Source organism: Thermobia domestica, chromosome 10 (assembly GCF_964235325.1).
Source record: "Thermobia domestica chromosome 10, izTheDome1.hap1.1, whole genome shotgun sequence".
NCBI classification, from domain to species: Eukaryota; Metazoa; Arthropoda; class Insecta; order Zygentoma; family Lepismatidae; genus Thermobia; species Thermobia domestica.
This window is the reverse complement of record NC_137463.1, coordinates 5,723,246-6,011,603: the sequence shown is the minus strand read 5'-3', so window position 1 is coordinate 6,011,603 and position 288,358 is coordinate 5,723,246. Positions and strand designations below refer to the sequence as shown.

General features: G+C 36.0%; 3 protein-coding genes across 3 annotated transcripts; 1 reads left to right on the top strand and 2 right to left on the bottom strand.

The window, feature by feature from the left end:
* The first annotated feature begins 13,536 nt into the window (after positions 1-13,536).
* LOC145662917 (uncharacterized) lies at positions 13,537-14,613 on the top strand. The gene has a single exon (XM_081728922.1). The coding sequence runs from the start codon at positions 13,537-13,539 to the stop codon at positions 14,611-14,613; it is 1,077 nt and encodes a 358-aa protein (XP_081585048.1).
* A 56,872-nt stretch (positions 14,614-71,485) lies between these two features.
* On the bottom strand, positions 71,486-263,014 carry LOC145662910 (transient-receptor-potential-like protein). Its single transcript, XM_081728915.1, has 17 exons — positions 262,952-263,014; positions 248,734-248,944; positions 227,106-227,324; positions 209,803-209,975; positions 199,281-199,406; positions 175,967-176,089; positions 160,901-161,112; positions 154,569-154,707; positions 140,148-140,308; positions 137,400-137,560; positions 132,365-132,521; positions 120,697-120,892; positions 112,084-112,311; positions 108,727-108,768; positions 88,632-88,798; positions 80,863-81,161; positions 71,486-77,133 (listed from the first exon to the last, which is right to left on the bottom strand). Exons 1-17 carry the CDS (start codon positions 263,012-263,014, stop codon positions 76,910-76,912), a joined length of 2,901 nt encoding a protein of 966 aa, XP_081585041.1. The 3' UTR covers positions 71,486-76,909.
* Positions 263,015-280,911: 17,897 nt separating this feature from the next.
* On the bottom strand, positions 280,912-285,999 carry LOC145662905 (uncharacterized). Its single transcript, XM_081728904.1, has one exon. The coding sequence runs from the start codon at positions 285,997-285,999 to the stop codon at positions 280,912-280,914; it is 5,088 nt and encodes a 1,695-aa protein (XP_081585030.1).
* Positions 286,000-288,358: the final 2,359 nt, after the last annotated feature.

The window sequence follows — 288,358 nt, the reverse complement described above, 5'->3', positions numbered from 1 at the left end:
TCTTTTATTAAAAAGAACAAGAAGAAACAGAACTATACATATACACACTAATCATAGTGTTCCAATAATAATGTTTTCTGAGCCTCTCTTGCAGAAGAGGGGAAAATGACTTTTTATTGTCTTAGAAAGATTATCAGTTTCCATTAACAGGAATAATCATTTGCAGTAATTAACTGCAAGAGAGAGAGGTGGTTATGGCGTGCAGGATAGTCTAATATTGTAACAAGAGTTGATTAGTGTATAAGAAAGAAAGAGTAATAATAAATACGAGTTCGTTCAATTATACAAAAATAACGAACGCTTTGGCTGAAAGAGATCAAAGGTTCATAGCAGCAGAAATAATTTTTTCCATTACACTTTATCCTGCGAAAAGTCAATGTACGATGTTTGTTATTAACCATCCTTCAAAGATCCTGCTTTATATTGTTCTGATGCCTTCCCTTTCGCCCACCTAGTAGTCTCTTTCTCCTTGGCTTTTTGAATAGGACTTTGTGACTTAGTGCGTATTTCCTATATCTACAAGCAACGTGTCATGCTTATTTGATACGTATTAACTTTACTATTTCTATAATACTCGGTGACCTGTAGTTGTTGTAAAATAAAAGCTTGTTTTAATTCACCTGAATGTTTGCCTCTTTCGCTCCAAATATATTTTCTTTTTATCAACATTTTATTTTCGAGACCCCACAGTTCCCGTTCTTGTATTCGTGTTAGGGATCAACTTCCACATTCATACAAAATTGGGGAGATTGAGCTCTTATTGATTTTAATGTTTTCGATATTTGTTAAAACAATAAAATGTTTTACAGTGAAAGTAAACATTAGTACATAAATAATATGCAATACTTTTCAACAGGACAAAAGTTAGACACAGTAATTGTTACTCGCGGTTGATAGCTAAATGGAACAGCAGTGCTTTCTCAACATCAGGTGCAAGCGAATTTAGAGTTTACACGATTCTGTTTATTAGAAAAGCTTCCCTCCCTGTGAAGGTCAACGCCTTGCTTTCCCCTTCTGCAGTGGTAAGTGGTGGGAGGTAGGGGAGTTTCCTATCCTTTTGTAGTTATTTTTATTCTTTCAATATTTACACCAGAAACATAAAGTTTTTACTTTGTCTATTTAATTGCTTCTTCTATATGTATTACGACAATAAGTGGGATTTTATTGAACTTATTATGTTCCTAAGGTTTCACAATTTCTCAAAGATTTCACAGCACGCAAATAAACACTTTAGAAAACCAGTAGAAGATTTGTTAGGTTTTATGGATAAGCTTCCAGTATCAGGAATGTAATTATCCCAAGAATGGAATTTTTGTTTGCTTGGATTATGAATATAATTCTGAAAGCCCTACTTGCTGTTATTTGAGTGATATTCAAGTTGACTTTGTCATTGACTTGTTTGCTATGCAATTATGTGTTTACCATCTTATTAAAACAACATTTGTTTGAACAAAACAACTTTTTCACTCTCTCTTGTAAACCTACGAAAATGGAGTTACGTTCCTCTGATTCTCATACGACGAATGCGTTTTGGTTATACGAGCATAAATTTATTATGAATTTTGAAAAAAACAATAGACACATTAGATATGACGCAAGTACCCACTTTCCGAGAAAATTGCGTCCCAAAGGACTGTCCTGTGAGTAATGACAAATCAGTGAAAAAAGAAAAATCATCGAGGAACGCTTCAGTATGTAAATAACAATAAAAACGAAGTTGCAGTAGTCAAATGGATGGACAGTTCTTCAGTATCGAATACATCAATTGTTAATGGGATATTCCACACGTTTGAAATCAACCGCTAATCCTGTTAACAACATAAGCAGGTCAAGATGAGACGGTATGAAATACAGTTCGAGAACAGAAGGAGAACGTAACAATTTTATGAGTTGAACGAACTCAAATATTGGCTGCTATATAATTGGTATCCCTTAAAAAAAAAGTGGTGATTGCTAATAGTTACATGATTTGTACCAATGTACTGTATACAATACTTTTACACTCATGAATTGTCAGGTGAAAACATTTCACAACTCCACCTTCAAGAAGATATTCTTCAAACGTACCTTCTAAAATATCTGAATTTACAGAAGGGCCTTGGTCGTTCGAAAAATGACGTATGAATATTGAGTAAAGTTAGATAGGAGAAGCGCCACTATTAGCGATCAGTTGGGAATACCAATCACCCCTTTTTCTATTCTTGTAGAAGTGATAGCAATGTGTGACTAGTACCTACTACAAGCTGTCACTCCTAAGGAAGGTTCTGCAGTTTTATTGGCAAAGTTGAGAAGTGCAAGCTAATTCAGCAGCAACGATTTTTTTCACTTCTTATACGAAACGGTTGATTTCAAAAGAAGGTATGTATATTTTGTGTATTACTGTCTTGTATGTATGGTAGGCCTACATAGTTACATACAAAGTGTGATTTATGTCATATATTAGCTATGATTGTATTTCAAAATTGCGTCTGAGAACCCAAACTGGAACCTGTTTTCAAAATGGCTTGTTGTTGGGAATGGCTATCAGCGTGATTGGTTTTTCCTCAGGTTGGTCGCCATTTCACACCATGTTTTGTAATGGGCACCCCCATTGACACCCCCGAGAGCGGGCCGCCAGTGGCCAAGAACGGCTAAACAGCGGTCCTCGGGTCAGTATCAACAGCGGCCCGCCAACGACTTTACACTTTTTCCGCCAGAGGCCAACTTAGCGGTAACGTATCTGCTGCCACCAAAATGTCGCACGCGGGTTGGTCAGCGATTTTTTTTACGACCACAATTCCGTACGCAGGCACCCGCATGAATAAATGCCTTGGTCTCAAGATCCAGGTTTCAGAAGAACCAAATTAAACTACCGCTAAATATTACCGTTTTTCTGTAATCAATGAGATAGTTACCACGAGTCGGCTAACTGCTTTCGTTAACACAAATTCCAGAAATGTCTGCTTAACAAAAGTAGTTAGCCGACTCTTGGTAACTGTATCTCATGCACACTACTGTTCCTAAGGTGTTTCCAGTCTTAGAACAAAGTAGACGTAAACAAAGCGAAATGTATTACTGCGCGGCTCACATGTGCTTCGGCAGAGAGAGACGTGAACAGCAAGATCTTCTGCTAGCTTACTGTCATCGCTTAATTTCTAAAGTGTAAGGCTACGCTTAGTTGATAAATAATTAACGCACTGACACTAACTACTGCTATGTTGGAAATATGTATTTTCTTAAATCGTTTATAAACATATTGCCTCTGTTCCTGTTGTCCTCTTTTGTGTTTTATAACACGAGACGAAGATGGATTATTGTCACTCATCGTCGCCATGAAACTCTGCATTCTAAAATTTCAAATAAGCCGGATCGGCGCACGAGCGTATACGCATGCGCAGTAACTACTATATGTTCAAGTACGGGTGAGGTTGAAATAAAGCTACATCTGTTCTTAAATATTACATATAATGTGTTTATTACCACAAAATGCAGGATAAATTCAGATATCTTTATTTGAAATTATTATTTTAGTAGGGATTATATTGCGGTAGGATACTACTGCAGTGAGACCAACAACGAATCACTGGTCATCGACCCACTGGTAGTCAGGCGGGTTTGATTACATCTACTTTTTTCTAAGGCTGAAAAGAGATTACAAAACAATTTTTCGATTATTTTTTTCAGTTTGATTACGGAAAAATGATAAAATTAGCGACATTTTAATTTGGTTTATGAGGCCCCTTAACAGCAGCAACAATGTGTTACGCTAATTATAGTCATTGGGAAGAAACCAGTGAAGGGATACAATATAAAATTTACTTTATTCGTCGTCTTCCCCACTAGGGGTCACTTACACATCATGTTCTTGTCATTTTCGCTTAACCAGCAATTTTGTCAGTTGCCAGACCATTGTTCACTTAGAAAAGCACTAAGGTATAATGTATGCACATTTTTATCACTTACAAAACGTCTTCTCTTCTCCCACTTGTACAGTAAGGGACACTTCTGGATAGTACACCCATATGGAAATTTACGGCAAAAGTGTATCAAAAGTGTACCATCCAGAAGTGTCCCTTACTGTACGTGTAAACCTCTTTGTAAACGTTTGAAGGAGTCCACCCACACTGTATCACGGGCACTTTAGCGGAACAACTGTTATCGTTGCTGGCCGAAATTTCTGCAAAACGGCATAAGCGGGCAACGCTCACATTCCGCCTTGACACCGCTTGTGTTGGCGGCCTAGCCGCTGAACTAGGAGGCGGTCCGCCATCGATGGCGGCAAATTGTCAATGGATGGATTTATTTATTTATTTACTGTGCTCATAATCAAACACAGCCTACATAATTATAAGAAGTATATAAAAAAGTTAGGCCTAATTACGGAAACAATTGAGATTTAAAATTATGAGAATCTATTATTGTAGGGATTTAGGGACTTATACAGAGTCGTTTTGACGTACGATTAGCGTCATACTAAAGGCCTGACTATTGCAGGAAACATATGTTATTCGAACTCTTTAGTATGGCACTAATCATGCGTCAGAACGACTTTACATAAGACCCTTAGTGTTTAATTTATATGATCCATGGAAAACAATTCTGGAGAAAGTGATAGTTCGAGGGGATTAAATGCGTATTGAGCATAGGCGTAACTCGTGGGTGGCCTGGCGGTACGCCCTCCAAAACACGGTTGGCCGCCTTCAGAATACCGTTGGAATACCATGTAGCTATTGGAAAATATTTCATCTCAGAGGACTAATGGAGCTTTGGCTCAAAATATATCTTCTTCTCACGTACAAGTCAAACTTACATAAAACCCTTAAATATATTTAGTGATTGTATTAAAAGTAAAAGTAAATTAAAAATATCAAAATGTTACGACAATATCAAAATGCCATGTGTTAATAAGCAAGTTTATCGTGATCCCCATTCCCAAGAGGAATTGGAAATCCCGATCAAAGCAGTGTTTCGTTTTGATATAATATCTAAAAGACTATATAGACTGTATCCTTGATGCGTTTTGTGTACTTAAAACAGATAAATCAGTGACTATGTTTAGTTCAATAAATTTTGCACATATTTTGAGAGACAATCATTTTTCCTTAGGTGATCAACATTGCCCGGGCTTCCCCTGTGACGGTATTACTCATTTTGTAGAGACTGTAAAAGATGGAAAAATAAGATGTGCGATCGAGAGTTGCATCAGTGTTGGCTGTACACAATACATAAAGTGTATTATTGGAGTGTATGTTCCGTCCGTTCTTCCTTATCACACTGTAAATCATCTTGAAGGTAAGAAATGTTACATATAATATAAATAATTAAAGATTTTTCTTAATAATTATTTGCACTTGAGAAAAGGTATCACTTAAAATATCTGTCTGAATTATGGACTTATATTTTACATTATAGAAATGAACACAGCAGGATTAAACACTTGTATTCATAAAGGACTAGATCAGGGTTTCTCAACCTGGGGGTCGCAAAAAAGCGGAAGATGAGTGAATTGACCCAATTTGATTTTCATCCATTCGCTTTTAGGAAAGTTACTGTATCCACTATATACAAGAAATGAATTCTACTATTGTAGAAATAGATGGATTTCATTAAATCTCCACAATAGGTGTATGAAAAATCCCGCACAAACTTATTACAAACCAGAAATTATGACGGGGCTGCTGGCAAGAGGATGTGATAAAATGGGAGTCGTGATAGGAATTAGATGAGAAACACTGGACTAGAGTAACCAAATGGTTACACCCTGTTACACCCATAATAAATTGTTCACGTCACAAATTTGAGTAGTTCTGTTTCTTTTATTTCCTATGTGTCCCAAAAATGAGAAAAAAAATTCTTGTCTGAAACAGAAAAAAGAATTCAGTCTGTGACTGTACGGGACTGAATGGGTGGGTGTTCACATTATAATTGTAAATAAGAGATTAAGTAATTTAATATCACCTACCACATTTTCTTTTCTGTATACACATTACTTTTGGTAGGGTAACTTTAATGAATACAGATAGCTGATGGCTTATATACAAATAGCAACAATTATATGCGATAACTTTGTTAAAGAAGTCTTGTACCTGATTTTCCTCTAGAGCCGCTCCTACTTGGTATTTAGCAAAAGAACAGCTTTATACATATATTGACTATGCTCTGGGGCACGGTACTATTTACACCCAGGGAAACTCTTCCTGTTGGTTTGAGCAATTAAGTCTAGTAAGGAGGGTGCTGGGATGAGTTTAAAATTATTTATCACCCCTCATTTTATAAAACAAAAATAAAATAAAATAAAATTGTACAATATATTTTGGGTGTTAATCTTTTTACTAGCCAACTGGAAGTACCATCAGGTTTTAATATTTTACTTCTTCTTGTCCCAAGTAGAAAAAGTGAGTCATTTTTCTTTGAAAATCATAGCATATTACTCGTTGCTTTTTATATATATATGGAAGAAACATGAATACAAAACACAAGACACTGCGTACAGGGGTAAAAATGCGGGGGAACGTGGGGGGACCTCGTCCTCCACTTCCAGAAAATATTTGTGGCGTCTCCCACTTTCTAAAAAATTAGAATGGGCAAATATAGGCACGGGGGACGGTGAGACGTCATGCGTCTCCCTACCTTTTCAGATCCACTTTTACCCCTGACTGGATAAGAAAATAAAAATTATTTATCACCCCTCATTTTATAAAACAAAAATAAAATAAAATAAAATTGTACAATATATTTTGGGTGTTAATCTTTTTACTAACCAACTAATCTTACTTACTTAATCTTTTTACTAATCTTTTTACTTACCATCATGATGAATTGGAAAGTAAATCCATTTATTCATAGAGGTTAAAGAAATATTTTTTTGAGATTACAAACTTACTTGAACACACACTATGCAACACTATAAGTATTTTACTGAATGTGGTGCACCACTATGATAAACTTATGACAGATTATAGATAACTTTCTTACGCTTTTTACTTATTTTTTATTGATATAGTAATTGTTAAATCTTTTCTAATCACACCATAACAACAACAATAAATAAATAAATAAATATAAATAAAATAAAACAAAAATAAAAATGTATAAATTAATAATTTGATTTTGAATTTTCACAGGTTATAAATCACTAGGGATGAGCACGAGACAAGATTTGAGGCTGTCTCGTCTCGAAAATGTGCTGTAAAAGTAGTGTCTCGACTCGAAAAAATTTATTCTTCTCTATTGGAAGAGCTGTGTCTCGACTCGAATTTTGTCAGGAAAATTCTGTCTCGACTCGTCTCGTGCGCATCCCTATAAATCACCGTTGTTGTAATTAGGTATGTAATGAAATGCATATATATGGCTAGTTTACTGCCATTGATTTGGTTTTAGCTTAATTTTAGTACTTTTGCCCAATAGTTTGTCTCTTAATAACCTTTTTAATATATAGATTTACCATTGACTAAGAGTATAAATACTTGTGACACGTTTTGTAAATGTGGTCCCCATTTGCTATACCGTGAGTATTGTCCACTGTTGTTTTGTACTAAAGTACTTCACTAAACTTCCTCCTAGATAATAAGAAGCATCAGTGTTAATAGCATAGTCCTGCTGCTGATGGTAGTAGATATTCCCTTTTTCTAGACTCTTAGTTTCATATGTTTAGTACTGCCTAATAAACTGGGACTTAACTGTCGAAGCCGAACCTAGCATTGTCCATTTGTCTTGTTGATACAAAGGAATCACAGCTTAAGAGGTAGCTTGTCTCAAGGTTCCGACATAACTCGACTCAAAAAGAGGTAAAGTGATAGGTTTTTGCAAAAATGAAGATATACCTAGGTATAATTTAAATATTTAAACAAGGCTTGTTGATACAATGCTCACTTTTGTTCCATACTAAGATCTTAATGTTTTAAAATGTTATTAATTTCTTCATGTAAACGTGATTGACGTGAATGTAATGATTTTGCACTAGATTGAATTTGATACAATATATTTTAAGGAACGAGCATCATTGTACGTAATTCGGACATATCTTTCTTTTAGCGTCCAAAAATACTACTTGCAAAAGGGGTGGTCCTAATATTAATGGTAGAAACGCACATTTTTTTTTTTGTAATAATATTCTCCTTTTCTTGTTAATTTCTGTACGTTGCACAGTGGACGAAATGCACGCTCTAGTTGTGCAAAAGTTCAAAATGAAGTTGCTTGAAATTGCGCCCATTGTACCTGTAAAGAGTCACAAAGAAACCACAGATAACAGAAACAACAGTAGAAAAAATATTACATTCTGCAGGGAAATCGGTTTTCACTATAAAAGTCGGGTTGTAATACAGCATCATTCATTACTAATAGTGGTCAGAGTTAGAGGGTCTAAATGAATCCATCGTGCTCAACATTTGCTCTACTGTTAGGAATCAAGAACTGCTGCATTTGCTTCTGCAGGGATATACTGTGATTAAAATACAAATTGATTGAAGAGTTAAATGAGTTTACCACAAATAGCACGCGTACACTATCGGAAGTTGATGTTCGTACAAAAAATTATGTGATATTGCATTATAAGGGAAAATAATAAAGATATACCCCTATATCCACCTCGAAATGAGTTTATGTGCAATACATGAATATTATTATATGGAATAATAGTGATATTAGCTGCAGCGAACTCCAATCTGACGATGTTCTTAATCATTTCAGATACGATGTGTATATCCCGGAGAGAGCTGTTTCAAATCTGGCGTGAAGAAAGAACCCTAACCACCAAAAATGCTGCAGTTGCAACATATATGTGGAGCAGGCTAAGACTGGAGAAGAAAAACACAGATGAAAACGATTACATTCAGCAGCAAATAAACAATTTTAATAGCAAATTGTATCAAAAATAACAGAAATTGAATCGTGTACTGAAGGCATTTTTATCACGAGAAGGTAAGTGGGTGGATAACAATTTCAGCTCTGTGCCATAACAGCAACAAAATGAGATCTATGAAACAACACCCCACAAGATTGCTGCATCTCTTCTCCCAGACAAACGTAAACTGCTTTGTGCGGCAAATGCTATTTCTTCTGTTGAATGTGTCTTCATTAACGAAGAAAATTTCTCTGCTTCGCTGATACAGACGGTTGTTCAAATTCCTTCGGTGGTCTTCTGAGTGTGCTGCAGGGTGATGACCCTGATTCTGGATCATTTTGTTGCTGTTGGGGCACCAAGCTGACATTGTTATCCAGCCAATTACCTTCTCGTGATAAAAATGCCTTCAGTACACGATTCAATTTCTGCCATTTTTGTCACAATTTGCTATTAAAATGGTTTATTTGCTGCGGAATATACTCGTTTTCATCTGTGTTTGTCTTCTCCAGTCCCAACTTGTTCCACATATATGTTGCAACTGCAGCATTTTTGGTAGTTAGGGTTCTTTCTTCACGCCAGATTTGAAAGAACTCTCTCCGGGATATAGACATCGTATCTGAAATGATTAAGAACATCATCAGATTGCAGTTTGCTGCAGCTAATATCACTATTATTGTATACAAGAGGATTTATGTATTGCACATAAACATATTTCGAGGTGAATATACGGGGATATTTTTTTTATTTTCCCTTATAATGCAATATCACATAATTTTTTGTACGAACATCAACTTCCGATATTGTATGTGTGCTATTTGTGGTAAACTCATTTAACTCTTCAATCAATTTGTATTTTAATCACAGTACATCCCTGCAGAAGCAAATGCAGCAGTTCTTGATTCCTAACAGTAGAGCAAATGTTGAGCACGATGCGTTCATTTAGACCCTCTAACTCTGACCACTATTAGTAATGAATGATGCTGTATTACAACCCGACTTTTATAGTGAAAACCGATTTCCCTGCAGAATGTAATATTTTTTCTACTGTTGTTTCTGTTATCTGTGGTTTCTTTGTGACTCATTACAGGTACAATGGGTGCAATTCCAAAAAAAAACTTTATTTCGAACTTTTTTGCACAAATACATCATGCATTTCGTCCAGTGTGCGTTATTGCGCAAGAACACACAAAACCATTTTATATCTACTTAAATGTTGTTTCTCACTTAGATTTAAAGGAATGTTTCCTTTTATGGTAGTTTCAGCAACTTGTGAAATTGTATGAATTAAATCACCGGAAGCATGTTTTAATATTTGTCTTCACTTTCCAGTCTTACACTTGCACAAAGCACGGAGAGTGCTGTAGTATTATTTAACTTTCCACATCTTGAACTTAGCTAAACGGAAATCATTGTATTCGTGTGTTTTACACTAGCATATTCGCAGTGTATATTTTTTTGTGGGTGTTAAATCAATAAGTAAGTGTGAAGATCATGCTTCACCTCTTCAAACACATTCACAACGTGTTTACTTTCACTTGGAAGAACATGTCTAGCTAAATATTGTACCACGTGACTTTTAAATACCACAGTATAATGCGCATTTAAACTAATATCTCGTGCATATTTTCGTTTAGGAAATAAATTTTGAATAATAAATACTACAATTAATTTTTTTTTATGATGAACATATTTTGTAAATAAATTAGGAACATCACCATTTATTTCACGTCAGACATTAAGTCATCCAATATTAATAATTTTCTTTAATATTAAAGTTTTCATATCTGAAATACCTTTATAAAACGTACGTGTTCACTTAAATGTAATTTTGGTATTATCGCACCATAGCACCATACAATTTCATTAAATTCTATATCAAACGAATTTTTACGTCAATTTAATAATCGATTTACAAAACAAGTTTTACCTGCTCTTGAAGGACCGTCGATTAAAATTGTAGATGGATGATTGAACTTTAACATCTTGTACTCAAATGATTTATGTAAGAGGAAGTTTCAATTTATATATGTTTTCAAATCACACACACATAGTCACACACTGACTAGAACATTAAAGTTCACTACAGCGTTGAAGCTTTGTTAATTTATAATTCACTAGAATGTTAAACTTGACTAGGATATTAAAGTTTTGGTAAATTATAACTGACTAGAAAATATGCATATAAGCATGAATATATCAATAAGCTCATAAAAATCAATATAAATAATAAAGCCTCATAAATAATTTTTATTAATACTCATTATTCAAACAAGATTCAGCCTCACTATGCAAACCTATAACCATGTGGTATACTACATATACTACATATAAGTTTTCGTATTAGTTTGTCATCAGTCATGTCATGATCGTCAATTCGTTTACGTTTTTTTATTTACTTGTTGGTGTCTTTGTCTCTTCAAGAAAATATACAAAAACCAGGTTTGCGTATGACTCTATTTGGATTTTCAATTATTACATTTTCAATTTCTTCGCTTATGAGTTTATAAAGACTGTCAAAATTATATTTTTGATGTCCTGCCATTGAATATTACACCCTTAATTTTGAATATGTGATTTACTTTACCATTATCATTTATTAATCTCATTGCGTAAACACAAACAAACTATTTGCTGAGCAAAACAATATATTCACATAATAAACTACATACGTGTTACAGTTTCACCAACTAACACTTTGGCTTCATCAGATACTATCTTCATCAGACATCAGATAGTGTCTGATGAAACCAAAGTGTTAGTTGGCGAAACTGTAACACGTATGTAGCTTATTATGTGAATATATTGTTTTGCTCAGCAAATAGTTTGTTTGTGTTTAAATATACAAAGCAAAGCTTCTACTTATGGAAAAATATCACTCATTGCGTAGTTTTTTCGAGAACAATCTATAAAAGTTTTAAATTCCCACCCCTCTGGAATTTTGTTTGTTATTTCCTCTACCTTCATTACATTTACATTTTTCACCTTTTCTCTGTATAAACATCACACGGTCAGTATCACAGTAAATAGTGTTTTCGGGTCCAACTGTCGTTAACAAGTCATATAGTCCTAGTCTGACCCACGAAGTGATAAATGCGGCTAATATAACATTAGAAGATATTACTCAACATATACTAAACAGATTTTCCGTTTATGGACATGGTACATTATTCACCACCCGTACATATCCGACATCCAGATGTTTTCTGGTAGCAAAATTATCTATTTGTTCAAAAAAAAGTAAAGAATTTGCTATCCAGATATTTTGGTCATTCTACGCTAGATACACAAGTATTTGAACATTTCTTTCACACTCTTAATGACAGTTCTTTTAATTAATTATACAATGATTATTGTAAACCATGATTAATTTTTAAAAATTTACGATGGGCGATTGTCCTGCATATATTTTTTCCCACTCGACCCTATCCAACTGTTTATAAATTGGTCACAAGGAAGCAGATGAGATTAGATTTACATCGAAGTTTCACCACCCGAGTGTGACGTAATGTTACGTAGTATTACTATGGAGTCAAGGTGGAACAAAACAATTCCTGCGGGGCTTCTAACCCCCTTCGCTCGCTCAGCTATGTTTGGTGGCGTAAGTAAATCACTTTTTATGCATTACATATTAAGTATAAGGGTAAATGAGTATTAGTTTTTATCTTATTTTAATGATACAAATGTTATGAAAATTAAAAAAATAAAACCTTTTCTTGGTCGCATTTGAACCTCCACGAGGACCGACAGCAGCTGAAGTTTGATTTGTGCTATATGTATGCTACGGGGCGAGAAACTGATAACTTCAACCAATCGGGACCATGTATTTAGCTCCTATGGCTAAGGTCGAGTGAGATTAAAATATGTGCATACTGAATTTGTATATATTAATAAATTTCTGTTTCTCATTCGTAGGATTTTAGCCTATCTACAAGAAATATTCAATGATGAAGAACTGTTCAATGGAGAAACTATTTCTTTCTGTTATATTAGCTTTGACTCAGGCACAGAATATTCCCCATCTAAATTTACTTGGTTCTAAGGATAATAAAGATATTATGGAGTCTTTATTACACATTTCAAATAAATATCTCAATGATGGAAAAACTCTTCTAAAATTCATGGCTCCTAGAGACTATATATATTCAGATCCTCTACCAACAGAATATTTCAACGGGGCTACGTTTTTTATAAGTAGCGAGAAGGACTCAATCTTTAATTTAGTGTATGATGAAGACTCTTCTGAATGGTGGCAATGGAAGTCTGAAAGAAACAATATAGACTATTTATTATTTCTGGATGAAATTTCATCATTCCAAAATGCAGTAGACGCAATGAAACAGCTTTTGTTTTGGAATCCTCAAAGAAAATTCGTCGTTGTTGTCCTACGAACACTAACAGAACAAGACATGATTACAATTTTCCAAATTTGTGTGAGCGAAAAAATAATTAATGTCATTCTACTGATTTCTTCAACAGTTGATGAGGTCTCGAATGGATATATTCCCTTTGTTAAATTATACACATACTTTCCTTTCAGTGAAAAACATTGTCGATCAGTAGGTGAAGTAAAATTGTTAGACACTTGGAAACAGGGGAAATTTGAAAGGAACACTAATATATTTCCCAACAAAGTTAAAAATATGTACAAATGCCCTTTATATATGTTTAGTATTTACCATAGAATATCGCTTGTATATAGATTTATAAGTGAAACTATGAATTGTCCTATTCATAGAAGGTTGATAAGTTATAATGAATTAGGTTATCAGCTTTCAAATGGATCTTACGTTGGATTGAATAAGGATCTCTTCAATGGGATATATGATATCCACGGTGATAAAGCATCTTTAGTCATTTCTGAATACTTTGACTTTGATCATGTTTTCACACATTCATTCGGACGTCTTGGATGGGCAGTGCCTGCTCCCCATTTTTATCCCTCCTGGATGTATTCTTACTTTCCTTTTGATTATATGGTTTGGATGTTAACGATAGGTTTCCTTACTACGGTGTCAGTTGTCAAAGTCTTACTGAGCAGGAAAATATTCTTTTTGAAGAAGGATATTGGTTCAAATTTCCTTGACAGTTGGGCTATTCTTCTGGGGGTTTCTGTGTCTCATCCTACAAGAAGAATTCTGCGAACAGTTTTTATTCTGTGGGTTTCTGGTTCATTGATACTGAGTTCCGGTTACCAAGGGAAGTTATTTGATTTTCTTACCAATCGCAAGGCAATACCTCCCATCGACAACCTACAAGACCTTGTGGACTCTGGGATTGAGTTTGGAGGACATGATAATACGAAATGGTTTTTTGAGGATTTTTCTAATCCCATTTTCAAAATAATCTATGAGCAATGGGTATCTATAAATTCTATAGATAAAGCGTATAAAAGAATTGCTGAAGCTCAGGATTATGCACTATTCTGGTCTATTGAGGAAGGTGAGTCGAAACTCCAATATGATTCTTCGTTTTGGGATTCTGATGGAAACCCTTTGTTTCATTTAATGAAGGAACAGTTTGGAACCTATGGTGCATTCTTTAAGATGGCTCCGGCTTCACCCTTTGCCCCTACAATACAACGTATAATCGACTTATGCGTAAATAACGGATTAATTGATCGAGATTTTTCAGTAACTCGAAATGAAGTTAAATGCACAAAACCTTTGAAAGTAAGGGATGTTATCACAGCTTTCGGCTTATTTGCTGTAGGATTAATTGTTAGCTTCGTTTCGTTTGTTATTGAGATTGTAATACAGAAGATTAAGAGTAGAAGGTACCCAATAAACTTATGATGGGAGATTATTCCACTCTCAAATCTCTAAAGATACAATCCTGTGAAAAGACAAATATACACTTTAGGGCCACGATTTATCAGTAGTACAGCGTTTACCTCTGGTGCATGTGGTCCTTGGTTCGATCTCAGCTCGCGCCAAGTGAACTTCGTGGTGGAAAAACACCGTGTGCTTGGGTTTTCTCATGGTTCTCCCGTTTCTTCCCACTTTCTTCATTCTACCATTCCCTTCATTTCTTATCATCACTGTCTTCTTTAGTCTAGCCGGCATAACGTGGGACCTAAAAGTTAAAAATTTCATTTCATTTCAATATACACTTTACTGTGATATTTGAAGCCAGGTGTTTGGGGTTTCTGTTTTATTATTTTATTCTTATGGTGCAGTATTTGAAGTAGTGTTTTAAGATAAGTGGTTCAAAACAGGAGCGGATCCAGGACGAACTTCTGTGGGAGGCGGTAGGTTGTAATACTGCTACTTACAAGGGAACCTTCCGAAAATGATAGTTGCAGTGAAAGATGTGACCTATGCCAATTGAAAGAGCTGTAACAGAGATGAGCATTCCCAAAAAATTAGCTGCCCATAGCAACAGGTTTGAGAAATATAAGGGGTGGAAGTTCGGGAAACAGCAAGGTTGGACAAGGGGGAAAAGTGCAAATTCCGCAAAAAAAGGGGGTCACGGCAAAATACAGTGCTGACAAGTGATGTATAGAAAGAGACTTGCCACAATAGGGAACAAATGAAGGCCACCAGTGGGGTTAACAGTGTTGCCAACTGCAATGAAAAGTACATGTTTTGCAAAGAGCACTATATGAAGTGAGTGCAATATTCAGTGTCAACCTGTCATGTAGAACATAAGATATTGCGTGTATAATCAGTGGTAGAATCTTAGAAAAGAGAAGAGAAAAAACAGAAGTACGAAAAATACGGAAAAGACGAAGTTGGCCATAATGCGCCACATTTGATCACGAGCTGTGCATATTAGAATGCACAAAACAAGAAATCACCAACTATGGAGGAAACCGGCGTATCTAGAGTCGAAAAGAAAAACGAGTTCCAAAGTTGGCAACACTGGCCATGAACATGCAGGCAAGTCTAATATAGTTAGGCCACTCGCTTCACAAAAAGAAAATTCCGGCAACAGGCATCACTCGGAATGCATCAATGCTAGAGTGACTGAGGCAATGTCAAGTCGGGGAACATGAAATGGTTGGGTTGAGCCAACAACCGGTAATAGAAGTAGTGAACATTATGTCATGGTTGGATCGTATGAGGGAATATACAGGGTGTCCCACCAAACTTTGTGACCTGAAAGATTTGCGTCCAGTTGACAAACATGTGACGGATCCAGTTGTGCAGGAATGTACCAATGTCAGGAGGTGATAAAAGTCTGTGAGAAGCAAGTGCCCCCAGGATCCCCATCATAGGGCCCCAGGAGCCAACTTCAAACTTTCAAATGGCAACAGGGACCGAGCGGTACCTCTCTCGATAGATCATGGAATGTGCAACAACACCTATAGGAAACATTTACTATATGAAGCATGTTTTTCAAAATGGCCGCCACAAATATATGTTGTGTCTTAACATGGCATCGAACATTGTGATCTCAAATTGTTGCGAAGCGAAAAGAGATGTTGCAAATCCAATTGCACAGGAATGTACTCATGTCGAGGGCCAAGAAAACTTTGTAAGGAGCAAGTCCCCCAAGGCCCCATCATAAGGCTCGAGGAGTCAACTGCAACATTTCAAATGGTAACAGGGGGCGGATGATATTTCTCTGGAAAGATACAACACCGCCTATAAGAAACATTTGCAATATGAAGCACGGGTTTCAAAATGGCCGCCAAAAATGCACGTTGTTCTTGTTACCAAGCAGATATTTTTGGCGCCCATTTTGAAATCCCATGACATAATGTTCACTACTTCTATCACCGGTTGTTGGCTCAACCTAACAATTTCATGTTCCCCGACTTGACATTGCCTCAATCACTCTAGCATTGACGCATTCCGAGTGATGCCTGTTGCCGGAATTTTCTTTTTGTGAAGCGAGTGGCCTATCTATATTAGACTTGCCTGCATGTTCATGGCCAGTGTTGCCAACTTTGGAACTCGTTTTTCTTTTCGACTCTAGATACGTCGGTTTTCTCCGTAGTTGGTGATTTCTTGTTTTGTGCATTCTAATATGCACAGCTCGTGATCAAATGTGGCGCATTATGGCCAACTTCGTCTTTTCCGTATTTTTCGTACTTCTGTTTTTTCTCTTCTCTTTCAATTGTACCACTGATTATACACGCAATATCTTACGTTCTACATGACAGGTTGACACTGAATATTGCACTCACTTCATATAGTGCTCTTTGCAAAACATGTACTTTTCATTGCAGTTGGCAACACTGTTAACCCCACTGGTGGCCTTCATTTGTTCCCTATTGTGGCAAGTCTCTTTCTATACATCACTTGTCAGCATTGTATTTTGCCATGACCCCCCTTTTTTTTTTTTGCGGAATTTGCACTTTTCCCCCTTGTCCAACCTTGCTGTTTCCCGAACTTCCACCCCTTAAATTTCTCGAACCTATTGCTATGGGCAGCTAATTTTTTGGGAATGCTCATCTCTGTTACAGCTCTTTCAATTGGCATAGGTCACATCTTTCACTGCAACTATCATTTTCGGAAGGTTCCCTTGTTAGAGCTACATTTAAGAGCTCTCGGATGGGTTTTATTTATATATAAAATAAGGAAGTTTCCCCTTTTGGGGGCGATCGCCCCCTGGATCCGCCCCTGGTCCAAAATGATATTTTAAAGAGAGAGATTTCTATATACACTAATAATATAAAAAAGAATAAAATATAAGATAGACTTGTATTTTTACTAATAACGAAAGATAAGTTTGTTAATAGAAATCTCTTAAGAAAACTTTCCACTCGATCGAATAATGTAAGAAAATGTTGCTAATATAGAAAAAAATATGTAGGAAGAGCATGCACATAAACACAGAGAATTTTTTCTATATTCACATATAGGGTAGAATAATTTCGCAAATGTAGGAAAAACAAACATTAATAATGCAAAAGCAGTTTATAAATATTGTACAATTTCTGCTAGGTAGAGCTAGGGAAATAAAATCAAGAGTCCGGAATCGACTCTTACTACCGCTTTATTTCTAAAAGTCCTCCAAATAACAACAGTATTTACAGGAATACTGTAGTACAATTTTCTCTATGTAAGGTAGAAGTTAGATAGCCCAAAACTGTACGATCGTGCACAAGATATTTACAGAGCCCCGAAGCAGGCTAGCAGAGTGGCGTAGGAATCCCCAATGCTCCGCAGCAATCTATGAGGGGGATGAAAGCTCCGAAGCAAGCTAAGCAACTTGTAATGGAACATTACAATTTAATGTAATGATATTTTTGATGAGAGGGTCCCAGAAATTTTTGCACCGACTGTACTTCCTATTTAGCAAAAATTTCTTTCGATCCATATAAATTATTTATTTGTTCGTTATTTTATTCCAAATTAACATGGAAGACGGTAAAAAATTGTTTAGGAATCGTATTTTGGGGATTCATATCTTTATTTATCTATTAATTAATTATAAATCTTATATATGCATATTTTAAATGGACGATTACAAATCTCACGGTGTCAGTACTATTCGGAAATATAGTCCCACCATTGGATGGAAGTTTAGAATAATCAACCAATCTAAATTTTGGCACAATATTTTGGACTCTCCTCACCCCTTTTTGGTACCAATGTTCATCTAAAGATCCGGTTCAATCCAGATTTTACCATTTTTTATTCGTTTTAAATACTCCACCGCCAAATAAGTTTTACTTTGATTGGTGCAGTTACCCACGCCACAGATTAAGGCGCGATCATCCTCACTTTACCTCGTCGACCGAAGAAAGATAGCTGTGCGTTCGATCGGAGAGCAGATATGAAAGGAATTTAACAGTAAAACCGTGTGAGTTTGGTAAATAGCCGTTAGGCTATGTGATCTGTGGTAAATAGTATATCCAGGTAAATAATTACACTACCAGGAAGCGCAGGAGCTCAAATTTAGAAAATCTTAACAGCTAAAACAGTCTAAAATCATAGTGAAATATAGCTAGAACCACAGGACGCCATGTCAGAAGTAAATATTTAGTGTGGACAGGTTCGACAGTTAAGTGCGGTTAATTTGGTGTGATAAAATCTTCATTTGCTTTGACTCAGTAAATTCAATTCAGTGATTATCCTTTTCACCCCTCCCAATATCATTTACAGTCAAGACCTGTCCGTGTACTAATTTATTAATATAGATAGTGATTTTTTTTTCTAACCTACATGGCGGTATTTTGAGTTTTGTAATCTTGGTAACATTAGAATGATGGCTTAAGTTAACTCTCAGGGCTCCTGTTTTCATCCCGAATTGGGATAGCTTCCAGCAGGGATGGGTTGAAAGCATAGTTATCATAAGGTTCTTTCCCTTCAGGAAAGGGGCCTATATATTTTCCAATAAATAGTTTGGGTATTAACTGAACAGTTTGCATTAAGAATGTGATTTAGGGAATACAAGGGCCAATTGGCCCTGTTCCTTTCTTTCCTTTCCTTTCGTGAATCGATAGAGCCGAATTAAAATGGTAAAATCTGAAGGTTGTTTGGGTATATTAGTTAGTATAACATGTATTAATGTAGTGTGTAGTATAGATGTGACATGTAGATATTCGTAATGTAGTAAACATTTTCTTGTAGTAGTAATTGTGGTAGTGAGTGATTGGGAGTGTGAGATAATTAAATATGGACAGTGTAGTATTTACCATGCGATTTTCATATTCCGTCATTAAATGAACTTATAAACAATATTTGCAAGTGAACGTAATATAGTACAATAATCCTGAGTACAAGGTCACATTTCGTAGTTTACAGTTCGAACAAATCGTTACTAGCGCCCTTGTGTCGAAATTCCGTACTATCAGTAGTGCATATTTTACCATCAAACCCAGTTAGTGATTTAGATTTCTCAAAATTGACCTTTATTTTCGAATTAAAACCGAGTAAACATAATTTCCGGCCCATATGAACAGATAGTTGGATAATGTGATTTGACACTTTAATATTCTGAAAACTACAACATTCTGTGTAATCCAGTAATGAAAATATTTAAGTAAATAAACTATGCATAGATTCTTAACCGAAGTCAGCCAATGTGATGCTATTTCCGTTCTGAAATTAAGATATTGAATTCCAATTCTTTTCTTGTAGTTGCAGAATAATTTTCATTGTTGCTGTCAGAATGCTATCACATTCAGCAATATTATCGTACATATTTTATTTTTTGTGAATATTTATATATAGAGAATTATTTTAAAACAGCTGCGAAGTAAGATATAGGATGGTTTGTGTGGCAAAGAAGTCTTGGGTTCGAGTAATGTTTCTTGCGTGTTGGTCGGGACGCGATTTATAGATTTTTTAAGTATTATGATGAAATGTGTATATAGGCTGGGCATAGATAGAAGAAACAGGGTGTCTAAAAAGAATACTGCGTCGGCCGAAATTAATAAATATATGAATAAAATGATAATATAAGTGAAATATAAATGTGGTGTAGTATAAGTGAATAGATGATAGGACACCCGTATAGTGTATACATGGGCCCAGTGTATTTTAGCCATATGATGATATATATATATGAAACGTAAATGTGTGGTGAGAATCGTTTCGAGTTCTGACCTCCACGCCGAGACATCACTCGACAAGGTAGGCGAGTTATATATCAGAATGTATTATTACTTCGCAGTTGAGCCATAACAGTAGTATTTATTTATAACAATCTCGTCTGACAGCAGGGTAGGGATAGCATCATGTAATGGCTAACTAAATGTAATTGTTCATCGATTACGATACCAAATAGTTGGCGTTTTGGGCTGTTGTAAATTATGTTTACAGTCGGTTATGAAAGAGAATATCCTATGACTCTGAGATTTTTTTTCCTTTTCCACGTTACCTACTCGGGCTAGTTTACAATATTCATGGAGGCGACAGCTCTGACAGGGTTACAGAATTAAAACAATTAGTTATTGGAATTTATTATACCGTACCCGGGAATCGTCCCCTTCCCCCTTGAATATTTTCGTTTTCTTTTCTTAGTTTTCAAACTAGATAGTGATGGAAATTAATCGATGCCTCAGAATTTAGCGCATTCTGCGAAGGGGAGCTATCGGTGATGTTTGGTCATTGAAATCACCGATCCAAAATTCAGTTTATTTATTTTTTTTATTTTTGGCAAATCCATAATTAGGGTCTCTCTTATTTCATTGCCTTCGGTCTAATTTTCGTACTTTCCTCTAGATCCTTTCTCAGTTTTCTGAGAGGTCGAATAATTTTTTTTATTGTTTTAGAAATTTCAAAATTTAGGGCAATGACATCTTGCCCTCCCCCTTTCTCTCTTTCGCCTGTTGGTTTGGGCCGGATACGGTTACTAGATAATAATTTTACAAGCAATAACTTGTGAAGTTATTATTTACAAGACACAGACTTGCTTCTTGGCACCAGGTGTTTCCCCTTGAGTCTACGTATTTGAGTAGACCACCCTTTTGGAATATGTGAATATTTTTGGCTAAGAGTTGTTATATATTTAAATTCGATCACTCTTCTGTGTAGTGAGTAGTACTTTAATCTTTCTTCTTTCGTTGGCGCCGCTTTCTCTCTCTTGTCTCTTCCTTCTTACTTCGAGATTTTTTTTAATTTTCAACCTTCCCCCCGATTTTGAAAGTATGATATATCAATGAATTAATGTATAATTTTTTTTAACCGAAATGACCAGCTGAGACATCTCAAGACACGATTCGTTTGATGAAATAGTTAGGGACTGGGTTTACATCATATTTGACCCATCGACGGGGTGAGTAACAATTCGGTACACCGTAATTTCTACTTTCATTCCTTCACCATTGTCCGTCTGGGATTCTTTTTGATCCAGTGGTCACTTTCCATTTAGTTTATTTCCGTGAATGTTGTTGTAATATTGGGCCCAAAGTTAAGATAAAAATTGTTTGGTTTATATATATATTCATGTATTTAAGAATGTTGTGTTACGTGCCTGCCTCACAAGTTTTTTTTCTTTCCTTGATCTACTCTCCAATTGGATATGTGAAAATTTAAAATTACTAGACGCGCGGTATAAATGAAAATAATATTTTATGATGTAATGTCGGAAGTCATTTGTTTTCTTGTACAATGCTTGCAACCTTTTCTAAAACTATTGTTGGGGTTATTACTTAAAATGTGTGCGCGTGTATTAAATATATATATATAGAGAGAGAGACGTCGAAATGTAAATATGTATGAAATATAGAATATTAAAGTGAAATGTAAAATGTTAAATTTATAATATAGATATATGTAAGAGCACCGCATCTGCCCCATACGTTTATTGGTTGCCATGGGTTTTAAGTAACGTTTTCCGACGAATGGAATGATGGAGTCTAATTTCTTTTTTTTAAGGAATACCGCCGCGAACTTAAATAATTTCTTTTTGTTCTGCATAAATGGAATTAGTAATCAATAATGTAAACAGGTTCAATGGCATGCATTTCGAAATAACGGCAGGTCTAAACATAATCCAATCCCTCGACAAATAGTATCCTTTAGTGATCAACCAGGAATTTTTCTTTTTTTGAAAGTGTACCTAGAATCCCCCCTGTTTTCCAGTGTGTATCCTATGACTTAACCAGTGTTTTACCACGATATAAATCACCACAATCCTCCCAACTAGTGAAGATCTCCTCAAATATAAATACTCTGAATAAAAGTTATAAGTATTTCACGAATAAAGTGTTATGATGTGTCCTAGTGACGAATGACTAACTAGTAACCTGGAATGGACTGAACCGAGAGGAGAATTCTCCTCTGACCAAATGTTGGTGAAATCCCTAGATGGGTATAAACGTTGTAGTATGCGAGTACTGTCACAAACTGAAAATAGTTGATGAATGGTTTTATAAACCAATAGTCATATATATATATATAGATATATACACAAACTAAGTTGAATGGAGCGAAATGTTTTGGACACTACGAGTAGTGCGTGATTTGTAATCTGAACGCTCAGAATTATTAATATTTTGTTTCTCAATGTGAGGTAGAGACTCAAAAGTTCTAATACATCTAAAAGGTTTTTTTTCCTTTCCTCTTTGTCCAATTTTTTTTAGTGAAATAAGTGTCTTTTTTTCGTATGTTGCAAATCATAATTTGCTTTAGCATGCCTAAGATTTAATATACGTAATTATTTTTTTGTTTGTCAATATGATTGAATATATAAAAATTTACTAAAATATAACTCTATGTATTCTATTAATATATAACCAAGAACTTGTGCTTTTAAGATTTTCTTTGTAATTATTTTTTCCTTTTCACTATGAATGTAATAAACTATTTGTACCCTTGTAGCTAGTTGGTTTTCCTTTAAACATATACACTGTCCTGAGTGAGTGAGCGAGTGAATGCATGATAGATTTAATTTAAGTAACTTTAGTAATATCATTTGTCATATTAATATCTATAATATATGTGTCATGTTTTAATATATGTGTGTTAAGGTGAATAACCTAGGTCATGAAAGACTGCCACTAACAAATTTAAAGTCGGCTCTAGGAGTGGGACAAAATAACGGGATGAGCCTAAATACGACATTTTTCTTCCAGGAAGTTGAAACTCTTGTTGAGACGATACATAAATTTTATATTGAGTTCATATTTAATTTTTTTTCTTTCTTAACTAATTCATATGTGTGGTCGATCTCAGATCATGGAGTTCAGATATTGAATATTTATCAATTATGGTTTGAGATTAAATTACAGAGAATTAAATTTCACTTTTCTCATTTCCAGGTCTAGGTCTGGGCAACCCCACGAACGTGGTGCCTGGAGCTAGGTCTGTCTGGTATGAGGGAACATGTGTCTATTCCACATCACTTCAAAATTGATTCTCCACTAATAGTATTTGTAACGATTTACCGGATGATAACCATTCGAATTCATTACTATATCTCCTAAATCATCCAGTAATCCATTCTCCTTTAAAATCCTCAATCTTTCCTTTTCCCTCTCCTTTTTCCTTTTCTTTTCTTATTTCTTTCTACTTCTCTCCCCTCCTTTCCCTTCTCACTCTTTCTTTTCTTATTTCTAACGAAACTGAAAAACTAATTAGGTCGTGACTGGGAGTAGTCGCTATCGGCACGGTCAATAAAATTCGATTCGATAAGTTTCTTCGGAAGTCCGATTTGGGATAATTACCTCTAAAATGAATATGTACAGAGACTAAGAATAATAATATAATTTATTCAAAATTTACCTTACTAGAAAATATTTACAGTTTCAATTAGTAGTAGATATTTCATTATCACTCTTTGCTAAGTTCAGGCGACTCCTCCTTCAACCACGAGGTTAGTTATCACGCCTAATGTATGCGTTTTTTCAGAATTGGCGACCGTGACAGGATCTTAGAAATGAAAAATAGTTTATTTTCGGTATTATAACACGACTGATGATTTAAGACAGTCACTATGGAGACAATTGTCTTTCCTTGGTAACAGATTTAAAATTATTTATTGAGTATTTATTGAGATCGAGCACATATGGAATTGGCCACAAGAATGCAATTAATAGAAAAGTCATTGTGAAGCTAGACAATGATAGTCGTTCGGCTTTTCCGTTATTTTTGTTTCTCTCTGTAGAAAGGGGAAGAAATGGAAGGAACTACAAAATTTTCTAAATTAAATAAAAAAATGCTGGAAGCTGGTTCAAGGAGGGAAAAAATGGGAGCCCTCTAATTGATGAATAGTATCTGTAGAACAAGTCTACTTTGTTAGTTTGTAAGTATCATATTGCATGTGTATTTGTATTGTATATGTTGCATGTAAAAAAAACTATGGCAACCAATAAGAAAGTAATCGTCACGCAAGACGAGGTTGAAGTTTCGTGTACACAATGTACACTAACTGATAAGGAGAAAAAGGCTCGCGTCCCTCGTAGATTAGTGAGGTGTCATGGGTGCGGGCTAAAATGGATTCATTTTACATGTATTAAGTTAGATGATTCAGTTGAGAATGAAGAAAAGATCCGTACTGGGGAGATAATCAAATATTGTGACGAATGTGAAGGGAAACTCTGCCAGTCTCGGGAAATCATGAATCCAACTCATTCTAAAGAAATTGAGCACCCAGACTCAGATGGAGAACGTGGGTATAGTACTCCGAAAGACCGAGGCCAAATATCTCCATTAGAGATATCTGACCTCGATGATGATGAAAAGAATAGGGATCACAATAGTGATTCTCAAACTAATCTGAATTGCGATCAGACAGCCAACCCAAAGGAAATTGCATCATCGGGCGGGTCTGATATGTTTATCTTATTTCAGCAGTTCGCTGAGCAAATAAATAAAAATATGACACAAATGAATCAGAATCTAATACGAGAAATGAATGAAAAATTAGATAAGAATAGCCGGGAAATGAGACGCGAAATAAATGAGAAATTTGACACCTCGAACCGAGAAACCGAATCTCGATTCGAGGTACTAACTCCGAAAATAGACAACATATGTTCGGACTTTGCTTCCTCAATAACAACATTGAGAGAGCAAATGTCTACTGAAATTGACCTGGTTAGATGCGAGGCTCAACAAACAGTAGAGCAACTCCAACAGGAAACTGAGGGTAGATTTAATAAAGTAGATTCAGAGTTAGAGAAGGTAAATACCAAATTTCAAGAAGTAGATCAAAAACTAGAATTACAGCAGGCTGAAATCAATGATTTGAAGTCTACTTTGTCTCACTTATCATTGGAAACTAAAATGGAAGTGACAAATCAAAAAATTATGGCAATTCAGGATGAAATAGATAATATGCAAGAGAAAATAGGGAGGCCGAGTCGGGAGAAGTTAGATGTATCCTACCCTTTCTCCGGTAACGATTCTCCGAATACATTACCCGGGAGAAAAATCACATTTAGTACTGAGAATGAAAATCAGGTGTCAGCTGATGCATGGGGTACTGCAATGCACTATCCTCCGCATCAGTCAAGGTTAAAACCTTGGTCAGAAAGCCATAACATGCCTGCTCAGACAAGTGTTGTGACAACTACTGTTACTAGTGTTAATGCGCCCTCTTTGCTGGGAGGTATACCGTCATATAGTGTGTTGCCGGGAAGAGGGGAAGGGTGCCGTGCTGAGTCGTTGCTCGCGAACGCGGTTGGTCCGAAGATGGAACCCCACATAGTCGACTCGACTAACAGAGTCCCCTTTAGTTACAGAGGTACATATAGCACTGCTACAACGTCGTCAGTGGCGAATCCGGTGACTACTCCGTTTAGCCAAGATAATGCTTTCATGCCATTAAATTATTCTTTTACCGATAGTAGTATGAGTTCCAAAGTTTCATTAAGGGATATCGAACGTTTCCCTACCTTTGACGGAAATATCACTAATGGATTACCTCGTGTCTTCCTACGAAGACTACAGCAGTGTCTGGAAATGTATCGGTTAACGGACAGAGAACGCTTACAGATAGTAGAGAAGCGTCTAGTTGCAGCTTCAGGCGCATGGTTTGCATCCGTCAAATATAGAATCCATACATACAGCGACTTTCTGATCCTTTTTAAAGAGGAATATTGTAATGAACATATCGAAAGGCTTCAGAAACGTACCCTCCAATCCTTAAGGTACGACCGAGCTAAGTATGGGTCCCTTCTGGACTATGCCTGGAAAATCATTGAATTATACTACCAAATTGCAGAAAATCCGTCACAAGCTGAACTCGTGGATATCATCATAAATGCTCTTCCACCGGATGAGTCACGGGCTATAGCTTCCCACTTATGCCAAACTGTGCGAGAAGTGACTTCACGTTTAGCTGCTCTGTGTGGGAAAGAAACTGGCGGCCCACCAAGGAGGTATTTCGCCCGGCAAGCTAAAATCTTAAAACCTACTAAGAATAAGGCAACGGCCAGCTGCCAAACAGATTTTCTGAGTTACACCCAGGCTGGATCTCGTTATCCAAGTGGGTGTGGCTTGGAAAACAACCAAAATTATGGTCGGCGTCCGTACCGTAACCGGCCTATGTTTAATAATCGCCGAGGTTATCGCCCCTATGACCGTACTGCTGGAGAATCGAACCCTAATAGGGACGATAACCGGAGGAGCTTTAACGGGGCGTATTTGAGAAGAGAAAGTGGTAACGGCCAAGGCGGTAACAATAATAATAATAACAATAGTGGAAATAGACCTCAGAATCCGGCCCCGTCGCAAATACAGAATAATGGCGGAAATAGAATTCTAACAAATGAAGGGAGTGATAGTCGAGAAACTAGATCCTAATGTCATCAGATACGCCAGTCGGCGAGTGAAACCCTACGAGTTGTCTCTTTCGATCTCTCAGCTGGAACTTCTGTCCGTTCTATTCCTATGCAAACACCACTGGCCCCTTTGTCGTGAAAAAAAAGCGCAGTATTACATAACTTAATAGGTGAAAGTATCGGAACTCATAATTTTCAAAATCTCAAACTCTTCAATTGCACTGATGATAAGAAAAAGGAACTTTTGTCACAGTACCCAAAGTAAATATTAACACTGTTCTTATTTAAGTGAATGCTTGAGTGTATGAATGAGTAGTTAGTTCATTATTATTAATACATGTTAATCCTCTCCCACCAAAATTTTGTTATCCTAACAAAATTTTTTTAATGACCGGAGAATTGTAATGGAACATTACAATTTAATGTAATGATATTTTTGATGAGAGGGTCCCAGAAATTTTTGCACCGACTGTACTTCCTATTTAGCAAAAATTTCTTTCGATCCATATAAATTATTTATTTGTTCGTTATTTTATTCCAAATTAACATGGAAGACGGTAAAAAATTGTTTAGGAATCGTATTTTGGGGATTCATATCTTTATTTATCTATTAATTAATTATAAATCTTATATATGCATATTTTAAATGGACGATTACAAATCTCACGGTGTCAGTACTATTCGGAAATATAGTCCCACCATTGGATGGAAGTTTAGAATAATCAACCAATCTAAATTTTGGCACAATATTTTGGACTCTCCTCACCCCTCTTTTGGTACCAATGTTCATCTAAAGATCCGGTTCAATCCAGATTTTACCATTTTTTATTCGTTTTAAATACTCCACCGCCAAAAAAGTTTTACTTTGATTGGTGCAGTTACCCACGCCACAGATTAAGGCGCGATCATCCTCACTTTACCTCGTCGACCGAAGAAAGATAGCTGTGCGTTCGATCGGAGAGCAGATATGAAAGGAATTTAACAGTAAAACCGTGTGAGTTTGGTAAATAGTATATCCAGGTAAATAATTACACTACCAGGAAGCGCAGGAGCTCAAATTTAGAAAATCTTAACAGCTAAAACAGTCTAAAATCATAGTGAAATATAGCCAGAACCACAGGACGCCATGTCAGAAGTAAATATTTAGTGTGGACAGGTTCGACAGTTAAGTGCGGTTAATTTGGTGTGATAAAATCTTCATTTGCTTTGACTCAGTAAATTCAATTCAGTGATTATCCTTTTCACCCCTCCCAATATCATTTACAGTCAAGACCTGTCCGTGTACTAATTTATTAATATAGATAGTGATTTTTTTTCTAACCTACATGGCGGTATTTTGAGTTTTGTAATCTTGGTAACATTAGAATGATGGCTTAAGTTAACTCTCAGGGCTCCTGTTTTCATCCCGAATTGGGATAGCTTCCAGCAGGGATGGGTTGAAAGCATAGTTATCATAAGGTTCTTTCCTTCAGGAAAGGGGCCTATATATTTTCCAATAAATAGTTTGGGTATTAACTGAACAGTTTGCATTAAGAATGTGATTTAGGGAATACAAGGGCCAATTGGCCCTGTTCCTTTCTTTCCTTTCCTTTCGTGAATCGATAGAGCCGAATTAAAATGGTAAAATCTGAAGGTTGTTTGGGTATATTAGTTAGTATAACATGTATTAATGTAGTGTGTAGTATAGATGTGACATGTAGATATTTGTAATGTAGTAAACATTTTCTTGTAGTAGTAATTGTGGTAGTGAGTGATTGGGAGTGTGAGATAATTAAATATGGACAGTGTAGTATTTACCATGCGATTTTCATATTCCGTCATTAAATGAACTTATAAACAATATTTGCAAGTGAACGTAATATAGTACAATAATCCTGAGTACAAGGTCACATTTCGTAGTTTACAGTTCGAACAAATCGTTACTAGCGCCCTTGTGTCGAAATTCCGTACTATCAGTAGTGCATATTTTACCATCAAACCCAGTTAGTGATTTAGATTTCTCAAAATTGACCTTTATTTTCGAATTAAAACCGAGTAAACATAATTTCCGGCCCATATGAACAGATAGTTGGATAATGTGATTTGACACTTTAATATTCTGAAAACTACAACATTCTGTGTAATCCAGTAATGAAAATATTTAAGTAAATAAACTATGCATAGATTCTTAACCGAAGTCAGCCAATGTGATGCTATTTCCGTTCTGAAATTAAGATATTGAATTCCAATTCTTTTCTTGTAGTTGCAGAATAATTTTCATTGTTGCTGTCAGAATGCTATCACATTCAGCAATATTATCGTACATATTTTATTTTTTGTGAATATTTATATATAGAGAATTATTTTAAAACAGCTGCGAAGTAAGATATAGGATGGTTTGTGTGGCAAAGAAGTCTTGGGTTCGAGTAATGTTTCTTGCGTGTTGGTCGGGACGCGATTTATAGATTTTTTAAGTATTATGATGAAATGTGTATATAGGCTGGGCATAGATAGAAGAAACAGGGTGTCTAAAAAGAATACTGCGTCGGCCGAAATTAATAAATATATGAATAAAATGATAATATAAGTGAAATATAAATGTGGTGTAGTATAAGTGAATAGATGATAGGACACCCGTATAGTGTATACATGGGCCCAGTGTATTTTAGCCATATGATGATATATATATATGAAACGTAAATGTGTGGTGAGAATCGTTTCGAGTTCTAACCTCCACGCCGAGACATCACTCGACAAGGTAGGCGAGTTATATATCAGAATGTATTATTACTTCGCAGTTGAGCCATAACAGTAGTATTTATTTATAACAATCTCGTCTGACAGCAGGGTAGGGATAGCATCATGTAATGGCTAACTAAATGTAATTGTTCATCGATTACGATACCAAATAGTTGGCGTTTTGGGCTGTTGTAAATTATGTTTACAGTCGGTTATGAAAGAGAATATCCTATGACTCTGAGATTTTTTTCCTTTTCCACGTTACCTACTCGGGCTAGTTTACAATATTCATGGAGGCGACAGCTCTGACAGGGTTACAGAATTAAAACAATTAGTTATTGGAATTTATTATACCGTACCCGGGAATCGTCCCCTTCCCCTTTGAATATTTTCGTTTTCTTTTCTTAGTTTTCAAACTAGATAGTGATGGAAATTAATCGATGCCTCAGAATTTAGCGCATTCTGCGAAGGGGAGCTATCGGTGATATTTGGTCATTGAAATCACCGATCCAAAATTCAGTTTATTTATTTTTTTTATTTTTGGCAAATCCATAATTAGGGTCTCTCTTATTTCATTGCCTTCGGTCTAATTTTCGTACTTTCTTCTAGATCCTTTCTCAGTTTTCTGAGAGGTCGAATAATTTTTTTTATTGTTTTAGAAATTTCAAAATTTAGGGCAATGGCATCTTGCCCTCCCCCTTTCTCTCTTTCGCCTGTTGGTTTGGGCCGGATACGGTTACTAGATAATAATTTTACAAGCAATAACTTGTGAAGTTATTATTTACAAGACACAGACTTGCTTCTTGGCACCAGGTGTTTCCCCTTGAGTCTACGTATTTGAGTAGACCACCCTTTTGGAATATGTGAATATTTTTGGCTATGAGTTGTTATATATTTAAATTCGATCACTCTTCTGTGTAGTGAGTAGTACTTTAATCTTTCTTCTTTCGTTGGCGCCGCTTTCTCTCTCTTGTCTCTTCCTTCTTACTTCGAGATTTTTTTTTAATTTTCAACCTTCCCCCGATTTTGAAAGTATGATATATCAATGAATTAATGTATAATTTTTTTTTAACCGAAATGACCAGCTGAGACATCTCAAGACACGATTCGTTTGATGAAATAGTTAGGGACTGGGTTTACATCATATTTGACCCATCGACGGGGTGAGTAACGATTCGGTACACCGTAATTTCTACTTTCATTCCTTCACCATTGTCCGTCTGGGATTCTTTTTGATCCAGTGGTCACTTTCCATTTAGTTTATTTCCGTGAATGTTGTTGTAATATTGGGCCCAAAGTTAAGATAAAAATTGTTTGGTTTATATATATATTCATGTATTTAAGAATGTTCTGTGTTACGTGCCTGCCTCACAAGTTTTTTTTCTTTCCTTGATCTACTCTCCAATTGGATATGTGAAAATTTAAAATTACTAGACGCGCGGTATAAATGAAAATAATATTTTATGATGTAATGTCGGAAGTCATTTGTTTTCTTGTACAATGCTTGCAACCTTTTCTAAAACTATTGTTGGGGTTATTACTTAAAATGTGTGCGCGTGAATTAAATATATATATATAGAGAGAGAGACGTCGAAATGTAAATATGTATGAAATATAGAATATTAAAGTGAAATGTAAAATGTTAAATTTATAATATAGATATATGTAAGAGCACCGCATCTTCCCCATACGTTTATTGGTTGCCATGGGTTTTAAGTAACTTTTTCCGACGAATGGAATGATGGAGTCTAATTTCTTTTTTTTAAGGAATACCGCCGCGAACTTAAATAATTTCTTTTTGTTCTGCATAAATGTAATAGTAATCAATAATGTAAACAGGTTCAATGGCATGCATTTCGAAATAACGGCAGGTCTAAACATAATCCAATCCCTCGACAAATAGTATCCTTTAGTGATCAACCAGGAATTTTTCTTTTTTTTTGAAAGTGTACCTAGAATCCCCCCTGTTTTCCAGTGTGTATCCTATGACTTAACCAGTGTTTTACCACGATATAAATCATCACAATCCTCCCAACTAGTGAAGATCTCCTCAAATATAAATACTCTGAATAAAAGTTATAAGTATTTCACGAATAAAGTGTTATGATGTGTCCTAGTGACGAATGACTAACTAGTAACCTGGAATGGACTGAACCGAGAGGAGAATTCTCCTCTGACCAAACGTTGTTGGTGAAATCCCTAGATGGGTATAAACGTTGTAGTTTGCGAGTACTGTCACAAACTGAAAATAGTTGATGAATGGTTTTATAAACCAATAGTCATATATATATATATAGATATATACACAAACTAAGTTGAATGGAGCGAAATGTTTTGGACACTACGAGTAGTGCGTGATTTGTAATCTGAACGCTCAGAATTATTAATATTTTGTTTCTCAATGTGAGGTAGAGACTCAAAAGTTCTAATACATCTAAAAGGTTTTTTTCCTTTCCTCTTTGTCCAATTTTTTTAGTGAAATAAGTGTCTTCTTTGCGTATGTTGCAAATCATAATTTACTTTAGCATGCCTAAGATTTAATATACGTAATTATTTTTTTTGTTTGTCAATATGATTGAATATATAAAAATTTACTAAAATATAACTCTATGTATTCTATTAATATATAACCAAGAACTTGTGCTTTTAAGATTTTCTTTGTAATTATTTTTTCCTTTTCACTATGAATGTAATAAACTATTTGTACCCTTGTAGCTAGTTGGTTTTCCTTTAAACATATATACACTGTCCTGAGTGAGTGAGCGAGTGAATGCATGATAGATTTAATTTAAGTAACTTTAGTAATATCATTTGTCATATTAATATCTATAATATATGTGTCATGTTTTAATATATGTGTGTTAAGGTGAATAACCTAGGTCATGAAGGACTGCCACTAACAAATTTAAAGTCGGCTCTAGGAGTGGGACAAAATAACGGGATGAGCCTAAATACGACATTTTTCTTCCAGGAAGTTGAAACTCTTGTTGAGACGATACATAAATTTTATATTGAGTTCATATTTAATTTTTTTTCTTTCTTAACTAATTCATATGTGTGGTCGATCTCAGATCATGGAGTTCAGATATTGAATATTTATCAATTATGGTTTGAGATTAAATTACAGAGAATTAAATTTCACTTTTCTCATTTCCAGGTCTAGGTCTGGGCAACCCCACGAACGTGGTGCCTGGAGCTAGGTCTGTCTGGTATGAGGGAACATGTGTCTATTCCACATCACTTCAAAATTGATTCTCCACTAATAGTATTTGTAACGATTTACCGGATGATAACCATTCGAATTCATTACTATATCTCCTAAATCATCCAGTAATCCATTCTCCTTTAAAATCCTCAATCTTTCCTTTTCCCTCTCCTTTTTCCTTTTCTTTTCTTATTTCTTTCTACTTCTCTCCCCTCCTTTCCCTTCTCACTCTTTCTTTTCTTATTTCTAACGAAACTGAAAAACTAATTAGGTCGTGACTGGGAGTAGTCGCTATCGGCACGGTCAATAAAATTCGATTCGATAAGTTTCTTCGGAAGTCCGATTTGGGATAATTACCTCTAAAATGAATATGTACAGAGACTAAGAATAATAATATAATTTATTCAAAATTTACCTTACTAGAAAATATTTACAGTTTCAATTAGTAGTAGATATTTCATTATCACTCTTTGCTAAGTTCAGGCGACTCCTCCTTCAACCACGAGGTTAGTTATCACGCCTAATGTATGCGTTTTTTCAGAATTGGCGACCGTGACAGGATCTTAGAAATGAAAAATAGTTTATTTTCGGTATTATAACACGACTGATGATTTAAGACAGTCACTATGGAGACAATTGTCTTTCCTTGGTAACAGATTTAAAATTATTTATTGAGTATTTATTGAGATCGAGCACATATGGAATTGGCCACAAGAATGCAATTAATAGAAAAGTCATTGTGAAGCTAGACAATGATAGTCGTTCGGCTTTTCCGTTATTTTTGTTTCTCTCTGTAGAAAGGGGAAGAAATGGAAGGAACTACAAAATTTTCTAAATTAAATAAAAAAATGCTGGAAGCTGGTTCAAGGAGGGAAAAAATGGGAGCCCTCTAATTGATGAATAGTATCTGTAGAACAAGTCTACTTTGTTAGTTTGTAAGTATCATATTGCATGTGTATTTGTATTGTATATGTTGCATGTAAAAAAAACTATGGCAACCAATAAGAAAGTAATCGTCACGCAAGACGAGGTTGAAGTTTCGTGTACACAATGTACACTAACTGATAAGGAGAAAAAGGCTCGCGTCCCTCGTAGATTAGTGAGGTGTCATGGGTGCGGGCTAAAATGGATTCATTTTACATGTATTAAGTTAGATGATTCATTTGAGAATGAAGAAAAGATCCGTACTGGGGAGATAATCAAATATTGTGACGAATGTGAAGGGAAACTCTGCCAGTCTCGGGAAATCATGAATCCAACTCATTCTAAAGAAATTGAGCACCCAGACTCAGATGGAGAACGTGGGTATAGTACTCCGAAAGACCGAGGCCAAATATCTCCATTAGAGATATCTGACCTCGATGATGATGAAAAGAATAGGGATCACAATAGTGATTCTCAAACTAATCTGAATTGCGATCAGACAGCCAACCCAAAGGAAATTGCATCATCGGGCGGGTCTGATATGTTTATCTTATTTCAGCAGTTCGCTGAGCAAATAAATAAAAATATGACACAAATGAATCAGAATCTAATACGAGAAATGAATGAAAAATTAGATAAGAATAGCCGGGAAATGAGACGCGAAATAAATGAGAAATTTGACACCTCGAACCGAGAAACCGAATCTCGATTCGAGGTACTAACTCCGAAAATAGACAACATATGTTCGGACTTTGCTTCCTCAATAACAACATTGAGAGAGCAAATGTCTACTGAAATTGACCTGGTTAGATGCGAGGCTCAACAAACAGTAGAGCAACTCCAACAGGAAACTGAGGGTAGATTTAATAAAGTAGATTCAGAGTTAGAGAAGGTAAATACCAAATTTCAAGAAGTAGATCAAAAACTAGAATTACAGCAGGCTGAAATCAATGATTTGAAGTCTACTTTGTCTCACTTATCATTGGAAACTAAAATGGAAGTGACAAATCAAAAAATTATGGCAATTCAGGATGAAATAGATAATATGCAAGAGAAAATAGGGAGGCCGAGTCGGGAGAAGTTAGATGTATCCTACCCTTTCTCCGGTAACGATTCTCCGAATACATTACCCGGGAGAAAAATCACATTTAGTACTGAGAATGAAAATCAGGTGTCAGCTGATGCATGGGGTACTGCAATGCACTATCCTCCGCATCAGTCAAGGTTAAAACCTTGGTCAGAAAGCCATAACATGCCTGCTCAGACAAGTGTTGTGACAACTACTGTTACTAGTGTTAATGCGCCCTCTTTGCTGGGAGGTATACCGTCATATAGTGTGTTGCCGGGAAGAGGGGAAGGGTGCCGTGCTGAGTCGTTGCTCGCGAACGCGGTTGGTCCGAAGATGGAACCCCACATAGTCGACTCGACTAACAGAGTCCCCTTTAGTTACAGAGGTACATATAGCACTGCTACAACGTCGTCAGTGGCGAATCCGGTGACTACTCCGTTTAGCCAAGATAATGCTTTCATGCCATTAAATTATTCTTTTACCGATAGTAGTATGAGTTCCAAAGTTTCATTAAGGGATATCGAACGTTTCCCTACCTTTGACGGAAATATCACTAATGGATTACCTCGTGTCTTCCTACGAAGACTACAGCAGTGTCTGGAAATGTATCGGTTAACGGACAGAGAACGCTTACAGATAGTAGAGAAGCGTCTAGTTGCAGCTTCAGGCGCATGGTTTGCATCCGTCAAATATAGAATCCATACATACAGCGACTTTCTGATCCTTTTTAAAGAGGAATATTGTAATGAACATATCGAAAGGCTTCAGAAACGTACCCTCCAATCCTTAAGGTACGACCGAGCTAAGTATGGGTCCCTTCTGGACTATGCCTGGAAAATCATTGAATTATACTACCAAATTGCAGAAAATCCGTCACAAGCTGAACTCGTGGATATCATCATAAATGCTCTTCCACCGGATGAGTCACGGGCTATAGCTTCCCACTTATGCCAAACTGTGCGAGAAGTGACTTCACGTTTAGCTGCTCTGTGTGGGAAAGAAACTGGCGGCCCACCAAGGAGGTATTTCGCCCGGCAAGCTAAAATCTTAAAACCTACTAAGAATAAGGCAACGGCCAGCTGCCAAACAGATTTTCTGAGTTACACCCAGGCTGGATCTCGTTATCCAAGTGGGTGTGGCTTGGAAAACAACCAAAATTATGGTCGGCGTCCGTACCGTAACCGGCCTATGTTTAATAATCGCCGAGGTTATCGCCCCTATGACCGTACTGCTGGAGAATCGAACCCTAATAGGGACGATAACCGGAGGAGCTTTAACGGGGCGTATTTGAGAAGAGAAAGTGGTAACGGCCAAGGCGGTAACAATAATAATAATAACAATAGTGGAAATAGACCTCAGAATCCGGCCCCGTCGCAAATACAGAATAATGGCGGAAATAGAATTCTAACAAATGAAGGGAGTGATAGTCGAGAAACTAGATCCTAATGTCATCAGATACGCCAGTCGGCGAGTGAAACCCTACGAGTTGTCTCTTTCGATCTCTCAGCTGGAACTTCTGTCCGTTCTATTCCTATGCAAACACCACTGGCCCCTTTGTCGTGAAAAAAAAGCGCAGTATTACATAACTTAATAGGTGAAAGTATCGGAACTCATAATTTTCAAAATCTCAAACTCTTCAATTGCACTGATGATAAGAAAAAGGAACTTTTGTCACAGTACCCAAAGTAAATATTAACACTGTTCTTATTTAAGTGAATGCTTGAGTGTATGAATGAGTAGTTAGTTCATTATTATTAATACATGTTAATCCTCTCCCACCAAAATTTTGTTATCCTAACAAAATTTTTTTAATGACCGGAGAATTGTAATGGAACATTACAATTTAATGTAATGATATTTTTGATGAGAGGGTCCCAGAAATTTTTGCACCGACTGTACTTCCTATTTAGCAAAAATTTCTTTCGATCCATATAAATTATTTATTTGTTCGTTATTTTATTCCAAATTAACATGGAAGACGGTAAAAAATTGTTTAGGAATCGTATTTTGGGGATTCATATCTTTATTTATCTATTAATTAATTATAAATCTTATATATGCATATTTTAAATGGACGATTACAAATCTCACGGTGTCAGTACTATTCGGAAATATAGTCCCACCATTGGATGGAAGTTTAGAATAATCAACCAATCTAAATTTTGGCACAATATTTTGGACTCTCCTCACCCCTCTTTTGGTACCAATGTTCATCTAAAGATCCGGTTCAATCCAGATTTTACCATTTTTTATTCGTTTTAAATACTCCACCGCCAAAAAAGTTTTACTTTGATTGGTGCAGTTACCCACGCCACAGATTAAGGCGCGATCATCCTCACTTTACCTCGTCGACCGAAGAAAGATAGCTGTGCGTTCGATCGGAGAGCAGATATGAAAGGAATTTAACAGTAAAACCGTGTGAGTTTGGTAAATAGTATATCCAGGTAAATAATTACACTACCAGGAAGCGCAGGAGCTCAAATTTAGAAAATCTTAACAGCTAAAACAGTCTAAAATCATAGTGAAATATAGCCAGAACCACAGGACGCCATGTCAGAAGTAAATATTTAGTGTGGACAGGTTCGACAGTTAAGTGCGGTTAATTTGGTGTGATAAAATCTTCATTTGCTTTGACTCAGTAAATTCAATTCAGTGATTATCCTTTTCACCCCTCCCAATATCATTTACAGTCAAGACCTGTCCGTGTACTAATTTATTAATATAGATAGTGATTTTTTTTCTAACCTACATGGCGGTATTTTGAGTTTTGTAATCTTGGTAACATTAGAATGATGGCTTAAGTTAACTCTCAGGGCTCCTGTTTTCATCCCGAATTGGGATAGCTTCCAGCAGGGATGGGTTGAAAGCATAGTTATCATAAGGTTCTTTCCCTTCAGGAAAGGGGCCTATATATTTTCCAATAAATAGTTTGGGTATTAACTGAACAGTTTGCATTAAGAATGTGATTTAGGGAATACAAGGGCCAATTGGCCCTGTTCCTTTCTTTCCTTTCCTTTCGTGAATCGATAGAGCCGAATTAAAATGGTAAAATCTGAAGGTTGTTTGGGTATATTAGTTAGTATAACATGTATTAATGTAGTGTGTAGTATAGATGTGACATGTAGATATTTGTAATGTAGTAAACATTTTCTTGTAGTAGTAATTGTGGTAGTGAGTGATTGGGAGTGTGAGATAATTAAATATGGACAGTGTAGTATTTACCATGCGATTTTCATATTCCGTCATTAAATGAACTTATAAACAATATTTGCAAGTGAACGTAATATAGTACAATAATCCTGAGTACAAGGTCACATTTCGTAGTTTACAGTTCGAACAAATCGTTACTAGCGCCCTTGTGTCGAAATTCCGTACTATCAGTAGTGCATATTTTACCATCAAACCCAGTTAGTGATTTAGATTTCTCAAAATTGACCTTTATTTTCGAATTAAAACCGAGTAAACATAATTTCCGGCCCATATGAACAGATAGTTGGATAATGTGATTTGACACTTTAATATTCTGAAAACTACAACATTCTGTGTAATCCAGTAATGAAAATATTTAAGTAAATAAACTATGCATAGATTCTTAACCGAAGTCAGCCAATGTGATGCTATTTCCGTTCTGAAATTAAGATATTGAATTCCAATTCTTTTCTTGTAGTTGCAGAATAATTTTCATTGTTGCTGTCAGAATGCTATCACATTCAGCAATATTATCGTACATATTTTATTTTTTGTGAATATTTATATATAGAGAATTATTTTAAAACAGCTGCGAAGTAAGATATAGGATGGTTTGTGTGGCAAAGAAGTCTTGGGTTCGAGTAATGTTTCTTGCGTGTTGGTCGGGACGCGATTTATAGATTTTTTAAGTATTATGATGAAATGTGTATATAGGCTGGGCATAGATAGAAGAAACAGGGTGTCTAAAAAGAATACTGCGTCGGCCGAAATTAATAAATATATGAATAAAATGATAATATAAGTGAAATATAAATGTGGTGTAGTATAAGTGAATAGATGATAGGACACCCGTATAGTGTATACATGGGCCCAGTGTATTTTAGCCATATGATGATATATATATATGAAACGTAAATGTGTGGTGAGAATCGTTTCGAGTTCTAACCTCCACGCCGAGACATCACTCGACAAGGTAGGCGAGTTATATATCAGAATGTATTATTACTTCGCAGTTGAGCCATAACAGTAGTATTTATTTATAACAATCTCGTCTGACAGCAGGGTAGGGATAGCATCATGTAATGGCTAACTAAATGTAATTGTTCATCGATTACGATACCAAATAGTTGGCGTTTTGGGCTGTTGTAAATTATGTTTACAGTCGGTTATGAAAGAGAATATCCTATGACTCTGAGATTTTTTTCCTTTTCCACGTTACCTACTCGGGCTAGTTTACAATATTCATGGAGGCGACAGCTCTGACAGGGTTACAGAATTAAAACAATTAGTTATTGGAATTTATTATACCGTACCCGGGAATCGTCCCCTTCCCCTTTGAATATTTTCGTTTTCTTTTCTTAGTTTTCAAACTAGATAGTGATGGAAATTAATCGATGCCTCAGAATTTAGCGCATTCTGCGAAGGGGAGCTATCGGTGATATTTGGTCATTGAAATCACCGATCCAAAATTCAGTTTATTTATTTTTTTTATTTTTGGCAAATCCATAATTAGGGTCTCTCTTATTTCATTGCCTTCGGTCTAATTTTCGTACTTTCTTCTAGATCCTTTCTCAGTTTTCTGAGAGGTCGAATAATTTTTTTTATTGTTTTAGAAATTTCAAAATTTAGGGCAATGGCATCTTGCCCTCCCCCTTTCTCTCTTTCGCCTGTTGGTTTGGGCCGGATACGGTTACTAGATAATAATTTTACAAGCAATAACTTGTGAAGTTATTATTTACAAGACACAGACTTGCTTCTTGGCACCAGGTGTTTCCCCTTGAGTCTACGTATTTGAGTAGACCACCCTTTTGGAATATGTGAATATTTTTGGCTATGAGTTGTTATATATTTAAATTCGATCACTCTTCTGTGTAGTGAGTAGTACTTTAATCTTTCTTCTTTCGTTGGCGCCGCTTTCTCTCTCTTGTCTCTTCCTTCTTACTTCGAGATTTTTTTTTAATTTTCAACCTTCCCCCGATTTTGAAAGTATGATATATCAATGAATTAATGTATAATTTTTTTTTAACCGAAATGACCAGCTGAGACATCTCAAGACACGATTCGTTTGATGAAATAGTTAGGGACTGGGTTTACATCATATTTGACCCATCGACGGGGTGAGTAACGATTCGGTACACCGTAATTTCTACTTTCATTCCTTCACCATTGTCCGTCTGGGATTCTTTTTGATCCAGTGGTCACTTTCCATTTAGTTTATTTCCGTGAATGTTGTTGTAATATTGGGCCCAAAGTTAAGATAAAAATTGTTTGGTTTATATATATATTCATGTATTTAAGAATGTTCTGTGTTACGTGCCTGCCTCACAAGTTTTTTTTCTTTCCTTGATCTACTCTCCAATTGGATATGTGAAAATTTAAAATTACTAGACGCGCGGTATAAATGAAAATAATATTTTATGATGTAATGTCGGAAGTCATTTGTTTTCTTGTACAATGCTTGCAACCTTTTCTAAAACTATTGTTGGGGTTATTACTTAAAATGTGTGCGCGTGAATTAAATATATATATATATATAGAGAGAGACGTCGAAATGTAAATATGTATGAAATATAGAATATTAAAGTGAAATGTAAAATGTTAAATTTATAATATAGATATATGTAAGAGCACCGCATCTTCCCCATACGTTTATTGGTTGCCATGGGTTTTAAGTAACTTTTTCCGACGAATGGAATGATGGAGTCTAATTTCTTTTTTTTAAGGAATACCGCCGCGAACTTAAATAATTTCTTTTTGTTCTGCATAAATGTAATAGTAATCAATAATGTAAACAGGTTCAATGGCATGCATTTCGAAATAACGGCAGGTCTAAACATAATCCAATCCCTCGACAAATAGTATCCTTTAGTGATCAACCAGGAATTTTTCTTTTTTTTTGAAAGTGTACCTAGAATCCCCCCTGTTTTCCAGTGTGTATCCTATGACTTAACCAGTGTTTTACCACGATATAAATCATCACAATCCTCCCAACTAGTGAAGATCTCCTCAAATATAAATACTCTGAATAAAAGTTATAAGTATTTCACGAATAAAGTGTTATGATGTGTCCTAGTGACGAATGACTAACTAGTAACCTGGAATGGACTGAACCGAGAGGAGAATTCTCCTCTGACCAAACGTTGTTGGTGAAATCCCTAGATGGGTATAAACGTTGTAGTTTGCGAGTACTGTCACAAACTGAAAATAGTTGATGAATGGTTTTATAAACCAATAGTCATATATATATATATAGATATATACACAAACTAAGTTGAATGGAGCGAAATGTTTTGGACACTACGAGTAGTGCGTGATTTGTAATCTGAACGCTCAGAATTATTAATATTTTGTTTCTCAATGTGAGGTAGAGACTCAAAAGTTCTAATACATCTAAAAGGTTTTTTTTCCTTTCCTCTTTGTCCAATTTTTTTTAGTGAAATAAGTGTCTTCTTTGCGTATGTTGCAAATCATAATTTACTTTAGCATGCCTAAGATTTAATATACGTAATTATTTTTTTTGTTTGTCAATATGATTGAATATATAAAAATTTACTAAAATATAACTCTATGTATTCTATTAATATATAACCAAGAACTTGTGCTTTTAAGATTTTCTTTGTAATTATTTTTTCCTTTTCACTATGAATGTAATAAACTATTTGTACCCTTGTAGCTAGTTGGTTTTCCTTTAAACATATATACACTGTCCTGAGTGAGTGAGCGAGTGAATGCATGATAGATTTAATTTAAGTAACTTTAGTAATATCATTTGTCATATTAATATCTATAATATATGTGTCATGTTTTAATATATGTGTGTTAAGGTAAATAACCTAGGTCATGAAAGACTGCCACTAACAAATTTAAAGTCGGCTCTAGGAGTGGGACAAAATAACGGGATGAGCCTAAATACGACATTTTTCTTCCAGGAAGTTGAAACTCTTGTTGAGACGATACATAAATTTTATATTGAGTTCATATTTAATTTTTTTTCTTTCTTAACTAATTCATATGTGTGGTCGATCTCAGATCATGGAGTTCAGATATTGGATATTTATCAATTATGGTTTGAGATTAAATTACAGAGAATTAAATTTCACTTTTCTCATTTCCAGGTCTAGGTCTGGGCAACCCCACGAACGTGGTGCCTGGAGCTAGGTCTGTCTGGTATGAGGGAACATGTGTCTATTCCACATCACTTCAAAATTGATTCTCCACTAATAGTATTTGTAACGATTTACCGGATGATAACCATTCGAATTCATTACTATATCTCCTAAATCATCCAGTAATCCATTCTCCTTTAAAATCCTCAATCTTTCCTTTTCCCTCTCCTTTTTCCTTTTCTTTTCTTATTTCTTTCTACTTCTCTCCCCTCCTTTCCCTTCTCACTCTTTCTTTTCTTATTTCTAACGAAACTGAAAAACTAATTAGGTCGTGACTGGGAGTAGTCGCTATCGGCACGGTCAATAAAATTCGATTCGATAAGTTTCTTCGGAAGTCCGATTTGGGATAATTACCTCTAAAATGAATATGTACAGAGACTAAGAATAATAATATAATTTATTCAAAATTTACCTTACTAGAAAATATTTACAGTTTCAATTAGTAGTAGATATTTCATTATCACTCTTTGCTAAGTTCAGGCGACTCCTCCTTCAACCACGAGGTTAGTTATCACGCCTAATTATGCGTTTTTCAAACTGAGGTTCAGATAAAACAGAGCCCCGAAGCAGGCTAAGCAGAGTGGCGTAGGAATCTCCAATGCTCCGCAGCAAGCAATGAGGGGGATAAAAGCCCTGAAGCAAGCTAAGCAACTGAGGTTCGGATAAGACAGAGCCCCGAAGCAGACTAAGCAGAGTGGCGTAGGAATCCCCAATGCTCCGCAGCAAGCAATGAGGGGGATAAAAGCTCGAAGCAAGCTAAGCAACTGAGGTTCAGATAAAACAGAGCCCCGAAGCAGGCTAAGCAGAGTGGCGTAGGAATCTCCAATGCTCCGCAGCAAGCAATGAGGGGGATAAAAGCCCTGAAGCAAGCTAAGCGACTGAGGTTCGGATAAGACAGAGCCCCGAAGCAGACTAAGCAGAGTGGCGTAGGAATCCCCAATGCTCCGCAGTAAGCAATGAGGGGGATAAAAGCCCCGAAGCAAGCTAAGCAACTGAGGTTCAGATAAAACAGAGCCCCGAAGCAGGCTAAGCAGAGTGGCGTAGGAATCTCCAATGCTCCGCAGCAAGCAATGAGGGGGATAGAAGCCCTGAAGCAAGCTAAGCAACTGAGGTTCAGATAAAACAGAGCCCCGAAGCAGGCTAAGCAGAGTGGCGTAGGAATCTCCAATGCTCCGCAGCAAGCAATGAGGGGGATAAAAGCCCTGAAGCAAGCTAAGCAACTGAGGTTCAGATAAAACAGAGCCCCGAAGCAGGCTAAGCAGAGTGGCGTAGGAGTGTCCAATGCTCCGCAGCAAGCAATGAGGGGGATAAAAGCCCTGAAGCAAGCTAAGCAACTGAGGTTCAGATAAAACAGAGCCTCGAAGCAGGCTAAGCAGAGTGGCGTAGGAATCTCCAATGCTCCGCAGCAAGCAATGAGGGGGATAAAAGCCCTGAAGCAACCTAAGCAACTGAGGTTCAGATAAAACAGAGCCCCGAAGCAGGCTAAGCAGAGTGGCGTAGGAATCTCCAATGCTCCGCAGCAAGCAATGAGGGGGATAGAAGCCCTGAAGCAAGCTAAGCAACTGAGGTTCAGATAAAACAGAGCCCAGAAGCAGGCTAAGCAGAGTGGCGTAGGAATCTCCAATGCTCCGCAGCAAGCAATGAGGGGGATAAAAGCCCTGAAGCAAGCTAAGCAACTGAGGTTCAGATAAAACAGAGCCCCGAAGCAGGCTAAGCAGAGTGGCGTAGGAGTGTCCAATGCTCCGCAGCAAGCAATGAGGGGGATAAAAGCCCTGAAGCAAGCTAAGCAACTGAGGTTCAGATAAGACAGAGCCCCGAAGCAGGCTAAGCAGAGTGGCGTAGGAATCTCCAATGCTCCGCAGCAAGCAATGAGGGGGATAGAAGCCCTGAAGCAAGCTAAGCAACTGAGGTTCAGATAAAACAGAGCCCCGAAGCAGGCTAAGCAGAGTGGCGTAGGAATCTCCAATGCTCCGCAGCAAGCAATGAGGGGGATAGAAGCCCTGAAGCAAGCTAAGCAACTGAAGTTCAGATAAAACAGAGCCCCGAAGCAGGCTAAGCAGAGTGGCGTAGGAATCTCCAATGCTCCGCAGCAAGCAATGAGGGGGATAGAAGCCCTGAAGCAAGCTAAGCAACTGAGGTTCAGATAAAACAGAGCCCCGATGCAGGCTAAGCAGAGTGGCGTAGGAATCTCCAATGCTCCGCAGCAAGCAATGAGGGGGATAAAAGCCCTGAAGCAAGCTAAGCAACTGAGGTTCAGATAAAACAGAGCCCCGAAGCAGGCTAAGCAGAGTGGCGTAGGAATCTCCAATGCTCCGCAGCAAGCAATGAGGGGGATAGAAGCCCTGAAGCAAGGTAAGCAACTGAGGTTCAGATAAAACAGAGCCCCGAAGCAGGCTAAGCAGAGTGGCGTAGGAATCTCCAATGCTCCGCAGCAAGCAATGAGGGGGATAAAAGCCCTGAAGCAAGCTAAGCAACTGAGGTTCAGATAAAACAGAGCCCCGAAGCAGGCTAAGCAGAGTGGCGTAGGAGTGTCCAATGCTCCGCAGCAAGCAATGAGGGGGATAAAAGCCCTGAAGCAAGCTAAGCAACTGAGGTTCAGATAAGACAGAGCCCCGAAGCAGGCTAAGCAGAGTGGCGTAGGAATCTCCAATGCTCCGCAGCAAGCAATGAGGGGGATAAAAGCCCTGAAGCAAGCTAAGCAACTGAGGTTCAGATAAAACAGAGCCCCGAAGCAGGCTAAGCAGAGTGGCGTAGGAGTGTCCAATGCTCCGCAGCAAGCAATGAGGGGGATAAAAGCCCTGAAGCAAGCTAAGCAACTGAGGTTCAGATAAAACAGAGCCCAGAAGCAGGCTAAGCAGAGTGGCGTAGGAATCTCCAATGCTCCGCAGCAAGCAATGAGGGGGATAAAAGCCCTGAAGCAAGCTAAGCAACTGAGGTTCAGATAAAACAGAGCCCCGAAGCAGGCTAAGCAGAGTGGCGTAGGAGTGTCCAATGCTCCGCAGCAAGCAATGAGGGGGATAAAAGCCCTGAAGCAAGCTAAGCAACTGAGGTTCAGATAAGACAGAGCCCCGAAGCAGGCTAAGCAGAGTGGCGTAGGAATCTCCAATGCTCCGCAGCAAGCAATGAGGGGGATAAAAGCCCTGAAGCAAGCTAAGCAACTGAGGTTCAGATAAAACAGAGCCCCGAAGTAGGCTAAGCAGAGTGGCGTAGGAGTGTCCAATGCTCCGCAGCAAGCAATGAGGGGGATAGAAGCCCTGAAGCAACCTAAGCAACTGAGGTTCGGATAAGACAGAGCCCCGAAGCAGGCTAAGCAGAGTGGCGTAGGAGTGTCCAATGCTCCGCAGCAAGCAATGAGGGGGATAGAAGCCCTGAAGCAACCTAAGCAACTGAGGTTCGGATAAGACAGAGCCCCGAAGCAGGCTAAGCAGAGTGGCGTAGGAGTGTCCAATGCTCCGCAGCAAGCAATGAGGGGGATGAAAGCCCCGAAGCAAGCTAAGCAACTGAGGTTCGGATAAGACAGAGCCCCGATGCAGACTAAGCAGAGTGGCGTAGGAGTGTCCAATGCTCCGCAGCAAGCAATGAGGGGGATAAAAGCCCCGAAGCAACCTAAGCAACTGAGGTTCAGATAAGACAGAGCCCCGAAGGAGACTAAGCAGAGTGGCGTAGGAATCTCCAATGCTCCGCAGCAAGCAATGAGGGGGATAAAAGCCCTGAAGCAAGCTAAGCAACTGAGGTTCAGATAAGACAGAGCCCCGAAGCAGACTAAGCAGAGTGGCGTAGGAATCTCCAATGCTCCGCAGTAAGCAATGAGGGGGATAAAAGCCCCGAAGCAACCTAAGCAACTGAGGTTCGGATAAGACAGAGCCCCTAAGCAGACTAAGCAGAGTGGCGTAGCAATCCCCAATGCTCCGCAGCAAGCAATGAGGGGGATAAAAGTCCTGAAGCAACCTAAGCAACTGAGGTTCGGATAAGACAGAGCCCCGAAGCAGACTAAGCAGAGTGGCGTAGGAATCTCCAATGCTCCGCAGCAAGCAATGAGGGGGATAAAAGCCCTGAAGCAAGCTAAGCAACTGAGGTTCAGATAAGACAGAGCCGCGAAGCAGGCTAAGGTAGGAGGAAAGGAATAGCCAAGAATCCCACAGCAGACTAGAAGCGTTGACGTAGGGTTCTCCTAGTGCTCCAGGCAAGCAAGAGGAGGAAAACCAGAAAACTGATACCTATCCGCTGAACTGATACGACCCGTTCGGGAGACCAATGTTCCAGGAAGTACGTTTTTTCGCGCTCTACGCTAGCCAGCTGTTCTACGCGCTATCCAAGCCAGCTGTTTTAAGTTTGCTCTCAAAATTCATAATCTGGGGGTCAAGGTGGAATAAAACGAACCCTGCGGGGCTTCTAACCTGTTTCTACTACTACTACTACTTATCTGCACAAAAGTAAATAAATCACTTTTTGAGTATTATTTTCATATTATTTTAATTAAAAAGTGTTATAAAAATGAAAAAATAAAAAAAAATTCCTTGGGCCGGGTTTGAACCGACGCCAAAAGCGAGATTCGTTACTAGCACATAGCTAGTCGAAACTGAGTGCAATTGTTTGCTTCCTACTTATGAGATAAATTGACAGCAACACCTTTTGGATGCAAACCAAATATTATATTTAACTATCCTATTCATTTAGTCAGCTCATGTTAGGGACCCTTGATTTCATTCATGATAAAGACCTATTAGGAAAATTACAAAGAATGTTAGTCTGACGAGAGATCAGGATAGTGTATTAGTGTTGTTAATAGTGATTGTTATTGGGAGTAGAAGGGCAATTTCTACATCGAAGATGAGGAAAATTACGGCGATTAGGAAGAATCGTAGAGAGAAGGGAATTCGGGCTGATGATTTAGGATCAAAACCACACTCAAAGGGGGAATTTTTTTCTCGATCATTAATAACTTTCTTGGAAAGAAGAGTTGAAATGGCTATAACAATTAAACAAATAATGATAGTTAATAGACCAATTGTTAAAACTGTATTAATTGCCTATTTCATTTAAGTGATCCTTTTGATTGGAAGTCAAATATACTGTATATATTAAATAGGCTATCCTCCTCATCAATAAATAGAAATATAAAGGAATAATCATACTACATCTACAAAATGTCAATATCAAGCAGCGGCTTCAAATCCAAAATGGTGGGTAGGAGAAAAATGTGACGTAATAAACAAGTGGCTAGGAATGTAGAACCAATAATAACGTGAAGACCATGGAATCCTGTCGCTATGAAGAATGTTGAGCCATAGACAGCATCTCCGATGGTGAATGGGGCTTCATAATATTCGTATGCTTGTAGGGCAGTAAAGTATAGGCCCAGGAGGATTGTGAGCAGTAGGCCCTGTGTGGCTTGAGTGTGGTTACCCTCTATTAGTCTGTGATGAGCTCATGTTACAGTAACTCATGAGGCCAGTAGAATGGCAGTATTGAGGAGGGGAATGTGTATTGGGTTGAATGGTACAATACCTGCTGGAGGTCACAAAGATCCTATTTCTACTGTTGGTGCTAGTCTACTATGGAAGAAGGCTCAGAAAAATGAAACAAAAAAGAATACTTCAGAAATAATAAATAAAATTATACCTAATCGAAGACCTAATGTAACTTGTATAGTGTGTAAGGCCGCGCCTCCATTGCATCCGAATGCGATTGCGAATGCGAATGCGAATTTCCCAGCACGTGTAAATGAATTGGAGTGCCTCGACTAGTTCCGACCTGCGAATTGCGAAAACCGACGAAAAGATGCGAATGCGAACGATCCCAACATGCTGGGATTGTTCGTCCGAATTGATGCGAATGGAGCGTCTTCTGCAGAGAAGTTGAGCTCTACGTGAGAGAAGAAAGTTCTTTTTGCGTGAAAGTAGTCGACGGTGCGAGGTGCGGAGATAAAAATGAAAATAATAATGGAAATAGATATTGATGTTTTAATAAATTGTGTTTTTTATAAAGTTCCATTGTGGATCCAAGGTTATCCAGATTACCACAAACGACACGTCGTGAACAAATTATGGGCAGATGTAAGTAAAGAACTTGGAGTGGAAGATATTTATAATTTTATTTGTTTTCTCTTTAAAATATGAAGCTCTAATTAATACACGAACCGCAACTTTTTATTCAATTTATATTTCCTCTTTGTTCCTCAAATAATGATTTTACGAATTCATATAATTATTGACTAATATGTTTGAAATAGCAAAAACGGGTTTTTTACTCATGGAGAAAATTTTCTTAGAAAGTTGGTTGATTTTGCAATCTCTAATTTTATTTAGTTTATTTATTTTAAAGTGAACATAGCGGTTACCACAGAAGCATAATAATAACAGGAGCGACATTTGCGACATTCACTCTGTTTTGCACACAAAGGAAATTAATACAGTATTATTATTATTATTATTATTATTATTTATTATTATTATTATTATTATTATTATTATTATTATTATTATTATTATTATTATTATTATTATTATTGCTATGAAAACTTTAAGATATGAATTTTCAAGCAAAAATATTTCACATTGAAGGTTTGAAAGAGATATTACAACTTGATTCGCATTCACAAAACTTCGGATGTAGTAGAGGCACATGAATTCGCAGTTCGCATTCGCATTCGCGTTCGCAGTCGCATTCGGATGCAATAGAGGCGCGGCCTAATCCTTGATATGTTCCTTCTCGAGTTACATCTCGTCATAACATGGTGCTAGCACGCCCGGCCAAGAGGGCCAACAGCAGCAAGCGTTTGATTTCTGCTATTTGAATGCAACATGGCAAGAAATGGACGACCCGCTCGGGAGAGTAATACTCCCGGAAGTACGTTTTTTCGCGCGCTACCCTAGCCAGCTGTTTTACGCGCTATCCTAGTCAGTTGTTTTAAGTTGGGCACAAAATCTATATCATTTAGTACAAGGGGAACAAAACGAGCCTTATATCATGAAGTACAAGGGCAACAAAACGAGCCCTGCGGGGCTTCTAACCCGTTCCTACTACTACTACTACTTATATGCACAAAAGTACGTAAATCACATTTTTGAGTATTACGTTATTTTCGTATTATTTTAATTTAAAAAGTGTTATAAAAATGTAAAAAAAATGTTTAAAAAAACTTTCCTCGGGCCGGGTTTGAACTCACGCCAAAAGAGATTTTCGTTACTAGCATATAGCGCTAGCCCACTCGGCCACGAGGTCCGACAACAACAATCGTCTGAATTATAGTATTTGGATGCAACGTGGCAAGACATAGATAACGCCAACCAATCAGAACTGTGTTTTTCGTTCCTACTTCCGGGAGCATTACTCTCCCGAGGTAGCCCTATCCGCTATTCGCTGTCCAATATATAGGCGTCCCGGCGGCGGTGGCGCTGCTGCTGTCCTGTTGTCATGTAACTTGTAGGAGGTGCAGGTGGTCCGTCGTCTTATTGTAAACCCACGTGGTGTCTAGTACTCCGACGTAAATACATGTGGTGATGTTTACAAACAGGAGCGTATGACATTGTTTGAAATACATGGAAGAACGTGGTACATTACAAGGTAGAAGCAATGAAGAAATACTTTCTACATACACTAGTAACACAAGGATACTTTAAAACGTTACCTTTTTACATACAGAAAATCGGTTCACATTTACTGAAACAGAATTCTGAACTTTATATTATTGCGTGAAAGTGTATTTTTTCTATGATTATATTCCATATGATGGCCCTGAAAGAGTATTATTACAATCCTTCAAAGTACTCTCTGTCATACTACACATATCTTTGGAGACATTGAAACCTCTTATTAAAGTCACTATGGTACAGTCCGCAGCAAAAAACCTGCAACATGAGCATGTGAGTTTATTGTGAAACTATGCCTAACAGCGCAGGGAATCAACATAACTTCTAAGTGGCACGAATCACACCAGAAGAAACCTCAGCGCCCGCCCCTGCACACTTATTTTGGAACAAAAGACTTCGTTGTTTCACAATAAACTTAAATGCTCATGTCGCAGGTTTTTTTAATGCGGACTGTACATTGACTTAGGGAGTGTCAACTGAGCTATTTATAATGGCTAGGCACTAGACGTCACATAGTGTACCATCGGGGCCGCAGAGCAAATGCTCAAGAGCCTGAATATTCATATTTTTTTCACATCTTTTAGTATAATCGTCAATTTCAATAAACAGTTCTCGTCTTCTTGGAGTCAGGTTGTGAAATAATGCTGGAATTGCAAACGATAACAGGGTTGGGAATTGAATCGATACTTACTGTATTTATACAATGCAATCTAAGAGTAAATACAATCTGATTGGTAAAAATGTCAGAGTCTAACATGATAACAGCGGAACTTGAAATAAGAAAAACAACACGTGTCTCATCCATCCCTCTTATAAATTGGTGTTCTTATATTAAAATAAAATAAAAAAATAAGCTTGGAACTTCAACAGGATTTTTTGACTCCCGATCTCTTCTGACTCTTAAATGAAAGAATCATGGAAATTAACTTTATCACAAAATGAGTTCTGATCTCCAGAACTTCAATTTTAAAAAAACACCAATGAAGTTAAATCTTTAGTACATAAATAATTAATACATCTTTTGTGGACAAAAATTAAAAATAGGATTGTTTGTAGTTGGGTTTGAGTGAAGGGAACAGCAATAACTTTTGAACATCAAGTGCAAAGCGAATTCCAATATAAATTTAGATTTTACATAATACTGTATCTAAGTTATAATAATTTTGATAAGTTTTCCTCTCTGTCAATATTAGCGGCTTGTTTTTCCTTTTGTAATGACAAAGAGGTAGGGAGAAAGGGAGTTAGTTTTGACTTAAGGGATGGAGTATCAGAAAACATTGTAATCAATAATCAAATGCGGAAAATTCCAATTTATGTTTCCAAGTGATTCTCATCTGATATTCTCGAATACGTTATCAGAGAAACATGTGGAATTGGAATCGGATCCTAGAGGAATTGGATCCACAACTCAAACTTTATAAGGCTATCAAATTCAGGTAGAATTAGGAGTAATAGGTGAATTTGTCAGCACCAATATTGACAGGCTAAGTCAATATCCAATCAGAGTAAAAATCAGTCTTAGAGATATCCTGCATTTTGCTATCCAAGAATATAAAATCTAAGGATACGTCAAGCAATTTAATGTTGTTCATCTTTTTTTTTATTCTTTTATTCATCCATGTCGTACATTATTGGTCAGAGACCAGTACATAGGACTTGTCAAATAATATGAAGACATTTTAATATAATTGATATTACATTAATTTACAAACTATCACCCAAGTATTCATTAATATTATAATACATTTTGTTACACAAAAAATTGAATAGTTCATTTTTTAATTTCATTATGCTTTTGATATCCTTCAAGTAAGTCGGGAGCTTATTAAACAACTTAGCGGGCATAGGAAGGAGACTCCTTTTGGTGCACGCATAGTTTTGGTATGATGTGAATATGTTATTCTTTTGTTGTGTGTTGTATGAATATACATCTTCAACATGAAGAAAACTACTTTCATTTCTCTTTACAGATATGGTACTTTTTATATGTACAGACAAGGCACAGTTAAAATTTTATTTGACTGAAAGATCCTTTTGCATGAGACCCTTGGTGATAGATTAAAAATAGATCTTATTGCCTTTTTCTGTAGACGAAAAGTAGTAACACTGAAATAGGAAGCTCTCCAGAAAATTATTCCATAATTTAACAAGGATTGAAACTTATCATAGTACAATAACAGCAAAGTTTCTTTTGACGCTGAACCACGTAGTCTATAAATGACAAAACAGATACGGCTTAAATTGCTATTTAGCTCAGCAATATGTGCATCCTATGTAAGCCTGTTGCTTATTGTTACACCTAAAAATTTAGTGAATTTTGATTAGCCTACAACAGTTGAATTTATCACAATGGAAGGTACTGTTCGAGGTGTAGATGAGTAATGAAAATTTAGTGCTTTTGTTTTCTTTGCATTTATCAGCAGTTGATTTTGAGATGTCCATTTTATCAAACGTTCCACAGTTTGTTTTAATTTACTTTTTAGTTGAATTGTATTATCCGCTGTTACAAAGACATTTACATCATCAGCATATAGTACAATATGTTGGGGATACATATATTCAACAAGATCATTTATGTAGAATAAAAAAAGAATTTGCTCAAGAATTGAGCCTTGAGGAACACCAGCAGAGATAGTAGCAGTTTTGGGAGAAAATGTGACTTGCTTATTGTTAATTATTTTTTGTATTTTTTTTACTTGTTTTCTGTTTGTCAGGTACGAGCGAAACCATTCATGTACTACACCCCTAATACCATATTTCTGGAGTTTTGCCAGTAGAAGAGAATGTTGAACATTGTCGAATGCCTTGGAGAAATCAACAAATAAACCTACTGCATATTTTTCCTTATCAAGTACTGTAGAAACCTCTTTAATAAAGTTAAACAACACTGTATCAATTGATTTGTTTTTTTTTTTTTGATTCCATGGTGAGAAGACGAAATTAGGTTATGGCAGGATATAAAATTTCTCAAGCGCGATAACATTAGGGATTCAAAAATCTTCAAAAAACACACAAAATAGAAACAGGCCTAAAGTTTTGAACATCATAAGTATTTTCTTTTTTGTGCAAAGGTATAACTTTTGCAGTCTTCAATCTGTTATAAATGCTATCATCTAGAACACGTAGTTCGTACCTATTTTACTAATTTTCAACTTTCAGTAATGTTGAAATAAGACGAATTAAATTTAACGAAACTGATAGATTTTCATAACTTTGTTCTCGGTTTCCAAAATTGAAATTTATACCGAATGGCTTAGGTGGTACAGTCAAGGTTTTAAAATGTAAGGTTATAGAATAGAACTAGTATTTAACTTTCTACATTTCTGCTCAGGTTAAGTTAGACCAGGGTGCAAAATTTCCGGTCGTCAGGTCGCCATTTACGACTAGAAATTTAAAGATGGTGACTAATGTTCATTAGGAATGGTTTCTGCCTAAACTCACAGGGCTGCGAAGGCCCTGTTTTGCACGAAAATAATTGTCACTGAGTGAGAGAAAACACGGAATTTGAAGTCTTCATAACGAACATGGGAAGTGAATTCTTCACAACGTTGTAATTTGCCAATCCTTTCCCACCCTCAATCGAAATGGTTTGCCTCATAATTTGTAGGTGAAAGGTGCTGGCGACCATCATTTTTGGATTGGTGAATGCGTCTGACTTTGAAATTTTGCGCCCTGAGTTAGACAGTCTATTATAAATATAGTGTGACGGCATCCCTCTAAAGGAAACCTGGAGTAACTATATGGTGACTGAGTATGGTTATAGGCCCGGAAGGAACATAAATTGCTTAGAAATTCATGGTCAAGAACATGTTTACGACACCACTGAATTATATTTAAAACATTCAAACAAAATGATAAATGGTATTATCTACAACTGATTGAAATACTAACATACTTTTTCACAAAACCTCTACACAAAATCACTGACCTATATTCTACAGGAAAATATTTACTTGAATTATTGAAGTCCAATTTCGCAACAAGCAACATTCATAACAGCCACCTAGTCCAATATGTGAAGCGCCCAACTTCCGTTAGAGACCATGGACGGTTTAGATAGCAAAAGTTGTTACAGTTATACATTTAGACTTCATTTGCACTTTGTATTCTTTCTGAAAGACGGTAGGAAGTTAATGTGTTCACTGTAGTAGATATATCCACAAAATTCAAACTTTTCTTGACATCGGATATTAATTCCTCCACAATTTCCTAATCATCCAATCTATAGGTCAATAGAATACAGACTTAAAGTATGTGACGACATTCAGCATTCCGTGAGAATTTTATATGTACCAAATGTCAGCAACTGGCAAACAGTCTCGAAATAATGCAACTCAATTTCAACTTTCTTTTTTTGGACTTGCAACTTCGTAATTTTGGTAGTCCGTACAAGAAACGTTCCTCTTAGTATCAGAGTAGAAGCATTTTCACATAATGTCACATAATGTCCAAAGGACATGAATCCTATAACCAGCCAAAAGAAGTGAACTTGGGATTGGATAATCGAGGTCGAAACTGTTGGATAACTGACGGCAAATTGTTGGTTGGCCAACTTATACTGTAAAGTACTTTGGGCCAAAGTACTTTTCAATTTTATTTTCACAATTACCAATTCCCGACCTGAGAAACATTAACCTACGTAAGACCGGCCAAACAGGTTACGACGCGAAGAGTGTTATTGAAATTTTAGAGGGGCAAAAAATGATTAAATGAAACCATCAGTAACTAAATATTTGTATTAAAATTTTACACTTTTTACCTTACAATAATATTTTTAATAAAGTCGTACTGCGAATTGGGATATTCAAGAAAACTTTAAAAGTGTATATTGTTCTTCTAGGCATAATTTAAGAGATTAGGTCATAGAACTTGGAGAGAATTGTCATTCCTGGCCAAAAGATTATCTATGGTGGTACCTTTGAGTAGAACACTTAGACAACATTAAATACATACACAGTGAGACAATTAGGAATTAGGATATGAGAGTGAGCCTGTAAAAAATAAATGAACAAGTGGAATAACTTCACCTGGTTTATTCACAATAGGAACTTCTTTTGTCCACACACACACAACTTTCAATGATCCAGTAAGTCATGGAATTACTTCTGAAAGTCCTGAACTGTAAAGATATTCAAGGTCCTCGTTACTGCCTTCTGGATGGTGAAAACATCGTCGAAAAAGAAATCTATTAGGCTAGTTTTAGACGGAAGCATTTCTCGTAGCAGATGTGCTGTCAAACATCTCGTATAATACGCTATGGCATCGAAAGTATATGGTGCTTTTACACGGTAGCATTTTGATAAGCATCTTGTCGTGACGTAGGAAACAAATCACTGGAGAATGGCGTAATAGTGGCTCCGAAACTAAAGTGTGAGGTAGCTATAGCTATAGTGGTTGTAATAACAGCTCTCACCGGTTATATTAAAAAACGAAAACCACAAAGAAGTATGTGGGCAAAGAATTGGTTGTTGCGGAGAAATGATAATATTTCAGTTCTTTCTATGGTAGAGAGAGAACTGAAGCCTGAGGATGCTATTGCATTCAAGAACTTCCTTCGTATGGATAATGAAGTCTTCGAAAAGTTCTTTGTAGAAACAAGGATGCTCCTCATATTTTTCAGTCAGCAAAATAATAATAGCATCCCTACTCCAACTCATTTTTCTTTAATACAATTCAATTTTCCACACAAAACAAGAGTATGGATATTTGGCAGAAAATCTTTTGCTTCCTTTCAGCACCCAACGACGCTGCAATTGGACCAGAAATGCTGGGGAAAATGCTACGAAATAGAGCAGGTTCTATCGACAAGAAATGCCATAGGATATGCCATGGCATGTGAAATGCTCTAGCATTTGCTACTTTACACGGTAGGATATCGATGATACGATTTTTGCTACGAGAAATGCTACGATTAATGCTTCAATCTAAAACTAGCCTTACTGATGCTTTTAATTTGGGGAAAAGAGTAACAAGTGGAATCAGCTTATCTTAATTGATTCAAAGTACGAGCCTCCTCTGTTCACACACACAGCTTTGTACGATTAGTAAGTCATGAAATGACTTCTGGAAGTCTTTGATTGTAATGATGTTCAAGGTTCTTATCATTGCTTTCTGGATCCTATCAACAACGTTGAAAAACACCTTTCAGTGGTGCTTTTAATTTAGGAAACATGGTAATCATAGGGGAAATTGGTCTGACGAGTATGTGGTAACACACAAACACTTTTTGGGGGAAAAACGCACAAACAATCATTGTGTTTGTGTTGAGGTAATGATGCACTTCTTCCAGTATCACTCCTCCGTTAAGGAATTGGGCACGAAACGTGCACATAGCTTGTTTCTTTAAATCTTCCGTTATTATGTGATGAAAAATCTTATTCATGTGCAAGAGGTTTCATTTTAGAAAATCCTGTATTTCGCACATTCAAACTTATATTCAAAATCGAACTTTGTCAAGTATTTCAGTTGTTTCAGAGACATGGTTGAACCTGGGCATTCATCTTCGACAGATTCCCTGGTAGTATTGAACTTCTCGTACTATTCAAAAAATATGACAACAAGAAATATAGGATTGTTAGCATAAACCTGTCCCAACATCTCAATTTTGTTTGTAGTTTTCTGTAAGCGCGCACAGAACTATATATACCCTTCGTTTCAGTGTTGAAACAATGACGATATATCACACCAACAGTCTATACGTAGCCACATCACGCACTACACTGACGATCTGCCAAGTTAGAAATTTCTGTACGTGTACCAATGATTACAGCAAGATTTGCAACTATGAGAAACTTCCGTGCTAAAAAAAAGAATATCAGCAATAAATAGTCTAAATAAATTAATAAATAAAGAAAATGAAAATCAGTGTTATTTCCTGGTTGCCGCACCGTGCATATAAGTACCAAACAGAATGAGGGAATAAAGAATAATACAAGATACATTGTTTTACTTCTTCAAATCTTTATTTCTTCACATAATTGACAAGATAGCTCAAATAGGGATAGATGTCCTCTAAAAGAACTTCAACTGGAGTACAGGAAGCAATACAGATACACACAAGCGTTTACAGAGCTTATTATTTTTTTAAAAATTCTATTTTAGCAGTAACGTTTAAAGATATGATAGTTTGTGGTACTTTACATTAGAACGTATATTTGAGCATGGGCGTCGCTAGAAATTCTGTTAAAGAAGAAGAGTCCCTGTTGCTTTGTATAACAAGCATTGGAAGTATTTGCAAATGCAAAGTAGTGAGTTTTGTAAATTAAAATGTTGCTTGAGTATTGTAGGCAGAAAAATATGTCTATGGTAACTAAATAAGTTAATCGATTTCCTTGTCGAGTTTCAGATTGTTAACATAATACAGTGCCGTGTCGTGGAAAATCAGCGCCCGGGGCGAGAGTATACGATGGCACCCCCATACATATGAGTGAGATCAACAGACCAGCCGCGAGCGCTACCATGGTTGGCGCGAATCGTAAGAAAATTTTCAAAAATAAACCCTGCTTTTCCTTAATTTTTGGAGCTCTTTTATTACATTTTCCTTCTATTTTGGATATGTGCACATCTATTTTCCTAACATGAGTAACATTATAGGACCACTTCCTAAAGCAGGAAGAGGATTTAAGTACATAATAGTAATATTCTAAGTAATTTTCCTCTTTTCTTTTTCTCGCAAATTTTGCACCTCTTACTTCGGCGCCCGGGGCAGTTGCCCCGCTCGCCCCCAGGGCACGGCATTGCATAATACATTAGAACTTTAATATACCCACAAAGCTCCCGTTAGTACAGCTATATTAGCATATCTGTCATTTACATTCAACTATTGTGCTATTCCCCCAAGAATAAATCTTTATAAATCCGATATATACAATGAAAAGTGTTTGTGGCCCAAGTTAAATTGAATCTCTTAATAAATACAAGCTGAATCCCATCACAGCCCCTTTTAACTGAATATTTTTCGGAAGGAATCATATTCCCACCACACCCTCTTTTAACTGAATATTTTTCGGAAGGAGTCATATTCACATCACACCTACTTTTAACTGAATATTTTTGGGAAGGAATCATATTCCCACCACACCTCTTTTTAACTGAATATTTTCCGGAAGGAAACATATTCCAACCACACACCCCTTTTAACTGAATATATTCCGAAAGGAAACATAGTCCCACAACACCCCCTTTTAACTTAATATTTTCCGGAAGGAAACATATTCCAACCACACACCCCTTTTAACTGAATATATTCCGAAAGGAAACATAGTCCCACAACACCCCCTTTTAACTTAATATTTTCCGGAAGGAAACATATTCCAACCACACACCCCTTTTAACTGAATATATTCCGAAAGGAAACATAGTCCCACAACACCCCCTTTTAACTTAATATTTTCCGGAAGGAAACATATTCCAACCACACACCCCTTTTAACTGAATATATTCCGAAAGGAAACATAGTCCCACAACACCCCCTTTTAACTTAATATTTTCCGGAAGGAAACATATTCCAACCACACACCCCTTTTAACTGAATATATTCCGAAAGGAAACATAGTCCCACAACACCCCCTTTTAACTTAATATTTTCCGGAAGGAAACATATTCCAACCACACACCTCTTTTAACTGAATATATTCCGAAAGGAAACATAGTCCCACAACACCCCCTTTTAACTTAATATTTTCCGGAAGGAAACATATTCCAACCACACACCCCTTTTAACTGAATATATTCCGAAAGGAAACATAGTCCCACAACACCCCCTTTTAACTTAATATTTTCCGGAAGGAAACATATTCCAACCACACACCCCTTTTAACTGAATATTTTCCGGAAGGAAACATATTCCAACCACACACCCCTTTTAACTGAATATATTCCGAAAGGAAACATAGTCCCACAACACCCCCTTTTAACTTAATATTTTCCGGAAGGAAACATATTCCAACTACACACCCCTTTTAATATCAAACTGTAGCCAGATATAATCCATATCATCAAGGTCGTTTGTTTCTTATGATTGAAATTACATGTATTAGGAACTCAATTCTTTTCGAGGGAAAGTTAATGACAATGGCTAGAAGGGATAAAAAAAATCTCCCACCGAAGATACTGTAATAGATCTGTTACAGTTCATCTCAAGGTTAACAAACATCTCATCCTAATCTTACTATCAGGAAATGTGTTTAATAATCAAATAATTATCTTCTTTGTACTTAACTAGACGTATTTATTTATTTATTTTTTGCTGAGACTAAAGTTAATGTCTGATATTACCTTATTGAAGTGACTCTGTCCCCTCTTGATTTCTTTACTTTTTCCCCCTAGTTTTCTTTTAGAGCGAAGTAGAAAATGTTTTAACGTTGTGAGTGTGCTTCACTGTAATTGTTATTATATGAACATTTTATTTATTTATTTATTCCTTATGACTTAGTAAGCATTCTTTTAGACGATGTTTGTATTATTCCTATCTTGTTTATTTTATAATAATTTGTTACAATTTTAAATAATTGCGTTTTATGTGGCAAGTATATAACAAATATTGTACAAACTTTGTTGTAGAAGTAAATTCTACATTTTCATTAAAGATTCAACGTATAATTCGAAAAGTTTGCATCTAAAGATAATAAGATTTATTGTAATTATTTTTTCTCTTCAGCATTAAGTTGAAGAGCCTTCGTTTTTTTTTTTACATAATTTTCCGGTGTTTTTTCTGTATGTACTCCAGACCCGTATCCAGGGGGTCTACGGGGTCCTCCCCCTAAATTTTTACTAGCCCCCTTAAAATTTTCACGGTAGACTTGCAAATGAACTATAATATGGTGATGAATTATAATATGGTTAGATCGCCCCCCTAACTTCGGCCGGGCCCACCCTACATTTTTGGGCTGGCTACCGGCCTGATGTACTTTAAGTTGGGTTCTTATTGTTATAGCTTGTCGATCCCAATTTTTGGTTTACTTCTATAAGTTTCTATCAATGCTTCCTGTGTTTTGCCTGATTTTCCAACATTGATATCCTAGTCACATGCTAAAATCTTTTATTATTTGAGTGTATTATACTTCTTCTAAGCTTGGTGACAGAAGGGGCAACTTTCGTAAATTAATTTATTTGGTAAGGGTTCGGCTCTTGGGTCTAGCCTAGAAGGCGTTTAGTGATTGGAACGAAACTTGCAGAATTCATAGCTCTTCAGTGTACAATAAAAATGGGAAAATAAAATTTTCCATTTGCACATACAAAGGGGGACGGGGACGTGGGCCTTAAAAATTGTCCAAATGAGACAAAAACAAATTTTAATCCGAGTAACGGCCTGAGAACAGAAATAATTTTTATTTTTTCTATTTCTATTTGGAGGGAGGATAGGGGCATATTCCTCCATAAAATCTAATGGTTCAGCTCTTGAGTTTAGCCTAGAAGGAGTTGAGCGATTGGAACGAAACTTGCAGAATTCATAGCTTTTTAGCCTGCAATAAAACCGCGAAAAAGTAAAATTTGCACATACAAAGTGGGACGTGGGCATGACCCTCAAAATTTGTTCAAATGGGACAAAACTTAGGAATTTTAATTGGAGTAACGTCCTGAGTTGTTAAGAAAAATAAAGAATGGATTTCTATTTTATCAAGATTAATGCTGCTCTTTCAAAAATTCCAGTATTACTACATAACTGAAAATTGGGCATAGTATTACAGTGAATATCAAAAGAATGGCCCGTCTAACAATTTTGATGTTTTACTTGAACACATCTGTGAAATTTAGTTTTGTATTATTTGGTAAAGCTTCGAAGTGTATTTGCCATGTCAGTTGGATTATCTTTTCGGAGTTTGGTTTCCCGAGGTATTTATGTCTATAATGTTTGTGCTGTAAAATGGTAAAAATGGGTATTTGTGACTTTTGTTCAATAGATTATGTATACTGAGGTCTACCTTTTTATATCTAGAGTAGATCTGCTTAGTGTTTTTTTTTAACGTTTTGTTGATTTTTGAGGAAAATTGTACATTGTGTTATTTGATTTAAAATGTTTAGAACAAGTGTTGGTAGTACATGATTTGTGCATCATGATAGTATCTAATGTTTATGAGTTTTTTGTTAATTACTTTCATTAGGACCTATTTTGGACAACACTTTAGCTGATACTTCGTGTTAGATTTTTCAAAATTTTTGGTTTCATTTTCTAAATGCTGTAGTTGATCTTCAAGCTAATTTATAGCCATAATAGTCCTGAATATATAACTTGTAGTTATATTCTTTGTTCTTCTATAGTTGTATATCATTATTTATAACTATTTCTTTTCACAACGTTTGATGATTGCTATTTTGTTTTGTTTATTACTGTAAACGTTTAATTATTGAAAGCATGTTGCCTATTTGTAAAAGGAATAAAATATTTTTTTTTAAAAATAGACGGGTTTTCTGTTGATTATTGATTAATTTGGACACATCTTCAGCATCCATCTCTTGTATTTGACTGAATTATTGCGAATATTAGGTTACAAACAGTGGCGTATTTACGATTTTGTTTCGGGGGCTTTGCTAACTTTCGGCGGGGGAAACTTTGCCTGAAAATGTGAAAATTCTGCAAGATATTTCATATACTTTACTATAGTAATTAAGATTTCGGGGGGCGGCTTAAGCCAGGAAGTCCTCCCTAAATACGCCACTGGTTACAAATATAGAAGAGAGTGCTTTTAGCTGTTAATGATTTGTGATAATTTACAGTCCCCTTAAAATCAAGAAATATAACAATTTTATATGTGCTAATGAAAGGAGGGAACGACTTATTCTTTTTTACACACCAGATCCTCTGTAGGTGTGAATTCTATTAACATACAAAGAGTGAAAAAGTGAATGACTGGACCGAGACTCTAACCCGGGACCTGCGACATACCGTGCCGGTGCATTAACCACTACACCACCCAGTCTGCTTCCCAGAACAGCCACTTACTCTCTCCCCCTGGAGATCGGTGCTCTTATCTCAGAACACGTGGTCCGAGTTTTTAAATTGAAAATATATTGAGTTTGATTGAGTTTTTATACTGAATATTTTGGATAGATTTTAGATTGAAAATATATTTCGTTGTGAGTAAATAAAAGTAATCAAATCGCTAAAAAGTTAGTTTTATTCTATCACTTTCAAATCTCCATTTAGCAATAAATTTTTCTTCCAGTACCGTAGTTGTTACTTTCTTGACTTTGATAACAGCATTATTCATCGCACAAGGGCTTTATGTAATAGTTATTCATTCCATTGTTCCCACATTTCTTTGCGATCGGGCTTTCTTTCACTGTACTATAACAATGATTTTTTTCTTTTACATTAATGTTCAAACTGCTGTATAAAATGTTGATGCCTCCGGTCCCACTAAAACTAAATATATTAGTAGTGTTTCAGGAATTAATTTTTAATATCTATGTGATATCAATATCGGTCAATAACTTGTTTTGAAACTTGCTCGACAAGCCCTTTCAGGAAATATACAGGTTGTCCCCAGATTCAAGGTTCAACTTTGGAAATATTCCTGGTGAGAGCAACATTAATGAAAGTAATAGGCGTGGCTATGGAGTGTGCCAGGCGTGCTTGTGCACATCTTAATAAAACTTCGTCACGGTCAACAAAACATTGTCCTTTTCTAATATATTAAATTTTCCAATACACATGTTAAAACGGTTTGAATCTTTCTTTTTTGTTTCAATTGTCTTCAAATTTTGTTATTAGTTATTCTTAATTCACTGAAATAACATTTTATGAATTTTACACAGTTACAAGAGTTTTAGGAATGATTCAAAACAATGGATCTTAGCTAAGAATTTTAGGAATGATAAAAAAATATAAAAAATTGCGATCTTGACCAATAATTAGTTTTTAGATCAGGGGACACAAAGCACATCATACTGAGTTAAGTGATACTTTGGGTTTGGCTACACTATATGTAGTTCTTCAGATCTAAAGCTTACATGAACATTTTTGGCTGAAATATATTGGATTTTTTGATCCAAAAACCCAATAAAATGAGCATATGAAAACATTATAACGAGAAAGTAGTTTAGCTTTAGTTACTGTTGTGTGTACCCTTATGAAAGTTTCTGCCTAGATGAATATTTAAAAGGGTTACTCTAAGATATGAAATTATCTGGCGACGCCCATGTATATATAAGAAAGAATCAGCTTCCAGAATTAACGACAACTTCTTCGGATCACTTTTAATAATAACTATATGTGCTCCAACAAAAAGTATAAAAGATATTTTACATATCAAAAGAAAACACTACATTTCATTAAGTCCTGTACTACAGTTTGAAGTGTTAGTTTCGAGTCAACTTTTAAAGTTTAGATGAAATAAGAATATAGTTTCTCCCTAGATGATGATATTAAGTTTATATCTACGCGTAGTTTACATGTAGAGAGAGAATGAAGAAAAGAAAAATGTATTTATGTCAATTAATAGCAATATTTCTATCACTTGATTTGGCACTATTTAATGACATGCGTACCAATATCATTGAAATTGTGTACTTATTATTTTTTTTTCAAACGACATTGCCCAGAACGCCTTTCTGTTCCGTCATAATACTGATAACCTTTACATCACACACATATTACCACATATCAACAACACAACGCAGAGCAGCAGGGTTGCTTTGAGGAAATCTGATATATATAGTGTATAAATATTTTCAGCTTTTTTTTTGGGAATGTCCCAGTTGAAAAATTGTTATAAAAGGGAAATTTAAGGTGAAAAATTGAATAAATATATTAACAATGTTCTTGTTAATCAATTTGATTACATATAAATATTAAATTTTGTTTTTGATTTCTTTCCCAATTATTTGAAAAACATTGTAGTTATGTTAAAGGAACATTGCTAATAATATGTAGGACTGATAGTAATTAAGATCTAGTTAATTTATATTACAGCCTTATTTTTTTTAACCTTCATTATCACAGAAGTAATACAAGACAGTCGATTTTGTGTGTTTTAACATTACAAATGATGCAAAAACTTCAAAAATAATATTTTTAGATTAAATAAACTGCAGTAATTTATAGTGATTTTTTTGTTTTCTAATAATGGTAATCATTCTATGCATACAGAAACGATTAGAAATTTCTTTTTGAACTTTTGGGGATGAATTTAAATTTCTTTCGTCAATCCCAACCCCAAGCAATAATAGTGTCATTCTTACGTGTCAAAAGAAACATGCACATGATATTTCATGAAATTCGGGAAATTTTAGGAATTGCGTTGAGTTGAGTTTAACATTCTGTTCAGCAGCGAAGCTATATGAGACGTGGACCTACTGTTTAACATGGAATCCGAACCACATGAGCTCCCGCCGTGAATTGAACCTGCGTCTCCTACGCCAAAGGCGCGTACGCTAATCACTTAGCGACAAAGGAGCTCTAATTTTAGGAATGTTATCTGTTTTCGAAGATGGTTGAATGCACCATTTTTCTTTAATTTCAACTGTAATTCCTTTCGGCATCAAAGGTACATGGCAAGAAATTCAGTGCTTAAGCTAAAATCAGAAGAAAGTAGTTTCATCGGGGGGTCGAAGCTGGAACCACGAGCAATTAGTCACTTGGCCAAGAAACTATGTGATAAAAGTAATTTCTAATACTTATGAATATATTAAAATGGCTAGTGAAGTTATCTTTTTTTTCCTTTAATCAAAGTTGTGGTATAGTGCCATACACAGTAAATTGTCATTTACATTTTAGTGTGTGTTTTGAATTTAATCTGGAGCTTATATCAGTTTATGATATTTCTTATTTTATTGTTCTAACTCTTGACAATATTAGAACTTAATTTTTCAGCAGTTCACTGATGAAATAATTCACTTCCAGAATGTGCATAGAATAATAATTGAAGAAAATATTTTCATTTCTTGTTAAAGCTTGAATAAGAGCTGCAAGAAGTGCAAAGTAAACTTTAAAAAAGAAAACTATAGTAATTTTATTGTCAGTGTCACTTTCTTAGAACTAATTATATATTTGATATACTTCTTTTAGTTTTTCACAATTATTAGTGACTTTATTTCACTTACTTACTGGGCAAGTATATCCATTTAAGTTATTTCTTTAATAACTGAATAACTACTCTATACTACAAATCTTCCAAGGTAATGAATTTTATTCTATAAATTTCAAGTCTAAGGGGAAGCATACATTTGAAGGTCAAAGTATGCTATTTGACTTTTGGTTATTTACATGCTTTGTGTCAAATTCATGGAGAGATTTCATTTCCTTCATCCAAGAATCAGTAACTATATTTTAGGCCATCATTTGTCATTGTGATATTACAATTTATTCTTTAACTCTATTGTATTTATTTCTTTTAGATAAGTCTTTGCAACTTGATTGAAATGTCTCTTTATATCAAAACATTAAATCAAATACAAAATCATATGACGAAATGTAAATAGTTTGTTTTTAAATGAAAATAAGTAAAATTCAAAATTATTCTAGGACTTCTCTGAGGTTATCATTATATTGAATCAAATTCGGTAACTTTCTTGCTTATTTACAGCACTTTTAACTTAAACGTTTGTTATACGAGAGTGATTTCAATAGGTATTGCGCACAGTGTATGTACGACTGTTTGTATTGTGTGATCAAGTTCACTGTTTGAATTGTGTGATCAAGTTCAATTTTATGTCAATTGTGAGCCAGAGTTTGAGTTCGACGGTTGTGCTTGCCTTTGCTGGTTCGCCTGGCTGTGTTGTGAGAAATTCAATGTTAAAATGGAAGGCGAACCTGACTCAGGTCGAATTACACATAGTGACCAGCGTTGCTATATCAAAATCGAAACTCTACGTGGAAATAATACAATTGAAATTTACAATGCTTTGCGAGTGGTTTTTGGAAATAGTATAGTGGATTGTAGCACTGTATTACGGTGGTCAGCTCGTTTCCGTGAAGGTCGTGTAAGCACTGCGGACAACCCAAGAAGTGGAAGACCATCAACTGCATCAGACTACACCTCTGGTATTATTGTGAATGACATTTTGAGAGAGAATCGACGAAAAACATGTGACGAAATTCAAATGAGATCTGAATGTTTCTCACTTCAGTTTACAAGATCATTACTGAAAAGTTAAAGATGAGAAAAATCGTTTCCAGATGTGTTCTGCATGATCTGAGTGAAGAGCAGAAAGTATGTTGCAAAAGAATTGCAGAAGAATACTTCCCCACCCACCATATAGTCCTGATTTGAGCCAACCACTTTGATTTGTTTCCAAAATTGAAGGAACCACTCCATATAAAACGTATAGATACAATTGACGAAGCCTTCAGTGAGGTAGCCCGAGTGATCAGACAACTCAACAATGAAGATGTCCTACCCAGAATACAGAATTTACCGAAACGTTTGGAAGCTATCATAAGCAAGAATAGAGATGATGTTGAAGACCTGTAAAAGTATTTTGTATAACAAATTATTTACTTCCATAATATCTTTCAGTGTGCACAACTTTTGAAATGACCCTGGTATAATAATGTAACTTGTATTGCAATTTGGGAAAATTTCTTAATTATTTAGTTCAACTAATTGAACATATAGAAAATATTTCAAAATTTAGCACAATACTAACCTAGAAATGATCAATTATACTTTTGGATTTCCCATCGATATTTCTGGCATAATACTCGAATGTCTTTCGTCAGGATGTTTTTTAAATTAAATTGTGAAAATAATTGATTATTCACACTTAAGGGTATTGTACTTCAGTACCAAAAATTAAATTGTATTCAGTATTTTAATAAATAACGAAAATACTTCGTGAAAGTGTTTTGTATCTATTTCCTTAAGACTGCGAAAGGCATTCAAGGATTATGTCAGAAATTTCGATGACAATTAAAGACTATAATTGACCATCACTACAGGAACAAATGAAGGTTTGTATTATGTTAAATTGTTCACTTTTTAAACAAACAAACAAAAAGTTTTGTGAATAAAAAGGGTAAGTTTTAACAGGGTTTACTTACATTTTTCTCAGTAAACAATAAAACAAAATAACTTTCTACAAAATGTGTTTTTGTCGACATAGTAGTCCATTTGGTTACGAGATAATGGCGTAAATCAACCATTGATGCATTTTGTTGTGTATAAATTTTGAAATGAAGTTTATTAAGCAACTTACAAGGGAAGTTCGGGAGAAAGCACTCGCCTGCAGAGAAACTTATCATGCCATTAGAAGGACCAACTCATGCTGATTACAACAAACTAATAAAATTTCTGTACGGTTGAGAACTGTTCAAGAGATTCAACTTGGAAGTTTGCATGAAGAAATAAGCATATGCATATTTAAACGCGTTAAGTACAACATTATTAGCAACGAATATTGACATACGAATTGAAATCTATCGGAGGTAATAGAGAAAAGCTATTTTGCAATAACTAATGGTTGCGCTAGTTAAAATTAGTCATTGTACTGTTCACAATAATGATAGGCTAGAGATGAAAATTGATCACTGTTATTCTTTTGTTCCATGAAGAAATGATGCAGGCAAAAGACTTCCTGGCATTATGAACATTTTATATATGCAATTGCGTTGCATTCTCAAGGGAACAGTTCACATAACCAAAGCGAAAAGCAAATTCAACAGGTGATTCAAATGGTTGGGTAACCTGCCTTGTGGAACACAAACTGAAACAATCCAATGTATCGCGGTGATCAAAACTGATTCATTAGCATGGACACGAACTTTATTTGATTGTTTCGTTGGTACATTATAACGCCCGGATGAAGAAGTTTCATACTATGTACAAATCTTCTGCCGTAATTTTTGATCAGTCGGAATCCAAATACATCAAATGGTTGTACAAATCGTGTACAGTTCTTTGGTATATTCTCCCACCATTAGGTCTTTGCCATCCATCATCCAATTTGCAATGGATAATTTGTCTGTGACTGGATTGCAGTGATCAAGCAGTAGCAAGTTTAACATCCACTGGTGTTGTTCAAAACTATACAATAATGGTAGGTCGCCAGGCGGCCCAATCGTACATTTAACGTTGAATTTCTCAACCATACAGGAATTTTATTAGCTTGTTGTAATCAGCATGAATTGATCTTTCAAATGGCATGCTTAGTTTCTCTGCAGGTGAATGTTTTCTCCCAAACCTCCCTTGTTAGTAAGCCAATTTCCAAAAATTGATAAAAATAAAAATTTATGTCTTCATTTGATGTTGAATTTGTCTGTCGCTAATGTAAGTTTTACAGAGAAAATACATTTTTGTTTTATTATTTTCAGTAAGGAATAACTTGAATCCGTGTTAAAAGCTAATCCTTTTATCTTTTTCATTCTCTTCAAAGTATTAAAATTGTAGTTTATTTGTAACTTTGTAAATCTTTCCTTATTGGTCTATTAAACTGATAAACAGTTCTATCTTGAGCAGCACATTACAGACAAACGATATAAAATGAAAGCGGATCAAATAACAAAAGTTAAAGGTATGAATTTTGTACACCAGTTATATTTTATAAAAAGAAAACACTCATTTTGAATAATTTCATCAAAGCAACCCTGCTGAGAAGGCCAAGAAAATATGTGCTCTAACAGTTCATTTGGTGCTACGTAGTTCAGAAAAATATTATTATAGCTAGCAACACATTTGTATATATATATATACATAGGGCACATTACAGCTCACTGATTCTGAATGCATCTACAAGAATGCATTGTACAAAATGTACGCAAATGGGAAGAAGGTATATGGATGCAATCCGGCATTCAATCTTCTAGTCTACGTATATAAAAGCTATACAAAGTAATAACAGATTTAATAGAAATAAAGAATATAGCTAGATGCCTTCCAAACTACACTAACCACTGTCTTTTAAGTCAAAGAAATGAATGTCTAAAGATTATCTTTTTATAATTAGCATAAGTAATTATAAGTAGGGAAAAGTGGGGCACAGTAAAACATGGGGAACAATGATAGAACTTGATTTTCTCAGTACTTGTCAGAAACAAATGTTTCAAACTCACATGGTAGCATTAGTACGGTAATAGTGACATTACATGATTGTTTCCAAATGGCTATCGACTGTGGTTTCTGTGTTTCATGAGGTTACTACGATTTTTTTTTTAAATGAAAAGTAAAATTTGAACAGCTTTATAATTGAAACTTTGATTTATTTAAAGTGTTAATATCATACGAAGCTAGATATTATTTCAAAGTTATTAGACTCTTTTCAAAACGAAGGTAATGATTAATTTTGCATCAGTTAGCAAAATTCGTGAATTTTTACGTTACCCCTGGTGACATATCTACATTATTAGGCAGACTGAAACCCTTTGCTTCGGGATTGAACACTGAACTTCTATTAATCTTAACAAAATCAAAATTCATCCTCCTAGCCCTACTACTCTCTTGCTGTTCGTTTCTCACTTGCCACCATTTGCTGAACATCTTAAGGAATTTCGTTTGATAAAACTAAGTTTTTTTTTTTTTTTTTTAAATAGAAGTACGAGTGTGTTTTTAAAGTACAATATTCATATTTATTAATATTTGTTTCTCTACAATAACTAACTAACTCTATGGTTTATGAAACCTGGAGATTCAATGCCGCGTTAACAAAAGCTCTCCAATGAATTTTGTCCTTAGCCAACTGGATCTAGTTTCTAATTTGTATTCCTATTTCTACGAGATACATTTTAATATTATTCTCCCATCTGCGACTAGGTCTTCCTAATGGTCATTTTCCGATTGGAATTCCAGTTAAAACTTTGAAAGCGTTCCTACTTTCTTCCATACTGGCTACATGACCTGCCCACCTGAGCCTACTAGACTTGATGTCCCCAACTGTGTTTGGTGAACGGTATAAATTGTACAGTTTCTCGTTATGAAGTTTCCGCCATTCCCCATTCCCGTTTCTCTTGGGACCGAATATTCACCTCAGGGTTTTATTCTCAAACACTTTCAGTCTACGTTCTTTCCTCAAAGTAAACGACCACAATCATACAGAACAACAGGCATGATTAACGTTTTATATATTTTAAGCTTCAAATTCCTCGACACAATTCACGACGACAAAAGATTTTGAACTGAATATTAACACGAATTCCCTACTTTTAGTTTACATTTAATTTCTTCATTTAGTTTCTCTACAATGCGATGTCAAAGTAGAAGTTCTTCCAAAACCATAACCATTATCATTGTACCCTGTCTAAAATTGTTTACCCTAACTTTATATTTTGAGTTATATAAATGAATCTGTACAGCCTACATGGAGTAAAAATGGCTCTTTCAGGACATGCCTTCGATTTAAAAATATTATAAGAAATAAATCAGATATTGTTTTATTGTACAACTTTGTTTTTCATTATGCTCCACTTTCCTCTACTATAAACAATATGAGGATTGATCAACGATTAGTCAAAAATACATTTTTAAATAGTTGTTTTTTATGTTATTCACTAGCGTCGATCTTAAGTTATTTCATATGATTACTTTAAAATGTTTCAACTATTTCTCTTTTGACTCTTCGATTTCTTTTAGGGAAACCATTTGTTTCTAACCTTATTAAAGATCTTAATCAGATGATCACACTCAAGAAACTTTAATTTTGTGCGTAGAGCAGGATTTGCTTCTATTTCTACAGTCTATGACACCCAAATGTTTCATTCAAATCAAATTAAAGAGCAATTACTTCGGTAAAAATTAATCAGAAATAGATATTTAAAAACATGTCTGAGGAAAAACACTCTCTTATTTCTTAAAATATTATTCCGAACGCTATGATTGAAACTGTTTTGAAGCGAATGTGATTTATTTACCAATCTGTGATAAATACTCTATTAAACTTATTAATAAATCATTTAACTAGTTTAATTTTAATCATTAATAGCTAAGATAGCTTTTAGTAACTCTTCTCGGGCTATCAGCCAGGTGAAGGTATTGACATCCAAAGTTTCGAATGAAGACATCGCATTCATCTTCAGGGGTTGAAATGAAGAGACCGGAGACGTGAGAATGTATAGTGATTATTTAGGGGCAGAGATATGAATGGGAACTTGTGATTGGTTGACGGATGCTGGCTCCTAATTGGCTGAAACTAGCATTTCCGTCAGCCAATCACAAGCCCCCCATTCATAGCTCTGCCCCTAAATAGTCACCATATATACATGCTCACGTCTCCGGACTCTTCTTTACAATCCCTGAAGATGAATGCGATGTCTTCATTCGAAACGTAGGATGTCAATATCTTTACCTGGCTAGTAGACTGAGAAGACTTACTAAAATCACCTCGCCACGAAAAATTAAATTCTTTCTTCAGGCAAATAGTTATTATATTGATAACTGCTGGTTTTAAGCTCAACCAATTTTCTTTAGCAACACGCAAAATATTAAATGAACTACTACTTTTTTTTATTTCTTGCATACGTACTAAAGAATTTGACCTTGTTTTAGCACCTGATCTTATAATTTCTTGACAAAACAGAGCAAATTTAGATAATTTTGATAGACAAAAGATCTTAATAGCAAAGATAAATTTCAAGAGTAGATGGATAAATCGAAGTTCAAAAATGTGCAAATTAGAAACTAATATAATTCATTTGCTATCAATAGTATTTTAATTTGGCAAGTCATATATATATATATATATATATATATATATATATATATATATATATATATATATATATATGATTTTTCCCAAAAGTATGATCTACAGTTTAATCTCTGTAATTTGCATTTTTTCTCACTATGATGTGACTGAAATAAGGTAATTGGCGTGTTACAACCTATTTCAAGAATGATAAATGTATAACTAAGGTACTAGACCCTTTCTATTTCAAGTGTGTCCTCGGAAAATATGTGAAATATTTTTCGGTTCCACCCCTCGTCTTGCAAAGGAAACTCTCGCTTTGCTTTGCCCGTTAATGTGACAACTCTGTGCACATGCAACTACTGAAGGATTTCGGCCAAAACAACTTGTCCCTCCTCTTTTGAGGGAAGTACAGGAAAATACACATCAACAGCAACGCCAGCAAGGGCACAGTTGAAATACAAAGAGTCTAATTAATTCACAACTTAAATACTTGACTCTCTTTATCTAGAGATATGACTTTACACATATTATCAGTTCAGACATAGGAAAAACTTATGAAAGTTTTGATTCTGAAACTATAAATAAAAATAAGTTTTACACTTTGTTTTAATCATGCATACAAACTATCTCTTATCCAGATTACACCCACATAACATATTTTCATTTATATATATATTATATATTTATTTATTTTCATTTATTAATTTATTTATTTCAATTTCTTGGTGCACACATACCCGTTTCATTACACCTTTTATTTATATATAGAACTTATTTAAATTCTCATGACATTCAAATGTCCTGAAATATTATTCTCTATTATCTATAAAACGTATATATTTCTATAGCATTACTAATACAAAAATCTCACAAAAATTTTTTTATCATGCAACTATGCAACGTTACATTTCTAACATATTGTTTATGTTTCGCATTTTTTTTAAAATGGGAATTAAAGGGAACGACGAAAGAAGCAGCTATAAGCTTTCAGTTATTACCAACCACAACAAGAAGTAGCATTTTTTATTTAAAAGTACGATTTGTTTTCTCCACTTTGTAAAAATATTAACAGTGTAGTCTAGGTACAGGAAGGGTAATAGGGAAAAATCGTTGAGCCTTCTGAGTAGTTTGTTTAAAGAGGGGACATGTACATTTATAAGATCCTTCACACATTGCATAGAAACTTTCTATAATTCAGGTAAGCTTGCGATAAGATCTATTATAATATGTTAGTCCAAAATTTCTCTCCCTTAATTGCCTTCATTGGGCAAACAAAACATAAATCCATCAGGTTTAAGTACTTATATTCAAGGTTTTACATTTATCAGGGTCGATTACAGTATGAAATATATATGTCGTGCAGAATAACTGCTAAATTTTCAATTACAGCAATCGATTAATGGTGGTAGAAATACTGATTAGATCGTAAGATAAAACTTGCAGAGAAGTCAATCAGTTGTTTTTATTAAGTTGAAACATCTGACGAAAGAATAGATCAGCATCAACCACAATAAAATGTATGATTAGAATGAAGTCTTCAATTTTCGACATGATCAATTGGCGTTGACGATGTATTTGATTATTTAGAAATATTCAACTTGACAAAATAGTTGAAACTCTGGGAAACTATATGGAATGGAAATCAACATCGAAAAATCGAAAGTCATGAGAATATCCCGTGGAAATGCGCCCTTACGAGTCAAAGTAGAACAAAGAGTATTTGAAGAGGTCGATCATTTCAAATAGCTGGGAAGTATTTTGACGAAAGACACATACTGCACCAAAGAGATCAGATCAAGAATTGCCATAGCCAAAGAAGCATTCAACAAGAAAGGGTCACTCAACTAGCAGCCTTAATATTGGACTAAGGAAGAAATTGGTCAAGTGCTATATATGGAGCACTGTCCTTTATGGTTCAGAGACTTGGGCACTACGGAAGTTAGAGGAGAAATATTCAGAGAGCTTCGAAATGTGATATTGGAGGAAAATGGAGTAGATAAAATAGACAGAGAGAGCAACAAACGAAGATGTTTTAAAATGGGTAGGAGAGAAGAGGACACTTCTATCCAGCATCCAGCATCCTTCATAGGAAGGCTAATTGGATTGGACATATCTTGCGAAGAAATTGTCTTCTTCGTACCGCCTAAGAAGGAAAGATGAAAAGGAAGAGAGGAATAGGAAGAAGAAGAACACAAGTGAGCAATGATTTGAGAAATAGAAGAAAATATTGGGAGTTAAAAGAGGAAGCTGAAAATTGAGAAACATGGAAGAAACATTTCCAGGCCCAAGAAGAAGAAAAGAAAAAAAAACTCTCATTAGTTTCAGGAACTGCCAAAAGCAGAATACTTAATAATAATAATAATAATAATCCAACTTAAAAATTTAGCAACAAAACATCTTAACAAAGTGCCTAATCAAGTTTGGCATAGCATTTCATTTTCAGTAATTTTTCTATTTACCAAATTATTTGCTTTCAATTGACTGCTAAATTTCCAATTACAACTTTCGGCTAATGTTGGCACAAGTGCTGAGTATGTCGCAACATCAAATTTGCAGATAAGTAAATCAATGTTATTAAAATTCGTTTTTAAGTAGAAGCACCTAACAAATGATCGATCAATCATAATAAGATATATGGATTTTTAAATCACCAAATCAGAGATAATAAGGCAAACCAAATACAAGCTTATCGCAAGCTCACATGCTATGTAATAGAAGGTATTATGGATATGAGAAATATCAGTAGAGAATTTGCGTACCTAATGAATCAATAAGCCAAAGGAAGACTGAAGAAACAGTAATACTTAGACATTCCGACCTTTGCTCCTTTCTGTCTTGTCTGTCATGTTTTCTTTATATACTTTAAAATTGATTACTCGACTAAGGAATTCTATAACATGTACAAAATATTTAGCATTTTCTTTGGAGAGATTTCGAAATTTACATGCGTAGTTACAACTTTAATCTACTTTAAAGTAAAACATTATGATTACGAATATATCTATTTTCTAAAAGATTAGTTCTTTTAGAAATTATATTTATAAAGTGCATTTCTGAATATCAATCTTTTCTTGTGCTTATTTCTTTTAAAACAACTTTAACGTTTCTTAACTTTGTTTCAAATGTCACAACAGTATAGGAAATTTTACACTTTTTTGTCTTTTCTTGTGGAAAACTCTTGGAAAACAACATACCAACAATTTATGTTTCCTTTCACCTCTTTTCCATACGCATTTATATCACTATACATTTTTTATTCAATATATTTATTCATTTAGCTTCTTTATTCGGAAGAAAAATACGTTTAACCAAAATTACATTATCCAAATAGTCATTAAGAAAATGCTTAAAGCAGGAATATTGGGAAAAATGTATCAGCAAAGAAAGTTGTCTGTAGGAAGTAAACCTAGAAACTTCTAGCAGTAAAGTACTAAGCGACTAATTATGTCAAAAGTTCAGTTGTTTCAATTTGTTTTTAAGGATCATACCTCAAGTAAAAATATGACAATATTTAAAATATAACGCAGAAGTGGATCCGTAGAATAAATTAAATCATTACGTATTTCATATTCTTACTTCATAACGTAGCGGGGCTTCATAGAACCTTTCTCATGACACATCAAGAAACAAATAAAGGTGCGAGCATAAACATATAGAAAAAATTAGTATAACCCATATATATCACTGAAGAATAAATCCTAAGAATGCAAAGTTTTGCCAATTGTAACAAGCCTCGTCAACTATCGTCTGTTTACCTCTCGGCAATAGAGAATAGTGAATATTTCTAATCTTTAGTTGATAAACTACAGCGTGACCATAAAAATACTACCATATTTTAAAGTGATGTTACGTCACTTTGGATAATCGTATTTAAGTGAAATTGGTCACATTTAAAAGAAAAACTCTAAATATTCTTGTGCATGTCAACAATAGACAACAATGTCAATAATGAAAGGGATGAAACACAGAAAAAGTAAATTCACTCATGTTTACTTTGTAATTGGTCGATATGGGTTCATTGTTGGATATTTAACAGGCAGTTGCTGTTTCTGCTGAAGGTCACGTGGGAAGTTTTTAAGTTTCCGTAATGTTACGCCGTAATGTGCTAACGTAAATTTATTTCCTTTCATTATGTTGTGTTGTTATTAAAGACAAAGTGTTTCAGGCGTTATAGCTACCCCACAAGAACGAAGTTGGTGTGTTTTGGAATATCTCAGCACGGAGAGCCTGGTGCAGATTCAGCGTGCTTTTAGACGAAGGTTTTAACATCAGGCTCCTACGCGCATTTTGAAGTGGTACCGTGATTTTGTGGATCATGGCTGTATGTCATCAAAGGAAAAGGTTATTCAGGAAGACCATGTTGGGGCGTGTGTGGCATGAATGGGAATATCGTATCGTCTTGATGTCTGCATCACCACTCGTGGGGCTAACATTTAATGTCTATGAGATCTGGTAAAAAAAAAAAAAAAGTTTTCTTTCGAATGTGACCAATTAATACGATTATCCAAAGTGACGTAATACCATTTTAAAGTATGATAGTAGTTTTATGGACACTCTGCGTATTCGATTGTCAATCCAATTTACCTTTACTTCATTTGAAATTAATACAGCTTGCATAATTACCCTACACTCACTCATAACAAGGTAAATGCATTTTCTACTTTTTCTAACCAAAGCTTATTTATCTCTTTAAAAATAAGGGTTATCAGAATTTTTGTATTAGTTGGTATATTGTAATTTCATTTTTTGACAAGTATAAGAAATTTATGAATAATTATTTGTTAGTAATGCTGAAATACGTAGTATAACAATTTGTGAAATCTAAGAAGATGGCTCCCTGCGCCTACATTTCTACGTACCAGCGTCTCCAAAGAAATGATAATCAAAATGTACTACCATTACCTCATTTTTGTGATTCATGTCAGAAAAATCGATCATTAGGAAAACCAGTGCTTGTAATATAACCCAACACTCGAGAACAATAAGTATCTACGAATACATAATAATATCATTTATCATTGATTGTTCTCGAGGATTTATCACGTACGACAAAACGTTATAAAAATCCTTAGCCAAATAATCAACATGAATAAAGATGAAACAGCTATTTACAATACATTACATTCTCACATGTGGATATTGTTCATACATAATAAATAGAATTCCTTTTTCAATATATATATATATAGATTCTTAGTACGTATTTCCCATATGCTATGTAACCATACACACACAAAATGAGGGCCTATTAGGCCTACACAACGTACGAGGCTACTTTGATACATATAGCCTACCAAATATAGTAAATGCTTTGCTTCACTTAAAACATATTCATTCTTCTCGCCCCAAGGAGCTACCAGTATGTGCCTCCTCTATCCATGTTTTATTGGGTTGATATCTTCACTTCAGAGGTCAATAAGCCTCGTCTCTATCCTGAAAGCTGTCATCTCTTTCCATTTTGTACAAAATCTAACTTACCTAACTCCTCTGCATCAATGACACATTAAAAACAAATTGTTGATATATATACATGTTGATGGCCACCCTCACAACTGTGTATACAAATGAGTCTGATAGAGATCACTGGGAACAGGAGGATGAAGATGTGTTGGAGGTGGTACTGGGGGAGTAGGGCCATGACGAGGTAACGATGCATGCTGTTGAATTTCTCGAACGGCTTCCCTCAATTCTGCTCGCAAAGTAGTGATAATTTCCTTTTTCATCTGATCCAGGTCGTTTGATGGGATTGATGATGGAACTGTCAGATTGCCTACAATTGAGTAAAAATAAGTTTTACTTATTTAAACGATATTACAAAATATACTTTCATAAAATACACAGCATCCATAAAGATTAAATATCTTATTTTCAGAGAACCAAATTTGCTGAATATCCGATGATTTTATATTGTTTTCTATGTTATACAATTAGATGTTTAAGAGATAAGAATAATGGAAAAGCAGCTAAGTGTACACTGTAAATATGGTTGTGTTAATTCAACTTAATTTTAACACAGGGCAGTGACTACCACTATACGGTGTTCATTCAATACAGACCCCACGGTGTTGGCGTTAACCGGTGTTGAGCAGTATTAAATTCGGATCTGTGTTAATATTTTCGGTGTTGATTCGACACCATGTCAGAGTCGGTAGTGTGGGAAAAAGTGTTGAGTGTTACTTTAGGCTGTGTGGCACCAACACGAAGAAAGTAACACTGTGTGTAGTGTATTAATTATTTTATGTTAATATTACACCATGTCAAGTATCAATATAACGTAGTCCCTGTGTTATTTCAACGCCATTTTCTTATTATTTCAACACACCATCTGTGTCATAATTCAAGGTCAAGGCATCAAAGGAACGTAAGGATTACTTACCAGGTTATAGGGAATCCCTACGTTCCGTTCAGGAATCCCACGCACATATTTGCGGAGGTTTGAAACATACATTTTTCAATCGAGCAGGTATGACTTCGAGTGTCATGTTCTAAACCGCACTCTCTATGTTGCGTTGCTTTTTGCATTACAGCCCTCTGAAGTTCATTTTCCCATGCTTTCGGCACCTTATGTCGCCGAAACTATCCCTTACTGAGCAAAGCTCCAGGGGACTTTTTTTCTGGTTTCAGCGTCGAGAATCAGCTCCCGAAGGTTGTTCAGATAGTTTCTTACCATCCTGTATATATATAAAATGAAAATGTCTATGTTTGTGACTTAATAACTCTTGAACCACCCGACCGATCTCGATCAAATTTTCAGCATAGATGACATTCGGGCCTGGGATGGTTTTTATTATTTCACTTTGACGGTGCAACTTAGGGGAGGGAGAGAGGGAGATATTAAAAAATGATCGAAAATGACTAATATTAGTGTAGAATCCGTAGTTTTCGGGGTCGCTGAAATGAATAGTGACACTTTCGATGCCGTTTAAATCCAAATTCAGCCTCCATTAGTACTTTAATTCAAAAATGAAAGGTATTCTTCTCGTGGGTATTCTGTTAGTTTTTAAAAATAAAATAGAATATACAGGGTGAGTCAAAAGTCCTTGGACACCTGCAGAAGTTTGAAAATCGACGGGAAAAGTAAAAAGTGATGATGGGAACAGAGGTTTGATGAGGGGCCGCACCTTTTGAAGTGTGTCATTCATGGGCGCCATCTTAAAATCCGCCATTTTGGATTCAAGTCATTTTTTTTAAATGGGAAGGTGTTGTATGACACATCAAATAACACTAGCTTGAGCTCAGGAATTTAGTGGTGTAATTTGTTTTTTCTATCTTGTACAGTTTAGAAGTTATTAATGTTCAAAGATACGAAATTACCTTGATACTGACCCAGTTCTCTCTTTGTTCCAGGTGATCAAAAATGGGTCTGACACGTGAACAGAAGATCGAAATCATCCTTATATCAGGGGAACGCAGCTACCGAACAATAGCAGCTGACTACAACATACGGCACCCAGACAGAGAACCGGTATTACACAGCACGGTAATTCACGTGATCAGCAAATTCCGGGAGACGGGCTCTGTTCAAGATAGGGCACGTAGTGGGCGACCAAAGACTGCCACCAATGAGGAAACTGCAACGGCGGTTGTTGCGTCGTTTGTGTAAAGTCCTAAACGAAGTACCCGTCGTGTGTCCCTAGCATGTGCAATATGCTAATCCTCCGTTGTCCGGATATTGCACGCCAATCAGTAACATCGTTGCAAGCTGCACATGCAACATAAACTGAACGAGGATGAACCTGATCGCCGGTTGGAGTTCTGCATGTGAGCTACTGAACAACACGAACTGGATCCTGCGTTTGCCAAGGCAGGCACGTAGCCAGGATTTCGTGAAGGAAGGGGGTTCGTGACATTAAATACTGTTCATCACACCAGGGGCTCGATCATTCTAAACTATTTTACTGGAACATATATTGGTTCATTTAACCAGGATTTTGTAACGGAGAAGGGGGGGGGGGGGTGACATGACGTTCTGAAGACCCAAGAGCTCGATCAATCTAAACTACAACTTTACTATCAACTTTACGTTACTACCAACATATATTGGTTTGTTAGGACAATAAAATGAGGATATGTTGGTAACTATTTTAATAACAAACTATGAAGAGACCTCGAGCAAAATAATAATAAAAAAACGCATTGAAAAAGACTTTACAATATTTACGTCCTTCCTCTGTTTATTCAAATATAATAATTTTCCTTTCATTATGACTTTAGCTATTATAAAAAGTACATATTCACTATTATAAAACGTACATACTCAATAATGTCTTGTAAAATATTTTACAATATCTGCGTTCCTTTCTCTATTGAATCAAATATTAACAGAACTTTCTTTCCACATAAAGTTTTGTTTTTATTATTCCGTCAACTACTGTCTTTTTCAAGTGACATATTAAAGAAGCAGTAAAAAATTGTTTTTGAAATAACATGTTTGTTACTGCAAGGATGCGATGTCGAAAAATTATGATAAAAAGTGTCCACGCTGTTCCACAATGGCACTAGGCTTTCGGAAGCTTGAAATTTCCCTGACTAGCCGCAGAAATTCTGAGAATTCCGTAATTTTTCTAGAAATTTCAAGTTCCCTGACTCTTCCAGAATATCTTGCTTACCTCGCCACCATGTATTTCAAATAATACAAATCTCCTCACAAGAAAGAGTAGCCAAAAGCGAAGGTGATGGTGTGGTGTGGCATATGGGACACCCGCATCATTGGGCCATTTTTCATTTACAACACCTTAACTGCACCACTGTATCTGATGCTGCTGCAGGACTTTGTGTTCCTGCCACACTGAACGCTGACGGCATTTTCCCGTTTTATTTTCAACACGATGGAGCCCCTCCACACTATGGACTTGGTGTCCGTGAATGGTTGGATGAACAACTGCCAGCGAAGTGGATTGGTCGCCGTGGTTCCGTGGAGTGGCCGCCCAGATCCCCTGACTTAACGCCCCTTGATTTTTATCTATGGGGACATCTTAAACAGATAATATATGCTGAGACAATCCGTGATTTGAGACACCTGCAAGAACGCATCCAACAAGCCTGTGATCAAATTTCAGGAGATATTCTCCTCCGTGTGCAGTCAGAGTGGTTGCGGTGACTACAGTTGTGCATTGCACGGGATGGACAACACGTAGAATATGTGTTGTAGCATTCAGTATCAAGGTAATTTCCCACCTTTGAACATTAATAACTTCTAAACTGTACAAGATAGAAAAGAACAAATTACAGCACTAAATTCCTGAGCTCAAGCTAGTGTTATTTGATGTGTCATAACCCCCTTCCCACTTAAAAAAATTGACTTGAATCCAAAATGGCGGATTTCAAGATGGCAGCCATGAATGACATACACTCCAAAAATTGCGGCCCCTTATCAAACCTTTGTTCCCATCATCTTACTTTTCCCGTCTAGTTTCAAACTTCTGCAGGTGTCCAAGGACTTTTGACTCATATATATAAATGTGTAGCTTAAACTTTGTTTTTATGTATAAATTAGTACCTTGTGAAATTGAATATGTTGGTGGTGTGGGACTTGATGCTCGACTTGTTTCTACTCCCAGCATTCCCAAATCGACCGACCTCTGTTGAGGAACTGAAGTTGCTGTCATTGGAGGTGACGAATAGAGCAGAGGTTGGCTAGTGGAGGCGTAGCTCGTCGGATGACTGGCTGGAAGGCTGTTTGGTGGAGGCAACGAGATATGAGGTCCTCGTAAAGAACGGATGATGTCTCTCTTGATAGCATCCATATGACTTGTGGCTCTCGCTGTCTCACGCTTCCGGTCCTCACGAAGTTCGTACCTATCATAGAAAAGAACATAATAGTCAAGACCAAATATACCGTACTTTTATCAAAAAGAATAATACCCATCTTGTTCAGAAAATATGTTTCTTGGTCATATGACTTAAAAAAAAAGATGTTGATAGAATTTCCAATTTTTCTCTTTACGTAAGGCAAGAAATAAACAACTTTTCTGAATATATGAATAACAAATTGTAGTTTCAAAAACAAGTGTAAATATCGGTAGATACTAAATACTTTTACAGGACAGACATAATTATTGTACTAATGTCTATACTGACAGCTTAATGTATCATTTTATCCTTTAGGATCCTAGTACAATAAAACTCCTAACGATCTTTGAGAACAATTATAAACTAAAATATAACAAATCCTCTCACGAAGTTATTTAATTATGTTTTTCATAAGTTTCGACATAAGATACACACATCTAAAGATCGTCAATTAAAAAGAAAAAGAATTTCAAGAATGATCCAAAAAATGGATCAAAAGATTGCGATCTTGGCCAATAATTTGTTTTTGGATCAGGGGTCACAAAATTTTTGAACGGCCTCTAAATCGAGTTTTCGTATTTTCTACGGAATAAGTACATCATACTGAGTTAAGTGATAGTTTGGATTTGGCTTCACTATATGTAGTTCTCCAGATATAAGGCCTACAACAAAAACTTTTGATTGAAAAATATTGGATCTTTTGATCTAAAAAGAGGTAAAGATAATAGAAATATGTAAAAATTTCCAACTTGTTTAAATGGATTGACTAGTCCCCGTAAAGAAAAGTAATCTTTTAAGTGGAATTTATGAGTTCATGTTCCACTATGCCCTTCTACAACAGTCCAGGTAGAAGGAAGAATACGGATGAAGATGAATTCATTGAGACAAACGACATTACAGACTGAAAGGTATATTGTTTTATGAGCACCACACATTGGTAGTAGTTCCAGGATTCACTGTTTCGACGTGTACATGCCCCCTGGACTCTGTGAAATAGTTTTTGATTTCGAGTTGTACAGTTCTTTTCCTTCCTGTTAGGGTCAAACCTGAACTTTCGTATGAGACGAGTAGTTGAGGAGTCAAAACTATCACTTCCATCACTATATAATATGATAGACACAAAATTTGCATAGTTAAGACTAAAAGAATAAAATCTCGAATTTCCTATAAGAAAGGTTGGTTACAAAATTTGAATCAAGGGTAGTCCTATTAATACTTAATTTGCTCCTAGAGTATGTAATTTCTTTTCCCTTGTTCATACTTGTTTCTTACTGATTATATTTCAAAATTACAACTTACGCTTGTATCCTTTCCTCATTTCTCTTCATTGTAAAGGCCTACTGGAACTGTTAACTTGCGGCTCTGCATATTACATCTTCTAAAAATCGATGTTTCATCACCAGATCAGTGGTTTTCAACCAAATTCCTAACACGACCCCCATTTTATCAAATCCTCTTGCCAGTGACTCCTTTAATAATTTCTGACTTGTAATAAGCTTTTGTGGGATTTATAATATACCTATTGCGGAGATCTCACAATATCCATCTATTTCTATAATAGTAGAATCCATTTCTTGTACATAGTGGATACAGTAATTTCCCTAAAAGCAAATGGATTATAACCAAATTTGGTCAGTGCATTCATGTTGCAATTATCGAATCCGATTCATCATAATGTTTCGAAATGGAGGCCGTTTGAAAATTTTAACACTTCATAACTCCCTTAATTTTTGATCATATCAAAAAAATAAAGTGATTTCTAATTTTTTTTAAAAAAAATAAACTTTCACAGTACTTAAAAAAGTTATTGATTATTTTAAATGACTTGATAATGTGCGTCACGAAGAATTGAACCGAACGTTGCCTCACTTGTGAAATTACACCATGCTCAAGTGTCTTATTACCTTTCAATTTTAATTGTATTTCAATATGTAGGTTTTGTTCCATTTGTTTTTCCTGGCATTTCAGTATCCAGTTCTCAATAGTTTCATGTTGTACCTCTTTCATTTATATTGATTTTAAACAACTCGTCACCTGTTGAAAATGCTTAGTAGACCTATTTTTGTTGTTCTTAATAGTATGTATAAAATTAAAAATACGCCTATCAGAACAAAATTCAAAATAATATTGAAAATATTCTTCGGTACTAGATTCTAATTATATTTATCTCTTCCGCTTATTTTCGCGACCCCTTAGAAGTCGTGACCCCCAGGTTGAGAAACCCTGCTTTAGGTAAATAAGTACGAAGGATTTATCTAATACTATTTCATGTAACTAATTCTATTGCGTCTTTTAGTTTACATATTTATTTATTTATTTTGCGTGCAAGAGACCACAGTATTGTACATTTGTACATGCGGTATAGAACATGTCAAATTCTATTATTGTCTATATAATAAACTACTACTATACTACCTTATACATCACATTAGTCTTACAACATGATACATATATGTATATAGAAATACCATACCTTATCTATTCATTTACCTAATTTTATTCATAGTGCGAGAATCTATAGTTTTTTTCTTTACATTATGCTATCTTCATTTAGTATTTAGGAAACACGTATTCAAGATATTTGATTATCATAATATATAAATAAATATGACTACTCATGTAATAATAAAATAAAATACCTTACTATTGATTCATACAACTACAAGTTTCTAGCTTGAGCATGTTCATAAAATTCCGAGACAGTATAAAAGCAGTGCTCTTGTAGGTACTTAGTCTTTGTTTAAAGAGGTGATCAGATTCTGAGTTTCTTATGTTGATGGGTAAGCTGTTATAAATTTGTATTCCTGTATATTTTGGACCTTTTTGGTAAAGTGCTGTATTATGAATGGGAATTGAAAAATCGCTTTTGTTTCTGGTATTGTATGTATGAATGTCACTGTTGCATTTAAGAGACGGTTTCAGGTATTTTCTTATAAAGATTGCCGTTCGTAATATATAAAGGCAAGGCAGTGGGAGAATTTTAAGCTCACGGAATATTCTTTTGCATGATACTCTTGATTTTGTACCTTTCATTGTTCTCAGTACTCTTTTTTGAATCTTAAAAATTGTCTTACTTTCTGCTGCTTTTCCCCAGTGTACTATTCCATACGTAAGTAGACTCTCAAACTGACTATGATAAATTACTTTTAATGCTGATATGTTGAATGATGTCTTCACACTTTTTAAGGCATAGTGCACTTTACAAAGTTTCTTTTGGAGTACAGATACGTGCCTATCCCACGTTAGTGTATCACTTACCCAGAGTCCTAGAAATTTCGTTGCTTTAACGTTATCTATAAATTTATTTTTAATAGATATGATTGGATTATTTACATGTGTATTTCGAGAGTGATGAAAGTTTATTACTGTAGTTTTATCGGTATTTAATTTTAATTTATTATTTTCAAGCCATGAGTTTAATTCTTCTATTGTTTGTTCGATACTAACTTTCATTTTACTGTCAGTGTATTCAGTAATGGCTAGACTTGTATCGTCAGCAAACATGGTTGGTTTGGCTGTTTTTACGTAAGCTGGAAGATCATTGATGAAAATTATAAAGAGAGTAGGGCCTAAAATAGAGCCTTGTGGCACCCCGCATTTTATTGGTTTGATGTCAGAGGTATATTTGAAACTTGAACCCCGCTGATCCGTGTAATCAATTTCTACGGCTTGATTTCTATCTTCTAAAGAGCTTTGGAACCATTTATTTACAACTCCTCTTACACCGATATTGTTTAGTTTTTCGAGGAGTATTTGATGCGAAACAAGGTCGAATGCCTTAGTTAAGTCAAGAAAAATGCCAGTACATTTTTTCCTGTCGTCTAATGCATCCCGAATATAATCGAGATAATTAAATATCGCCGTCTCAGTTGACTTTTTGCGTTGGAAACCATTTTGAGCAATGTCTATTATATTATATTTTTCCAAGAAGCTTACTATACGTTTTTGCATAGTTGATTCAATGATTTTTGAGAAGGGCGAAAGTAAGGCAATGGGTCCATAGTTTTATACCTTATACCTATCATATTTTTTATGAATTGGTTTAATTCGTGCTAATTTTAATTTTTGAGGAAACTGTCCTGATGAAAAGGAAAGATTTATAAGATATGTCAAAGGTTCCTCTATATAAGCGGAACTTTTCTTCACTATTGTCATTGGAATGTTATCAAAACCTACTGACCATTTGTCTTTTTGCTTTGAAATTATTTGAGCAACTTCGTTAGGTATCACTGGCTGAAGGAACATCGTTTTTTGTAGCCTATCTTCCGGAGATTTTTTTTCGAATTTAGTACCCGTTACACTTTTATTTCCGATTTCAGTAAAATAGTTGTTCATAATATTAGCAACTAATACTGGGTCAGTTGTTTTAGTACTGACCACATGATTCAATTCAATATTTCCTATCTCCCTAGAAGATGCTTTACTATTTGTTTCACTCTTTACTATTTTCCAAAGTGTTTTTGATTTATTTTTTGAACGCTCAATTTGTTTGTCATATTCCATTCTTTTAGCCATTTTTATTACACGTCTATATATGCGCTTGTAATTCGCGTAATATCTATTAAGTTCCGGGTTCGATAACTCTTGTTTGACTCTTTGTGTCAACTCTCTAATTGTTTTGCTGGATTTCTTTATTCCTGAAGTTATCCACGACTTTGTCTTATGTGTGTAAATTTTACGAGTGGTAGTCGGGAATGCTGCATTAAAATAGTTACTATATATGTTAAGGAAATATTCCCAGGCTTTATCTACTGTAGTTTGCTTGTAGATATCCTCCCATGTTTCACCGCTTAAGAGATAGTTGAACTAAACCACATTGTCTGCGCTAAAATTTCTTTTAGTGATAGTTTTCGATATTCTATTAATATTGCTACTGGTTACATTTAGAATAGTAAAAATTTGAGCTTCATGGTCGGAAAATCCTGTATTGAAAACTTTCACGGAATATTCTAAGACATCTTTGTTTAGGAGCATTTGGTCTATTGCACTTTTTGTTGTCGGTGTTATTCTGGTGGGTTCCCTAACTACTGGCGTTAAGTTTTATGAATCAATAAGAACCTGTACGTTTTTATCGATTTCGATTGACAAAATATTAATATTCAGGTCACCTATAACTAATACTTTATTACCTGGAGTAGTTAATTTTTTCAGTATCTCATCTAAATTGTGTGCTAATACTTTAATATTACTATTTGGGGTTCTCTAAATACAAATGATAAATAGTTTTTGTTTTGGTAACTCCATTATACAGGACTCAAAGTCTTTTTCGGTGTTGAGGTAATTAAAATTTTTACATATATTTGTCTCTAATCCTGTTTTAATATATATCGCAACTCCCCCTCTTTGGGTACCCGTTCTACAGTACCACTCTACTAATGTATAGTTATGGATTTTATAATATTCTATTTCATCTAATTTTAACCAATGTTCCGTTATACAGATTACATGTATATTATCTAATTCAGTGGAAAGTTGTACCTCCAGCATGTTAATTTTTACCTTATTGAGACCTTGAACATTTTGATGAAAAATATTAATACTACCTATCGATACATGTGTAGTATTTTGTTTCTTTAAGTTTCTTCTGTCATGCGTAAATTTTATTTTTGAATTTGTTAGCGTTTCACGAGTGTTTGAATATTTAATAGTATCGGTATCCCCTACCATAAAAAATCACTGGATAATATTTTTCGCGTTCTCTTCCGTCGTTCTACCTTTCGGCCGTTTTCTGTAGTTACATCGTTTACTCGATTGTTTTCTGTGCGTGGATACAATAACTTGTTTTCATAATTAAGGTTACTAACACTACTAACTTTACTAACGTTACTGCTAATTTGGCCTGACCCTATAACGCCATTATAATCTGCTATCATCTTGCTACTATCTTCTGCTTTCTGGTTTAAATCATTTGACCTCTGTACTAAACTAATTCTATCCACATAATCTAAACTTACACCAATAGAGCGTGCATTTTCGTTGAATTGAACAAGGCTCTTGTTTTTGGTATTTCTACTGTCAAGTACTACAGGAGCTACACCTTTCGCATTTTCTACTGAGACTTGCCATGCTAGTGGTATAGGATCCCTCTTAGGCTGCTGTTTGACTAGATTACATAGTTTTTCTGCCAAAATTGTTTTACCTATCCCGTTGAAATGCAACCCATGTCTGGTATGATACTCCCGTGGACTGTTGCTAATATCTAACACTTTAACATTTTTGAAATGTTTACACACTTTTATTATTTCTTTATTAGTCTTCTGCACTTCTTTATTCACAATTGATGCTCCAATAAGGTCGTGTCTGTGCGGTATAGTGCTTACTATGACATTTGTATGTGTTAGGTTGGGTAAGGTTTTTCTTAATACTTCAACTACACTACGAGAGTCATTTTTTGCAACGTCATTTGCGCCACCTATCACAATGACAGTATCATTTTTTGTCATAACTTTATCATTCGTTACTGGTTTAATTATTTCACTGAGTCCTGCGCCTGGTTTCACAATCCCAACAATTGACACATTTGCACTACTACGTTTCATTCTTTCAGCAATACCTCTTCCATGACTGTCTCCGAGTAATAGAATATTCCCTTGCACATGAAAATTTGGGGTCTTCCCTTTTGAACTGGGGTCTTCCCTTGCACATGAAAATTTGGGGTCTTCAACTTGCTTTACCATCAATACTGGGTTTAATTTATTTTGCACTGGTGTACCGTTTATGACATTTTTTGACTCGCGCACCGTAAAATTTTGTCCTGATGTTAACTCACTAGTAGTACTCAGTACCTGAAACCTATTTGTTACCTCAATATCAGTAGCTAATGATTGCTGCTTTTTTGCACGATTTATGCCGTCTTTTTTCTTTACCGTTGTCCAATTTCTAGTTTTATCCCGCCCCTGTTGTTTTACTGTGTTATTTTTCACAACATCACTATACAAATCCTGTATATGATGTGGATTGTTTTTACTTTCTTTACCTTGCACTTCTCCTTGCAATAGGCTGACGTTAGTGACTTGTAGCAATTTAGAAGTAAGTTCTGTTTTCATTTTTTAGTGCATTCAACTCAGATTTCAGTTCCTGTATATCTTCTGTTAGAAGTTTTAAAGATGCTTCTACACTTTCGATGTCACAATCACAGTTGACTTTTTTTTGGATGCATTACCGTCTTTTGTTTCCAAAGCATGATTGGGGACCTGAAGAGTTTTCAGCTTTGATTTGCTTATAAATGTGTCCCTGCTTCTCATTTTATTTTCACACTCATCACAATATTCTATAATACTATTGGCATTGTTTTTTGCCCCAAAATTACACAGCTTAATACCTTTACTTAAATTTGCTTCCACTACTGTTTTTTGTACACAACCTCTAGCCGCATATTCTTCACGAGAACGCTAGATTCTTCTAAACTACAATTTAGAAATTAATATTGAACTTTCCACTGAAAGTTGAACAAAATGACAAGGAAACAATAATTACCTGAGACTCGAGATGTCTTGCTTGATTTCAAGAAGATCGTCTTCGTTTACTCCATCTTGTCGATGTTGTTTCTTAATTTTGTGGATATAACGCGTTACCAACCTTCTCATTACTTCGTTATATACTGCTTGACCCCTTCCTGGATAATTATCATTGTGATTTGTAGTCTGAAATGACAACAGAAAGAGTATTGTCAATAACAAACATAAAATTTACTTTTTTATTTATTTATTTATTTATTTATTTATTTATTTATTTATTTATTTTTATTTTATTTTTTTAAGGAAGCACTCTCATAGAAAATTAATAAAAGATTTGTGTATTGTGCACTTGTATCTCTAAAATTTGTATATTTCATAAAAAAATTTATATTTCAGGAAAAAGTTTTATATTTCAGGAAAAAATTTAGTGCTTTTATTAGACTTCTATAGTAGCTCGTTCTCCGCAAGGAAGGAAAACCCTAAATAATACTTTCGAAGTTCGAAACATATTTTGGAAATTTTTGCAATGTCTCTGATGGAGTTTGTCGCATCCATTGCAAAGATGATTTAGAAACTGTAATCTCTAACTAAACTTAAAATGAAATAAAGAAACTATATTTGCAATTGACTTTACTTTCTAATTCTCATTATACACATGCTCAGAGAAGTGACAAAGGAGCATATTTTTATAGGCGTGCATAAAGAGGTAAAATTTGTATAGGTTATGTTCTGTAAAGTAGTATGTTCAAAGTGATGTACTTTTTGTTCCGTTTAAATTTGTTAAATTTGGTAGTATTTCCGGTATGCATGCATGGTAGGATCGTTTGTTAGTTGACCAACTATCATTTGTATTATTATTTTTGTTTTGTATACTGTTAGTTGTGCACCAATAAGTATGTGAGTTCTGTAATTTCATCGTCCTTCGTAGATTAAGTAACCGAGGATGAAAGCAGAAGCAGGTTTCGAAATCATATCACTGAATTAAATATATGATACTGTAGAGCAGCGTTTCACAACCGGTGTGCCGTGAATGGGCCGCTGGTGTGCCGCAAGGAATCGAAACAAAATTATTAATTTTATAGCAATCAAATTGTAAAACGTAGGGGAAAATGTATATTTGTATTTCGCATTACTATGAACCTCTACTATGAATCTACAATTTTAAGTTTCATGCCGTGTTACTGTTCTGTACATTTATAATGTTGATAAAAGTATTTGTTGTCATGTTATGACCATTATTGCTTCTTTATTGTTTCAGACTATTTCGTAACTTGAATATTTAAAATATCATTCAATCCTTTCGACAAATTACCTACATTTGTATTTTAAAAGTAAATGCGATTTGTTTGTTCATTCGTTATTTAGTGATTTTTCTTCTTAGTGAAAGGTTGGATAGTGTTTTTAAAAAGAAAGCGTATTTTTAAAAACTTGAGTACAATATTTCATTGCAATTGTTTTCTATTTTTAAATTAGAATGAAAAATAAGCATAATGATTTACCACGGGAAAAAAACAGTGTTCGAGCTTTCTTCTTTGTGAGCAGGAGATCAAGAATCACAGAAAAAATACCACTGTGTTTTATATTTACAAATAATACTATCTATAAATGTGCTGCGGAATCCAAGTAACACCCGTAGTGTGCCGCAAGTTGAAAAAGGTTGGGAAACGCTGCTGTAGAGTTAGTTATGTCATTTACTTGTAATAAAGCTTGTTACAAAATCTAAATATAACTGCTTCTAGAAAAAATAGAATGTTACTATAAAGATGTTACGGTGGTTTTCTTCAGAAGTAAAGAAACAAAGTATGTGGACATTTTAGGTATTAATAATAATAATAATAGTAGAAAGAGCTGGAACAAATAACAGAGCCACACACACACACAAATAAAAGTTATGTGCATCGGAGTCCAGGGTATGGATAAGATGCATTTTGTTACACAGAATTCAAAGTTCGAAATCCCAGGAAGATCGATCATGTCAATTTTTTGATATGGGCGAAAAACTTGAGCGATTTTGGATAGGGAAGATATATTTAACACAGCTATATATATATATATATATATATATATATATATATATATATATATATATATATATATACAAACTGTGCAGCGAACCCCAGAATATGGATACGATATATTTTGTTACACAGAATCCAAATTTCGAAACCCCAGGACAGGGTCAATCATCCTTGGGTTTCGAAATTTGGATTCTTTGTAACAAAATACATCGAATGCATACCGTGGGGTCCGGGGCACAGAACTTTTTTTTTTTTTTTTTTTTTTGTTTGCTGTGTAATTGGTCTTTGTTGATATGGGAAACTGAGAAAAGTTGTGAAATCGATTAGAAAAAATGAAATGAAATCTTTAAGTTTTACGTCCCACGGTTATGCCGGTTAGGCTAAAGGAGACGGTGATGATGAGAGATGAGTGAAATGGTGGAATGAAGAAAGTGGGAGGAAACGGGAGAACCCCGAGAAAACCCACGAGCACGGTGTTTGTCCACTACAAAGTCCACACGGCGCGAGCTGGTATCGAACCAGGGACCGGAGGTGAACGCTCTACCACTGAGCCACCGCGCCCCCCTGAAAGCGATTAGAGGATAAGTGAGCTACGAGATGAATATTTGTTATTTACACTATGGTTCAAATCCTAGTTTTAATTTAGATTGTTAATTTCAAATTAAAAATTATTAACAACAATTCTCTCTATTGTTTGGCTCAGGAAAGGAATAGTATCAAGATGTACTCTGCTTAAGTAAAAAAAAAAAAAAAAAAAAAATACAATTTCAGACTATTCATTAGTACCTAGACACAGTACAGTTTTACAGTTTTAATCTCTTCATGTTTTCCTTCCCTAGGGTCATCTTGAAAACTAATGTGAAATCTCCTATTTTAATAGAGGAATATAATGTTAATCGATTTCGATTGAATACACAAAACTCTCTTCTATCAATATTTTATGTGTGTTCTGGCTTTCTGTAAATGACAATAAAGAGGACACTTTGATTTCAAGAATATCTATTAAGGTAAACAGTATAAAATTTTACTAAATATATATAACTAAATCATACGGTGATAATTCAAAATAAAATGTTCAGTGCACTTCGTTCTTACATAAAGTAGTATTAGGACAAGAATTTTAGGAATGTTTAAAAAGAAATGTATCAAACATTGCCATTTTGGCTAAGAATTTTAGGAATGATCAAAAAAAAAAAAAAAAAAAAAAAAAAAAGATCAAAAGATTGCAATCTTGGCGAATAATTAATTTTTTGGATCAGGGGCCACAACATTTTTGAACGGCCCCTAAATCGAGTTTTGGTATTTTTTTTTACGGAATAAGCACATCATACTGAGTTAAGTGATAGTTTGTGTTTGGCTACACTATATGTAGTTCTCCAGCTATAAGGCCTACAATAAAATTTTTGCCTGAAATATATTAGATCTTCCAATCCAAAAATAAATTATACTGTAGAACGCTATGCTTGGTAAAAGTATTTAACTGTAAAACTTTAAACATCTACTTTTCTTTCTGCAAACAAATTAAAGATATAATGCACAATTCTTTTCTAAAATCAAATACTTCAGTGTTAAAAATGCCACCTACAGTGCAAGGGTTCAAAGTTACAATTGAATTTGAATGATACAATATTATAGATACATTTTTAAGGAACGTTTTTGAATAAGAAAATAACGTTATTATTTTATGTTTAACATTTATTTACAGTGTTCGTTTAAATCTTTTTAGTTCCAGATTTTATGAATTCATAAATTTTATCTAATAAATAACAACTATCACTGAACAATCATAAAAGAATAAACGTATCAAAGAACCTTTGTCATTAAACGCTATAATTATTTAAGAAAATAAGATGTTTGTAAAAAAAAAATAATAGTATACAACTCTATATTTTTATGTGATACACTCTCTTAATATACATTTTTATAAATTATCAATTTACTTAAAAATTAAGGTCTAAAACATTTGAACATTTAACATGATAATCATACATAATTTTTAAAACTTTAGTACAAATGCATCCACTTATTTGTTCGTCAAGTTATTCAAGTAGCCTAAAGCCAATTTCGCTTTGTTATACTTTAACTTTGAAACACACGATTGTTTTTATTATATTTGTATTTATTTATTCATTCATTTATTTATTTATTTTTTTTTGAACATCACACCATAATTACTTTGCGAACAGGATTTTCTAGGATTTTCAAACAGAAAGTTAAATTGGTTTTAGAAATTGTAGCTGGAAACATACAAAAATGACGACAATTTGAAGAAAAGGGAAAAGAAAGACAAAAATAGATAATAATTCTATAACATAACAAATGATACAAATATGAAGTATGGGCAATACGCCTTTTTCCTTACATGTATTGGTTCAAATTAAGTAAACAGAAAATATCAAACGGAATTATAATATTGAAATTAGAAAATAGGAAAAATTCCGTTTAAGTTCAATCTTACGTAATAAATTTAGTATAGCAATATTAAGTGACCGGAAATAGCCTACTTTTTCTGCATTTTCTCATTATTGCGGAGATCAAGACTGGTTATAAAAATATAAAAAATCAATATGCTGTTTTAGTGTTTTTATAATTCAAGATAAGCACGTAAGTGCAGTATACAGCACTTTATTTGGGATATACTCACTGTGATGTTGCATACAAAGAGTTTAAAAGTAACAAACAAAACTGAACCAATAGAAACTGAAAAATAATGTTATAATTAATAAAGCGTACAAAGGGATGCAAATTCAAAAAGGAATGTGACTTAACATTCAGATTCCATTTACAAATAAATTCTTAATCCAGGACCTTATTCATAAAGCCAATACAGGTAACGTAAAGAAGATGGAAACCACCAGAGATGCATAAAAGAATTATAATCTCTGTGGAATAGCGAACAGGATTTGTCTAAGAAGGAGAACACTACAATTTCACGGCTTCGATCATTTTGTTCGATTTGAACACTTTAAAATTTAATATTAGTAGTTTTCGGTTACTTTCAGTGTGCCTTCTTTCTTCTCTCTTTCTTTCTTCGACATGTATTGATGATAAGCTTAATCAGGGCCGGCCGTGCAATGGCATCATTTGCAGTTTCCTTTCTCCAGAAAGAACAACTCTTAAAAACCACAATTTTAAATATGATACTCCATCATGAACAACGAATGGAAGGGAAAGAGCACCCGCACTCAGAAAGATCTAAATATTACAAATACAATCTCGTTTTGTCTGTTTTTCCTTTAAATAATAATCTATTATGTTAGTGAATGATAAAGCAAACATACATATAGAGGGAAAATGGTAATTCTTTTTATAGAATTCAATATCAAGCTTCAATCTCAATATATCAGTTTGTAATTCCAGTGCAACTAGGTCATTTATCTTTATTTCTTGATTTTCCTTCTGTATCTGGTAAAAAATAAAAAAAAAAAAAACTTGTTTCCACCTTCAATGATAGGGAACTTCTTGTGACAAAGACAAGACTACTTTTGATATCAAAGCTTTGGTAACTAAGTAAATGGAACAGGTGTTCGCTACTGTTCAAGACTTGAGTTCTTGTATTTGACAACAATCAAGCAATTCATGATGAAATTTGTTTGTCCATTTGTTTTAGCATGTGATCATGTGACCTTAAACTAATGTAACATAAACATGACTTATGAATGTAGTATTCAAATAGAAGGTCAACGTAGTAAATTTAACTACTATCTTCATGAAGTTTGTTTCCAACAAGAAGTATTTATTTTAAATAATACAGCTACGACAGATTTTGCAGCCCGTGCAAATGCACGTAGTAACAGCGCACTGCGAGCTTATTGGCTGATGCCACACACCACGGGTGACGTGGACTATAGTAGTGTGAAATATAGCGCTTCTACTTTATAAGGACTACATACTCAACTAGATTCTACAGTATTGTGATGTTCACTGGGGTAGAAGGTTGCAATTGAGAAAGAAACCTTGCTTGTTATACCCAGTTTTGGCTTTCTCATATTTTTGAGACCATAGAATTCCAGCCCAATCGCACTGGATACCACCATCATAAGTCGGGTCTATCGGAATAAAGACTATTTATAAAGTGATGGATCTGAATCTTACAGTGACATTATCTCTCTTCATACCCTTTTCCCCACTAGATACCATTTTATAGTTTTCTTCTGTTCATGCACATTTTGAGTATATCTATTGCTTTGTAGTCGTGACATATAATCTATTATTGTTTCAGTACAACCTAATTGAATTAATCACGCAGACATATTCACATATATATAACAGTGACAACGTAAGTGTCTATTAGAGAAAATTTCCGGTTTAGTTTTGTAGCCCGCCAACAAGGTACAAGATAGTACAAGGTTGCACCCGCAGCTACGGTGGTCTTCATTCTTACTATTGCAATACGCCAAGAGAGAGATATTATTGTATCAAGAGCGACAACTGTTCTAGTGGTGGTTTTGTCGTGGACATGCGTGTTCGTAGTGTGTGATTACATCATCGACAAAAAGTTGAAGCCAACGTAAAATTTTGCCTTAAACTGGGTAAACGTACTATAGAGACAGTGAACATGCTGGTTCAAGCTTACGACGATCAGACAATGAGTCATATGCAACGCGTTAAACGTGGAAGAACGTCCCTTGAACACATCAAGTGCTCTGAATGACTTTCTACAACCATCTTGAGAAAAATGTGGAACGAAAAAAAAAAAAAAATGAAATCTTTGAGTTTTACGTCCCATGGTTATGCCGGTTAGGCTAAAGGAGACGGTGATGATGAGTAATGAATGAAATGGTGGAATGAAGAAAATGGGAGGAAACGGGAGAACCCCGAGAAAACCCACGCACACGGTGTTTGTCCACCACAAAGTTCACTTGGCGGGAGCAGGGTTTGAACCCGAGACCCCTAACACCACAGGTGAACGCTCTACTACTGAGCCACCGCGGCCCTAAAAATGTGGAACGAATTAGTAAACTTGTGCAGCAGGACCGTTGGATGACAATCATCGACGAACCTTCTCCCTTATTTGTTCCACAGTTTCGGGGAAATCCAAGTAGAAGGTAGTCTAGATCGCTTGTTCCTTTAAGGGTATTTTTCGACCTGTCACGAGCTTGTGTCACTTGAAACATTATGTATGACTCATTGCCTCATTGTCATATGCTCGAAGCTGTATCTGTGGATGATTTGCAAAGTTTATCATAAAAGTTAAGATTGGCACGTAATTTCAACTTTCTGTCCATTATGTAATCGTAGATTACCACACACTCGCTTATAAAACCACTACGAGAACAATTCTCATGTTAATGAGAATGCAAGTAATGTCTGTTGGTGCACTGTATTATTAGAATTGAAGGCCACTGTAGCTACAAGTACAAACTTCTTTTACCATTGCTGGCGGACTACAGAAGTAATTCGGAAATGGTTGGATACAGCCATGTAAATAAATACTGTTACCGTCTTTTGTTCCAGTTAAATAACAACTAAGCACTTTTGACTCAATTTCACCCCCAACAACAATTTGAAAACAATGTTGTTGATTATTCAGTTGTTTTAAGGAGCTGCACTTACACTGAAGAAAATATCTTTCATGGTGAACTTCTTTTCGTGTTCATGAAGATCTTTGAGAGGGAAGGAGGAGTAAGAAGAGTCTTGGTTCAGGTGTTTAAGGTTATCCCAGCGGTTATTCTGGAAATGAACGAGAATTAACACGAAAGCGAAAAGCGTCAACAAGGCAAACAAAAAATGTGTTTGTGAACAGGAAATAGGCAACATAAATTTCATTTGAAATTTAATATATATATTTCTCATTAACTACGAAAATTATAAATAACTTTCATAGATTTTTTTTTTTTACCTATAGTGATATAAAGTTAAGATGGTCTCATGTTTGGTCTCAATTATTTATATACAGGGTGTTTTAAAACAACACCGACAATGTTTGGGAGGTGATTCCTGACACCAAGATAAGACAAAAAGTATAGACCAACCTGGGTGCACAAGTGTTTCCTTTCGGAGTTATAGGTTGCCGAAAACACACACACACACACAAAATGAAATTTAAAGGTCCGTAGCTCCTATACTATAGGACCTATCGCAGTCGGATCAAGACTTTACTCAGAAACTAGCATGTGCTGTATCCAAATATCCATATTTCAGAATTCTGCAATACTCCCGCAACAACTTTTATAGAGGTAGCTGGTGAGTATTTCAAATTATATGTCCGTAGCCAGAATCCCTCCATAAAAATTGTTGTGTGAATACTGCAGGATTCTGAAACATGGATTTTTGGATAGCGCACATATTAGTTCCTAGGTGAAGTCTTGATCTGACTTCAGTAGGCTCCATAGTTTTGGAGTTATGAACCTTTAAAGTTCATTTTTTCATGTTTTCGGCAGCCTATAAATTTGAAAGGAAACATTTGTGCACCCAAGTTGGTCTATACCTTTTGTCTTATCTTGGTGTCAGGAATCACCTCCCAAACGTCCGTGTTGTTTTGAAAAACCCTGTATATATATGAAAAAATGAAAGTGAAATTTTTTTTTAGTTTAATTTCTCACGGCTATGCCCATTATGCTAAAGGAGACGGACAATTAATGATAGTAAACGACTGTGAAATTATTCTTTTGTGCTCTCCTACCGGGAATCGAACACAGGAGCACGTGTAGCTAAGACACGCTCTAGCCACTAGACCAAGGGAGAAAGCTATATGATATATGTAATCTTATAAACATAATGTACAATGATACTCCTAACTGCCATACAATTTAATTTTACATTGTTGCTAAAACACATCAAGAATATTTTTCTAATGCTATTGATATTGCAATAGCACATTTTACAATTACATGTTCATAGTTTAAAAACATTACGAATATGCAACAGTATGAATATATATTTTTAAATATTAACATTATGAATATGTATTTACTTCCTGACACAATATCTCGCCTAGTTTTAGCAAAGAGAATCTTCTTATGTTCAATACTACAGAACAGTGTTTTGTTTAGCTATTTTAGACCAATATTTGTTAATGTTTTTACCACTTTGTTCCACCTTGTTCATCTTTCTTATTTGAATTAAATTTCAGAAATAACTCGTACATTCTAGCCAGGGAACGCACCAAGGATATAAGACAAAGTTAAAATTTCTTACCTTACTTTCCCATACGAAATTGCTTTTGTGAGTGTTTTAAAAGGTAAAAAAGCAAAACATATCATCTATAGTCGTTAAAAAAATTGAATTTATGATAAAACTTGAAACGAAGCACTACAGTTAAAGAAACATAATTATAACAAAACTATATTAAACAGTTCTATATCTTAATAACACACATTATATCAGGTTGTCCAAAACGTATTGAGCCCTTCAAGGTCAAAATATTACGAATATGTTTATTGTAATTAGAAAATATATTATGAAAACATGTATGCACCATTTTGTTCGATCACATTTTTCCAACACCATAATCTTGTCGTTTAGAACTTTTTTTTTTTTTTTTTTTTTTGAAGAATGACACGTGCCTTTGATAGGCCTGTTTTGAAACTAACTTAATACCATTTTCGGCATTCTGCAGAGACAGAAACAAAGGATCTGATGAAGGAAGATCCGGAATATATGATGGGTGCATTGAGACCTCTTAGCCAAGTTGTTACTATTTCTGATGGATCGTTCTTTTGGCTTGCAGTAATTATTTACAATAAAGGTATGATTGTATTGCTCTGCCGGACAGCAGCAACTCACGATACACGATGCTCTTCTAATTAGAGGTTTGCACGGGCCCGACCCGGCCCGTGAATTTATAATGTGAGGCCTGACCTGAATCTGAAATATGTTTTATCATTTAGGCCCGAGCCCGAAATAAGCCCGAATTACAGAAACTTAATAATTTACGCAAAATTATATTTTTATTTACAGCACTTAGAGGTTTAATTTTGCAGAGGTGCTTTAAAAGTTATCCAGAAAGAACAGTGATGTATCGTTGTATAGTATATTTACAAAGTTAGGCCCGAAAAGGCAACATAAATATGGTTGTATATTTAAAAATTTACGGCCCGAGCCCGAAGTGATATATATTTTGAGGCCCTCGTCCGACCGCGAGCTCGGCCCAAGCTCGTGCAGACCTCTACTTTCAATCCCACCAAACGCGCAGCATAACTTTCCTGGACATTTGTGTGGGTTTTGTCACAGACTGTGGGAGCTTCTCCTCGCTTCGACCACTTCTCGTATATTGTTGTCATAGGTTAATCAGTTTTCATTACTCATGATCACCCATTCAGAAGTGGCTCGAATTCGTTACGTTTCAGTAGAGATTTGAACATGGAAATTCGACCAAGTAAGTATGGCTGCATGTATGCTGATCTTGCTCGACTTTTGCCAGAATATTATACATTTTTGCTGTGATAGATGGCCCACTTCGATCATATTGAACATTAAAATTCCCAGATTGAAAGCGGCTGAACCCATCTTTTGATTGTTGCTTTTGATAACTTATTTTGCCCATAAACAACAAAAATTTCTTCAGGAGCTTACGGAGCATTTATGCCTTTATTGAAATAAAATTGTAAAGTATAACGCTGTTTTGGGAATGTTCATCATCTTCACGGCGCAATACCTTCGTCTTATTACAAGAATTTCAACATTTTTTTTTTGCACATCTAGCAGCTTCAACTGTTGGCTATCAAATGACGTTCGGCCCGACCCACTGCGACTCCTATACCATGAAATTTGAGATACTAACGACATATCGTTTCCAAACGGCTCACAATTTTTTAGACTACATGATATAAGCATGTTTGATGAAAGTGTTGCTATAACACCAGATTTACAACAAACTCTCTGTAATATATTTCTTCAACTGTAGTACTTTTTTTTGCATCTGTTTTATTTATCTGAATATGAAACTACATAATTCTAAGTATGAATTTTCAAAATCACAAATTCCAAATACGTAAATGAATCATTCATCAGAAAATACCAAACTCTAATCACACTTACTCTAAGCTTTTTCGCTAAATGCTTCATCAGATAGGGACAAAAGAAAAGAATTGAAAAGAAGTAGCTGTGAAGTACATAGGTGGACGCCATGTTGGGGACAAAATCATGTATTAGTTTTACCAGAATGAAATTCGAGTTTGGTGGAGAACGATAAAGCGTATTCGATGTGTGAGTTTCTTAGAGCGTAGGAGAGAGAAGGTATAATATAGGAAAGTCTATCATACAGGGCTAGCATAAATAATTCATTCGTTTTGAAAAGGCTATATTTTTAAAAGTCACATGTACACACATGAAAGATATATGAAAAGAACTACAAACTCATAAAGTTTGTACTGTGTGGTAGGACGAGTCCATTATGTATCCGATCGAGTGTGGCAATGTGACAATACGAGGTTAGTACCTGTCTAAAATAGAGGGAAAACAAGAAAAATGTTTTTGTGTGCTTGAATCTGCCAGATGTTCGTGTGTTATAGCTGTGCAACGCACTTTCAGAACAGAGTATGGAAAAGAACCATGTAAACAAAGCATTTTGCGGTGGTATCGCCAATTCAAGGACACTGGTTGTTTGTGTAAAAAAAAAAAGCACCTGGCCTCCTAGATCTCCTGATTTAACGCCCTGTGATTTCTTCCTGTGGGGGTATGTTAAGGACCTTGTTTACGTACCCCCCCACTACCCACTACCACAATCCTTAGTCGAGCTCAAAGAACGCATCAGTACTACAGTATAGACAATTGACAGGATTACCTAAGTATACTACAAAATGTATGGAATGATCTCGAGTATCAACTGGACGTGTGTCGTGTCACCTGAGGGGCACATATTGAACATTTGTAGGGGGTGTATAAACTTGGCGAGTTTGTGGTTCTTTTCATATATCATTCATGTGTACACGTGTAATACTTTTAAAAATATAGCCTTTTCAAAATGAATGTATAATTTATAGTGACCCTGTATTATTAGTGTTTAATGAAAAGAAAAGAAAAGTCCGTTGATGAGGCATACCAATTTATAGAGATCATTGAGTTGGACAAGATGAATGAATGAGTGTAAATCCTTAAGCTTAGGTTTCGATTTTTTTTTCTTAGCCTAAATATTAATACTATAAGATAACCACGTCACATATTAAGACAAAACATACTGAAGTAAACCCACGTTAAGCTTTTCATTACGACAATAACAACACGACACAACACACTATGGGTAATAAAGGTATAGCTGAAAATTATGCTTAGTTTATAAACTATGAGTTTTGTTTATTTATAATGTTGTCCAAAAATAAGGCACAACATCAACCGACAGATAACAATGGGCTGAACAGAATGACATGCTTGAGGTAAATTCTCATGCGACGTTTTCGAGAAAATGAAGAAAACTTAATTTTTAATGCACTTACAAGTGTGTTGCTTGTAATCAATAATAATTAGATAATTTTTATTCTGCTAGAAGAGATCATTTATTTATTTCTGAACTGTACACATTTAAATAACACACTGTTACGTGGCAGATGCATTTATTTATGTTTCTCTTTTCCTAACACTAACACACAATTCTAACGGTGGCAGCCACTTCTTAACATACTTCTAACACTAACACATACACTACTTGCTTGTAAAAGATAATAACAAAAATTATTTTTCAGTTTATTACTTTATATAAATTAATGCATGTGACTATTTTCGTTACTTGTTGAAAAGTAATTTATTGTATATATTTTGAACGTATGAAAAAGGATAAAAAAACAAGATGGTTGAAATAAAATATAAAACAAAGGAGCCAACATATCAACTAACACATAAGAATGATTGCATATTAAATCTATGGCCGGATGTCCAAAGCTCCAAATGAATGTAGAACGAAAGGGACTTGCTAAGATGCAAGAATGCAGATTAGCATGCTCTGTTTCCTTTGTTTTGTTTAGCGAAACTGTTTACCCATAGTTATTCCAAGTTATCTTGATCATTATTAAGTATTTGAGTTTTTAATTTTAATAGAAAATTATTGGAATACATTTCCTGCTATTCTCTGGTTTTAATTTTCGTAAAACTTTAACTTTATTAGTGTTTTGTTTCATCATATGTAAGTGTTAAAAGAGTGAAAAGTGATTTCTTTATTTTTATACACAGAGTATTCTCGGAGCCTGGTATCTATGCCACGATTAGCTGAGCATGTTTTATCTTGTAAATGAAATCTTTTAAGTTTTACGTCCCACAGTTATGCCGGGTAGGCTGAAGGAGACGGTGATGATGAGAAAGGAATGAAATGGTGGAATGAAGAAAGTGCCAGGAAACGGGAGAACCCCGAGAAAACCCATACACACCGTGTTTGCCCATCACAAAGCTGATTTGGAGCGAGCTGAGATCGAACCAAGGACTAAATGCACCAGAGGTGAATTATACGAAACAATATACACTGTTAATTAAAATGTTAAAGCGCGCTGAAAATATACCGGTTAGTCCAAAAGTGTAGGAGCATGTAATAAGTGATAAACGCTGAAAAATATAACCTGCATCTTGAACTTCACGCAATTGATTTTAATATTGAATTGAGGAAATTGAATGACACTGTTGTGTTTGCTCTAATGCTAAATTTGTTTGAATCGTTGCAGGTGACTTAATAGCACAAGATGGCCTTGACGCATGCCGAGCGCATTGAGATCGTGACAATCAATAGAGAATGAAACACTAGAGTGATTGCAGACAATTTTTATCGCCGTCAACCGGGAAGGACTCCCATCAGCAATAGTGCTGTGTTCAAAATGTTGAAGAAATTACAAAAAGTAACATCTGTGGCAGATCGATCCATGACTGGTAGACCACGCATGGCGACAGACTATGCAACAACTGTGCATGGACATGGACATGAGAGGAATGAATGTAAAAAAGGGATAAACGCAGAATCGGAACCTTCAAAATGTGGTGCTATAGAAAGAGTTTGAGAATTAGCTGGATGGATAAGGTATCAAATGAAAGTGTGTTGGAAATGGAGGGAGAAAAGAGGATGTGCTGAAGAAAATTTCGAAAATAAGAGATAGGATGATTGTACACACTATAAGACATGGAAGATTTATGTTATTAGCAATGGAGGGAATATATGTAAAAGAAGGCCTTATTCAAATAACACAAGATGTAGGAAAGCAAATGAATATGGAAATGAAACGTTTGGTTCAGGATAGGGAAGAACGAAAAGCTGTGCGAAACCAATCAAAAGATGGCGGACCTGAGAAGAAGATGTTATAAATTTTACGTTTAAATCTTTATCTTCAAACACATACATACGCGCGGAAGTACATCAGTTTTAGATCATTTCTATTAATAACTGACGGTATGAGTATTTGGTATATAAAACGAATTAAACAGTTGTTGTTGTTGTTGGTTTTTTTTTTTTTAATTCTTTGAGTAATATGTTAACCTAAATCCAATCGAACTTTCCTCGAGTAACTGCCCTGGTTGTCGTGTGAAAATGAATGCAAAAATTGGATATATGACATAACATTAAGATCTTCTATTTAAAACTCCTCGTAATTAGCTAAAGTTAAATGTATGTTGTTATGAACAACTCACAGTTTCAGAGAGAATCATATTAAGTTCACCCGCTCAGTTAAAAGCCTGAACAGGAGTAGAGGGTCAGTTTGTTTCCCTATATATATATATATATATATATATATATATATTACAAAGTGTAAATTAAGTAGCACCATGACAGATAGATGCTGAATTAAAATTAAGTATACAACGTGTACAAGAACCTCCCAGTTATGACTTCATTGCACAGATGTTTAGTTGAATACATCAATTTACATTCTTCCGATATGGAATATTCAGAATTATTAAAAATATCAGGAGTACTTAGAACGCATGGGCATTTATGAACCTAGAAACGCATGGGCATATACAATCTTTCGCTGATTATACATCTGTTCCTGTTGTTGGCAATACATAGGATGAAACATTATTGTTAAATGTTGATAAAAATAGGTATTTGACATTCTCATCTACTTATGTTGGACAGCCAACGAATAAAGCACGAAAATTGCATTACACTTCAAAAGGTATTACAAGATCTCAATGTAATAACCTTAGTAGTGAAGAAAACCTAAAATATTTAGAAGTAAATCTTGACAGTAGTAGACATTTAAGATGAAATTAAGGACGGGTATTTCACTAAACTTCTAAAGATATTGTCATATAAATTTTTGCAATTAAGAAATGTTAATTTGGAAACATTGCGTATGGTATATCATCCTGTTATACAAAACATAGTAAATTACTGTATATTACGTTGGGACGCTGCTTACTCTATACACTTAAATCAAATAATTACGTTATTTTAAGAACATGTCTTAAGAAACAAGTAGGTGAACGAATAAATTTTAAAAATTGTATATAAAATCTGTTTTAATTACTTGAAAATCAAGATAGATAAATGAATTAATCATATATATGTATGTGGAATAAAACATCCATACACAATAAGAACAACTAAAACTATGACAACAAAAAATATTGATTGACAAAAGTTCTTAAGTTCATAATAAATATCGATTCAGATGAAAGACGACAGTAACATAAACATGTATATACAAACGTTTAATTTCAAAATGGACAGCAAATATGACAAATGAACAATATGAAGTGATATTATAGAAGAAACGGTAGCCAAATTTAATGTCTTAAGCAGTTGACTTGAAGAAATTAGCTCACACAGAAGGATCTGCTAGCCTTTATCTCATACAGAAAAGCAACATAAATATTTTTACTCGTTACATTTCTCGTTAATTTATAACAAAGAATACAGACAGCCTTGTAAGAAAGTTATGTTTAATTTAAACAGAAAAGCAAATATTGGAATTAGTGTATGGCGATTTATAGTGCTTGAAACCAGAAGATAGGACTTCTAGAATCCGAAGCTCTATTATTCTTGGAATATCGTACATTAAAGAACATTTCTATTGGAAATCTGGAACTTCGATTTTCTTTAGACAAGTTTGGAAAAACTGAAATGAAATTTTGAGTTTTACGTCCCACGGTTATGCCGGCTAGGCTAAAGGAGACGGTGATGATGAGTAATGAAGGAAATGGTGGAGTGAAGAAAGTGGGAGGAAATGGGAGAACCCCGAAAAACCCACGCACACGGTGTTTGTCAACTACAAATTTCACTTGGCGTGAGCTGGGATCGAACCAAAGACCCTATGCACCAGAGGTGAACGCTCTACCACTGAGCTACAGCGGCTCTCAAAACAAGTTTGGAGTACTAAATGTAAATAGAGGAAATTCGGACTTAGCCAATTTCCATGGAATAATTTCAATTACTTTTATCCTTTCTGTTGTACGAGTACATTGCAAATAACATTTTCGTATTGACTGTTACTTTATCAGGCGGGAAACTTCCAAAACTTTTAGAACAAAGAAATGGGATTTTTTGAAAGCTAAAATTAAGGAACTTGAAGATAATAGTAAAAATAAAAATATTCGGGACATGTATAAGGGGATCAGCGAATTTAAGAAAGGCTATCAACCTCGTGCTTATATATTAAAGAAATCTGACGGAACAGTTCTCACTGATACGGATAGCCTCTTAAATAGATGGAAAGATTTCTTTGACGATTTGCTGAACACGCAGCCAAAAACTAATGTGCGTGGAGAAAAGGAGATACACACCGCAGAACCGTATATTCCAGAACCCAATCGAATAGAAGTGGAAGCCGCTATAAAGAAATTAAAGAAACACAAATCTCCGGGTGTAGATGAAATTCCGGCTGAGTTAATTTTAGCTGGAGGCGAAAAATTGTGGAACAAGATACATAAACTCATTCTCCTTATCTGGAACAAGGAAGAATTGCCACAAGAGTGGAAAGAGTCAATCATTGTTCCAATTCACAAGAAAGGCGACAAAACTGACTGTAATAATTATCGAGGCATTTCTCTTCTGTCAACATCCTATAAAATCCTTTCAAATATTCTGTTATCAAGATTGACCCCATACGCAGATGAAATTATTGGAGATTATCAGTGCGGATTTAGACGAAATCGATCAACTATCGACCAAATATTTACCATTCGCCAAATACTCGAAAAAAAGTGGGAATACAATACCCCGGTACATCAACTATTTATTGATTTTAGAAAGGCATACGACTCGGTTAGGAGAGAAACATTATACAACGTTCTTACAGAACTTGGAATACCGAGAAAGCTAATTAGATTAATTAAGATATGTTTAAGTGAATCCCAAAGTAAAGTCCGGGTAGGAAAATTTTTGTCCACGAGCTTCCACGTCGAAAATGGCCTGAAACAAGGAGATGCGTTGTCGCCATTATTATTTAACTTCGTGCTGGAATACGCTATAAGGAAAATCAAAGATAGCAACCAGGGCCTAGAGTTGAACGGCATTCACCAGGTTATGGCATATGCTGATGATGTAAATTTAATAGGGGATGATAGGAGAACAGTAGAAATAAATGCAGAGATCTTATTAAACGCTTGCAGGGACATGGGTTTAGAAGTAAATGCAGAGAAAACTAAATACATGGAAGTGCGTCGGGACCGTAATACGGCAAATTGTGGAGGCGTTAAAATATTAAATAATGCTTTTGATAAAGTGGATACTTTCAAATATTTAGGATCAATATTAACAGACGAAAATCATATTCACGAAGAAATTAAATGTCGACTAAAAGCAGGAAATTCGTGTTACTACTCGGTTCAAAATCTCTTGTCGTCGCGAATTCTGTCGAGGAATTTGAAGCTTAAAATATATAAAACGATAATCATGCCTGTTGTTCTGTATGGTTGCGAAACATGGTCGCTTACTCTGAGGGAAGAACATAGACTGAAAGTATTTGAGAACAAGATCCTGAGACGAATATTCGGACCCAAGAGGAACAGAAATGGGGAATGGCGGAAACTTCATAACGAGGAACTACATAATTTATATGGTTTACCCAACATTGTTAGGGTCGTCGAGTCTAGGAGGCTTAGGTGGGAAGGTCATGTAGCTAGAATGGAAGAAAGTAGAAACGCTTTCAAAGTCTTAACTGGAAGACCAATCGGAAAACGACCATTAGGAAGACCTAGACGCAGATGGGAGGACAATATTAAGATGGATCTCGCAGAGATTGGAATACAAAGTAGAAACTGGATGCAGTTAGCTAAGGATAGAAGTCAGTGGAGAGCTTTTGTGAACGCGGCATTGAACCTCCGGGTTCCATAGGCCATAGAGTTAGTTAGTTAGTTAGCTGTTACTTTATAACTTAGTGTATTCTAATTATTTTAAATTGCATGTATATACTGTACGTCTGTACTTTTGGAATTTTTTATGCACTATTGTCATTTGTACTATCTAATGTATATTATAAAAGTTCCTCTTTCTTTCAATTTCTTATAAAGCTTACTAAAAGCTCAAAACGAAAACAGTTTTAAAAACCCCTTGCACTTTACTCTCTCTTACTCATTCCCATGCCGTAAGCGTCGGTGGACCACCGATGGGCAAGTAGCGACCTCTCACCAAAAATTGGCGATCCCCCAGGGACGATCCGCGGTTGCCTCACTTTCATTTTAAAAAAAATTATACCACCAGCGGCAGAGACGCAACGAAACGCCAATGAACCACAAAATATGTTAAATCGCCTATATGCGTGATTTTTTTTACATTAAGGTGAAGTCTAAAAAGCACTAAATAAAAAGTTCCTGGAGTGGGCGCGAACTACCAACCTTATAATTACTAAGCACGTGTTCTTCTGACTTCGCCACGGAGGAGATGAAGACAAATCTCGCTTGTAGACGAATAAATTGTTGAGATCTTTTTAATTGGGCCAATCAGAGTTCTCCTTTAATCGTGTATATTCGACGATAACCTTTGGGATGGGACAAAATGCGTTCGCCATGTAATTTTATAACAAAATTATTATCTATTTACTTTATTTCATAGTTCTCCCATATTCACTTTCTAATAATCGGCAACAGTTGGAATCGAAATTAATACAATTATATGCACTCATCTAAAGATTTTTCACTTCATGATATAGAGGCAAGGGTTACTCTTGACCCCCGTAGCTCACTTCAAGAACAATTAGTCAGGAAAAAAAGTAATATATAATAATAAAACCGCATACACATGACTGGCGATAGTTCGTGTTGGTCTTTGCGGTTCTCCACGACGAATCGAAGGAGCGCGGACCAAAACGAAGTCCTCGCTGCTACGCGGTAGTATTTTCAACACCCCGACTCTAGATATCTGTTTTGACTCGACGAAACCCTGCCGCCAGTGACACACACGCGGCAATCCTTCGACGCGTCGCTATAGCGACAATCGACATTTACCGGCAAGTGGGCCACTAGGTGTTGGCGACGTTTACGGCATGGGCATTTTTCTCCAACAATATTCATTATTCTTGATGTGCTCCCTCTATTTTGTAGTACCAAGAGGCCTGTTTGATGGTTAACTCTATAGATTCCTTATTTTATATATATATGTTAGGATTGTTTTTTTTATTTATTACATGCTGTCACTAATCTGTTCCATCTTACGCTACAAAGATACAATTCAATGGAGTTACTAAACTAACACTACATAAAATGAAAAAAAAAAAAAAAAAACGAACCTTTTCGTTTTGTCTTATTTTCTTTTCAAATTCTAGCAATATTTATAAGCATTTTCATACATTTGGCTACGACTAATAAACGAGGCGAAATATTGTGTCAAAAATAAACATAACGTGTGTACTAAGGAAATATTCACAGCATTTTAAGTAAAGAATACGTAATTATTGGTGATAATGTTACGTAATGTTATGATATTAGAGATCTGAATTAGTGATTTGAATTTTGTTTTGAAATTTGAAGGGAAAAAAATACAACTTCCTTATTCCTGTTCACAATATTAAATCAGATAGAAAACATGAACTACAGGCGGTGGCCGTACGGGATACAAACATTTCAACAACACAACACCAATACATAAATATAAAAATGGACAAACATAATATCAGTAACAAGCACAAGGTGAAGAAGGGTTATTGCTTATTATTTTTATTTTTAAAATGTGTTACGTTTAAGTGAAGGGGTTTAGATTTGGGAAGGTGGCTAGTGCACATTGGAATTATTACTTGTACTTACTGACTGTTCATGATAATCTGGATTTGCATTTGACTCTGAACCCTGTAAAAATGAAACTACATTACAGATAAATGATCATTTCAAAGAACATTTAACCAGAGGCGGCCTTTGTGAACTTTTGATTTAGATTGAAGATACTGGCTATGGGAAGCATTTTAACTTCTATTTAAACAATGCTTACTTTCCACTTCAGATTAATTCGAGTACAGTCGAAATGTGAGTTTTATTTTTGTTGTAAGTTTCCTTCGCACTACATTTGCCAACTTTGGGAACGGAAAGTCTTTGGACGAATATAATGGAAAGTAAAAATGTTCTCTCATCATTATACGAGGCTGTTTAGAAAGTACCAGACGTTTTGGCCTATCGCGGCAGTGGGCGGGGCTAGTTGCTATCTTGGTGTCACAACGTTGCTACACTCAGTACACATCCAACTGTGGTAGCGTGAGGACTGTGACGCTGTTACTGTGCTTTCTGTGACGTGTTATAATTTGCGCTGCAATAGAAAATCTCGCCTCTTACGATATGCGTTCTGTGATTAGGTTTTTGTTGGCAAAAGACCACAAGTCAATTGAAAGCCATCGCCAACTGTGTGAAGTGTACGGACATGGAATAATGAGTGAAGGCCGAGTGAGGCAATGGCGTACACACGGTCAAGCATACCCGAGAGCTCTTGCATGGTGTTGGATGGGAGGTGCTCAATCACCCACCATACAGCCTGGATTTGGCGCCGACCGATTCGCAGCGATGAAAACATGGTTCGCTACCCAACGTTTTGATACTGATGCCGAATTGCATGTCGGTCTAATCCAGTGGTTGAAATCGCAGGCTGCAGATTTCTACCGCGACGATATTGAAAAACTTATGCCATGGTATGAGAAGTGCCTTAATTTGCATGGCGATTATGTAGAAAAATAGCTTAAGAGTGTACTTTTCAAATGTATATAATACAATTTGGTTTCATCATTCTGTTATTTTTTTTATTTCAAAACCTCTGGGACTTTCTGGACAGCCTTCGCATTATTTTGCACATACGGCCAGCGTCAATGCTTTTGGAAAAATTGATTACATTAATGACAATTACATATGACATAGAATAGGGAAGAACAAAAAGTTACATCAAACCAATCGAGAGATTTCTTATCCAAAAAAGAATAATACAAAAAATGAATATTTTGAGATGAACTTTGATCTGAACAAGTTTTTTCTGAGACACAACAAATATTTGCAAATGAGATCAACAGGTAACTTATCAGAAAAAAAAAAAATGATTATGAGATTGAGTGTTCATATTCGAAGAACTGTTTTAAAGAATACTTCCAAATTTTAGAATTGACACAAAATGTAGCATTAAAATTACACATTATTTTATAATGCTTAATTTTGCATTTTGAATATGCACTTTTATTATTTTTCCATTTTAATTAAAATGTGCAACCTAGAATACATTCAAATTGACGTTAATGTTCCACTCGGCATCCTTTTCCCGTTCCAAAAGCCGCCTCTGCATTTAACATTTGGAAGTGGAATGCACAGTCATTGGATTATTCTTAAAATGAAATCCATTAACAATATCTGAAATATTATAAATAGTTACGTATTCTTCAATAAAAGTGAATGAAATTTTAATGAAAATTAGGTATAAAATATAATTAAAAAATGAGTAGAAAGGTGCGTTAAAAATTAAAACTGTAATCAATATGCACTTTCTGTAACCTTGAACCAGCTGTAATTCTGTAAACTTCAATCACTTAATTATTTATATACTGTAGTCCAAATGGAAAAGGAGTTAAAATTTATAAATTCATATTTTCTTCTTATTTCAATGTTGAATAGACAATATTGTTTGGCACAATTTAGAAAAGTAGATTTTATGATTAATTTGGAAAATCATTATGTTGCAAATGAGTAAATGGAACAAGAAACTTTATGAATACAAAAATGATTAAATAATAACAGATGAATAATAAATATGGCCAATCGTTTCAACTAAATCTTCCGATGTTTAAATATTTCTCATATTTTTTGTTGTTACCTGAATAATTTGGCAATGAAATACACATTGTTCAATTTTGTGAAAGATGAAAGTAGTCGACAGTTTTATATGATTTCATATAAATAACCAATCACATGGAATCATTTAGAGCAAATGTATTTTCAAAACTACAATGTAACGTAAAAGAAAGATAATAAGAGATCTTTATAGCCTGTTATGAATAAAAAACGAGACAGCACTCCGCAACGATTTTTATAGAGGTTCTTTGTCAGTATTTCAAATTATATGCCCGTAGTCAAACTGCCTCTCTAAAAATTGTTGCTTGATTACCTTAGGAATCTGAAACATGTATTTTTGAATAGTGCACATATTAGTTCCTAAGTGAACTCTTGACCCGACTACGGTGGGTCCTATAGTTTTGGAGCTATGGACCTTTAAATTACACTTTTTCAAGTTTTCGGCAGCTTATAACTCCGAAAGGAAGCATTTGTGCACCCAGGTTGGTCTATACTTTTTGTCTTATCTTGGTGTCAGGAATCACTTCCCAAACGTTGTCGGTGTTGTTTTGAAACACCCTGTATAATGAACGTACTCATCTGACAACGTATATAGATGAAATCAAGAAAAATATGGAAATTGAAATACACCGAATGTGTCACATCTAACTATAACAATGGGTCACATTAGTTGTGATACCAAATAACTTACTCTTGACTGGATATTATGGATATGCTTTTTCCCGCTTTATAAGTCCACTAATATAGGGTATTTATAGTGAAATAATCAATATTTTGGTTATATGACCTTGATATAAGATATAATTGATCGTGAATATTATATTCTTAATCTACTAGTCATGCGAAGCACTTCGATATATGGGATATATAGGTCAAGCTGTTGTATATATTTCCACCCCTGAAGGGGCTGGAACCTGTTTTGGAAATTCCGGGCAAGGAATTGAAACCGGTTTTGGAACTTGCTCGACAAACCCTTTCAGGATATATAGGTTGTCCCCAGATTCAAGGTTCAAGTTTGGAATCATCCCTGGTTAGAGAACATACGGTAACCCACATATTTTAAATGTTCATATTAATGACATCTTTAAATTAGCCCTTGCCAGGGACGTACGAAAGGGGGTTGATCCTGGAGATCCAAACCTCCTTGAAATCCCGGCTTTTCTGTAAATTTAGTCTAATTTTCGGGGTGATTTTGTAAATTTTAATATAATTTATTCGCATATTAAATTTGGATTCCCAACAAGCTTTGGATCTCTCCCGAAATAAATTTCTACGTACGTGTCTGGCTCTTTTTGTTAAAACTTGATTTCTTAACATTCATTTTAAGCATAACATAATTGTACGTACCTTAGTAGGTATTGTTATAACACCCTTCTCTGCAGCAGCTATTTTCCTTTCGTCCTTCCGTGGTCGTGAGTACAACTTATGTAAAAGATTTTTAAGCCCACGTAGAAAGTAATAAATGGATTTGGGACTGATGATAACATTGAAAGGTGGTGGAAGAGTACAGCCTTCGTCAAAGTAACTCATCCACAATTTTGAACGTGCAAATTTCCATTCTTGATCGGCATGATCCTGAAATAAGAACACCTCATATCGACTTGGCATAAGTTTTAGTTGTGTTAGTAATAGTAGTATGCAACAATGATTGTACTATAAATGAAAGTTAGTTATCCTAATTTGAAGCTTTAGATTTATACGTATAGTTTACATATATACACATAAGTTTACATATCGTCTAAAATATATTATATACTACTTTTAAGATTAGCCTAAGCTTAATTTTACAATAAACTGTAGCTCAACTTTAATTTTGAATTTTCCTTCCTTAGACAACAATTCGTGCATATCAGTCGCTTCCAACTGATCAATCCTTGTAGCCAGTGACGTAACTAGGGGCGAGAAAGTGGAGTTTGTGCCCCGGGCGCCGGAATGGGGGTGCAAAATTCGGTGCAAATATTTATTTTCACTCTAAGGCAAGAAAAGGAGTTTTAGCAAACTAAACGTCTTTAAAAAAATACCTCAGAAACTTAATAGGACAACGACTAACCAGCCTTAGAATCAAATCCATAGAGTATAAGTTAGCTTCAAAGCTATCTTTTGGGGATATTGTAAAAATGTTTGCAGCCAAAATAATTCGCAAAGTTAAATTTTAGTTCCACATTTTTGTGTTTTCATTTAACTTACATCAATTTAAGAGATTTGCAAAATGTCCGAGTATAATAATCGAGACAACAGCTTGACTGTTTGTCATAATTAAAATATTCTTCTAAAGAAACAAACTGTTGATTCATTCTACACATATACACATCCCGATTTAATTCCAAAGACATTATGATTTGCAGTTATTAGAATAAGACCATACGAATATGTCAAACATGCTACTTTCAGATTATTTGGCAATCAAATACTAATTAGTTTCATGTTTCATCTTGTACTAAAAATTAGATAATGTACTGTAATTTTGAAATCGAGTTTACCACTTGAGGAAAAAATGGAATAAGAAAATCATTGTATAATGTCAATATCATTTGTAATCGGGGAGCATTTTGGTTTGGTTGATCATGGGATGGGGCGCTAAGGCGTGTTCTTATCCCGGGCGACAACTGGCCTAGTTACGTCGCTGCTTGTAGCAGGCCTTTCTGGTCGGAGAAGGCATCTGGGTAATATTCAAAAAGAGACAAAAACGGAATGGAAGGAGCGTTTGCCATTACTGAAGGCTTGCTGACCGTGTATCATTAATTATGAATGCACAAGTATTAAACCTAAAAGACTATAGACACCGCAATCGAAGTTCTTGTCTGCTTGCTACTATTGGTTTGAAAATGTGTAAATTGTTCTTTCTTCTCTTACTATTACTTGTTGTAATTACTAAGAAGGGCAGAAACAGATTATGTAAGAAAACATAGAGTTGCACATGACTAAAATGTACATTGTGAAAAATCAAACGATAATCTAGCTAACTCATTGAGAAAAGTTAACAAGTTTTCTTCATTTAAAATGAATTCTTTATATTTTTAAAAAAAATAATAATAAATGGCAGTATTCGTTCAAATAAGCAATGCATGCTAGGCTGTGAAATTCACTGGTGTAGTGAATTTCATCGTAGCTTGTACCTTTTTTAAGGTATTGCATGTTAAATATCAGGCACTTCACGAATATTGAACCAAATAGAAAGTTGGTCGTAGCTAAACTCTATCCATAAAAATTGTTATGTAAGTACCACAGAATTCTCAGACATGTATTTTTGGATAGCGCACATATTAGTTCCTGAGTGAAGTCTTGACCCGATTATGGAAAATTCCATAGTTTTGGAGCTACGAACCTTTAAAGTTCATTTCTTTTTTCGTTTTCGGCAGCCTATAACTGAAATGACGGATTTTCTGTACCTAGGTTAGTCTATACTTTTTTGTCTTATCTTGGTGTCAGGAATCACCTCCAAAATGTTGTCCGTATTGTTTTGAAACACTCTGTATATTGAGAAGGTTCTCCTACTTGCATAATCCTTTCTCACATTTTGTTTCCCGAGTTTGGCACTTTATACCATGTATGACAAAGTTCTATGACAAAACACATACTTCTAAATGATTAAGATCTCAGGCAAGTTCTATAAATACAATAATTAATGATTTTCATCGAGATAATAAATAATTTACAAAATCATTTATGTTAAGAGAAATATTAACTGAAATTGTTATTTTTAACAGCTTAACCCAAGAAGAGAAAAAGAATCTTCTTAAGCTACCTGTTCTTGAAGGGATCACGTATAAACCAAACTTACTGATTACTAGAATATCTATCACTATATTTGTTAAAATATCTCCCGTGAACGAAAACAATTAGAATTTCTATTATTCTTATTTAAAATAAGTATAATTTATTATACAGGGTGTTACAAAAAGTCACAATATTTTGGTAATATATTCCTCAAATCAAAATAAGAAAAAAGTTCATATGGTCCTGTGGTCGGAAGTACACTCATGTCCAAAATTATTGTCGCATGTTATATAATTATGTTTTTGTAGGAATATAATTTGATAACGAATTCGTCCGGAATTTCTTATAATGTTACTATGTGTATAATCGACAAAGACATGTATGTGGCAAATTTCATGTCAAAAGAGCAGTAAATAAGTATAATAAAACGAAAATAAAACTTTCTTGTCCATTTAGCAACATTTTGTTTTACTCCCTCTAATTTTCGTATTTATAATTCTTTTCCTATGAAGTTGGCCACAAATATACATTTCCCGATTATACACATAGTATCAGTATTAAAAGTATCCTGCAAAATCATTATCAAATTATATTCTGACAAGAAGACAATTATAGATATGCGACAATCATTTTGGACATAAGTATACATAATTTCGTAGTTATAAGCTGCCTAAAACTTGAGAAAAATGAGTTTTAAAGGTCCAAAGATCCACTACTATAGGACCAATCATGATTGGGTCAAGACATCACTGAGGAACCAAGTATGTGAACTATCCAAATATCCATCTTTCAGAACCTCCGGTACTTGCACAATCATTTTTAGGGAGGCTGTTTGGGAGTATTTGTTCACTCTCCATCTACCTCTCTAAAAAATTGGTGTGCAAGTACTGGAGCATTCTTAAACATGGATATTTGGATAGTTTACATACCAGTTCCTAAGTGATGTCTTGACCCGACTACGATAGGTCGCATAGTAGTGGAACTATGAACTTTTAAAGTTTCCTTATTTCACGTTTTCGGCACCCTATATCTCCGAAACTATCCACTTTTGAACACATTTCCATATGAACGTTTTTCTTATTTTGATGGGAGGAAAATATTCCTCAACTATGGTGAGACATATTTGTAACACACTGTATTTCTGTTACATTACTTAAAAGAGATATAATATACAAATGTTTTAAACTTAGAAATCAACTTTTATACTGTAATATTTAGTTCTACGACTATAATGAAAGTAAATATATAATACATGCATAGTTGTAGGTATATCTACATGCTATACTAGTTACAATCATGCACGTATTTACTACAGTCGTTACAAGACAAAAGAAGAGAAGAAAGCGATAGAAGTAGTTGAAATATATACAATTAAAAGTTATGACCACCTTCTACAGCCTTTTTTGGTGATTGTAATTGTACAGTTGTAATTGTTTTACATCGTGTTCCACTATTACAGTACTTTTATTTCATTAAAATACGATCATTATTTATCTGGTAATGTTACACAGGAACTTGCGTGGCAGTGGTGTAGTCATAAATCGAGAAAAAACAATGGAAATTGAAATTAACGTAACATTACAGTTATATTTTCACAAAGATGGAATAAATGACAAACGAGAAATGTATTTTTAGATTAGATAATTGTTCTTGACAATTACCTACTTCACTACACCTCTGTTCGCTTTTGGAGCCCTGTTTGCGGTTTGTTCTAGACTACAGAATAATATGAGAAGGATTTTGTAATATTATATTCATTGTTCCTTCTAAAACGAATTCAGATTTATATACAGGGTGTTTCAAAACAACACCGACAACGTTTGGGAGGTGATTCCTGACACCAAGATAAGACAAAAAGTATAGACCAACTTGGGTGCACAAATGCTTCCTTTCGGAGTTATAGGCTGCCGAAAACATGAAAAAAAATGAACGTTGAAGGTCCATAGCTCCAATACTATGGGACCTACCGTAGTCGGTTCAAAACTTCAATTAAGAACTGGTATGTGCCCATACCCAAATATTTATCTTTCAGAATCCTCAGGTACTTTCGCAACAATTTTTATAGAGGTAGTTGGTGAGTACTTCAAATTATATGACCATAGCCAAACTCCCTCTATAAAAATTGTCGCGTGAATACTTTAGGATGCCGAAACATGGATATTTGGATAGCACACATATTAGTTCCTTAATGAAGTCTTGACCCAACTACGGTTGGTCTCCTAGTTTTGGAGCGATGGAACTTTAAATTTCATTTTTTCATGTTTTCGGCAGCCTATAACTCCGAAAGGAAGCATTTGTACACTCAGGTTGATCTATACTTTTTGTCTTATCTTGGTGTCAGGAATCACCTCCCAAACGTTGCCGGTGTTTTGAAACACCTTGTATAAAGTTATTAGATTAAGTTTCGGAAAATATTAGTACCTGTTTAAATCTAGTTTAAAAGCAAATTTAATATTGGTCCTTATGATACATTTATATTGGTAAAATTAGAAAGGCATATTTTTGCTAATGTTTATTAATTGTGTATTATTATCAACATGATAAACAAAACATCTTTTAAAAGTCACAAGCTTATTGGAGCGTATATTAAAAAATCACGTTTTATACAATTATTTTCGATTTTCTATTACTAAAAGTTACAAATTCAATTTAAAAAAGTCTTTTTAAGTTTTCAAAATATTCTATTAAAAATGAAAAAAATATTTATATTTAATTTTATAGAAAAAAATATTAAATATATAACTTTTAAAATCATTTTTTACAATCTATTCAAGATAAGAATACTGAATATTGGTGCAAGATCGATTTTAAAGATTTGTGTGAAGATGAAAATATATATGATAATTTGAGATACAAAAGTAATTCAAGGTGGATTATTGTTTTGAGTAACCATCAACGGAATATCTTTACATAAAATCTCTTTAAGGCTACAAACTACTTCTGTTATCTTCGTTTCTTGTTTTCTGTATGTTTGTTTAATATTATTTAAATTTATTGAAAATGCGGTGCCATTTTAATAACCAAAGGTAAACTATATGTTCATATGTTTCAATGGGATGAACAAACGTGGTAACAACCGCAATGTAGAATACTAGTTAAGACAAGCCTGTCATTCCTGATGCTGTAACTTTAACTCAGAACTCACAAAAATGATAATTTTTTAAAGTTAAAGAATACTGCAAGTCTAACAGTAAGAAAAACCACCACAATATGTTTGTTTATTCTCTAGATATCATTTACTTTTCTGATTGGCAGTGACTTTTGCCTAAAAAAATTTCCAAGTAGTTCCTAATAAGGACAAAGTTCTTATCTATAGTAACAAAGCATGTTTTAAGTAAACACTTCGAAACATTTCTAAGATGTCTGCAGTGTAGTAACTTAATCACTAATGCTGCTACACTTAGAGATTTGTTAACCGCGCCTTACAATTCTTCATTTTTATAATTACACAGCTCTTTTTTCACAAACTAATTACAACTTTCTTACAAGGCTGTCTATAATCTTTATTATAAATTAACTAAGAGTCTTCAGAGGAAAATTGATGAATGGAAGGATAACAAAAACATTTCTAGTTAATTTATAATAAAGATTATAGACAGTCTTGTAAGAAGTTGTAATTAGTTTGTGTTTAAGATGGACACAAGGCCTTTTTATCATAAGCTCTTTTTTGTGGGTAGGGGAGTATTTTAGCTGTGCTAATTTATAATTGCTGCTCACGATGATCTCTATATTTACTGTACTAGCTCCCTTTGACATATATTAATATATATATATATACGAACGGCTCAGGGAATACAATGGTATGTCACATTTTCACATTTTCTAACTGCCGAATAAATTGGAAAATAAGATTCAACATTCCCATTCAATTCAATGCAATGACATACCGAACAAGCTGCCCCTGACATCTACAGTTATATTCCCGAAATTAAACTACCTACATACTCATCTGTGGTTCGATCGCAACTCAATTTCATCGGAAGTGGCGCTTAGCATTATGTTACCCCGAGCCATACGAGCCATACATATATTACACACTTATACAGAAATGATATTCTTTGCTTTCTGTGTTTGTCTAGTACATGCGTTCGCAAGAGAGAAATGAACATTATTGCTGTAAAACACATATATTGGAAAAATGTAAACAAAAGGCTAACACACCGCAGAAAACAAAATTACTCCTTTAGAAAGTACTTTCGGAGAACACTATCTCCATCTTCAGCCTAGTCACGATTCGAAAAGCATTTAAAACATGGAGAGAAATGGGGATGGGTAAAATTGGTTAAAAAGGATTTAAAGTATGTGAAGCGTAATTTTTCTAGTAGGACATAAACAGATATTAATAGTAACTCACTTGTTACTGTTCACTGTTGATCACTGCTTTTTTTTATTACCTTCCACGTGGTGGAAATGAGTTCTAAAAAGACAGCTCCAAAACGCATTTATATCTCCTTTATCTAAATTGAGTGTAGGATTCTCTTTATGTATGTAATAGACTTGTTTAATTTTTCGTTTAGCTGTTGTGTTTGCTTTCTGTATCAAACATGAATTAGGAATATTATGATTATTGTCTTTGAGACGAGATGTCAATCTGAATAACTGTTGAATATGCTCAGCTATTCTAGTACAAATATTCCTTTTTGAAATGAAATGAAATTTTTGAGTTTTACGTCCCACGATTATGCTGGTTAGGCTAAAGGAGACGGTGATGATGAGAGATGAATGAAATGGTGGAATGAAGAAAGTGGGAGGAAACGGGAGAACCCCGAGAAAACCCACGCACACGGTGTTTGTCCACCACAAAGTTCACTTGGCGGGAGAGCTCCTTCGTGGCTAAGCGGTTAGCGTACGCGCCTTTGGCGTGGGAGACCCGGGTTCGATTCCCGGCGGGAGCTCATGTGGTTCGGATTCCACGTTAATCAGTAGGTCCACGTCTCATATAGCCTCGCTGCTGAACCGGACGTTAAACTCAACTCAACTCAACTCACTTGGCGGGAGCAGGGTTTGAACCCGGGACACCAAGCACCAGAGGTGAACGCTCTACCACTGAGCCACCGCGGCCCCACAAATATTCCTTTTTGTTTGACCTATTTGTCACATTGACATTTAACCCGATAAACACCGCTACTTTGCTGGGGATTAGTAAAAAATGTCGTAAAATTTGTAAATATTTTTCTATGGATTTCAGAGGAACTTCTGAGGCCTTGATGTTATATTTTTGCAGTATCCGAATAGCTGAGCATATTCGCACATCGAAATCTCGTAGCTTACAACAGTTATTCAGATTGACATCTCATCTCAAAGGCAATAACCATAATATTCCTAATTCACGTTTGGTACAGAAAGCAAAAACACAACTGAACGAAAAATTAAACAAGTCCATTACATACATAAAGAGAATTTTACACTCAATTTAGATAAAGGAGATATAAATGCGATTTGGAGCAATTTTTTACTACTCATTTCCACCGTGTGGTAGGTAATAAGAAAAACAGTGAGCAACGGTGAACAGTGTCAAGTGAGTTACTATTAATATTGCTTATGCCCTACTAGAAGAATTCCGCTTTGCATACTTTAAATCCTTTTTAACCAATTTTACCCGTCCCCATTTCTCCCCATGGTTTAAATCCTTTTCGAATTGTGGCTAGGCTGAAAATGGGCATTGTGTTCTCCGAAAGTACTTCCTAGAGGAGTAGTTTGTTTTCTGTGGTGAGTAGTAGCCTTTTTTTTCTTCACATTTTTCTAAATATTATCACCGCTCGCAACACAGTGCTAACATACATTGAGAGTTTAATGTATTAATAACCTCTGAGGAAGCTAGCAGAGTAACTACTGCAATGATCGTCGGAAATAACAAGTTAAAATAAATACAAGTAAATCTCCCTCCTACTCATCTCTAACCAAAGAGAAGGATGCAAATTTGTAAATTTAATTCACACAATCTTCCTCAAAGTACAGCATTAAACAATATCTAATATTGAAATTCTTCTCTAGCAGACAAACTAAAATCTACTTGCTCCTTGCAGGTAACCTTGTTACTCTATAACGTATTATATGGTATTTCAAAGATTTGATAATAAAAATGAAAAAAGAACTAATTTCTAGATATTATGAAACAAACTCATTTTAAAATCGATCTTTGCACATACATTAACATCATATCTTATCTGAATAGATTTTACAAAACAGAAAACAAAAGCGCTTGCATTCCTGAGCTGCTTTAAAATGCATAGTACACAGTACCTCAATAACTTGAAAGCTGTTGGACATCATAGCTATTAGCATGTTGATGAGTACAATAATGGAAAGCACATGGTACGCCATGAAGAGGCCTTGACCAACGATTTCAATGAATGTATGGGGCTCCACCAATTCAGTGCTCTTTGGCGAACTGATACCAAATAACGACCAAAATAAGGTGGCAAAAGTGACATCTAACCTGGAGGCAGAAGGAGACAATGCATATTCACACACAACAACAACAGAAAAAAAGGACAGAAGAATAAATAAATAATAAAAAATAAACACTAAACAAAGAGAGAAACAGATAGTTGTTACGCGCTGCACCATGCAAGAGAAAAACTTGTTTCTTTTCACTTTTTTTTTAGCATAGTTTATTTGTTTTTGTTTTGACATTTGGAGAAGGTTGAAGCAGTTAGGAAGGAACACTTTTATTAAACCTGATTCACATTAAAAAAAAAGTTAAAATAAACATTGCCTTGTGACTCCAACGTTGTCTCTGGTTGTGTGACAGGAAAGCAGATAATACCTTTTACACACCTAAAACATCTCAAACACATCTTACGAAGTTTTCTTATGATCACTTATAATTGTCACATCCATGAATAAAAAAAAATATTTAGTACAATTACACAATCCGTGAGTTGTAGTTTAGTTTCAGTATGTTTCCGTTTGAAGCCTCTCTTAGCAGCTATTTTAAAAAATGAAAAAAAAAAAAAAAAAAAAACTGTCTACAATAAATTCTACTTACTGCTTTTAGAGATGAAATTTTGATCCCAGACAGAGATATTCCTCTGCTCATAATAAAAATAAAACGTGAACGCCCCTTTTTCCTTTTAACTCATATATTAAAGAATTCTGAAACACATGTTTAATTATTTCAAATAAATAAATAAATAAATGAAAACTTAAATACAAAATTTTCATATTCTAAACTTAGGGATCACTGGGATACAAACATCTTATTATACAATAATTGCAACTTCCATCGGTCTCTTTTCACATCGAATTTCCAAAAATCCTTCTTCCTGTTTGGTACCTTACGTCACAAATTGTATGTACTGTACAAAACTTAAAGTTTCTAGCTTAAGAGGCCCTATCACGGCGAAATTAGAATACCGCTAATTTTACAGTAACTATGTAGTATCTTCAAATAAATAAAAGATAATCGAAAAGTGGAACAAGACAATATTATTTTACATGAGATACCGTTATCACGACTCACTTATCTGCTTTCGATTTCCAGCCATTTAGAAAATCGACATTTATTTTCGAGTTTCTAAATGGCTGCAAACGGAAACATACTAGGTGACTCGTGATAACCGTACCTTATGCAAAATAATATTATCTAGCGCGGTCTTGTTTCACATTTTGATTATCTTTTATCTACTTGAAGATATCACATAATTACTGTAAAATTAGCGGTATTTTAATAGGTCTCTTAAGCAGTTTGGTTTTAGCGTTGATCAGTCAGTCAGGACTTCTTATTTTACATATAGAGATTATAATGATATAGCTGGAGGATTTCACAAAATGAAGTGGGATTAAACATAGGATGAAATGGAAATAATTTGAAAACGATATTTATCCAATACAAAGCGACAAGGCTGGGATAAAAACTGGAATCTTATGCAATCTATCTATTTCTAATTCAATATATTCCACCCTACGTAGAAGAGATGAAATCGATATGATGCGTTCATTATTCATGAAATAAGAAAATAGAATCTACTGGAATAAATTTAGTAATGGGTAAGAACAGTACAATATAAACTCTATTTGTTGATGAAGAATTAAGTTCATATAAGCAACTCAAGATTAAGAAAAGAAATAGGCAATATTTAGATGAAGGAATAGGACTAAAGAAATGTAAGTGATGTGAGAGTTAATATTAATTTAGAATAATTTGAGGAAGTAAGTAAAGAGAGAATTTAATTGTAAAATAATAATAATAATAATAATAATAATAATAATAATAATAATAATAATAATAATAATAATAATAATAATAATAATAATAATAATAATAATAAATGATGTGACAGAATAGTGACAGCGCTGCATATGTTAGTGTAAGTTGTAACATCGTAGAAGAAGGTTTGGCAAATTTAGCTTATCTCAAAGCTAAAGCTTATTTTGGCGTCTAATTAGCGACAGAAAGTTTACAATTACCTGTAGGCTGGAATTTAGCATATTAAACTGAATGGTGCAGTTTTTTTTAGTAATATTGTATAGTTCTCGTACTAAGTGCAAACAGTTTCAAGTGATTAAGTACTAAGCAACTAAACAGAAAGATACTTATTCTTCATCAGAAAGAAAGACTCTTATGATACATTCATATATAGATAAAAGTATTATTATGCGTTATAAAGGTAGAGGAGGAATATTTAGAGAGCATCGAAATGTGGTGATAAAGGAAGATGGAGAAGATAAAATGGACAGAGAGAGCAACAAACGAAGATGTTTTAAAATCTATGGGAAAGACGAAAATCCTTTTAGCCAGCATCCTTTGTAAGAAGATCAATTGAATTGGACACATCTTGCAAAGAAATTGTCTTCTTCATACCGCCATAGAAGGAAAAATCGAAGGGAAGCGAGGAATAGGAAGAGAGAAGAACACAACTGATCGATGATTTGAAGAATGAAAGAAAATATTGGGAGTTAAAAGAGGAAGCTGAAGATAGAGAAACGCGGAAGAAATATTTAAAGACCAAAATCTAAATAACAAAATAATAAAAATAAAATAAATGCAAATAAAATACTCATTAGTCCCAGAACCTGCCAAAAGGCAAAATACTTAATAATAACTATAAAGATACTGCCATAGTACGGTATCAAAACATTACACTGTGTACTTCTTGTTTTAAGTTTCCGTACTTGGTTAACAATTAGGGTCTGTGTTGGTTGTGAATACTGAGATATGTAAAAGGTTTTATCTGCTCTCCGTGTCTTGTACAGGTAACCACTGAAGTAGAAGGTACATGTAAAATGAAGAGGGAATAATCAGTATTTCTTTTGCAAAAGGTGACAATTAAAACGCAAAGCTGAGTGAAACTGGCAAGCTTCGTCGTATTTTAATTAATAAAGTTAACAATCATTTTCTCTCGTTTTAGTAACATAAATAGTGTAAACAGTTTCAACCATATTTTTCTTTCTACTAAAGTAAGACTCAATTCATTACTATAAGCCATTGCAATGTAACTTAAGAACGTGAAGAATAATACACGGTTTTTATTTTCTGTGGATCCGTTGACATTTTATACTCAAAGTGTGTGCACAGATTTGAATGCCTTCATTTTTTAAAAGAACTTTTATCTTTTAATAATATTTTACCTTTAAGTTTACGAAATATATTTATTAAATAATTTACACAGAGTTTTTCATATATATAATGGTAATTTTTTTCTTGTCTCGTTATGGCTAAGTGGCTAACATGATGTATTATAGATTCCTGTGAGATTGATCCCGCATTCGATTCCCAGAGATGAACCAGAGAAGTGGCTTGGATCACCCTTTAAATAGTAAATTACGTTTCTCATATCCTAAGTGCTGAAGACAGACATTAAATTCCAAATTTCCAACAAACCAATAAAATTTATAGTTAAAAATAAACACCTGTAAGATATATATTGTGGGCTTATCTAACTTCCACAACAAAATTGTAAACCCACAACAATTTTTTTTAAAGTAAACTTGTTCATTCTACCTTAAGATTGATATAGCTTAGTTTTGAGTATAGTCACTTTTTGACTGTGATTTCAAGAAAAATTCATGTAATAGTCGAGTAATGATAATGTTTTCTGTAACTAGAGTGAAATTATGATCTCGTTTTATACGTATTTTTATAATTTTCTGCAGATATGACATTGACATGTTACTTATTTTAATTCAAATAAATTCTTCCTTGTCCCCCTTAACTTTTTATTACATCAACATATCTAGAAAATCCTAGATAAACTACTGTGTATGTGCAAACAGGTCTTCTCGGGTTAGCAGCCAGGTAGATACTGTTGTATCTTGCAACGTTGCGAAGACTGACATTGTCCTCAGGCGAGTATGATGGCGTAATGGAGTGCGTGGAATGTATACTTTATGTGTGTGTGATTGTTCTTTTCTGATTGGTGGATGAAATGGCGGCTTCTGATAGGTGCTTGAAATGGCGGGATATGATTGGTGTCCATGTTTGGCTCAGTTGGAATCCTGTGTCTCTGTTAAGTACTGTTTGCAATACGTTGCCAGAAAAGCTTCAATGGATATTTTACTGTGAGAAATGAAAAACAAGAGTTCGGAAAATTATGATTTTTAAAGTATGTTTAACACACTCTTTGAGTATAAACATACCCCACGGTGTGACAGAAGATGAAAAACATACCGTTTGAGTTACTTCGTGAATGTAGTTCTATATATTATCCTTAATGAAAAGTTGTAAAATTTGATACAAATATCTAACAAAACAGGAAATACTAAGAGTTTTAAAGATATTCATAATAGTTTGTTATAAAATAGACGAACACAATGCTAATGTGTCTAGATTCAACCGTTCATTAAGCTTTGCGTTTGCCATGGACCAAGGTATTTGCAACAGATGAAACAGTGTTTGAAGAGATACAGAGAGAGTGCGGCCTGCGCTGAGGTACCTCCACGATCTGAAAAGACCTGCTCATCATGGCTATAAGCATGTTGATCATAACAGTCACTGCCATGATAAGATAGGCGCCAAGAAGGGCCTGACCGACCCACTGGGTGAATATCTGGTCCTCTCGATCAGCTAACTCTTTGATGGGAATCTGGCCAAACAGCGACCACAGCAGCGAGGTGTAGCTGGCGTCGATGCTGAAACAGAAGGGAAATCAAGAGAAGTTCACGACCAGTTCATGTGGCCGTGACGGATTAATTTACACTAAAAGCTCTTCTAAGTATACTAAAACAAGTACTCTCAATACTACTGTTTATAGTTACTATAATCTGTAGAGAGGATCGTCAAACTACAATATCTTCGATCAGAAGGGGAAGACCTATAAATATTGTGCTCTGAAATGTAATTTCTTAGCATTTGATGTAAATACTTCCAATCTTTTGCTGTAAGTATACTGAAAACAGAAGAAAGCCAGTGAATAAGTCACAAAAGAATTGCAGTTGACTAACGAAATTTTATGTACACTACCTACTTCATCTTCTTAGATACGAAATAGAACATTGTAAAAGCTGATGAGCTATCCCAGCTTGAAGTGTAATTAAAAACCAACAATTTCTTAAAGGCAAGTCCAACAGAAAACGGTGTATTTTCATCAGAGATTAACAATCTTTCATTGATCTATACAATGTGTGTGAGAAAAGTAATGAGACTGGCAACACTGTGGGCAATCTGGCAAAGTTGTGTCTACCGGCCTGTGCTAGACCGGTTTATTTATTCCTTCCACCTCCGCAGTCCGAGTTACAACTCCGTACAGCTAACACATTATTTTTGACAGCGCCTTCAGTGAAGTTGTGTTTTTGTTGTGTGTTACAGAAATGGAACATCGGAATTTAGAGCAACGTTGTGCAAAAAAGTTTTGTGTTAAACTTGGTGAATCCGCGAGTGTGACTTTTGAAAAGTAAAATAGGCCTATGGAGAACATTGTTTACCAAGAGCACAAGTTTTCCGCTGGCACAAATCATTTTTGAAAGGCCGAGAACACGTTGAAGATGAACCTCGTTCAGGGAGAACTTCAAAAACTGACAAAAAATTGAACGTGTAAGGGCTCTTGTGAGATCAGACCGTAAGGATAATGAGTGAACAGTTAAATTTAAACACTTTCACCGTACATTAAATTTTAACAGACGATTTGAACATGCGAAAGACTTGTGCCAAAATGGTGCCGGAAAACCTCACAACTGAACTGAAGGACAATCGAAAAAACGTGTACGTTGATCTTCTTGAGAGGATTGCCAATGACCAAGAATTCTTCAATTGTGTGATCACAGATGAATCCTGGATATTTGAGTACGATCCTGAAACAAAGCGGCAAAGCGAAAAGTGGCACACTCCGTCATCTTCTCGGCCGAAGAAATGTCGAATGAGCAAATCAAAGATCAAGACAATGCTGATTTGTTTTTTGGCAGTAAGGGTATTGTGCACAAAGAATTTGTTCCACCAGGACAAACTGTCAACCAAGTGTTTTATAAAAGCGTCCTTGAAAGGCTCAGGAAAAGAGTGATTCGTGTGAGACCAGACATTGCAGACAAGTGGATGCTTCATCATGACAATGCCCCGTGTCACACTGCCATTTCCATCAGTGAATCTTTGACCCCAAAACGCATCACTGTTGTTCCTCAACCCCCCTATTCACCTGATTTGAGTCCTTGTGACTTTTTCCTTTTCCCGAAATTGAAACATGTTCTAAAAGGACGTAATTTTGGAACTCTGGAGAACATTCCAAAGGCTGTGGTCGACCAGTTAAAAGCCATACCAGTTGAAGACTTCCAGCACTGCTACCAAGAATGGGAACAACGACTCCACCGGTGTATGGCTGTCCAAGGGAACTACTTTGAAGGGCATAACGTTGTTGTTTGTAAAACATAAAAACTTTAGTTAGTACAAAATCAGTCTCATTAATTTTCTAACACACCTCGTATATTAAAATGCTAGGTTTATATGTTTGTGGCCGAGAAAAGTTTATATGTTTTTGAACGTTTATATGTTTGTAGCTAATTCTTTTGACAATATCTCGGAAACTACAAGCTTTAGAAAGATGCCGTTTTCACTAATCGATTGAACATTTTGTGTAGATTGTTCAGTTCTAATTGAATATTTAAAAAAGTGGCTGTTATTTCTTTATTACATTTTTTAGGGGGACACTGGAAGTGTTGAAATTTTAAAAAAGCATAATATCCTGCAAGTTATACATTTCAACACCACACATTTGTATACGGGGTTAATATATCCCTTCGCTGTTTGTTTAATGAAAAATGAAGGATAACCATTTCTCCAGTCTAAGATAAATCTTTATTGTTTGGAGTGTTTTGCCGAATGAACACAATATATCATTGACATTATAATTAATTGTGTGTGTAATGTATTTGCTTATTAATACTGCATGCAAGAAGAAAGAAAACACTGATCATACATGAATTAAAAACTCCAACCGAAAGTAGGCTCAAATCTTGCAAACGGTACGAGATATTGAAAAATAATCGGATAAAATCTCCCCTTTATGATACCCCTTGACGATTTTTATGAAGACGTCTTTCACTTGTGTCTGTAAAGGGACATGCATAGATGTTGTGATGAATGACAAGGAGATTCATGCTCATATGTGAATGATGCGCTGTGTAGAGAGCGCAGGTTCAGCTAATAAAGAATAAACTTTTTTACAACTGAAGATTACAAATTCCACATATTTATCAGATGACTACAATTAATTTATGAATGCACATTTGTTTTGTTCATAGTTTGGAATTTTTTTGAGTAAATATTTACGTATATATCTGTGGATCTCTAAGTAGATCTCGACTTTAAGAGAACACTGTTTCTGATAGGTGGCATCATGTTGAGCTAGTATCAAGATTTTGAGCTCACAGGAAGTTGAATCTCTGTCTTTTCAAATACCACTACAGAAATACATAATTAACTTTATTGCAGTTTGAGGCTCTGTTCATGACTGAGAAACATTAGGTGTTTTTTTTTTAGTTCTTGGTCTCGAACAGAAAATTTTTAAAGTATTTATTTATATTAATTCCGGAAAACGGCGAATGTTTAGCAGAAGGGGTCCAGCCATTTTATTTTTTAAAAAATATTACAATTTCGATGATTTCTGTTCACATTAGGTTAGTTTAGTTGAGGTTAGGTTAGTTTATGTTAGATTACTGCTGGCGTTTATTTATTGATTCATTTTAGAGATGTTTTATTAAATGTAAATGGGGGAGATGTTAGTGTAGGGTTCCAACATAGTTTTCGAAAAAATGATAGAATTTCTTTTATTTCTATTAATATTAGGTTAAGTTAGGTTAGATTTGGTTACGTTGTGTTAGGTATGAGTACTTAAATCATCCATTTCTCCTGTAAATTTTGTATTTTTTTTTACGTACTTCCAGCCCCCTTCTGCTAAACATACTCTCGGGAAATGTTCATTATATTTGGTTGTTATTGCTTGATAGAAACAACGAACACTTTACAGTAAACAAAATGGCGTTGATATACATACTAATCATATTATTTTGTTCGACTGTATGAAATGTATTAATTGGTATATATGTAGAGTTTTGCCTAATTTCGTAACTTATGGACTGACTTTCTTCGTAATGGCTTTAATAATATATATACAAACATGCTAATCTTTTTTAAGTTTAAGAAACACCAGTGCATATGAAGAGTACAAGTAAAGAAAGAAAATGTGCTTTATCCACATTCTAAATCTCCTGGCCAGACGTAATTCTGTACGAGAACTCATTAGCACTTCTTTTGTTTTCGTTTACGTAAAATAATAATAATAGTTAAAAAATCCTCCAGCACCTAGAGTATTCATATTATCACATTGTTTCCTCATATTATAGCACTACTAGCAGTTTTACACAAGATATTAATTAACTTGTCAAATAAGTAGACAAAGTACGCTGGTTTTACTGTGTTATTTGATGATAAAATAGAAGATAATACCATATACGAGCCTATGTGTAATCTGTTAATTTTAGATGGGTATTAAATACAGAGTCCGCCAGAAAAATGTATACACTCTTTGTCATTCTGTTTCAGGATACTGGAATTGACAATTGTTCTGAAATTTAAGTCTGTTGTAGTACGGTTTTTCGCTCAACAGATGTCGGCATTGTTTCCAGTTAAAATTATGTTGTAGTACGGTTTTTCGCTCAACAGATGTCGGTACTGTCAGCATGGTTAGTGATATAAGAAAATGGCCGGTTTCACGCTTGACGTTCGAGTAGCTTAGGTACGTTTTGAAGTATTTTATCAAGTTTGGGAATGCCATCGAAGTACAGCGTCAGTGGAGAGGGAAGTTTGGTACTGAACCACCAATCCGCCTAACAATCAAACGCATTGTTGACAAGTTTGATTGTGCATGTGCATGTGCATCGGTCTCCATTGATACATTGACCACTCGTCATTCTGTTAAGTACTTGGTCACCAACGGCCAACATTTTGCACATCTTATGTAAACATATGCTTACTTGAAGGTTTGGAACACATGTTTGAACAATAAATTAAATGGAATTAAGAAATATGATATATAGATTTTTCCTTAAACAGTTTATACATTTTTCTGGCGGACTATGTATTGACATTGTTCATTCATATACCAGTTAATGAAAATTTATTACTTGTACAAGAAACAATTAATTACTTATTTTTCTTTAAATTATGTTTTAAGCTATGAGGCTAGTATTTATGTAAAGATACAACGTAAGCTAAGTCGAATTTCGTATCGTATTTTCCAATACATCTTCCCTTCACTGTTCAGTCACCCTTCATTGTGCGCCTTCAATGATAGAAGAATTTTGTTGGACTTCTACATTTTTGACAAACAAAAGAACTAGTTCTGATCTAGCTTTCCTAGTAGACTAAACACTTCATAATTTGTTATTGTTATTCAAATTAACTATTTCTGTGTGTAATTAATCTTGTTCATGATGCTAGAACGTACCTAGTATATTTTGTTACACAAAATTCGATACAAACCGTAAATTTGGACTAGACTAGAATTAACACTTATTAGATAACCAGTGTCGGATTAACCCATCTGGAGGCACAGGTAAAAAAAAAAAAAAAAAAAAATGTGGCCCCAGCTGACTTCACCTAATACGTTTGTGTGAAAGTACAGTAGGAATGTTAAGGGACTATGTTTCATATTTTAAGTCATATTTTATCTAATGATGATGATTGTATTTTGTATAATTCTTTTTAGATAGCCAGTTGAGATTTTGATCAGAGGGTAGGGCCCCGTCCACCTAGAGGACCGGGGCTACAGACCCCCTAAACCCCTCCCTTAATCCGGCCCTGTAGATAACTGTAACTAAACTGAAAATTCACGTGGTAAAATCAAGAATTACTAAATCACATGGGACTTCACGGTATGCTCAAAAAATTTTCCAGCGCGCTCAGTATTTTATGTCCAATAAAGGAAGCCTTAAAAAAAGTAAAAAATAAAAAAATGTTTATTCGATTTTAATATCTTTATTTTAATTTTAAAGTGATTAGTTGGAGTATTGTATTTAATTAACATTTTAGTTAAAGTGAACTTTTTTGCATTTATTAATTACACAGGCCTGCATTATTTCGGTTATGTTATGTTTTTCACCATTGGACGATGAATTTCTATGTATTTTGGTGCGCTGAATCCAAAAATGACCGTAGTTTCTGTCCATCACGTCAGAATTGTTTGCAAATCTCAATGTGTCAGAATGAGTTATATATCGGAAAACATCACAAATATGAGACGTACAGACAGATTTCAGGACATAGGAAATGCTGTCATCTATTTGTTTGCAATAAAAACAAAATGTTGGCAATATAAACCGGCAGATGGCAACACTCGCGTCATTAAACGTTGTGTGAACTGCAACTATTAGTGCTGGTGCAACCCTTCGTACGTATCCTTTGCAATCCAAAGTGTGTGTGTGTGTGTGTCGACGGAACAGTAAACATACAGTGTTCGACATGGTGTCAAGAGGCTGTAAAACGTCTGCAGATTCATTTTGTTATATTTGTGGCGAGGTCATGTTTGCAAGGCACAAGGACAGATAACATTCATACAAGTGTATCTCGTGTATTTTGGTTGCAGAAAAAGAAACCTGGGTCCACTTTAAAGACGTAGTAATCAAGTTTTTGGGCAACAAGAAGGATCCGAATTTCAAGTCTATTATTGATACTATGCTGCTGAAGTACGAAACTTTAGACTGTTTTATGAGTTTCAAGGTTCATTTCCTACATTCCCATTTGGACTACTTTCCCAAGAATCTGGATGCTGTTAATGAAGAGATGGATGAGAGTTTCCATCAGGACATCCAAGAAATGGAAAAGCGTTACCAAGGACGACGGAATACAACAATGATGGCTGACTATTGCTGGATATTGCACCGAGATAAACCCAGAAAAGAACACAAGTGGAAAAACCAGAAACACAACATTACTGGTCTAAAGAGATCGACACAATGATTAGACTCGTGAGTATTTCTTTTCTATTATATTTTCTTCTATTTCTAAGCCACACAACACCACATGTTTTTATATAAGAAACCGACTATGTCATTACGTCCCACATTTGTGATATTTTTCGACATATATTACATTTGCATATTGTGTATTTCAACATATATTATATATGCCATTTGCAAACAAGTCTGACGTGATGGAAACAAACTAAGATTCTTTCTGGATTAAGCGCATCAAGATACATAGGAATTCATCATCAAATGTTGAAAAACAGAACCATCACAGGCTAGTGTTACCGATAATGAATTTATATCTCTTCTCTTCCATGTGCGTCTCCTATGATCGATTAACTGTTAATAAATATTCAATAACCCATTTTCATATCTGCATATTCATACAGCTTGATCTCATTGTATACTTGGTGCCAGCTGGAGGAACCTCACATTGGACTCTATTTGTATATTAATTATCGTTCAAATGACAATTTGATTAACTAACTTCAGAGACAAATCGTTGCCAGCTACTTACGTCATAAAGGCATCATGGTTGGACTGGCAAACGGTTTTTCCATTAGGCTTCTGATGGCAGTATTCCGTGGTTGAGTCGTAGTACCAGTACAACTGGTTCAAACCACACGCAAAACTCGTCAGCACCAAGAAGAAAATAAACAGAAATTTTGCGATATCTGAAAACAAGAAGGGGATATAAATATAAGTTTGTTGATTATAGAATTGATACAATAAGGCTGTAGCCCGAAATCCAAGACAGAGGGACTGAGATCATGTTAGGGGACAAGGGCGCCCATAAGGGGGGAGGCAAGAAGGGTCGCTCGCCCCCCTAGAGGAAATTGTACTTTCGAATATAAAAAATCCAATAGAATTTTTACATTAGTTACAGCAAAATTTGAAACCATTTTTGAAACGTCGCTTATACTTGCCCCCCTTGGAAACCACAACATGGGCGCCCTTGTTAGGGGAGCTAACTTAAGTAGCTATATCTTATACATGTTGAACACAACAGGTGTACACTATTGATAGTATTCAGCAGTATACAGTACATACATAGTTACAATTCCTAAATCTTTCTTCTACGAAGGCGGGCTGAAAAGTTCTGGTTGTTGATTAATATCCTCCTTATTTTTATTGGAACTTTTACTGAGCATTACTCTATCTCTTACTACAATGCCACGTAGCAGTTGTCATCTGCCCATGTGATCAGCAGTTGTGGCCAAGATGGCGACTGGTATAGACATGGGATTAAAGCAGAGAGCCGTAATCGAATTCTTGACGGCGGAAGGAGTTTTGCGACCCCAAATTTTTCGCCCGATTCAAGTTGGGTACGATGAGGCCTATGTGGAGTACTCGTAGAGTAGCGTTCGAAGATGGGCTAACGCTGTTAGACGAACATCCAAACCATCCCACGTTTACTAACAAGCCTTCTTCTGGAAGGCCAGTAACTACCACGGGCGTGACTGAGTCAAGAGACAGTTGACTAATTGTTCCGTGAAAATAGAAGAATCAAGCAGGAAGATAATTGCCCTGCAGCTTGTCTTCTCTAAGGAACGAGTCAGGTTAATAATCGGAGAACTGCTGAAGTACCGCAAAGTGTGTGCAATATGAGTTCCAAGGATGCTGACAGATGAGATGAAGGACAAGAGGAAACAGATATCTGAGGAAAATCGATACGAGACGGAGGGCGACGCTTTCCTGTACGAAATCGGCATAGGCGACGAATCATGGGACACCGTTTGATTTAACGATGAACAGGAAATCCACGGAGTACCATCACAAAGGATCTCCCACTCCCACTCCAGGTCCGTGCATCTGCGGCAAAGGCACGCGAACTCAGTTTTTCGATATGAATGGCATTGTCCGCACCGAGTTACCACCGCGAACTCAGAGCAGTACATTGAAACCCTAACGAAGCTTAAGCTCGACTGACACTCGTCAGGGCTGAAAATCGATAACCTCTTCTTTTTCATGACAACGTTAGATCCCACACCAGTAAGTTGAGCACCAACGCAATATGAAGCTTGGATATATTGTCCTCTTACATCTTTCATACAGCCCTGTTCTTGCACCCAGTGATTTTTGCAATTTTTTTAAACTGAGGGAAAAACTTAAAGGCATTTACTACTTATCAGATGAGGACATGCAGAGTGGTGTACGATCGTAGTGTCGCTCCCAAGACAAGGGTTTCTACCGTGACGCCGTGGGAGGATTGGTGTGACGCGGAGGAAGTGCGTGGAAGTAGATGGTGACTATACAGAAAAGTGATGTTCTAGAACTGAAGGGTAAATATCAACGTAGATATTTTATATTTTATTAAATTATGTTCAATATAACCCAAAATGTTAATCAACAGCAAAACTTTTCAGCCCAACATCAGCTTATATTCTCAATTATAAGCTTCAAGTATTGTACCGCATATACTTCAAACCTTACATATATATATAGCTATTGTAAGACTGATTATTTAGATAGTATTATACAAAGTACAGAACCTTATAATAGATGATATACCCAATATATTAGTATACTGTAATACTTCATGAAATGTTTGTAACTCTTCGGGACTGACAGTAGGGCTAATGCTGGTGAATCAATTACATCATGTAAAATTTTTTTTAAAAGAAAAAAACTCTTCTTGCTTCAAAAGATTACAATAAATAATTTGCTGGAAGTGCAACATATTTTTATATTGATATATTTGTGTATTTCTTTATATTAAATAACGCACAAGTCTGCATTGAATTGACTCTAGACGGTGTGCATATTTTGTGCACTAGGGTTTCAGTTATCGACATCTATTCTAGTTAGGGACTAATATGTAGTATATACAATTTAAAGCACATTAGGGTCCGTCAACTTGGAGTGCGGAATCGGCAAATCACATATTAAACATGCTCATAATTTTGTACACATTTTGAACATTTTTGTACAGCTTTTAAAAAACTTTGTAGACCCCTATGCTTCCAGAAATTTGCGATAAAAATTACGCACTCCAAGTTGACGTTTGAATACGGAATCACCAGATCCAAGATTTAAGTAGCTAAAAATCATCTGCAAATTTTGTACAATTTTGTATACCCTAAAAATAGTTTTGTACACCCCTGTGTTTGGAAGAAAATAGCTCTAAAATTTCAAACTCAATCATCAACTTGGAGTGCGGAATCATCACATCGAAGATTTAGATACACAAACATAATCTTCGAATTCTGTACACTTTTGTACATCTTTTTAAAAAGTTGTACACCCCTGTATTTCGAGAAAACTGGCCTTAAACTTACGGATTCTACCATAGGCAAGCCATCAAGTAGGAGTGCTAATTTTGGAGTTTTGGAGCTAATTTTCTACAACACAGGGGTGTACAAAACTATTTAAATGGTGTACAAAATAAAGTGGGAGGTGTACAAAATTTTCCGGGACATGTACAATTATATCCGCTAATTATATGTCTGATATTGCTACTCGGCACTCCAAGTTGATGGTTTGCTTATGGTAGAATCCATAATTTTAAATCGAATTTTCTCGAAATACAGTGGCGCAGTGATATGTTATTTATATGACATTTAAATTCCAATCCTTTTTCTGTGAGTGTGAGGCAGTATATTGCATTTCTCAGTATTTACCGGTAGTTTGTTTATTTTACATCAATTAGAAAATACATGAATATAATTTTGTAAACTGACACAATCCATCTCTGAATTTATGGCAAAATAAAATTTTAAACTATCTTCATGTAACAACTTTTGTGACTTTATTACATCAGGAAAATTATAAATAGACAACGGAAACAGTAAAGATCCTATGTAAAAACCCAGCGGAACATCTTAATGAACTGCAAATCCGGAAGTCAGAACATATCTGTAGTGTGCACGATGTCTTCCAGAGAATCACCAACATCTGATGACGAAACGGGCACAAGACAAAACTGTTCATTGAATGTCGTTCAATCGTTACAGAGTAGTAATATTTAAAGCATATTAAATGCAATCGAACCGCCCACCATGTGTAATTCAATTTCTTCATGCGATAATCTTGAGATTTCAGTTAACTTAGCAGACAGTTAAGAAATAGTAATTTACGCCTTTCACGAACAACATGATTCACTCGTTCAGGAGGGTAATCTACCGCAATAGTTATCCAAACTTATTCATCCTCGTTGTGTACATTGGCAAAGCAGACGGGCAAGCAGATATCACATACAGCTCCAGCCGCAATCCTTACTCATTCGACTATAAATTTCGACTGTATTATGTTCTCCCGTTTGGAACAATCGAGTTACATTATGTAGTTCACACTTGGCGGTTGTTTCGATTGTACTCGATATTTTCTCAACTTTACTACTTTACAGCGGCAGAATCTCTCTACCAATGTGGGAGTTGAGTGACGTCCAATGAACATCTTTGTCTTATTCTCGTTTCAGCCATCACATACAGTTCAAGTCGCAATCTTTGCTTATTCGACGATGAATTCCAGCTATATTATACCCTTCCTTCTAGAGCAATCAAATTATATCATGTTGTTCACACGTGGCGGGTTATTCGATTGTAGGCTACTCGATATTTTCTTAAGTCTACTGCTTCACAGTGTTTGAACGACAGAGTCTCCTTACTAATGCGCGATGGGTGATGTCCAATGAGCAACTTTGTTTCATTCTCGCTTCGTCGCTCTCATGTGGTTCTCTGATGGCTTAACAGAGGCTTAAAAAATATCCCTTGTACCTATTAATCGATCAATGAAATATAGTCATATACAATACGCTTGAGAGTTTTATACAACAGTATAGATGAGTATGTGTACGATGCTACCTTAATAAGCATCCAACAAAAGATATACCAGTACTGGTTCTTACACAAGTGATTCAGCATATATACAGGATGTTCGAAAACAACACCGACAACGTTTGGGAGATGATTCCTGATACCAAGATAAAACAAAAAGTATAGACCAACCTGGGTGTACAAATGCTTCCTTTCGGAGTTATAACCTACCGAAAATATGAAAAAATGAACTTTAAAGGTCCATAACTCCAATACTATGGGACCTACTGTAATCGGGTCAAGACCTCACTTAGGAACTAGTATGTACCCTACGCAAATAACCGAGTTTCAGAATCCTCAGGTACTCACGCAACAAGTTTTATGGGGAGTTTGGCTACGGGCGTATAATCTCAAGGACTCACCAACTACCGCAACACGAATTGTTGCAGAAGTACCGGAGGATTCTGAAACTTGGATATTTGGATAGAGCATATACTAGTTCCTAAATAAAGTCTTGACCCGACTACGGTAGGTCCCATAGTTTTGGAGCTATGGACCTTTAAAGTTCATTTTTTCATATTTTCGGCAGCCTATAACTCCGAAAGGAAGCATTTGCACCTAGGTTGGTCTATACTTTTTGTCTTATCTTCGTGTTAGGAATCACCTCCCAAATGTTGTAGATGTTGTTTAGCAAACTGTAGAACATTGACGTCGTTGAATGAAAAATATCATTAACTAATTTCGTGTGATTCAATTAAACTTCATTCACCAAAGAACGTAGTTTCAGTGTTGCCGTACCTATGATCATACATCCTAGTGAAATTTGTAGCGGTCCTAGATGGGGATTCGTTTGGAACAAATAAATGATCCGAGCGAAACTGAACACGTTGGCTACAGCAAACACTCCTTCTGCTATGAGCGTAGGATCGTTGTTCGGCCACTGATTTCTCGACATCTCCCTGCGAAAATACATATAAATCAATTATTAACAAATGACATAATACTACAACAAACACCTAATTATATTCATGCCATACAAATTAGATCAGGGTAGGCCTACTTGATAAAAATTAGCTGATTATATGTTCTGTTCTTATATAGGGTGACCCAAAAGTAGGTATATAGTCCCGTACTGATCTGCTCACTGTATTTCATATAATTTCTTATTGTTGTCAAACAGGTAGACCTATCTTCTTTATCACTTGTTCTTAATGTCTTTTTACTTATACCTTAAGCCCGGAACAGCCAAAGCAAATAAACCCATAAGCTAGAATGTTATACTTGACCAGGAGTGTATACCTACTTTTGTATAAGTATTAAAAGTTGAATTTTACATGGGAGAATTTTAAGTTTCCTCTCATTTGCTTTAAATTTTATTTCATTCTATCAAGTATAATAGTGGGTAAATATAAAATTTGTGTATCCATGTAATGATAGTCCTTCCCGCTAGTCTAGAGGCTTCGCGCGTGAGCCTCTGGTAGACATAATTTCGAGTTCGATTAAAAGTGGGTTGGAGGACAAAACAAAATGGCTTACGGATAAGTACCACAGTTTCAAACTCACATTTAATTAAATTTGTTATACTTTAAAGCAATATTTACTTCATACCGTGAAATTTATTATGATTTTTATAACACATAGTTCAAGCAAAAGATATCCAGTGCCAGTATTAATACTTATTTATAACAATTCAATAGTTTAAATATTTCAAATTAAAATAGACAAAACGGACTCTTGTCCATGCCAGTGATGTCAACCTGTGGGAAAAATCCCATTTTTTTGGGAATTTTTGACGTTAACTGAATGGGATAAAGATAATTTTCGTAGAAATTGGAAAGATATATGGGATTTTTATCTAATGTAAAATTCACAACAAAGAAATTCTCTTCGAGCGGGGAGTGAATGTAATGAGTCATCACTAAGTGTGTCAATGTTGCCAACTTTTAGTCTGAAGTCTTCTCTTTGTCAGTGGCAAAATTAATGCTACTGAGGAGTGACTCAAACATATGTGACTCTTAAAAATCAAGTATAAGAGACGAAATTTGTGATCTCTTATTTAACGAAAGAAGAAAACAAAACAATGAACCAATGAAAGAAAGAAAGTAAAATATCAAACGAGAAACAATAAATTTGCAAACGTTCCACCGAAATGCGTCGAGAACAAAACTTTTCTGGTATCAATCGGCTCAGTATAAGGAGATGATACAAAGGTATGGACTACATTTCTGGCAACATAACGAAATATATTTGTTCTCGATTAAGAAAAATAGTTATTCACAAACTATTTTATAACTATAGAAGATCGTTATTCACAAACTATTTTATAACTATAGAAGATCGAAATTCATTGATAATTCACCCACAGATTGAAAAGAGTAACACGAAACATACATAAGTTTCATTTTCATATGTTATTATTATTGTTACTACTATTGAGGTGAGTTGATTTTGACTTTAAATTCCCGTTCAGCAGCAAAGCTATATGAGACGTGGACCTACTGATTAACGTAGAATGAGTTCTCGCAAGGGAATCGAACCCGGGTCTCCCACGCCAAAGGCGCGTACGCTAACTGCTCAACCGAGTATGAACTCTATTAATAATAATAATAATAATAATAATAATAATAATAATAATAATAATAATAATAATAATAATAATAATAATAATAATAATAATAATAATAAAATTTGGGAAATTAAGATGCAAAATGGGATTTTTTGCCTCTCGAAATGGGATTTTATAGCGTTTCAGGTTGGCATCACTGGTCCATTCCATTGTGGCTACAGTATGTTCTGTAACTATTAAAACCAGTGTTCAGTTAAGCTGGGAGGGCATTCCGGAAAGAATTTGTCTTACATATTGTTTAGTTAAGTAACAATTTGGCTTGTGAGCCATGTCCATTATAGCTGTTCCACTAAATATATTTTTCCAAGTTATGTAACTAATTAAAATTATTCAATATTTAAAACACACGTTTGTACGAGGAGAAGTCAAGAAGTTTTGGCATTTCTGATGCCATTACAATGAATTGTTTACAGTACATCCCTTAGGTTGTCTAATTATGAATTTGACAAGTATTAGCACGTCATAACAGGCAGTGTACGAGTAATGTAGCTGAACGAAGGAGTGTGTGGTGATGAGTTGAGTTGAGTTGAGTTTAACGTCCCATTCAGTAGCAATCCTATATGAGACGGGAGACGGATCGGCGCCCTTGGTGTTTCCACCAATTGGAAGACCGGTAGAACAAGTGTGTGTGCGTGTTCCGAAGGTGATTAAGTGAATATGTGCTTATATTGTGATAATAAAGAGCTATAATAAAATTCCCTGAACTTTTTGACTTCCCCTCGTATTATAGAATACTCTGTGACAAAGTCTAACAAGCTTTAGAGCTACGACTTTAAATAATTTAAGTCAACATACTATAGAAGTTACAAAAGGAGATGAAAATGGTGCAGGAGTACGGTATTCCGTTAAAAAAAAGGGTCCTGTGTACATTATATAAACAATTTGCAGTTCTTGTTTGTGGAATGCGTGAATTAGCTTACCTAGGCCCGTACTTGCTGGTATTAATTTGTGCATAGGCCACTGCTCGTAAGGAGAAGGTGCAGAGATAGAGAGAGAGCATGATAAAGTCGAGCCAGTTCCACCACTGGCGAATGTAGGCCTTGAAACCTTCTTCCCAAAGCTGTTTGCACTCGGACCACACCTACAATGGCGATAGAGAAAGTATTATTGAGACATTATTGAAGCAAGTATACATTGGATGTCCAAAAAATGTCTGTCAATTGGCATTGAAAGTAGCATATATTTTAATCTCGCTCGACTCTAGCCATAGGAACTAAACACACGGTTCTGATTGGTTGGAGTTATCAGGTTCTCGCCAAGTAGCATATATATACCAAAAAGAAAACATCAGAGGCTTGTAGCCGAGCGTGTTAGTACTGAAAATTGCTTTTGGTGTGGGTTCAAACCCGAACAACGATTTTTTAAAAATTTTCATAACACTTTTTTTTTTTATTAAAATAAGATTAAAATAATAGGTCTACTCATTTTATCTTAAACATAGTATATAATGCATACATTATGTTTTTCCACCAGCTACCTTGAGATTTCTGATAGCCATTATAAGTAATGACGTTATAAACCAACAGGATAATAAGAAATGGGGCAATCGCGAGGGGTTTCAGGGGTAGTTGGGAGATAGAGAAGGGGAGGTGCCGGAGGCACAAGGAGGGGAAAAGACTTTGTATACATAACTTCAGTGATAAAAAAAAGTGATTTACTTGCGTTACGAAACATAGCTGAGCTGAGCGAGCGAAGGCGTTTAGAAACCCCGCAGGGCTCGGTTTGTTCCGCCTTGACCCCAATGACAATACGTCACACTCGGATGGTGCAATTTTGATGTAAATCTAAGATCATCTACTTCGTTGTGACAAAACACTTGGCTAGCGTAGCGCGTGAAAAGAAATATATGCTTGAAAGTAATACCATTTTTGAGATACTTTGTATAAAACATGTTAAAAACTGACTCCTTCAAACATAAACATGTGTATGCACATAGTTTTGCATGATAATGCAGAGGAACATCTTAGGATACCTGTACATTGATGCATTTTGGTTTACAAGCCTATTACTTAAATAGAAACACGTATTCCTAGTGCACAGTAACTTTACGGGCATCCTTCATAAGGAAGTTTCTATCATTTTACAAAATATAAATTTGTGTGTTTTAATAATTTGGTGTTGGTTTCACTTGAATTTTAAGGATACTCGCTATGCACAACCCAACTTTTTAAAATTTTCGGACTAAATGAGAGACAATACAGAGCATGTAAAACTTAATAAATGAGCCGGACAAAGTCTGCAAAATGCTTTTAAATGAACTAGTAGTGATTTTCAAGTTCTTTCATATACGATGAGATTCCCAAAAGCTTTTAACTTGACACTGAAATATCGCATCAGCGGTAACAAGCTCTTCATGACACATGGTGCCATCTATGGAAGAAATAATGTATCAGTTTAAATTGTTAAGTTGTGTCAGTTCGTTGGAAGCAGCCATTTAAGTCAGTCGCTGTGTGTTGAGCTCCTACTGCATGACAATGCTCCAGAGCACATGCCTGCTGTTGCCAAAGTTGCAGTGCTAAATCTGGGCTATACGATGGGTGCTAAAGCTCTTCCAAGCCACAATCTTTCATTGCAGCCCTCGTAACAACAACAGTGTGAACTGGAACATTGCAATGCAGTAGGAGCTCAACAAATTCGACTGCTTCAACGAACTGACGCAGCTTGACAGTTGAAGATGTTGCATTACTTCTTCCATAGATGGCACTGAATGTCATGAACGACTTATTACCAGTCGTTCGTTATTTCAGTAACAGTCTGAAAACGTTGTGAAATACCTTCGTAATGAAAAAAAAAAATTGTGTACCCGACAATGTCGTTATAAACTGCGGATTCAATTTTCTGGCCTTAAAGAAAAGGTTCGAAAACAGCTTCATTCAACAGCATTTTACAGATCCGTAGGCCAGGAACATAGCCAAGGGGTGGGTCTGGGGGGTCCGCCCCCTTAGAGACCAGAAATGAAAAAATAAGGTAGGATGAAACAAAAAGAAACGAGAAAAAGAAGAATGAGATATAAAAATAAAAACCCACAGCAAGCGTTTCGTTACTCTTTCTTATGAGAAGCTTAGTGTGGAGGAAACGGAAAAGGGTCAAGTTAAAAATTGATATTATTGCAACGGAGCATTCCGAATTCCATTTAAATCAGCTCCATGCTAATCCTAAGGACTACAAATGACGATCGATCAGATAGACTCTCAGGTAGAACTTAAACAAATGCCCACAATCACCAATAATATGAGCCTGGCAACATAGATTCCAGTTACACTTGCTAAAGAAATTTTCAATTTCGCGGCTACACTAATCCATTTTATAGAACGTCTTTACTACCGAACGCGATCTCGTTGTTATCCTTGACGGCATTAAACGAAGATAAGTAAAAAAAGTTTTTTACTTATCTTCGTTTAATGCCGTCAAGGATAACAAACGAGATCGAGTCCTCGGTAGACTTAAAGACGTTTCTATTAAAAATGGATTCGTGTAGCCGCGTCAAATTGAAAATATCTTTAGCAAGTGTAACTGGAATCTATGTTGCCTAACAAACCAATGTATGTTGCCAGTAAAATAGTTTAGATGGATCGTCCCTCCCCTGGTGTGTAACTACAGTATTTTATGTCACGCCCCTCTCTGCCATTAAGAAAACCTGGTTAAACGAACCAATATAAATGTTGCCAGTAAAATAGTTTAGAATGGTCTAGAACCTGATGTGATATCCATAGTATTTCGTCATGGACCCCCCCTATCACGAAATCCTGGGTAAGTACCTGACGTAGGCCTACTATTTATCCCACTTTCTAAATGTTTTATGTTCTTCGTTGTCTTTTTGTTATTCACATAAAAATTCAGAAAATGAGGAAGAGTAAACGAAAATTACCTGCAGTTAAAACCTGCCGAAAAGAGGATAAAGAAAGTGGGCAAGGGAGGATATCTTCCCTCAACTTATAAGTTCGCATAAACTTGATTATGAAACATTTCCCAGATAAGTTTCACCTTTATTTTGGTAACATATGTTACTCAAGGGAATCAAGGTAAATTACCAAAGTTGTGAAAATAGAAAACCACAAACTTTGTATGATATTCTTACGTACAAATGAAAAGTTAACATTCTTTAATATGCGAACATAAATCTTTAAGCTCTGAAAGGAGCTTCAGATACAGAGATCATCAAAATGAGATAGTAAAAAAATGAACAAAAGTGTTTTCCTTGTGCACTGAACGCGCAATGTGGCGTATAATTCTTTGAGACTTTATTAATCACTCTCATTGATTGGAATTGAAATGAGTTAAGAATGGAAAGGTAAATTTACCCTATGTTATATACAAGGGCGCCGATCCTGAGGGGCCCCCTCATTGTATTTACAAATTTACAATATTTGGCATAATTTGAATGCAATTTGTCTTACCTCGTATATCCTTTCTGCATCTGAATGCCCCCTGCGAAATTTACAGAGAAATCGGAGCACTTGGTTATATATATATATATATATATATATATATATATATATATATATATATATATATATATATATATATATATATATATATATATACAGGGCCTGATCCAGGATTGTCTGAGTGGGGGTGCACTTATAATTACAAAATAACCAATCACACTGAAACTGTTCAAAGTGACATGTGACAATATTCTTTACCTCTGAAAACACTGATGCATAGAACGGAGAAAAGTATTTCAAAGCGGGTCGCAAGTGTTATGCAGGAAAAAAATGTTCTCTGCTTCTGCCTTCTGTTTTCTTTCCTACTTAACAAATGTTATATTGCTTTGCTTGGTGAGTCCTTTTGCTTCAACCTTCAGAAAATCGGCTTAAACTATTGCTTTTGTAAAGCTCTTCTTTCTTTTAAGCCCCAAACGGAAACATTACGACAGAAATTTTCGGAAAGGGTTGCTATTTTCACTCTTAGCTTTTCATTTTAGACAGTGCATATTTACAACGAAGGGAGGGGGGGGCACGTGCACCTTTTCACCCTTCTAAATCCGGCCCTGTATATATATATATATATATATATATATATATATATATATATATATATATATATATATATATATATATATATATATATATATATAAGGGGGCGCGGTGGCTCAGTGGTAGAGCGTTCACCTCTGGTGCTTGGGTTCCCGGGTTCGGTCCCAGCCCCCGCCAAGTGAACTTTGTGGTGGACAAACACCGTGCTCGTGGGTTTTCTCGGGGTTCTCCCGTTTCCTCCCACTTTCTTCATTCCACCATTTCACTCATCTCTCATCATCACCGTCTCCTTTAGCCCAACCGGCATAACCGTGGGACGTAAAACTTCAAGATTTCATTTCATTTCATATATATATATATATTTGTTGTAACATGTTCTCTTTAAGACATTAAATAATTTCTTTTATTTAGGGTTGAAACTTGTCAAGAGCAAAGACTGATTTCACTTCCATTATTAAAACATTTTCACATGACTTTCCTAAGAAATTATGTCCACTTTTGTTCAGCGAAAACTGGTCATTCACTTCTGTTTGAGAAGCTCTGTACTCTAACTAACCCACATTTGGAATTATATCAAACAGTTGTTGATATTCTTACGTAAATTGGGATCTTCATTGAGAGACAATGTTTCCGAATTTTGCTAGGCATTGTTGCCAGAATATTGAAATGTTTTGTAGGTAAAGTCTAAATAATGTACACGGGAATTTTAGCCCTTTACCCTTTTATTTTTAAAAATGTCATATAAAATTTTTACAAAGTTCTCAGGACCATAACTTGTGGGGGCAGGGGCAACTTCCGTTCGAGGGGGGGCATTTTAAGACAATTTTTTTCTTACTCCATATACGATACGAACATGAAATTATAAATGAAACATCAAACAGGTTCACTATATTGCATAAACAAAACAGCAACACAAAAGGTAAATAAAACAAAAATGAGTAGTGAGCCCATTTCAGTAAAAAAATGTCTACTATTAAGGGCCCTAGAAATAATATTTATTAGTATGGCTTTGAGATTTGTCGATATCGTCCCCTTAATTAATTTGTCATATATAGAACTGGCCCAGAGGCGTAACTAACAGACCCGCAGACCTTGTCGTGGCGGGGGGGGGGCACAGGCTTCGGGGAGCCCATAGTGAGCAAGAAAAAGATGGAAAGAGGGGACCCCCTAAATTAGGAAAACAACCTTTCTAGGGGGCCCAAATACGCGTATTAATGCTTGCCCCCCAGAAAAAATCTAAGTTAGGGCGCTGAAAGTTCTTGTGAGTCTTTTCTCTAAGTCTTTAAATGTTTCCAGTGTAGAATAAGTACGAAGTCCCTCGGCACACGATGTGGTCTCGGGAATAAAGGACATTTGTCTTAGCCCACAGCGACCTCAGAAGGGATTGGTTATAATACGTAGCTGATAGCAGCCCCGGGAGTAGGTATAAAAGAAAGTCTTCGTAGCCCATGGCTGTCTCGGGAGAAGGTTTTGGTAGGTGAGGGATCAGCATTGATACTGATACTTTCCAGGCCTAGGTCCTCTTTTATAGCCATTCCCTTGGAGGGAGAACTTGTGGAGGGGTAGTCGTTTTACTTCGAGATTCTTCGTGTCCACTTCTCCCTTCCTGAAAGTGTTCTTTCCGTCGTGTGCCATTGTTTGGTTGTAAAAACGAGTGTTTATAGTGAAACATGTAGCTTATACTACATGTACGAATCTTGGTCTTTTCAAGCAAAAAGATGTGTGGTGAAGATTTTTTGAACAAATCAACTCATGTTTTTAATACAAAATGGCGTGTGATTTTTTTATCCCTCCCACTATAGCTCATTGTTTGGAATTAAGGTCTATAAAATATAAGAGGATGATTTCACCTCAATTTTAGGAAGATAATTTAGAGTAATCCTCATAGAATACTATACTCGTACCATGGCATGCATTTCCCCTAACACTTAAGGATTATCTTTATTCCTTAGGGTAAAAATCAATTAAGAAAAGAGGTTTCATTCACACATGCTTTTTAAAACTGCTGCATGTTGCTTTCCTCATTTCTAAAGTATACAGCAACATTACTATCCTAGCAGTTATGCAACAGAACAAAACTCTATGTTTAATAGATTGTATAAACTTTAGGCTTCTATTTGGTAATGTAGTTTTATTATTGCACCTATAACTTGACGAGTTGTCAAGAAGAGAGAAAGAAAGAAAGAGAGAGAGAGAGAGAGAGAGAGAGAGATCTTCTATTTTTTTTCTGCGCTCCAGGCTACACCTAGCTGCCAACTAAGCACCAGCAGAAAATTCATATAATTTTAACCCAGGAGAAATATGAACAATTCTTTTGCGGAGAAGAGGAATTTTTCTGTAGCTTTTTATGCTGCTGCATCTTTAATAAGCTGCATCTTGAATAAAAAATTTCATATTTTCAAAATCGGAATATTTTGACGAAAGTGAGTGTGTTTTTTCTAATATGTTGGAGTAGTGGAGATAAATTATCCACTTTATTTTAGACTCGGAATCTGAAAAGAAAACCAATAAGAGTTATAAAACTTGAGAAAAGACTGTGAAGAATATAAAATGAAAATAAATGTTAGAAAGACAAAAGACATGATGATTAGAACGAAGCGGCCACTGTCAAATATAAAAGAGGGAGGGAAAGAAAATAGAACAAGTGAATACTTTTCGATACCTGGATACTATTATTATTAATGATATGAAATGTGAACGTAAAATAAAAGCAAGGATAGGAATGGCAAAATAAGCCTTTAGGAGAAAGAAAATCCTGGTTTGAGGGATCTTGGATAAAGAGTTGAGAAAAAGACTCATAAAATGCTTCGTGCGGAGGGGTGCACTGTATAGGACGGAAACATGGACATTACGCAAAAATGATTGAAAAAGATTGGAAACTTTCGAAATGTGGGTGTGGAAAAGAATAGAGAGAATTAGTTGGGTCTAGTTGAAAACGAATGAGGTGTTACAAATGGTGGAGACGAAAGAAAACTTTTAGATATTAAGAAGAGGAAGAGAAAGTGGTTGGGACATTGGTAAAGAAGTAACTGTATCATGAGGGGCGTGCTAGAGGGTATGGTCAAAGGAAAGAGAGGGGGGCGAAGGAGGCTGCAATTAATGGACGATATAAAAGCAGAAAGATCATACATGAAGATGAAGAGGTTAGCGGAGAACAGTGGGGCATGGAAGTTTCTCAGCTACGGCAAGTGACCTGCCAATATGGGCAGAATACTTATTGTTATTATTATTATTATTATTATTATTATTATTATTATTATTATTATTATTATTATTATTATTATTATTATTATTATTATTATTATTATTATTGACCTATTTTAGTTGAATTGAAATTGAATTGAATTGAAAAGGGCTTTATTCAAGCGGGCGAGGTTCAGCATATTGCTGCTCTACCACCTAACCCTTGTCAAAGAAGTACATTGAGTTGTATATACAAAAAACATACAATCAATTGAGTCAAAAGATACTATGATATAGAACAAAATATACAAGTATACATTAAGATAGGTATACTTGGTAAAAAAAGAAAAAGTGGTACTTTTAACAAAACACACACAAATACTACAAGTGCAGAATGAAAAAAACCATGAATAAAAAAAGCATACAAATACAAACATGAAAACGAACACAAACCGATCAATAACAGAGACAAAATAACGTATGCTTGTCACTTCCAATGCCAAGAGGGGATGAAGTATTTCTACAATGCATTGTTATTTAATTTCTAAAAAGGGTAGCAAGTCAAGTCTGGTTTCATTTACGTGTTTGAAGTGATAGAATACAAATCATGGGTACTTAAATTTTGTTGGCTGAGTAAATATATTTTTACCATTTTCTTGAAGGAATTAAAAGTTTTAGCATCTTTTACTACATTTGGTAGAGCATTCCATGACCTTGGAACTAATACTGAAACTGCTTCAGTGGTTTGTTTGAGTCTGTGATGTGGAATATCTAACGTAATTCTTTTGGTTGTTAAGTGAGTGTTCAGGATAACATGTGTAACCTAGTGATCGGATGATCCAATGGGTGGACTAACGCCACTTGATGCTACCATGCAAATTTTATCAGTAATAATGAGATCTAGTAATGATTCACCAACCTATGTTATTCTGACTGGTTCTTGAATGAGTTGGACAAGACCAAACGTATCCAGGATACGGTCCAAATATTTTGTTTCGGCTTTGTCAGGACAAAACAGATCACAATTAAGATCACCTAGTATACAAAGACAATCAACTTGCGGATATACATGTGTAATCAGATCCTCAAGAATAGACAATTTGGTGTAGGGGGTACTTGGTGGTTTATACATTGATAAGATACCCATGCGTAGCGAATTTATTTTCACCATTACCGTAAGGCATTCTACTTGATCTGAGTTAGGTATTTCAGTCAGTTTTACATCCAAATTTTCAAGATAATACATTAAAATTTCCCCACCATGATGCTCTCTGTCTTGTCGAAGCACGGAGTAACCAAATGTATTAATGAGCCTTGTATCAGCTGAATTATCAAGCCACGTTTCACTAACTATAAAAACAGCACACTGTGATTCTAACACTAGTAAACGTATTTAATCTATTTTAGGTAATCTTTTATCTATTTTAATTCCAAAAAAAAGACACTTGATAAATATCACATAATATAAACACAAAACTTAGTCAAATCTATAATATTTTATTAGAGTTTAGTATTCCTTTCAGCACCGAGGGCATATAAGACGTGGGTCTACAGCTTAACGTGCGATCCGAACCGCAGTTACTTCCATCGTAAGTCGAACCTGGGTTTCCCGCGCCGAAGGCGCTTACATTAATCATATAGACCCGGCAGAGCTCGTCAATTTAGAATATATTTAAAGAACAATTTAGAAGTTGTTCTGAAGATGGTTTTGCTATAAAAATTTGAGTGTGCATGAATTTGACCATTTATCCCAAATTACATTTACCAATTATCCCATATTATTGTTCCATTTCAACCTTAAGCAATAGGCTTCGGGTATTTATTGTATTTTTTGGTATTTTTCAGTGAATTGTTTTCAAAGAATTTTAATAATGATTTTCGTACACTATAATTTTTTGATCCGCACTTTTAGACAAAAAAAACAAATATTAATTTCCGCGCGTAGCATAGTCGCTCATATTTGGTGCGAGAGGTCCCGGGTTCGATTCCCAATGGGGACACACGGTCGAAAAAATGTAAAAAAAAATTCAGGCCAGCTAAGTGAGATTTACCTGAGTTTTCCTCATTTACATCTAGGTAAATGTCGGAATGGCACCTAACATAATGGTCTCTTCTTTCCTTCCTTCCTCAATCTCTTCTTGCTTCCTTTTCCTGGGATAATGTGCTCGGCAAGAGACAGTGGCGTAGTCAGGGGTCTCACCCGGCTCAATACCCCCCCATTAGTGTTGTGATGTTGAAAGTGGATGCTGCTTACAAGCAGTGTGTTCCATTTGTGATTCTGATGTGAGGACTCTTCTTTTTAGCTTCCGGCGTAAGGATATGAAAGCTTGTAGTTTTACTCCAAATGTATTTGCTTGTGTATGTAGTGCTTTATTCCTCGGTAACTACCAGTCAAATATAAACAAAACTTGATGCGCAAATACTCAATCATCTAAGGAATAAAGATAACTATATGTGATGGGCAAGCTCGGCCGGCGAGAAGCTCGCTCTTCTTGCCTTGTATTTTATTTCTCGGTAACTACTGGCCGAATATAATCGAAATTTGGCGCGAAGATAGCCCATTGACTGAAGAATAAAGATCTTTGGTGGCCAAGTCCCAATCGTCACCCATTATATATGGTGTCTGGGTAGGTCGGCGACAGGCTCGCCTGCACTTGCCTTGTATGTTGTATTTTGTTTCTAGGTAACTACTGGCCGAATATAATCGAAATTTGGTGGGCACGTAGCCCATCATCCAAAGAATAAAGATCGCTATACTTAGTGGCTGACTCGGACAAGGACAGGCACGAATCGGCTCTGATTGTATATAGTACTTTATTTCTTAGTAACTACTGGCTGGATCTAAAGGAAATTTGCTGGACAAGTACCCCATCATCTAAGAATAAAGATCACTTTATTTGGTGGACAAGTACCCCATCATCTAAGAATAAAGATCACTTTATTTGGTGGCCAAGACTGGCCACATACACGTTTAGCTTGGCAACAGAGGCAGTGTTCCACAGCTATGTACGCTGGAAGCTACCGAGTTCGTTATGTGTATTACAGGGGCCTGTCAACAGATAACTCCAACCAATCAGAAACGTGTATTTAATTTATATGGCTAGGATTGAGCGCGAAAAAATATGGACCTACTTCGATGTACGATTTCTTAAACTATTTTTAAAATGTGAGACAGAAAGACAAGTAAAAGAGCCTTAAGTTATATGACACATTTATAAAACGTTTCTCTCTCTTTTTTTTCTATAGAATTCAAGAAAACTTAATTCTGTTTAAACGATCTACGCTCCTAAGATAAATTCTTTATCTCGAGTTTAATCCGCAGTGAAAGACGTTTGAAATATCAGAACACTTCTTTAATCCATTTGCCTCTTTCCGTCCAGAGTATCTTGTTCTTGCTGTTACGTTTTTCTCAACCCACTGTCATTTTCTTCTTCTTTGCCTTTCTTCTGATCCAGCCCACAGAAGAAGAAGAAGAAGAAGAAGAAGACGACTTGACATTTTCCCATGAAAACTTTATTTAAGAAGCAAGCGACCTTGGCGAATCCTCCTAGGAAAGAGTCTGTGTAAAATGTGTTTCCATGCAACTTAATCCGGGCGGGAGTTTCATTGGCTTTCTTCAAGTCAAAGTGAATGGAAGCTCATCGTCTATTCAAAGAAGGTAAAATGGCTTCTGCCAGGAGGCAACAGTATATTTTAATCCTACTTTTTTTGGAAGTATTTTTTTCTCTTTCCTGACATACAGCAAACACAAGCAACAACTGACATTCTAAACATTTCTCATTGTTGTCTAATCTTACAAAAGGATTTTTTCTGTTCTTAAGCTTACATAGTGCTTAAGAAGAATAGTCTTTGTCGACACTTGCATTAGCTAAGTACTCGTAAGCATTAACTTAATGAAGGCTCATTTATAATTAAAGATCGCCATATATCAAGAGTCATATGTTTAACAGTGGATTCGACTTAATTCTAGTTGAAGCGAATCGATTGGAGCTGCACGCTGTCCCAAAAAGTGCACTTCCATTTTGCATCTTATTCTAGTCTAGTAAAAATATATCTCAATTTTATAATTTTTATTCTAGCCTAGCAAAAATGCATTTAGATTTTGCATCTTTTATTTTAACCTACTAAAAATTTGTTTTTATTTTGCATATTTTATTTTAGCCAAGCAAAATGTGCATTTCGATTTTGTATCTTTTATTCTAGCCTAACAAAAATATATTTCGATTTCGTATATTTTATTCTAGCCTAGCAAAAAGTGCATTTCGATTTTGCATCTTTTATTCTAGCCTAGCAAAAAATGCATTCACATTTTGCATCTTTTTTATATCTTGGCAAAAAAGTGCATTTACATTTTTTATCTCTTATTCTAGTCTAGCAAAAAATGCATTTCGATTTTACATATTTTATTCTAGCCTAGCAAAAAGTGCATTTCTATTTTCATTATTTATTCTACCTAGCAAAAAAATGTATTCCGATTTTGCATCTTTTATTCTAGCCTAGCAAAAAATGATTTTACATTTTGCATCTTTTTTTATATCTTGGCAAAAAGGGCATTTATATTTTTTATCTCTTATTCTAGTCTAGCAAAAAATGCATTTCGATTTTACATATTTTATTCTAGCTTAGCAAAAAAAAATGCATTTCGATTTTCATCATTTATTGTACCTAGCAAAAAGTGCATTTCGATTTTCAATTTTTATTCTACCTAGCAAAAAGTGTATTCCGATTTTGCATCTTGTATTATAGCCTAGCAAAAAGTGTATTTCGATTTTGCATCTTTTATTCAGCCTAGCAAAAAGTGCATTCACATTTTGCATCTTTTTATTATAGCTTCGCAAAAAAAGGCACATTTACATTTTTATCTCTTATTCTAGTCTAGCAAATATGCATTTCGATTTTGCATCTTTCATTCTAGTCTAGCAGAAAGTGCACTTCTATTTTGTATCTTTTATTCTAGGCTAGAAAAAAGTGTATTTTGATTTAGCATGAAAAAAGTGTATCTTGATTCAGAATCTTTTATTCTAGCCTAGCAGGAAGCGTATTTCTATTTTCTATCTTATATTTTAACCTAGCAACAAGTGCATTTCGATTTTGCATCTTTTATTCTGTCCTAGGAACATATTGGTAGACCATATCTGACACAATAGTCGGCGTTTTTGAGAATTAATAATGACAATATTCTACATATACTTTAATGTTTTGGTACAAAATCGTCATTTATGTTCAACTTAACACTCTGCCTCGTCATTTTACTTCCTCCGTAGGGGTTACGTTTGGAATTGAGTGGTTGAAAAATTCTCACGACATAAGGCCTACTATTTCCCATCGTTGGGCCTACTGAAGATGTTATGAGGTTAAATATTTTGACTGATTTCAACCAAATTCTGCATGTTACCAGCGGCAAGTTTAACAAAAGGAATCGATTAACACTTGCTCCAGAGGAATAATAACCGAAATACAAGGTCTGTCCCGAAATTAATGCGCTCCATTTTCTTCTGCCGCGACTACCCGTCGCACAGCGTTGTCGCTTGGACGGAAGGGTGGGTGGTGTCTTGGGAACACAACGCGACCAGCTCCAGTCGGCTCTGAAGCACTTGGAGAGTCACAGTGCCTGTTTAAGTGAACCCTTGTGTGAGTGCTCGGCCGAAATCAAGATGAATAAAACTCGAGCGATAAGCGATATAGTTTTGTTTTTATCTCAACGCTTCCGCAGCTACCTTACAGTCCTGATTTATCCCCACCTAACTTTTTTGTGTTTCCGAAGATTAAAAAATCCCTCAAAGGACAGCATTTGGTGACCATGGAGAACATTAATGCGGCTACGACGACATTCCTGTGACGGACTTCCAGGACGCATATAAAGCATGGAAGTCGCGTTGGAACAAGTGTGTTGAAGCAGGAGGGATATATTTCGAAGAATATTGAGTAATTGTACGCATCAGTTCAATAAATTTCGTAAAATAAAAAATGGGCGCATTATTTTCGGATCAGGTCTTTTATTATCTTCCATAGTAGTCAGAACTAACAATCCTAGATATAAGTGACTGTTTATCCATGTATGTTTGTTATTATTGTACAACTTAAAGGAAACACAAAGAATTGATTCGAAAGCGAATACGAAAAAACAAATGTTACAGAGATTCAGTCGTTTTGCTTCTCTGTAGTTTTAACTTAAAACACATACACATACAGAATTAACCATAGAACAAGGAAATTAAAATCTTAAGTGACGGCACTTAGTTCCTTTACGTATGCTCATAATAAGTAGGCCAAGCATTATTGTTATAAGAAAACGTATCAAGCATGAATTAAAATCAAACATTGAACATATCTCTTTGTCTATTTGTTTCATTTATGGTTGCCAATCTCGTTCAAAAAATCAGATAACACACAAACTAGAGGATGGATGAAAGGAAATCGATACATTGCAGGTACAGTGTGTTGTAAAAACAAAAAAGTAAAACACAAGGCTAAACTTGGATGATCTTCAAGAAATGCCTAAGATTGTGTGAGTAATGACTTTCTTAAGCTATCAACCGACTATATAGAAATACATATGATGTGTTCAAGAATGCATGGTGTACTACAACAATTCGAAAATTGCAGAGGAAACTTACAAACATAAACATTTCCTACCAGAAGCTATAATAAATAAAATTAAGCCAACTTTTCAAGTTATTGTTCCCACAGGTTTTCAAGAATTGAAATTCTTAAGAAATTGAGATTTTTTTTTGAACATGCCTGTCCATCGGCTATATCCCCCCCATTAAGAGAGAGCAGGAATGTATGCATATAGTGCATACATCTGGTATGGACTAAGTGCTTCAAAATGCCCCAACTGTCCAATGTAAACTACAGCTAACGTGTCCGATGAACTTCATGGACATATTAAGGTTCTAACTTATTATATTAACAAAGAACTTCTTTATGCAACTTTTGATGCTCATGAACGGTCTATCGGGAAAGTTGCATATTGTGACATTCCCCTCCAGAAATTCCATATATAGAAAAGTGTTTATCACTCATGTTAATCCATACTAGCTTCTTAATTTTTGATACTGGTGTGTATCGACCAGTAACATTTTCTTACTTCTAAATGCAAACTGCAATGAATTACTGATTATGATAAAACTAATCTAAATACATTCTATGACTTATTAAAGAAATTTAACAGTTTACCATTCCTGACACCCAAAACAAGATAAGCCATTCAATAATTGACGGTGAGGGTCCTCGAATATTTTGGCGATAGATCTCACTGCCTTCTGTTCGTGTTGAAGCAAGGACAAGTAGTACCAAGAAACAGCCGAAAGAGGCGCTGAAAGAAAAAGTAAAAATGAAATAATTTTACTTCAGAGGTGGGAAAAATTAATACGTTTTAAACAAATTTCCCTTGTTTTAAGAGGCACATGGTTCGGAATGTTATAACGAAAAGTACTTATTATGTCTAGTGGAAGGTATTTCATATACATTTAAGCTACATCTGTATCTAAACTCTTTATTTGATTTCAATCGACAGTCCGAAAGAGAAAGTGTTAAAGTAACGTTTGGTCCTGCCCACCATCAGTGAACTCTCCAACTCCCGTCAATGTCCAAGGTACGGAAAGAGTTCGATTATCAACTCTACATATGTGTGGAATATAGCAATATAGGACACACATATTTGTTTATATTCCAAATTTGAAATACTTTTCTAGGTATCCAAATGAATACGTATGTTTAAAACTAGTTCTACTATTGGGTTAATTGTTCTCAAATTGGTATAAAAGTGCTACTGGAAATGTATTCAAGCGTGGACTCTTTTGGCTCGTTGCAGATCGTTAGTTCTTAATACGCCTCAATGCTCTTTTCAGCATTGAGGCTAAAAGAAACGCGAACTTACAGCTAAACGTGGATTCCAAACTGTTGATTAGGCGAAATAATTCTACTCAATATGTTCCTGCTTACAACGAGATACTTTGTATAGGTTGATAATTACCTGTACCTTGGGCAGAAAGTGCTCATACACAAGCACTATACCTGATATAATGTTAATTTAAAAATAACAAAAGAAGAATGTTTTTAATATATATGTAAGAAATATACATTATTATATAGTTGGTTGCTAGGTAGTTGTTTATAGATACCTAATCAACATGGATGTTTGCAAGACAGTTTGTGTGAAAATACGTTAAAAGAGAATCAACTAATAAATTATTTAATACTCATCATCGACTTGTAATTTCGATAGAAAAGGTGAGAATACTAGTGGATATAATTACTGAAGATATTTTAATGTGCAAACAATTACTGCCACTAAAGATTTACTTATATTATTAGCCGAACCAGGTTGACGACTACCTTTGGTGAGTCGTTGTAAAATTTTTGGTTTACCTCACCCGGGATTCTTGTAAATTCATATCCCGAAGTCTAAAGTAAGGGTGAATTTACCTCAGTAAAGAAGGTTTATGAATACGAACACAACTATACTTAGAAGTGGCAGAGTAATCACAAGAACAAGCATGTTTGGTGAGGCAGTGGAGAAAGAAACTGTTGACAGTGTGAACAACGAGCAAAATACAGCTCCTCTTGCTCCAGGAATGACATTAGAAGACAGAATCCTACTAGCCTTACAGCGACAAGAACAACGACTGGAGCAAAATTTGGCTCAGATGTCCAACGAATTAAAACAGACGGTGGAACAGAAATCCAAAGAATCCAGTAGACAGTATGAGGAATTAAATAGACGATTGGAGCAGAAATCCGAGGAATCCAGTAGACAGTATGAGGAATTAAGTAGACGATTGGAGCAGACATCCGAAGAGACGAAACAATCTGTTATCCAAGCGGTGAGAGACATCACATTACAGTTTGATGAAAAGCTAAAAAGAGTATCTGAAGATTGCCAGGATAATTACAATCATGTAATCCAAGAAGTTAATATGGTAAAAAAGGATTTGGAAGTAATAGAATCTTCTGTTCGTCAGCAAAAGATTCAGGTCACAGATAATTCTAACCAAATACGTGCAAATACTCAATTGATATCTACCTTACAAGAAGAAATTAGGACGTTACAGATTAAGGACAACACATATTACAACAATATGGTTAATGATCGTTTGGAGTTCCCTTGTTCACAAGAGATGACCTCGCATTCACCCGCAGCAGATCAACGTGGACCTTACGTTATCTCTTCTTCAAGTAATCCATCCGATGAGGACATTATTTTGGAAGGAATTCATCCAAGGAAAACCGATGGGCGGAAAAGAGATGGTGGAACTACACATCATGCAGTAGGTAGGAATTGTCACTCAACACGAACACGAAATGGTGAAAGGAAGGTAAAGTTAAGTGTAAAGATGAGCGAAATACGTGCTATGAGTAAGTTTAGCGGTAAATGTAATGAAAATGCTACCTCTTTCCTAGAAAAATTTCAGGATGAGTGCAGTATAATGTGTATAGATAAATCGCAGTATATGAAACTAATCCCTCATTTATTACTCCCACCATGTTCTTTATGGTTTAAAGCAGTACGGGATCACATCAATACATATGATGAATTCAAAGCAGCGCTGATTGCAAATTACGAAAATGACTTTTTGCTTGCAAACAGAGATGCCACGATTAGAAACCAACCTTTTAATCCTCGTTTGCACAAATCTGTTGTTGATTTTGTTGTAAATACGTATAACGAACTAAAAGTCGTAAATCCACTGCAATCGGAATCTAGGGTGATTGCATCAATTCGAAATTTACTACCGTTTAAGCTACAACAGATCCTGTTTTCTACACAGTGTATGAGTTTTAATCACCTATTAATGCTTGTCCAATGTTATGAAACTCAATACCATGCTCTGAATCATCAAGCGGGAGTAGGTAAAATTAAAAACAATTCAGATCACCTTGTACTTGTTCGTAGTCTAAATATCCGTAATGCGAACGATACGGAACACAACTTAAATCGAGTGAATTTAAACAGTCAGAACGAGCAAAATAGGCAAAGATATGTTGGGAATCCACATAACCTAATTAATCGTGACAATCCTTATGTCAGGCCATATAACCGAAATAGATTTAAAAATAGACGAAATACATGGCGAAATTCCAGAAATACAGTAAACTACATGGATAGACGTAATCGTAATCCAAGAGATGGCACTTCATATCAAAATCAAAGTCATGACGCAATTCATGTACAAAATAATGTGGAACATAATAACGATTGTGCAGTACAATGTACTTATTAGAATCATATGCAAGTACGAATTTAAACTGACTGCAGTTGATGAAGTAAGGGTTAAACCCATATCAGCTATTGATTCTTATGAACATTTATCTTCAAATTTATTGTGTTAATGTCAATCAGGGATATAATAACAAACTACTTCGTTAGTCGTTAGAGCTTCAACCCTTATGACTTTTAGATACTTTATCATGTTTGTTTCAACAAATGATAATTTTCAAATGATTTTAATTCTTTCTTGTTAATGTGAAGAATTATAATTTAATTCATAATTGATTAAAAGCAAAGGTTATTTATATTATATTGATCTGTGTTGAAACTTTGTTGTCAAAGATTATGTTAAGTATAGGGTTCATTCTATTAAGCTAATTATCCGATGACTGTCTTCATGAGCTACCTTATATATTACTCGAATAAGATTCTTCTGTATTCTGACGCCTTATTGATACAATGTATATTTTAAAATATCATCTAACGTAGTTATTATATAATGCGCCCTGGAAAGATCAAATATTATTTTCTTAACATCACCGTTTTTAATAATGATTGAAACTGTTGATCATTGTGATTTATGTTTTAAAATGTAATTTGCCTCTTACGATTTTGACTTCGCACCCTTCGTTGACTATATTAGTAAGCGACGACGTTTTTATAATAAAAGATAAATATTAATGGAATAAAAGACTTATTATAAATGTATCTATATGTATGAAACTTAATGAAGGTATATACGAGGGGCGATCAAAATGTAAAGGACATAAGTAATGTAATATCATTATTATAAACGGACCAGTGGTTCTTAAATATAAAAGCCAAGCTCCCTTGCAACTTTTATATCTAGTCCCATTATCGGGCGACATTTTTATACAACGAGATACTTTGTATAGGTTGATAATTACCTGTACCTTGGGCAGAAAGTGCTCATACACAAGCACTATACCTGATATAATGTTAATTTAAAAATAACAAAAGAAGAATGTTTTTAATATATATGTAAGAAATATACATTATTATATAGTTGGTTGCTAGGTAGTTGTTTATAGATACCTAATCAACATGTATGTTTGCAAGACAGTTTGTGTGAAAATACGTTAAAAGAGAATCAACTAATAAATTATTTAATACTCATCATCGACTTGTAATTTCGATAGAAAAGGTGAGAATACTAGTGAATATAATTACTGAAGATATTTTAATGTGCAAACAATTACTGCCACTAAAGATTTACTTATATTATTAGCCGAACCAGGTTGACGACTACCTTTGGTGAGTCGTTGTATGCTTCAGGATTCCAAGGTATAATGTTGTGAGTCCAAATCCTTGTTGACTACAAACAGATGTTCATACCGTTTTCTATAATAAGACACAATCAAGTTCTACGACATTCTGTTTTTTAGTTCATTTTCAACTTAGTTTCCATTGCAACTTAGTTTTCTGAATAACGCTAAACACTTAAACCAAGAGGATACACATACCTAGGTATATTTATTAACAATTCTTTAACTCTGAATGTTCATTTACAAGACGACTATTAACTACTTCCGACTCAACACTCAGAGTTTCTACAGACAGAATATCTGCCCGCTTCCAACGATAGAGAAACTGACTAAATCATGTGACACTTTCCGCAAACTACAAACAGCCAACTTCTACACTAACAAGAACCACAAGGAAAGCCTTCTGGTGGTTATATAATAGAAGATGTAGGAGCCCCAAGCGAGAGCTCATGTGGTTGGCATCCCACATTAACCTATGCGTCTACGTCTCATATACCTTTGGTGCTGAAAGAGAAGTCAAAGCAAAACCCAATCAGAATTGCCAAACTCAGAGAACAAAGTTATCTATTTTCGTTCTTAAAACTATCGTATATTATCGTGTATTACTAAAGTTATCGTAAGGTAACTGCATTTATATACGCCAGTGCAGCTAAATACGCCAAGTGTTCAGTGCTGGGACGTTTCCAATGAAATCCGCTAAAATGTGACTCCAATATGTGCCACGGCCTTCGATAAGACCAATACTCTGGGAGACAGCGCTGAGGCAGCCACACTGTGCAGTGTTGTTTGCTTCGGGAAGGTTTCGTGGAAGGATGTTATTTCAACAGAAGTATGAATCCGTTATAAGTACCCTGCTAACTCAGAACATTGCCGATTGTTTACAGCAATGTACGCCTTATTTCGTCTCCGTCTAGGAACACTTTGTTTTGTAAGTGTAATTTCAGTATTTGTGATTCCATGGCTACTAAATCAATACCAAGCATGATGCAGAGAAATTCGCTAGGGCTTGTGCAGGACTGACTGCAGAAGACAAAGATGTTTTCATTGGTCCCACATATTTCATATAATGTTGGTGTAGTTATTTTTTTTAAGTCACAGTACAGTGCCACTGTTTGTTTATCTTTCTATGGACTAAAACTTTTCAGTTTGAAACTTCATTTCAACTTTGGAGATTATCGTTTATACATTTTATCTTTTATTTCATCTTGCACTTTGGTTATTCTATCTTTGCTTCAGCCATCTTGTGTAGTAATATTTGAGTTCGTATAATACAGACGATATAAACAGTTGCAAGGTTTGTTACAGGCTTCTAGTAGTATTCTAGACTGGGCGTAATTACCTGCATGTGTTTGTAAATACGCCAGTTTGTAACACTCTTTTTGTTTTACCTTGGGTATAAAATAGAAGTGAGTCGAATCATTGCCATATTTTTTTCTACACGCGGAAAAGGCTACTCTGCAACGCACATGTTTTGTTCTTTATGTTTCATGAAAACTAAGGCCATAAAAAATGCAACACAATTAACTTGGCGTATTTACCTGCACCTACCTTATATTCGTTATGTACGTGTGAATTGTAGAAACATGTGTAACACTACTAATAAGAGAAAATTTATATAACTCTTTGTTGTCCATTTAATACATAATAATAAGGAATTCGTTTGATTTTAATTAAATTTGTTTCAACAACGAAAACAATTTGTTTTGTAGCTATATATCTTTCGTTTCAACGATCCATTATCAGAGTTATTCAAAAGGCAAACTAGCAGAGGTTTCTTGTCATGGAGAACTTTGAAAAACAGTGCTTCATATCACAGGCTTCATTAGTTCGGTTCTTGTATAGCTTGTTGAGAAAAGATTGGAAGAACCATAAAAAGTGGTTAGGCTCAAAGAAGACGGATGAAGTTTTGCAGAAGTTTTGAGGAAGCTAACGCCGTATGAAACAAAGGAGATAACAACTTAGGAGAAAAAAAGAACTTTGTCTTTTCTTCGGGAGATTGTAGAGGAACTCACCTGTGGTAGATGAACTTCATGAAGGGTGAGCGGATGAGACGGCCAATCCTTGTGCGGGGGAAAAGCAGATACGTGAGCGCAATGAGAGGCATGCAAACGATGATTCCAAGACATAGGAGCACCTTCACAAAGCCATTCCTTCTCCGCCAGATGGGGAAGCCTTCGTACCAGATCGACGTCAACAGCTGCTGGCAATGAGGGTGAGCCACAAACTGCCGAAGAACAAAGAGATAGAAATAACAAGATGAGAAAAGTTTTGGAGATAAGCTTTTTCTCCTTTGTTTTTTTAAAACTTGTTTCCTTTTTGTATTTCCTTAAATGAAACCTTATACTATACGGAAACACTAAAATAATAAAATCATACACATTATATATGCTTGTTCAAACTTAACAAAGCATCACTTAGGAAGGTCCTTACTATACTTTAATATTCATATTTTATTCCTACCTTTTCAGCAAAAATAAAAACAAATAAATACATGGTGGGCAGAAATTAACTCCCAATTGAAGATGGTTTATTACGTTTTTAATACTTACCCAATTTTCATGAAACAAAAGCATTTTTTCCCTTAGAATAGTAGAATTGTTATGCATTGCTAAAATTGAACATGAGCACTATCATTATCAACAAGTTTTATTAAACGGTTGAGGATTTTTGCAACAAGTTTCTGCAGAAATTCCAATGGTACGTTTCAAGAACTTCAGCAAGGGTTTTTGGTTTTGTGCTCTAACCTTCTCCTTTCGCCCACCCTCAGAAATGAAATGAAATGAAATCTTTAAGTTTTACGTTCTACGGTTATGCCGCCTAGGCTAAAGGAGACGGCGCCCACCCTCAGAGTAAGAAGTCGCAGCAGCGTTATGCCAGGACTCCTTCCTGGCCATTCAAGGGGGCTACAACATCCTAACCTGCGTTCTGAAAAATGGTTGTCCAGCTACGCACGGACAGGACATGTGAAACGACGCGAGGACCCACCTTGCATAAAGATTAGGTCGTTGTAATTGTCTCGAGTGGATACAATACCGTGAACATATCTTCAACCATAACAGGTACCGTTCTGCATTCATTGTGTCCCTAATGATGTACGGACACATAACTTTCGTGGGCGTCATGCTGTGCCACACTATGACCTTTCAGTGATTTGGGATTTTTCAACAACCACCCCTGTAGCATCTCCTGCCCAATAATAACCATTGTACCGGTTAATAATCCTCCCAACATTAAACAGGGCATCATCTGATCACATGATATTGTCGAAAAGAAGGCACCAATCTTCATACAAAGAAACATCGTCTCCCATACTCTAACCGATGATCAAAGTCTTCCAACGATAATTTCTGGCACCAATGTGGTTTCCATGGGCGAAAATTCAATTCTTCTTTCTGAACAGTTCTGATTGTATGTCGGGTTAAACCACTTTCAGGCGATGACTGTCTTTGTAATTTCTGAGGAATTCGGGTGAACATTTTCTGAACCCCTTGCACATTTTCCTCTGTCCTGGATGTTGAGGGGAGACCGCGTCTCCTAATATCCGCAATTGAACCTATGTTCATTTGTTTCGAATGGAAACTCCTTATGATCTTTGCATCTACCGAGGTATGAGGTCTTTTCTCACTTCGCATCCATCTCTGTACCTGTGCCACGGACTGTTATCTTTCGTACCGGGATGCTAGCTGAGAACGTCCATGCAAAGTTAGACGTTACCCCATGGTCCGCCACTGATACAATGACACAAATGAGATACCATATAATATATTCAACCACTGTAAGGATCAAATGCTTTTTGTTTCATGAAAATCGGTTAAGTATTAAAAAATGATAAAGAATTTTCAATAGAGAGTTAAATCCCGTCCAACCTGAAGGCAAATAGAAATAAAATAGATAAAATAGATAATCACAATACCACAGCCTCGTTGTTAGTCTAGTGGCTAGCCTGTTCTCCTGTTTTGCCGAATTGTTTGGGCTACTCTAGTGCCCAGCCTGTGTTTTCCTATTTTGCCGAATTGCTTGGGCTACTCTAGTGGCTAGCCTGTGTTTTCCTGTTTTGTCGAATTGTTTCGGCTACTCTAGTGGCTATCCTGTCCTCCTGTTTTGCCGAATTGCTTGGAATACCCACTTATTGCACACTTAGACTGTATTCCATCTTCAGTGAAACGTACGAAATAAATTTATACTCAGAGATATTTTTTTTTTTAAATATAACTTTCCATTTTGTAAATCTAACTTTCCTTTGGACACCACACAATGGGGAGGTTTTGTTTCAGCAAACATTTGCAACAAAATTAGTTTAGTTTCTAAGATATTCTTGTCTCATAAAAATTAGTGGAATTATTTTCAGGATATTCAGTATTTCTGATAACTTTATTATGTCATATAAAATAAAAATTGAAAAATTATTCATTTATAACGTTATATACAGAGTGTTTCAGAACAACTGACAAGTTTTAGAATTGAATCGACCTTAAGATAAGACAAAATGTATAGACAACTTGAATGTAACAAAGCTTCCTTTTGGCGCTATCATCAGCCGAAAATTTGTCGGAAAAAATGCAAAACCCAAGGTTACTAGAAGGAAAGGTTGGGCTATAAGCTCAGACGCTTCGCTCTCCGTTTTGCGTGACGTCACCAGCGAGGAGAAGCAAGTAGGTTTAGTGGCGTAAGAAGCAGGCAGAATATGTCTTCTTTCTTTCTTTATGCATAACATTTTCGCTGTCACAACATCCTCCTACACACAAAACTACGAATAAATAAATAAATAAATAATCCAGCACTAAATAGAACTTCTTAATTCAGTTTATATTATAGAAACTTAACGATGTACCTATATTGTATAATCAATTATTTATTGTTTGATGAGAGATAATTCTTGAATTATAATTATATTTTAAATTTATTTATATATCTGAAATGTTACTGTGAATGTATTTATGCAAAGTTCCAGATAAATATGTGTTTTACCAGGGTAATTTCTGAAATTTCCGAGCTCTGGTGTTAAATTAATTGCGAAACGAATGAAAGGTGAGTTCCGCACCTAGCATAAATAGATTACTTTGTGAGTACTGTTTAAATATAATATTTAAAACAATGGGTAATAATAATAATAATAATAATAATAATAATAATAATAATAATAATAATAAATTATCAATGCATTTTATTTTGTTCAATATACAATACTCAGGCTTAAAGTTTAAAATTGGCAATTCATATCTGCTCCATGTGAATGTTAAAACGGGACCATCCGTGTTAAACATCATGCCGACTATCCACCACAGGTTATGTTTAATGTACCCATTGTTGACGCTATAATTGCACTTCGTGACATCAATAGTATACAGTCCGGAAAAATGGATTTGGTTTATATCTAAATACTTCGCATGCTAACTAGCAGGCCAATCGCCAGCCCAAAAATGTAGGGAGTCCGGTAGAAGTTAGGGGGCCTCGATCCAACCATGTGATAGTTTATTTGAAAGCCTACCGTGAAAATTTTAGGGGGACCAGTAAAACTTTAGAGGGGCGTCTCCCCCGAGACACCCCGTGGATACGGGCCTGCTAACAAGACAAGAAATGAGGTTTTCTCGTCTTGTAGTGACTTGATTTTCGAACAAAAACTTTTTTCGTCTCGCCTCGTAGTTTTTCTAACCTCTTGTATGAATTTGTGTACAAAATTTATGTCCTGACTTCCTAATTTCAATTAGTGGTTATGTGAATCCATCCGAGTCACGAGAGATCCACGAAGGATGACCCACTTTCTGAAAGTGGATAGTCCTGTTAGTGAAAAGTTCATGCTGTTTCGGATGTATAGACAGTATTTTAAAAAAATAAATAAAGTGCGTATCATCAGAGCTTTATTCACGTCATCTTTATTCCAATGTGCTCTTCTCTTTTTTACTTATAAGATACTCCATTTGCGTAGGAGTGAAAATAATTTCTGTGATTTGATTAACACCAGGTTTTACTTTATCATTAAGATTATTCTTTTCAGAGTTAATTTCTTTACTCTTCTTATTTATGGTACAACGCAACACAGCATTCCTAACTCTGAGATTAATAATTTGCATTTTGAGATTTTTGTTCGACTGTTCCATAATTACTAATTTTGTTTTTAGTTGTTCCATTTCAATATTAAAATCTCTAAATTCTGTTTCTTCCCTTATCTAATTTTCTCTTTTTCGGAGAAAGTGTAGACACGCTTTTCAGAGCCTGTTTTCTGACTTCTTGTGATTCATATCTTATTGTTCTATCAGGTGGAACACTTGGAGATGAAAGACAACCTTCAACATAGCTTGTTTCATTTTGTGCAGGAATTGGACTTTGAATGCCTAGTTGGACTGAGGGAACTGCATTTGGTTTCAGAATTTTCTTGGGCGGCAAGCCTAGAAGTTCAGATTTCAGATCTCGCAAATAATGTTCTTCTGAGAAATGCACACTACAAACAGTCGCGTTTTTCAAGTTTATCTTTTCTTTTACATGCGTGAACCCATTGTTTAGCAAGGAGAGAGTCCTTAAGGAAATTGTGGTAAACAATACCTGTATCTTTTATCTTTTTTATTATGACTCCTTCACGTTGCTACAGCACAAGATTCACAAACACACATGCACACTAACAAAAAACACTATATTACACGACAGGAAAGGCACAAATACACGTAATAATAAATAGGCCTATGTACACAAGTACTCAAAGTCCACCACACAATATTGCAATATTGCATGTTGTAGTCAAGCCAAGCCCAGTTAAAGAAATTTTCCGAGATATTGACATTTTCTTTATTAAATAATATTCGTCCACGTACTCAAAAACGTACAATAGAAAGATGTGACCTCAAAAATTTGTCTTGGAAAAGAAAACAACATAATTCAACACAGCAAAAACCCAAACTAAATAAATATATAACGAATTGTTTGTGGTCTTACTAGCAAATCTTCGCGCGCCAAGCAGACGACAAGCTCGAAGTTCCTCGCTGGTGACGTCACTGTGAAGAGAGCGTAAAAGTAGAGGCTCTGAACATAGGTTAAGAGCACCCCCTGGCAAAACCAGCTATAACTCGAGAACAAAATGTCGAATCGAAGTCGAGTAAAAGGAAATTTCTATTATTATTAATCTTAGGCTCCATTAATGTACATACAAATAGTCTGTAACTTTACAGAAGATATCGTTGTTGTTGAAAAAATGACCGGTAGATGGCAGAATCATGCAGAAACAGCTTCGGCCGACCAACTGGCGATATGCACCTTGTTAAAGCAGCAATTTGTGAAGTTTTTTTTTAAAACAATGACGGTGTTAAATCAAATCAGGAGTAAATGACGAGAACGTCTGATTCAGGTGTTTCATTGCTTTATGAGACAGGACAACTCAAATTTGAGTGTCTTAGCACCCACATTATTATCCAGATCTCGACTCAATAACTTTCATATTTTGTTATCTCATAAAAAGATAATGGGAGACAAGTATTTCCGAAGCGAGAAAGAGGTGAAAACCGCAGGCCACAAATGGCTTCAGTCCGAGCCAAACTCATTTTTGTGAGAAGGATCTACACACTTCTAAACCTCGGGATACATACATTGCACGTCAAGGATATTACATCGAAGAATGAGGTATGTTTAATTTCCCTTCAGTTCTTAATAGAAAATAAGGTTTCCATTTGAATTAACTTTCGTATTTTCTTCTTGTACTGCCAGAAAAAGTTACAAGGTTCCGTACACCCACACATACTATTAACATGTGTTTTCACAATTTGTAAATAAATAGTGGCAGACGACAGAAGAAAACGATAACCACTGGAAGAGACGAAGAGGACACGAAGAACCACGAAGGACTCCGACAACCCCTCCACAGGTTCTCCCTCCAGAGGATGGCTATAAAAGAGCACGTCGAGACCAAAAAAATCATCAGTGCCTTGTACTGATAATAACCTGCAATACCTACTCCCGAGGCCGTTTTGGGCTATGGAGACACCAGTGCTGTCAGAGGCAGCTTTGGGCTAGGACATCATCCTATCAATCTGAGACAATATAGTACGCCGTGGGCACCCTTTTTACCCATACTGAAAATACTTATTTTAAAGTAATTACGGACTTAGAGAAGATTTTTAACTGAGACTTTGTGTAATTATTATATACGACATTTTATAATAAAGGGTTAAAGGCTAAGTTCCGGGTACTTTATTAACTCTACCCACAGAATATAACAATATTTTGCAAAAAGGTTTTCCAACTAACAAAAATGCACCTTTTCGGGTGACGTTCTCTGCCCATCTACGACATCATTATCTATTTATCAGCACTATATAACGTGAAGAGTGGTATATGGTCTAGTAATAAAGAACAAAACTGTAATTGGATATTGCATTAAAGTCACTAACTATCAGAAACAGAATAATTGTGTTGATTAGGTAAGGCTCTGAAAGGAATTTTCTTTTTGCTTGTTTATGTTTACGTAACGAAATGTTAATGAAGCAAAAGAAGAAACGAGATGCTCGAGACAGGAAGAAGTACACTGAGAGTCTGGGAGTCCACAAAGAGGAACGGTAAAAGATAAAGAGAAAAGTGGATGAAAAACAGAGAAAAAAGATAAGGAGGAAACAAAGAGAAGAGGACAGGCAGTAAATAAAAGATTGCAAGATATTGAGAGGAGAGAAAGAAAGAAAGAAAGAAGAAGAAGAAGAAGAAAGGCATATTTGTCAGTATTTCTCTGAAATCTTAGTCGTTTTCTGTTTGAGGTGTAGGTGAATGTACCTCATTAACCTTTAGCAATGTTGTTATGTAGTCACTGAGACTCCACACAAAACAGAAACAAAAGAAAACAAGAAATTGTGAGAAGAAAACGATAATGGAAGATCTTTTTTAAATTTTTATTTTCCTCTCTCTTTAGTTTCCTCTTTGCTCTCGCTTTCCTTCTCAATTTTTCCTTGTACCTCCCACCTCTCTGAGAGACACTTTATGACATATTGATTCTCTACCTTTCTCCCGCTTCCCCCCGCCATTACCTCTCTGTCTCCAGGTGGTAGGATTCTCAAAACTGGAAGACCGAATCTAAAAGATAAAAATATGAAGAGTCTCCAACAAAATTGCGCACAAGAAATGAAAGTTCAAATATGAATCAGGAAACAGAGGTATAGAAGGAAAAATACGTATGTAGATTACATTTTGTTGATTGCCAGGAAAGTGAATAATAATTACATAATTGTTTTATTTTTCCCCATACACAGGTTTACTTTTGGACTTTTGGCGCACCACAAGAAAGAATTGTTGAAAAATTATAATTCTTTCACTATTTTCCTTCTTTGGTCCCCTAAAATGTTTCCACTAGGCGATATGAAAATATCTCACTTGGCAAAGATAAAATTCAAGAGAGCCACCAGAAGTAATTGTTGCAACATTACAATTCTTTTGCGATTTTCGTTTAATACAGCTTCCGGATGTGTACCATAAAAACTACAGTGAAAAAAACCAACCTGTGCTAGGTGGCCATTAAAAGCATGAATACTATCTCACCTACTCAGGGCAGGACAAAGTTGGTGGCCCCCTTCCGAAGAGAGCACGAGCGTCAGTGATGGTGGGTTTGTGTGCAAACGAGAGTATTGGAAAGAAGTGTGTTTTGACAATGATACGAGTTTCAATAGCACTAACGAGTTTTATACTAGTAATGCTGCACTTGTAAACGAAAAATACAAGTCCTGTACATTGAGTAGAAATATGCCGCTGGTGGAAAATAGCATCTAATACAGCCATCTTTCATATGCGCAAAGTTACTTTATCAGTCGTAAAGCACTTGGAATGATTTTACAGTAGTAACCTCACACTTGTAAACCTAAAACACAGCTGTATTACGTTGTATTTAATTCTGAGGCCTGCAGAAATTTGTTCTCTATAAACATGTCTTTTCATGCAAAGTATTGAATTTTATCTGTAAATCTTCCAAAATGTGGTGCGCCAAATCTACATCTGCACCATTTTCCCCATTTCGATCTAGTTTTGTACAGCTACAACTGCTGCAATATTGTCTGAACCAGTGGCGGCTCGTGAGTATATAATATGGTAGTGGCAAAACGTACACAATAAATAAGCGCATATCCGTAAAAAAGAGTACATGTAAAGGCACGAGTAACATTATGTTATTAGTCACACACACACACACACACAAACATATATATATATATATATATATATATATATATATATATATATACACAGATGGTGATCAGAAAAATGGAAAACCTGTAGTTGGCAACACGTCAGATGTATGGGTTGGCAGTGGTGTCGTGGCGCCCGTAGCGCCGGGCCACTGGTGGTGGTGTGTTAGGTCGGTCTCCATACTACGTCAGGCGCAGTGGAACAGCAGTGTCCAGTGGCTGCAGCAGACGTAGGTAGTGTAAAATGGGAGACCTCTCAGATTTTCAAAGAGGGCAAATTGTTGGTGCGCGGTTATGTGGAGTGAGTGTGACGGCAGTGGCTACTGTGTTCGGTGTGTCGCGTGGGACAGTGTCGAAGGTGATGACGGCCTACACAACACACGGGAAAACCACATCGGGGAAGCGGAACAGTGGGCGGAAGAAAATCATGAGTGACAGGTCACGCCGGGTATTAAAGCGCATTGTCACGCAGAACCGTCGTGCCACTGCGGAGCAAGTGAAGAGGAACTCAATCAGCACCTCCCCCACCCTGTTTCGACAATCACAGTCCGCCGCGAATTACATGACATGAACTTAGGGGTCGTGTTACACAGGCCAAACCACTCATCAGAGACCATAACGCTTTTGCACGCCGCAAATGGTACCGCGACCATGCAACTTGGACCGTTGAGGACTGGGAACGTGTGATATGGTCGGATGAGTCATCCTTCACCCTATTCCCAACCACGGGCCGTGTTTATGTGTGGAGAACGCCCAAAGAAGCTTATGATCTGCAGTGTCTCAGCCCAACTGTGAAACATGGCGGCGGCTCGGTGATGCTGTGGGCCGCAATATCATGGTTTTCATTGGGTCATGTAGTCACACTTAGCGGACGAATCACTGCCAACGATTATGTCGCAATTTTAGGAGACCACTTGCATCCTATGGTCCGGATGTTGTTCCCGGACAATGACTCCATATCCCAGGATAATAATACATCCATTCACACAGCTGGCGTTGTTGTAGCGTGGTTTGAGGAACATCGGGATGAAGTCCAACACCTCCCCTGGCCCGCCTAATCCCCAGATCTCAACATAATTGAACATCTGTGGTCCGTCTTGGAAACACGACTCCGGCGACGATTTCCACCTCCATCCTCTCTCACAGAACTGGCCGATGCCCTGCACGAGGAATGGTGTAAAATTCCACTTGCTACCATTCACGACCTCTATGTCTCCATCCCACGCCGCATCGAGGCTGTTCTGAAGGCCAAAGGTGGCCCGACACCATATTAATCTGGTAAGTTGCAATTTAGTTCAGGTGTTTCCATTTTTCTGATCACCATCTCTCTCTCTCTCTCTCTCTCTCTCTCTCTCTCTCTCTCTCTCTATATATATATATATATATATATATATATATATATATATACATAGAGAGAGAGAGAGAGAGAGAGAGAGAGTTATTTAGAATGAAGTTTATGCCTACAGTAAACTTATTATAAACATAAAGCAGATTTTGTCCAGCTTGCGAACCTTCCCGCCCCCCCCCCAAACAACACACGAAAATCAAAATAAAGGATTGGATACATCGCAACCACAAATTCGAACTGTTTTTCAAATATATGTTCATGTTAAATTGATGCCATCTCCCTTATTACGGATCACCTGCTTAACACACAATTTTAAATTAGGCATTTGCTTTCCTAAATTTCCTGCTTCCAGTTAGTTTGTCGTCATATGATAGGGATGAAAACGGATATTTCACTAAACTACTTGCAGCATTCATCGTAATGTATTGTTCTAGTTTCACGAAAAATAGTTACAAATATAGAGAAAGAGGAAAACAGCCCTACACTTAAGTACTCAGCATCAAAACTTCGCAAAAATATATAACTGACAAGTTACATACACACCCACATTCAACACCACAAACACTCAAGCGCACAATGTGTTTATGTTTCAATCAGGGGGTATCATACCTGGGTTGACAACACAATAACGAAATAAATTCCAAATCGATTTTTGGGAGGGTCAAATCTAGATGGTCCATATTGGTATGTAATAAGTAACTAGTTTGGAAACACTGCAATAGGAACAAGTGAATCGGGAGTCACGTGTTAGAATTCCAGGCGACTTAACTCCAAACCAAAGCCCCCTTTCCTAGAGCATCAAAACATAAGACGAAACAAATCTCCCGCTTCGAGCCACCTTTGATCGTGGCACAAAACGCTAGTTATTTCTCCGTGCTTTCTTCCTGCTTGCCAGCTAACGAGCATGCGCACAAACCATTTTTAGAACAGTCGGGAGAGCACGGGAGAACTTGGCACAACAGAGTAGAGATAGGCCTATGTATTGTCTGTTCACTCTAGGATGGAAGATTGTTTACAAACAACAATTGTAGTGCGAGCGTCAAAACCTTGCTTCTCACCCCTACATGGTTAATTCATGGTTGCCAGGCACATGAATCTCCGAACCGAATGTACCTACTTCTGCACAGTCATGGACCAAGTGCTATTACTACATAAATTGCTGCTTTTGAGATGACTGAGATATTAACGTTATGAAAAATTGAGTTAGTTATTATGTAATACAATCTTACATATAATGCACACTCAATTTTGTACAAGTGTTCTTGTTCGAAAGTGTGCGAAAACCTTGTACGCCTGGCAATATTGGAAGATGGCAGTTTGTGTTGTAAACAATAAACAGAGGTAGCGAAGACCGTTAGGTTCGCTGGACAGCGTTGTTTTCATGATAAGGCGACAGAAACATTGTACTGATTGTAAACAAGGGCTGGGAATTTCGATGCGAGTATAGATGGAAATATTCTCCCCACATATTGCCTGTTGGTGAAGGTTTGCAATGTTGCAAACTGCTAAGTGTAGAATTTCATACAAATTGAACGAGCTTTGAGAAGGATTAGTATGATGCAATAATTATAAATACTAACAACCATAGACTTAAAGTATTAGGAAATAAACCATGCTGCTGTAATAAGAATATAATACACATTGAATTAAGTGTTCAGAGTACCTCACGGCAAGGTCTGCGGGGCCGTTACTTACGCCCTTGGGCCCATTCCATACATGACAAATTAATTAAGGGGACAACATTGACAAATCTCAAAGCCATAGGAATAAATGTTATTTCTAGGGCCCCTAATAATAGACGTTAACATTTAAACATTTTAAAGCTGTACACATTTGCCCTGTTTGGGTGCCCTTATCAGACACTGTGCAACACGAAAAAAGGCATTAAAATAGGTAGATCGAGCGTGGGCATGAACGCGGCTCTGGACGGTATTCCTTATTAAGGTTTTCCTCAGTCCCACGAGGTGAATGACTAGATAGTAGCTTCTGTAAGGCAGGGGCGGATCCAGGACGGACTTCTTGAGGGCGGTGGGTTTTAATACTGCTACTTAGAGCTATTTTTAAGAGCTCCAAACTCTGGGATTGGGTTTTTTTAAATATATAAAATGAGAAAGGTTCCTTTCCTGGGGGCAATCGCCATGATCGGCCCCCCTGGATCCGCCACTGCTGCAAGGCCAGAATTGGGCCAAACACCGAGGCCCCAGAATTGGCGGGAAATATATTCCTTCAGAATATTATGTTGTCAACACTTCCACAAATATTATGGTGGTGGGTTCCGACATCCCTTTTTCGTTTATGTGTGTTTAAATTCATTATGATGTAAATGTAGAAGTGTTTCTTTCATTCTCTTTCTTTCTTTCTTCTCATCTTTCTCATCCTTGCTCTCCTTTCCCCACCTTCTTAAAATATGAATACTATCCTCCTGTAATATTGTTTCTCTCCACGGCCCAACCGGTTTAAAGAGACCAACCTGATATAGTTAACTATTAGCAGAAGTGTACCAATAAATTCACATTAGAGACAGCGCCGTAACTTATATTTTTTTCTGGGGGGCAAGCATTAATATGTGTATTTGGGCCTCCTAGAAAAAGTTGTTTTTCTCATTCTTGCCCCCCCTCTTTCTAACTTTTTCTTACTATTTATGCCCCCCGGAGCCTGTCGGCCCTCCCTCACGGCAAGGTCTGCGGGGCCGTTACTTACGCCCTTGGGCCCATTCCATACATGACAAATTAATTAAGGGGACAACATTGACAAATCTCAAAGCCATAGGAATAAATGTTATTTCTAGGGCCCCTAATAATTGACGTTTCTTACTGAAGTGGGCACAAGGCTCACTTTTGTTTTATTTACCTTTTGTGCGCTGCTTTATGTAATGTAGTGAAACTGTTTAATGCTTCATTTATAATTTCATGTTCGTATTGTATATGGATTAAGAAAATTTCGTCTCCAAATGGGCCCCTTCGAACGGCGGGGAACCTACCTGGGAGGAAGTTGCCCCTCCCCTGTCCCACACAAGTTACGGTCCTGATTAGAGAAGAAGTAAACTCTTTCGAAATTTACGCAACTTGCAAATACCAAACCCTACTAGTGCTAAAATTGATGAGTTAGTTCCACTGTTACAACTGCTATAAGGGGAAAGTAGGGGAAGGACTGCTAAGATTCGCTGGCCAGGTTTTGTGTCAAAACACAGCGCCAAGCTACAGTGAACGGACAATACTGACTGCTTTGACTGCTAGCGTGCGAATAATTCTGAGCGCATTCAATCACTGAGCGCGACTCAAACCAGCTTCTCGTGAGCAATGATGACGTTGCAAGTAAAGTATTGTGCATAAAATTAAAAAGTTTGTTATTTAGTAAGATGCAAATATTATTTTTGGTATTATTTGTGGTAGTGCCACGGCACATTGGCTCCCCTTCAGCGGCCGCCGCTGGTCTGAACCATTGATCTAATATATTATCTCAGTGGTTTGAACTAATGTTTGCAATTTCAGCTCAATCTAGTCTTTGAATTACCTCTGGTATTTCGTACAAGTAAATATCCCTACGCCTTACCGCGATAACATATGTCGTTTGGTTTGTGAGTGCGTAACCAATTGTACTTCTAACGAGGCTTTTGTGATATCCAGTATTATCATTCAGTAGATGTAATGTCTCTTCGCGTCGCGACATGCGAATAAACTTCTAACATGGATGGCCATAGATGATTTAAAGGAAGAAGGGGATAGGTGCACAGGCACTAGAGGTGCAAAAGCCCTGTAAGAGAGAAAACCGAGAATCTTTCACCGTCCCCAGAAAAGTCCTTCCTGGATCCGCCCCTGTGGCTGGCAAGAACTCATTTCAAATTTAAACTGTTTTAAAAAAGCAGCATAAATGTATTAATTTATTTTGGTGCATCTTCCTTAGCAAAATTAGATTAATTGAACATAATCTCATGGTTGCTTGATGTTAAGATCTGTCTACGTCATCGTTGGGCTGTCCTATTATGTTATGAAGACCAGAAGAGAAAGGAATATGTCTAAAATTATACAGCACTGTTGTCAAGTTCTCCCAAATAAAATAATCTCCAACAAATGTCAAATATTTCTTATGTTTGAAATTTGAAAATAACATTCTTACCTTCTGTGTGAAAGACAAGAGTCACATATATCTACATAAAAACACTTATTTGCTAATATATTTATACAGCCTAAAACTCTAATTTATATTACGATCTTTAACAGTCAATAATAACAATAGTATTAATAAGAGAGGAAGTAGAAGTAAGTCGGCTAGAATCTATATTGTAATGTATTGGTAGAGAAGGCTTATTTCTTTCCCTCGCCTTTTTATTACAAAAAGTTTTATACAAACAATATAACTGTAGCTTCCTCTATACAATAGTTCTTGCTCTAAGAAATTGAACCTCTTGCCCGAAGCAGCGCGGAAATGGGTTAGTGTCTCCTGCCCAGTGCAGCGCGGAGATGGATTAGTGTCTCCTGCCCGGTGCAGCGCGGAGGTGGTTCGGTGTTTTCTGTCCAGTGCAGCGCGGAGACGAAAGCAACCTCTTACCTAATGCAGCGCAGAAGTAAGGTAATATCTCTTATCCAATGCGCCGCGGAGATAGGGTGGGAATCTCTTGCCCGAGCAGCATAGAGGTAAGGTAGAGAGTTTCTCCTGCACAGAGCAACGCAAAAAGAAGGTAGAAATGATTAGCTAGAACTGATATTTTTTGTCCCTCAACGTTTTCTTTTATAGTCGTAATTTGGAGGCGGAGCCAATGGAGGGATTGTAGGAATCCTTCGTGGCTTTCCGTGTTTCCATTCGTCGACTGCTTGAAGATCTTCGTGAAAAAATATATGCTATTGTTTACAAATATGAGGGGTCATTGCAATATTTTAAAGCTATCATTTTGGCATTTAAATAGTGGAACTGAAGAAAACTCCTGGAAAATCTCAGTCAGGATTGGTCTTAGCCACATTCAAACCCTAGATCTCTGGATTGCGGAGCAACAACGACAGCAATTGTCCTATACCCGCATAGTTAGTGGGCGTTAAAATAGTTATTATTTTATTATATTTCACAGTTATCCCTTGTAAACTGTGCAAAAATATTATCCCTTTGAAGTAATTTGGGATAAACATTATTGTTTTGGAAAATCACTCGTTCCGCTTCTTGTTTCAGTTTCAACGACAAATATAATACTGATAATCATAATTATCAGTCGATTCCACAGCGACTTCCAACTTGTATTAACTCTTTCTGAACCCAGGGTAAAGAAACTGGCCACTGTACCACTACTTGTCCGGCATACTGTAGTACAGAAGGTATAACGTCGTTGGCTTCCCGCGAAAAGTTGTAGTGACGTTTATGGGGAGTTGCCAGCTTGGTTACTCGTGGCTTGCTGAGCGCGGTGATTGGCTATCCTCCTACCACACCCGCAGGGAAGAGCAGGTCCAAGCGCGGGAAGTTAATGACGTTATACCTCCTGGACTTTAGTTCAATAGGGTACATAGGCTAGTACCTGGCTTTGCGTAGAAAACTCATTGAAAATAGGGCACTTAAAAATAAAATAAGCAAAGATAAACGAATGTAACGGAATGCATTACCTGTTTCTGTTCGTACTTTAAAGCCAGCTTGAGCCTCGCTAGGGTGAGCTTTTCCAGGTCATCGTATCCAGGCGCGAAATAGTCATCTGTGTTGTCATTTCGCCTGTTGAGGACTGCAATCACCTGCTCAAAGGACGGAAAACAAAAGAGGGGAAACAACTTTTGAAAGATGCCAAATTACAAAATTTCAATAATTGTTAATAATTTATTATTAAAACTTCCACTTATTCATTCCACTTAAGCTGATAGATATTCAAAACAAACTTCAATCATCCCCGCACTTTTCCACTGCGAAAGGATAAAAAAATCGTCAATCATATGAAGGAAGGGAAACTATTTTAAGATACAGTACGAGGTTACTGATTGTTTACATCATATAGTGTGTTCTAAAAATGGCGTCCATTGGCAACAGAGCGCTGGTGAAAATAAAGCAAAAATGCTGTAACCATTACGTCATAACTTAATGAAGGAGTGGTCGCCATTTTGAAACTTGTAGACAAGACAATATCATTGAATCATAATGTATAATTAAAAGTAAGGTTGATTTGCGTTTCCTTAACTGTCATCTGATATCGGACTTTCGAAAATTTAACTGAATCTAAATTTATTGACCGCGTACAATGGCGATAACTCCCAGTTATGACGTAGGCTAGTTCTTTCAAAATAGAGAAAGACTAAGAGAGAAGGATGAGAAGTTAAGGGGAGGGTAAAGGAAGGAGAGGAAGAAGAAGAAGGAGGGTAGGAAGGAGGAAAAAGGGTTAGAATGACCTTAAAAGTTAAATATGTTATCTCAGAAATAGTAGAAGGCAAGAGGAAGGTGATACAAAAAAAAGGAGGTATTGAACGGTCTATGGTAAAGATGGAAAAAGGTAAAAGAGAGAGGAAAAGAAGGGGCAGAGGAGAAGAAAGTACCTAATAATCATTGAAATATAGTAAAGAAATTCAAATAAGTACTAGAGGTACTTTGTATTCCCTTTCTATTTAGTGAGAATCAAGTTTGAACTGTTAGCTGCAAAACACATGCTAACCCATACAACTCTGACCTGGATTCAAGTCTGCTGTATAGGATTCCATAACTTACTCCTGCTCGTCTTTCTAATTAATTTCTTTATAGTCCTGTACTATTTTTTGCTTAAACGCAGTTCTATAATATATTTTAAACTGTTGTTATCTTATATACAGTAGACTTTCCAGATTTTTTCAAAACTTTCACAACTTGATATTAGACATGTTGTCCCTCCGACGTCTTACGAGCAAAAAGCCATGTAGAAGTGCGCCAAAGCACTGAGATTGCGTACAATTTCCAATCACAGCACAGAATTTTCGCGCGGCTGTATTACAAAGGTCGAATAAGAAATGGTTTAAACAGGATAAAACTAGATTTTGGCACGATATGGGTATGGTATCTCATCGGGCTGCATAGGCTCTTAAGGGTCCTATCTGATTTTGAATTGGCGATAACTCGGAAGAAATTTTACCCAATGGCTAAAATACGAATTACATTGGAATAATAATGTATACTTTATAACTGTTCAAATGAAATGCTCATACACGGGAAAATTATAAAGGAATGATAAGTAAATAAAAAGAAATTATTTTCTGGGAACCTGCATACCTAATTATTCTAAAACTTCCAAATTATTCTAATTTTGCTCAAAAACGAAATGAATTTTATATGTGGGTAAGAGAAATTTATACAGTAAAAACTGATTACACGTCCTGATATTGTACAGTGGGTTTAAAAATTATCGGGACACGGACTAAGATTACAAGAAAATTTTTAAGCACTAGATACACTGTAACTAGTTGGTTACAATGCTATATAACAGAATACCCTTTGGGACCTCCTAAGTGCAATGAGGAATAAAAAATTTCAGTATATGGCAACGTCGCAGTTTAACTTGGATCCATGATCTTCGTATCCATCAAGTAATTACATTGACTGTTACTGTAATAGGTGGTTCTAGTCGCAACGTCTATCGATTTTAATTGCCATCTGGAAATAAACATTGTAACTATTTGATGGATTGATATCTACTCTATGGTTCTTGATCTGTACGTTGCCACATAATGTAATCCGCGTCTCCAGACGTGAGTCCTAAAGGTATACAATTATACAGGGTGTTTCAAAACAACACCGACAACGTTTGGGAGGTGATACTGACACCAAGATTAGAAGAAAAGTATAGAAAAATCTGGGTGCACAAATGCTTCCTTTCGGAGTTATGGGCTGCCGAAAACATGAAAAAATGAACTTTAAAAATCCATAGCTCCGAAACTATGGGATCTACCGTAGTCGGCTCAAGACATTATTTAGAAACTAGTATGCGCCCTATCCAAAAATTCATATTTCAGAATCCTGCGGAACTTTCGAAACAATTTTTATAGAGGTAGTTTGTAAGAACTTCAAATTACATGCCCATAGCCAAACTACCTTCATAAAAAATGTTGCGTGAGTATCGCAGGATTCTGAAACATGTATTTTGGGATAGCGCATATATTGGTTCCTAAGTGAAGTCTTGACCTGACTACGGTAGGTCTCATAGTTTCGGAGCTATGGACTATTAAAGTTCATTTTTTCATGTTTTCGGCAGCCTATAACTCCGAAAGGAACCATTTGTGCACCCAGATTGGTCTATACTTTTGGTCTTATCTTGGTGTGAGGAATCACCTTCCAAACGTTGTTGGTGTTGTTTTGAAACACCCTGTATATATATATATATATATATATATATATATATATATATATATATATATATATATATATATTGTTAGCTTTATTTTGACTTGTAGAATAATGCTCTGTTGTCCACGGGAGCCATTTTTAGAAAATCTAAATTTCGAGTTATCCCATGTTCTTTCATTGTCGTTAAGTTGTTGAAACTGTTTCATATTATTTCAAAAATCTTTAAGTTTTACGTCCCACGCTTATACTGGCTAGGCTAAAGGAGACGGTGATGATGAGAAATGAATCAAATGATGGAATGAAGAAAGTAGGAGGAAAACCCTGAAGAAAAACCACGCACACGGTGTTTGTTCACCATAAAGCTCAATTGGCGCGAACTGGGATCGAACCAAGGACCCATGCACCAGAGGTTAGCGCTCTACAACTGAGTCAAAGCAGCAGTACTCTCACATTATTTCATTTTTAAGAAATAAATATACTACTTTGACCACAAGGTACTGCTGCTCAATAGTAGAGCGCTTACCTCTGCTGGGTGGGGTCCTTGGTTCGATCCATGGCCAAGCTCCAAGCTAAGCGGTTAGCGTACGCGCTTCTGGCGTGGGAGACCTGGGTTCGATTCCCGGCTGGAGCTCAAGTCGTTGGGATTCCACGTTAATCAGTAGATCCCGTCTCATATAGCCTCGCTGCTGAACGGAATGTTAAACTGAAAATCAACTCAACTCGATCCATGGCCATAAACGTTTTTGGTGGATAACATTGTTTCCATGGGTTTTCTCAGGATTTTCCCGTCTCCTCCCACATTATTATTCTACTAATTCGTCTATTATAATTTGCTTGCTTTAATCATGCGTCTTCCTTAGCCTAAAGGCCATAATCGTGGGACGTTAAACTGAAATTTTTCATTTCATTTCGTTACTCTGATCAGAAACGTTTTTTTTAAAAGGTGGATCACTAGGTGTTCTTGATGCTATGCTAAACGCTGTTTGAATAGTGTGGCGTTGCCAGATAGTGTCGAGTGTTTAATGATGCCAGATAATAAAGGAAGTAATCATGGAGTTCTGCTCGGATACTTACTGGAGAAATTAATTCGACCCTTACCGGAATTCACAGCTAAGTTCCGCTTCTCGAACTGCAGCGCTAGAATCCAGGATTTCTCTTATTGTGACTGTCATATAAATTTGGCAACAACGCATTATGGCGTTCTGCGCAAGTTTTTTCTCAAAATCAATTTCCTTAAATGTAAATTAATATTTAAATAAAATGTGAAACATGACACGAAACACGGTCAAACAATATATCTATTTTGTAATAAGATCGTTACTTTAAAATACTTTACACGTACAAATAAACATTTCATAAAACTCAGCACTTCTAGTAAGATCTAATAGCAAGTGCCATCTTGTGTGCTTATTGTAAAACGAATAAAATATTTTCTTTTATTTCGATAACACAAGACACAACCAAATGAATCAGTGTCTTGTGTTGTAGCTAAAACATAACTCTATCTTATAGCACAATATTTATAATATGTGAAGATTCATTGCACAGTAGTTAAGAAAATGAGCTAAAATACGTACTGATTTCCGGTTGATGACCCACCTTAATTAATGTGAACATAACGGTTTATTAGATTATCGCACGAGATATATGTTCTTGCTGCATTTTTTCTGCTCACTTGAAGTTCACGTTGCATATTAAGACCAAATTATCCTATGAATACAGAAAGTATGCTTTCAATTTCCAATACAGAAAGTATGCTTTCAATTTCATTATTTGCTCTTCCAACATTATCATACAACCTCCGAATGTCAAATAAATTATAAAAATAATGCGCAATTATGTTTAAAAGGTGGTTAATTACTGTACTTAATTAATACAGATTAATGTAATAAGTTGTAAAATAACCTAGCGCTAGCTATTATGAAAGTTATAATTATTTCTTTATACATACACTCATGTCCAAAATTATTGTCACATCTCTATAAATATGTTGTTGTAGGAATATAATTTGATACCGAATTCGCCCGGTATTTCTTATAATGTTAGTATGTGTATAATCGGCAAAGACATGTATGTGGCAAATTTCATGTCAAAAGAGCAGTAAAGAAGAACAATAAAACGAAAATAAAATTTTATTGTCCATTTAGCAACATTTTGTGTCACTCATTCTAGTTTTCGTATTCATAATTCTTTTCCCATGAAATTTACCACAAATATACACTTCCCGATTATACACATACTATCATTATTAAAAGTACCCTACAAAATCATTATCAATTTTTATTCTTGCAAGAAGACAGATATAGATATGCGACAATCATTTTGGACATGAGTGTACATATTTTTAGATATGTTTAATACCTCCACGTGTGGGGCTCGATGATGGGAAGAGTAACATGAAATTAATTTTTATCAGACGACGTGCGTGAGCGTGGTGTAGAGAAAACTTGTTCTTATCTCCTGACAGCTTAAGTGGAATGAATAATAGCGTCATATACAAGTTTAGTTAGATAGAATCAGTGGCGGATATAGACCGTGGCCGGGGGTCTAAGCCTCCTAGTCTTTTGAATTAAAAAAATTATTGAAACTATTATTTACATATTTTTAAAAGTTTATAGTAAGCATTGCCTTTTATACTTTATTGAAAATTTTTTGAAACATTAGACATAGTTTCAGGCTCGTATCCACTTAAATTTTTACTGTCCCCCCTAAAATTTTCACGATAGGCTTGCAAATGAACTAAAATATGGTTGGATCGGGCCCCCCTAACTTCTACCGGCCCTCTAAATTTTTGGGCTGGCTACCGGCCCGTATAGCTTTACTTGCAGTTTTTCTGTTATGCAATGTGTAAAATAATACTTTAGGTTGACAGTGTCAAACCTAATCAACCTAATCAATCCAACCTAATCATAACAGGCCGGTAGCAAGCCCAAAAATGTAGGGGGGGCTGAAGTTAGGGGGACCCGATCCAACCATATTATATTTCATCACCACATTATAGTTCATTTGCAAGCCAACCGTGAAAATTTTAGGGGGGCAGCAAAAATTTAGGGGGCGGCCCCCCTAAATTCCCCTGGATACGAGCCTGAATCATAATATCTATTCGGAAAGAGTTAAGTTCGGAACTTCTGCAGGACCCATGAAGTATTGTAAACTCATGATATACTTATCATAATCTGGATTCTGGCTGCCCCCAGTTTTTACTTTCTAGATCCGCCACTGGACAGAATACAAACCATTGTTACATTTCTCCTTGAAGTATAAAGAGGGAGTGAATGGATCATCTTTAAGGAGCACTAAAACTTCGAAACGGCGTGTGATTGTCCTGAAAATTTGCAGTAAAGACGAGAACACAGTTTGAAGGGTAGTCCCAAAAAATAGGAGCATAAAATTGGAAAGTTAGGTGACGAGATTTCTCATAATCAATGGCGTCTCCTGAGGGAAATCAATCAATAAAATTGCAATTTTATCACTACAAGCTAAGGGAAGAAAATATATCCAAATGTCCTAATTCTTCTAAGCAAAGGGAAGAAAACTTACCTAATGTCCTAATTCTTCTAAGTTAAGAGAAGAAAACTTACCTAATGTCCTAATTCTTCTAAGCTGAGAGAAGAAAACACCCAAATGTCCTAATTATTCTATGTATGAGTTAGGTTCTTAGGTAAGCTTCCCTATTTTAAGCCAAAGAAATGAAGTTGTAAATGTACTAATGTGACTGCCCTCACGAGACATCGCTGTTCATAATATAGTCTAAAAAGACACACATTATCACAAAATAACCCAATTCCTAAACTTCCAGTTCATTTGTATATTGCTTGCAATGATAAGCATATATCGCCACACTACACTTTTGTTCCTCGATGTGTTGCAGTGAATCTATATTTTTAGGACTTATGCTGTTTAGGTCTTGTGCCGTTTAGGATTTATGAATGTTACCCTTTAGGACTAATGCCATTTAGGAATTGTGCCGCGAAATGATTTTTAGGACTTGTACCGCGAAATGATTTTTAGGTCTTGTACACTCCGCATCAAAAAATTGCGACACCTAACGCCGTGCAGTTAGGCCACCCAATATACACCTTCTTATCCCATAATCGTGTCTGGTAGAGAGACTCCCTCCCTCTCCTCCTTTCTTCTCTCCCATACTAAAATTAGCTAACAACATGAACGCAATTCTAATTTCAAACTACACATGTATTAGTATCGATAAAATGGAATAACAAAACCGAGACGAAACAAGATTCACAAGTAGATTTAGGGAGAAACTGAAACACACATAATGAAAAATTGAAACCAATGAATGTCTATTTCACAGAGGTTCAGAAACGAGCCAGAGAGAGAGAGAGAGAAGGCGAGAGAAGAAGAAAAGTGAAAGGGAGAACAGATAAAAATGTGGAATTTTAAACTTAGCAAGAAAAGAACCTAACATTATAAAGTTCCGTTACCAGAAATCCAACACTAATATAGAAATAACGTTTGCTTTATATATTTTTCAGGACTATTCGAATATATAGAGGATACTTGAAACATTCATTAAGTCACTTTCAAAAAGGATAGCATACTCAATTTCCAGTAGAACTATAGATCTCACGGGACACATCTAAGATAATGTCAACAGTTTAACACACATGCTTTGTTTCTGCGTGGTTCGGTTGTAAATTCGGTAGTGTTCATTGGACGTACTGATGCAAACTACATTCTAATAAACCCAGTAGGATGCGTAGGTCATATCTTCCATTTCAGACTCCTAATGCAAAGTGAACAAAAAAAAAAAAAAAAAAAAGAAGAAGAAGAAGAAAGAAAGATAGATGATTGCTATTTTACTGGTAAATTTTTATCAGAAATATCCTATATTAAAAGTCCAAACCGTATCACAATGAAAAGCTAGAAATGTTCAAATGGAAAATTGGATGTTCCTTATAGATGTAGCAGACCTTGCACGTTTCAAATTTCAACGTGAATAAATCACATTGAATTACAAGATGGAAAGAAGTTTGTGTAGAACTAGTATAAATAAATTTTTGTTTCCAAATAACCAAAGAGATTACCATTTTCTAGTCTTTTAGGAAGATTTATCTGTACCGAACATCCGGTATCACTTTCATCTCTTGCGAATATAACGTTATAATTTGCACAGAGAGAATGAAGACGCTAGAGCTAAAACGTATCTTAATGTCAGTCGTATGATGTTTGTTAGCTTATGGACCACCACTGGATCAAGGATTCAAACCCATAGTGACCCGGTAATTCGACTGAGACTCGGTAACCCAGATGATAAAAAATATATTTTGCTTATTCTCTTGCGTTTAAACAGTATTTCTTTCACAGATGACCAGGACTGGAGATGTTATGTCCAGAGCACGATAAATCCGACGCTGAAGTTGCCAATTAAGTGCATTCTCTAGACCACGTCTATCGTTCTCTTGCTCCGTTTTAACTTTGGAACACACACACGCAGATGAAGTGCGTGTGAACGTGAGAGAGAGGGGGAGAGGTGTAAGGTGCAACGACAGGATAGGGAAACGACAAGAAAGAGAGAGAGAGAGAGAAAGAGAGAGAGAGGGACAAATATAAATATGAAACATACATATCATTACAGTGTATGATAAAGAAGGCACACACAGTTTATTCGAATTCTCGCCAGTGATGCTTTGTACGTTCTCCAACAGAAGATAAATCTCTGTTTGCAGCCATTATTTTATACGAAAAAGTTATACTACCTGGTGGGGAATCGATCCCAGATTTTCTGCTTGGAAGTCTGATACTTTACCACTACACCACCGACTGCTTTCCCTAAACTTTGTTAAACAAATGCTGTAATATTTCTTTCTAAGAATGATAACACGAAAAGTGTTTACTGCAGATCAATGAAGTGTTTCGAATGTCCTGGTAAATCCTTTGCCCTTTCCCAACCAACATTCGTAAATCGTCTCTATCGTGACAAAGGTGTTTGCTTCCACATTCTTAAGCATTGCACGTATAATATGAGAAATCGATTCTTCACTATCACTTAGTAAAAAATGCAAGCTTGGCATGAACGGGATTTGAATCCATGCTAGAAACCTTTATTAATCGTAACTCCATTACGTTACCGCTACAATACAATACCAATACCATACCATGCCACGTGAAGCTAGAAGGCAAATATTGCTTACTTTAGCCTTGATTATTAAAACGATCAAGCTTCTTCCTGTAAGGTTATTTGCACCTAAGTGCACAACGAAATTAATGTATTCGACGACATAGAGAGAAATTAGTGCCCACTAGTAAAGGAAACCACATTCAATCCAGAAAAAAGTACAGAAATAAAAACTTAGGTGTCTCAATTTTTTTTGATGCGGAGTGTACCATTTAGGACTTGTGCCGTTTAGGAAAAGTGCCGTGTCCCCGTCCTAAACAGCACAAGACCTAAACGGCACTGGACCTAAAAACCCCTTGTGGCGCTACCATCGCGTCCGTGTCAAGAATACTGTCAATCTGTTAGTCGAAGTTTTAGATGCACTGTGTCATATTACAGAACCAGATTCTAGTTTAGTTCTTACAAGTAATTCATATAAATACATATTCTATCGTTCTGAAATAAAAAAATTATAAATAAAGCCTATTGTTCTTTCTTGCTGTTTGCATGATAGCATTTCTGTGGTGACAAAATATTAACTACCTATCAAATGTGATTCTCAGATCTTTCATAATGTCTATTTTTGTTTTCTTTAACTATTTCCACCTCGTATTAGTAACATAATGTTGTGTTTTAGTTATATACGTCAAAAATTTTGCTTTCTTTGTGTTGATTTGAGGTAAATTAATTTTCAATAAATATTTATCATATTCAACTCTTTCCGTAGCAAATAGTTGTCACACTCGTAATTAACTACTCTTTACTTGTTACCATTATTAACAATAGTTTTGGTATTACTAACAAAGCTGGTACCGTTGGAATTAACTATTATTATTATTATTATTATTATTATTATTATTATTATTATTATTATTATTATTATGGAAGAAAAGAAGCATTATTAGTGAAGATTTGATATGTGAATGGGAAATGAAGTAAGGATAGGAACACCATAAAAACCTTTAAGAAAAAAAAAGAATTTTGTGTGATATTAGATAAAGATTTGTGAAAAAGACTCATCAGGAGGTACATGTATGTGTACTTTACGGAGCAGAAAAGCATATATTGCTAAAGAAACTTACAAGAAGTGGTTGTTGAGAAGAACAGAAAAAAAATATCTTAGTCAATTATAAAGTGTCAGCAATGTTAGAGGTAATTAAAAAAAAGAAAAAAGAAAGGTTTTTATATTATTTAAGAAATAAATTCTAATGTAAGGAAAGGATATGAGGTACGGTGTAAGGCAAAGTAGTGAGGGAAACAGAAAGGATATGATGAATGTACGATATCTTCTTACATCAAAACTAAGAAGTTAAAAGCTGAAAAATTCTAAGGAGAAAACGGAATAGTTATACAAAACGTGTCATTGAAATTTAAAGGGGAGCAGGCAGAGTAAAACACTTAAGGCAGTTAGTAACTAAAACTTTCTGTCAAAAAGTGCATAATTAATACAAAAGGAACACTTTTAATCAAGGCCTCAGCATGAAGGGAAGTGTTAGAGGAGATTGAAAAATGAAGAAAGTTGTAACATAGATATTGTTTGTGGACATATACTAGAAGAACTTAGCGTAAGTACGTAATGGAACTTGGAGTGGAGGGAGCCCTTTGATTAAATGAATTGCGGTTTCTCAATTTGTGGAATATGATTTGTCAGTAATATAATGGCGGATCTAGAGAGAATCCGAAATTTTATCGCTTCAAATTAAGTTTAAAAACTATCTAATGTAGTAATTGTTGTAAAAAAAAAATCGATGAAATTTCTAGTGTAACATCTCACTCCCACAATGGAGACGGATAATTAACGTAAGTGAATGATTATTAAAATTAAGAATGAGAATGTGGGAGGAAATAGGATCCTCTCGAGAAAACTCATTGAAACGATATCGTTCACCATAAATTCACAGATCGGGGATCGAACAACGGATATCTCGCAGCATAATTGAGCGCTCTATCACAATGACTGAGCCAGTGTGTTTTTACTAATTGTAATATAAAGATATAACATCTTAATTTTAACTGATGCTACTTCCCTCAAGAGCCGCCACTCCTAATGGCAGAATTTGTATAATGATCATGCGTCATTATATAGTAGCTTCTAAATCCTAAGAAATCATTTTAGAACTACTATTCTGATTGGAACGAAGGGGTCGGTGTCAAATATAGAAATAAGAGGAGAGAAAATAGAAGAGGTGACTAATTTTCGATACCTCGGTAGTATTGTTAGCAATGATATGAAATATGAACATGAAATAAAAGCAAGGATAGGAAACGGGAGTACCCTGAGAAAGCACATGCACACGGTGTTTGTCCACCACGAAGTTCACTTGGCGGGAGCAGGGTTTAAACCCGGGACCCCAAACACCAGAGGTGAACGCTCTACCACTAAGCCACCGCGGCCCCACCTTGAATAAAGAGTTTAGAAAAAAGATTCATGAAATGCTTCGTGTAGAATATTGTACTGTATGAGTCAGAAACACAGACATTACGCAAAAATGATGAAATATGACTGGAAGCTTTCGAAATGTGGGTGTGGAGAAGAATGGAGCGAATTAGCTGGGTCGAACAGAAAACGAATGAGAGGGTGTTAGAAATGGTAGGGGAGAAGAGAATAATTTTAGATATTATTAAGAAGAGGAAGAGAAACTATTTGGGACATTGTATTAGAAGGAACTATATTATGAGGGATGTTTTAGAGGGTATGGTCACAGGAAAAGCAGGAAGAGGACAAAGGAGATTACAATTAATGAACGATATCAAAACAGAGAAATCGTACGTGAAGACGAAGAGGTTAGCGGAAGACCGTACAGCATAGAAGCTTGTTAGTTATAGCAAGTGACCTGCCAATAATGGAAGAATATCTAATGATGAAGATTCTGATACTGTACTGTGTATTGTCTTTGATTCAAAAGACAAAAGAGCTAGGATGAGAGATTAGAATAAAAACAAATGCTGTAAAATCACAATCCTTTCATCCTTTTTAAATTTCAAAGACTCGTTAACGAACTTCAACAGATTGCAGTTTTTTAAAGTCTTTTTTCGCAACACAAGAGCGAAAATTACAAGAGCCATCTGAAGGTCAGACGCGCGTTTTCCTTTGTACTCAGTCAGGGAGAATATAATAACCACAGTTATCTGAACGCCAATCCTCAGAGCAACTAATGATATTAAGGCTTTGGACCTACAACAGAGAAAATTAATAAAGTTAGGATTTACGAGTTTAATTATTACAACGGCGTGGATAAAGCCTATGAAAACAAAAGAAAGTAGATGAATATTAAAAAAAAAATACAGAAGAAATAAAGGCGGTTGGCCAGGTACCTTTGGAGCTTCTAAAGCAACTCTCATTCTGCAAGATTACCTTTCCATTTTCTAACTACGTACAACGAGCAATGTATGTGTACTTACTTCTATATATATATATCTACTCGACACGGCTTTCGAATTACCAGTTAAATAACAGTAGCTCCTCTACAACGCTGCTTCATTAACTTGCAAATTAGACGTCAGAGGCAGCACTGTCGCCATCGCAAATAAGTGAAAGAAAAGAAAATAATACAGGGAAGAACTGTCTTCTTTTGTTTTCGTTTCATCTTCTTCAAGAGAGAATTTACATACAAGTATGGCGTCGGAAAAATCAAGTAAGAAAAAACAGATAGACACACACACACACACACTCTTTACGGATTTTATTCTGTGACTTAAATAAAGAGGCTATGGAAAAACTACTAAGCAGTCTATTCCCCTAGTCGACAGATCCACTTGAATTCAGGGACGCTATTTGGACCTTTAGGCGGCAATTGTCTTCTGCTCTGATTGAGGTATAAATATACTTTAAAACAGTGGTTCTGAACCGGTGTGCCCCGGAACACTAGTGTATCGCGAAACTTTCGAAACAATGTGCCAATAAAGGCGACAAATATATAATATGATCTATATATAAAATTAAAAATAACTATGTTTATGACTTCGTAACTCTTAAACAACCCGACCGATCTCAATCAAATTTTTAACATAGATGAGGTTCTGATCTGGGATGGTTTTTATAATTTCACTTCGACGGTACTACTTAGGGGTAGGAGAGGGGCGTTATACAAAAATGACCGATATTAGGGTCGAATCCATAGTTTCCGGGATCACTGAGATGAATAGTGACACTTCCATTTCCATTTAAATCAAAATTCAGCCCACAACAGTAATATTTATTTTATTATTTATATAGATTACTTATAATTTTTTGTTTTTTAATTATATTTTCTTTGCTTCTATCGCTTTTAGAGCACTCCAATAATATTAAAATGTGACTGACTAACGGAACATATTGTAAAGGAAACAAGAAAGTTCTGTCGCTTTTTCACATACCACCTTCGAACATCAATATGTCACTTAATATGTACCTGGAAGATCAAAGATAGTCCCATCAGCATCGATGACCTTTTACCAACGTTCGAAAGGATATTGATTTAATCACGGTAGATTTGGTGGGCCGTGAAGCGAAGAAGGTATCAAGTGCATTTTGCATTTCTACTAGGGATTTGAATTGACTTTCTCTAAGGTGATTGTCCAAGGAATGAAACAGGTGGTAATCGGACCGGGAATGGCCAGGGACTATGGTGGATGCAATAGTGTTTCCCATCCAAGGCGTAGAATGGTGTCCCAGGTCATCCTAGCCACGTGGTTCTTAGCGTTGTACTGTAACAGCAGGACCCCTTTACGATTCAGGTGTGCTGACTCCAGAAGTTTGAGTTTTTCTTGAACATGGCTCAAGTGCTGACAGTGTAAAGTTCCATTGATGCTCTGACCAGTTGGTAGCAGTTCCTGGTGCGCGATGCGAGCAGTCTACCAAACACACAAGAGGACCTTCTTCTGCTGCAGTGCTGGCTACTTGTAACCAGTTCATGAGATGCTAACCAATGATGACGGCACTGTGGAGCTTCGTACAGAACCTACTTCTCATCACATGTCAACACCCTGTTGAGAAATGGTTCCTTTCTCAAAACGAGACAGCAAAGAAGCACAGGTGTCTGCTTGCGTTGCCTTCTGACCTGGAGTCAAATCATGTGGGACTCATCGTCCCAACTTGTATTGCTTCCCAAGTTGATGGAGGTGCTGCCGAATGGTTTTTACATTCACACTGAATTGCAGTCCCAGTTCCTCACACGTATGGTCACTGTTCGCCTCAATTGCTGCCTGAAGATCTTTATTTTGTACATGTGTGCCAGAGATATTTTCTACATAAATAAGATATGGTTTACTGTAAGATTTTATACCTGCATATTGAATAAGTTGTAATCATTGTCAGAGTTTTCTTCAATAGTGGAATATAATTAAGCAGTGAGAAAATGAATAATTATAGTGAGACAGGTATAGGCATGTTCTTTAATTTTAGGTAAAAGTTTGGTTTAGTGAAAACAAGTTCATTTTCATTCTAAGTGTTCTCCACCTGAGCAATTGGTCATCCTGTCGCTATTGAACTGAATTCATACCCCATCAGGATCCTGCCGCCTACAGTCGGACAATTTGTTCATGCCGACCAGATGCTGCAGTCGGATTGCCTGCGCCGGACACCGAGGTCTTTCCGCGCGATTTTCGACCGCGACAAATAGTTACCTTGCCGAGCAGTCGGCAAACACTCGTAAAGGTGCAGTAAATGTGCCGTCCCCGCCTTCAAAAAGAGGCTGGCATAAGGAATCGGCAGAGGGTCGGAAAGAGGCCTTTCCGACTGTTTTGCCGACTCTGACGGTCGGCAACAGTCGGCAAAGAGTCGGCAAAGGGCATTTTATTTTACGATTTTCGACCGGTTGCCGCCTCGGCAAAGGGAAGGAAGAAAACGGCCTAGGACCTATATGTTAGGTACCACCTCGGCATTGCCTAGTGTGAATGAAGAAAACCTGGGTTCAGGATGGCTGGCTTAAAAAAGCTTTTTACACTTTCTCGACCGAGTGTCCCCACCGGGAATCGAATCCGGAATCGCTCGTACCAAAGACGAGATTGTTAGTGACTACGCTACGCGACATCATACATAATTATTTTATATTCCAGAAATAAATGTAAAATTGACTGATGTAATTTCGAGAAATGTTGAAGATAATTGACTCATTGGTAGAGCGCACCCCCTTAGTACGAAGGATCCCTGGTTCGATCCAGACTTTGAGAGTTTGCGGTGGGTACCATCGTGTCCTTGAATTTTCTCGGGGTTCTTCCATCTCTTTCCAAATTATGATTCCAGCAATTATTTCACAACCGTTCACTTTTATTGCATATCAGTGGCGCGGTGGCTCAGTGCTAGAGCGTTCACGTCCGGTGTTTGAGGTCCCTGATTCGATCCCAGTTCCTATTTAGGACATAGTTTTATTGTTTTATAGTGGACAAACACCGTGCTCGTGGGTTTTCTCGGGGTTCTCCCGTTTCCTCCAACTTTCTTCATTCCACCATTTCACTCATCTCTCATCATCACCGTCTCCTTTAGCCTAACCGGCATAACCGTGGGACGTTCAACTTAAAGATTTCATTTCATTTTTTCAAATTCTGCCCCCTTCCTGCCAGCACCTATATAATAAAAGCATCTGTTTTTGGTCTCTGATACGTCACCCTGAAGACGTGAACAACGTTGTCTGTTCTCGCAACGTTGGGCGACGTAGAATTCAACTGGTTGATTGCCCGAAAACAACTATATTCATCACGATACCAGGAAAAAAAAAGCTTCAGTTCCTATTTAGGACATAGTTTTATTGTTGTTACCTTCAAACCCAGATACCTTGAAATTAATGAAGTATTATAGCAACTAGATGACTTAAATTGAAGAAATATATACAAACGTTTCCAATTCACTACCAATCACCTGTTGATGATGATGGTCACAAAAAAGTAACCATCCATTCCTTTCATTACACACTTGGTGAGGATCAAGTTATTGTGTAAATGTATCTCAGACTCCATTCAAATTGAGTTAAAGTTATTAGATAGATTGTTTTATGGGCCGTTGCTCACTTGATCGAAAGTAAATTTAGCATTTTTTGCTTATTTTACTTTAAACATATAATACAACCATACTTAAATTTTTATAACAGTATTAATTACAATTTCTTTAATTTTATATTATAGTGAATTAAATTTTAATTAAATATTTCTTAGGATATTTTAACAGCATATTACAAGTTATATCCGTAGAGTAAAAAATGCTTTAATCTTACTTTATCTGTCTCTTTTAGATGGGGGCGCGGTGGCTCAGTGATAGAGCGTTCACCTCTGGTGCTTGGGGTCCCTAATTTGATCCCAGCTCGCGCCGTGTGGACTTTGTGGTGGACAAACACCGTGCTCGTGGGTTTTCTCGGGGTTCTCCCGTTTTCTCCCACTTTCTTCATTCCACCATTTCATTCATCTCTCATTATCACCGTCTCCTTTAGCCTAACCGTTAAACTTAAAGACTAGCGTGGGACGTTAAACTTAAAGACTAGCATGGGACGTTAAACTTAAAGATTTCATTTCATTTTTTCTCTTTTAGACTTGATGTTCAATCTCAGAGGATCACAAAGGCAGACTTCGACGACTACGAACATGACTAAATAAAGCTCCGGTCATTAGGTCCCTATGAGGACTGGAAATACGAGTTACAGACATATTTAATTTATGTCCGAAGCATATAAGTGTGTGTAACAAATTGGATTTGTATGACAGTCTGGTTTTCATAAATGGCGACTAGGTTAGAAGAAAATTTTTCGAGTACTGCTTATATGTATGCAACCAAACATACGCAGTGTTTGGTGGGTTGCCTGGCAAGTAGGAGTTACGCCTTGGAAGTTAAATTCATTCACAGACAGAAGTACTGTAGATACACAGTCTCCTTTAGCCTAACCGGTATAACCGTGGAACGTAAAACTCAAAGATTTCATTTCATTTTCATTTTACAATGGTATTCTTTCCACTTTTATGTTTTCCTTCCACATTAAAATAAAAGTTCTGTGCACCGGGACACAGGATATGGATTCGATGTATTTCGTTACACAGAATCCAAATTTCGAAACCCTAGGAAAATCGATCGTGTCAATTTTTTGTTATGGGTGAGTGTAAATTTTTTATGAGCGAAAAATTTGAGCGATTTTGGATAGGGAAGACAAACATTTTTCGCCCTTAAAACAAAATTGACAGGGTCAATCATTCTCGGATTTCGAAATTTGGATTCTGCGTAACAAAGTACTTCGAATTCATACCCTAGGGTTCACTGCACAGAACTTTATTTTATTGTATTGCCGTGTTACAAGTATCTTCCCTATCCTAAATCGGTAAAGTTTTTCATCCATAACAAAAAATTGACACGATCGATTTTCCTGGGTTTTCGAAATTTGGATTCTGTGCAACAAAATACATCGAACTCATACCCTAGGGTTCACTGCACAGAACTTTATTTTATTGTATTGCCGTGTTACATGTATCTTCCCTATCCAAAATCGGTAAAGTTTTTCACCCATAACAAAAAATTGACAGGATCGATTTTCCTGGGGTTTCGAAATTTGGATTCTGTGTAACAAAATAAATCGAATTCATACCCTGGGGTCCGCTGAACAGAACTTTTATATTTTTATGTGTGTGGTCGGGTTATCAATGTTCTTTGTTATAATTAAAGTCTTATGTCTACTAACAGAAGTGCCCGTTCTTCACACGGAGAAAACAATATGCAACCTGGAACATAGTTAAGTAGTTTGTTTTGTCTAACTTGAGGGCTTCTGAGACACTTTACACTTTTCGAGCCTTCAGAGCGTGCGATCCTTCTCCAATCCCAAATTGTTTCTGTCAACGGCACCGAAAACTATGGATTCGACACTAATATCAGTCTTTTTCAATAATTTATTTTCCCCTTCTCCCTTTCTCCAAGTTGCGGGGCTGAATTTGGATTTAAACGGCATTGGAAGAGTCGAAAATCAAAAGAAAATGGCTTCGTGTGTGATTAGTTCTCTTGAAGAATTATCTGTATCCAAAATTTAATTCCTATAGATGATTCATATTTGTGCGAAAATTTGATGACACACACATTCTTTTATGTATTAACAAGAATAAGAATTAATTGTAGGAAAAAATACATTTCCTTGTAATTTTTGTTCGTTGCGATTGGTATGTAAAGGAACTGAGAACATAGTGTTAAAACTTCTTGCTGAAATAAATTGTTTAATATAATATAAATATTTAAAACTAGCTGAACACCCGTTATTTGCACAGGAAGAACACGCCTCATTTTAGACATAAAGAGCTGAATTTGGATTTAGACGGCATCGGAAGTGCCACTGTTTCTGTCAACGGCACCGAAAACTATGGATTCGACACTAATATCAGTCTTTTTCAATAATTTATTTTCCCCTTCTCCCTTTCTCCAAGTTGCGGGGCTGAATTTGGATTTAAACGGCATTGGAAGTGTCACTGTTCATCTCAGTGATCCAAAACCTATGGATTCGACGCTAAAATCAGCCATCACTAATATCAGCCATTTTCGATCATTTTTACACACACACACACACACACACACACACACACACACACACAAACACACACACACACACACACATATATATATATATATATATATATATATAGACCCCTATATATATATATATTCCCGTTCCCCCTAAGTTGCACCATCAAAATGAAATGGTAGAAATCATTCCAAGCCGGAACCTCACCTATGTGACAAATTTGATCGAGATCGGTCTCTTCGTTCAAAAGTTATTAAGTTTTACTTATATATATATATACCGCCTCTCCTCCCCCTACGTTGTACTGTCAAAATGAAATCATAATATCACTCCCAGACTCGAACCTCATCTATGTTGAAAATTTGATCGAGATCGTTCTTGGTGGTTCGAGAGTTATTAAGACACACTGCTAGACTTTCTCTTTTATACATGGAGATTAATTTCCTTCGGAATATCATCTGCTTATGAAATATATTGAAAAAAAAAACTTTTAAAAATAATAACTTTATTTGAAAAGGAATAATTTAATTATATCCAGAATTTTTTTTATGTAGAATTTTTGTTTGGTAGAAGATTGTCGTAGAGGAAAATATTGGTATTATTTGAAACTTGTAAATTACTCTGCATTTAATGACTGATTAGTGAATATACCTATATGTTCTACTGATTATATATCATCGAATTATTTTCTCTTCTGTTTTCCTGCAATGACATTCAATACTCAATTAAAAGCACTTCTCAGAAATATAGTTTCCTCGTTTTCTGTGAATCTCCAATTTAAAACAGAAATATACAGCTTTGAAAAACGACTATTTCTGTTCTGTTCTCCTATTTACATTTATAAACGTGGTATGCTTTTTGATCATAGGCCAAGCAATACTGAGGACTTTGACGGGATTTAGTATTAATCGTATTCGTCTGATAATTACTAGCCTTCACAAATGTAAAGAGAAACCTTTTTATGTGGATGTCCACAAAGGTAACTGAAGCCCACAAACCGTCTCAGTGCAACATTTTTAACTGCTCTTTTTTTATTTAATTTTAGATTTATTTCAATGAATTGAAGAACTAGAGATAGCAACATTTTTTAAACAGTGACAATTGAAGAACAAAGAAAGAATACAACGATTTTAACAGATGTACTGGAAAATCTGATGAATTAGAAAACGATAAGCAGAGCTGTCAACTTTTCAAATCTGCTCACCCGTACATTCATAGCATTCGTACCATGAATAGCTACCGTGGCTCTACGTAACTCAACATCGGAAAACAAAATTGCTGGTTACAAGGGGGCTAGACAATTACTAATGAGCTTATACAAAGTTACCACTCTGTTCCTATCTTACTTTGTGATTCTGATCACACTAGGGTAGGTAAATAAGATTTTTTTAAATTTTATTTTTTATTTTGTTAAATTACAACAATAATGAACAAATTGTTGCTTGTAACTAATAAAAGAAAACCAGTGTTAAAATTATTAGTTCACCCGTACATTTTGATTAGCAACCCGTACATCCGTAAACCCGTACAGTTGGCCGTGGCCTCATGATAAGCTTTTGTTAGCCTTGATAGGGCCACTGTGGCTCAGTGGTAGAGTTTTCACCTCTGGTACCTGGGGTTTTTGGTTCGATCCCAGCTTGCGCCAAGTAAGCTTTGTGGTGGACAAACATTGTTAGCATGGGTTCTCCAGGTTCTTCCGTTTCCTTCCATTTTCTTCATTCCACCATTTCCTCCATTTCTCATTCATATCATTCGTCTCCTTTAGCCTAGCCGGCATAATCGTTGGACGTAAAACTTAAAGATTTCATATCATTTTTGTTGGCTTTGATGAAATTGTCTTTTTAGGATGTCCACAGGCATATCCAGCACACCCCAGACACAGTCTGGTTTTACTACGTCCCAGTTTGCTAATTTCCTGTGCGTACTATGGCTATACACGGCCCCTAGTTTGATTTTCGTTTGGTTTGAGCAGACGTTCCTCGCTGATCACGCTATCCGCGGAAAGGGAAGAAACAAAAGATTGGGGGAAGGAAGGAAGCGGCTTGGGACCTGTATGCAAGATACCACGCCGGCATTTGCCTGGTATGAATAAAAAAACAGGAAAACCTCACTCAGGATGGACGGCCAGAAACAGCTTTTACATTTCTTGACTGAGTGTCCCCACGGGGAATCGAACCCGGGACCGCTCTTACTAAAGACGAGAGTATTAGCGACTACGCTACGCGGGACCATCATTTTCAATTTTTGTTCTTAAATGAATGACACTTATTTTTGGAAAATAGAAAAAAATTGAAACCCTTTGGAGAATCTCGCAGAAATCTTAAGTTTAAAATTTAGCACAAGTAGATTGAGCAGTATGGTTGTAGGTGCATCTGTATACATCGGGACTAATGAACAAGCAAACAAACGAAATAGTAAAGGAACGTACGAAGATATGAACAACAATACAAAAACACTTTTTGGACTTGTAAGAGCAAACATAAATTCTTTGAAACCCTCGAATTCGATTTTTCATTAACTAAGGTCTTCTTTACTTCTACCGTTGCTTCAAAGTAACAAACTATTGTGTTCAGAATGTTCGTTAAATTTAACAAACAAATACAGTCAAAATCATGTTAACCTAGGTTGTAATATGGAAAACATGTTACATATAGTGTGTCTCTAACATACATTGATCCGAGGTACGCAGCACATTATACAGAGGGCTCAGGAATAATAGAATAGGTAAAGGAAATATTTGTACGAACTATCAAAATAGAAACTATATCAAATTATATTTATTTGAATCTCTTTAGAATTATTACAGATCACGCGGATTTAAGTAGGATTTTTTTTAAATCAGCTATTACGCTTCTGAAAAATTAATTAATACACAAGGTGCCCGGTGTTCTTAAGGAATATCTTCATTTTCAACGAACTTAAAAAGTTCCTTACTGAATTCTCTAGGTCTGTGTGTGTGTGTGCGGGAAGGGGGGATCTGTCTGTCATTTGCGATTTTTTTAAAAATTTTGAGCCTTCCATTCGATAGACCATCAAAAACTATCTGAGAAAGCGATGGGTGTTTTTGCGTCACTTGAAACCGTTATGTACGTTGTGGTTCGGAACAACTTTTAATTCTTCGTTTAGCCTCTTCTCCTTTTTTTTTCCCAGCTATTTCACAACGGACATGGTCCATACCCATGCCTGCATCTTTATCGTGCTGGGGCTGGGATCACAGTAGATTTGGATGCAGGCAACGCCAAAGGATTATACTGAACTGTGTGTAATTGAATCATGCATTAAATTTGCAACAAATGATGAAACTAAAATTTAGCTAATGAAATTATAATATTACTCAATAAACACACATATATTACATACACATTACTAAAAAAGTAAATGGATTAACAACCCTTTGCTTAATATATGAACGAAGTAGGTGGTTTGATATACGAACTAAAGAACTCCGTAAATCTTCGGCTAGCCAGTAATGTTATCCTATCATGGTCCTGATGTCGAATCCCAGATGCTGTTTCCGTGGTTAATGTTCCAAGCTGGAGCCGAAAATACGATCCTTAATGTACACGGTAACAGACGAGGTATTGCTCCGGGGTTCCACTTCTTGTAATGTTTATCGTAATGAAAACGACCTGACTCAATTTAGTTTTCACATGTAAAATGTTCCAAAATTAAACTGTTCAGCACTTACATTCAAACACTGTACGGGTAAAACTGTTCGACATAGATCAACTAATGAGACGTTTAAGTTTGTCTTACATAGGGATATGTTACGCGTTAATAAAATGATCAGAGATGCTCGCACTTTGTAATTTTAGGCAGCAATGGGCGCTGCTTTCAAGAAGGCGCGGGACGCGCTGGAACAAACAGCGGCGAGGAGGTAATCCTCACGATGGGTGTCAAAACACTCAAGCACTCTTTTGATTAACTATAGAATATCAACGCTGGGGCTGGAGTTTCCCTCTTATGACGTATAATGTTGAGTCCAAGCTCTTTGGCTGAAGAGATGCGGATACTTCGAATGGGCCAACTGGCGATGGGCGATAACAACATGTAGGTGTTATTGCAAGTGTCCCGTTTTCTGGACTCAAGAGAGCAATCACAAAGGGAGTCGCTATTTCCACATTGCATGTCCATATGTAGCCATGAAATCAGACTGAGGCTCATCAACACAAACAAAGAAGCATACCAAAATGATGAGGGAAGAGTTTCTAGAATGTTAGAGAATATACGAGGCTTGGTTAATAAAGTTCGAAATTAACTCTATTTTTCCCAATTTCCCTTTTAAATCCAAAAATGAGCTTTAAGTCGGTGATACACTCTTACCGTTCCCGAGATATTGGTCCAAAATGGCCGATTTCGGAGATTTAATAAGTTATAGAGAGATCATATTGGTGTTGATCCATACCTAAGAGGATGATGAACATTTTGGTACCCAATAGTAATCGTTGCCAACTGGCTAACTGGCCACCGTTCCTCAGATGTTGGCGAAAAAAAATTTCGAATTTCGGGAGATTTAAGGAGCCATATCTCGGGAACCGTAAGTCATACAGACAGATGATATTTTGCGAATTTTTGCGAGAAAGAAGAAGGTGCGGATAAAATTATTTACTTTTACATCTAGGAACAATTGCTGTTATCCTTCCCGCTCCATCTCACCATTCTTTTTAAATTCGTTCTGGCAATGCTCTTTGAGCATTCTCAACTGGTTTAGATTATGAAATTCTTTAGCGGGTTTGTACAATCTGAACCGGGGCCACAAAGTACGCTGAAAACTATCACAGCGACTCTTCAAGCCACCTAATTTCCTGCATCACCGAATCTAATTATGTAATGTGAACATATTGATTAAATGGTGATTGCATCTGCATTCAGGATCGGGGATCGAGTCCGATAATTAAACCAAAAGATCATCAGTGCAATGTGATCTGTGAAAGAAAAATACATTATTCTAGAACATAAACATTTTACTTGTGTACATATGATAATTATTTCTACTGAAAGAAATTAATTAAAGTGATTAAGGGCAGTAAAGCATAAGTTTCGAATACTTACCTCTTCTGTCGATCGACATTGATCCAGCAGATCACAGGAATACCTTTTACATTGATTACTTAATTCCAGATACGTATCCTTAAATTCATTCTCCACCATTGCTAGTCTCTCCAATTCCCACGATAGCTGAAATAATAATAATAATAATAATAATAATAATAATAATAATAATAATAATAATAATAATAATAATAATAATAATAATAATAATAATAATAATAATAATAATAATACTCATATACAACTCTTTAAACTTGTCTACATAAAATTTCAAATATTTTTTTTTCTGGCTTGAAAATCATGCCTGTTACTCTGTATGGTTGCAAAACATGGTCGCCTACTCGGAAGGAAAAACGTAGAGTGAAAATATTTGAGAACAAGATCCTGAGACAAATATTTGGACCCAAGAGAACCAGGACTGGGGAATGGCGGAAACTTCATAAAGAGGAACTACATAATTTATACGGTTTACCAACATTGCGAAGGTCATCAAGTCTAGGAGGCTTAGGTGGGCAGGTCATGTACGTAGAATGGAAGAAAGTAGAAATGCTTTCAAAGTCTTGACTGGAAGACCAATCGGAAAATGCCCATTAGAAAGAGTTAGGCGCAGATGGTAGGACAATATTAAGATGGATCTCGCCGAAATAGGAGTACAAAGTAGAAACTAGACCCAGTTGGCTAAGGATAAAAGTCAGTGGAGAGCTTTTGTGAATGCGACATTGAACCTCCGGGTTCCATAGGCCATACGGTTAGTTAGTTCTTTTCTGTTCTTTTTGTCTTAATTATTAAATTTTTGGAAATATTTAATTCTGTGTTTAACATTTTAAACGAATGTGAATTTTTTACTTGATACAACTTTCACTATTACAAATTCAGAGTAATTTATATTTCAAGATAAGAATTGATTTCTTTGTTGTGGATGCCAGAGATATGCTGTCTAGACTAATGGAAATAATGATCCAAGGCAGTAACAGTTAAGTGCTCGAATCTTCTCAGCAGAAGCTAAATTCATCTACGTATATTTTTTTAATGAAAATATTTTATTAAATACACGACTACAAAGAAATGCGAAAAAATAAAATAATTATAAAAGCTTTAAGAAGGAAAAAACAGTTTTATAAGGCACTGAAACGTGACTATTAGCTATAAAAAAAATTATAATCTGTATCAAAACAAGCAAATGATTGCTTAATACGAGGGGCAGTCAAAATATTTCCGGAATTCTGTTGCAGTTCTTTATTGCCTCAGTATAAGTACACATTTACTCAATCGGCTTCAAAGTAGGCAATTTCGTAATACATGCACTTGTTCTTTCGCTCCTTTTAGTATCTTTCGAAATTCAGCTGTCGCATTGGTTTTGATATCTTCTACTTGGTGATACGGAAAAAGAGTCATTTAGAGAGGAGCAAAATATCTGATGGTGCTAAATTGTTTTTAAGGCTATCAAACTCTCTGAATCAGATTTTAAGTCAATCAAACTCCCTGAATCAGATTTTTAAGGCTATCAAACTCTCCGAATTAGATTTTTAAGGCTATCAAACTCTCTGAATCAGATTTTTAAGTCTATCAAACTATCTGAATCAGATTTTTAAGACTATCAAACTGTCTGAATCAGATTTTTAAGTCTATCAAACTGTCTGAATCAGATTTTTAAGGCTATCAAACCCTCTGAATCAGATTTTTAAGTCTATCAAACTGCCTGAATCAGATTTTTAAGGCTTTCAAACTGTCTGAATCAGATTTTTAAGCCTATCAAACTCTCTGTATCAGATTTTTAAGTCTATCAAACTCTCTGAATCAGATTTTTAAGTCTATCAAACTATCTGAATCAGATTTTTAAGTCTATCAAACTATCTGAATCAGATTTTTAAGACTATCAAACTATCTGAATCAGATTTTTAAGTCTATCAAACTCTCTGAATCACATTTTTAAGTCTATCAAACTGTCTGAATCAGATTTTAAGTCTATCAAACTGTCTGAATCAGATTTTTAAGTCTATCAAACTGTCTGAATCAGATTTCTAAGGCTATCAAACTGTCTGAATCAGATTTTTAAGTCTATCAAACTCTCTGAATCAGATTTTTAAGTCTATCAAACTATCTGAATCAGATTTTTAAGACTATCAAACTGTCTGAATCAGATTTTTAAGTCTATCAAACTGTCTGAATCAGATTTTTAAGGCTATCAAACCCTCTGAATCAGATTTTTAAGTCTATCAAACTGCCTGAATCAGATTTTTAAGGCTATCAAACTGTCTGAATCAGATTTTTAAGCCTATCAAACTCTCTGAATCACATTTTTAAGTCTATCAAACTGTCTGAATCAGGTTTTTAAGCCTATCAAACTGTCTGAATCAGATTTTTAAGTCTATCAAACTGTCTGAATCAGATTTTTAAGTCTATCAAACTGTCTGAATCAGATTTTTAAGTCTATCAAACTGTCTGAATCAGATTTCTAAGGCTATCAAACTGTCTGAATCAGATTTTTAAGACTATCAAACTCTCTGAATCAGATTTTTAAGACTATCAAACCCTCTGAATCAGATTTTTAAGTCTATCAAACTATCTGAATCAGATTTTTAAGACTATCAAACTGTCTGAATCAGATTTTTAAGTCTATCAAACTCTCTGAATCAGATTTTTAAGTCTATCAAACTATCTGAATCAGATTTTTAAGACTATCAAACTGTCTGAATGAGATTTTTAAGTCTATCAAACTGTCTGAATCAGATTTTTAAGGCTATCAAACCCTCTGAATCAGATTTTTAAGTCTATCAAACTGCCTGAATCAGATTTTTAAGGCTATCAAACTGTCTGAATCAGATTTTTAAGCCTATCAAACTCTCTGAATCACATTTTTAAGTCTATCAAACTGTCTGAATCAGATTTTTAAGCCTATCAAACTCTCTGAATCACATTTTTAAGTCTATCAAACTGTCTGAATCAGATTTTTAAGTCTATCAAACTGTCTGAATCAGATTTTAAAGTCTATCAAACTGTCTGAATCAGATTTCTAAGGCTATCAAACTGTCTGAATCAGATTTTTAAGGCTATCAAACTGTCTGAATCAGATTTTTAAGGCTATCAAACTCTCTGAATCACATTTTTAAGTCTATCAAACTCTCTGAATCAGATTTTTAAGGCTATCAAACTGTCTGAATCAGTTTTTTAAGGCTATCAAACTGTCTGAATCAGATTTGTAAGTCTATCAAACTGTCTGAATCAGATTTTTAAGGGTATCAAACTGTCTGAATCAGATTTTTAAGGCTATCAAACTGTCTGAATCAGATTTTTAAGTCTATCAAACTCTCTGAATCAAATTTTTAAGGCTATCAAACTCTCTGAATCAGATTCGAAATTGCGGCAACTAATCACTATAGACTCATTCGTTCATCTACACTATTCATTTACTGCCAGTTAAGACGTGTTCAAACTTGTCAAATTCGTAATTAGGAAACCTAAGAACTATACTTTACAAGATTTATTGTGATTGCATCATAGATGCCAAAACTGCAACAACATTACGGCAACATTTTGACTGCCCTTCGTATAAAATTATAGTAAATGATCATTTAATTAGGCATTAATTTGTTTGGTTTGACACAGACTTCAAACATTTTTATACTAATCGATTTCATTAGGACATAAGTGTAGTCTTTGTAGGTAGACTATAGAACACCTTAGCGGCTAAAGTTAATACCGTACCAGAATTATCAAATTTATTATGTGTATTTCCGCATAACTTCGTTATACGTGCATTGACTTTGATCATTCTTTTTATGTTTGAAAGACTATGCCTTCGCAATGATCTCGCAAAAAAATCTTATTAAAATTAGGTCTTAGTCTTTGGAGGTAAACCATCCAACTCCTCAACAAGTGAGAGTAATTAATACCTACCGTAATTGGGTGTTGCTATGTTTACGTATGATACACAAACGCGTAGATCAATTTGAAGAAAAATATTTGTTCACACATGTTTCGTAGGTGAACCTATCTTATTGAAAGTTAGTGTCCTGAGTCTAGTTTTCGGGCCTAAAAGGACTACTAGGGTAACTAAATAGCGGAGAAATAAAACAGACAAAATATTTAAAAAGAGCAAAATAGGAGAAAATATTTAAAAAGAGCGAAATAGAAAAAATATTTAGAAAGAGCTAAGTAGGACATAGTATTTAAAAGGAGCTAAATAGGAGAAAATATTTAGAAAGAGCTAAATAGCAGAAAATATTTAGAAAGAGCTAAATAGGAGAAAATATTTAAAAAGAGCGAAATAGGAGAGAGTATTTAAAAGGAGCTAAATAGAAAAAAATATTTAAAAAGAACGAAATAGGAGAAAGTATTCAAAAAGAGCTAAATACGAGAAAGTACTTAAAAGGAGTGAAATAGGAGAAAGTATTTAAAGAGCTAAAACGTTACGATTATCAATTTTGCAGTCTGTGTGAAACCAAACATAGTAGAACCTAATGACCATTTTCTGTAATTTTATATTAAGAAGTAACTACTTTGACTTGATTTTTTATTGATAATAGTAACGTCCCAGTGCTTTATACGGCGTAAAATCGTTTTCTTCTTAGAAGCTTTTCAAAATTATTTCATGCTTTCTAACGCTTGTTTGAAATTGGTTAATATTTTAAAATAATCATTAAAGAGGAATTTTAAGAATGATCAAAAATGGTTTGAAAGATTGCCATATTGGCCAAGAAATTTAGAAATGATTCAATATTGCATTAAAAGATTGCAATCTTGACCAATAATTAATTTTTGGATCAGGAGCCATAGAATTAACGGACCTTAAATCGAGTTTTTCGTATTTTCTATGGAATAAGCACATCAAACTGAGTTAAGTGATAGTTTGAGTTTGGCTACACTATATGTAGTTCTCCAGATATAAGGCCTATAAGAAAATTTTTCATTGAAATATAGTGGAACTTTTGATTCAAAAAAGAACTGAATTTAAATTCCGCTGCGAAGATCAGAGTAGTTAACTGCTGTTGTGCTGGGTCATGTTTCCATTAGTATAAACATGATATCTCTTGCATGTAAGACAAAACAAAACTAATTCTTATGTTGAAATACCTAATTATCAAAATTTTTAATAGTAAAAGTTGTTTCTAATAACAAGAACTATACATTCGTTTAAGATGTTTAAACATATATAATGAATTATATCGTAAAGAATTAAAAATCATTTGAAATTTTATACATAGGTGTTATTTAATTATATGCATTTTTAAAATTAAATTAGAACTGGTCTATTCGTAGTAGTTAATCAACTACAGAGGCAATATGAGAATACCATTGCAATATCCTCTCATATTAACAAACAACTCTACATGCTTCAACACAAGGATCACCAAGCAACCGATGAATGTCATCTCCGTAGAAATACGAGAAAAACACGAAGAGTCACGAAGAGGACTCCTTTAACCCCTCCATAGGGCCCGCCTCCAAAGCTGGTTATAAAAGAGGACGCACAGGGACAGAGGACATCAGCTGATCAATTCTTACCTTTCTCTCCAAGGTGTTTTCGACTGGAGAGACTCTATAACCTTTCCCCTGTGCTGCTATGGGCAAGAAACTCCTTACGAACAAACCATGACTTCCGCGCTGCTCTGAGCAGCAGACACTAAATCACCTCTGCATGCTTTAGGCAAGATCGGGCCCCTTACCAATCTCCGTGCTGTACTGGTCAAGAGATACTAAGCCACCTCTGCGATGCTGCGGGAAAGAGGTTCCTAACTAAGAATCCACAAGACCTTCGTATTGCAGTGGGCAGGAGATACTAAGCCACTTCTTTGCTGCTCAAGCCGGTAGCAAGCCTAAAAATGTAGGGGGGTGGGCAGTAGAAGTTAGGGGGCCCGATCCAACCATATTATATTTCATCACCATATTATAGTTCATTTGCAAGCCTACCGTGAAAATTTTATGGAGACAGCAAAAATTTAGGAGGGCCGGCTCCCCTAGACTCTCTTTCCCCCTAGACCCTAGGGGAGAGCCTGTTGCTGCTACACTCAAGAGGTTTCTTACCAACCTCTGCACTGTACTGGACAGAAGATACTCACTAACTGACCTCTACTCTTCTACGTTTAGAGATTCCTTACGAATCTCCGCGCTGCATTGGGCAGGAGATAATTCAACTCTGCGCTTCTTAACGCCCTTCGTTTAATTTTTGTGGAGAACATTAATATTATAAGGATAGTAGAATTGTTTGCAGTCGATAAAACTCATTCGATCTTGACTAAACTTGGCCTTCTGCTGGTCATTGGCATGCTTAGTATATGAAATGTTATAATGCGCAGACTTTGCTTCTTCAGGTAAGTTGGAGTTCGGACCTAATCAAATTTTAGCTAAAACCTTTTCCAGTTGCCATTCAGAACAAAAATGAATCACATTGCTATTTAGGACAAACATACACGGAATAGTATGTTTTTAAACCTTTATTTGGAGTATGAGAAAGAAAATGATTAGATGGTTGATTAACTATATTCTAAATGCAGTGTTCACTTGCGATAAATAAAGACCTCTGTCGGTAATGGCAAAACTTATTAGTAGGGCCCGGAAGTTGAGGAAAAATCCTCTTTCTTACGAGTGTCCGAAGACGAGGCTTAACATAATATATGTTCATTTTGGGTCATTGTACACCAGGAAATGGTGGATTTTATTTGTCCTTTTTGTCTTTTTCTTTGTTTGTTTGTTAGTGGTCTATTTTTTAGCTTTTGATAGGTATTAACGTCTTTTTTTTTGCACTTCATCTTTCGACAATAAATTTACTGGCCATTAACTCAAATCACCACCACCTCTTAAACATATTCTCTTTAGTAAAGAAAATTCCAATGATTAGACATTCTTCAACCACAAGACCAGATCTGCAACAATCACAAGTCAGATAAGGAAGCATAATAATGTTCTCCAGCAAAGGGTGAGGTGGGGAAGTTTTCTTATTTTAGTTAGTATTTCAGTTTGTGAAAGAAGGACAGACCGTTAACATACCAGAAGCTTGTATTTCTTGAGCATTGTATCCATTAAATACGTAATTCTAATTAAATTGGGTCTTATTTTTACGTCCTTTTTTCAGTTTTTTGGTCCTATTTTATAGGTATTTTTAGGCCTTTTTATAGGTCCGTTTTAGGCAATTTTTAGGTCTTCGACTTCTGAGCCCTACTTATTAGCTACTGACTTTTCTTTGTTGAATAAGACTTTTCTTTCTTATATTGCAGTGCATTTAACCCAATAGAAGTGGAAGGCAGTAATGTACAGTATTTATGAAGTAAATTTAGTGTATTTCTGCCCAGAATTTCACCTAGAGTTATACCCAGTGTCGTAACTTGTGTGCGTTTGGAGGGGCCAACTGTCCATCCATTTAATTTCCATGATGGTGGAGGGGGCTCAGTTCAACATAAAACCTTCTTATTGTGTATGCTGGAATACGAGCATGAATGTATATAAAGGAAACATGTTACGATAAAAAAAATTAAGAGAAACTTCAATGAAATCAAAGTGTGACCTGGACACATTTTTAGCAAAATGCCTATATTAGGACCCCTTTGAAATATTACACAGTTCTTAACATTATGAATTGTTTCATTTTTTGTTCCCTTAATTTAACTAGTGAAGGAGGAAATGAACTCACCATACTATTTCCAAAATAACTAAAAAAAGTGGCGCTGCTTCGCATTATCTGAACAAAATAGATTTCCGTACTTCACTAAAACACTAACTGGGTTTGCTAAATGTAATACATATGTTTATTAGGGTTGTAAGTTTTAAAGGGGAGGGGGAAGAATTTCATATTTTTTCCAAGGGGAACTTCATATTTTTCTAGGACCCGACTACATATTTTTGAATGGTCTGAACTATATATTTGCGTAGAGGCCCAATTACATATTTTTCATGGACCCAACTACATATTTGTCCTCCAGAGAAAAGATCCCAATTACGACATTGGTTGTACGCAACGTTTCTGCCTATTGAAACACATTGTTTATGTTGTGACAATCTCTTAACTAGAAAATATGATAAACGTATTTTTTTAAAGATTAGCCTCTGAGCATCTAATTTAATATTATATATGTATTACGTATAACACTAGACAACAAATTTTAACTTCTTTCATGCTTCGGAAGAGAAAAGTACATTTTCTTATGCAAATGAGAGTAATGAATATGAAAAAAATAAAAAAATGCAGAATTGGTTCGAGTTTAAGTGTAATCGACAGAAATATGCGTTGTGAAGTGTTGACACTTTTAGGTTCTTGAATTTTCTATTTGGCCTTCCACTTAAGCAGCTATTGCTTTAATTTTGTTCATCCGAGTATCGTGGTTCATACGTCATTCGCTTTAGAATATACCAGACTTGCAAATGGTGCTATGCGCATGTGTATACGATGTATAAGAGGAGGAAAATTTAAGGTAAAATTGGGAATTTTCCATCCAAAAATCCCTTTTTTCAAATGTAGCATCCTCTGGTACGGTCCCGGCTAAAGGTACCCAAATATAATATACCTTTAAAACTACTGTAGTTTATACTAATACAGTACATGTGCCAAGTTTCATTGTAATATCTACAATAGTGAGAGAAAAATATTTCTCAGTTCTGCTCGACAATACAAAATTTCATATAGGCAAAAGTGAGATATAAGGGGAGGAAAGTGAGAATCCAAACAGAGTATCATGAATTGTACGTCATTCTCTTCAGAATAAAACAGGCTATCAAATGGTACCATGAGCATGTGTGTGTATGTATGGAAGAAATCTATGTAGGAGTGCAATATATGCATTTGTAGTGACATATTACACTCCATTGCTTGGTAGAAGATATTAGGTGCTCCACTACTTCTTTATAATTCTGAGACCGCTCGTTTCCCAAAACATTGGTCACAACTTTTAGGAATGAATCCCATGCAATCCTCTCCTTATCTTCTAACACTACATCAAATACAGGATCATTAAGGAGTTAGCGAATTTGAGGGTCAATAATGATTCCCTACCTGATTTTAGTTTCAGCAATTTATGGAAGTTTACGCAGAATATATTTGAAGAATAGTTTGGATGCGTCTATGAATAGCCGACATTCATTGGGATTATCTTCTATGTTAAGTTTGCTCATAAGACCAGTTACATTGTTACAACATACTATGTAACTTTCCACTGAAAATACTTTTCCAGTGGATCCTGATGTGTTCAAAGCATGGACCTTTTAGATCTTCAGAATAAGCTCCCCACTGCTGGATGCCAGTAGTTCTGCGCCACTTTTTGACAACCTCAGGTAATGGCAGATAGATAATGATATGTTGGTTTTGTGAAGTCATGATCGGTGGAAGACGATGAACCTGCAACAGAATTTGACAACCTGGGTCGACTTTGTCCGCCTTTTGCTCTTCATCGGATAAAACATTGGAGTAATGTATGGGAGGTTGTTGAATCTTTATTTCTTCAGAATGTGGCACATTGACGAACATCTCACAGAATATTTGGATAAGTAGTAGTTCCCTTTCCCTTTTTTGGATAGACGTTTAATTGGAAGAACTATGCAAAAATCGCAGTTTGAAGTATGATCTCTCCATATGTTGGCTCTCTCCATATCATTGAAACTACAAATGACATGCATGGCCTTTTTCCATGTAACCAGTCCCGTAAGTGTGTAGAACAAGTATTATAAGAAATATGTGATGACCACTTCTTGTCCATATTTCCCACTTTATAGTCAAAGTACAAGTGATAGGCTTTCTTTATGATAAGCGTGAAATTCCACTTTTCGTTTCACTTCGTTAAAAACAACAATTTAGTTTTCACTGTGAACACATATACGCGACATGTTTCTGCTCAGTACAGTCATAGAGCGATAAAAAATAAAATAATAATAATAATAATAATAATAATAATAATAATAATAATAATAATAATAATAATAATAATAATAATAATAATAATAATAATAATAATAATAATAGGACACACCCAATATCTCACCACGACCACGTCCGGGATGGCAAATTGTAACTACAAAAGAACCTTACACAACACGTTTTCTCTGGCAAATTCTTCATCTTCAATATAAACTAAACCGTGATGTGATTGATGGTTCTTTGTCAGCGATGAAGTGCGAGCAATAAGGATAGCCAGAGACGTACGCAGGAACTTATTTCGGGGGTGGGGGCTAAGCTTTTTGGGGTTCCAAATACAAATTGAGGCTAAATTATATTAAAATGTGTAAAATTGTACCTGAAATCAGACTAAATTTTCCAAAAAAGTCAATACCCGCATTACCCACCCCCTGCGTACGTTCCTGACGATAGCAATGAAACAAACCGTCAAACAATGGAGGTTTATTGAAATAAGCAGACAGCTCCTGTTGCCACGAACCCTTAATCTGTCCTCTGCAGCACATCTGGTGATAACATATTTCTTTGAAACCCGAACCAATCTTCAAAAACTAATTTCATATTCGTTATCAGCACCCTAAAATTAGTAAGAATTAGTTACTTTTATCTCCGAAGCATTTTCACTGTTGACCAGTGTAATCTTACCTTGAATGCTGCCAGTATAGGGTCTCTACTAGTGAGAGAGATCCACGCAGGGCTTGCCAGTGCTCGGTAGGTGTGGATCCGGCGAAGAGAGTAACGAAGACTGTCCGTATGCATTCCTTCTGTACATCGACGACAGCCACACGACAGGGAGTGTGGTTTATCGATGTAGGCCCCTGCAAGAGATGACAAGTACTTCAAGAGAACATTGTCTTAATCCTTACGGCATACTATCAATATAAACAAGAATTTGTAGCAAACGGGTTTTGAAATTTAAAAAAGACATCTTCATGTTTGAATATTTCTAAGTTGAAAATATTTCACATCAATAGGCTTATAAGTAACAATGACTTTTGTTAGTATTACACAAAGGTAGATTTAAAAAAAAAAATATTTCCATTTACAATTTTTGTGTGAAAACACACCGTAGATCATAGAGTAAAAAAAGTAGCAGTACCCCGGTACGCCACATGAAGAAATTTGGTTTCTATGCCGTGATTATTTCTCCATTAATATTGACACCGAAAGTGAAGTAGATTGTATCATTTCCGAGTTTAATAGAGAGATTACAGTGGACCTGAATATACGTATTATTGGAACGATCAATTGATAGTATGAAATCGATTTGCGCAATCGATTACTGTCTGTACCTTATAGTGATCAAAGTTAAAACCGGAAATGGTTGATATCTGCCATTTCCGCTTTGAATAGAGGGTTAAGAGAGAAGATAAGGCATATTTTTAGAACGTTAAATCTACTTTAGAAAACCACTTCTCTCATATAATCGTTTTTGCTCTTTGTAGATACCGGAAGTTGTAGCAGATTTCTGACACTTTCAGCTTTGGCAGCGACTTTAAGGTGGAGATGAAATGTATTCTAGGAACCCTTAATCGTTTGCAACAAAGCACCACTAGCCATCTATGTCGTTTCTAGTCTTCAGTAATGAACGTAAAAATCGGAAATGGTTGATTTTTAGTATTTATGGTTTGAATATTACCTTCATCAAAAACTCGAATTCTCAGTTTTGATCCTCTACATTAGACCTGACAAACTCTCGGCCATTGAATCATTTTTGTGCAGCCCTTGGCTCCAAGGGCGCCAATAAGGGGGGCAAAGTGGGGCTCTCCCCCCTAAGAGGAAATTGTACTTGGGAATATCAAAAAAACAATATATTTTTTACATTAGTTACAGCAAAATTTGAAATTATATTTGAAACGTTTATACTTGACCCCCCTGGAAACCACAACATGGGCGCCCTTGCTTGGTTTACATCAAGAAAGTAATATACAGGACATAGCAAATGTCCCTTAACAGCCTTTTTGAAATCCACACGGATGTAGTTTGATTGAATGTGAGATGAGCGATATACACTATGCTTAAGTTAACACTTTTGGGAGTACATCACGTTCAGGGCTGCTATCTTGTTTCCGCCATCTTGGACTCGAATTTTTTATTATGAACAGTAGGTATGTAGTGTGTTATATGACTATGAGCTAGAATTTTCTTAGGATATCAAATATTCAATCAGATTTCATGTATTTAAGTTGGCCAATCGAGTATCGTAAGCTAAGATAAATTGCAATTACAATCACATGTCACCCTTGTGCAGAGCACGTCCTATAGAAAATATTTCTAGAGCTGTCCCTTTGCATTCTGATTTACCCTGCCCCTCAAAAGACAAAATTGAGGAGTTTGATGCAATAAGGGTGTAAGTCTGAAACATGCATTTGGAGAAAAACGATGTTGAAAATGTAAGTAGTGTTTTTTCTTACATAAAACATTGTAGTATGCAGCATTTTATTGTGATATTGAATTGAAATGTTACCACGAGGCTAAGCAAGCATGGCAAAAGCCACAAATGCGTTTGATGCAAAACGGGCGTAAACTCGCTTACGCCCTTATTACATCAAACTCGTCAATTTTCTGGAAGAAACCATGTCGACACAAAAGCGCAGTAGCAAATATATACAAATCTTTATGCACACGTGCAAATAATACGAGATAATTAACAAATTTATATCTATTGCATAACTTCAATAAACACAGTAAATATACTGTAGTACTACAGTACAGGGTTAGCATAAATGATTCATCATTTTGAAAAGGCTATATTTTGAACATACACACATGAAAGATATAGGATAAGAACCACAAACTCACCCAGTTTATACACTCTCTACAAGTGTTTAATATGTGCCCCTTTAGTGACACGACACACGTCCAGACGATATTCGAGGTCATTCCATAAATTTGGTAGCATAGTCCTGTCAATTGTCTGCATTGTAGCACTGATGCGTTCTTTGAGTTGGACTAAGGATTGCGGTAGCAGGGGGTACATAAACGAGGTCCTTAACGTACCCCCACAGGAAGAAGTTGCAAAGCATTAAATCAGGAGATCTGGGAGGCCAAGGAAAGAATGCTAGGTCATTCTCACCAATACGCCCAATCCAGAGACGCGGAAGTTCATCGTTTAAGTAGCCATGAACTGGAATGTGCCAATGAGAGGGCGCCAAACTCTACACAATACACATTTGGTGAGTTTGTGGTTCTTTTTATATATCTTTCGTGTGTATACGTGTAATGCTTTTGAAAACATAGTCTTTTCAAAACTAATGAATCATTTATTTTAACCCTGTATTTAATATAAATATTATTAAGTGCCATAATGTGTGAATAACCAAATCTAATAAATAAATAATGTGACCGTCTGCCCGGCCACAAAACTATGTTTTTGGACGACCAGCGTATTTCTTTTTAACTTTTATTCATGCAACGAAATTATTATTTTACTCATAGAAACGAACAGCTATTTTTCCTTTTGGTGAGAACTTCAATTCTTTCTGTTGTATGCAGGTGTTCTTCAGTCGTTATCGTTTCTCACGATAGAACAAAGAACTTGTTGTTTTTCAATGCAACGCTTATTGTCTGGCCAGAGTGTTTCGTCACAGCAAACTTATTGTTTTCTTTCCTTAAAATAGTTTCCAACTTATAGTCTTCGTCACCATGACTGTTCCGCATATACTTTTTTTATAATAACATTTATTAAGATTGGGAATATTTTTGGATACGAAGTTGATATTGTGTGGGAATGATATTGTGTTTGTCGTCTTCTCACGCACTCTTATTACGTCATCCTTCATGCCGTGAGAACAAGAGTTCATATACTGCAGGAGACGTAGGTGGAATGACTCATACACACAATTACCATCGTTCGCTTCTTTCCACTGAACCGTTTTACTTATAACAGTAGTGCATAAAAATCTATAACCATGGGAAGAATTTATTAGTTAAGACTGCTACACTTTTTTCAACTATTATTTCCAAGCTTCTTTCCCACGGAATCAAATCCAATGTTGCCAGTGTTCTTTATTATAACATCAACCCATTGGGATTGTGTATGAATGCAGAAAACCTTACCATTTCTTTATTATTTTACATAATGCATTGTCAACCCTAAGTAAGCGGACGGGTTGTTCCCGAGCGTGAGTAGAAGCAAGAAGTTAGCAATAAGAGTTGGTAGTAAGTGGAGGGTTAGCAAAAAAGTTCGTCGTAGAGAGAGACAGTGCAAGACAACGTATGAAGTGATAGTATGAAGAACTTTGTGGTGCGATATTAATCTATAGGATGTGAAGTAAAAACACCAACAAATACCTTCTGGGTATGTAGCGTCCTTTAGGAGTCAAGATACTTCATTCAATTGTATTTCCCCATTCCCCTCGCCATTATCACGAAGTGAAAGTCATATCTCAGTGCGAAGAGTCAATTTCTAGTGCAAGCGACCTTTAAACAAGGGCTACGTTTCTAGTGTTCGTAAATAGTGTGCACATATCTACATTTACCATGCAGTGTTAAGAGTTTTATTCTCCATTTCGCTTATTCGATTGCCACAGCACAATTTCTTCTGTTTGAGCATTTAGCTCTGTCAAGTGAGAGTTTTGTGTGTTGTTAATGTATATATATATATTTTTTATTCCGTTCCGTACCCACATATATCCATACTCAATAAATAGGAATTTACCTAAGTAAATATCATCGTCTTCATTCATGTGTGTGTGAATTCCTGCGAGCAGACGACTTGCCAGTTGCGTGTATGTATGCGTGTGCATACGCAAAAGTAAGTATAATACAACCTGAGTCTCAAAAGCACCAACGTGGCTCATGCCAAATCACTTGTCATATCTCAATATTATCAATCAGCGCCCAAACAGAGTATGAGCCTGGACCAGAATTGTTATCAGCTGTTTTCTTAGGGAGTTCTTCGGGAGCCAGCACCCAAGGGAAACGGTAGATAGCAATAAATAAATAAATAAATAAATAAATAAATAAATAAATAAATAAATAAATAAATAGATAGATAGATAGATAGATAGATAGATAGATAGATAGATAGATAGATAGATAGGTAGATAGAGAGATATTCCGAAGTACTGAACTCCTTCGAAAATGCAAAGGGGATAAATTTCCTTCTTGCTCCACCCTGCAGACGACCAAGATACAGAAGACATTATGGCGTATTAAGATGTGTTTTTCATTTACTACATGGTTTACAACGGGAATTATCGAGTTCTAATTAGTTTCTCTCTTCTCACACATCTACAAAACCTCGAAATTTCTCTCTCTCTCTCTCTCTCTCTCTCTCCCTATATATATATATATATATATATATATATATATATATATATATATATATATATATATATATATATATATATATATATATATATATGCTGTAAATACTAATTTTCCCTTCCCCGGCTTTTGCTAATCCATGACAACACCAATTTTCACCGCAAACCCTTCCTCGCTGCCTAATGGATTTTAATTTAAACAATGTAATTTAGTTAATTACCAGCTTAATGAAATGTGGTTTAGATTACCTGCCAGAAAAAGATAATCATGGCAGGAGGTGAATCTCAGTTCCATATATAAACCGATATGCCCATGTCATACATTGTGTTTCTCTGTTTTTTTATTATAAAATAAGCCTCTCAGAACGTTTCAATTTAACATGCTATTTTTTTTAAAAAAGGGGAAACAATAAAAAAAATTCATAAATAACATTTGATGGAACGATAAATTAGCACTAATAATCCGATTATTACGGATGAGATGGATTGATGTTTATAACAAGGAGTTCAATTTTGTAAGTTAGTTTGTTAGAACAGTGATGGACAGTCGATAGAAGATCAAATAGAGTTTACAACGTTATTAGAAGTAACTGCCCTAGTTCAGGGTTTCTCGACCTGGGGGTCCCGAAGATAAGCGGAAGAGATAAATATGATTATAATCTAATACCGGAAAAATATTTTTAAATATTATTTTGAATTTTGTTCTGATATTTTTATTTTTATACATGCTGTTAAGGACAACAAAAAATAGAACTACTGAACATTTTCAACAGATGTAGAATTGTTCAAAAATCAATTTTAACAGTTTTTGGTAATACCGAACACATACACAACAACGTATCAAATTCACAATAATATGAGGTATCTCAAAGTGACCTGCCTCTCGAAAATTAAAATACTCAATAACTTTTTAAAATAACTGTTCAAGTTATTTTTAACCAAAATTAGAAACAATTTTTAAAAAGCATATGACCCAAAATTAAAGGAGTTTTAACATTTTCAAACCGCCTCCATTTTGAAACAGTATGATGGATTGGATTCGATATTTGTAATATGAATGAACTGACTAAATTTGGTTTTAATTCATTCGATTTTAGGGAAGTTACTGTATCCACTATATACAAGAAATGGATTCTACTATTATAGAAATAGATGGATATCGTGAGATCTCCGCAATAGGTATATTAAAAATCCCACACAAGCTTGTTACAAATCAGAAATTATAAAAGAGTTCGCTGGCAAGGGGATGTGATAAAATGGGGTTCGTGATAGGAATTAGGTTGAGCACGATTGTTCTAGTTGAACGCGTTTCGTACCGATTGGTGTTGATTCAATTCTCTCTGCGCCTTCGTGTAGTTTGAATTTCGCGTAGGTCCAATTCTTATGTAGTAATGGTGGCTACTTTTCATTTCAGAAATCACTGACTATCTACTTATCTTAATATAGACTCTATATCTAGAGTTTGAGATTAGTGGCATGCTTTCACTGAAGCACCCCGAAAACAACTTTAACTTTGCTGACTTAATTCATATTCTAAACAAAGTATTTTTGAATATGAAATATCTATGATAAATGTTTTCATAACAATTGCCCTTTCCACTATATCCTTTCATTCACTCGGTGGCTCAGTGGTAGAGCGTACACTAGATGCCACTTACTCATTTGAATCACACTGGTGGAAATTCATTGCTAAAACATTAACCAGCAATAGAACGCACTGTCTGTAACATCTGGACATTATAGCAAAGTCATGTCGACTGTTTCTGTCACAATTAATCTACACGTCACTGCCACACTTGATCCATCAGTTTTTTTAAGTCACAGTGAATCCAGTCTTGTTATCGAGAAATTCTAAGATTCGTTAATGTTGTCATCTCAAAGAAATTTCAGAGCGTTCCAGAGAATTTGCAAGTAAGCTTGATTTTGCATTGTTTCCGGGTAACTGCCAATTAAGCCGCTAGATGCCACTTTTAGATAGAGTCCTTTGTTGACTAGCCCGCGAGAGGGAATCAAAAAGCAATACCAATGATCCATACGACGAAGACTACACTGGGCTATGTGATTGAGTAGACAGTTAGGGTATGTGATCTATGAGCGGGTTATGCCTCATGACTTGTCGCTCGACACATATGTCACCCCTGTTGTATAACCTCGGTGCCGAAAGGGATGCTAAAATCCACGATAAGGCAACTAACCAATCGCAACCTTTACGTTTCTTATTCTCCGTAAAGATGGAGTTTCCCACTTTTTAAAATTCACTGACGAGGGTCTTAACGACACAAGACTAACCAAAATGTAAGTTAGAGATGCCAATACGAAATATTTATAACATTTATTATCGCATCATTTGATAGGGATTTAGAAAAGACTTTTGGAACCCTAGGTGAACTGGGATTGGCTGGAAGTTCTAAAGGAAAAATTGAAATGGAAAGATCGAAGACTCATAAGAACCTTAAATATGAACCAACAAACTAATTGTTAGAATAGGGAAAGAAATGACAGGAGAGTGTAATTGGAAGTAACGGCACCGATTTTTCAAGATTTATGTGGATATCAATGGCAGGATGTGTTATGTTTTCAGGGGAATCTCGATATTTTTAATTGACTTCATTTTAGTTAAAATCTTTTATGAACACTGTCATAAAGGAGTGTGGTCGATTCTATTCACAAGATAGTTCCATTGTTCTTTATTATTGTGGAGACTGCCTTTGACTGGGCCAGACACAAGGCAAGAAAGGGGAAGTGTGTTGCTTGGTTGCATTTTCACAAACACATTTGAAACAAACAATTATGATTTAGAAGTTAGAAATTTTAACTTCCATCTTAATGTTTTAATTACTTATTTTCATTTATTTATTTTTTATAACGGCAAGTGAGAAATGTTTATTTTATTTTGTTAATATCAAACTAAAAATCTTATGAGTATTGGACCCCCGGATCACCCACTGAGTCGGCGCGCATGATTGGAAGGAGATTTTGGCAGGGATGTTTTTCTCCGTCAGATTTCACGTTCTTCTGTAAGTTTTACGTCTTTCTGGCATGTCTTACATTATTTTTTTATTTTCCGCAGAAAACAATTTCTTCCCTTTTTAAATAAATACAAGAAATGATAATTCTGTGACTTATTAAAATACTAGCATCCATTACCCGCTTTTCTGGGTTAAAATAAAAAATGTTAAATGCACAGCCCCTTATTTCATGTGTTTAAGAGCAGTGAAATATGCTGTTTTTGTCTATAGTGGCATGGATTTAAATGGTATCGCAAGTATCACTGTTCATCTCAGCGACCCCGAAAACTATGAATTCGACACTAATATCGGTCATTTTCGATTATTTTTATACATCTCCCCCTCTCTCTCCTCTAAGTTGCGGGGTTGAATTTGGATTTAAACGGGATCGAAAGTATTACTGATCATCTCAGCGACTTTGAAAATTATGGATTCGACATTAATATTGCTCATTTTCGATCATTTTTGTATACATTTCCCCCTCCCTCTTCCCTAAGTTATACCGTCAAAGTGAAATGATAAAAACTATTCCAGATTTGTACCTTATCTATGTTGAAAATTTGATCTTGATCGGTCGGGTGGTTCAAAAGATTAAAGAGTCAGAAACATAGTCACTTTCAATTTCATATATTAGATTTTGAAAACGAAATGAAATGAAATCTTTAGTTTTATGTCCCACGATTATGCCAGTTAGGCTAAAGGAGACGGTGATTATGAGAAATGAATGAAATGGTGGAATGAAGAAAGTGGGAGGAAACGGGAGAACCCCGAGAAAACCCACGCACACGGTGTTTGTCCACCACAAAGTTCACACGGCTCAAGCTGGGATCGAACCAGGGATCCCAAGCACCGGAGGTGAACGCTCTACCACTGAGCCACCGCGCCCCCATATTAGATTTTGGTAAGATATTTGTGACTATAGAACGATCCTTGGAATCGAACTATTGATATTCAGTGTTGGATCGGAATTGAACTTCGTTACTACTACTTCGCTTAGGTTGTCTATCTATTCATTATGTAACAGAGTGTGTTTTTACTTTTACAACGAAGAAAAGTATTGGATCAATGATTTCTATGGTACCGCGTTGATACTCTAGTGAACATGTAAAGAAACATTTTTAGGTTGCTTACGCTGTGCATGGCACCATTAGTGATAACCTTGAAATAATGCATCTCATTCAGGAATACAAATTATTAAACTTCCAGACTTTACTATTTACAAGTATGGAATCTTATAGAACGGCTATGTCAATCTATCCGTCTGTCTGTCAATAGTATCGGGTGAAAAACGGTTGGAAATACGAAAAACGGCTTTGTGGAAACGATTCTCAACAATACGCTCCATTTACCTTCTATTTAACCGGAAGTGATAAAAATCAATCATTTCCGGTTTCATCGTTGATTGCCAATGGTGAAAAGACTTCTTTTTAAAACCTCAATTCAGTGTCCCAAAAATAGATTCCAGCTCTATATTTCTCTCGGACGGTGGCTCAGTGATAGAGAGGTTACTTTTGATACGTGTGGTCTCTAGTTCGATCCCCGCCCATGTAAATTTGTGGTGGACAACACCGTATCCGTGGGTTTTCTCGGGTATTCCTCTTTTCCTCCCAGATTCTCATTCTACCATTTTTCCATCATCATTCAATCGCTTTAGGATCGTCTTAGCCTAAAAGGCATAATCGTTGGACGTTAAACACAAAAAAATAATTTAATCGAAATTTCTCTCTCTACTAAAATCGAAAGTAGTGTGCACCCACGTCTTATCAGTTAAAAAAGCTCCGAAGACGAGAGCAAGTTTAAGCGTAAGAGAATGCGAAACTGAGACACCGTCCCAGCAGTTTGTAAATTGAAATTAGTAGAGCAAAAGATAATGGGGATCGGATCTAGGTTGCTTTAATAAGTAAAACAGAACACAAATAAATCTAAAGCAGATTGTGGTGTTAAAAGGGTAAAAAAAGGTGAAGGTAAGATAGTGTGATGTTCCCGTCGATTCTCCTTCAATGACTCCTGCCGTGAATTGTTGTCTTTCCATGAGTGCAGCTTCCCTCGTCTCGTTGACAGGTGATGAAATGATGAAAATTGAGGTTTGGCGCGGTACACGCGAGAATAATGTTCCATCGGTGATGAACTTAGCCAAAACATGAATAGCTTTTCAACTGATGAGACATATTCGCACAGCGTTTATTAAAACAGATAATACCCTTCTACAGGCTATGGTAAGTTTTGGATTTTTGGACTCGAATTTGAGATTCCGCGTGACTATTCATGTTCCTTGTTCTAATATCAAGCTTCAACTCTCCCTTCATTCACCTTTCCAATTGATTTTGTTCGGCGTTTCTCAGGTCATTTGCTTGGAGTTCGATGACATTCAATGCGTATTGACCAGAAATAAGGTGATGATAGGAGTGTGGATAAAGTAAACAATCTCCTGTTTTATTAATTAAGAAATATACACACACAAACAGAAAATAGAAATATCTCTGTCTTTAATGTAAATGAACTTGTTAGTGAACTGAAAAAAATAAAAAAATAAAATGTAACTTCAATAGAGTGAAAATGCTAAGAGAGAGTGAGAAGCATTTTTTTAAATATTGATACAGCATCGCCAAGAACAGATTCCACATCCAATTTTGTTCTTCTATTTTTCTCGAGGTATACTCGCTTTTCCCCACATTTCCATTCTACTAATTATTCCATCATCGTTAGTTTGCCTTAATAATCGTTTCCCTTAGCCTAAAAGGTAAACGTGGGACGTTAAACTGAAAGATTTCATTTGTTCTTCTATTGCAACTAGAAGTGAAAGAAATCTATCACTTTCCCGTTATCAATATCGGTCTCAAACATAGAGGAAAAACGGAAAGAAATTACATTTTGATACAGAAATGACGTTTCAAGATTAAGGTAGATCACCACCCGGAAGTCAGTACATATCTTAGCTCATTCCCTTAACAACTGTGCAATGAAACTTTACACATTATAAATATTGTATTACTATAAAATAAAGTTATGTTTCAGCTACAAGACACTAATTCATTTGGTTGTGTCTTCTGATATCGAAAAAGGTAACAAATAAAAGAAAAGATTTGATTTGTTTTACAATGAGCACGTTAGATCTTACTAGAAGTGCTCAATTTTATAAAATGTTTATTTGAATGTGTAAAGTACTTTAAAGTAACGATCTTATTACGAAATAGATATATTGTTTGACCGTTTTTCGTGCTATGTTTCACATTTTATTTAATTATTAATTTACATTTAAGGAAGTAGATTTTGAGAAGAAACTTGCGCAGAACACCATAATGCGTTGTTGATAAATTTGTACGTTTAATTCCTGGATTCTAGCGTTGCAGCTTGAGAAGCGGGACTTAGCTGTGAATTGCAGTAAGGGTCCAAGCAGAATCCCATGATTACTTCCTTTTATTATCTGGAACCAGTAAACACTGGACACTACCTGGCAACGCCGCACTATTCAAGCACTGTTTAGCATAGTACCAAGAACACCTAGCGAACCACCTTAAGTTTCATTCTTTTATTCAAATTTAAAGTGGTGAATATCTATGATTTTCCGCTTAAACATTGATCACCACACTGAAAAAATGGTCATAGATAGCAAGAAGGAGTTTTTTTTTTAAATATATTAATATTGTAAGAACATGTTTCATCTCTGTCCTTATTTCTTTATTGCAACCGAAAGTTTTTCTATTTTTGTATTGAATTCTTATAATTAGGAAGTCTATGTTAATTGCAATGTGAAATAAAGTCTTTTCTTTTCTTTTACTTTTTAGAAAAAAGATCCGTTGCATGAAAAAGTCATAGTGTTTCATTCGGACGACTTTTATCTGAGTGTATGTATAGCTATTTATATTTTTCTCTTTGGAAATGGACGGCAAATGAATTCAGCGCTATGTATATATATTGCCTCCTCCTCCTTTGCTTCCTCGAGAGGGTCGTGTGAATGAGTACATATGAGGCCGAAGAGAATTTCCAGCAACTAATCCGTCTCCTCCAGTCCTCGGCAAAGTTAATTAAAACTTATTTGTATAAAATGGAGGCTGTCTCTTCCAGAGGTGAAGTGGATGTTGTGTGGAATGGATTTCTACCACCACCCCCAACCAACACTGCTGTACACACCACTGGATGGCTGGATTATTTTTATCTCTCTCTCTCTCTCTTGCTTGGTACTATTCATATAATTCCACTCAACAACACATACAACACGCCATTGTCTTTCACATGATATAGCGCTTTTAAAATCCTAATACATGTAATGGTTCTTGTTGTACGCATGTATTATGTATACTGTACACGTAGGATAGCAAACAAACGTTAAAATCTCTTCATAATGAATACTTTAAAAAGCAGTTCTGCCCACAAGGAAGGATCATAACACAAAATATCCGTTGAAATGTCATGAGGAGGAGTAAAGAACAAAATTGTTGAAACAAGTGAGAAACTTTTTAAAAATGTGTAGCAGAAACATAATGTTTATAATCTCTCTGTACAAAAGAAATCATGACTGACTGATCAATGCCTACGCAAAAACTGCTTAAGAGGCCCCATCTCGGCGAGATTAAAATATCGCTAATTTTACAGGAATTATGTGATATCTACAAATAGATAAAAGATAATCGAAAAGTGGAACAAGAGCTCGCTAGACGATAATATTTTACATGAGATACCGTTATCACGGCTCACTTATCTGCTTTCGATTTCCAGCCATTTAGAAAATCGGAATTTATTTTCGCGTTTCTAAATGGCTGCAAACGGAAAGCTACTAGATGACTCATGATAACGGTACCTCATGCACAATAATATTGTCTAGGGCGATCTTGTCCCATATTTCGATTATCTTCTATCTATTTGTAGATATAACATAATTACTGTAAAATTAGCGATATTTTAATTTCGCAGTGATGGGGCCTCTTAACCTAGAAGCTTGAAAATTGGACAATAAACTAGGTTTTGCGACGTGAGGTACCGCTAAGGAACGATTTTTGGAAAATTGATGTGGAAGGAATGAATGGACTTTCAATTATTATAAGATAAGTTTATAAGATAATCATTATAAGGAATTTGAAGCTTAAAATATATAAAACGATAATCCTGCCTGTTGTCCTGTATGGTTGCGAAACATGGTCGCTTACCCTGAGGAAAGAACGAAGATTGAAATTATTTCAGAACAAGATCCTGAGATGAATATTCAGACTCAAGAAGAACGGGAATGGAGAATGGCGAAAACTTCATAACGATAAACTACATAATTTATACGGTTTACCGAACACTATTGCAGTCATCAAATCTAGGAGGCTCAGGTGGGCAGGCCATGTAGCCAGGATGGAGGAAGATAGAAATGCTTTCAAAGTCTTGACTGAAAGACCAATCGGAAAACGACCATTAGGAAGATCTAGGCGCAGATGGGAGGGCAATATTAAGATGGATCTCGCAGAAATAGGAATACAGAGTACAAACTGGATCCAGTTGGTTAACGACAGAAGCCATTGGAGAGGTTTGGTAAACGCGGCATTTAACCTCCGGGTTCCATAGGCCATAGACTTAGTTAATTAGTTATCCATATCTCGAAATCCCTTGAGATCACAGACACGTAATTTGGTATTTAGGCTTTTCGTTTAAGATAATTAAACACATGTTTCAATGTTTGTAAAGATTTAACATAGAAGGGAAAAAATGGGATTAGAAATACGAAGTGAAATGGGTGGAGTGGGAAATCCCTTGAAGCTTCAGACAGGCAATTTGATATTTAAGTTTTTCATTTAAAATGATTGGAGACTGGTTTCAGTTCTTGTTTTAACTCTTGAACTAGAATAGGAAGAAAAAAGGTTGGAATGGTTCCACTAAGATGACCAAAGAGGTGTTCAAATTTTATATGAGACTGCAAGTTCACACGAATTCCGTATGAAAGATACAAAAGGAGGAACGAAAAAAATGTTACTCGCCATAAAATGTGGGGTCTTCGCAAGTAAAATATAGTTTAATAAACCTAGTATAAAGACTAGATGGAGATAGAGTATTCAAGATGAGAAATATTGAGTAAATTTAAAAGTTTTAATGAAACCCTGCTTATTGGAGGGTCCAAGTACTGTAGCATGTGGTCTCTATCAGATAGCATTGGAGCTGATAAAAAGTTGAAGTGCAATCAATCAATAAATCAATTGAAATGCATTTATGAAGGATGCTGTTTGATGCATATTTTTAGTGCGTATTATTTAATGCAGTATGATTAATGCATTGACATATTTTACTTACGCAGTACATTACACTTTAATAAAACCTTGTGCTACTTCTTGCTTCTTTTAAAATCTAGGTCAACTGAAGTAAAATAGAAAGTGATAGCCAGGATTAAACTGTAGTACATGGATTTCTTACAATTTCAATCAGTTTTTGATGTCGAGCGTATATTTAAGAATCCACTAAAATGCTTTTTAATCTACATTATAAAATTGAAAATGATTATGATTTACAAACTCTTGAACCACCCGACCGATCTCGATCGAATTTTCCACATAGATGAGGTTCTGATCTGGGATGGATTTTTGTCTATTCATTTTGTCGGTAGAACTTAGAGGGGAGGGAAGAGGAGGAGATATAAAAAATTAAATAAAACTTAATAATTCTTGAACCAAACGACCAATCTCAATCAAATGTTCAACATAGATGAGGTTTGTGCCTGGAATGTTTCTATCATTTCACTTTGATGGAATAACGTAGGAAGGGGAGGGAGGGGAAGACATACAAAATTATATATATATGATCGAAAAATGACCAACATCAGCGTTGAATCCACTGCTTTCGGGGTCGCTGAACAGTGACACTTCCAATTCCGTTTAAATCGAAATTCAGCCACTCAACACATGGGAGAGGAGGAGAGAAATATAAAAGTGATAGAAAATGACTGATAACAAAGAGCGCTTTAGTAATAGTAAAAAGTGACTGACTTACGGAGCATATTATTATTTTTTCTTAATTTAACCCAGCGAAAGAGGTAATTGATGCTAGTTAATAATAAACAGTGATGGCTGTATTAAATAGGTCGAGGAACCAGTAAGTGGACCATGACAATAGCCTTGATTTTATGCATTAAAATACTCGTACTTTTGTAAAATAGGTAATTTATTTTCCGGTATCTAACGATATGTGAAACTTAAGCGTAAAACAGTGTATAATTTTCTCTTCTTTTATCTATACAGCGATAAGCTGCACAAGAAATTGAGATTTTCTCCCTTTAAACAAACGTCATTCTAAACGAAGACAGTGCTACCAGCCTGGAGCTTTATAAAATCCCACCCCGAAAGGCAGAAATTCCCATCTTGGTCTTAAATTTCTCACAGGCTATAGTAATTAAAAAAAAAAAAATAGAATTTATAAAATGTGAAATTGTAAACTACCGTATGTCACTTACTATGTTCAATATTTGAGTAAATTATTCGTAAGTTCCATTGTTTTAAATAGTTGATGAATATATATTTTCTTAATTAAAAGAGACTATTGTAAATGTGATTAAAACAAGTAATTTTTTGTTGAATTTAGTTTCCTTTCATGTTTTTTTTTTTTTTTTTTTTGCAATAGTCTTTTACTGAATGCAATAAAACCAAAGACAAACTTTTTCTCCAGTTATTTCGTGTGGGACGTTCTAAAAATTGTCTCTTTTTCATTTGGTAGTTTACTTTCTTGTATTCGTTTTCTTTTAAATTCAGAGTACAATTTACATTCCTTGGTGCTTCTTCTTCTTCTTCTTCTTTTTTTTTAAATCGCAAGTTACTGCCTAAATTATTTCCACGCGAACATGCAATTTCCAATAATAAAATTTGAAACATGCATGCTGACGTAATTAGCCTAGTTTCCACTCATAGAAAATATAGTTGGCCTCCATGAAGTAAAGGTATGAAAAATCCCAGCTATTTTGTCAATTTTGGTGAAAATTCTCTTTATCCCTATTCAAGAAATTAATGTGCAAAATTTCCATAAAATGGTATTTTCCTACGAGTTGGCATCACTGAAAGAACAGTACCTTGCAAGCGCGCTTTTTGGCATACACCAATGCAGTTGAAAGGTGAATGTGTTTGCAGCGCCAAATGTGCCTCTAGTGGTCATTTTATAACTCTATGGTTTGGATATATAGGGGCTTATGCAGAGTCGTTTTGACGTCTGATTAACGCCATACTACGGGGTTGACTAAAGGATGGTTATCAAAATTGTATTCAGAGTCTCTGATTAGGACGTCGTATTTGACAAATTTAATCACATGTGACTAATTAATCTAAAGCAGAGCCTAATCTTTTACCCACGGTTTAGCGTGCGACATAACATTTCGTATTTCATATTTTTTCATTTTTACAGACTACGCAAGCGCTGATCTACTTTTCCGTAGTTGCCACATTTATTTTTCTCACCCGATGCATTGGGGTTATATAAGTTAATCATACCCAAATCAACTTTTTAGATGTACTCAAAGTAGACTCTGAATACCAAAAAATGCAATTTCCTTAGTAAAGAGGTAGTATGCTACTAACTAGATTGTGGCTAACACTCAATTAGCGAATTCTCTCTGAATACCGCCCATAGGGGCTTATGCAGACTCGTTCTGATGCGTGATTAGTGCCATACTGAAAAGTTCGACTAACATATGTTTCCTGCAGTAGTCAGTCCTTTAGTATAACGCTAATCATTCGTCAAAACGACTCTGCATGACGCCCATAACGAACGAATAACGGTGTCGCAACTATTTCTAGGACACAGGGGCGTAAAATAACAAAATATGTTCCTGAGTTATAGGCGCAGCTAGGAATTGTCTGCTGGGTGGGCAGTGAGGGCAGAACTTTTGGTCAGTCTCGGTGGTCTCGGTAGGTGGCCACCTTATAGGTGGCATTATTATTTTTGTCAAAAACGTGAGGGACAATGCCTCCCATGTCCCCCATAACTCCGCCAATGGCCTGATCACTATAGAATTCTTGTTTCAATTCAACCTTCTTTTGTCATTCCTTCTCGTAACAAACTTAAGCCATTAGTTCGCCTGAGTTTGAAGAAATGTAAGAAGAATCAGATTTATTTACTTTGAATAAACACCTAGCACTTAATAGATTAAAAAGAAAAACATTTACATTTATTAACTCAACGTTGAGGACATGGATTTTGAAAATGAATTGAAATCTTTAAGTTTTACGTCCCACGGTTATGCAGGTTAGGCTAAAGGAGACAGTGATGATGAGAGATGAGTGAAATGGTGGAATGAAGAAAGTGGGAGAACCCCTAGAAAAGCTACCAGCACGGTGTTTGTCCACCACAAAGTCTACACGGCGCGGGCTGGGATCGAACCAGGGACCCCAAGCACAGGAGGTGAATGACCTACCACTGAGCCACCGCGCCCCCCAACATGGATTTTGGTAAACCATTCCATATCATTGGAGCATATTTTGACATAGAACGCACATATATTGCAGTGAACTTGCAGCCAGAATGGGCTAAATTATAAGTTTATTTTAAAATAAACTTATAATTTAGCCCATTCTGGCTGCAGGTTCGCTACAATATAAGCAGGTCTGAGAAGAATTCTAAGGGCATATAATCAATTTCAAAGATTATTACAAATTGAAGATTTTTATGATTAGAAATAATGAATGCAGAATAGTTTGAATCACAATCAATTCGTACGTACCTCGTGAGAGAAACAGCTGTAGAATTTCGAACTGGTTGCAATGGGCGGCGAGGATGATTGGTGAGATATCGGGTGAAAAGTCAGAGCTTTCGGGTTCTCCTGGGCTCCGCGACTGAGACCAGTCATTCGCCAACATCTCAGGGGTTATGCTCGGGTGGTTGATCAGCATCTCCACAATCTTTAGAACTCCCTCTGTGATGGCGTACAGCAGAGCATCACCTGAAATATAAATGGTCGTATTAAACAATCGGATACATAGTATCCGCCTTATGCAGAGTCGTTTTGAAGCATGATTAGCGTCACACTAAAGGCCTGACTACTGTAGGAAAGATATGTTAGTCGAACTCTTTAGTATGGCACTACTCACACTTCAAAACGACTTTGCATAAGGCCCTATATGTTTTTATACTGTGATGTCGCCAAGCGTATTTCGTAACCAAAGAAAGAATTACCTTGCATAACACTGTTAATTGGTTCAAAAATGTCTGTGCTCTGCAAAACTGTGTTGTTCAAGATATATTTACAATGGGTTTAATTTGCTCATCACAATAATTTAGGATAATTAGGAAGTTCAAACAGGAATACGAATATTTACTCATATTTATTTTTATAAACTAAATAATACATATGAGTGTTCTTTCACATAGAAGCGTGTTCTGTATCGCCAGAGGGATATATCTTCTGGAATTACGAAGATCATCTTTTCTGGAATAGAAAACATACTTTTTGTATTCCCATTGTTTTTATCTTCTCTCTCTTTAGCATTTCTTTATCGTCTTCCTTTCTTTTTCAAGGTCTTTTATTTTCTTATTGCTATATTGATATAATACTTGTTAGGGGTTATGGTGTCTTGAACTCCCGTGGTGGTGTAATTTCTGGAGTTTCAAAAAGGACTGTCCCTGGAAAATGAGGGTTGCCATACGTGTATAAATCTAGTACATATTTGTTTTGTGTATTACAATTATTTTCCTTACTTTGTAGCGTTTGATGTATCTAACATAATATAAAATTTAATTATGTTAACATCATACATTCGAAATACAATGTAGTTCATTTGTAAATATTCCATGTGTACTTTTCATCTTGTTCTAAGTAAATGCAAATCAAATAATCGATCTCGTTGTCCACTGCAGAAAATAGAGTTCAAAAATTTGCTTTCGTTCAACAGTTATTGTGTGCAATAACGAACGGACAGAAGCAATTGTAACACTTGGACATATTAAGAAATTGAATCCATTACTAACCTTAGCCGAGATTATTATTCTAGCTATATATTGTAAATAATACTTTTTTAAAAAATAAAATAAAATAAAATAAAGGATATAGAAATTCGCTTTAGTTCGAGAGTTATGCACGAGTAACAGACGTACTGAAATTACAAGCTTGTTACTCGAACTATTAGGGGCCAAAATTTCGTTAAGTTAAACACACACCTTAAAACAATGGTGATTTCACAGGGTAGTCTAGAGGGCGAGTTTTCCCGGCCCCCACACCAAATATCCGGATCTTGCTCAACTAGTTACCAGTATTTAGCATAAAGAGTGATACTACGTAAGTATTTTAAAACTCCCGTGTATTAAAAGTCCTCTTTCCCTTCGGAATTAGTTATATTGAAATTACCACTGCCTTAAAATTAACTGTATTTAAAGGAAACTTTATTCTGTAGAATAGCTTCTTTTTTCAAAAATAAATTTGTAAATGAAACAAAGTTTTATTTAAGCAAACTATCAAAAGATACCTAATTTCAAAGTCTGAATCGGATCCTCGACTATGTGAGTTTGTGATGGATTATATTATAATTGTGGGTTTTCTTGAATTTTTCCTGTTCACTACCGCATTGTTATTCTATAATTTTTTGTCCATAATCATTCATCTACTGCAGCGTTTCCCAACCGGTGTGCCGCGGCACACTGGTGTGCCGTGAATGGACCGCTGGTGTGCCGCGAGGAAATAGAAACACAATGATTAATAGCTATCAAATTGCAAGTATAAGGGAAAAAATGTATATTCGTATTTCACATTACCATGAATCTACAATTTTAAGTTTCATACCGTGTTACTTTTTTGCACATTTTTAATGTTGAAAAAAGTATTTGTGATCATTGTTATGGCCATTATTGCTTCTTTATTGTTGCAGACTATTTCGTAACTTGAAGTTTTAACCTCTTCACGGATATGGCATCAAATGATGCCACATATTTATCGGGAAAATAATCCGTTTTTTTTTTCACGAAGAAGAGTGCGACCTGAAGGTAAGTAAAACCAAATGCTTCAGAATATTATTTTTACTTACCTTCAGTTCACATTCTTCTTTGTAAAAAAAAAAAAAAAAAAAAAAAAAATAATTCAGATTATTTTCCCGATAAATATGTGGCATCATTTGATTCCATATCCGTGAAGAGGATAAAATATCATTCAGTCCTTTCGACAAAGCAAGCATGCATACAAATTACCTACATGTGTGTTTTAAAAGTACAAGAGATTTATTTGTTCGTTCGTTATTTACTGCTTCCTTCTTAGTGAAAGGTTGGATACAGTTTTTGAAAAAGAAAACGTATTTGTAAAAACCTGTGTCCAATATTTCATTGCAATTGTTTTCTATTTTTAAATTAGAATGAAAAATAAGCATAATGATTTACCACGGGGAAAAAACAGTGATTGAGCTTTCTTCTCTGTGGAAAGAAGATCAGTAATCACAGAAAAAAAGAACGGTATTTTATATTTAGAAATAATATCTATGAGTGTGCCGCGAGAATTCAAGTTACACCCATACTGTGCCGCAAGTTGGAAAAGGTTGGGAAACGCTGATCTACTGAGCCTATACGGCCAGTGATGAAAAACTAGAATTTTCGGTAGCTGTACGCTCAACCGTTAAAAAAAATATAACATTTATCCATTGTAAAACGGACTAAAGCAGATATTTTCTTGCCACTCCTTCTCTGTCCCTCATAACTATTCTTCGTACTTTTGGCAGTGCTTTTACTCATTTTTTCCCCCAATAACTAATGTCGAATACTCTTTTGTGCCGGAGTTGCTAATACTCGTGCTTTCTACAAGCGTATTTGGGGGATTCGATTCCCCTTGGCATACTTGTTTTGCATTAATGGTTTTAAAAATCTTTTAGTTTAACGTCCAACGATTATGCCCTTTAGGCTAAGGGAGACGAATGGTTAAGACAAGTGAATGATGATGGAAGAATTGGTGGAATGAGAATGTGAAAGGATAGGGAGTATCCTGAGTAAACCCGTGGACACGATGTTGTCCAGCACAAATATTTTTGGCCGAAGATCGAACTAAGACCTCACGTACCAGAGGTAAGCGCTATAGCACTGAGCCACTGTATCCCCCCACCACCGTAGTGGCTTGAATCGCACTTTAAACAGTACGCCCCGTCTCCCACATAACCTGGTGCTGAGAAAGGATGTTAAGCATCAAATCAATATTCAATAAAGACCCAATTATCCGTGAAATTGGGTGACAAGGGCACCGCGGATAGTGAAAATCGCAGATAAACCCCCCAAAAAGACTAAAAATTTGGTACTTACACGAAAAAACTATTCCTGTTCTCGTTGTTTCTGAATTTTCGTTTTTCACGCCTTACAACAATCGTCTTCTGTTGTCAGAATAGAGTTTCACTTCGAAATGTGTACAATTTTTGAATATAATGATTTTTACAATGCAAGTTACTTTTATGTTTTAGAAGATAGAGTACTTATTTGCATGGGAAGTGTCAATTCGCAGCTATTACTTATCAAAAATAATTGAATTTGACTTCAGCAGGGTTAAAAAAATTTTCACGGCACTCGAGGATAATCGGGGCTACACTGTTTGTTTTCGAAGTAGGCTCCGAGCTCCCGCACAGTAATCCCACATAATCCCACCATTCTTTCTCGAAGACCCTGTATATAAACTAGTTCTTACACCCGAGCCTTTGTCCATCTGTCCACTTTATGTTAAAATGGCTCTTAACTAAACGTTTTAATTCTTAACATTTAACATTTTCTTTTCGCATACTGGTGAACATGCGACTACACAAATATTAATGCTCTAATCTATGGCCTTTATACCATTTTGAAATAATTAAATTAAAAAAAGAGCAGTTGTTAAGTTAATTAAATCATCACAATGGTTTTAAATTTCTTGAACGCTGGCGACATCTATTGGTGGCAGGTAATACAAGTAGCGACATCTGTCTGCGTGACGTACAAACTGAAACGATTGGCTTCCATAGTTAGGATCAGGGGTAAAATGCGGGAGAACGCAGGGGACGCCGTTCCATCACCTCCAAACATTATGTACGGCGTACCCCCAGTTCGTAAAAAAATACAATGGGCAAAGATAGGCAGGGGATGGCATGACGTCATGCCGCTACCTACCGTCCCCCACCTTTTCAGATCCGCTTTTACCCCTAGTTAGGATTTAACATTACTTAAATGATATTTGACTTGAAAATATCAGGCGCACGCCAAGATATTTTTGCTGAAGAGTCCAAACTTTTGCGGGGAGGGGGATCCAATACTATAAGCCACTACATCTATGTAGTATTGAACGGGTATTATTCTGCACCCGAAAAGACGATAAGTAATTGTAAAATATTTCTACCTATATAGATAGAACAAGCCACAATAACTGCGATAATAGAATTCACTCCGAAATTAGTGCAAAAAGTAGGATACGGTGACTTTTGGAAACCAAAATTAGAAAGACTAATAAAATTGGTACAAGCAAGAAGAAAACGCTATCAGGCAACCCTAGAACCGAGGCTCAAAAATATTACGCTCCAAAATTATAGAAAGGTAAAGGACGAATATGAACAGGCGGTATTACTGGAGAAAAAAAAACAAAGTTTCTGACGAAAAACATAGAAGTGGATCCCTGGGGGTTTCCATATAAATTAATTATGCAAAAGATTAACCCTAGAACATTATGCACAATTAAAAATACAGACGGAACGTACAAAAACAAGAGAAGAAACATTAGACAAATTAATGCAAATATTTTGTCCTAAGGATACGATGGAAGATGATAGAATGGAACAGATGCAGCTAAGAAGAAATCATGCAAGAGAAGCAGCACTGTCAATTACTTAACAAGACTTTACAATATATTGTTAAAGAAACAAACATTCCCAAATGAATGGAAAATTTCGAAGTTAATTATACTACTTAAGAGCCTGGATAGAGACCCCTTAGAAATTGGTGCCTATGGACCAATATGTTTACTAAAGAACATAAGCAAAATTTATGAGAGAGTTATAGCTAATACAGGGATGCAAATAAGCAACAAAATTTTACTAGCCCAAGAAAAAAGCTACTAGCCTACTTCCCACTATATAATTCATTTACTTACCTTCGGTATGATATTTAATACTCCCCCGCACCGATAAACCATTCGCCCCGGGCGAGCGGGCGAGTGGTTATTTGTAATCCTGAGCTAGTGGGATAAACAAGTATAGAAATACACAGAATGACATCTTACAATATGGTTTTAGAGCGGGAAGATCGACCGAGGATGCTCTGAATGTTTTTAAAGAACAAATACAAAATAGTAGCTTCCAAAAGAAATATGCTCTAACGTTATTTGTTGACATTGAAGGAGCATTCGATAATTTATGGATACCAGCGTTATTAGAGAATTTGAAGAAATTAAGACTTCCACAATATCTGCAAAACGTAATAAAATATTATTTCCAACACAGAAAAATAGTTATACAAACAGAAATGGGAGATAAAGAAATACAAAATGAAAAGGGCTGTCCACAAGGTTCAATTTTGGGACCCCTGATGTGGGATATATAGCTACAGCCTTGCCTGGAGAAAATGGAAAAGAATGAGTCAATAGAGAGAATCATAGCCTTTGCCGATGATATTGTAATAATAACATCGGCAAATTCCAGAAGAGAAATAGAAACAAAAACTAAAAAAAAAAAAATCTATGTAATTGGTGCTTTGAAAATAAATTAAAGCTACCATAAAAAAAAACTAAGTTTACGCTTCTTGGAACTAAATTAACTAGGGAACCACATATAAAAATATTAAATCAAAAAATGAAAAGAGTAACAGAATTTAAATACTTAGGGGTAACAATAGATGAAAATTTAAACTTTGGGAAACATGTAAAATATATAGTTGAAAAGAGTAACAAAATTGCCAACAATTGGCAAAAATACATACAAGTTACCAAATAAAATATTAAAGCTATACCATGATACAATACTATGTGCGACTAGGCATATTCTTCAAGTCTATGTGTACATCGAATTTTCGAGAACAAAAAATAAATAGATCTCAAAGAAATTTACTTATAAAACTAACACAGTGCCAAAGGAAGCATTATGTATACTATTACATATAAAACCAGTACATCTGGTAATACTACAAAGAGCAGCATTCTACTGGCTAAAAAAGAAAGAAAACGAAAAGCTAATAGATCTTCTTGGCAAGGCAGTAACAACAAAGAAGGAGATCAAAGAAACTATAGAAGAAATATGGAACTTAGAATGGACAAACTCAAACAAATCAAGAAGATTATGGGATATTATTCCAACAATTAATAAAAGGAAAAAGTTAAAACATCTAGATCCAAGTCCAGGTGTCATTCACTTTCTAAGTGGGCACGGCCCCTATGAAACTTACCTGTATAGAATAAAGGCCAAAGAGAATGCAATCTGTGAATGCAGCGAAATAGAAACACTAGAGCACCACATCTTTTGGTGCTTTCGGACAGAAGATGTAATAGCAGATGGAAAATATCAAACGTAAAAATGTAATACAAATATTCGAAAACGAAAAAGATTTTAACATCTTAAAGCGAATTGCAAACAGCTATTCTGAAATAAGATGAAGCACTTATTACAATGAAAACGAAAAATATACTATTGGATAAATGTAAATATAATTAGAGTGGATGTGTCTTTGAGTGTTTCTGAACGAATGAAATCTTCCGGACCGAAGAAAATCTTCAGGATGGCACTGGTTTTTCCTACCCCCCGGGGGAGAGGAGCGAGTGGATCATCGCATCCCCGGTTTACACCGGATGGAACTCCGGATGCGTATGGTCTTGAATCTGTGCGTCGCATGTCCGCTTTTGTGTTCGTGGTTCCTGGGTTTTTGGTTTTCGGGATTTTGGGTGTACTTTATTGTGTCATGGACAATAAGTAAAGAGGAGTGTCTCAGAGATACTGAACTTAGTGACCGCTTCAGTCGATCTCGACCGAAATGACGGTCCCAGCCTGGGTGTGCGGGCGGAAGGACACAACGGACCTAGACCTACACTAAGTGCTGTGAGTGGGTCCTTGACCTCAAGTGAGTACATTCAGGACTGTAATACGGTATGGACACGAAACTGAGAACACTCACAGAATACTTCATGAATAACATTAAAATTTAGGTCATACAAGAGTGGAAGTTATTAGTGAAGTGAAATGTTAGTATAAATTTTTGGTACGTTAGTGTAAATGTGTTTCGTGACGACAGGAGAGAACCAATCATACAGTGAAAAGTGAAGAGGAGTGCAGTTTGATTAACAAGCATACAACATATAGGAGAGGAACCATTGTCATACGGTGAAAACCGAAGAAAGAAGATGAATCAACACATTATTAAATAAAACCTAACTAAATAATATAACAACTTAAATAATTAATAAAGTAAACATATAATTAATTAAACAACATTATTAAACACATGTGGAATAACAAGAAGAGAAAATAGGACAATTTATAGTCTAATTAATACTTGCATGTGATAATAAATAATATAGTAAACCATTAAATAAGAATGTGGAAACTGTTATTACAATTAAACAAATATAAATTAGAAACTAGGTAATGAAAAAAATATAATAATGAAGACTACAATCTTTAAAACAAATCTTAATAATTAAGAAAAGAAATCAATCACTAGGAATTATATGGTTAAAAACTATTCTATAGGGAAGTAACATAAAAATAAACAAATAATAACAAAATAGAAGATTAGATTAGATAGACAATATAGATAGACAAGTAGATAAGAATTAATGACAATAGAATGTATTATTTAAGTATTTTATATAGTATTTCATATTATTATAGTTGTTGGATTAGGGACTGAAATACTAAGTAGTATAGTTCAGGATAGGTGCAAATAGAATTAAGCTGAATAGCACTTCGCAAGGAAATTTTTGTTAATTTTTTCATAGTTTCTTCTTCTTTGTTTGTTTGTTTTTTTGTTGTTTCGTTCTTGTGCTGTGGTTCCTTTGTTCTTTCCCTTTTGCTTTTCACCTTTTTTATTTCAAAGATGGATATCCAATAAAGGTAAGGAAATAAATAAATAAATAAATAAATGGCTATGATGATAACCCGTTCTGGTCAGAAGTTTCAGATGCCGGATCTGAAAGATGGACCTAAGCCCCCCCCCAAAAAAAAAATTCTACTTATATTTTCAGAAAAAATGATAGAACAAGAAATGATAGAACTAGATTGTTTTTATAAGTGAAAGAGTACATCAATCATTTCCGTCTTAAACATGTATAGTTTTCTTGAGAACGTGTACAGAAGTACAAATGTATGTTAAGTTAGGAAGATTGGGGGGGGGGGGAATTCGGATCCAGTGGGACCCCGTGGGTATGCCTCCTGTAAACATCCTGTGACAGAAAATGATTTTCACGGTGAATGGAATATCTAAAGAAATTTGGGAAAGAAATTAGTAAAACCGAACCATTAAGATTATAGAAAGAAAACAAGAATAATTCTCATCTAAACCAATGAGCTAGAAAAAGATGGTGGAGTTATGCAACACCGTTAATTAATTGTCTTTAGCTTGAAAGGTGTAGCCATGGTTACTTAAACGTTTCGTTTTTTTTTTTTTTCAAAAATAATTTCTGAAGGAGAAAAATAGGGTTGCGTTTTTCAAATTACTACTTTCATAATAATAACCGAGAATAAACTAAATCAGGCCAAACTGTTTCTTCTTGTTATTAATGATATTTCTCTGTGTATTAAAACTTCTCAAGTTCTTCTTTTTGGCGATGATCTCAAATTATACTCCAAAGTAAATTCAATTAATGATTGCGTGAAACTTCAACAGGATCTACAGAGAGTTCAAATATGGCGTGTAAAGCGAATAAAAAATCACTTTAGCCCTAATTCGCAGATATATCAAGTTATTACAATAAACATATCACTTAATAGCTACTAACCATTTTTATTTAATCCTTTGAAATCACCTGACTCGTATCCAGTTATCGTTGATTTACATCTACAGCCATCTATTTCATGTATATCATGTAGATAATAATGTTTACCATGACAACATGTCATGTCAATAATAATGTTTTTTCCTTTTAACTATATATAGGCTATATGTTTTATTATTGCGCCTCTGATCATGTATTGACAAAAAAAGGTACAGATTAACAATACCATTATAACAAGAATATATCGTTGTATAAAATGTCGCTCAGAACGGGAATTCCGTAACAGTATTACAGTGAAGGAAAGAACCCTGGATATTTTCAAAACATTCACTTTTTGAATAGCCCTCGTATTAATTATTATTACATCAATATAAGTAGTCTTCTCTTCTCTTCTTTCTCCATATGTATATATATATATTAATTCATTCATAACAACATTTTATTTTATTACTAATCACATATTAGAAAAACGTCGATTCAAAAAAAATATCCTTTATGGGTCTATCCAAAATTATAACTAACTGATGACCTACGCAGAGTTACTATATAGTTAATTGTTCCTTTTTACATCGAACGATAACATTCATATACAAATAACATTATTTATAATTAAGATCGTCATCATATCAAAACAACAAGATCAGAAGGCAATAATTACATTTAGAAGCTTCAATTTAAGATCAATGTCATGGATTTCAATTTAACACAATCAGATCTTTCTTAAACACATAAGACGAAATAAAGATGAACAAAACAGTAGGTATATCATAAGAGAGAGACTTAAATAGTATGAAACACAAATATTAAGTAATGCACATAATATTAAGACATATGCTGACATAAATTGAGTAACCGCGATCATAGACATAAACTCAAGATTAAATAACATAAAGTAAAATACAATAAATCGGTTCACATTTCCATAAAAATATTTTGTTTTTCCCCTTCTGAACAAAATGTTATTACTCAAACAAAGTACGGATAACAAACAAAATCATAACGTTATTTAAAGCAAAATTACTTAAATACAGCCTTCTCAAACTCCGTAACTCAAATCTAAGTTACATGGCCAAAAGATTCAGTCAAGCTAAACGAGAAGTCACAAACAGGAATACAGCCATCTTCAACTGCCTGGTTCAACGTATCTATGCCAAGAATTTGAGCACATTTCTTAGCAAGAATAAATCCAATTCCTCCAGTGGCACAACACACATCTATGAAGGAAGTTTCTTCGTCAACTTCAACCACTTTCGCGATGGAAGTATAAAGCTGCTCGGCTCCGGAAGTATTCACTTGAAAATAAGAATCTGGAGATACTCGGAAACTCATGTCACAGATAGTTTCTTTCACATATTCTTCTGCGAACAACAACTGCAGTGGTGGAGGTTTCTCACCTTTTTCCTTCTCAGTGAAGATCTGGAAATAGAGCGATGTTACATTCAAGCTGTTACCTTCCCTGTTTTGGAAATAATCTTTCAAATCATCCGTAATCTTCCCTATAGGCAAACACCTCAGAAAATCTGCAAGTCCTTCATTCTTCTCTTTTCTTTCTTCTGCCCAACCTGCTAAATTCAGATTCCTACTCAGCAGCAAATCCGTCAGTCGGGTGAGATATTTTATTTCTTCAGTCTTTTTCTTCAACTGTTCACCATAAGTAACATCCCACAAAGGTATTGTAGCCTGTTTTATTCTATCTTCTACAAGTAACTCAACTTTCGCCTTTTTAGAATCCTTATAATCAGTCTTTTCCAATGTTCGCTTACGTTGATCAGTTTCGGCAACTTCGGCTGAAAGAACTCGCTGCTTCCAACTGTATCCATTCAAGGTCTTCACTGCCATCTGTTGGTCTTCTTCAGTTTTGAAGATCAAATAAATCCAAGAACTCGCTCTTTTCGGCGACCTAATAGTATGGCTTCCCAACTTCAAATCGTCTGTCAACAATTTCTTCAATTCCCCTAACCTGTATAATCTCGGCAGACCTTTCACTTCAATTTTGAATACGCCTGTAGTAGTAGTGGTGGTGGTCTCCTTGGCCGGAGATGATGGTTCTTCTTTAATTGTAGCATCTTCCGCATCACCATTCACCACAGGTCCAGTTGTTTCGTTTTCATCCTGTTCTTCAATATGTTCATTTCTTCCATCGACCTTCTTCTGACCTTCTTCCGGTTGTACTTTCATATTCATACCAGTACCATACACTTTTTCAATCAATACTTGCAAGTTCTCTTTCAAATTATGCTGTAGCCGATCGAAATTTTCATGGATACCCTGAACTCTATCTGCAAGATATTTGTGTTGAGTCAATAATTGTTCGAACTTTTCATCGCTCGATTTTTGTATTTGTTCTAACTTTTCATCGCTCGATTTTTGTATTTGTTCTATCCATTTTTGCATCTGTTCCATCTTTTCATCGTTCGATTTTTGTATTTGTTGATTCGTCTTTTGCATTTGTTCCAGCTTATCAGTTAGCAGTTGGCTAATCGTACTAACAAGATTAGCCTGGCCATATTCAGGTGTATTTTCTACTAAAGTACTCGGTACATCCATTACGTCAGGATTCTGCATATCTCTAATCCTTTGTATTTTCTTTCCGCTTCTTAAAACGGTGAAATTCATAAAAAGGATATACGTTTGCAAATATACCTCGTCCTTACTTCTTTTCAGAACTTTGAGGTAAGGTCCCGGGTTTCGGCACCAGATAAAGCGAATAAAAAATCACTTTAGCCCTAATTCGCAGATATATCAAGTTATTACAATAAACATATCACTTAATAGCTACTAACCATTTTTATTTAATCCTTTGAAATCACCTGACTCGTATCCAGTTATCGTTGATTTACATCTACAGCCATCTATTTCATGTATATCATGTAGATAATAATGTTTACCATGACAACATGTCATGTCAATAATAATGTTTTTTCCTTTTAACTATATATAGGCTATATGTTTTATTATTGCGCCTCTGATCATGTATTGACAAAAAAAAGGTACAGATTAACAATACCATTATAACAAGAATATATCGTTGTACGTGATAAGAATAAATTAGTCCTGAATGTGTCCAAATGTAAATCTGTATCTTTCACGACGAAAGAAAATCCAGTTAACTTCACGTATACAGGACGTTTCAAAACAACACCGACAACATTTGAGAGGTGGTTCCTAGCATCAAGATAATACAAAAAGTATAGACCAACCTGAGTGCAGAAATCCGTCATTTCGGAGTTATAGGCTGCCGAAAACATGAAAAAATGAACTGTAAAGGTCCATAGCTCTAATACTATGGAACCTACCGTAGTCGGGTCAAGACTTCGCTTAGGAACTAATACGTGCGCTATCCAAAAATCCATGTTTCAGAATCCTAAGATATTCACGCAACAATTTTTATAGAGGGAGTTTTGCTACGGGCACTTAATTGGAAGTACTCACCAACTACCTCTATATAAATTGTTGCGGAAGTACCGCAGGATTCTGAAACATGGATATTTGGATAGGGCACATGCTTGTTCCTAAGTAAAGTCTTGACCCGACTACAGTAAGTCCCATAGGTTTGGAGCTATGAACCTTTAAAGTTCATTTTTTTCATGTTTTCGGCAGCCTATAACTTTCAAAGGAAGCATTTGTGCACCTAGGTTGGCCTATATTTTTTGTTTTATCTTGGTGTCAGGAATCACCTCCCAAACGTTGTCGGTGTTGTTTTGAAACACCTTGTATAATAAGTGGCGCTTCCATGTCTATCCCAAATACTATCAAAGATCTAGGAGTTATATTATGAAGGATAAGGGGAAAAAAGAAGGAATGTCACAAAACTGCGTTTTCGAGGAAACGGTATTTTAATATTGGAAACCGTGTAAAAAGAATAAGTTTAGTCAAACCGTTTGTCCTTTTTACATGAACATTTCTACATCTACGCATGGATTGCATATAGAGTCAAATAATACCAAGAGTCACCTACAGATAGGACAATGCACCCGATAAAGTGTATACATGGACATTCCTTGTATTTTCCCCTTACCCTTCATTTGATAGCGAATTAACCTTTGCTCAACACGTTGACGCAATAACGAGTAGTGCATATAGAAACCTAGATTTAATTTATACGCTAAGACAGGATTTCTACAAAGAATTAACATTTACAAGGTTATAGTTTTCATATGTAAGGTCAAAATTAGAATACTATTGTAATGTTTGGACACCAAATGTACCGTGTTATGCAAAAATGAACTAAGCGCCAAACTTTGAAAATCCACGTAAATGCGACGATTGGTTCCTGATAAGCATTAGAACGTTTTGCACAATCGAAAAGAGAGGAAAACCAACACCTTTCGAAAAAAAGAAACATAACTTCACTTTTGATTACGGCTACATTAATGCTGGACATCAACCTTTATACGTAATTTTCTTAAAAGTATGAAAGTGGCGCTTAGTTCGTTTTCGCATGACACGGTGTCACTAAATATTCTGATGCAATAGAAAATATACAGTTTAAATTCTTAAAAATGCTTGCATACAAGAAAACGTGATTCTTTTCAAAGTATGTCCCCTATGAAGACTTAGTAACGAATTTCAGTTTTCAAACATTAGAAAAGAGGAAATAGGTCTTTGATCTGTTGCCCTTAAATAAATTATTATTAAACGGTAAAATTGATTGTTCAGAATTAGTTTCAGAAGTATTATTACGTATTGCAACAGATAAGACTAGAACAGCTAACACTGGGACGTTCTATTGTAGAAAAGCAAGAACTAACATAAGTCTCCTCTGTGGAGAATGTGTGCTTCATATAACGAAATGATTAGATTTCATGTAGTAGATGTATTTAGTATGTTCGAAAACAAGTTCAAGCAATTGTAAGGCATTAACTTCTGCATAATTAAACGATGTATATTTGTGTATGTATAATAGTGTCAAGGGCGCCGATACTGGGGGGCCGAGGGGCCCCCCAAAGCTCATGTGGGCCCCCCTATAGTGTTTATGAATATACAATATTTGACATAATTTGAATGCAATTTGTCTTAAAATCTTCATATATATACAGGATGTTTCAGATAAAACGACCAGTGCTTATAAATCCGAAACGGCTGAGAATAAAAAGACGAAACAAAAACTGAGATAGGAAAATGTCATAGGGCGCATCACATGGTGTTGTTGTGGTGACTCCGAGGGCCCTCCTTCAAGGGGGCCCAGGGACCAAATACAAATTTTCAAATAGGAACATGTATTGATTCATACCTCATTCAATAGTACTTGAAAAACGAAACAACTTTTGTAGGAAACAATTTTCGATTTGGGCCACCGTTTTTAAATGGCCGCAAAATGTGGGTCCTATATCAGATAAAACGTCCAGTGCTTATAAATCCGAAATGGCTGAGAATAAAAAGATAAAACAAAAACTGAGATAGGAAAATGTCATGGGGAGCATCACATGGTGTTGTCGTGGTGACCCACAGGACCCTCCTTCAAGGGGGCCCAGGGGCCAACTTCAAATTTTCAAATGTGAACACGTATTGAATTATACCTCATTCAATAGTCCTTGAAATACGAAACAACTTTTGTAGGAAACAATTTTCGATATGGGGCAACGTTTTCAAAATGGCCGCAAAAAGTCTTGTATCAGTTTGAAGTTGGCACCTAGGCCCCCTTCACTGAGTTTCCTGAGGGTCACCACAACAACACCACTTGATATGCTTTATCATCTTTTCTTCTCAGTTTTTGTTTCATCTCTCTATTATCAGCCGTTTCGGATTTATAAGCACTGGACGTTTTATCTGAAACACCCTGTATATGTATCTTCTGCATCTGAATGCCCCCTCGCCAAATTTACGAAGAAATCGGCGCCCTTGAATAGCGTGTGTTGTCCTTATGAGATAAATTAATTAATTAATTAATTAATAATTTTATATTAAAATAATAACACACATTTTACAATTTTGACAGTGATCTCGAGTGGTCTCTTAAAAGTTCTTTTAGAAACAGAATTTTTATAGCCTATGTGTGAAAATTCAAACTCCTTATGTGAACATGACAGTTGTTTTACGAAAAGGCACATTGTATTTTCTTGGAATTTGTACTTAAAATACTCATTTGGCATTGAATACCATCATTAACCATGGGAATAACATTCAAAGTGCCAAATAACTAAAGGGTAATGTTGAAATGTTAGTCTTGTAGAGGTGTTGTGTTAGAGAATGGAATCATGGGGAGATCTCATTCACAGATGACTAAATTAGCAATAGAGCCAGGCAAAGACAATGACAGAATCTAAGAAATGACATTGGGCGATGTCACCTTTGTTGGAATGCTTTGTGTACGTAATCTAGAGACTGGAACGAAATGATCAATGCCACTTTGCTTTGATGTTGGAAAGCAAGGTCATTAAAAGAAATCTTGAGACGCCATCTATGAGCAAAAACTGAAACTTCTATAGAATTTCAGTGAGAATTTCCTGCTAATGAGAATGGAACTGGCGAACACTTGTGTTCTTTGTTGCTTTCACTCTTGCCTTTTGTTCCCAGTCCTCGTTTGGCTTCTTGGCTGATTGTGATACGCTCCTAAATGGTTCTCGCTTCAAGACCGTTGCAGATTTCGTAGCCAATTCTTCTGAGACGGTTATTTCCATTACGTAATTTCATCTTACAATGGCACCGCCATCTTGCTGTCTCTACTTAGCTGTTTCTTTTCCTTTCTCATATGGTGGGAGCAGACTGTAAATAAATTCTACCAAAGAATAAAATCTTGAGAAACATATTTCCTTTCCGTATGTAGAGAATTTCATCTTTTCTCTCTCTCTCTCTCTCTCTCTCTCTCTCTCTCTTAGAATTTTCCATAAAGAACCAATTTTAGATTTTCGCCGCTTTCTGTGTATCGGCAAGATTCCCCGGCAAGATTTTACTTTCGGAAACAGCGTTGATAGATCTGAAGATTAAAAAGTAGCGAGGTTGTGCTCCAAAAGTAGCGGATTTGAAATATTTGTAGCCCAAACATAAAAATGTCAGATGTCAGACTCACATATCTGAATTGGCAATGGTCAGGCGGCGACTGCAGTTTCGAATTGTTGGCGGTGTTGTGTTAGGGCAAACGCCATATTAAAGTGTGCAATAAACTGGGCAGGCGGTGATACCATAAAATGGAAGACTTTTCTGATTTTCAAGGAGACGTGCTTGCTTAAGTAAGTTTTGTGGGTTCTGAAATACAGTTTACAACGTTCACAGCTGACACACAGGGGGGGGATAGGTGGCTGGGCTTCCTAAAATTTTACTACTCCTCTAAAATTTTTACGGTATTCTTGCGAATGAACTATAATGTGGCATAATCGGCCCCTCCTAACTTCTACCGGCCCCTTACATATTTGGGCTGGCGACGGGTCTGAAGTATAGTGCAAGAGCAATGGAGACGGAGGGCTCAGATTTAGTATTGCTTACAAGATGAGACGAAGCAATTTTTATGACAAGTCACAGACCTCTTTCCATAGAAATAATTACACATTTCGATACTTTTACGACACCTTTCCGAAACGAGATAGCCTTAAATCTCGTCGTTTGACAACACTATTCACAATTTACACAAGAATAAACACTGTTATAACCAGACGTATTAAAAGTACTTTTAATTATCAAAAGTAAGGGAACATCCTTCTTCCTCCTAGCAAAAAAACTAGTTACGCCAATGAAGAAAGGACTGTTTTTAATAATTAGTGTGAATATTTATATTACAGCAGATAAATGAGCATTTAGTGATGTGAAGTGTCCCAACAGTAAGTAGTGATTTTAAAACAATACTTTTTAAAATAAAAAGACTAAAGTTCCGTGCACCGGATTTCAGGGTATGAATTCGATGTGTTTTGTTCTACGGAATCAAAATTTCGAAACCCCAGGACAATCCATTGTCATTTTTTTTATGTGGGCGAAAAACTTCATCGATTTTGTAAAGGGAATATACATGTAACACAACCATACAAAAAAAAAAGTTCTTTACAGCGAATCCCAGGGTATGGATTCGATATATTTTGTTACACTTAATCCAAATTTCGAAACTCCAGGACAATTGATCGTGTTAATTTTGTTTTACGGTCCGAAAACTTGTGTCCTCCCTCTCCAAAGTTTTTCGCCCATAAAACAAAATTGACATGGTCAATAGTCCTGGGGCTTCGAAATGTACATAGATTCGGTGAAACAAAATACATCGAATACATATCCCATGGTCCTATTCACAGAGCTTTTGTTCTCTCGTGTGGCTGTTTTACATGTATATTCCTGATCGGAAATAGCAAAAGTTTTTCGCTCATGAAAGAAAAGTGACAAGACGACTTGTCCTGGAATTTTGAAATTTGGATTCTGTGTAACAAAACACATCGAATTCATACCTGGAGTCCGGTGTACAGAACATTTATATTTGTGTGTGTGTGTGTGTGTGTGTGTGTGTCTGTGTCTGTGTTAATTTATTTATTTATTTCATAAGGACAACACAACAGGCTTAATGCCCAGTTATAGTGTCGTATACACAATTGTTTAACACACACTATTATACATACACAAATATACGTTATATAATTATACATAAGTTATTGCATGATAATTCTTTTGAACTTGTTCTTTGACACACTAAACACATCTATTACATGAAATCTAATCATTTCATTATATGAAGCACAACATTCTCTACAGAGGAGACTTACGTAATATTTTTGTTCTTGCTTTTCTACAATAGAATGTCCCAGCGTTTGCTGTCCTCGTCTTACCTGTTGGGACACGTAATAATACTTCTGAAACTAATTATGGACAATCAATTTTACCATTTAATAATTTATGTAAGAAAAACAAATAAAAAATACATCTCATTTTTTTGGAATATACATATATTTGTTTAGTTTCAGATTTGAAAATTAGAAACTTGGAAGTTTTGATATACAGTATATAGTTTTTCTTTCAGATTTCAAGAGATTAAAGACATAGGGACTCATTCCGTAACAGCTTACGCAAATTTAGCGGAGCGCAATGCAACGCAACTCAAAACATCCAAACACCAATTGCCGATTATTGCAAAATAAATCATTGTGTTGACGCAAACCGTTACGGAGAGAGCTCCTTGGTGGAACTGAAAACCAACGATTAATTACTGGGACTCAAAGAAGCTATCCAGATCTTTTAATGTAAGAAACATATTCTCGGAGATGACTTATCCAATTTGGTTACATGTTTTCGACAATAGGAGTTTGTAACTGACTTGTCTCGAACAAGGAGACCACATTCCTTTACTGTACAACAGAATAAGAGTGAGCATTTTCGGGGATGAAAATTGCAGACATTTGAAGAATGATATCTTCAAGAAGTAATATAAAAATATCCATACATTGTGATATTTTTGAATCAATTGTTTTTGTAGAATAAATTCTTTTAAAAATAGCTCGCTTTTCAAATCACGTAATTACTTTTGGGACACACTATTTTGTTAATTTACTGATGGCTCAGTAAGCAAACAAAGGTATGAATCTTGTAAAGGAAATTCATGACAGGGTGCACCCATGCAGGGGGTTCACCGGGTTTGGACCGACTCCAAGAAAAGTTCGTAATTCAACATCCATTTGATATATTTTCTTAATAAAACTATGTTTGTTTGGCAGAGAAGCACTATTATGTACTATTATGATGAGATCTTACACTTCATCTGTACCGTTTGTTTTCTCATAGAAATAACCGAATTCTATAATTTTTTTCTGAGAACATAGCTGGCAGTACTTAATAGTGACTATCGTATTTTCTGGTGAAGAAAGAATAACATTGGTTCAATATTACGTAGACGTAGTGTCTGGTTAGATTGGACCCCTCCCCCAAAGTCTGAACCCCCTCCCAACAAAAATGTCTGGATGCGCGCCTAAGTCCTTCTGTTTCCCAACCATGAATCTCATAACATTTAGAGTCCGAGTAATTTCCATGTAAACACATACGCCTGAGTTTAAAAATTATCAATTTCAAAAGGAAGTCTTAAAAAGCGATAGAGATGTTGTAGCAAAGTTCGTGTTCCTGACGCTTTGTTCACTGCCGTAAATTGGACGACTTCAGGCGATTGCATAATATTGTATTTTGCTGGGAATTACATAAATCAATAACACTGCATGTTTGTCTATCCAAAGAACAGAACAATTTTTCGACTTTGAAATATAGACACGAAAAACTATTGCTCTGTGCATTGTTTATTTGGGACATTGATAGAAATCGCATATCACGTGACTAAAAGATGAAAACTAGGTGTTTTCCAAATTTAGCGTCCCACGATTATAATCTGAGTCCTAAGGAAGATGGTGATGGTAATAATAATGAACGAAATAATGTAATGAAGAAAGTGGGAGACGAGGGAATTCAAGAAAATCCATGTCCATGGTATTCATCCGCCAGAAACTCTACTTGCTAAAGCTGGGCTTCAACCAAGCTGCCAGACAGAGGTGATGACTCTACCACTGAGAGCTTCCGCGGCCCCATGAAAACTAATATACCATACGTTTGTCTCTAATGAGAACAGTTTGGAACTTACTATCGTATCTCGTCCATTAAACTAAATAGTCAATCACCCCTATCGTCCCGTTTTGCTCCAGGGCTCTCTTTGGAAACGACGCTCACGTTGAGAACCAGAGATGACGTGGGTCAATGAAAACTTGACTCGTGATTCACTGACACGCCACCAACCTTAATCCATGACCCACCGGACCCATCAACCCCACCATGGCCCACTGGACCCACCAACCATCATGATTCACTCTAACCCACTACCTATCATGACCCACGACGACTGGACCAACCAACCACCATGACCCATTTTAACGCAATATCCACCATGACCCACTCTGGCCCAGCATGACCCATTCTGATCCACCGCCCACAAGAATCCATCGTCATTAACTCTGACCCATGATCCATGACCTCGTTTCCACTGACTAAAGAGTTTACACTAATAAAACAAGGCTGTGTAATTATCAGTAATCGGAATTTGAATTTTTATGGTTAATCGTTCAAACATCGTTCTGTTACAATACCAGTAGATTTGAACTTTATGATAGAAAATGGTAAAGTGTTTGTCATGGACCATATTACGATGTATTTCAATTTAATTATTGCATATAAATTATTTCTTTGTTGAATTACAGATACTTTTCAGTGGAAAGTAGGATTAAATTTGAAAGTTTTCCGAAGTAAAGGAAAAAAGAAAAGCAGTATAAAATTCGACTGTCTCTCGAAAGAAAAGTAGTAGGTCTTATTACAATTATCCAAAAGTGCTTGAAGGTTTTATTTTCACTTAGATATACTCATCTCAGGTGAGTAAATAGAAACATGCGAAGAAGGAAGAAAAATTTGAGGTCTTGAAAGTAAGAAATAAATTCACCAGTGTTCAGAAGATACTGTCTACAATGCACTGAACAGAGTGGGCCACTGTGGGTGGTAGATCCCAATGGGTCACATTCAGTTGACCTACTAACTCATGACCCACTAACCCACTCCATCTCTGTTGAGAACCACTGCTCTATAGCACAGATAGAAACATCTATTACCGCTGCTGTTTTGAATCAGCACGGCGCACAGACTATGAGTTGAATTTTAGTTTAACGTCCGTTTCGGCAGCGAGGCTATATGAGACGAGACCTACTGATTAACGTGGGATCCGAACCACGTGAGCTCCCGCCGGGAATCGAACCCGGGTCTCCCGCACAGACTATGATGTTTGCCTTTATTACGTATTAGGATTACTAGTTGTTGGACCGGAGCCTTTGGCCAGCTGTACACTGTCTTAAAATCGTGTTTAGTTTGTGCAGGGACCATTCCGAAGTCCATACCATATGTACGTAGCTATTCAAAACTCCATACCATAGGAATGCAACTATTGAAGGATTTCGTTACATAGGAATGCATCTATTCAAAACTGTATGCCATAGGAATTCAGCTATTCAAGGATTTCGTTAGATAGGAATGCAGCTATTCAAAATTTCATGCCATAGAAATGCAACTATTCAAGGATTACATTACAAAGACAAGCGATAGCTCACTCAGATAGAGACATCTATTAGCATCAAATATTTCAGGTTACAACATCTATTAGCGCAGCCCTTTGTTGTTAGGAATTAGTGTGATACACAGAGTGAAAGATCGAGCTATTGGAGTTTTATTAAGACATGACAGTACGAGATGGCGGTCCCAAACCTTCCACTTGGTTCTGGAAAACTTCTTTGGTTCATGCAGCTGAGTTCAGCACAATGGGGTCCAAAATCTGGCTGAGATTTGGAAGTAGGTTAATACTATTTAGGAAAATATTTACGATTTGCCAGATAACTTTACTTCCAAGTTATTATCATTCTCTTCGTATATTCAAACGACAGAATACTTTCAGTACCAAGTAAAAGTTGTTTAAATGTTTTCAATAAAGTGCATCGGGATTCTTTTAGGTATATGAAAGAGTAGCACTTACCTATTTTAACATTTTCCTGCTGCAGAAGCAATTCTACGATCTCGACATTCTCGTTGTCAACAGCAATCTGAATGGCCGAACGCCCCAGGATGTTAGTGCAGTTAACGTTCACAGGGTTTGGAGGCTGAAGACAGCGGATCATTGTGTGGCGGTCTCCTCTCTCAGCTGCCTCCAGAAACAATCGCTCTTTCGGGTCCATAGAGTGGCCATCCTGAAATGAGACAAACATAATTTATCATTAAACTCTGGTCAATAGGGAAAGGTATTACTTAAATGCTAATTCAGTGGTACAGATATAGACCTGCAGACCTGCAAACTATACAACTGATTGAAGACCGATAGCTTTGAGAAGAATTCTGGGTAGGACCGTCGAAGACATGTTCTACAAGTTTAGACCACAGGAACGTCCAACGCCAGCTGCTTCGCGCAATGATTCGATGTATAGGTGTGCGATTTGAATAGAATGTTCAGATATCTGCTTTGACCCATATGTAAATCTTTTCCATTTCAAGATGTATCCTTGACCCTATTAAATTTGTATTAACTTTGCTTCTTATATTGTTTACCTTAGTATCAGAAAAGTAAAAAAAAAAAAGAAAGATTTAGTAGTGAGAACAGTGACAAAGTGCTTCATCTCGAAGAGACTCCTAGGGTTTCTGAATACGTCTTAATCGGACGGTGCAATATCCGGGAAGTACGGCGGATGCAATAATGTTTCTAATCCAAGGCGTAGAATAGTGTCCCGGTTCATCCTAGCCACGTGGGGCTTAGTGTTGTCCTGTTTCAGGAGGACCTCTTTACGATCCAGAAGTGCTGGCTCCGGAGTTTTGAGGTTTTCTTTAACATAGCTCAACTGCTGACAGTACACTGTTGCATTGATGCTCTGACCAGCTGGTAGCAGTTCCCGATGCACGATGCCGCTATCACTCCACCAAAAACACAGGAGGGCCTTATTCTGGTGCAGTGCTGGTTTTGGCTCTTTTGTAACTAGTCCATGGAATGCTAACTAATGATAACGGCGTCGTGGAGCTTCGTGCAGGACCCACTTCTCATCACATGTCAACACCCTGTCCAGAAATGGTTCCTTCCTCAGACGAGACAGCAAAGAAACATAGATGTCTGCTCACGTTGTCTTCTGGCCCGGAGTCAAATCATGTGGGACCCATCGACCTAACTTATAATGCTTCCCAATTTGATGTAGGTGCTGCCGAATGATTTCTCCACTCACACTGAATTTTAGTCCCAGTTTCTCACACGTCTGGCCACTGTTCGCCTTTGTTTCTGCGTGAAGATCTTTTTGTAAATGTGTTGGTACTTTTTGCATCTTCGAGTGTTTCGTCACTGTCCTTAAACTTGTTAAACCACCGCTGCACTGTCCGCGTAGTCACGACACCCTCACCAAAGGCCTGGCATATCTTTCGCCCCGTTGCAACTTCGTTTGACACCAGTTTGAAATCGTACAGCATACACTTCCTTGTGACCTCTGTAGAGGTCCCATGTTCACTCTGTCCTTACGTAAGGTCACGGTGAAACCGAAGTACCATAACGAGGTAGTATGTTGGATATACTCATACCAACAACTGACTTTCGCCTTATCTCCATCCGCATTCAACTCACGGTGTGAGGGCAAATTTAATGCAGACCTCCATAAAAAGTGACAGAATTTTCTTGGTAATAATAATAATAATAATAATAATAATAATAATAATAATAATAATAATAATAATAATAATAATAATAATAATAATAATAATAATAATAATATTAATAATAGGGAGCAAAGCATTTAAATATCGAAATACTGGGTTATAATACTTGGATCTTTAAACGCTTCAAGATTGTTTACCGTAGTACTGTTACTGAGAAATGAAGTTCATAAGAGGGATTGTGGGGTCTTACTTACTTCATAAATTAAGCACAGGACTTTGTTCCGCTGGTGCTTATGAAGAGGCTGATCTTGTATGGGAATACAAGTTATAACATTTGTACTACTGTAAAACTCGTTCAATAATTGAGAACTAATTTTATTCAACTTCAATACAAAAAAGCGTGCAAGAATTATAATTATAAAGTTCAATAGTATTTCAATTTGAAAGGAAGTGACACCACTAATGATAAGGTGAGTGTTGTCAAGACTTGGGGCCCATTTCATACAAGTCGCATAATGCTATAAAGTAGATGCATTAGATTATGATAATCTTTAATAATAACAAGAATTTTAGAAATGATCCAAAAAATAGATAATCTTGCGATCTTGACCAAGAATTTTAGGATGATCCAAAAAATGCATCAAAAGATTGCGATCTTCGCCAATAGTAAGTTTCTGGGTCAGGGGCCACAACATTTTTGAATGGCCCCAAAATGAGTTTTCGTATTTTCTACATCATACTGATTTAAGTGATAGTTTGGGTTTGGCTACACTATATGTAGTTCTCCAGATATAAGGCGTACATGAAAATTTTTAATTGAAACACGTTGGATCTTTTGATCCAAAGTAAAATGTGTTTGTCATCAGGTCTTCATAGAGGGAGGAGTTACCTACAGTTACCAGATTTTGGCTACAGATAGATATTTACCAGATCTAATCGCGAACAAGGATGTTTTCCCAATTTTCGGCTCGTGGAAATTGGCGAAGCTCAAAATATATTGTCTCTAGCTGTTTTATGAACGCCTAGATTTATATGCAACCAGAATAACATGTTTATTGTGCGGGCTTACATAACATCAGATGTTACATACCCGCTCAATGGAATGGTTGCAGGGATAACCTCTTCCTCTCTTTTTTAAATCGAGGTTCTGAATTCAAACATGGCAACGACAGGTGCTGACACCTCGTAAAGTAAATGCCCAGATGTTTGCAACCGGTGTGAAGGTAAAGTTCCATACTGTTACTTCTTCGATACAGATGAGAAGTGTAATGTGGTGAGCTTTATTTTACAGTTTTCCCAGGTAAGATTGGGGAGAGACTGTGTAATCCTTTCAGCATCATTTGGACGAATTAGGAGACAAAAATTAATCCCAGCTTCCACCGAGCATCGAAGTCGGATCATCCGGTTGCCCACATAGCACGCTACGTTCCTAGGACGTGCCATTTTCATCCCAATTATCCCATGTAGTTCCCAGGATTATCGGGATAAAGAGTAGACATCCCGTCGACGTTCTGCATGAGACGCTCTAAAAGATTTCCACGTAGAATGTCCACGGGACGTCCCGGATGGGACAGGAGATCCCAGGGAAATCCCACGCCTGACATGTCTAGGACCAAATTATCCCACGATTTAACAGCAAACATCCCTTTGAGGTCCCGTTGAATATTCCGTTTTCCGGGATATTAACAGACATCTGGTTATCCTGCGGAGGTCCTATGGATGTTCCAGGAGCAAATTCAGGTGATCCCGGGGTGTCCCGTTAACCATTGCCATGGATGTCCGTGTGCTAATTGGGTGGTAGAATGACACCTTACCGCCTCTAGAATAATAGTAAGTATCATTTGAAAATGCTTCTATTATTGTCTTTATTTGTTAATATATGTTTTATGATACTACAATAGTAAAAATACGCATTGAAAGGAGTCAGGCCTAGAAGTTTCAATTTCTTCCGGTAGATGTCAACCGCTGAAAAGAGTTTGGTGCCATCTAACGGCGCGATATGAAACTTCTAGCTCTTTGTTTCAGTAGTTGAAAGTATGATATGGATGAACATCTTTAAAACCACTGTTACCCATGATGACGTTCAGGGGCGGATCCAGGACCGAGTTCTGGGGGGCGGTGGGTTCTCATACTGCTACTTTTAAGGGCTACTTTGGGAAGGGCTTTATTTATATATATAAAATAAGAAAGTTTCCTCTTCTGAAGGGGGGGGGGCGATCGCCCCGATCGTCGCCCCCCTGGATCCGCCCCTGAAGACGTTAAGGGATTGAATCTAGTAAAAACTTGCCGAAACATTCGCTGTCTACCTATGTACGGTATTGCATAAAATAAAATTCAAAGTTCGCTTTCGACAGAGTTATCGTGTGGCAGGCGCGTGCCCCCCAAAATTTGTGCTTTGGGAGGAGGGAGGTAGAATAACTGCAAGCCACTACGTGTATGGGTATTGAACGTGTATTATTATGTACCAAAAAGAAGAGAAGTAATTGCAAAATACTTCCACCTATATTTTCAGAAAAAATGATAGAACTAGATTGTTTCTATAAGAGAAAGAATACCGTTGAAGCGTAAGATCAAATGTTCATGCTCTATCAATCATTTCTCTGTTAGACAAGTATTGTTTTATTGAAAAAATGTACAAACGTATGTTGCGTTAGGAAGTTTTAGGGAGGATCCTGACACGCTGACCCTCCCGTGGGTGCATCCCTGAGTAACAGACGTACGAACATAGGCGCCGACTTTTGGGGGCAGGGCACTTTTGGCCCCCCCCAATATTTAAAGGTGGCGTCCTTGCCCCCCAATATAATCCAGTTAAGGTAGAATTACCAAAGAGTAGCAAGAATTTCTGTCGTAAATTACGTCGTGCCTTTAATTCAATATTAGGAACAGCCTTCTTATTCGATAAAAACCACCGTTTTCAAATCGGCGTTTAACCTTTTTAGGATTTCCCCTTTTTGAGGTAAATTTTAGACTTTCACTCAAACAGCTACTGCTTCCTTACTATTTATCGTAGGATCGTGGTTCGTACCTCGTTTTTCTCAGGATAGATCATACGTTTCAACGGTACCACTCTCTTGTCCGTATTATACACCAGAAATAAAGAAAATTGAAAAAAAAGAGATTTTTCGGGAAAAAAATCGAAATTTTTGTGCCCCTCTGGCCCGGGCCTGGGTTCACGTAGGGATCTGAATCTTTAAAAAAAATCTTGTTATATACATAATACGTGCGCAAAATTTCGTTCTTGTATCTTGAAAACTGAGGTCGGGAGAAGTTTTTGAAAGTCTGAAGGTGACCCATCTTTTCATATATGTATATAAATAGAGGAAGTTCGGGCATTATGGAATAGTCGGATAATATGGAATACCTTATTAGCTCGCCTGTGATGTGTTGCTTCCAAGCGGAGAGGAAAGGAACTACTATCTCACGTCCCCATGATGCTCTATAGTCAGTCTCCATGTGATTGTGACATTCGTTGTGTTGGTAGACGTGAAAATCTGATTTCTTATTCAGGAATACTTTTACAGGTAAGTGGTTCAAAACCTGTACTTTCCTATTGAAATATAATAGAACAACAATTCTTTATTTACTATGACGTTGGATATACAGAGTGGTAGTTTGATAAGCGCCATTATTCTATACGCCTTCGAATGCCTTTAACAGCTCTTTCGTTTCCAAGCTGGCGTGGAGGGCAATATTGAATACCCACAAGAAAAGCATGGTATTCCGTATTCCGTATGGTATTCCGATTACAAAAATATCTATCGGTATTGGGCAATTAAACATACATTTATGATGACAACAGTGCTAAGTGTATTTTTTATTACAGCAAATTGTCTCATGATACAAGGGGTAAGCTTGGGTCCAGCGTTCATCATGTTTAATGTGAGCACACAATGACTGTGCCGATCCTGAAGCAGAGTATTATATTTATGACTTTTGCAAGTAATCACAATCAGTAATGGCTTGGCATCAGAATTTTCATATATTCTTACTATATTCATTGTATGTTCAACAGAAAACTTTTTTCTTTTCTATATAGCATTTGTATTCCATATTACCCGACTATTTCATATTACCCTCCAAAGTTGTTTCTTTACAAATTATACATTTTACCCACCCCTGTAACGAAACTTCTTTATCAAGATATACATAAATGAAGCCAAATATGTAAGGCGTATACTTGTTTTCCTTTCTGTTTCAATGTGCAATTATTAACTGAGTTACAAGCGAAACAAAACTGGTATTCCATAATACCCGAACTTCCTCTATATATACCTAGGTATAAAATATTTTTAAAAATGTACTGCGTCATTCCTATTTAGCCTAGAGTCATGGTTCAAACTCCATTTTCTTCAGGATAATAAGCCCTTTTCAACGGTATCACTTACATGTCCGTATCATACACCTAAACCAGATAATTAGGGGAAAACTCGGAAGTATTTTTGCAAATCTAACCAAAACATTTTGCCCATCTGGCCTAGGCCTGGGTTGACGTAGGGATCTGAATATTTTTTCTTAAAATGCATTGTTATGTAAATAACACGTGTGCAAAATTCCAATCTTGTATCTTAAAAACAAAGGGCAGAAAAATGGTTAAAAGTCTGAATTTAGGCTCTCTCTTTATATACACACATACGTATATACTTATTATAAAAATTTACTGCGTCATTACTATTTAGGCTAGAGTCATGGATTAAACGTTATTTTCTTTAGTATAACAAGCCCTTTCCAACGGCGCCACACACATGTACGTATCTTATTCCTGAACCGGAAAAATCGGGAAAACTGAATTTTTTTCTTAAAAAATCAGCCCCTCGGAACATTTGCGGCCCTCGTGCCCGGACTCGGCTTCACGTGGAGATCTCAGAAAAATTTGAGAAATATCCAAAGGTACATACAATTCCAATCTGATATCGTGAAAACTACAGGCGTGAAAAATTTTTGAAATTTGCCTTAAGAAAAAGTAAAAAGTCACGCCCTTCCGCACCCACTTGACGCAGCCAAGTTGACCATCTGGTTCCAAAACGCATCTGAGGTGTTCTTTGGTCCATCCTTGACTTGACTTGACTAAAAAACGACTTAAGTACCTGTTATAGAACCTAAATAAGAGGTCAAAGACCATAGTACGCCATGGTAACAAAAGTTACCAAAAATCCTAAAAGAATTAATAGAGCACTGAAGTTTCAACCAACACTATGGAAACACTAATATGAGAAGTGAAGATCAATGTGGTGCAGTGAAGTTCCCAGAATTTGAACTTGAATTTGTTTTAATGCGTTCACACAAATTTGACTTAGGTCATGAATTTAGCAGCGGAGCGGATGCAGCAGACCGAGATCTGGAGGGAAGGGGGCCTTTATCCAGCAGTTGGTAGAAAACGGCTGAATATGATTATATATTTATTCATTGTTTTGGCCCCCCCAATATTTTCTTCAAGTCGGCGCCTATGCGTACGAACATTACAGTTGAGTTGATTTTGAGTTTAACGTCCTGTTCAGCAGCGAGGCTATATGAGACGTGGATCTACTGATTAACGTGGAATCCAAACCAGATGAGCTTCCGCCGGGAATTGAACCCGGATCTCCCACGCCAAAGGCGTGTACGCTAACCGCTTAGCCACGAAGGAGCTCGTAAGAACATTAGAATCTTGTAAGTCTCCAATTGTGTGATATTAATAAAGCTCTGCTCCAAAGCGACTTAAACGATAATGAAATGAAATCTTTGAGTTTAACGTCCCACGTTTCTGTCCTTTAGGCGAATGATTAAGGCAAGTAAGTGATGGATGATGGAAGATTTTGGCGGAAAGAGAATGTGGGAGGAAACTGGATTACCTTCAGAAAAGTCATGGACACGATGTTCTCCATCACAAATTTACTTGGCTGGGGATTGAACCAGGAACCCTACGCACCAGAGTGAAACGCTCTACCACTGAGCCACCCTCCAAAGCAAGTCAAGAGTTCAACCACTCTCTATGGAATCGGGTGGGATAAAGGAAATGAAATCTTTCAGTTTTACGTCCCACGATTATGTCGGGTAGGCTTAAGAAGACGGTGATTATGAGAGGTGAGTGAAATGGTGGAATGAAGAAAGTGGGAGGAAACGGGAGAACCCCGAGAAAACCCACGAGCACGGTGTTTGTCCACCACAAAGTCCACACGGTGCGAGCTGGAATTGAACCCCAAGCAGCCCCAGGGACCCCAAGCACCGGAGGTGAACGCTCTACCACTGAGCCACCGCATCCTCCGGGTGGGATAAAGGATCTCGGAGCGTTTTTTTGACCACATTACTTCATGTACGTACGGAAGTATAGAGCTTTACCGCTATTTCAACAGTAATACATTAATCTGTCCCAAATAGGAGCGCAAATTTAGATTTTTAAAGTAATAAAACTGTCTCTTATATTCTTAATTGAACTCTACGAGTACCTTGTAATACAATTGTAAACCAAGCCAATTAACACTTAAATGAATGTCTACCACAACTTTGAACAGTACTTCTTGTTTCTCAGTCTTAGTTCTTTTATCGCAAGCCAGGTTTTAGACTATTTATCTAAGGAGAAACTTCTGAGTCAACACAGGGTTGCCAGTTTTCCTCCTGAGCTTTAAATGAAAACATTGGGAACTACAAACTAGACAGCTGAAGCTAAGAACTGGGAAAGAGGATTAGGGAAACCAAAAATATACAACAACATCGTACTTATTGCTTTGTTTCACAAATATCCACGAACAGATGACAATAAACATGTATCAGACTTTAAGTTCTTATGACGTCAAGAAACATGACGATAAACAGGAGACGAATGATTAAAGCAAGTGAATGCTGTTGGAAGAATTAGTAGCACAAGAATGTAGGAGGAAACGGAAGTACCCGAGAAAAACCATGGACACGGTGTTGTCTACCACAAACTTACTTGACCGGGAATCGAACCAGGGTGAGCGTCTCTATCATTGAGCTTTCGGCGTTGAAAAAGCGAAGGCTGTGCTGACCACTGACCAAGCCGTCGATGGGACAAAATATAGAGTAAGTTGGTCACTTCTAATGCTATTTATTTTGTAAAAACATAATATATGAAAAAAAAAGTGTAAAATAAAAAGGAATAATAGGACATAATGTAAACATATAATATGTCATCCTAGAAAGAAATGGAAGCCTCACCTCACTCTATCTGAGGCTATAAGATAAAAAAAAAGAAAAAGAAAAAAGAGGAGATAAATTCAACGGAACACCAAAGTAATAGAACTAGCGTGAAGAGGCAGTTGAGTCTGCCCTAGACAAAACCGTATGAAACAGCAAAGCCAGAGGAAGTGAAAAAAAAAAAAAAAAAAAAAAAAAACATGCTACAGACTGCTGGTCAACACCCACGTACACATCTGTGGATTTTCCAACAGAGTCGGAAAGCTGAGCTATCTTTTTGGAATTCCTATTGTGGATGCTGGTTCTAGTGTCGAAAAGCAACTGTGTGGAGAGGCTACTTGTGAATAAATGTCGAACATAGTTTCCAGAACACAGAACAAAGAGTCAAGTGTGGGTGTCAAATTATCGAGTCTCATCCCAAAAGTTCTATCATCATAGCGGCTGAAAAGGTTATTTACATAGTTGGTCATGTCTTGTTTTCTCTTCAGTCAGAAGTTTCTCCTTTTGACCTATGATCTGGCTACATAGTACAATAGCAATGAAAGTACTTTTGTCCCGTTACAGAAACTTTTCTTATTTCGTATAACTGTAGTCAATTTCCAGTTCTTCGTATATGAATAATTTTCTATTTGATTATTTATTTATTTATTTATTTATTCAAAACTAGCAGAATAACCGTTCTTCGCACGGGAAGAATACATTTCATTTTGGAGATAAAGGGATGAATTTGGAATTAAACGACATCAGAAGTGTCACTGTTTGTCTCAGCGACCCCAAAAACTATGGATTCGACACTAATATCGGTCATTTTCGATCATTTTTTTTATATCTCCCCTTCCCTTCCCCAAGTAGCACTGTCAAAGTGAAATGATGAAAACCATCCCAGGCTCGAACCTCATATGTTGAAAATTTGATCGAGATTGTCGGGTGGTTCAAAAGATATGAAGTCACAAAGATAATCACTTTCACTTATCTTTGATTTGTCTATAGTCACTACGTAGCCCCGAACTCCAACAAATCAAAATCAATCTTTTATTAACTTCCCTCGAACTTCAATATATAAATTCTCCTAACCTAAATCAGTACCGTATTAGTTACTTTTTAATAACTAATAAAATGTTTAGGTTTCCTACGTAGTTCGTGATGTAAAGCGTAGTCCCACGAGAAGTAGGCTACTTGTTGGATTTGCTAATCTAAATAACAGATTACTCAACCAGTGAAGTATGTATACTACTTGTTTGGAATACTTTTTGGCTGAAGATTGATGCAAATTTGTTTTCTGGGTAAAACAGCTTGTATCGTAAGTAAGGTCAATTCAATAAATAATCGAAAAAAAATGTGTAAAAAAATACAAAAACTCGACAAATTTTGTGCTGTTTTCTTATTTTTTGGTGGTGTCCTAGAACTATTATCAGATGGGCCTGGTACGCCTGCCCCGCGTACAAGATGATGGGAATCAAACAAGACGAGGGCATCCTTGCAGGTTTGCACCAATGTGAACCAGCGGAGGTCGTTAGATTTCTGTTAGCTGAAGGGTTGAAACTAATCGAAGTTCATCGTCGGATGGCAGTGCAATATGGTAAAAGTTGTGCGAGCTGAACATAAGTGTACGAGTGGACTGGTAAATTCAGACGGGAAGTAGTAAGTGTTGAAGATTCCTCGCGGCCAGGACGGTCTGTCTGTGCAGTCACGGAGAACAACAGTGCGAAAGTTGGTGAGTTGATACGGGAAAACAGGCGTATTATAAAGGTAACTAAGGAAGTTCTGTCGCTTTTTCACCCACTACGCTCAAACATCGATATATCACCTAATCTGTACCTGGAAGATCAAAAATAGTCTCCATCAGCATCGAAGACCTTCTGCCAACGTTATGGAAGGCTATAGATTCCATCGCGGTAAACTTGGTGGACCGTGAAGTGAAAAAGCTATGAAGTGCATTTTGCACCTCTACTAGAGATTTGAACTGACGTCCTCTAAGGTGATTGTCCAAGGAACGGAACAGATGAAAATCGAACGGTACAATATGCGGAGAGTATGGCGGATGCAATAGTGCTTCACATCCAAGTCGTAGAATGATGTCCCGGATCATCCTAGTCACGTGGGGCTTAGTGTTGTTCTGTAACAGGAGGACCCCTTTGCAATTCAGAAGTGCCGGCTCCAGAGTTTTGAGTTTTTCTTGAACATGGCTCAACTGCTGACAGTATACAGTTGCATTGATGCTCTGATCAGCTGGTAGAAGTTCCCGATGCACGATGCCTAGTCCATCAAACACACAAGAAGGCCTTCTTCTGGTGTAGTGCTGGTTTCGGATGTTTTGAAACCGGTTCATGGGATGCTAACCAATGATGACGGCGTCGTGGAGCTTCGTACAAGACCCACTTCTCATCATATGTCAACATCCTATTCAGAAATTGGTCCGTCCTCAGACAAGACAGCAAACAAACATGGGTGTCTGCTCATGTTGCCTTCTGGTCTGGAGTCAAATCATGTGTTACCCAACTACCCAATTTATTGTTTTTCTCAGGTTGATGGAGGTGCTGCCGGATGACTTCTCCAGTCACACTGAATTGTAGTTCCAGTTCCTCACATGTGTGGCCACTGATCGTCTCAATTGCTGCTTGAAGATCTTCATTTTGTATTATGTATTGTTCTTCCGGTACGTGGTGCGTCTTCGAGTGTTCGTCACCGTCTTTAAACTTGTTAAAGCACCGATGCACTGTCCGCGTAGTCACAACATCCTCTCCAAAGGCCTGGCATATCTTCCGCCTCGCTGCAACGGCGTTTGACCCCATTTTGAACTCGTACAGCATACACTCCTTATGACGCTCTGTGGAAGTCCCATGTTCACTCTGTCCTTACGCAAATTCACGGTGTAACTGAACTACCACAACCAGGTAGTATGTTGGATATACCTACACCAACAACTGACCTTCGCCTTACCTCCATTTGCATTCAACTCACGGTGTGAGGGCGAATGGAACACAGACCTCTACCAAAAGCGACAGAACGTTCTTGGTTACCTTTATATGAGTGACAATGCAGCAGAGATGAACATTAATGTCGTATGAGCCCAGCATATTGGCATGACGTATTGGTGTTCCAGAAAGTGTGTGCGAGGTAGGTTCCAAAACATTAGTGACTCAAGGTTCGCTGATGATGAGGAAGTCCAAGCACCAGTGCATAACTGGTTAGAGATACACCACCAAGAAATGTTTGCACGTGGAATTGAGAAGTTTGTCCAGCGTTGGCGTAAGTACATAGAACTTGAGGGGATTATGTTAACAAAAAAACAAATATTGTATTCCATTCTCATAATATATTCTTTAAGAAAATCCGGTCTTTTATTGAATGACCCTTTATTTATATGATAATGAATACAATTGAGTGATAAGGGAAATACTGAATCAATACTTTACTTCATAATGTAATAAAAATGTAAGGTAATGCAGTCGAGGAATGTTATCTAGCTGTTGTGGTCCATTATGATTGGCTTTTAGAGGGAAAGAAACATGGTCCGATGATGGTTCTAACCGACTGAGGGGCCTGTATTTTATCTAGGGTAAAATTACGCAAAAATACTTTATGTTATTCGCAAATTATTTTGCCAAAAATGTAAATGTTTCAATTTGTTTCCCTTGTAGATATTCTATAATCAGTGGCGTATTTAGGATTTTGTTTTGGGGGGCTATGCACAACACGTAAATAAACATATACTTTTCCTTTTGGATTTCGACAAATTTTAATGAAGTTTAGCATATATAAAATTTATTTCGGGAGAGGGCTTGAGCCTGATAGCCACCCCCTAAATACGCCACTGTCTATAATAAAGAAATTTGAAAAATGAAATCTGTGAGTTTTACGTCCCACGGTTATGCCGGTTAGGCTAAAGGAGACGGTAATGATGAGTAATGAATGAAATGAAGAAAGTAGGTGGAAACGGGAGAACCCCGAGGAAACCCACGCACACGGTGTTTGTCCACCACAAAGTTCATTTGGCGTGGGCTGGGATCGAACCCGAGACCCCGAGCACCAGATATAAACGCTCTACCACTGAGCCACCGCGGCCCTCAATAAACAAATTGGAGTATGCATCTATTTCATTGTAACCTTTAAATACTGTGTGGTCTTATAGTTAAATGGAGCATCCAGAATGATCTTCATTTTTTTCGGTTCGTTATTATTACAGTTATCCTGTTTCTTGACAAAAGTTCATTAAGCTTCTTTGAAATACGGTTTGCTTTTTTCTCTCGTTTGGACGGAGAAATTTGATTTTACGCCTTCCTTTTCTTATAAAAATAATCAAGTTCTATCAGATTCTTTGAGAGTACAGATAGCAGTAATTAACAATTACGTATCGTCTTTTCGGCTGCAGACAGGGTTAATACTATATAGACGTAATGGACTCCCGAAAAAAAAACTTTGGATCCCTTCCAATAATAAATTCTGAGAGTGCGCCTTGCTCTGGTGCAACGTGAGAGGTGCAATGGAAGCAAGTTGAATATTATACCGTTTTAGGTGCAATGCATAACTCAGTTCCATGAGAGAGGATGGAGAAATGTACGCAGGATTCGTATCTCCAAAACAGACCAAAGATGTTCAATTATGTTCAGGTCTGGAAATTGGTGCTAGCCAAGGCACGTGTTTAACTTGATCCTGATGTTCTCAAACCACACCATAACAGCTCCAGTTGTGTAAATGGGCGCGTTGTATCATCATGGAATATGGTGTCATTTTCCGTAAACAATATGTGGACTATAGGATGGACCCTAAAGCGTCCCCTAAAGCGTCGACAGAAACACGGACAGTGACGTGTCGTGGAAGTTTTAGCACACGACCAACTGGAAAACAGGTTATTGCAGCCTACAGCATGACAGAGCCAACGACATGTTTCACGGTGGCCGGAAACACTGCGCAGCATACATTTCTTTGGGGGTACACCACATGTGAACATGACCCGTGGTTTGAAATAAAGTGAAGGTGCTTTCAACTTCAGCTGTTTCAATTACTTTTATAACCATATACATATCTTTGCGTTACGAGTTAGGTTCTATCTACGCTCTCGTGTGTCTGTTGAAATCGGAAGCGGTACGATACAAATAGTGAATTCTCATGGATCATAAGAGGTAAAATTAGGGAAAATGGTTTCTCGATGTAGATTCAGAGCCCCCAAAATAGGTACCACCTCTATCTTGAAATTGTAATGAAATGGGAATGGTCCGATTTCAATTTTGAATTTCTATTATTCAGTAGAAATTACAAAAGATAGATACAAATGGCTTATGATTTACAGTAGATTTAGCGTCCAACGAATAGGTTCCATGTCCACCATGCAGATTGCGTGGGTCTATGAAAACTTGATCCATGATCCACTGACCCACCCCAACAGTGACTCACGTCCCGTTATCTACAGTGACCCACTCTGACCCACCCAGACTCACTCTAATCCATTCTGAGCCAATACCCACCATGACCCACTCTGACCCACCACCCACAAAATTCATCGTCATCAACTCGGATCAATAATCCACGCCCTTCTCTTAACTGAATAAAGAATTTACACTTTTTAATCGCCCAAGCACCGCTCTGATACAATACCAATGTATTTATGACCTTTACGATATAAAATGGTAAAGTGCTTGTCAAGGGCCATATTACCATGAATTTCAATTTAATTATCATATATAATTATTTCCTTGTTGAATTAGAGATACTTTTCAGTGGAAAATAGGATGAAATTTGAAAGTCTCAAATTCAGGTAAAGTATGCCAACGTAAAGGAAAACAGTGTACAATTCGACTATGTCTTGAAAGCCGAACAGTAAGGCATGTTGCTACTATTACAATTACAAATATCAATATCCAAAAGTATCTGACGTTCTTAGATATACTCATTTCAAGTAAGTAAATAGAAACAATTGAAAAAAAGAATAAAAATGGAGATATTGAAAGTAAATCGTACACAAAATCACCAGTGTTCAGGAGCTGCTGTTTACTGAATAGAGTGGGTCGGTGGATCAGAGTGAGTCAGTGGGTCACGGTAGGTAGTGGGTCAGAGTGGAACATGTCCTGTTGACCCACTGATTCATTCCATCTCTAGTCCACTATTTCCCCTGTATATTAAATTTGAACGTGGCTCGGTTTCAATAGAGCACTCTGAATTCTCAGAGCAGAAACGATAAGATGTACTGATAAATTATTTACTGATCGGGCTCAGTGTCTAATTAAGCATTTCCCAACCTTTTTCAACTTGCGGCACACTACGGGTGTAACTTGAATTGTCGCAGCACACTCATAAATATTGTTATTTGTAAATATAAAATACTGTGGTATTTTTTTTGTGTGTGATTACTGATCTTCTCACAGGGAAGAAAGCTCTGTCATTGGTTTTCCCCTGTGGTAAATCATTATGCTTATTTTTCATTCTAATTTAAAAATAGAAAACAATTGCAATAAAATATTGGACTCAGGGTTTTAAAACTAAGCTTTCTTTTTCGAAAACTGTATCCAACATTCACTAAGAAGAAAGATCACTAAATAACGAACGCACAAACAATCTCTTGTACTTTTAAAACACAAATGAAGCTAATTTGTATGCATGTTTGCTTTGTCGAAAGGATTGAATGATATTTTAAAATTTCAAGTTACGAAATAGTCTGCAACAATAAAGAAGCAATAATAGTCATAACAATGATAACAAATACTTTTTTCAACATTAGAGATGTACAGAACAGTAACCCGGTATGAAACTTAAAATTGTAGATTCACAGTAGAGGTTCATAGTAATGTGAAATACAAATATACATTTTTTTCTATGTCTTGCAATTAGATTGCTATAGAATTAATAATTTCTTTCGATTTCCTTGCGGCACACCAGCGGCCCATTCACGGCACACCGGTTGGGAAACGCTGGTCTAATTCCTTGCTTCTCCTTATTCTTCTATTCAAACTGGAGGTGTTAAATGTATTACATCCTTTTCGATATTAAATTTCTGTAGTTTAGAAGTAACCGTTATTTTGAAATGAGAAACGAAATTGACTTCTATTTCTCTTGACAATACTATTGTCGTGTCCACTGTTTCGAAATAGAGCTTTCGATTTCTCTTCGTACCCATCCAATCTCAACTTTCACGTTTTGAATCCCTACAGTACTTTTCGCTACTTTCTCAGTTAACAAAGTATTTATTTTTCTTGTGATCTATACACGTTTCATAAGAAAAGATTTTACGTTAGATGTAAGTATAGTTGTAAAGTAATGTTACATTTCCATAAATATTTCAGAATCTAAAATATCACAAGAGAAAGGTGTAAAGAGGGGGAAATCCCACAAACAAATAGGATTACTATCTGTGGACACGGTAAACCAATTTATTTACGTTAAAATGAGGGCAATCACGAAGGGCCTCAGAAACATTCTTAAAATAGGAATAGCAAGGGAGCTTTCCTTATTTCTTGTTTTGTTTTATGGAAAGCCCTAAGCGAGACGAGGAAAAACTAAGATATAGGAGCATAAAAATTAAATGCAAGCACACATTCTACACATGCTAGAAGAGAGAGAGTTGTTTGTAAGTTGTAAACATAGAAAACATAGAGGAAAATGGTGCTGAGGCAAATAGTAAAACAGAATGAGATATATCGTAAAGAGAACTGTAGACTTATCGTGAACTTTGTGTGCGGAAACGCGAAGCGAGTGTCTAGAAGAGGGACAGGAGAAAGAGGGAGATATTGTAGAAACATATGACTCGCCAGAGGTTTAGAGACATTTGCGAGAGAGTGCCATAAACAAGTGTAACAAAGTGGCTCGTAACATTCTTTTTATTGGCTGCAAAAGGGAATGAATTTAATGTGCAAAAAAACTTTCCTCTCCTGTTTATTTCCCGGTGTGGTTGTGGCTCGCTAACTGGCTTATAATGAAAGACGTTGCTGAAAGAGAACTCGGTCAGAAATCACAGGAGAGGAATGGCGTTCTCTTTTCCATCTAGAAAATTTCATTTGGAAATTACTGACTATATTTATCTATATATATAAAAGAGAACGTACAAATCCTTTGTCCGCTCATCACGCTAATACGGCTGAACCAATTTCTTTCATTTTTGGGGGGTTATTAGGATTTGGACCCTAGATGGTTTTTATCATATCACTTTAATTTTCAATTACCAGTGTCTTGAGATAATTGACCATTCAGGTGTCCATTACGTACAAATCCTTTGTTAGTTCATCATAGGTATAAAAATAAACGTATTTATATGCAACCCGCATGACCGTGTCACTCGGCGGGTTAACATACATGACAGGCGTTATAATGGTTTTTATCATATCACTTGAAAGCGAAAAAGTAAAAATTATCTAAGTAACAAAGTTTATTGCGTTCGGGGGTGACCGCAGCGAAGCGGGGCGGGTTAACATAAATGACAGGCGATATAATGTTAACATTTACTGCAATCTTCTATGGTTTTTATCATATCACTTGAAAGCGAAAAAGTAAAAATTATCTAAGTAACAAAGTTTATTGCGTTCCGGGGTGACCGCAGCGAAGCGGGGTGAACGCTGCTAGTATTTGATAAAGCAGATATTTTGCAGTGGCGGATTTAAGGATCCACCTCTTGCAGGGATCCAAGAATATTTATGCTTACTATTCTGGTTTACTATGTTATACCGTCTTCCATACATATATTTCTGTTTTGTTTTATACATCTCGAAAAGATAGTGCATATACGTAAAATGTTTGCATTTGTTTAAGTTAAAGTTATTTAGCTGATGTAAATGAACTCTCACCATTTTTTTTGAATGTTACAATAACTGTACTTCTTTTGAGGTTGTAGAATGGTATATAATCTTGTACTTTGTGGAGGACGGTAAAAGGGTCTACGTTACGTAAAGCAAATAGGTCTATCAGAGTCACAGCGTATACCGTAGTGGTGGATCTAGACCGGGGCCGGGGGGTCTAGGCCCCTCCAGATTTTTGAGTGACAAAAATAATTGAAGCTATTATTTATATGTATTTTTAAATTTATAGTTATCTCGTGATATATCTATCATAGTGTAGGTGCTGGTTGCCCCCCAGGTTCTGGTTTACAGCGTGAAGGAATTTAACCAAACTGCTTATCAGGTTAAATTTTACCAAACCTAATCTCAAATATAGAATTCTACCTCTTATTGAGTGAAATATACTTCAAAATGAAATGAAATCTTTTAGTTTAACGTCCCACAATTGTGCCCTTTAGGCTAAGGGAGACGACGGGAAGGCAAGGGTCAATGATGATGAAAGATTGATGGAATGATGAAGTTGGAGGAAACTGGAGTAGTCTGAGAAAACATACGGACATGATCTTGTCTACCACAAACTTAATTGGCCGTGGTTCGAACCAGGGGCACCAAGAACCAGAGGTAAGCGCTGTACGGACGTCACAAATAATGCCCCATAAACATTCAGGCAAAGTAAAACTACAAAACGTGAGAGAGAGAGAAGACAGTGATCGGAAATCTCTAGAGAAGGAGAATGTTCCCTATCTTCAAAATATATTTCTCTATGAATTCTGTCAAAAATTCTCCAATTTGTATGAAACAAAGATTATTTAATTTCAGACTTAAGTATCATATTGCCCCTTTTGGTTGGAGTTATAATCCGCCAGTGAATTCACGACACCTTAAAAAAAAATGTTTGAGCATGAATTTCAATATAAGGTTTCAATGAAACAACGCGCACGTGGCTCGCAATGGCGTCTACTTCTCGGTATTGAAATTATCCAGGAAGAAAATGTACATTAAATCTCAATATTAAGAAATTTTGAAAAAAGACTCTCGACCTTCGTGAAGTATTGCTTTTATTTCGTTTGAGAAATAAGAGTTATTCTTATTTCTTGGAGTTAAGACTGGCGGAATAGAAACTAGTAGATTCTATTTAAATCAAAGTAAGAAAATCATTCGTTGAGAATTTACTATGCGCGGCAACGCCATAAACTTCTATTTAGTTTAAAATTTGTTATTCCTGTAAAAGATTGATGTTTTTATTATTCGCAATTTAGTTAACAGTTCCCGTGAATATGAATATTTTCTTAGCAAAGAGACTTGCAACACCTACTATCTTGGCCTGGTTATAATGTTATTTATATATATACAGCAAACAAGTTGACAAAGATGTCTAAGTGCATGTCTTACTGAAGAGTTTGCATTGTGTATGACATAATGTTTGAATATTTCGGAAGCCATTACGTCGTCTTTCTTCATCATATCTGCGAGTGACACTTCCTTATTCTCAAACGTGAAATCAAATGTTAAGAGAAGCTTGACGTTGAAGTTTTGTTTATCATCACAAACTAAACTGCCATGAATTGCAAGCATTGGATAGAGCAGTTATTAAGCCAATTAAAAGTTTTATTCATCAAGAGGCTAACGAAACATTTTCACAATACCAACGTGAAATTTATTCATAAGACGAATGACAACAGAATTGTGAAGGAAGCTTTGGGAAAAAAATATTTCAAATTATATTGTCCAGAGCAGTAAGACATAGAGAATCCACAAGATAAAAGTCCCAAGGGAATAAAATTAATCATTTTCAATTAAAATACTTTTATTTCAAATATTATGTTAGAACATTTGAAGTATTCATCTAAATCCTATTGTTTATTTATTAATCTAAACCTTACTGCCACCTAATGTGAATTTTTCAAGTAAAATATTGTTAGAAGAGTTTTTGCCTTTTGGATGTGTTTTGTAAGTAATGAGTTTTTTTTTCTAATTTCGAAGAAAATAAAATGTCATAACGATTTAAGTACGCTGGATGTTGTTGCACAGTGCCACTTATCGATGTTGCATCTATTCAGAGTTGCCAAACTTGGTACAATTGTACCAAATTCAGCCCTTTTCGTCATTCATCGGTTCGTTTCTACCACACTGGTATTTCCAGCTCCTTTAGTAAAAAAGTTGGTATTTAATACAATTCTACCCAATTCAGTACCATTTAACAAACACCTGTCACATTTTCAAAAGTGTCAGTAAGAAACCTCACGTCTAAATCTCACGTTACCCACACTGTGTGTTTGACTCTTAAACAATGCTGTTGAACATTCATTCTGTAACGTTGCACCGTATAACGCTACGAACTTTGTGTGGAAAATTCAAGGATGTTATAAAATAGAGGATCTGCCCATACGTATCTTCAACATATGAAATCAATGAAGCCAAAAAAACAGCCGAGCATCGTATGATCCGGCACGTTAGATTGGCTACTCTCTTTTCCGCCATGATTATTGACTCGAAACATTGCGATCTTAGTGGCGCGGAGTGGGCAGAGTAGGTGTGGCGAAGCTGTGACGTATCGCTTCAGGATTTTGTTGTATGGGCAACTCCTCTATTTTACAACATCCTTGGGAAAATTTGTAAATTTGAACTAGACCGGGAAACAAATGATGCTATATGGGCGCATCCGCCCCGCGCATGAAGGAGACGAGAAAAGAGCAGTGTGGTGAATATTTTAGCTTGATTAGAAAAAAGAAACACACACACACACACACACACGGTAAATCAAGTGTTGAATGGGTGAGATTAGATATACATCGAAGTAGCACCACCCGAGTGTGACGTAGTGTCAGTGGTATTATCAGGGGGGCGGCTAACGTGAAACCAAACAAGCCCTACGGTGCTTCTAAGCCCCCGCTCGCTGAGCTAGGTTTCGTAATGTACGTAAATCTTTTTTTTTTAAAAAATCAATGCAGTTATGTGTGCAAAATGGACCAATTACTATGTGGCATTACGTCACGACCGGATGGTGCAACTTTGATGTAAATTTAACCACACTTGTGTTGAAAATTCTGCAAAAGACCAGCATGTGCTCAAGTAAGTCTATATTTTATGTGTCGTTGTAAAGATTCCACACCAAAACGGTATTAAACTGTACAAAATAATGAACTCAGCCCTTTTTGTTTCAATTTGGTACTATTTTCCAGCCCACTCCACAGCTAGGACTGTGGCAACACTGCATCTATTTCAACTAATAAACCGGATAGCCTAAACCTTTGGTAGAGTTAGTTTCGAGTTTGAGCGAGTTGTGACATGTTAGTTGGCTTCCAGAGACAGAAGAGTGGGGACGTGTTAAGAATGTATGTCGTCTGCAAACATTAAGTTTTGTTCCAAGCTGAAAAAAAGTGGCAAAGAAGCTCATGAAATGTTAAAATCAATGTATGGCGATTAAGCAGTGGTATTCAGTCGTTCTTTCAGAAAAAGTGTTCCGGGGGGGTGGGGCACACGTAGTATTCCGGGGAGGCACTGCTGGTACTATTTTATTTGTTATTATATTATAGAAGTATTATTTTGGTCTCTTCCGGGCTGCACTTTCAGAGCTCCGAGGGGGAGGGGCATGCCCCCCCAAAAAAACATGTGTGGAAGAAACACTGGTGGTATTGATGGCTGTTTACAGACGACCCGTCGGGAGAGTAATACTCCCGGAAGTAAGTTTATTCGCGCGCTACCCTAGCCAGCTGTTTTAATGCGCTATCCTAGTCAGTTGTTTTGTTGGTCACAAAATCTATATCATGGAGTACAAGGGGAACAAAACGAGCCTTATATCATGGAGTACAAGGGCAACAAAACGAGCCCTGCGGGGCTTCTAAACCGTTCCTACTACTACTACTACTTATCTGCACAAAAGTAAGTAAATCACATTTTTTAGTATTATTTTCGTATTATTTTAATTTAAAAAATGTTATAAAAATGTAAAAAGAAAACTTTCCTCGGGCCGGGTTTGAACTCACATAGAGCGCTAGTCCGCTCGGCCACGAGGACCGACAACAACAATCGTCTGAATTCTGCTATTTGAATACAACGTGGCAAGACAGATAACGCCAACCAATCAGAACTGTGTTTTTCGTTCCTACTTCCGGGAACATTACTCTCCTGAGCTAGTCCTGTTTACAGGTGGTGAACGATTGAAAAGCGACAAGGAGTCGGTTGAAAACGAGCAACGATCGAAATGTCCTTCGACGTCAAAAACAGATGAAAACTTCTAAAAAGTGACACAAATTATTTGTTCAAACAGGCGATGTTCGAGAGCTTTTCGAAGAACTAAATATTTCGTATGGGTCCGTGAGTAGCATTTTAACCGTATACGTATAAGTCCTAATTGATAAGGAAGTAAAAGCCAGAATAACATTTTGGAAAGTAAAGTATAGCAAAGACTGAATAGAGATCCAAACTGTCCCGTGCTTTTTTGCAAGTTTTAATTTCTGCTATTTTTTCTTTAATATTTTCTTCTGAATATCAGTTTGAAGGCATAATTCTACTTTTTTTAAACAAATATATTGTATAGAGATGCGCACGAGACAAGATTTATGGCTGTCTTGACTCGAAAATGTGCTGTAAAAGTGATGTCTCGACTCGAAAAATATATATATTTTTCTATTGGAAGAGCCGTGTCTCGACTCGAATTTTGTCAGGAAAATCCTGTCTCGACTCGTCTCGTGCGCATCCCTAATATTGTACTACGATAGTTTACTAATATTTCGACGGCATAAAGAAAATTGACTGTTGCGTTAGATTTCAGGAAAACTCAATTTCTCTCTTATTATATTCAAACTGCAGATTTCCTCTGTCTGTAATTTAAAAGTCACCCTATAATAAGAAAAAATATAAGATAGTTATAAAACAATTGAAGTATTGTAAAAGAAAATAGAAATCCTGCAAATTAATAGCAGATGGTTCATTTCTTGTAATATCAAAAGGTTAGCTGTGAGTTGTTTTCAATATAAGGTTCAGAAAATTGTGTTCGTATGGATCCTTTCTAGTTTTTTTTTTATTATTATTATTTTTCTGCTCCCCATTTCTTGTAAGGCGATTTTCAACATGGTATCAGATATCAGTCTGCGGAAACGAAATGTGAAAGATTTATCACGAGTTTCAGTTGCTTTACTTTTTGCTTTCAATTTTTTTCCTTCTCCCACATCGGAGGTAGACAGTTGAGTAATTGAGTTGTCCAGAGTTGAATTTCTCAACATCGATTTTACGATACACCATCATCATTCCAGCCTCCAATGCTTCTTTTTATATTTTGTGATCATGTTCTCTCAAGTGGTCGTGGTAGCAAGGAAAATTACGGATATATACCTAAAAAAAACATTAATGGAAAACAAGAATAGGCTAATTGGATGACCTAATTAGAATGTATTTTATGGAGTGTGCTTAACAGTCAATGTTTGTCTGGCGTGTATAATACTCAAAGCATTATAATATTAATAATAATTGAAAAGGAACGAGATCCCAACATCAACTCTATTATACCGCTTTCTACCTCATGGATTTTTATATTTGTCAGACTTCCATCAAAGTGGCGGAAGATCAACAGACAATTTTGGCTTTCAATAACATCACAGGGGCCGCGGTGGCTCAGTGGTAGAGCATTCACCACTGGTGGATGGGGTCCTTGGTTCGATCCCAACTCGCGCCAAGTGAGCTTTGTGGTGGACGAATACCGTGTGCGTGGGTTTTCTCGGGATTTTCCCGTTTCCTCCCACTTTTTTCATTCCACCATTTCCTTCATTTTTATCATCACCGTCTCCTTTAGCCTAGCCGGCATAACCGTGGGACGTAAAACAAAGATTTCATTTCATATTTTCCATCTCCATTGTGAAGCGGCCAGATAATTTCCTAGCCACTGTTGTATTTGGTGGTACACTCGGAGGAAATATATTGACGTGCTGCACTGACCTTGGAGGCAGAGTTGCTAAATTAATTGAGGTAGTTTGTTGTGGTCTTGGCCACAAGTCTATTGTACTTGTAAACCATTAGTTGATCTTATGATTTAAAATCATAGCCATTATAAAGTTCATTTCATTTCAACACATTAGAGGCCCGTCTCATGTTTCAAATCCTTTACAGTAAATGTCTTAATTCACGCCTCTAGAACATAAAATAAAATAAAATCTTTGTTTTACGTCCCACGGTTATGCCGGATAGGCTGAAGGGGACGGAGATGATGAGTAATGAATGAAATTGTGGAATGCATAAAGTGGGAGGAAACGAGAAACCCCTAGAAAACTCGCAAACACGGTGTTTGTCCATCACAAAGTTCCACTTGGTGCAAGCTGGGATCAAACCAGGGACCAGACAAGAATACTCTACCACTGACTCATCGAGTTCCCAATCTCTGGAACAGTTTGTCTTAGTTACGACGAATGCACTAAAAGTTGACACATTTTAAAATATTCGTTAATTTCTGGTGCAGAGATGCTCAAGAATCTACGTCCTACCAGTGTGTTATCCAGTGAGGAATGGACACATACCTTGTTATAACATAAATAGATAGACATACGATGTTAAGTCAAAAAGTAAAGGGACTTTAGGAATTTCTCGCACTAGGGTTTGGTAACTGCTAGTATCCAGCGCTGAATTAGTGTCGTCTGCAACACTTCTACAACGTATCACTCTTATTTCCGTGTTAGTAGTTGAAGTGTAGCAGACTGTTAAACATGGCAGCTCCATTGTCGATCTGCACCAAGGAGGAAATGAGGGCAGTGATTCACTTTTTGTTTGCAGAAGGTGCTAAACCTGTGGAAATTATTCGTCGAATACAAAAGCAGTATGATGACAACTCTTTACTGCTCAGCATACAGCACAAAGGTTGGACATCTCTCGTAAACATTTGGCCCGTTATCGACGCGAGGGAGATGGATTTTTACATTAAACGGTTACTGTAGATGACACTTGGGTACATCATCACGAACCGGCAAATAAGGCTGCGAGCATGGTTTGGAAACACCCACCATCACCAGAAGTTAAGAAATTTAAACGTTAACCATCAGCTAGTCATTAATATAGTGCAAAATTGGTTACAGGTGCAACCGAAAAACTTTTTCGACGGAATCAAAAAAATTTGTGAAACGTTGGGAAAAGTGTATTGAAGTACAGAGAGACTTTGTAGAAGAATAACGTATGTTTCATTTTATTATCATTAAAAAAATGTACCTTTTCTTAAGTTCCTTTATTTTTGAATTCTCCTTGTATATGATAAACATATATAGATATAGATATATTATCCTATAATATAAAGCGATGTGCAATACTCTTAATTTCATATTTTGCCGGGGCCGCGGTGGCTCAGTGGTAGAGCGTTCACCTCTGGTGTTTGGGGTCCTGGGTTCTATCCCAGCCCCCGACAAGTGAACTTTGTGGTGTACAAACACCGTGTGCGTGGGTTTTCTCGGGGTTCTCCCGTTTCCTCCTACTTTCTTCATTCCACCATTTCATTCATTACTCATCATCACCGTCTCCTTTAGCCTAACCGGCATAACCGTGGGACGTAAAGCTCAAAGATTTCATTTCATTTCATATTTTGCCCTCTTTGTTTTCTATTTAGTTTGTTCTCTGCTTGCAAAAAATTGTATTTTATTTCATAGCAGTTTTCCAGTTATCTATTTTTTCTTACTTAATATCATATACAGAAAACGGGATAACCTAGAGAGAGATTTAAAAGCCTAATTTTGTTTATCACACACACACATGACCGAGAATCTAACTAGGGACCCTAATACTAGCCGTAAGCGCTCTACTACTGAGCCAGTCTATCCCCTTGTAGTGCATTAGGAAGTGAGAAGACAGAGAAGAACTCCGGGAAAAACTTACAAACACCATGTTTTACATCAAAGCTTTCATTGCTTGCACGATTAAATGGTTGCATTGCTTGCGTGTCTGTTGGCTAGCGCTCGAGTCTTTGGGGCACGTAATACCAGGTTCGATTCTGGGAAAGAGTATTTGAAGTTGAACATGTTAAGGTAGTTCAGGTTCTACCTTGACTGTAGGTTCAAGTCTCATATAGCTTCGGCGCTGAAAAAGAAAGCTGAATTTCAATAAATGAACAAATTTTTCTTCGTTCCAGTGATAATACTCTCTCATTAACCAAGTTTATTAGATTAAACTAAAATAATTATGTAATAAAATTTCAAACTTTGAAGACAAATTACCAGCTATCTTGAAGCAGTCACGATATTAAAGCAGCTAAGGAGGCGGTTGCTCCCTGGTGCCATCCTCCCCCCAGACGTGTTGTATTGTAGGGGGGTCAGATAATATAAACCTACTATTTTCGGTGTACAAAAAATAGCAGCCCCTCCGAAAAATTGTCTGACCCTTTGTTTGTTCCCTTAGAAATTAAAACTGGCGTTCTCATCATCTTGAAATATAATGCTAGTTCAAACTGAGCACTGCCTCACAACAGACTGTCATTATTGAAGAAGTAATTCTTTCTAGTAATTGACGTCATGCTTCAAAAGACATGCTGAGACATTATAAATAACACAAAAGTCTTCAAACGGAGTTTGAATAGAGAAAACAAGCAAACTGGAAACATAAAGGCCTTCATTTTGTTATCCGTGAGCTCCATTTTGTCTGCTAATGAAGTCGATGTAAAAGAATGACCATTCTTTCCTCTTTGTCAGCATTTGCATGGCCTCAAGACCCGTTTGACCGTTGACGGTGTGACCTTCTAGAATATTCAATACGTAACAAGAAGTGTCTATTGATTGGAACGGCTAAAGAAGGGGCAAAGTAACAATGTAAAAGGGAGATAAATGGAGGCAAAGGGTCACGGGGAAAAAGCCAGCCGCCCTGATGCCTCAGAAGACAGGCAATTCTCTTCCCCTCCCTTTTACTAAATCAACAGACAATATATGTGAACTGCACCTCAAAGAGTTTCGAAGGCTTTTGGCAGAATTTCAGGATCCTTGGATCGGAAACACTTTATCTTCCCGTGTCTGGAACCGTTTAACGATTTGGAATTTAAGATCGGGTACGAGTTATCACAGCGGAAGGAGAAAATATCTTCAACGTTAAAACGTATTTTACAACTTCTGAGGAGAATTCAAACCAAGGAAGAAAAAGAACAAATAAGTTATATATGTGTGCTTCTGTGCTACATATTGTGTTTCGTTGGGAAACGTACATAGTACGGGGATCATTTTGAATTTATGAGCTCAGAAATCGAGCCATATTTGTAAGCTTCTTTATTCGAATTGCACAATCCACGTACTGCTTCCCTCGATACTAGACAACTTAGTCCTTTTATAGTGAAGAAAGAATTGAATGTTTGAATCCATTTACTATATTACATTTATAACCTGGGATTTACATTTAAAATGCTCAAATCTAAAGCACGATAGACTGAAAAAATAATCTACCGATCGTCATGGAAAAGAAAGCATAGGTCTAGTGCTTTCTAAAATAGACTATTGCAATACGATTTATTTAGATTTAAGCGACCATCTATCGAATAGACAGCAAAGAATTCAACATGCCTGCCTGCGTCCGTTATATTCAGATCATTTAAGCAGTTCCTTTGAAAAAATGAAGTGGGTTAAATTAAATTTACAACGTAAATATTACATACAATCAACTTTATTTAAGATGTAATATGTAAAACAAAGAGTACCTAACGTTTCGTTTCAATATCAGCACGAATCTCAACTGTAACACATATATACATAATTAAATATTGCGGTTCCAGTTTGTTTAAAGTTACTTTAGTATCCACCAAAACAAACCACGATAATAATTTCAATAAATTAAACTATTTTTTATTCCATTTAAACTTTGTATATCCTTAATACTTATCATTCATTTTGAAGAAATTAAAAATACATTTCAATCAATTATGGCTTCCACACTTATTATATCTTTAACAGCATAAAGGAAACAAGTTTAAACAAGTCTGGCCACAAGATTTGTTATCATAAGGATCCGGACTATTGCCCTGGTTGTCCTATAACTAAATATACATAAACTTTATCATTGCACAACGAAACATCAGGAGTAACGAAACTTCATTACATTCTCTGCCGAGACATAACATTACAATAAAGGTAAGTAACTAAGAAAGTACTGTTGCTTTTTGCGAATGTCTATGTTCAATTAGCCCTCACACCGTGAGTTGAATACGAATGGAGATAAGACGAAGGTCAGTTGTTGGTGTGGGTATTCAACATACTACCTGGTGATGGCAGTTCAGTTACACCGTGAATTTGCTTAAGAATAGAGTGAACATGGGCCCTCCACAGAGCGTCATAAGGGTGTGAATGCTGTACGACTTCAAACTGGGGTCAAATGCCGCTGTAGCGAGACGGAAGATATGCCAGGCTTTTGGTGAGGGTGTCGTGACTACGCGGACAGTCCAGCGGAAGTTTAACAAGTTTAAGTACGGTGACGAAACACTCCAAGACGCACCACGTGCCGGAAGACCAACACATGTCCAAATTAAGATCTTCAGGCAGAAATTGAGGCGATCAGTGGCCAGAGATGTGAGGAACTGGGACTACAATTTAGTTTGAGTGGAGAAATCATTCGGCAGCACCTCCATCAACTTGGGAAGCACTACAAGTTAGGTCGATGGGTTCCACACAATTTGACTCCGGGCCAGAAGGCAATGCGAGCAGACACATCTGTTCCTTCTCGTCTGTTGAAGGAGCCATTTCTGGACAGATTATTGACAAGTGATGAGAAGTGGGTCCTGTACAAAGCTCCACGGCACCGTTATCATTGGTTAGCATCCCATGAACCGGTTCCAAAACAACTGAAACCAGCACTACACCAGAAGAAGGTCCTCCTGTGTGTTTGATGGACTGCTCGCGTGATATTGTACCATCCGATTATCACCTGTCCCATTCCCTGTACAATCACCTTAGAGGACGCCAGTTCAAATCCCTAGTAGGGGTGAAAAATGTACATGATATATTTTTCGTTTCACGGCCCAATAAGTTCTACCACGATGGAATCCATGTCCTTCCAGAATGTTGGCAGAAGATCGTCCATGCTGATCGGAACTATTTTTGATCTTCCAGGTACGCCTTAGGTGGCATATTGATGTTCGAAAGCGGTGGGTGAAAAAAGCGCCAGAACTTCCTTGGTTACCTTTATGCTAGTCAGATTCACTCATTGTCACAATCGTGAAATTGTGGAATGATCTTCCAGAAGATATTCGATAGTCATCTTGATACCTATTTTTAAAAATTAATTCGAAAATTACTTCTTTTTTCAGACTTACCAGCACAACTAACTAAATCAATACCTACAAATATTTCAGTATGTATTCTATTTAACATATGGTTACTACTCATATTATTTTCCAGGGTCGCGGTGGCTCAGTGGTAGAGCGTTCACCTCTGGTGCTTGGGGTCTCGGGTTCGATCCCAGCCTCCGCCAAGTGAACTTTGTGGTGGACAAACACCGTGTGCGTGGGTTTTCTCGGGGTTCTCTCGTTTCCTCCCACTTTCTTCATTCCACCATTTCATTCATTACTCATCATCACCGTCTCCTTTAGCCTAACCAGCATAACCGTGGGACGTAAAACTCAAAGATTTCATTTTCATATTGTTTTCCCTTTTGTATTTTTAAATATATTTTAAATGTGTTGTCATGATTAATTATATATTAAAATCATGATTAATTAGCAGGTGAATTGTTTGCATGTAATTTCTTTTTAAGCTTCAGCAGCAATCAACATAGGGCACACAAACACTAATACTCAAGTCGAAACATAATAACAACATTTATCACATTTTGAATTAATTTGTGTTTTAAAGTTTCAATTAAATCATCACATTGTCTGCACGTTGTTGGCATCTATTGGCATCAGACAGGAAGCGACATGCATGAGTGTATACTATTAGGTTGATGCATAATTCCGTAGGGTTTTAAAAATAAGTTTGTTAAATTTCTTTGTTTAGTGTTTTATTTATGAAATTAAGTTAAAAACTCGACAAAATCTAACAAGCAGCTATTCAACAATGTAATCTCCGTCATTGTCAAAAACTTCCTCCCAACGTTGGGGTAGTTTTTGGATCCCCTGTTTGTAGAAATATGTTGGTTTTGAGTATAGGAAGTCTTCAATGAAAGTTTGGAAAGCAGTTTTATCTTCGAAGTTGTGTCCTTGAATGTGATTCGAAATGGAACGATGGTTGCTTGTTCACATTCCATCACACTAGCTAATTCTCTAGTTGTGTGACGTGGATTTTCTCAGATCAAACTGTTTAAACGTTCCTCATCAAAATCGGATGTTCTTCCTGTGCGTCTTTCATCATGGAACTCAAACTGATTCGCTTTAAAACGAGAAAACCATTTCCTTGCTGTGTTTTCACCGATGGCATTAGTCCCGTACAGATGTTCCTAGCAGCATTTGCTGCGCTTGAATCTCGGTTAAACTTATACAGCAGAATATGTCGGAAATGTTCTTTTTTCTCGACCTGATACTCCAACTTCAACAGCGAAGAAATAACAATCGTTTGTAACTAGGGATGTGCACGAAAGAGTTTTCTTTGAAACTCGCCTCGAGTCGAAATAGACTTCTTTCAGCTCTACTTGAGAACTCAGCTCGAAAAATTTCTTCCAATTCGACTCGAATTTAGGCCGAGTTTCGAGTCGAGTCGAGCCAAAGCGAGCCAAATCGAGCTAAATCCTGTGCGCAGTTTTAGATCCGCTTCTGATCCCTTTCTCTGTCTTTACCAGAGTTTATTTATTATAACTATCGTGTGTCCATAGTTTGACTGTATTTTTGCAGTTAGTTTTTGAATATCACGTATTTAGCTAGTGTAATTCTTGCACACCCATAGACTCATTCTCGCTCTCCAAAACCACTAATGGTTATAGAAAGCGGTGCCTCGGACATAATTCATGTAGCTACAAATATGTACCTCACAAGGAGGATTTTTGAAATTAAAATACAATTGTCCACATGTAAGGAATTCCTAGGTCTGGTCGCCATGATTGCGGACACAAATTTTTGGGTAAAGGTCACAATCAGGAAAAGGAAACGTCAAAATCAGGGAAAGGTCAAAATCGAGAAAGAAGTTCAGATAGTGATAGAGGGGCTAAGTGTCCAGATGGATAGGGCTGAAAAGATGGGGAAAAGTGAGAAATGTATAAAGAAAACAGGAGAAAATGTAAAGGAAGAAGTGTATGATGAACGTGTAAATCCACAAAGAAGAGAGAAACCCACTAGACCCCCTTCCTCTACATAGCACAACCGAGAAGGGATATGCACTTGAAGGCTGTCGCTGAATATCTCCAATTATACTCTCTCATAGCTCTCTCAATAAAGTTAGTTTAGTTTCCTCTCGGAACAGCCCTCGTATATACAATATTCGAAGAGAAAGAGTTGGTCAAATAATACCTCACAGTATATAGAGTGTGTGTGGAGTACAATTTTGTTCTTTCACATTGCAGTGTAACGATAAAAATAATTTATGAACTCTGCTTGAAAAATAAAGAAAAAAGTTTTCAGACATTAAATAATCTGTGATGGTAAACTCGTGCTACGTACCACATTTTTCTCCTTTATGGACCAAAACTCTTTGCCAACAGATGTAGAAGAAAAATCTACTGCATGATTCATCTAAAGTCAACCACAAGAGAAATTAAAGAGTGTGGGTTAACATATATCATAACACAAATGCATCTAAGAAAATCCATAGAATAAGCAGACCAAAGAATTAAACTTAATACACAAATGTTATCTTCTCGTCAGATCAAATTGTCTGAATTTTTCTGTTTTATTTTTAGTGCATACGTGAGGGAAAAGAACTTTTGTAACTGATCATGCACCTTTTGTTTTAGGTATAAAATATTTAAATTACAAACCTTCAGCTATGGAAGCTTATATGAGCTGAGAATTAAATCTATTTTTTTTTAAAAAAAAAATATTTTTTGTAATGAGTTCAGTTGTGGTCCATTTTTTCCACAGACAACAACAACAATACGAGCTGCCATAGCATCGGTAACACTCATGATGTAAGTAGTGCTCCTTTGTGCTGGGTGACTGATACTCGTGTTCTCAGATGTATTTGGTTCCACGTAGTGCCTCGAACACAAGTTGAAATAGTGGTTCGGATCCTTTCACTGATATTGAATCGATGATGCTGACAGGGGTCTTTAAACTAAATTTAATCCAATCTATCACATGCATTATTCCTATTCAACTTTTATATAAAATACGTTCGAAGATACTGAGTTCGACCCGAGTGACTCCAGTTCGATTCCTGTCGAAAGCTAATATAGTTTGTGATGGACTGTATCACACAAACGCTGGTTCGTTCTGTAATAATTCGATTTAATAATATTGTTAATATTTCTTACAATTCCCGAGTTAAAATAAAATGCACATTGAACACTACGATGCTGCAGCTTTAGGATACGCGCTCACTCACACACTGCTGCTATACACAGTTTCAACAAGCACCTACCCTTTCTTCTTCTACAGCTAACAAGTTACATTAAACAAACATCTTTAAACAAAACTAAACAAGTTAGGACTGAACATAGCCCCCACCCTTGAACGATCTAGTTCAAGATACACACAAAAGATGAATTAGTAATATATTGGAAATGGAATATAAAAAGTTAAACAAAACGGTAAATGAAAAATGTCTTTTTCAATCAAATGGCAATGGAGATACTTTCACAACTGGTCTTTTGTAAACTCCATCTGAGGTCTTTACAGTCACTGCACGAACGACGTTATCGCTTCCAGGATGAATATTTACAATACGTCCCAACTTCCATTTTAAAGGAGGTAAGTTATCTTCCACAAGTAAAACTAAATCACCTTCCTTCACATTGTTGTTTCTTTTCCACCACTTTGGACGCTGTTGTAACATAGAGATATATTCTACACTCCACCTCTTCCAGAAGTTTTGCTGAAGTCGTTGCACTAATTGCCATCTTGACAGTCGATTAAGTTTCTTTTCTGTATAATCTGGTTCAGGTAATGCCAACATTGGAACTCCAATGAGAAAATGTCCTGGAGTTAGACTACACAAATCATTGGGATCTGAAGACAAAGGGGTAAGTGGCCGTGAATTCAGGCACGCTTCAATTTGACACAACACGGTTGACATTTCTTCAAAATTTAACACAGCATTGCCTACTATTCTTTTCAGATGATACTTCACGGATTTGATTCCGGCTTCCCACAATCCGCCAAAATGTGGTGCATGAGGTACATTAAAATGCCACTGTATGCCTTCCTTGCTAAGATAATCTGTGACACTAATATTATGCTGATCAGATTTTAGCAACTTAACAAAATCTTTTAGCTCTTTGTTAGCTTTGACGAATGTTGTGGAACAGTCACTAAATATATCTGTTGGTTTTCCCCTACGAGCAACAAATCTTCTTAGAGCAGCTAAGAACGCTTCAGTTGTACAGTCACTCACGATTTCTAAATGGATTGCGTGAGTAGTAAAACATACAAATAATGCTACATATGCCTTGTAAGTTGTTCGCCCTCTGCCTTTAATTGCTTTGAGATGAATTGGCCCACAATAATCTATTCCTGAACTACTAAACGGACGACTGGGATTTACTCTTGAAGCAGGCAAATCTCCCATAAGCTGTTCTACCGTTAACTTTTTATGGCGATGACATGTCACACATTTCCGAAGTAATCTGCGAACAAAATCTCTTCCATTTATAATCCAAAATGTCTGTTGTAAAGATGATAATACCAGTCTTGGTCCACCGTGCAAGCACAATTTGTGTTCATTCCACACAATTAATTCTGTTAAATGGCTATCCCTTGGAAGTAAAATGGGATGCTTTCGATCTTCTGAAACATTGGCATTTTTAAGTCGACCTCCCACACGTAAAATACCTTTATCATCCACAAAAGGGTTCAAGCAAAGCAATCGATTTTTGGAAGGTAATGATTTTCCGTTTTTCAGGTACTCAATTTCTGATGCAAATGACCTTTGTTGAACAATCTTTATCAGACACATCAAGGCATTAGAAAGTTCTGCCACTGTAAGTGGACCTGTATGCTTGTTTCCTTGCGGCACACGACAATTATTAATAAAGCGCTTACAATATGCAACAGTTCGCTCAAGTTTCACCAACGATGAACAATTGTCAATAATGGAGGTATCAACATGAACATGCATACAAACTATATGTTTTCTTTCCTCTTGGTTGACTAACTTTGAATCCACTGTATATTCATTACACTCTGGGAGAATGGGGTTTTTGAGCCACTCTGGGCCTGAGAACCATAAGTGATGTACAAGTAAGGCAGAAGGTAATAAACCTCGAGAACCACAGTCTGCTGGATTATTCTTTGAATCCACTTTGAGCCACTTCACTGATGGCAAAAGAGTTTGAATCTTTGCTACACGATTCGCGACAAACACTTTCCATCTGCTTGAATCCGAATTCAGCCACGATAACACAACAGTAGAGTCAGAATAGGCAATTACATCATGCACTTCCAAACGTAATGAATTTAATATGAGATTCATCATTTTAGCTAATAGCAAGGCACCACAGAGCTCTAATCGGGGCAAAGACACTTGTTTGATTGGAGCAACCTTCGTTTTTCCCATAACAATGTTCACACTCACTTGGCCGTCTTGAGATACAGACCTCATATACATCACTCCACAATAGGCCTTTTCGGAAGAATCACAGAATCCTATTAACTCTCTTCTTGTAGCTTGAGTGATACTGATACACCTGTTGATTTTGATGTGTTTCAATAAAAAAAGCTCTGAGTAGTAATTCCTCCATTTCCTCAAAATCCATTCAGGAACTGGACTGTCCCATTCTAAATTTAGTTTCCAAATTTCTTGCAATAATATTTTCGCAATAATAGTAGTTGGAGAAATCAAACCTAATGGATCGAACACTTTTGCACTTTCTGATAAAATATTACGCTTAGTTACAGCTGACTTAACTGACACAAGATTGACATTATACGAAAATACATCATTTGATGGATACCACAGAATTCCTAACGTTTTCACTGAATTACTACTATCAAAGTCTAAACTACTTGTCGCTTGCTTCAAATGAGAGGGTACGGAGTCCAAAACGTTGGGACTGTTGGATGCCCATTTTCTCAGTTCAAAACCTCCTTTCTGCAATAATGCACTGAGTTGTTCTTGTAACTGAATTGCTTCACTAACTGAGTTGGCACCACTGATTAAGTCATCAACAAAAAAGTCTTGCATCACTACAGCCGATGCAATAGGAAATGATTCTTCTTCATATTTCGCTAATTGCTGCAAACTTTTCACCGCTAAATACGGTGCTGAAGCTGTACCATAAGTTACCGTCACAAGCCTGTAATCTTTGATCGGAAGATTAGGTCTCTCACGCCACACAATTCGCTGGAAGTCTCTATGCTCTGGTTGGATTCTCACCTGTCTATACATTTTCTCAATATCAGCAGTCAATGCCACATTATGTTGTCTAAAACGCACAAGTAATGGAATTAAGTCACACTGTAACCTAGGTCCGACAAGTAACTTATCATTCAATGACACATTAGATGAAGTTTTACAACTACCATCAAAAACTACTCTCAGTTTTGTTGTAGAACTGGAATCTTTCAACACTGCGGGATGAGGTAAATAACACACTTCATTGGTTGGTTTCAGTATTTCACTCTCTGGAATAATCTCCATATGCCCAAGTACCTCATACTCGTGCATAAAATCTACATATAATTGACGCATTTTAGGCCTCTTCTTCAAACGACTTTCTACTTGCTTAAGGCGTTTAATTGCCACTTCACGTGACTCACCAAGTCGTGCACTGTTGTCGCGAAACGGTAACTGCACATGAAACCTACCTGTCTCATCTCTTTGATGGGTCTTCTCGAAATAAATTTCACACTGTTTTTCTTCTGACGACATTATTTTTTGTGTAGGAATATCTTCCAATTCCCAAAATTGTTGCAAAATTCTTTCACTGTTGCACTGGATATGATATGTTGACGCTGTGAATTCTTTACGTCGCACTTCATCGTCGCCAATAGAACCAAACAACACCCATCCTAATTTGGTATTCACTGCTACGGGAGAACCATTAACACCACTACACACACCCGCCAATAGCAATTGAGGGTAAATATCTGCACCCAATAACAGATCAATTCTGTCAGGAACATTAAAATTCGGATCTGCTAATGTTAACTTGTTAACATGCGACCACTTCTTGCTTTTATGAATATACCGTTTTGGTAGCATACCTGTTACCTTTGGCAACACTAACGCTTCTATAGAAAATTCTGACTTAACATCATAACTTGATGTAAACACAATATTAACAACACCTTTTGCCCGAGCAACATTACTGGAACTCAATCCCGAAACATGTACATACACCGGCTGTTTTTGTAAACCGAGTCGTTGTATGCAGTTTTCTGACACGAAGCTTTTTTCACTGGCTGAATCTAACAAAGCTCTCACAGGTTGTAAATTACCATATGAATCCTTCACCATCACTACTGCAGTTTGTAATAACACACCAGATTGCACATGAGTTTCACTTGAAAAATGAGTCCCCACTGAAACACCTGAGTTCTGTTTATTTGGAAAATGAAGTAAAGTATGATGACGTTTGCCACACTCACGACACGATGCTGATTTGCAACTGGACAGTTTATGATTAGATTGTAAGCAATTAAAGCATAATGCTTTGTTTTTCACTAAAGAATGACGTTCGTCAACTGACAGCGAAAGAAAGTCATCACATTTATGCAAAGGATGATTTTTGCTTTTGCACTGGCAACACGAAAATTGAGCTGAAGCATGATGCGCTATTGTTGATTTTTTATTACTCTTGTTTGGCTCACTGGGTGGGGTTGATCTTGCATTTGAAGTGCTACTTGCTAATGCACGACACCTATGATCTATGAATTTCACCAATTGGTCGAATGTTGGTAGTTCACTGTCTGACAATGAAAGTTCCCACTGCCTTCTTGTTTCACTGTCTAGCTTCTCTGTTATATGAAATATAAGCAAAGGATCCCATTCGTTCACTCTTATGTCCAACACTGATAACGATCGCACACATTCAACACTTGTATCCAACAACCGACGTAATGCGCCAGCTGATTCTTGCTGCACTTGACCTTGACTTACAAACCGCCGCAAGATAGACGTGACTAATTCTCGTTTATTTTGATACCTTAAATTTAGCAGGTCCCAAGCTTCTTTATAGTTATCGTCAGTTATTTGTATAGATTGAATAAGTGTTGCTGCTTCACCTTGCAGACTAGTTTTTAAGTACTGAAGTTTTTGTGCACCCGTCAATTTTTCATTATTATGCACTGCTGCGATAAACAAATCACGAAACGAAAGCCAATGATTTAAGTTCCCGCTAAAGCATGGCAACTGCAATTTTGGAAGTCGAATTTCTGTTATGTTTTTTTGATTATTCACATCACTAGAAGAAGCGTGAGATATTTTACCCTGCACTTCCACTAATTTCACGTTAAGCTTTGTAAGTCTATCTTCAATAGCAGCAAGCTCTTCTTCTTGCACCAAATAAATTTCTTCTTCGGCACACAAGTTACTGGCTAGCAACAAAAGCTCATTTGTTTCACGTGACAGTTCACTCACTTTGTTTTTGTAGACTTGAACTACACTAATATCTTCCTGTTCTGTGATATTGTTTATGCGGTTTTCAGCACGAGTGACCTTTCCTTTTAAAACACGCTTTCGGGAATTGTAAGCTTCCATTGTCGCCCACACAATTTTTTTTCTTTCTTGTTAACACACAAGTCCTAGCACGTAGGTCACATAAAACACATAAACACGTATTAACATCTGGGTAGGAGGACCAAATCTTTATGATGGACTGTATCACACAAACGCTGGTTCGTTCTGTAATAATTCGATTTAATAATATTGTTAATATTTCTTACAATTCCCGAGTTAAAATAAAATGCACATTGAACACTACGATGCTGCAGCTTTAGGATACGCGCTCACTCACACACTGCTGCTATACACAGTTTCAACAAGCACCTACCCTTTCTTCTTCTACAGCTAACAAGTTACATTAAACAAACATCTTTAAACAAAACTAAACAAGTTAGGACTGAACAGTTTGGATCTCACGATACAATGTAGGTCCATGTTTCATATTGACTCGATGCTGAAGGAGACTCTAAACTCCAACCCAAACAACCAACCAAGATTCTCACCAGAATAACATCATAAATACGAGGGTGGGTCAGTAATTAAGGTTACAAGGTCGATATTTTTGGAGTTTTGTCTGTTATAGAGCCATGAGGTGTGTGTAGGAAGTTGGCAACTGTGCAAAGTTTCAGCCACCCGCCACTTATGGTGTTAGTTGTAAATAAACACAAATGGCGACTCGTTTGGAAAACTGGTCTCGCGAAGAAGTACACTCATTCATTCGATTTTTGTGGGCAAAACATTCTTGTGGAATGAACTTCAGCGGCAGCTGGTTTACGAAGAGGTAGAGGTTTAGGTTTACGAAGAGACTGTAATGTCTCGACAGCATGTCGCAGAATGGTGTTCAAAGTTTGTGACTGGCAGAGGGAACGTCACCGGCGAGGTGCGCACAGCCCAGAAGACCAGTTGAAGATTGAAACAGGTTCGCTGGGACATAATCGACTACTCTCCCTACAGCCCGGACCTCGCTCCAAGCGACTTTTACCTGTTCTCGCACTTGAAGGAGCGCCTAGGAGGCCGTCGCTTCGCTTCAGACGAGGAGGTGAAACATTTCGTGACATGGCTGGACACGCAAGGACAAGATTTCCAGGACAAGGACTCCAGGAGGGAATCTTCAAACTCATCCCACGATGCGAGAAATGCCTCAACCGATATGGGGACCATGTCGAAAAATAACCTAATGTATGTACTATCTGTTGGCTGTATTGGTTGTATGAAATAATATATATATACGTTTCACTGCAAGCTTTGTAACCTTACTTTCTGAACACTTCTTTTATTACCACCATTTTGATAGATCATGTTCCAGAAATTTGGCGAAACTTTTTTTTTTTTTTTGTTACGGTCTTCAGTTAATATTTTCGCTTTAACTTAAAAAAAAAACACTCTTCATTTGTAATCTTTTTCTTCTTTCTTGTTTTCATGTATTTACATTCTTTCTGTACCACGGTTATGCTCTCCATTTTGATAGATCCTGCACTTTTCTTACTGTTTCTTTTCGCGGTATCATGGATGTTTCCTACGTTTCGTGAACATGGCTGCTACTTTTGACTTCCCTGAAAACGGTGCTACTTGCATCTATAGCGCGCTGATTTGATGATGAATAACTAACGTATGTATTCTTTCTCGAAATAGTTCATCAATAAAATTAGAATTAGGATTTATTATAAAACACTCAGACAAAGCTAAGAAGCTATAATGACAGATAATTACAAGATGGGAATTTCGTAATAGTAAAGCTAAATGAATAATAGAAGCATTACGTGTGAGCATGTGCTACAAGGTATGATCTATAAGTATAGTGAATGTAGTAGAACAGTACGATCTATCGATATTGTATGCATTTCAGTTAGTAAGTCCGGTAGCTTAAACCTTCCGGACAGTCAGTATCGAGTTTGAACAAGTTGTGACATGTTAGTTAGCTTCCAGAGGCAGAGAAGTGAGGACGTGTTAAGAGTGTCTGTCGCGCGCCAACATTAAGTTTTGTTGCAAGCTGCAAAAAAGTACCAAAGAAGCTTACGAAATGTCAAAATCAGTGTATGGCGGCTAAGCAGTGGTATTAAAGACTATTTACAAGAGTATGGGCGATTCAAAAGCGGTAAGAAGTCAGTTGAAAACGAGCAACGATCGAGATTTCCATCGACGTCAAAAACAGATCAAAACGTGTACAAATGATTTTTTCCAAGCAAGCAAACAATTTGAGAGCTTTCTGAAGAACTAAACCTCTCGTATGGGTCCGTGGAAAGCATTTTAACCACCTATTAAATGGACAAATGGCTTTCTTCCTCACGGGAATACGCGCCGTGCCACACTTTTGATCCGTAAGTTTTTCGCCGAAAAAATATTCATGTCTGTCCACATTCGCTGTGATCTCCAGATATAGCACCATGGGACTTGT

Excerpts from the sequence above, each read along its gene's own strand:
- LOC145662917 (XM_081728922.1), top strand. The coding sequence starts at position 13,537 with ATGAATTGTCCTATTCATAGAAGGTTGATAAGTTATAATGAATTAGGT.
- LOC145662910 (XM_081728915.1), bottom strand. The coding sequence starts at position 263,014 with ATGAATTTTGTGGGTGGTGGGTCAGAGTGGGTCATGGTGGGTATTGGC. Across the intron at positions 176,090-199,280 it reads AATGTCGATCGACAGAAGAG|GTGATTGCAGTCCTCAACAG; the intron begins GTAAGTATTCGA and ends TCCTTTGAGCAG. Across the intron at positions 154,708-160,900 it reads ATGAAGTTCATCTACCACAG|CGCCTCTTTCGGCTGTTTCT; the intron begins GTGAGTTCCTCT and ends TTTTTCTTTCAG.
- LOC145662905 (XM_081728904.1), bottom strand. The coding sequence starts at position 285,999 with ATGGAAGCTTACAATTCCCGAAAGCGTGTTTTAAAAGGAAAGGTCACT.